General features: G+C 41.0%; 1 protein-coding gene across 1 annotated transcript; it reads right to left on the reverse strand.

Moving 5' to 3' along the window:
- Positions 1-9483: 9483 nt before the first annotated feature.
- Positions 9484-155577, reverse strand: LOC139380418 (inactive dipeptidyl peptidase 10-like). Its single transcript, XM_071123078.1, has 26 exons — positions 155260-155577; positions 133714-133828; positions 131221-131316; positions 77928-78022; positions 77708-77782; positions 65731-65783; positions 65328-65409; positions 47487-47607; positions 40619-40773; positions 35393-35490; positions 34961-35084; positions 33014-33052; positions 32486-32593; positions 31991-32082; positions 29995-30042; positions 29369-29490; positions 20073-20117; positions 18796-18894; positions 18629-18698; positions 18252-18446; positions 17994-18048; positions 16116-16215; positions 14473-14531; positions 10875-10947; positions 10354-10427; positions 9484-9793 (listed from the first exon to the last, which is right to left on the reverse strand). Exons 1-26 carry the CDS (start codon positions 155326-155328, stop codon positions 9653-9655), a joined length of 2403 nt encoding a protein of 800 aa, XP_070979179.1. The 5' UTR covers positions 155329-155577; the 3' UTR covers positions 9484-9652.
- Between the last annotated feature and the right edge of the window lie 132781 nt (positions 155578-288358).

The raw sequence follows: 288358 nt of genomic DNA on the forward strand, positions 1-288358 counted from the left end.
ATCTACACTGATTAAGTGGATTTAATAGGTGACATCAATAAAGGATCATATCTTTCACCTGGATTCACCTGGTCAGTCTGTTATGGAAAGAGAAGGTGTTTGGTATACTCAGTGTACATTCCCTGATGCTATCAGGTATTTTATATTTTGTTTTCAAATGAAGAAAATTGTATATGGCTCATTGTTGCATTTATTAGATTTGTTTTTAAAACCTTTTCACAATTTTGATGACCGTTGCTACTTTACCAACTGAGCCTCTATTGTATATACCTCCTTTCATTTCCTAGTACAGGGGCCTTTACCTCATTCCAGTCATCACTACGAAACAAAGAAATTGAAATTGCACTAGCAAACTCAATCATATTTCCACAATAGAAAATAATTACAGATCATTAATAATGATGGCATTGTAGGATGGAATCATAACTTGATATCCATGCATGTAATTTCCATTTTAATTAAGTGTTATGAAAACAGAATAATGTTTATGTCACGTTCTGACCATCGTTCGTGTGTGTTTTCCTTGTTTTAGTGTTGGTCAGGACGTGAACTGGGTGGGCATTCTATGTTGGATGTCTTGTTTGTCTATTTCTATGTCTGGCCTGATATGGTTCTCAATCAGAGGCAGGTGTTAGTCATTGTCTCTGATTGGGAACCATATTTAGGTAGCCTGGGTTTCACTGTGTGTTTGTGGGTGATTGTCCTTAGTGTCCTGATGTCATTGTTTCTGTGTTAGGTTACACAAGTATAGGCTGTTTCGGTTTTCGTTAAGTTTATTGTTTTGGTAGTGTTTGTGTTTAGTGTGTTTCTTCATTAAACATGGATTGCAATAGACACGCTGCATTTTGGTCCGACTCTCCTTCTCATACAGAAAACCGTTACAGTTTAGAATGGTTAATTGGTTAATGGCATTATTGAACTCATTGTAACATAAATTAATTGGTGAATATGACTTATATACAGTACGACAGATTCATTCTGATCACTCTTCACCAGTTAATAACCTATAGGATGCACAAAGTCTTGGGTAGGCCTACAACTAGATGAGCATGACCTGTATGAGAGCACAATGGTAGAACAGGTACATCCAGGAAGCAATTAAAATGGTGACGCAATAAGATAATTCTTTAGATTCCTGTCTGTGACTTTTGCCTCTGGATATTTGTCTGTGATCACACACAGGTTTGCAAAAATTCCTGTTACTTTCCCAAAATACCCAGGTTTTCGAGAACCTGGTTGGAAGGTTCCTAGAATCAGGAGGGAATAAGCAGAGAATCCAAAATGGAAATCCAGGGAATTTGGGGAAAGTTACACATTTTGCAATCCTAATCTAGCCTTTGTGTTGTCATCTGGCAACCATTTCATTAGTTGTCAGACACTCAAGTCAGATACTGACACCACTTCACCTGACCTCAGTCCTTCAGTCCATGAAGGTCCATGCTAAACTGAAGTACACATAAAGATCCTATCAAATGTCAATTTCTTTAGTTACTTAGCAGTACCACTTGCTTGACCCCCATGTCTCTTATATAGTAGAAGTTATGATTATATTTTGGATGAAGAGTATGGGAAGAATTGAAAAGATATATATATGGCTTTCAAATAATGTAAATAAAGGGTCAGGGTGGACAGTAGGGCCAGGATTTATAGGGCAGTACACTACAGAGCCAAAAATGTGCCTGTTAAAGGCTATTTCCCCGTCGCTTGCAGAAATCACATTCATTGTAAACGTTGGGGCAGGATTCAATCCATAACGTGAAGAGCCGCAATAAAATGTTAAGGTAATTTCCGATTTAGCCGACACGTAGCGTTTACCGTAAATGTAGTCTCGGCGAATGCGGGCACATTGCCTTTAATTTTCAATCGAACTATAACGTGACTCTTCCTCAATACTTCAGTGATACCAATTGAATCCAGCCCTAAATGCCGGCCTAAATTTATGAATCCTATATAAAACACACAACTTTTGGCCAACATGTATATCCCTGAATGAATTGTGTACAATTCTAATTTTATGGTGCAGCTTTACTAATTGTTGGTCATGTATATCAGTGGTTCCCAAACTTTTTATAGTCCCAGAAATCGGGCAGTGGCTTCTGATTAAATTACATTTTCACATTTTGATGAGGCTCTCTTGTTCAGATATTGGTAAGTGGACTGGAGGCAGGGCATGAAAGCGATAACTAATCCAGTTGTTTGTGTCATCCGTTTTGGGAAAGTACCTGCGTAATTGCACACCTAACTCACTCAGGTGCTTCGCTATATCACATTTGACGTTGCCCGTAAGCTTGAGTTCATTTGCACACAAAAAAATCATACAATGATGGAAGACCTATGTGTTGAACTTGTTAATGTAGACAGAGAAGAGCTCCAACTTTTGTCCCGTACATTGAATATTGTTGTAGAGAGTCCCTGTAATCCTAGATTCAGATCATTCAGGTGAGGAAAAACCATCACCCAGATAGGCCAGTCGTGTGAGAAACTCGTCATCATGCAAGCCGTCAGATGAGTGAAAATTATGGTCAGTAAAGAAAACTTTAAGCTCGTCTCTCAATTTTAAAAAAACGTGCCAATACTTTGCCCCTTGATAACCAGTGCAATTCTGTATGTTGTAAAAGTGTTAAGTGGTCGCTGCTCCATATCATTGCATAGTTCAGAACATACACGAGAGTTCAGGGGTCTTGCTTTAACAAAGTTAACCATTTTCACTGTAGTGTCCTTCAAGCTGTCAGGCATTCCTTTGTCAGCAAGATTCTCTCGGTGGATGCTACAGTGTACCCAAGTGGCATTGGGAGCAACTGCTTGCATGCGCGTTGCCACTCCACTATGGCTCCCTGTCATGGCTTTTGCACCATCAGTATAGATACCAACATGAGCAGCAGCTACGTTTGGCTACATATGGACCGTTATTGGAATTCCCGTAAGAGGGTAATGGTTAATGTGAGTGGATGTTAATTATTTGACTGTGCTACTTGTATTTGACATTGTGTTGTTATTTCACTGAACACTAGATGGTTTAATTTTATTTTTGGCAGTGAAACGAGGCTACTCAGGCAAGAAAAAAAACTCACCCAAATGTATAGCCCCGTTGGAAAATATAAATGGACTGTTTGAAAATGAATATCTGATGTATATTAATACCTGCATCAAATGAACTACACACAAACGGTCCCATACACCATACAGTCAATGCCTTTAGTGTATTGCATTTGTATATATGTCCAAATGTTGTACAATAAAATGAATCTATTATATCTGGAATCTGGCTACCTTGCGCCCCAATGTGTTTGTTTCTAAGAAACTATTGGGATCGGGAGAAAGGCGCAGGATTGCGTAATAGGGTTTTTTATTTACCCAATTTACAGTGCGTCATGGAAAGGCACGAGGATGAAGACCAAACAAAGAAGTATACAAAACACAGGGTTGAAACCCAAACAAAAGAGCGAGGAGTATCTTGAAATAATACACGGGGTGCACAATAATACCACACGGGACGAAACCCGTAATCATCTGCACAATACAAGTGTCAGGAAAGCCAAAACAACACAGCACAGGTACTCACACGACCAACTGACATTGTAACAATAATCGACAGGACAGTGGTGAACAAAGGGCACACTTATACAATTACTAATCAATGGGAATGGGGACCAGGTGTGTGTAATGACATTTCCGGAGGGGTCCGTGACAACTATACAGTAGAGAAACACCATTCTTGGGAAAAACATCAACTGATCAACTGAAAAATACTTCAAACTACTATGAAGTGCCACAACATTCCACAAAATACGTCAATCAGACACCACAAAACACTGAATATCACTGCATGTGCTGCTAAATGTAATTCACTCTGAGATCTTTTTATGCCAGAGGTGGCATCACAGGTCCCAGAGTGATGTGAGAAAAAAAATATCTAGGGTCCTTAGTTATTCCTGATCTGGTAACCTAACCAGGTAATACTCCGGACCTTATACGGTATGACGGGATTAGTCTGTTGTATGGGTTATGATGGGAGCAGAGTTTTTCTAATCGGGTTATATGGTCATAAGTCCTGGAAAAAGTCCTGGCCTTGGGGAGGATGAAAACCCTGTCAAACTACAGAAACCTGCAGTACATATATATATATATATATATTTAAGAAGGACTATGGAGGTTTCCTATACAGACACAGAGAAAGCAACATGATTGGACCATAAAACTCACAGTGCTGAGCTTTCTTTACGCAGGTTTCCAATGTGTAGTCCTGCCCTATGCAACTGTAGTCCTAATTGAAAATGTATTCACAGTCTATGTCAGCGATTGTGTTTATTGAGTAATTCCAGTTAATAATTTTGGGATTGAAAAAGTATACATACTCTAGTCAGCCCAAGTCTGAATATAAACCAAATTTGATCCCATTCACATTCTCACAAACAAAATGGGCTATGAATACACAACATTACCGCTTCGTTTACCCTGGCCAGAGGGACAGGGTGCATAGTAGGATAGACTAAGCAGCTGTTGTTGTTAGTAGCCTACAGTTGATCAGACTCAACATCTTTCTTGTTTCCATGCAATACAGCAGTGGTTCAAACTTTTTATAGTCCCGTACTCCTTTAAACATTCAATCTCCAGGACCAGGGTCAGCGCACTCTCAAATGTTTTTTTTTTTGCCATCATTGTAAGCCTGCCACACACACACTATACAATACATTTATTAAATATAAGAATGAGTGTGAGTTTTTGTCACAACCCGGCTCATGGGAAGTGACAAAGAGCTCTTATAGGACCAGGGCACAAATCATAATAATAATAATCAATAATTTTGCTCTTTATTTAGCCATCTTACATATAAAACTTTATTTGTTAATCGAAAATTGTGAATAACTCAGGTTAATGAGAGGGTGTGCTTGAAAGGATGCACATAACTCTACAATGTTGTGTTATATTGGAGAGAGTCTCAGTTTTAAATCATTTTCCACACACAGTCTGTGCCTGTATTTAGTTGTCATGCTTGTGAGGTCTGAGAATCCACTCTCACAGACAGTAGGTACGTGGTTGCAAAGGGCATCAGTGTCTTAACAGCGCGATTTGCCAAGGCAGGATAATCTGAGCTCATTCCAATCCAGAAATCTGGCAGTGGCTTCTGATTAAATTAAATTTTCACAGAACAGCTTGTTGCAATTTCGATGAGGCTCTCTTGTTCAGATATCGGTAAGTGGACTGGAGGCAGGGCATGAAAGGGATAACGAATCCAGTTGTTTGTGTCATCCGCTTTTTGGGAAAGTACCTGCATAATTGCGCACCCAACCCACTCAGGTGCTTCGCTGTATCACATTTGACGTTGTCCGTAAGCTTGAGTTCATTTGCACACAACAAATCATACAATGATGGAAAGACCTGTGTGTTGTCCTTAATGCACAGAGAAGAGCTCCACCTTCTTAATCATAGCCTCAATTTTGTCCCCCACATTTAATATAGTTGCGGAGAGTCCCTGTAATCATAGATTCAGATCATTCAGGTGAGAAAAAACATCACCCAGATAGGCCAGTCGTGTGAGAAAGCCGTCGTCATGCAAGCGGTCAGACGAGTGAAAATTATGGTCAGTAAAGAAAGCTTTAAGCTCGTCTCTCAAATCAAAAAAACATGTTAATACTTTAACCAGTGCACTTCTGTATGTTGTAAAACCGTTACATGGTCGCTGCCCATATCATTGCATAGTGCAGAACGAGAGTTCAGTGGCTTCGCTTTAACAAAGTTAACAATTTTCACTGTAGTGTCCAAAACGTCTTTCAAGCTGTCAGGATCTTTGGCAGCAAGATTACCAAGTGGCGTCAGGAGCAACTGCTTGCATGCGCTTTACCGCCTCCCTGTCATGGTTTTTGCGCCATCAGTACAGATACCAACACATCTTGACCACCAAAGTCCATTTGATGTCACAAAGCTATCCGAGACTTAAAAAATATTCTCTCCTGTTGTCCTGGTTTCGAGTGGTTTGCAGAAGAGGATGTCTTCCTTACTTGACCCCCCATAAAAGTAACGGACATATACCAGGAGCTGTGCTAGGCCCGCCATGTCTGTTCACTCATCCAGCTGTAACGCATAGAATTCTCTGGCTTGTGTGCGAAGAAGTAATTGTTTCAAAACATCTCCTGCCATGTCACTAATGCGTTGTGAAACAGTGTTGTTTGATGAAGGAATTGTCTGTACAGTTTTTTGGGCCTTTTCCTCCAGAATCTTCCAAGCCATATCTGTGGCAGCAGGAAGAATTAAGTCTTCCACAATAGTATGGGGCTTGCCTGTCCTAGCCACTCGGTAGCTCACCATATAAAACACTCTTATTAATGGTATCTATTACTTTTATACGTCTTACTACTCGAAAGTCGTCTTAATTGTCGCTCAAAAAACTCCTTTGTTTCTAAATGTCTGCGCAAGAGTGAAGGTTTCAGTGAAGTGTGAAGTTGTGAGATAGTACTTTTGCACATATAACACACTGTGGTTGAGGAAAGGTACTACTCCCAATATAAGTGAAGCCCAAATCAATGTAGTTCTCGTCATATTTGATGGCCTCTTCGATGGTCCAATGTCCCTGTCTGTTTGGTCGGTGCTTTCCCGGGTAAGGGGGCAGTAGCTCTTCGGCTGCATCAGATTCACAACTGTCAGTGTCCATGATAGCTGGGCTAAGAACAAATTTAGAATTAGTGATGCTAGCATTGGATGTGCTCGTGGAAGCAGAACAACTTGTGTTGTCGACAGGTGCAGGTGTAGTACTGCTGTCAGGTAGCTACTGTAATGTTGAGGTGTATAGGCTTCTACATTTACAGTATGTAAGAGTTTTTGCTTGTGTCTATCGGGAATGTTGTGTTGTGTTATCACACTTGCTAAACAAATACCGGAGGAAAGTGGAGAGTGTGCCTTGAGCTTTTTGCGCTCTGCCCGGCCCACGCGACATGCGATTTCTGTTAATCTGATTAGTCAAGACATGCAAACTGCCTGCAGCAGCACCCTGACGTGAAGGACACAGAAATTGTGCGGGAGATGACAGATCATGAGGCAAATCGGTCTAAAGAACAGCACTTTGATCCTCTTTTTAATGCTTTGTGACCATATATGTTATTCGATTAAATCAAAAGTGGTTGAAAAGTGATTGAAAAGTGCTGTGGCAAATGCAGCCTTGTCACACGTTTTCTACCAGCCCTGTTTTATGCAATATATCTCTCCATATTTCTCTCTCTTCTCTCATTCTCACACACACACACACACACACACACACACACACACACACACACACACACACACACACACACACACACACACACACACTGTAGCCCTCTAGAACCAGAGATGCTCACTCCTGGCGTAGATCCAACTAAAGGCGCCCGCATACTAGGTTCGGTTTGCTCCTAGCAGAACTCGGCTAGGCAAAATGAACATCTGTGCCTCGCATACTCCCTTAAAAAACCCTCGCTTGAAAAACAAGAAAAAAGCATCAATGTTGCCAGGTAACGCCTTATATTATGTGGCCCTTATTACTATGTAAACTAACACAGTAATAGCTTAACATAGTAGTTACATAGGTTTTACTAAGTAATTACATGTTAATAGGGTTGTTTGTGGAATCAGTTATTACACAATTGGAACAAGGAATGTGTTATTACATATTCACTTGCTGAAGGTTATTCCGCATGTGCAACTACTGATGTTACTGCACATTCTCTTGGTCCACTATCTAACTAATGTTTTGTAATTATACTTTTGAAAGTCAAACCAAAATATGCCACTCCCATTGAAGCCACGTGTGGATCGATAATTAGGCTAGGACCTGGTAACAACAATTTTGGCAACAACAATTGGTAACAAAGGCACACCCTGCTATTAACTCCAGGTCACTTTCAATGTGTTTATTTCTATGTTATGACCTATCTCAAAGGCTATACTGAATCAAGTGTAATGTAAGGACAATGTAGTTACATAGGATATACTTGTAATTATCATGTATCTACCCAGGAGAAAGCAACTTAATGTAAAGTATTTCTATGTTAGGACCTGGCTCAAAGGCTATACTGAATCAAGTGTAATGTAAGAACAATGCAGTTGCATAGGATATACTTGTAATTATCATGTATCTACCCAGGAGAAAGCAACGTAGTAGATGCGGAAGTGCAACATCGGCGGATGAGGTGGATTGAGACGCATCCAATGTCAGATATCTGTAGGCCAACTGCCTCAAGGCCCTTATTGAATTTGTCTTCAGACCATGACCAACTCAAACAGTCTAGGCACAAACGTGAGTCCAAGGTCAACAAACCGATTGTATATAATTGACTGGATCATTCGTTAATTTGTCAATCAATACTGAAAACACTGTGGTTGGATGTCATTTGTGCAAAATACCTAATGGTAATATATTTGTTTTTCTGTGCTTTTTTATTCATAATCATCACTAGAGGACAATCACAAAAACCCAACACCCACATCCCCCCTCCCTTTAGAAACAGCTAAATTAACAAGCATTACAAAATCTACCCTTGGAAGAAAAATAAACTGAAACCAAAATCAACTGGAAAATGTACAAGACATACAGGTCAAATCATTCCATTCCCATAGACTAACCTATCCACGAGATCTGACATATCTAAAAAATATATGTATATACACACTGCTGTAGACATGCAAACCCCTTACTTAGGCCTACACAATGTCATTTTATGGCCTTTGTGACCACTCTCTACTCACTGGAGTTATAACTGGTTTATGACCTGACCTTATAACTGAAATTAACTGTCTATGAGACTGCACTATGTCATATTGCGTCTCAAAGGACTGAGCTGACACAGGTTGGTAATGAAGTTGCTAATAATGAATGGCTATGAATGCCAGTACGTGGTTTTATGGTCTTATGAAGCACTTCATAAGGCATTGGACATGTCTACATAAGACCATTGTTTAAGTGTAACCAAAGGACTGTTCTTTTCAGTGGGGGTTGACAATGAGAGAGCATTCAGCAGGAATTACACTTATTCGTGGACAACGTCACAGTGATGGTGAACTTGCATTGCCTACAGTATGTCTCTGAAGAGCAATGGAGCATTTCCTTGTGCAACAAGAACAAATAATATTGAGGGGGAGGAATTGAAAAGGGTACTTCATCTGTGTTTGTCTCTTCCCAATGACTACTACAACAAAGACTAACAAAACTAGTGAAGCTGCAAGGGGAAAAGAACCATGCACTTGCAAGTGTGGATGTTGCAACACTAATGGCCGCCATCGATGATGGAGGCAGTCTGCTATGTGCTTTGCCGAAAGTGATCGAAGTGGCATTTTGGATTAGTGAGAGTTCCAGCTTGTAGTCTCGACAATGCCCGTCTCCATTGTCTTTGACAGGTGTCCTTGGAAGTTCTCTGAATGAAAACACATGCACACACAAACGTACACACGCAGACACACGCACAAGCACTATCAAACTCTCTTTCTCAAACTAACACAAATGATCTAATGACACACACACACACACACACACACACACACACACACACACACACACACTAGAAGCATCAGCAACTCTCACTGTCCACCTCTGTCTTAACACTTGGTCCAAAAGCCACCAGCCTTTAGTGCAGGCTTCAGCAAATGTTTAAAAGTCCTGCCGAAGGTTCCCAACACATCATAACTCCTACTCTTCTTCCTCCTCCTCATCATCATCGGGCAGTGGTAGGATCTCTTCCCTGAGACACTCCCTGTAGAAGTTGGTGAGCGACGCGAAGAGGTGCTGCCGACTCCGCTGGGACAGGAAATGACCCTCATCTGGATAGAGCTAGAACACCACGACATAAACACAACATTTGTTATTCATTTTTTTATTTCACCTTTATTTAACCAGGTAGGCTAGTTGAAAACAAGTTCTCATTTATAACTGAGACCTGGCCAAGATAAAGAAAAGCAGTGCAACAAAAACAACAACACAGAGTTACACATGGGATAAACAAACACACAGTCAATAACACAATAGAAAAATCAGTATACAGTGTGTGCAAATGAAGTAAGGAGGTAAGGCAATATGAGTACAACATGAACACAACATGTGCAAAGCAGCATTGGTGAAAAGCTTTTACTCCTATTTCTTTATACCACCACTGTATGACTGTGTGTAATTACTTTATTTTCATCACAGTAGCTGGTGGTACTGTATGGTTATGGTACTACATACAGTAACATACTGTACATAAGGTAGGGTACTGCATAGTTTTGTTTTTGCTAGTGTACATTCAAAGCAACTATAGCTTGAGTAGGCTTATGGCTTCATGTATCTAGTGTATCTGCACACTACACAGTACCTGTTTACTACAGTACAGTGTGCAATTACTTTCTCCATACCTGCATTGAGTAGTTTGCTCCAACTTTCACAAGGTTCCTGATGAGCTCAGCAGTATGCTGAAAGTGAACATTGGCTGAAACGCAGAAGAAAATATGTCAGCAGAATTCTGCTTGAATCATCACAGGGAAGAGAGGCAAGATCACATTTGAACATAAAACATGACAGGGTGGAGAAGAAATTACCTTATATAAATTGGTCTAACTTGAAACATTTGAGATTTCTTGTGGCTAATCCATTCTCTGTACCATGAAATGGCCCAATTCTTGACTCTGTTTCATGTATTATATGTCCAATATATTATTTAAATAACTCATATTTCATAAATCAGTCATTTTTGTTACAAGTTCTTCAGTTGTGGCAGTTCTTGCAATTGTCAGGTTATTACTGTTTCATGTGCCGTCTGGCAAGAAGCACACTGCAGATTGATCATACAAAGTAAGGAATAACACAACAGCTACAAAACTGACCCCAGATCAATGCGGAGGTCTTTTTTTGTGGTTTCTCTTAGTTAGTCACTCACCATCTGCTGTGCCGTGGACAAGCATCAGAGTCTGTTCCCTCAGTGGCTGGACGTTCTGCAACACACTGGAGAACTGCAATAGAGCCATCCATAGAAGTGTTAAAGAATCATAAAAACAGTTTGCTGGCATATTGTTAGAAGGGAAGGTCAAGAGGAATTCCTAGTGAGAGGAGTGTATGGAGTGTAATGGTGCAGACGGTACTTTATTCCTGCAGTATGGATACTGTTATTGGCGGCAAGTAAGTTTCTACAGTGCCTTGCGAAAGTATTCGGCCCCCTTGAACTTTGCAACCTTTTGCCACATTTCAGGCTTTAAACATAAAGATATAAAACTGTATTTTTTTGTGAAGAATCAACAACAAGTGGGACACAATCATGAAGTGGAACGGCATTTATTGGATATTTCAAACTTTTTTAACAAATCAAAAACTGAAAAATTGGGCGTGCAAAATTATTCAGCCCCTTTACTTTCAGTGCAGCAAACTCTCTCCAGAAGTTCAGTGAGGATCTCTGAATGATCCAATGTTGACCTAAATGACTAATGATGATAAATACAATCCACCTGTGTGTAATCAAGTCTCCGTATAAATGCACCTGCACTGTGATAGTCTCAGAGGTCCGTTAAAAGCGCAGAGAGCATCATGAAGAACAAGGAACACACCAGGCAGGTCCGAGATACTGTTGTGAAGAAGTTTAAAACCGGATTTGGATACAAAAAGATTTCCCAAGCTTTAAACATCCCAAGGAGCACTGTGCAAGCGATACTTTTGAAATGGAAGGAGTATCAGACCACTGCACATCTACCAAGACCTGGCCGTCCCTCTAAACTTTCAGCTCATACAAGGAGAAGACTGATCAGAGATGCAGCCAAGAGGCCCATGATCACTATGGATGAACTGCAGAGATCTACAGCTGAGGTGGGAGACTCTGTCCATAGGACAACAATCAGTCGTATATTGCACAAATCTGGCCTTTATGGAAGAGTGGCAAGAAGAAAGCCATTTCTTAAAGATATCCATAAAAAGTGTTGTTTAAAGTTTGCCACAAGCCACCTGGGAGACACACCAAACATGTGGAAGAAGGTGCTCTGGTCAGATGAAACCAAAATGGAACTTTTTGGCAACAATGCAAAACGTTATGTTTGGCGTAAAAGCAACACAGCTGAACACACCATCCCCACTGTCAAACATGGTGGTGGCAGCATCATGGTTTGGGCCTGCTTTTCTTCAGCAGGGACAGGGAAGATGGTTAAAATTGATGGGAAGATGGATGGAGCCAAATACAGGACCATTCTGGAAGAAAACCTGATGGAGTCTGCAAAAGACCTGAGACTGGGACGAAGATTTGTCTTCCAACAAGACAATGATCCAAAACATAAAGCAAAATCTACAATGGAATGGTTCAAAAATAAACATATCCAGGTGTTAGAATGGCCAAGTCAAAGTCCAGACCTGAATCCAATCGAGAATCTGTGGAAAGAACTGAAAACTGCTGTTCACAAATGCTCTCCATCCAACCTCACTGAGCTCGAGCTGTTTTGCAAGGAGGAATGGGAAAAAATTTCAGTCTCTTGATGTGCAAAACTGATAGAGACATACCCCAAGCGACTTACAGCTGTAATCGCAGCAAAAGGTGGCGCTACAAAGTATTAACTTAAGGGGGCTGAATAATTTTGCACGCCCAATTTTTCCGTTTTTGATTTGTTCAAAAAGTTTGAAATATCCAATAAATGTCGTTCCACTTCATGATTGTGTCCCACTTGTTGTTGATTCTTCACAAAAAAATACAGTTTTATATCTTTATGTTTGAAGCCTAAAATGTGGCAAACGGTCGCAAAGTTCAAGGGGGCCGAATACTTTCGCAAGGCACTGTAGTTTGTGGAAGCTAATTGTCACCATAACAATGCAACCTTATAATAAAGCATTCCATGCATCGTCGCATTTGCAGACTTATGTAAGATAGCCTACTATTCCTAATGTGGTAGATTGGATAGTCATAATTTAGGCTAATAATATAACTCAATAACTGTTCGCAAAAGAGACAAAATGTTCAATGTATGGCTGAGCTCGTGGTGGCATAGAATAGGCCTAGGCTATAGGCTATATGAGATATGCTTCTTCTTTTTTTGCACAGGAATGAATTATGCTATATGACTGGAGATATAAACAGAATCTTTTTTAATACAATAAAAATTACAGGGTAGCCTACTCTGCTGACACTGATAAACAGATCAATAAAAACAACATTGTCTGATCCATATAATAGGCCTACGAAAAGGGGAGACACAAATACAATATGATGTCCATCTAAAAAGGAGGAGGAAATATTTGTCCAAAAACAAACTTTCAAGTGGCACTGACCCAACAATGATAAAGAGTGAATATGCACACTCACTGCGGATATGGCCAATGCTCTCCTCTGCATGGTGCCAATAAGATAGGCTATAATGTTCGCTCAATTAAGTTGAATATTTTGATAATGAAAAGACAGATTACAGTTATTTTAACTGTCTTCTCTTTGCAGCAAAAGCCATTTGCTTTCCTAGGTTTTTCTGCGATTGTATTTGGAAATATTGCAATACGCCTGGCAGGGCCTCTACTTTTCACTGACAGTCGCAGCAACTCAACAATCATCTATTTAGTAGGCTATTTGCCTCACATGCTGCCCGGGCCCTTCAGACTTAAAATAGGCAATGCGGTTTTAAACAATCCACAGCTTTTTTTTCAATCCACAGCCTGTGTGGCCAAATCATGCTTTCTGTGGTAGTAGCCTATTTTAAATGATTTTATATATTTCTGTATAGACAGGAGTAGGCTAATTAGGCTATTTTATTTTGGCAATTTCACTTTAGGGGAAGCTAAGCTTCCTATGTATACTGTTATAACAAAAATGCCTAATGGTTGTGACTGCTATATAAGTTAGATTGAGAGTGCACAATCTGCATTTAAGTTAGCTTACTGTGCAAATGCAGTCACTCATAAATAAACAGCTTGATTTATCTGACAGGCACTGTAATTGAATTAATTGATATCAGGCATAAAATAATCAACGATCAATCCATTGTACATTACAATAACACATGTATACAAAGTTAAATTCTAAGCCATGACAGTAGGAAGATGGAACATCTTTTAACCTTAGATGTCACCTTCATAAACATTGCCTTTTTGTCTGTATACCAAGTGTATTTATTTTGTCTAGAAGTCATGTCAGTGGAACTGCAGTTCTCAGGATTTTACCTGCTGCAGTTCCGTCTCTCTCATCAGTGTAACTGAACCAGCTGTTTGACATAGCGGCAGATCCACACCGCGGGGGTGTCTGGGAAAGCCAGACGTCCCCTTTCAGCAGCTCGTCAAAACATGAACGCAGTGCGATCTAACAAGTTAATGCGCCACAGTTACCGTGGAGATGAGTGACAAAGTCTCTGCGCTCTGGAAGCATCAAAAAAAGAAAAGGGAAACAATTCTGATGGTAGCGACACTCAGTAACTGCAGGAGCTTAACCGCAAGCATGTCAGCAACGATATGGCGAGACGGCTTTCAAAGAGCTAAACAAGATTGACGGCAAACAAGTGCAGGGAGGCGGTAAGCAAACGCACCTGATATCTGCTGTCGTCCCGTAATGGCATGCCAAGGTACCTCTCGGAAAACGCTGATGCTGTTTAATAGAAAGTGATACATTCCAAACAGGGTGGCAGGTACAGACAGAGCTTCAGTGTTTCAGGTGCATCTAAGTGGTACTTTTGCTAATGCTATACAAAATGTGATCTCTGTCATTCTGCATCCAAACTACATTGAACAAAACTATAAACCAACATGTAAAGTGTTGGTCCCATGAAAATATCCCATACATTTTCCATACGCAGAAAAAGCTTATTTCTCTCAATTTTGTGCACACAGTTGTTTGCATTCCTGTTAGTGAGCATTTCTCCATTGCCAAGATAATCCATCCACCTGAGAGGTGTGGCACATCAAGACGCTACTTAAACAACATGATAATTACACCTTGTGCTGGGGACAATGTGCAGTTTTGTCACACAACCCCACAGTTGTCTCATGTTTTGAGAGAGTGGGCACCAGAGCTGTTGACAGAGAACGGAATGTTCATTTCTTTACCATAAGCCACCTCCAATGTCGTTTTAGAGAATTTGGCAGTACATCTGACCGGCCTCACAACCACAGACCACATGTAACCACGCCAGCCCAGGACCTTCACATCCGGCTTCTTCACCTGCGGGATCGTCTGAGACCAGCCACCCAGACAGCTGATGGAACTGTGGGTATGCTAAAACAAAGAATTTCTGCACAAACTGTCAGAAAACTTCTGAGGATGAGGAAGCTCATTTGCGTGCTTGTCGTCCTCACCAGGGTCTTGACCTGACTGCAGTTCGGCGTCGTAACTGATTTCAGTGGACAAATGCTCAACTTTGATGGCCACTGGCTTACTGGAGATGTGTGCTCTTCATGGATGAATCCCAGTTTCAACTGTACCGGGCAGATGGTAGGCAGCATGTATGGTGTTGTGTGGGCAAGCGGTTTGCTGATGTCAACATTGGAGGTGGGACTATGGTATGGGTAGGCATAAGCAACGGACAATGAACACAATTGCATTTTATCGATGGCAATTTGAATGCACAGAGATATCATGTCGAGATCCTGAGGCCCATTGTCGTGCCATTCATCCGCCGCCAATACCTCATGTTTCAGCATGATAATGCAAAGCCTCATGTCGCAAGGATCTGTACCCAATTCCTGGAAGCAAAACATTTTCCAGTTCTTCCATGGCCTGCATACTCACCAGACATGTCACCCATTAAGCATGTTTGGGATGCTCTGCATCAACGTGTACGACAGCGTGTTCCAGTTCCCGCCAATATCCAGCAACTTCACACAGCCATTGAAGATACTGGGATCTCTATGGTTCAATCTTCAGTCATTTGGTCTCTCTGTGTGGCTCATGTGTTGCAATGTATCATGTTAATGTACAATTTGAACAGTATCCAATTCCTTATTGAGGAATGTTTTACAAAATAGGACAATCTCCTACATAAATGGTGCCCTGTGTGAGGCGAATCACATACTCTACATAAACGGTGCCCCAAGTGAAGAGGATACCCGACTTAGGTGTCAACACTTCAGTCACCTCTCCTTTCCTTTCCTACCTCTCTATCCATCCTTGCGAAGTGTAATATCTGGAATCCGTCAATGGAACAGACATTGGGATTTCCAAGCTTCTACTCACCATATAGTTTCCAGTCCGTGACGGGGGACATTGCTACTGAACATTTGAACAGGCTGTCAGTTGATTTGAGCATCATTAATGTAATATAGGCACCATAACCCTGGAAAACAATCAAAACAACAAGATACAAACAAGTAAACAAAAAAATGCAGTTTCCGTACAATACACAGAATCGGGACCGCTTATCATTTTGAAATCAATCATTAAAACAATATATATATTCTTTTTACAAAATTTAAAAAAAGTGTCAACTTTTAAATCCCGGGAAACTGCGAACAAATAATGTGAAATTTGGTCCTGACAAGTTGAGTACGTTTCTCCTAAAGTCATTAACCCTATGAGACCCATGGTTGCAAAAATTTAACTCTGCCTACAGGTCATAAACAATGACCTACAGGTCATAAAATGTACAGGTCATCAACAAAAAAAATATGTTTAACATAGTGCATCTCCTTAGACCTAAATGTATCTTAGTAGCATTGTTTTGTGTCAGTATTATTATTGTGGCATCAGTAGCCCCTGAAACATTAGAAGCATGTCCACTTGTTTTAGACCACACTGGTCCCCTACACAATGCATATGTTGGTAGCCATCCATGCAAGTACATGACTTGAAAAATTGCTTACTGTCTTCTCTAAGATGTGGTGATTATGTATATACATTTTTTTTTTAATCAAACATTCTGAGCCAGAGCTAGAGGTAATTTTGTAACTGTTGCAAAAACACATCATTGGGCTTAAAGTGTTGCAACACAGAGACATAGGGCCACATTCATATGTTGACAGACAAGTAAGAGAGATTATTTCCCTTTCAAATACATCAGGAGATTATTTCCCTGGACAAACAAATACATCAGAAGTAACTTTGATGTTCCCTCTACACATCAAAGAACAAGAATGTATCTTTAAAAAAAGTGGTCCGAATACTTTACTCGGTCAGAATACTGCCATTGACGAACATTCATATAATGGTAAAGAATTAAGACAGGTTATTTCTCTCCAAGTGAACCTAGAAAGGAGAACCAAAAATTAGATGTTCTCCATACATAGAAACCCCACCAAATAGTTGATCCTTTAAAAAAATAGATGATTTTGATAGCAAAATACATACATTTTAATCTATTTTTGACCAGATTCAGGATCGCATGAGTTTGACGCTATTTTCTACTTCACAGTAGGGCTGTTTGAAAATGTCATATGCCTTAATTAAAAATGTGTATGTGATCTGTAAATATGAATTAAATAAAGAAATGATGAGTCTAGTTTAGTCAAGGAGAAGCACTGAGCAATGTAGGGAGAAAGGCAGGATACATGATTGGCTGAGACAACGGAGGGAGATAATAGAGAGACTACTTTCTGGAGGACAATGCCATGCTCACTCATACCTTTACATGTGAATTCTTAAAGAGATGGGTGGGGCTAAGGTTTAAGATGGTGTGAATGATGCTGAATGGTTATAAACAAAGAAAGTGTGAAAATCATTCAAGGTCATTTTTCTCCTACTTCTCATCAAAGTGGGATAACAAGTTTATCAAATTTAAAAGAAGCATAACTTTCCCATGTTTACCCCAACTAGAGTGTTAGATATACAATTTAAACTCCGAGTCTGTACTTTTATAAAATGAAAAATGTCACATTGTCATATTGTGCTATTCCAGACAACATTTGACTTAATTTCAGATGTACTCCATATACCATAAAACAATATATTCCATCATGTTGTAATTTTTATAGAATTTCACAGTTTTCTTAGCACACAATTGTCCTACCATTGAAGCCCAATGGAGCATTTCTGCAACGTTTCCATAAAATTGGTCTACAGATTTTCAAAATCAGATGCCTATTAGAAGTATGATAGATTCTGTCAATAGATTCTTACCCTCCCAAATACTCCTATCCGTGTCCGATCAATGTACGGGAATGTCAACATGTATCTGAAATAAGTTACAAAGCATGATGTCACTCATAGACAACAGCAATATGAATTCACTTCCCCAAAATGTTTTAAGATTGTTTGACAGCTAAATGGAAAACGTGAGCAGATTGTTGAATTAGCATGTATTCTAAGGCTAATTACTTATTGATATAGCTAGAGTTAAAACCAAATTACATTTAATGGGATAAAACTAATACATACTCCACAGCTGTGATTTGATCCTGCACCTCTACGGTTCCCAAACGCCGGTGGACTTCATGAAGAACCCTCTGGCCCAGGAAGCCACTCCCTCTGCCGTCCAGACGAGCCACTATGACGTTATCCGAGCTGACCAGAACCGAGTCCCAGTCCAGGACAAAACGGTCACTCACCGCCTGGCCACCGGGGGAGCCATCGCTGAAAGAATAAATATAATTGTTAGAATGAAATAGCGTTGACACTATGGGCACTGTAACGACAGTCTGACTCTCACGCGATGGGGTTCATATCAATCATAATAGATGGGAATACATAGATAAAAACACTTCAAACAGATTAATTCAACAACAGTGAGCACAGATACTGATGGCTATACGTACACTATCAATAGCAAGCCATAGTGACGCGATTCAGAAAAGTCTGGTGGGTAAGAGATCTTCAAAGGCAGATCTGAGCAGAGAAAGTAGCCATTAGCAACAACCTTAGAATAATATATTAGAGAAACTGACAGAAAAAATGTGTCATTAGCCAAAATGATCAGTCATACCAAAATGTTCCATCTGGATTGTTCTGAAATCCGTCATCTGAATCCTCTTGACCTTTAAGGCGGCCTTTAGTAGAGAGTTGTTCTCAAGGATGTAGTAATCTAATAAGGGAACAAGGTTGCATTAGTTTTAGATATGTTCACAATGTGGGCCACTTATTCTAGCGAGATGCAAGTGGAATTATATTAGACTTATATAACGCATAAAGACTTCTCTTTCAAGCCTGAAATGAAATAAAAATAAACTTTACAGCTTTCAAGGATTTCCGGCACACTTTTTAATGATAATTCTAGTGGGGAGTTGAACAGTGTCCTTGATAACCAACCAGGTGCCAATTGTTTAGCTCTTACAACAAGCCTTTGAATGGTGCATACGACACCTTGTAGAGTCCAGATTTTCTAACCCAGAATAAGATGTTTATTGGTCTACTATAAAGACTGTGGTATCATCAAAAACACACAAACACTGATGACAGATGGGAATTATTTTGAACTCAACATTGTACTTCAGCATCCAAATAATGAACTAATGTAGCCTGAGCGGTGCTGCCTGCATCTGAGTTTGACCACTGTAATGTAATCAGTGTCTGCTGTATACGATTGAGTAGGTATGCTATTGATCTTGCCACAGCTGGCAGAGCAAATAGCAGACTCACTGGCATGCAGAAAGTTTTCCTTTCGCCAAAAATATCTCATATTTACCAACAACTGCTGGCCAATGGTTGTTTTTAAAAGAAGCCCCCCTGCCATTTTCTCCACATTGAACTACACAATGAATGCCTATTGTATCCTTCATTTCAGCCATCTGAGAGGAAACTGGAAAAAAATAATTCATCCAGTATTTTCAATAGTAACCCCAAATCAATAGGCGTCTCATTATGAAACTGCCAAGGCCCTGAAGTTCTCAGCTGTGGATTGGAAGGTTTGTCCAAATAACCCTGGGCAAATTGATTGCATTTTTTCCACTGCAGCTGTTAACGTTCAAGACAAAACAATGACAGATATCCAGACATGGATGGTGTAAATGAAAATAAGGAAATTAAGACAGCAGGGGGTCGATTCGCATTGCTAGTTCAGAGTCAACAAGGGTACCAGTGAGAGGGGGGCTGGTATTTTTCAATATTTGAACAAAGTGAGCAATAGCTTTTTTTTTGTTATTATATATTTTTTTTACACTTGTTGGTTCTGGCAAAATGCCAACGTTCTAAGTTGTTTTGCTGACTGCTTTGAGCAGTTTATGACATACCTATCAGTTAAGAGAGATTAAGTTGACTTCTTACTGGCATTATTGAGGCTGTGTAAGATCACAGTGGGTGCTCCGGGACCTGCGAAAAAAAAAAGGATTAAAAGATTTGAAATCGGTATCCTCAAATCCTTTGAATGGCTGAAGATTTACAATTTGGTGTGACTTGAGTCGACAACTTAAGCTTGAGTCACAAAATACCAGTTTCCCCAAGCAATACACGTTAGAGGAGTAAGACATACAAATGCATCCTATTTGTACATAAAGAGATTTTTTTTTAAATGCATGTCTCAAGCAGGGTAGCATAGTCACAAATACAATACAGCAACCTTTCCAATCCCCTAGCTGCTGTCACAACCACTGTAACCAATTTTACCTCCACTTCTTTACCTATTACACTCAGTAGTTAAAGGTAATTCAAACTGCCTCTAATAAACCAGGCCTTTCAGATTAAGTCAATTATATTCAGCGCCCATTGGAAGACACCCAATCTGAGGTTAATAAGATCAAGCGGATACCTCAGGGGATACCCCAACCCTCCACAAATCACTGTTCACTCAGGCTAGCCCTTCCGTTTGAATAATAGTAACCAAGGTAATGGTGATTTTACAACCACACACTATTACCAGGAATGGTAAACATATGAGGCTTTTAAAGCCCAACACAGATCAATGAAGAGGAAGCATAGTTTCATTTTCACCCCTAAAGCGAGTTTTATCATGTCTTACATGGTTGTTGTTTTTGTTAGAAAAGATAAGAGATCATTCACAACAATGCAGCATTAAATAATTCGAGGAGCAATGGCTCTCAAGGATATTGCAAACTCAGCAAAGGAAAAGGGCTGCTGTTATGGCACTTCTACCTGCTCGACAATGGTAATGATATCCGTTGCGTTTAATGGAGGGAATTAACTAGCTTTAATACGCTTGTTGAGGAGAGTGGTCATGACAAGCTGCTTGGTTTTTACTGAATTTAGCCTTATCCTCAGACGACATGCTAACTGCATTGTGTTTATTGCTCAAAAACAGGATGGTACATTTTGCCCATTAACTCATGGTGCTCAAGACAAACGCACCCAAGCGTACATTACGAATACATGTGGTTAAAACAAACCTAAACAATAAACAACCGCAGTGGCAATAAACTCTCTTTAATGCGCTGTGCATGGCACGATAACAGCACGTAAAGTAATTATACACAATAGAGCGGCTAATTTTATTTTGAATTGTTTGATAGTCTCTCTACACTAAATGTTCAACAATGACAGATTGCCAAAGGCAAACTCCTGACATCTGTCAAATGGGTTGTGACTCACAGGGCCAATGACACATAATGGTTGATTAAATTGGAACTAGACACTGAGTTAACAAAACCTTGCTCTTTCCATGACACAGACTGACCAGGTGAATCCAGGTGAAAGCTACTCTACGATCCCTTATTGATGCCACTTGTTAAATTCACTTCAATAAGTGTAAATGAAGAGGAGGAGAAATGTCAAAGGATTTTTAAGCCTTGAGACAATTGATACATAGATTGTGTATGTGTGCCATTCAGAGGGTAAATGAGCAAGACAAAATATTTAAGTGCCTTTTAAAGGGGTATGGTAGTAGGTGCCAGCTGTACCGGTCGGGGTGTGTCAAGAACTGCAAAGCTGCTGGGTTTTTCAGACTAAACAGTTTCCTATGTATCAAGAATGGTCCACTACCCAAACTACATCCAGCCAATTTGACACAACTGTGGGAAGCATTAGACACAACATGGGCCAGCACTCCTGTGGAACTCCTTCGACACCTTGTAGAGTCCATTCCCCAACAAATTGGGTGCAACTCAATATTAGGAAGGTGTCCCTGGAGTTCATTTTCATATTAATTCATATTAGACACTTCATCACAACAAGATTATTTAATCTACACGCAAAAATGAGATAATTCCCAGCACAAATTGCAAGAACTCCCCCTGGTAATGATGTGTCTCTGGCCTTTTAAAGGAAAGGTTCACCCATTTTGTAATGTTATATTGTTGATGTGCATCCCTGAGTGATGTTCTATTGATTTCCTGTGTCATTCCATGTTTTCATGTGTATCTGAGTTATTGAAATTCAAGCAGGCAGAAATCCGGCAGGTATGACGTAACACTGTGATAAAGTCCCTCTCGCTACACTGGAAGTTAATAGGAATAGGATTTTAGATCGCAGAAATATCTATCATAAATGTCAAAATACTGGCCTATGTCATAGGTCAGGAGGATGTTCTCTCGAATGAGCCATTGGGCATTTTTTTTTTATTTTTTTTAGATATTCCTACCTCGAGAAATGTTTCATTTAACGGAGGGTCCAGCACATTTTTCCTATTTGTCTGCCTATTTGTCTGCCTCTTTAGTCCAGGGTGCATTGCATGGTGCCGTTGCCAGAGATATTATAGAAAGGAAATAGGATAACGCCCGACCCAGCAGACTGTCGACCAACCGTGTTCACGTTGTCATGCTGCATCACGCTGTTGCTAAGCTAATTGTCATGCAATCCCTTCTCAAAGTCAGTGTATATGTCGAAAAACTTGCCTATTTTCCTCAAAAGTACGTAATGACACGATTTCAAAGCTACAGTTTGCGAAAGTATTCACCCCCTTGGTATTTTTCCTATTTTGTTGCCATACAACCTGGAATTAAAATGGATTTTGGGGGGGTTGTATCATTTGATTTACATAACATGCCTACCACTTTAAAGATACAAAATATTTGCAAACAAGAAATAAGACAAAAAAGGGAAACTTGAGCGTGCATAACTATTCACACCCCCCCACCTTTTGCAGCAATTACAGTTGCAAGTCTCTTGGGGTATGTCTCTATAAGCTTGGCACATCTAGCCACTTGGATTTCTGCCCATTCTTCAAGCCAAAACTGCTCCAGCTCCTTCAAGTTGGATGGGTTCCGCTGGTGTACAGCAATATTTAAGTCATACCACATATTCTCAATTGGATTGAGGTCTGGGCTTTGACTAGACAATTCCAAGACATTTAAATGTTTCCCCTTAAATCACTCGAGTAATGCTTTAGCAGTATGCTTAGTGTCATTGTCCTGCTGGAAGGTGAACCTCCATCCCAGTCTCAAATCTCAGGAAGACTGAAACAGGTTTCCCTCAAGAATTTTCCTGTATTTAGTGCCATCCATAATTTCTTCAATTCTGAACAGTTTCCCAGTCCCTGCCGATGGAAAAACATCCCCACAGCATGATGCTGCCACCACCATGATTCACTGGATGCTGGGATGCTGTTCTTGGGGTGATGGGAGGTGTTCAGTTTGCGCCAGACATAGCGTTTTCCTTGATGACCAAAAAGCTCAATTTTAGTCTCATCTGACCAGAGTACCTTCTTCCATATATTTGGGGAGTCTCCCACATGCCTTATGGCAAACACCAAACGTGTCTGCTTATTATTTTCCTTAACCAATGACTTTTTTCTGGACACTCTTCCATAAAGCCCAGCTCTGTGGAGTATTCGGCTTAAAGTTGTCCTATGGAAAGATACTCCAATCTCAGCTGTGGAGCTTTGCAGCTCCTTCAGGGTTATCTTTGGTCTCTTTGTTGCCTCTGATTAATGCCCTCCTTGCCTGGTCCGTGAGTTTTGGTGGGCGGCCCTCTCTTGGCAGGTTTGTTGTGGTGCCATATTCTTTCAATTTTTTAATAATGGTTTTAATGGTGCTACGTAGGATGTTCAAAGTTTCGGATATTTTTTTTATAACCCAACCCTGATCTGTACTTCTCCACTACTTTGTCCCTGACCTGTTTGGAGAGCTCCTTGCTAAGTGGTGTTGCAGACTCTGGGGCCTTTCAGAACAGGTGTATATATACCGCAATCATGTGACACTTAGATTGCACACAAGTGGACTTTATTTAACTAAATATGTGACTTCTGAAAGTAATTGGTTGCACCAGATCTTATTTAGGGGCTTCATAGCAAAGGGGGTGATTTTTTTTAAACAAGTTATTTTTTTCTTTTCACTTCACCAAATTTGATTATTTTGTGTATCTACATTACATGAAATCCAAATAAAAATCTATTTAAATTACAGGTTGTAATGCAGTAAAATAGGAAAAACGCCAAGGGGGATGAATACTTTTGCAAGGCACTGTATATGATATTGCAGACAGGAAGTTAATTATTCCATTCCACTGACACCTGCCTACTATATCTGACTGACCACATAAGGAAGTAGACGGGGGGAAATTTTGTGGTATGGTTATGTTAGATCTCAAAAAAGGGTTTGATACAGTGGATCATGGGCTTTAACAACTTAGCAGTAAAATAGGTCAGCTCTTACCTGCAAGGAAGAAAACAGATGGTGGATGTGGATGGGACCCTGTCTAAACCCAAAATCTTGAACTGCGGGGTACCCCAAGGGAGTGTGCTGGGTCACTTTTATTTCTATTGTATATACATTATCTGAAATCTGCCTGTACCTTTTCTGCACTGTTGGTACCCACAAATACAAAAATGTGGTTGAGAAAGCCCTCAGTGCTGAACTTCTGAATGTCATTAAATGGCTATATGACAAAAAGCTGTCAGTCCATCTTGTTCGGGTCCAAAGTGAAACTGAGGAAATCCCCAGATTTTAAGGTGGTAGTAGGTGACATAGTAGTCAAAAGACGCTGTTAAGTATCTTGGATGTGTGCTAGATAACCATCCGACAGGGCAATGGCAGAAAATGTTATCGCCAAACTGATCCATAAAATTAGGTTCCTGGCTTGAACCTCCAAATATCTGGATAAGAACGCAATGGGGACATTGGCAGGGGCTCTTGTTCAGTGCCACTTCGACTATGCATGCTCTTCCAGGTACAATAGTGCCCCCAAGATATAATTGTTTTTATTGCAGACATCTCAGAACAAATTAGTCAGGATTATTCTTAAACTTCCAGCACTTACACATCTTGACTATTCCCACTTTGAAAATGGTGTCTTGTACATAAGATTGTCCACTGTATGGTCCCCAGATACTTATGTAACTACTTTAACTTAGTAAGGGATAACCATAACTATTCAACTAGAAGGAGTGAAACTGACTTAGTTCCTTTTAGATTTAAAACTGGTACAGGGAAAGATTTTTTTTATACTGGTCTGCATTCTTTGCAATAATCTTCCCAAGAATTTCAAACTTAGAACCAAACTCCATAGGTAGTTTCAAGTTCTCACTGAAAAAAATGGCTAAATAGTAACATGTCTTTAAAGTGAGTGGTAAGATTAAAGTAGGTGATGGAGAGGGAAATGCCCGGGATAGCATATGGTCTGCCTTTTTGGTGCCTGTTGTTATTATAATGTGATTGTCTTGTGTGTGTGTGTGTGTGTGTGTGTGTGTGTGTGTGTGTGTGTGTGTGTGTGTGTGTGTGTGTGTGTGTGTGTGTGTGTGTGTGTGTGTGTGTATATATATATGTGTATATATCTGTGCACACACTCAAACAGACTCCAACCTCTCCACAATGGCCAAGACCAGGGAGCTGTGTAAGGACATCATGGATAAAATTGTAGACCTGTACAAGGCTGGGATGGGCTACAGGACAATAGGCAAGCAACTTGGTGAGAAGGCAACAACTGTTGGAGCAATTATTAGAAAATGGAAGAAGTTCAAGATGACGGTCAATCACCCTCGGTCTGGGGCTCCATGCAAGATCTCACCTCATGGGGCATCAATGATCACGAGGAAGGTGAGGGATAAGCCCAGAATTACACGGCAGGACCTGGTCAATGACCTGAAGAGAGCTGGGACCACAGTCTCAAAGAAAACCATTAGTAACACACTACACCGTCATGGATTAAAATCCTGCAGCGTACGCAAGGTCCCCCTGCTCAAGCCAGCGCATGTCCAGGCCCATCTGAAGTCTGCCAATGATCATCTGGATGATCCAGAGGACGAATGGGAGAAGGTAATGTGGTCTGATGAGACAAAAATAGAGCTTTTTGGTCTAAACTCCACTCGCCGTGTTTGGAGGAAGAAGAAGGATGAGTACAACCCCAAGAACCCCATCCCAACTGTGAAGCATGGAGGTGGAAACATCATTCTTTGGGGATGCTTTTCTGCAAAGGGGACAGGACGACTGCACCGTATTGAGGGGAGGATGGATGGGGCCATGTATCGCGAGATCTTGGCCAACAACCTCCTTCCCTCAGTAAGAGTATTGAAGGTGGGTCGTGGCTGGGTCTTCCAGCATGACAACGACCCGAAACACACAGCCAGGGCAACTAAGGAGTGGCTCCGTAAGAAGCATCTCAAGGTCCTGGAGTGGCCTAGCCAGTCTCCACACCTGAACCCAATAGAACATCTTTGGAGGGAGCTGAAAGTCCGTATTGCCCAGCGACAGCCCCAAAACCTGAAGGATCTGGAGAAGGTCTGTATGGAGGAGTGGGCCAAAATCCATGCTGCTGTGTGTGCAAACCTTGTCAAGAACTACAGGAAATGTATGATCTCTGTAATTGTAAAACAAAGGTTTCTGTACCAAATATTAAGTTCTGCTTTTCTGATGTATCAAATACTTATGTCATGCAATAAAATGCAAATTAATTACTTAAAAATCATACAATGTGATTGTCTGGATTTTTGAGTTTTGATTCCAACTCTCACAGTTGAAGTGTACCTATGATAAAAATGACAGACCTCTACATGCTTTGTAAGTAGGAAACACTGCCGATTTTGCAGGTTATCAAATACTTGTTCTCCCCACTGTGTATATATATATATAAATATATTATATATTAGGGATTGATTGTTCATATATTAAGGGTATGTGAGACTGTCATTGTGTCTGTCATTGTCTGTTGTCATTACAATTGCCGCCTAACCTTGTTGTATTCCCATTTGCATCAAAAGGACAACAATGGAAATAAGCTGTTAAGCTTAATTGTGTTATCCTTGATGATTTTCTTAAATTGCATGTGGAGGCGTCACCAGCTGGAGCACCCTTATGTATGGATTTTACAAATTGCCAAATAAATTAAACCAATCAATCAATCTGATATACACTACCATTCAAAAGTTTGTGGTCACTTAGAAATGTCCTTGTTTTCCATGAACACATACATGAAATGAGTTGCTAAATGAAATGAAATATAGTCAAGACGTTGAAAAGGTTATACATAATTATTTTTAATTAAAATAATAATTGTGTGCTTCAAATTTTGCTTTCGTCAAAGAATCCTACATTTTCAGCAATTAGAGTCTTGCAGACCTTTGGCATTCTAGTTGTCAATTTGTTGAGGTAATCTGAAGAGATTTCACCCCATGCTTCCTGAAGCACCTCCCATAAATTGGATTGGCTTGATGGGCACTTCATACTTACCATACGGTCAAGCTGCTCCCACAACAGGGTTGAGATTCGGTGACTGTGCTGGCCACTCCATTATAGACAGAATACCAGCTGACTGCTTCTTCCCTAAATAGTTATTGCATAGTTTGGAGCTGTGCTTTGGGTCATTGTCCTGTTGTAGGAGGAAATGAGCTCCAACTAAGCGTCGTCCACAGGGTATGGCATGGCGTTGCAAAATGGAGTGATTGCCTTCCTTCTTCAAGATCCATTTTACCCTGTACAAATCTCCCACTTTACCACCACCAAAGCACCCCAGACCATCACATTGCCTCCCCCATGCTTGACAGATGCAAGCACTCCTCCTGACAGATGCAAGCACTCCTCCAGCATCTTTTCAGTTTTCTGCATCTCACGAAAGTTATTCTTTGTGATCAGTACACCTCAAACTTAGATTTGTCTGTCCATAACACTTTTTTTCCAATCTTACTCTGTCCAGTGTCTGTATTCTATTTCCATCTTAATATTTTATTTTATTGGCTAGTCTGAGATATGGCTTTTTCTTTGCAACTCTGCCTAGAAGGCCAGCATCCCGGAGTCACCTCTTCACTTTTGACATTGAGACGGGTGTTTTGCAGGTACTATTTAATGAAGCTGCCAGTTGTGTCTGTTTCTCAAACTAGACACTCTAATGTACTTGACCTCTTGCTCAGTTGGTCACCGGGTCCTGCCGCTCCTCTTTATATTCTGGTTAGAGCCAGTTTGCGCTGTTCTGTGAAGGGAGTAGTATACAGCATTGTACGAGATCTTCAGTTTCTTGGTAATTTCTCGCATGGAATATCCTTCCTTTCTCAGAACAAGAACAGACTGAAGAGTTTCAGAAAAAAGTTAATTGTTTCTGGCCATTTGGAGCCTGTAAACAAACCCCCAGAAATGCTGATGCTCCAGATACTCAACTAATCTAATGAAGGCCAGTTTTATTGCTTCTTTAATAAGAACAACAGTTTTCAGCTGTGCTAACATAATTGCAAAATGGTTTTCTAATGATATATTAGCCTTTTAAAATGATAAACTTGGATTAGCTAACACAACATGCCATTGGAACACAGGAGTGATGGTTGCTGATAATGGGCATCTGTACGCCTATGTAGATATTCCATAAACAATCGGCTGTTTCCAGCTGCAATAGTCATTTACAACATTAATAATGGCTACACTGTATTTCGGATCAATTTGATATTTTAATGGACAAAAAAGGACATTTCCAGGTGACCCCAAGCTTTTGAACAGTAGTGTATATCCCTGGTATAAAATCACATTCTGTTTGTGTCTCTAACATATATCTTCAGTGTATGTTTAGGAGCTGGTTATGTTCGCTTTTAGCATTACTATCCTACTATCACATTGGTGTTTGTTGGATTGGCTATTCTCTGATAGCATGTGATATACCTTACAGGGAAACAGTGAGCAGCTAGAGGAATTTCTGTACTTTTGCTGGATCTGATAATTTATCTTATATGCACTGTATCTCTGATCCTGAATCTAAGTCTAAGCGGATGATGCATTGGTTGGGTTTAACAAATGGCCTAGCTGGCATAACTTCACCGTTTCAAATAATGAATGGTTGGTTGATGTTGGTCCCTAATGTCTTTAAATTACCTCTCACAAAGAAAGTTGATGCTTTAGTTTCCTACGCTCTATCAATATTTATCTAACTTCAACAAAGACAGATGAGGGGTGCTAGCATGTAGATCAATATTAGCCTTCAGAATGATGCACTGCTTGTGTTAGAATTTAGCTTAGCTGACTGACATTAAAAGTGCAAAATGACGTTTGCATTAGCCTGTTAGTGCTGTCTTGGCGCTATGGAGCACTACTTTACAATGGACTGTCTATGTTAGCATTTAGGTAAGCTGGATAACTTTTACAGTGTAATGACATGTTTACTTTGCATTGGCCTGCTAGTGCTATCTTGGTGGTAAAGAGTGGAAACCAATGCACTGAGTTAGGATTTAGCTAACTCATCATTTAGCTCGGCTAGCTTACCTTTACAGTGGAGGATGATATGCTTATCATTGGGGCTTATCTCAGCATTAAAGAACAGACAGTGTGCCTTATTTAGCTCACACGTCAGACAGTGTCGAGGGAACAACCCGACAGTCTTCACACTGAAAGGAAGGGGAAGACGGAAGATTAGGCCACCGTTTTAACATCCACTGCAAACCCTAAAGAACAGGCCTATAGAGTATCTAGCACCTGTGGTGTTTGCAGTTGTCACATGATATTTACACTCTACATAAATGAGGAGACAAGCAATGTTGAGGTTGGGAGCTTCACGTCATTGGTTCACCTGAAATCATTTTAAATGTAACTAAGACGATTCTCCCACATCAAAAGAGCAGCTGAATTTGGAAAAGGTTTGTTGAAAATTTTAATTATCATAACCTAATGTGCCTGTGCAACCTCCATACTCTTTATAAAACAAGTATCATCCAGTGTACACGATCTTACATCAGAGTGCCTCTACATTTCTGTAAGCACACAACCTCAGATGTTTACTGTTGTTATGACATGTTCTTCGCTAAAAGAAAAATGACAGAATATGAGAGGGACTGTAAATCAAAGGGGAGCTGTCAAAAGTGAGATTCAGGACAGGTTGCTAAATGAGTCACCTGAAAAGCTGTCTTCTTCGCGGTGAGCCTTCAGTGCTGAGAAAATATCTGTATAGAAGAAACAAACAAGTTAATTGAGTCTCAAAGAAATCCGGTGGCCTTCGCTAACAAGGTTATGCCATAAATACACTCTCAAGCTCAGCTTTGTGCCTGCAACATGTCATATTTAGATGAGAAATAAACCTGATACTTTCAAATAAGCAGCATTTGTCTGTGTACTTCATATGCAAATGACACTCAGTCTTGAGGCAATACGCATGAGGTTTATTAGTGTCAAGTTGAGAAGAGAAAACACTTGCCTATCAAGCTACAATAACATGCTAATACAAGTACTATACAGTTTCACACTCAAGGTTCTATGTTTTATGATGCAAAATGCAATGTCAATTCTTAAACCTCCTTTTCCCACAAATGCACTATGGTGTGCTGTCTATGATTTGCAGTTACATTGGTCTGAGATTTTGATTCGGAATGTACCTGACACCACAACTCTTACAAGAGTAATGACACAAAACCCCCCATAACATACAATCAAGTTCACTGTGATAACAAAGATGTTTTCGGTTTGTGCTGTCGTCAACTCCTCTACAGCATTCATTCATCATTCCATACATGCACATAATGTGATCTGTCGACCAGACTAGCTGTTGCATATGTATGAGATACCTTTGTGTCAAGAACTGATGAGGAATGTGTTGAATTATGATTAATGTCATGTTATAGTCAATGCAGGAATTATTACATATGGGACTCAACATGGCTGCAGATGCTCAACTGTCTGTCACCTATCCATATAAGACTCATATATAGTGAGGTCCAAAAATATTTTGACAGTGACACATTGGTCACACTTTATTTGGATAGTCTACTCTACAGATGGTCATACTATATTTTGATAAGCAACTACTTGCCAGATATACTGTTAGGTTTAGAATAAGGGTTAGGGTAAGTTTAGACTAAGGGTTAGGGTAAGGGTTAAGAGTAAGAGGGTAAGGGTAGGAGTCTGAAGATAGTCCATCTGTAGATGCACTACAGACTATCCAAAACATGTGTTATCAATACATGTTGTGTTGTTTTGTCTCTGTACTCCAGCACTTCGGATTTGAAATTATACAATGAATATGAGGTTTCATTAGTCCACTGACGATACAATCCCAAAATGTTTTGCATGTCAGCAGTCAAGTTTTCAAGATATTGGACTTTCAAGAAGCAAAGTGTTCCCCGCAAAATCATTTAAAAAGTTAGAGGCATAAATGTCATACCCCCCAAAAATGCTAAGCTTCCCTTTTTATTGTTAATGGTGAGAGGTTAGCATTTCTTGGGGGTATGATCTTTGTGCCGCTGTACCTTTCTCACTCATTATTATTCACGTTTCATTCAAGGATTATCCGTAATCATGGTAGCATCCACATTAATGTGCAAGTATTCAAAACAGTGGAGGTCAGTGCCATTTATGATAAGGGAGGACTATTTTTTTTCATGAGCATGGCCATGGCTATTACAGCATGTTGGATGACTGTCATTAATATTCCATTCACCCAGTTCAATTTAACATCGATAGGGTTAGGCAACTACATGATACTCAAATTTTCCATATACCCATCATGAGGTTGCTCCAACCTAGACTATGAATGAAAGTTTACAACGTGTAATTATTGTGTGTTAGGAATATGGGCACAAAAATACCATACTTTTGACTACTTTAAAACACATAAGTAAATGTGCCCAAATACTTTTGGTTCCCTTAAATGGGACTGTGTACAAAGAGTTCTGTCATTTCTAAACAGTGCACCCGATATGGATGAAAATAGCCTCAAATTAAAGCTGACAGTCTGCACTTTAATCATAGTCATTGCATCATTTCAAATCCAAAGTGCTGGAGTACAGAGCCAAAACAAAGTGTCACTGTCCAAATAATTTTGTACCTTACTGTACATACTAAATACCTGAATCCTCATTATTGATTTATTATGCACAGTTCAGAAGAGACACTCACATGTTGTCGTTGCTTTCATCATAGGCCAGGATCTTAGTTACTTCCCAGTTTCCTGATGTTAGATGGCGGACCTCGTTTTGATCTGCTCTGAACTGGAGCAAGGAAGGAGACGAGAAACAGGAAATATACTATTATTAGAGTGACCTACAATATCTATTTAAAAAAAGCCTTCCTGTTTTCAGAGCCATCACATCATCCTCATCAAGATCATCATCATACGTCCTAAGTACTAGTCACTAGCAAAAGATTGCAATTTAATGTGGTTGAAGCCACTTTCATTGAGTTATCACATAATATATTTGCAAAAAAGTACAGTGGCCATTGAGAGATGATGCTCACCACTACGGGCACACAGTAGTAACCCTACCCTCACTTGTGCTGTAACCATGGAGATATTACTCTCACCCCGGTGGAAACTATGGTAACAGAACCCTTTGAGTGGTAACCATGGTGACCCTCATCAGTGATGTAACTATGGTGACGTGACCCTAGTACCTGTGTGGTGAACATGGCGATGTGATGGAACTCTCCACGCCCGCCTTGCTTGACGGGCACTGTCAGGAAGAATATGCTGCCATCCCTGGAGAACACTGGTTCCTGGTTCTGCCGAAACAAAAACAGCAAACATTTTTAGTTTAGAGTGTTATGACGTCATTACATGATCACAGAGATTGTGTAAAATACATTAATTTAAACCAGTTTACTACAGCAGGAAAATAATCCTGGAAATATGAATTATTATGTAGATTATAATTAATGGTCATATTTGATACATTTTCTGTTAGGGCAAATCAAGTCTGACATTTCCAAATGAAATTATAAACTTTAGAAGCCTTTTTAAAACTCAAATACACTAAAAGTTTGCAATTCTCAGCAACAAAAGAGTAATCAAATTAAGATCCTACATCGGTACAAGTGTAATGGCAATTTAGGCCATTTACTACTATGAGTGCACAACAAAGATCTATTGAATAAGATTAAATGGAAGTTTGGCCATTACTGACAAAAGTAAATATGTTTTACCTGCTTTGAAAGCCAGAGCTCTGAGACCTCCTCATGCCTCTGAAATAGAAAGGCCAAAATGTTAACAGTTAATATTATGTCCCGATTTATAATATGTCCCATATTACATCCCATATTCAGCAAACCTGAATAGCCGTGGAGCCTGGTTGGAATTAAGCATCCCACAAAGACAGCCCAAAGTCCCTCAAAATCACTCAATCCCCTTTCTTCCCCAATACTTTAACTCTAAAAGCGCCAACATATTTCAACCCCTAAAAGTTCCAAAAGTGTTTTATTTTTCTTTTCAAAAAAATTTATGAAACACTTTCTGTCAAACTCTAACACTTTTTATTTTATTAACCTTTTGTAACACAAGTAAATTGTTTTTAATTTCCCAAAATAAGAATACATTTAAAATGTTTACATTTTTTAAAAGATATTTTGATCAATTTCACCCATAGATACTAATTATGAACATTTGTCTGTTATTTATTCAGTGTTTTTTTTCTGAGAAAGTGGCAAATCTGAGATACTGGTAGTACCTAAAGTGTCCCTGTCACGACTCCTACCGAAGGTGGCTCCCCTTCCCGTTCGGGTGGCGCTCGGCGGTCGTCGGCCTACTAGCTGCCACTGATTCTTTCCTCCCCCTCCTTGTCTGTTTATTGGTTACACCTGTTGTGTATTTGCTGATTAGTTGGGCTTTATTAGCCAGTCGGCCTGCCTGCTCTTTGTGCAGGATTGTTTTGTGTAACTTGTGTGCACGTCTGTGGGTTACGCGTTTCCCATTTCGTGGGTTTTGCTGGACAGTTTAAGTCCCTGTGTTTGGGGCGTTTGTTTTGTTGTACGCCCTGTGTTTTCATGGGGTTGAATTATATATATATATATATATATATATACTGTATATATGAAAATTTGGGGCATAGCAGCCACTCTAATAAAAATTATATATATATATATATATATATAGTGGCTGCTATGCCCCAAATATATCCCTGACCCTGGGATATATATATATATATATATATATATATATATATAATTTTTATTATAGTGGCTGCTATGCCCCAAATTTTCATTCTACCACACATCGCTAGTATAAAAAGACCGATTATGTTTCATTCCTCCATTTTAACACAAAGCATCTAGATAGATGTAGTTTTTTGTTGTTGGTAACAAGTTGCTTGACCGAGTATAAAAAAGGGTTTAGAAATTATGACTTTTTTTTGACCCCCTGTTGGTGCTTTTAGGGTTAAAATGCCAACTGGGGAAATCCTGAATCTGTGCTCTTTAAATTAAAACCCATTGGAGACAAGGACAAAAGCATTGGCAGAGAAATTGAGTCTGCGCCCAGGCGGAGCCGCTTCTTGGCTGTAGCGTCTGTTTGTTTGTGGTCCAGCCGTCTGTGGGGCCTGACCCTGGGACAGTCGAACTGGACCGTGTCCAATAGACTCCCATGTTTTCCCCACAGGGGACTGCAGCTTTGCCCTTTTCCAGACATAGCTTATAATAACACTGTGCAATCGTTGCCATCAAAACAAATAGTGGGAAGAATAAGTCTTTACTTAATGAAAACAGTTTGCTGAGATGATCATTTAATAAAGGCTTCCCAGTTGAAAGTAATAGAATAATACTATGACTTATAGTGTGTGTTTATCTGATAAATGCCACAAGATAATATTTGTATTCAAAGTGGTGGATAAACAAAACAGAAAAAGTGCACCCCTCCACAAGTGTCCTTTAGCAGGCATAGTAAAAAGCACACAAAAAGCACAACAGCTGATACAGCACTATCAGATGAGGCATTCGAGTCAATGGTATCTCTCCCTTTGGTAACATAGCAGTAATAAAGTCAATGCATTGTCTGCTCTGTCCTCCCACTGACACAATAACAGAATGACCACCCAGGGTGAGTGTGACCTAGTCTCAACATTACCAAGCCCCCCACCCCCTACCCAGCATGGCTCTCACCTTAACACAGGCCCCCGTGGTGGTCTCACATACGGTCAGGATGGACACATTCTGGGCACGGTTCATCCACCTGACCGTCGTCTTGGTTTTACTGATCCAACTGACCATGGCGACATAGTGCTCCCTACAAGAGAGAACAACCACAGTGGTTATTGTCTGAAACATGGACCATGACCACATAGTGCTCCTTACTAGAGAGAACAACCACAGTGGTTATTGTCTGAAACATGGACCATGGCCACATAGTGCTCCTTACTAGAGAGAACAACCACAGTTGTTATTGTCTTAAACATGGACCATTGCCACATAGTGCTCCCTACGAGAGAGAACGAACAGAAGTTGTTATCATCTGCAACATGTACCATGACCTAGTCCCTCCAAATAGCGAACTTTCCAATATGTGTTTTCATTATTCCAGGCAGTAAATCACACCTTAGTTTGAGGCTGTCTGGTGGTGTGAGCTCCTGTGTGTGTGTCGGTCCGTACAGATTCACCACATATAACTTCACTGTGGGGTTGGGTTGGCCAGCCTGAAAACAGAATCAGTCCTTTAGATATTGTAGCACCATTAAACATCATGAATCACAGATTAAAAACACCACACGAAGGCAATCACCATATTGACTAAACAAACAATTGCATAATTACATTGTAGTTATGTAGAGCAATATTATACTGTATATGTGCTACCAACATAAAAAAACAACAACTTCAAAACATTCTGAAACAATAGATGATGATAATAGTAGCACCTTAGAATCATTGATCACATGCCCTAACAATGGATAATAGCTATGGCTTTACACAATACAACGCATAATATCAACTCGTTTTATCTAACGGTGATACAAATGTTAATGGTTATGAAAGAAAATTAGATAAACAGCATGACTAAAGTTATCACCTCATTTACACGCAGCCCTGGATTTAGCCTAACCATGTTTAAACCTGAATAAGAGTCACAAAGGTTGGCCTTGAACAATGCATGAAGATATGAACCAAAGCCTGTATAAGCCCCCATAGAGAATGAATAGTCCTCTTATAGGCACTGCTACAGCACAGTATTGTATTGACCTTTTCTAATGCTAATCCTCCCTAATAGAGTACCAATGCTTTTTCTACATTCAGTGTCATATTCACTGTTGGCACTCAACCCTAAATGCCATATGCCAAGCTCTACTGGTTCTCACCCTCGGTATGGATTCTGACACTTCTAGTGTAACCTTGGGCCAAGAACACATGGCCGGATTGGCCTCACAATGGACCACAGTACTGTGTTGCAAGAGGCTGACAAAAAGCAGGAAGAGGGATCATTTATGTATCCTCAGTTATCTAATTATTAATGTAGAAACAGAGGACACAGGGTTTCTGTCCCAAATGGTACCCTATTCCTTTCATAGTACATTACTGGTACCATAGGCCCCTGGTCAAAGTACTGCATTATGTAAGGGAAAAGGGTGTACATTGGGACGCACCCAGGACTGGGGAACAACAGACATCTGGTGGGGAGTTTCAGTCTTAATTGCTGCAGGAAAGGGACACTGTTTGGATGGATCTTCCTGTACCTTGAAGTTTAGACATGCTGTGGGTCTTATTCAATCAGGATGGTGACCATGAGTTCCCAGAGTTAGGTGAAATCGAAGTTTAGAATTATAGTGATACGGGTAATGGATTTGCCGTTTTAAACTGTAAATACAGTGCCTTGCGAAAGTATTCGGCCCCTGTCACGCCCTGGTCGAAGTATTTTGTGTTTATTTTCATTTATTTGGTCAGGCCAGGGTGTGGCATGGGTTTTTGTATGTGGTGTGTTGGGTTTGTAGCTTAGTGGGGTGTTCTAGTGAAGTCTATGGCTGTCTGAAGTGGTTCTCAATCAGAGGCAGGTGTTTATCGTTGTCTCTGATTGGGAACCATATTTATGCAGCCATATTCTTTGGGTGTTTCGTGGGTGATTGTCCTTAGTGTCCATGTAACTGTCTTGTGTTAGTTTGCACCAGTTTAGGCTGTTTCGGTTTTCACATTACGTTTATTGTTTTTGTATTGATTCGTGTTTGCGTTGTTTTATTAAACATGAATCTCAATAGCCACGCCGCATTTTGGTCCGACTCTCCTTCTACCAAAGAAAGCTGTTACAGCCCCCTTGAACTTTGCGACCTTTTGCCACATTTCAGGCTTCAAACATAAAGATATAAAACTGTATTTTTTTGTGAAGAATCAACAACAAGTGGGACACAATCATGAAGTGGAACGACATTTATTGGATATTTCAAACTTTTTTAACAAATCAAAAACTGAAAAATTGGGCGTGCAAAATTATTCAGCCCCTTTACTTTCAGTGCAGCAAACTCTCTCCAGAAGTTCAGTGAGGATCTCTGAATGATCCAATGTTGACCTAAATGATTAATGATGATAAATACAATCCACCTGTGTGTAATCAAGTCTCCGTATAAATGCACCTGCACTGTGATAGTCTCAGAGGTCCGTTAAAAGCGCAGAGAGCATCATGAAGAACAAGGAACACACCAGGCAGGTCCGAGATAATGTTGTGAAGAAGTTTAAAGCCGGATTTGGATACAAAAAGATTTCCCAAGCTTTAAACATCCACAGGAGCACTGTGCAAGCGATAATATTGAAATGGAAGGAGTATCAGACCACTGCAAATCTACCAAGACCTGGCCGTCCCTCTAAACTTTCAGCTCATACAAGGAGAAGACTGATCAGAGATGCAGCCAAGAGGCCCATGATCACTCTGGATGAACTGCAGAGATCTACAGCTGAGGTGGGAGACTCTGTCCATAGGACAACAATCAGTCGTATATTGCACAAATCTGGCCTTTATGGAAGAGTGGCAAGAAGAAAGACATTTCTTAAAGATATCCATAAAAAGTGTTGTTTAAAGTTTGCCACAAGCCACCTGGGAGACACACCAAACATGTGGAAGAAGGTGCTCTGGTCAGATGAAACCAAAATGGAACTTTTTGGCAACAATGCAAAACGTTATGTTTGGCGTAAAAGCAACACAGCTCATCACCCTGAACACACCATCCCCACTGTCAAACATGGTGGTGGCAGCATCATGGTTTGGGCCTGCTTTTCTTCAGCAGGGACAGGGAAGATGGTTAAAATTGATGGGAAGATGGATGGAGCCAAATACAGGACCATTCTGGAAGAAAACCTGATGGAGTCTGCAAAAGACCTGAGACTGGGACAGAGATTTGTCTTCCAACAAGACAATGATCCAAAACATAAAGCAAAATCTACAATGGAATGGTTCAAAAATAAACATATCCAGGTGTTAGAATGGCCAAGTCAAAGTCCAGACCTGAATCCAATCGAGAATCTGTGGAAAGAACTGAAAACTGCTGTTCACAAATGCTCTCCATCCAACCTCACTGAGCTCGAGCTGTTTTGCAAGGAGGAATGGGAAAAAATGTCAGTCTCTCGATGTGCAAAACTGATAGAGACATACCCCAAGCGACTTAAAGCTGTAATTACAGCAAAAGGTGGCGCTACAAAGTATTAACTTAAGGGGGCTGAATAATTTTGCACGCCAAATTTTTCAGTTTTGATTTGTTAAAAAAGTTTGAAATATCCAATAAATGTCATTCCACTTCATGATTGTGTCCACTTGTTGTTGATTCTTCACAAAAAAATACAGTTTTATATCTTTATGTTTGAAGCCTGAAATGTGGCAAAAGGTCGCAAAGTTCAAGGGGGCCGAATACTTTCGCAAGGCACTGTAACTCAAAGTACATTTATACTGCCGGTCAAAAGTTTTAGAACACCTACTCATTCAAGGGTTTTTATTCATTTTTACTTTTTTCTACACTGTAGAATAATAGTGAGGACATCAACACTATGAAATAACACATAAGGAATCATGTAGTAACCAAAAAAAGTGTTAAAGAAATCAAAATATATTTTACATTTGAGATTCTTCAAAGTAGCCACCCTTTTCCTTGATGACAGCTTTGCACACTCTTGGAATTCTCTCAACCAGCTTCACCTGGAATGCATTTTCAACAGTCTCAGAGTTCAACAGAGTTCCCACATGTGCATTTTCTCAACCAGCTTCATGAAGTAGTCACCTGGAATGCATTTCAATTAACAGGTGTGCCTTCTAAGTTAATTTGTGGAATTTCTTTCCTTCTTATTGCGTTTGAGCCAATCAGTTGTGTTGTGCAAAATGTGTGTGTGTGTGTGTGAGGGGGGTGGGGGGGTGGGGGGGGGGGGGGGGGGGGTGGGGGGTAATACAGAAGACCTATTTGGTAAAATAAGCAAATAGAAACAACAGTCTATCATTGCTTTAAGACATGAAGGTCAGTCAATTACGGAACATTTCAATAACAGTCCAAAAACCATCAAGCGCTAAGATGAAACTGGCTCTCATGAGGACTGCCACGGGAATGGAAGACCCACAGTTCATTAGGATAAGTTCATTAGACTTACCAGCCTCAGAAATTGCAGCTCAAATAAATGATTCACAGAGTTCAAGTAACAGACACATCTCAACATCACCATCCACTACTAAAGGACACCAATAATAAAAAGAGACTGGCTTGGGCAAAGAAACACGAGCAATGGACATTAGACAGGTGGAAATCTGTCCTTTGGTCTGGAGTTCAAATTAGAGATTTTTGGTTCCAACCGTCGTGTCTTTGTAAGACGCAGTGTTGGTGTACGGATGATCTCCGCAAGGGTATTTCCCACCGCAAAACATGGAGGAGAAGGTGTCATGGTGTGGGGCTGCTTTGCTGGTGACACTGTCTGTGATTTATTTAGAATTCAAGGCAAAATTAACCAGCCTGGCTACCACAGCATTTTGCAGCGATACGCCATTCCATCCGGATTGTGCTTAGTGGGACTATCATTTGTTTTTTAACAGGACAATGACCCAACACACCTCCAGGCTGTGTAAGGGATATTTGACCAAGAAGGAGAGTGATTGAGTGCTACATCAGATGACCTGGTCTCCACAATCACCTGACCTCAACCCAGTTGAGATGGTTTGGGATTAGTCGGACCACAGAGTGAAGGAAAAGCAGCTAACATGTTCTCAGCATATGTGGGAACTCCTTCAAGACTGTTGAAAAAGCATTCCAGGTGAAGCTGGTTGAGAGAATTCCAAGAGTGTGCAAAGCTGTCATCAAGGCAAAGGGTGGCTATTTGAAGTATCTCAAATATAAAATATATTGTTATTGGTTTAACACATTTTTGGTTACTACATATATATATATATATATATATATACATATATATATATATATATATATATATATATATATATATATATATATATATATATATATACATATATATAATATATACATATATATATTATTTCACCACTATTCCTATTTATTGCCTTACTTCCCTAATCTTACTACATTTGCACACACTGTATATATACTTTTCTATTGTGTAACTGACTGGACATTTGTTTATCCCATGTGTAATTCTGTGTTGTTTGTGTCACACTGCTTTGCTCTATCTTGGCCAGGCCGCAGTTGTAACTGAGAACTTGTTCTCAACAAGGTGAAAAAAAATTATATATTTTTTTTTTGTCTTACTGTAATCTCAGAGTACTCAGAGTTAATTTGTTTCATTCCACCAATCGAAGCTAGATAGGTGACAATGTACTTCTACATCATCTCAGCTTACCTTAGGGTAGGGGTATTGCTTTCCTTTGGGGTATGAAGCGCCAGTGAAGCGAGGAAGGGCCATATTGGGCACCAGAGTGTCATTGAGGACCAGGAAGGCCAACCTCTCTCCATCCGGTGACCACCAGTGTGCTATATGTGACTGGAGAATCTCCTCTGTAAAGAGACACAAGGAATATATAACAAATATATTGCAGATCTCGAGAAAATTAAATACAGAAAGTATTCATACCCCTTGACTTGTTACAGCCTGAATTCAAAATGGATTCAATATATTTTTTTTCTCACCCATCTACACACACAATAATGACAAAGTGAAAACATGTTTTTAGAAATGTTTGCCTTTTGTTTTTAGGTACAGAAATATTTAATTTACATAAGCATTTACACCCCTCAGTCAATAATTTGTAGAAGCACCTTTGGCAGCGATTACAGCTTTGAGTCTTTCTGGGTAAGTATCTAAGTGTGTTCCACTCCTGGATTGTGCAACATTTGCCCATTATTCTTTTCAAAATTCTTGTAATTATTCTTTTCAAAACTGTCAAATTGATTGTTGATCATTGCTAGACAACCATTAACCATTATCAGGTCTTGCTGTAGATGTTTAAGTAGATTTAAGTCAAAACTTTAGCTCAGCCACTCAGAAACTTTCATTTTCTTGGTAAGCAACTCCAGTGTAGATTTGGCCTTGCGCTTTAGGTTATTGTCCCGCTGAAAAGTGAATTCATCTCCCATTGTCTGGTGGAAAGCAGACTGAAACAGGTTATCCTCAAGGATTTTGCCTCTGCTTAGGTCTATTATGTTTCTTCTTCATCCTGAAAAACTCCCCAGTCCTTAGCGATTATCAGCATACCCATAGCATGATGCAGCCACCACTATGTTTGAAAATATGAAGAGTGGTACTAATGTGTTGTATTTGCCGCAAACATAATACTTTCTATTCAGGACAAAAACTTAACTTAATTAATTTTGCAGTGTTACTTAAGTGCCTTGTTGCAAACAGGATGCATGCTTTGGAATATTTGTATTCTGTACAGGCTTCCTTCTTTTCATTCTGTCAATTATCAAATCAAATGTTATTTTTCACATGCACTGAATACAACAGGTGAAATGCTTACTACAAGCCCTTCACCAACAATGCAGTTCAAGAAATAAGAGTCAATAAAATATTTACTAAATAAACTAAAGTAAATTATAAAATAAAAAGTAACACAATAAAATAACGGGGCTATATACAGGGGGTACTGGTACCAAGTCAATGTGTGGGAGTACAGGTTAGTCGAGGTAATTTGTACATGAAGGTAGGGGTAAAGTGACTATGCATAGATCATACACAGCGAGTAGCAGCAGTGTAGAAACAAAGGGGGGTCAATGTAAATAGTCCGGGTGGCCATATGATTAATTGTTCAGCAGTTTTATGGCTTGAGGGTAGGCGCCTTTTGGACCTAGATTTGGCGCTCCGGTATTGCGTGGTAGCAGAGAGAACAGTCTATGACTTGGGTGACCGGAGACTATGACAATTTTTTGGGCCTTCCTCTGACACTGCCGAGTATATAGGTCCTGGATGGCAGGAAGCTTGGCCCCAGTGATGTACTTGGCCCCAGTGATGCTTGGCCCCAGTGATGTACCCTCTGTAGTGCCACTACACTGCCAGGTCTCTGACCTCCTCCCTATAGTCTGTCCCATCGTTGTCAGTGATCAGGCCTACCACTGTTGTGTCATCAGGAAAGTTAATGATGGTGTTGGAGTCGTGCTTGGCCACGCAGTCGTGGGTAAACAGTTAGGACAGGAGGGGACTAAGCACGGACCCCTGAGGGGCCCCTGTGATGAGGATCAGGATGGCATATGTGTTGTTACCTACCCTCACCACCTGGGGGTGGCCCATCAGGAAGTCCAGAATCCAGGTGAAGAGGGAGGTGTTTAGCTTAGCTTAGTGATGAGCCTTGTAGGCACTATGGTGTTGAACGCTGAGCTGTAGTCAATGAACAGCATTCTCACATAGTAGTAGGTGTTCCTTTTGTCCAGGTGGGAAAGGGCAGTGTGGAGAGATTAAGAATGCGTCATCTGTGGATCTGTTGGGGCCGTTTGCGAATTCGATTGGGTCTAGGGTTTCCGGGATGATGGTGTTGATGTGAGCCATGACAAGCCTTTCAAAGCACTTCATGGCTACCCATGTGTGAGCTACGGGGCGGTAGTCAATTAGGCAGGTTAACTTCACTTTCTTGGGCACAGGAACTATGGTGGTCTGCTTGAAACATGTAGGTATTACAGAATCGGTCAGGTAGAGGTTGGAAATGTCAGTGAAGACACTTGCCAGTTGGTCCACGCATGCTCTGAGTACACGTCCTGGTAATCTGTCTGGTCCCCCGGCCTTGTGAATATTAACCTGTTTAAAGGTCTTGCTCACATCGGCTACTGAGCGAGCATAAAAGCCATTTGGCTCGTCTGGTAGGTTAGTATTGTGGATTAACTACAATGTTGTTGATCCATCGTCAGTTTTCTCCTATCACAGCCATTAAACACTAACTGTTTTAAAGATACCATTGGCCTTAAGGTGAAATCCCTGAGCAGTTTCCTTCAACACAATCCAAAGTGTAATTAATAACCATGCTCAAAGGGATAGTCAATGTCTGCTTTTTTTTACCCATCTACCAATAGTTGCCCTTCTTTTGCGAGCCATTGGAAAACCTCCCTGGTCACTGCTCGACTGAGGGACCTTACAGATATTTGTATGTGTGCAGTACAGTGATGAGATAGTTATTCAAAAATCAACTTAAAACCTCTTCAGTCTACACCCTACTTTTTCGAACATTCTGTTAAAAATCGCGTAACATTTCAGCGTCCTGCAACTCATGCCAGGAATATAGTATATGCATATGATTAGTATGTGTGGATAGAAAACACTCTGAAGTTTCTATAACTGGTTAAATCACGGCTGTGACTATAACAGAGCGTGTGTTTCATCGAAAAGCGCAAGAAAAACTGGTCACTGAAAACTGAAAAAAATATCCATGCGCCACTTGCATGTATTGTTTAAGGGACACCAAATGGGGCCGAGATTGCAATTCCTACAGCTTCCACACAATGTCGCCAGTCTTGTCAATTTCCTGGGAGTTATTTCTTGGTCTTGGTTTTATATTTTATTTCTGCTATTTGTGTAGCGCCGGCTACGCTAATTATTTTGTTTACGTCGCCTTCAGGTATTTCGGGGTGTTGCATGCTATCAGATAATAGCTTCTCATGCTTTCGCCGAAAAGCATTTTAAAAATCTGACTTGTTGGCTAGATTCACAACGAGTGTAGCTTTAATTCAATACCCTGCATGTGTGTTTTAATGAACGTTTGAGTTTTAACGAGTACATTTAGCATTTAGCGTAGCGCATTTGCATTTACAGGTGTCTAGTTGAGACATCTGCGTCTCAGGTAGGAGCAAGATTAGGCACAATTATTGCACACAGTGAGTTCACGCAGCTTATTATGTGACTTGTTAAGCACATTTTTACATTTTTTTTTTAGGTTACCCATATCAAAGGGGTGAATACTTCAAGACATTTCAGCTTTCACTTTGAATGAATTAGTAAACATTTTGAAAACATAATTCCATTTTTACATTATGGGGTATTGTGTGTAAAAAAAATCTCAGTTTAATCCATTTTAAATTCAGACTGTAACTCAACAAAATGCAGACAAAGTTGAGGGGTGTGAATACTTTCATAAGGCACTGTATTCTCCAACAAAATGGCCATGTAGTATTTCGGTCTCGATTCAATCCGTATCACTGAAGTATTGCGTAAGATCCACGTTATAGAGTAATTTAAATTTAAAGGCAACGTTCCCTCATCCGCGGAGACTTCATTCACAGTTATAACGCGGCATATGGAAGTTTAGTGTGAAACACCTTGAGATAATAGTTGATATAATCATCTTTCCTGAAGTTTCCATCTGTACTGTTCCATGTGAGAAGGCCATATGTCGATAGTGTGCTAAAAAAAAATAGAGAGCACTAAAGTATTGCGACAACTCAAGCATGATGTTCGAGTGCAGTTAACAGTACTTAACAGTCTGTGGCAACATAATGTCAAACATTTGAGATGTTAATTAGGTCTGATTGGGAGTCATTTAGAGAGAGAGAGAGAGAGAGAGAGAGAGAGAGAGAGAGCGAGAGCGAGCGAGAGCGAGAGAGAGAGGTGACAGGTGTGGCATATGAAGAAACTGGATAAACAGCATGCTCTTTACACAGGGGCATCTTGTGCTGGGGACAAAAAAATAAAATAATTTTGTCACATAACAAAATGCCACAGATGACTCAAGTTTTGAAGTGAGGGTGCAATTAGCATGCTGACTGCAGTATTGTCCACCAGAGCTGTTGCCCGGTAATTGAATGATCATTTCTCTACCATAAACCGCCTCCAATGTAATTTTAGAGAATTTGGCAGTACATCCAAACGGCCTCAAAACCGCATATCACATGTATCCATGCCAGCCCAGGACCTCCACATCCGGCTTCTTTATCTGTGGAATTGTCTGAGACCAGACACCTGAACAGCTGATGAAACTGTGGGTTTGCACAACTAAAGAATTTCTGCACAACCTGTCAGAAACCGTCTCAGGGAAGCTGATCTGCATGCTCGTCATCCTCACAAGGGTCTTGACCTTTATGCAGTTTGGCGTCGTAACCAACTTCAGTGGGAAAATGCTCACCTTCAATGGTTACTGGCATGCTGGAGAAGTGTGCTCTTCAAGGATGAATCCTGTTTACAACTGTACTGGGCCGATGGCGTTGTGTGGGCGAGTGCTTTGCTTGTGTTAATGTTGTGAACAGTGCCCCAGAGTGGTGAAATAACAAAAAGGTCAAATAAAGATCAAGAGAAATAATAAAGTCATGGTAAACTGTACTGTAAATTAATAGTTGCATGTTTTGGCTTTCCTTTACATTGCTGAGTGCACACGCTTAGTTAATATGGCCCTGAATGTCCATATCAAGGCAAAAATGCCCACACAGTAAATCATTACAATGATAATTCTTCACAAAGGTACAGATGATGGAAAAATTAACAAAAATTATACACAATTGCACAGTTAAAGTAACTGCTTGCTGAAACGCTTTCTTAATCTGTGTAAAGTTTCATTTCTCCTGAGTAACATAATGGGCTGTCTTTCTCCTAAACTTAATTAGCTCTTCCCTTTTCAAATCTGCTATTTCATCACATTCATATTTAATCATTGTTTTGCATAAACTGGCATTCGGTACTAATTTAGTATTTCATTCATCCACCTACTATGTAGCTGAAGGGAAATGGAAATTTTGTTTAAAAAAATGCGGTTTGACTCCGACTGTGTTTGACTAATTTGATATCATCAGGAAAACATGAGGCATGTTAGAATTGTTGAAAATCACTTAACTGTGTTATTCAGTCACAAATATCTTGAGTTAAACTGAACAAAAATATAAACGCAACATGTAAAGTGTTGGTCCCATGTTGCATGAGCTGAAATAAAAGATCCAAGAAATGTTCCATGCGCACAGTGGTTGAAAAAGTACCCAATTGTAATACTTGAGTAAAAGTATAATAATAGAGAGTTACTCCAGTAAATAGAGAGTTACTCCAGTAAATAGAGAGTTACTCCAGTAAATAGAGAGTTACTCCAGTAAAAGTAAAAGTCACCAGTAAAATGCTCCTTGAGTAAAAGTCTAAAAGTATTTGCTTCTAAATATTCTTAAGTATCAAAAGTAAATGTAATTGCTAAAATATACTTAAGTATCAAAAGTAAATGTAATTGCTAAAATATACTTAAGTATCAAAAGTAAATGTAAAGTGTTGGTCCCATGTTGCATGAGCTGAAATAAAAGATCCAAGAAATGTTCCATGCGCACAGTGGTTGAAAAAGTACCCAATTGTAATACTTGAGTAAAAGTATAATAATAGAGAGTTACTCCAGTAAATAGAGAGTTACTCCAGTAAATAGAGAGTTACTCCAGTAAATAGAGAGTTACTCCAGTAAAAGTAAAAGTCACCAGTAAAATGCTCCTTGAGTAAAAGTCTAAAAGTATTTGCTTCTAAATATTCTTAAGTATCAAAAGTAAATGTACTTGCTAAAATATACTTAAGTATCAAAAGTAAATGTAATTGCTAAAATATACTTAAGTATCAAAAGTAAAAGTATAAATAATTTTAAATTCCTTCTATTAAGCAGAGCAGACAGCACCATTTTCTTGTTTTTTTAAATGTATGTATAACCAGGGCACACTCCAACACTCAGATATCATTTACAATAGATGCATTTGTGTTGTCTTGATAAGTGTGTGAATTTGTCAATTTTTCTGTCCTGCTAAGCATTCAACATCTAACGATTACTTTTGGGAGTGAGGTAAAATGTATGAAGTAAAAAACAACATTATTTTCTTTAGGAATGTAGTGAAGTAAAAGTAGTTAAAAATATGAATAGTAAAGTAAAGTACAGATACCCCCCAAAACTATTTAAATAGTACTTTAAAGTATTTGTACTTAAGTACTTTACACCACTGCATATGCACAACAAGCTTATTTCTCTCATACATTTGTTTACATCCCTGTTAGCAAGCATTTTTCCTTTGCCAAGATAATCCAACCCCCATTTGGGGTTAAGTGGGTTAAAATCTTCATAGAAGTCACAGAGGGTACAGAGGGACATGCCAAAATGCTGAATGTTGGCACTTTAGCAAGTCTTTTTATTCATATAAAAAAGCTGATAACATTTTCTGTGTGGTCTATATTAAAGGGCACTTAATTTAATATAACAGGTATTTAAGATTAAATATTGCTGCACAATGTTTACTTCAAATATCAAAGGGGTGCTAAATGTATTCTATTCGTGGAACGACCCACCTACCCTCGTACAGCCAGTCAGCGATCCCATTGAAAATGACCCCTTCCTTTCCAGACGATGTCAGTCTGAGGGAGTTGCTCTTCACATCTGATTGGTAGTAAATATTGTTCTCAAATATGTAGATCTGTGGGCACAAGGACACACAATGAGAACAGGAAAGTAATTACTGACCTATCACGTTTAACCTTGGTATGACCTCTACAGGCCTGTACTGTGAAACTCAATGAAACATCAGTGTTTGACAAAAATTATGTTTTGAACCCAGAGAGAATAAACTTCTATGGTAATGTACAGTATATTCAAACACAAATACAAGGCCTACGGTAAAATCAGTTTCAACCCACTCAATTTAGCAGACATATTGAAATTCATGAAAGGGGGAAATAATAACACATTTTCCATTCAGGTCTTATTCCCTGATTGGATACGGTTGAAGTGGCCTGGATTCACCCTTGTCCAGAGAAACAGCAGAAACCTAATGTCCGATTCCATCAACCTAAAGGACCTGTGTTACATAGAGCAGTGTTGAAATTAGCACCCAACTCCTCAGCCTCAGATGACTACTTTTCCCAGAACCATTCAATGTTTCTCAGCCCGCCAGCTGTCTGCATCAGCCAGACTTACATAAAGCACTGTTATGTAGTCACTTGGTCCTGGAGCTGAGCTGACCCCATCTCAAGCTCTGCAGGCCCCGCTGTTATATCAAAGACATTAAGCAAAGGCAACTTGCCTAAATCGCTTCAGTAGTGTGTGTGTGGTATAGGATTCAGCGAAAAGAGCTGCTTTTAACAGCAATGACTTGAACAGTTTGAACAGTTTCCACATCAATGTACCATCTGCTTCACTAAAAGCTGAGACTAGTTGTCCTTAAACCACAGGAGAGGAGAGGAGTGCGTTTGAAACTACGAGGCGTCTGTTAGGAAATTTGGTTATGACAGGTTTGGTTACAAGGAAGCGCAATCGTAACATTTCTATATGGATTACTTTATGTTTTGGGCTTGAGTTTGTGTTCACAGATCAGCCCAGCAGCAAAACCCTTCACTTCAAGGATGCTGTTGCTGACCCACACAAACCTACTGTGTCAGTTCTGTACACGAACTGAGCATCAGTATACTTTTTTGGACCACCAGTAATATAAAACAACTTTGCCAGTAATATCATTAAATGGTGATGTTGAGTAAACAATTATACTTTTGATTTCACCTAATTTTAATTCTGTCACCAAGATCACATGCTCAACTTCATAAAAACATGTTTTCCCATCTCAAGAGGTAAAAAAAAGAAGTGCCTCTCTTCAGCTTAATTAAATAATGAAAACATTATAGAGCTCAAGATAATTATTATTATTCAATTTTTTTAATATAGGTTGTACATTGTATGGCTAGCTCCTGCTCAGCCCAGTCCAAGCTCTTCACTGTCCTGGCACCCCAATGGTGGAACCAGCTTCCCCCTGAAGTGAGGACAGCAGAGTCCCTTGCCCATCTTCCGAAAACATCTGAATCCCTACCTCTTCAAAGAGTATCTTAAATAATCCCACAGCACCAACAAATTTTTTTTTTTGTAAACTAACACTCACACTTGACTTTTTCCCCCCCTTACTAGCTCTGACCTCGCTGACAGCTACTTTATTGCGGAAAAATGTACTTACTATGACTGTGATATTAAGATGAATGCACTAACTGTAAGTCACTCTGGATAAGAGCATCTGACTAAAATGTAAATGTAAATGTCGTGCTTCCAATGAGTGGTATTATACGGCTACACAGTGTACGGCTAGCGGTGCTATACCTAGCACTGTGTATGCAGACATAAGCCTTCTCATGCTCACTTTTCATTGGCTCACTATATGTCAATCCCTGAAAGACTGACTTCCACATTAGTGAAAACGTAATGGAAGATACATTCCTCTTCATCTTTAGCAGGAGGTTCAGAAAAACATTGTCGCTGTAGGACTCGATATCACCCCCTTCAAGGCCCTCTCTATTTTATTTTAACCGGGCATAGCATATATAGACTCAAAAGGTACCAAATAAAGTAACAGGGTTGATGATTTCTTCTTAAATCAGCCAAAAATCCTGTGACTGGGGAATGGAAGCTTGTTGTGTGCAACAGGGAAGGGCAAATGAATGCAAGATGAGCAACATAAACATCTATTTGGTAAAACATTTATAGCCTATCTAGCTATGGGTAACAGATTTGACAATTCGATTAGTGTTTCTTTATAAAAATATAGGAATAGTGTCACCCATATTAAAACAAGAGTTCCGTTCACGTAACAGGCTTGACCCTTAAATGAGGGACATGCAAAAATGTTGGGGTACTTTAGCAAGTCATTATTCATCTGGAAAATCAGATTTATTGGATTCTCCATGTGGTCTATATAAAAGGGCACTTCATTTAATATAACAGGATTTTATAACCCTTAAGACTCTAAGCCCTGTCTAAGCCGGGGTAGGGGGTCTCCATATACAGTGCATTTGGAAAGTATTCAGACCCCTTGACTTTTTCCACATTTTGTTACGTTACAGCCGCATTCTAAAATTGATTAAATATGTATTTTTTCTTCATCAATCTTTACACACAATACCCCATAATGAAATGTTTGCAAATGTATAAAAAATAAAAACAGAAATACCTTACTTACATTAATATCCAGACCCTTTGCTATGATACTCGGAATTGAGCTCAGAGGCATCATGTTTCCTTTGCTCATCCTTGAGATGTTTCTACAACTTAATTGCAGTCCACCTGTGGTACATTCAATCACTTGGACATTATTTGGAAATGCACACACCTGTAAATAAATTCATAAGGTCCCACAGTTGACAGCGCATGTCAGTGCAAATACCAAGCCATGAGGTTGAAGGAATTGTCCGTAGAGCTCCGAGACAGGATTGTGTCGAGGCACATATCTGGAGAAGGGTTCCAAAACATTTCTGCAGCATTGAAGGTCCCCAAGAACACAGTGGCCTCCATCAATTCCACCCGGGCAAACTGAGCAATCAGGGGGGAAGAGTTCCTCTGTGGAGATGGGAGAACCTTCCAGAAGGACAACCATCTCTGCAGCACTCTACCAATCAGGCCTTTATGTTAGAGTGGCCAGACAGAAGCCACTCCTTAAAAGGCACATGAAAAAGTTTGGAGTTTACCAAAAGGCACTGAAAGACTCTCAGACCATGAGAAAACAAAGGCAACCTGCCTAAATGACTACAGACCCGTAGCACGTCTATAGCCCTGAAGTGCTTTGAAAGGCTGGTAATGGCTCACATCATCACCATTAATCCCAGAAACTCTAGACCCACTCCAATTTGCATACCGCCCAAAAAGATCCACAGATGACGCAGATGATCTCTATTGCACTCCACACTGCCCTTTCCCACCTGGACAAAAGGAACACTTATGTGAGAATGCTGTTCATTGACTACAGCTCAACACCATAGTACCCTCAAAGCTCATCACTAAGCTAAGGATCCTGGGACTAAACACCTCCCTCTGCAACTGGATCCTGGACTTCCTGACGGGCCGCCCCCAGGTGGTAAGGGTAGGTAGCAACACATCTGCCACGCTGATTCTCAACACTGGAGCTCCCTAGGGGTGCATGCTCAGTCCCCTCCTGTACTCCCTGTTCACCCACGACTGCAACACCATCATTACGTTTGCAGACAACACAACAGTGGAAGGCCTGATCACCGACAGTGACAAGACAGCCCATAGGGAGGTCAGAGACCTGGCTGGGTGGTGCCAGAATAACAACCTATCCCTCAACATAACCAAGACTAAGGAGATGATTGTGGACTACAGGAAAAGGAGGACCGAGCACGCCCCCATTCTCATCGACGGTACTGTAGTGGAGTAGGTTGAGAGCTTCAAGTTCCTTGGTGTCCACATCAACAACAAACTAGAACGGTCCAAACACACCAAGACAGTTGTGAAGAGGGCACGACAAAGCCTATTCCCCCTAAGGAAACTAAAAAGATTTGGCATGTGTCCTGAGATCCTCAAAATGTTTTATAGCTGCAACATCGAGAGAATCCTGACCGGTTGCCTCACTGCCTGCTACGGCAATTGCTCGGCCTCCGACCGCAAGGCACTACAGAGGGTAGCGTGTCCGGCCCAGTACATCACTGGGGCTAAGCTGCCTGCCATCTTGGTACTCTACACCGGGCAGTGTCAGAGGAAGGCCCTAAATGTTGTCAAAGACCCCAGCTACCCCAGTCATAGACTGTTCTCTCTAATACTGCATGGTCAAGCAGTACCGGAGTGTCTAGGACAAAAAGGCTTCTCAACAGTTTTTACCCCCAAGCCATAAGACTCCTGAACAGGTAATCAAAATGGCTACCCAGACTATTATCATTTTGTCCCTCCCCCCAACCCTTCTTTTACGCTGATGCTACTCTCTGTTTATCATATATGCATAGTCCCTTTAACTATACATTCATGTACATACTACCTCAATTGGGCCGATCTACCAGTGCTCCCGCACATTGGCTAATCGGGCTATCTGAATTGTGTCCCGCCACCCACCACCCGCCAACCCTTCGTTTACGCTACTGCTACTCTCTGTTCATCATATATGCATAGTCACTTTAACCATATTTACATGCACTTACTACCTCAATCAGCCTGACTAACAAACGTCTGTATAAAGCCTTGCTACTGTTATTTTCAACAGTTTTTTTACTGTTGTTTTATTTCTTTACTTACCTATTGTTTACCTAATACCTTTTGTGTGCTATTGGTTAGAGCCTGTAAGTAAGCATTTCACTGTTGTATTTGGGGCACGTGACAAATAACATTTGATTTGATTTTGACATGGATAGAGCAGGTGTTCCTAATATTTTGAACACTCAGTGTACATTTTACAAACATTTACAGTATATATACACATTTTCAATATATATGTTGGAATCTATTTAAAATGTATTAAGATGCCAGGAGTTCCTCTAGAGGAACGCCACCCCCCCCCCCCCCCCGGTTCAGCTCAACCCGTGGCGCATGGAATGCAAAAATATTCTTAGAAATATTTAACCTCCACACATTAACAAGTCAAATGAAAGATAAACACCTTGTTCATCTTCCCAGCATGTCAGATTTTTTAAATGTTTTACGGCGAAAACACACCACATATTTATATTAGACCACCACCGAAACCAAGACAAGAGGCAGCCATTTTGTCCCAGAAAATATAAAATTATAAAAGCAGGATTAAAAAATAAATCATTCACTACCCTTTTGAAAATCTTCATCAGATGACAGTAATAGGACATGTTACACAGTACATTTTTTTTTTTTCAATAATATGCCATTTATATCCATAAATGTCCATTTACATTGAGTTCATGTTCAGAAATTACTCAAAAATGTCCGCAGGAAATCTAGGTAGCACTAAATATACATGTTCTACATATAGTTAGAAAGATACACTGCTTCTTTATGCAACTGCTTTGTTACATTTCTTTTTAACGTTACAGAAATCGCACACTATTCAATATGCTGAGACGGCGCTCAGATACAAGCTACATTTCTCCGTAATGTTGGAGTCAACAGAAACACAGATTTAAGCATAAATATTCCCTTACCTTCGATGGTCTTCGTTCAGAATGTTCTGGAAGGGTTCATACTTACCCAATACATCGTTTGGTTTCAAGTCTTGCGTCTTTGTATTAGCTACTGCTAATAACATCAGCTGAAATGCACCCAAAATGTCCTCTGGTCCGGAAGTTGCGCATCAAAACTTCAAAATTACATATTATATGTCGACTAAACAGGTCAAACTAAGTGCAGAAGCAAGCTTTATGATGTTTTTAACACACAAAACAAATTTCAATTCAACCGGGCATCGTTTGCTCTTCCCAGGAGTGCTGGAACAAAGGAATGGCTGTGACCAATTCGCGCCCTAACGCACAGGTTTTTTCTCGCGGCACTTACTCAAATCACTCCCATAGGGAGATTTGAACGATTAGACGCTCTACAGAATGAGGACATCTAGTGGAAGAGATAGAAAGTGTCCCCAGATCCATAAGTGGTTGGGAAGGGTGGGGGCGATGACGTCAAAGTTGCTCCAACTTTCATGACCACAAAACTAGTTTGGAAGAATGCATGCCCTGTGAGTTCTGCTATACTTACAGACATAATTCCAACGGTTTTAGAAGCTTTAGAGTGTTTTCTATCCAATAATAATTATTATATGCATATATTAGCAATTTTTGACAATTTTTGTTTCAGTTTACTAGGGGTACCCAATTTCTCCAAAGGGGGCGTAAATCTGCCATGTCCTCAATAAATGTTTTTCAAATACATTATTTTGCCATTGTATTTTTTTCCCGTATGGGCATCGAAGATATGTGTACTAGCAGTATCATCTATTCATAAGATACACTTATGGCTAATGATGCAGCGTATGCCACTCGAGAGTCCCGCATGCCTGCACATCTGTCTGCCTCTCACCCCTCATCACCAGTAATGGCCCTCTAATGGAGGTGAGTTTGATTTATGCCCAAATCAACCACACAGAATGTTCCAAATGTAGACAAGAAGCCACTAATATACTTAAGCCTGTTAGATGTTGACAAAAGGCTGTATGTTGGAATCAATCATCTAATTTGGCTGATTTCCATTTGAAAATGAACTGGAGTTTCTCTTTCAAATACTCGTTTCAGAATCTCACATATGGGGACATTCCCTTCAAGGCTGGACCACAGGGAAGATCCAATTACACGTCTGTCATATACAGACAGGAAGCATGGCGAATAATGGGGAACCCCACTCCTTATAAGGTGCTACGATCCCGCCCTCTAGTCATTATTGTTTTCTACCTTACGGAAATCACAAGCTCTCTCTACTTATGGTCCAAGCTCCAACATGCAGGGCTAAGTGAAATAAAATGATGAAAATGCTAATAAAAAATCCATCAATAGAAATAAAATAGCACTATATACAACAACTGTAGCAGTGATTAATAAGTAAAATGTCCATTGGAGTGGGGATTGACCATAGGGGGAGCAGCTGGACCATTGAGGGGGTGTGGGGACCAAGTGAAATAAACAACAACTCTGACCCCAGTGCAACTGTAGATCCAAGTCACTAGGTACCACTGTAAAGGACATTACGCAGCTTGTTTAGTGATTACTACTTCCTCCTAATTTGGCTCCCCGATGCTCAAACCCAGGACTTCTGCCTTGCTAGCATACATAACCACCCTCCGTAAGTGTTTTACCAGTCGGCACCACTCAAAAAGCCAGCTATTTGCTGGTGCAAGTGGGGACACATCAGGCTAAGGAGTAAGTTATTCACATCACCATATGCTACATTCAATCCTCAAACTTACTCAACAGCGACCCCAGCGTTGAGCTTAATGCAACTGTAGATGAAACATGTCAATATGAATAAATTAAACTATAAGACATATCAAGAGATGAACTCAAAAGCATGAATTCAATAATTTTGATGAACTTCACAAATAAAACAGGATATATTTTCTTACTCTGTTACACTTAGAGTTAGCTTTATCCGCTAGCTTCTTCTACCTGTACTTCGTAGCATTACTTATCGCCTCGTCTAGCTTACCAGCGCCCTCTCTGGCTAGGCTGACGATTTTTTTACCTCTCTGGGAGAGTTTTAGCCTGTAGAGCAACTCTCCGGCTAACGACGTCCCTACCTCATGGTCAGGCTTGATGAGGCCAAATTGTCCTGGGGCATCCCTTTTCCAGCCGACTGGACTCTAAGGGCTTTTCTAGCCTGGACAAGCAGCGCATGGAGGAGTCTGGGTTTACAGCCCTGGCTATGGAGCCTACTGTCAGAATTAGGGCAGACCTGGAGGTAAGCAGTCCTAGCCCCCTAGCTAATGAGAGGGGCAGCACACAGCACTGGTGGCTTCCTGCCCTAACCTCTCTCTAGTTTGGCATATCCATCTCTCCCCAACTTGTGGTACTAGAGAGACACTCCTTCGTTTTCCTAACCTATCCCCTGTGCAGCAGCTCATCGTTCCAACCCGCTGACAGCAGTAGCACTCCCAAGCACTCCCCCGAGTGCCCTCCCTATCAAGGCTCTCCCCCGACACCTTTAGGTTCCAGCCGGGACCAGAAGACAATATGATTCAGACAGGAGCAGGATGACAGAACATCAGTTGCCCTCAAGCATCATTCCCGTTCAGTGCTCTCAGCATCTTTCCTCCTTATAATATTTTTCCATGTTGCATCCAGGCGCCTTGCCAAAAGAGGCAACTCTTTGGCACGCCGCCAGAGGGCACGGTTGCCTCGGCGAATGAGAGTCTCAGCGCCTGAAAGGCACCCCACCAAGTTGGTGGAGATCTGTCACGCATGGTGGGTATAGTCGCTTGGGGACAACAGTCTTCAGCCAGCTACCTGCAACGCAATCTCTGCAACTTCAGTTTTAGTGGCCTACGGCGACTCAGCTCTATTCTTAGAGGATTGTGCTATTGAGCTAGGGACCATTCAGTACGTTGGAAATGCTACTTCCTCTCTTCCCAAAGGAAGTGCCATTGCACCTCACTGTCCCGTTCTGTTATACCCAGCTGTTCAGCTGTTCAGCCAAAGTTAGGCATCCACTTTTACCCCCTGTGACAAAGTATGTAGCAATGTAGAAAAATTTGAAATGTTGTTTATATTTGTATTTATTTTTGGTAATTTGTACCCCAATTTCGTGAAGTCCAATTGGTAGTTACAGTCTTGTCCCATCGCTGCAACTCTCGTACAGTCTTGGGAGAGGCAAAGGTCGAAAGCCATGGCTCCTCCGAAACACGACCCCGCCAAGCCGCACTGCTTCTTGACACACTGCTCGCTTAACCCGGAAGCCAGCTGCTCCAATGTGTAGAAGGAAACACCGTACAGCTGGCGATCAAGTAATTCTGTATTGAAAGTTGATAAACATAACCTCACTTTTGAGAATATGTTCTTCTTTGCCTACACCCATTCAGCATCATTCACACCCTTTTACGCTTTAGCCACCCAGCCCTTTAAGGATTCACATGTGAGGCCATGTACTAAACAAACAAAGAATTTCAAGACTAAAGGCTGGTTTATATTACGGGTGTGTTCGTAAATTCAATCTGGAATGTCAGAGTGCTCATAGTACGCTCTGGGCATTCGTAAACTCAAAGCTTTGTCAGATTGTCTGTTCGTAAATCCAAGGATTAGGGTTGATCTAAGCGTTCTGACCTAACAACAGCAGTCAAGCACCCTAAGCTAACTGGCTAATGTTGGCTAGCTTGCTAGCTACTTCCAGACACAAATGAGATAACAGCTCACTCTGACCATTTTACTTGCCCTAGCAGAACTGGTTAGGCTGTTTTGATGTTATCCAGAGGGTTGGTGACTGCAACTGTGCTGCTAGCAACAATTTAATTGCGCTTTTTTTGCCAACGTTTTACTGACACTGGCCATATTCAACAGGTGTTGAGCATTCACAAATTCGTCAGTTATTCTGCGCTCTGGCACACTCTGGCACAAAATTTACCAGCTATTTCTATTGACAGATGTCGCAGTGTCATCATGAACATTCTATTGAAATGGTTACTTGCATAGTGGAGTCTTCGTTTAGACAGGTAACGTTAGCTAGCTAGCTAAACAATGAACCATTATCCAAACACATAACGTTTCTACTCTGCATGAATCTGCAGGTAACTAACAAACCAAGTTCAATGTTAGCTAGCTAACTAACATTAGGCTATAACTAGCAATGCAAATGGCTCTGTGATATGAATAATATCACAACACAGATCATACACGTAACATTAGCTAGCGAGCCAGCAAGCTAACATTAGCCAACTAGCTAACAGGACACTTTAACTTGAAATGAAAACAATTTTCCGACTAAATTAGAATTGTGTAATATCTGAAAATGCAGCTAGCTAGACTATCTTACCCATATACATGGATGGACTACCTGGCCTGATGATTCCTTGCTGTCCCCAGGCCACCTGGTCATGCTGCTGCTCCAGTTTCAACTGCCTGCGGCTATGGAACCCTGACCTGTTCACCGGATGTGTTACCTGTCCCAGACCTGCTGTTTTCAACTCTCTAGAGACAGCAGGAGTGGTAGTGATACTCTGAATGATCAGCTATGAAAAGCCAACTGACATTTACTCCTGAGGTGTTGGCCTGTTTCACCCTCGACAACCACTGTGATTATTGTTATTTGACCCTGCTGGTCATCTATGAACATTTGAACATCTTGGCCATGTTCTGTTATAATCTCCACCCGGCACAGCCAGAAGAGGACGGGCCACTCCGCATAGATTGGTTCCTCTCCAGGTTTCTTCCTAGGTTCTGGCCTTTCTAGGGAGTTTTTCCTAGCCACCGTGCTTCTACACCTGCATTGCTTGTTGTTTGGGGTTTTAGGCTGGGTTTCTGTAAAGCACTTTGTGACATCAGCTGATGTAAAAAGGGCTTTAAAAATACATTTGATTGATTGGACGCTTCTCCCTCTCTGTCACGGATGCTATGTTTGCCTTAGTTTGAAGATGTAATCCGGAAACAGGTGTTTTATACCACAACCTTCTTATGTGTGTTCTCTTTTCAACTCAACTCTGTCTGCATGTGCAATCAAACGGCAGAATTTTCTCGATCTCCTTAGCTATTATACTCTAATTCCACCATGCATTCTACTGATTTCAAAACTCGGACCTCCAGAAAGTGGAGAGCTACACCTTTGCAGCTCTACTACGAGATGTCTTTCAAAAAATCTGTGTTAGGGTCTCCCCTACAGCTCTGTATGTGTTCTGACTGGCAGTTGTTCTGAAGTTGAGCACCACGCATGACAAGAAGTTGCACCCATCCCTCTAATTGGGCAATTTTTGCAATTGTTTTTGTTGTCTGAGTGAGGGAAATGCTGTAAATTAGGACTCGATTATCTGTTTATTTTTCTTACTTAAGTTTTTTACAATTCAGCTTTGTTGCAGAGGGGCTCATAAGTAAGCATTTCACGGTAATGACCACACCTGTTGTATTCGGTGCATGTGACAAATAAAATAGGATTTGTTTAGATTTTTAAAAGATGAGATGTTGAGGACTATAATAAATACTACTTTGATATTATGATCACTATGTTTCGATGTAGAGTTAGTGACAAGATGACATGGCATCATAACCTGGGCTGTCCTGAACAGAATGAGCCAGTTTGTTATATTGTGAAGAGAATTTGCCGCAGACCACGCATCTGACTCCAATCTATATTAACCAAAATTATGATCTGTTCTCTGAATTGCATTGTGAAAGTCTAATACGGTAAGATCGTATTTTATAATTTAGCCAGTCACGTTGGTAATAGAACAAGCTTTCAAATTATGTCCACCTGACCCAGATTGTGATTTATAAATGGACCGTTTTGGATTGCGTAAACAACATTAATTGTGTAAAGGCGGGCATGCAGGGCTGTGTTCCACACAAAACAACAAAAAATGTGCTTGCACTAGTTCCTCAATGGCACAGCTAAGAGAGCTAAAAAAAAAAAGCATATTGAAGACTTGTTTGAGTCATTGAAATTGCTTAGGAACTGTGCACACTTTGGTGAGGTGTATGGCCACTTGGAAACACCAGTTAGACCTGCGGTGTGCCGAGGTTATGCATATCCATATTTCTTCTGTAAGAAACATTTCAATTTAGCCCTTTCCATATAGACCGATTCCCATCTGTTTAAGGGCTTAAGTTTGGATCCATTTTTGAGTTTTCCCATCTGTTTGGACGGAGTTGGGCTAGACAGAAAAGCTACCACCTGCTCTACGCATATGTCCCTTAGTTTGGGGCCTCTGAGGGATGAGTCTTTCCCCATATGTGAGATACCGAAACAAGTATTTGAAAGAGAACTTATGGTTACTTGAGTAACCCCGTTACTCTGATATTATGAATGAGGTACTGTATCTCACCGCGTTCCCCTTCTCGTTATGTGTAAGGAAGAAAACATATGCTTCATAATCAGTACAGGGTGGGATTGTGGTGCCTTATAAGAAGTGGGGTTCCCCACTATCCACCATGCCTCCTGTCTGTCTACGAAAGATGTTGTGTGATTGGAGCTTCCTCGTGTTCCCGTCTCGAAGGGTGTGTCCCCATATGTGCGACACCTCACTCAGAGAACAGGGGTTACACAAGTAAGACAATGCAAGGGTCATTTAGCATTCCAAATCAACCTGCTTATGCTGTTTCCAACATTTCAGAAAGGCTGGCCTCCCGTTTTAGTTCAGGTGCATTTTGGATGCCACTTGCCCCTGGATTAGAATAATAGGGTTCTGGGGTCTTGGTTCGAAAAACTGCTTTATTGTATCACATTTTTTTGGGATAACATAATGATCCTGCCATTAGTTTCTCCATGATATCGGACAAATACATTCACCTTCTTGGCACTTTATGGGTGGCAGGTGGCCTAGTGGTTAGAGTGTTCGTTGGGCCAGTAACCGAATGGTTGCTGGATTGAATCCTCAAGCTAACAAGGTAAAAATCTGTCATTCTGCCCCAGAACAAGGCAGTAAACCCACTGTTCCCTGGTAGGCTGTCATTGTATATCTGACTTTGTTCTTAACTGACTTGCCTAGTTAAATAAAGCTTCAATAAAAACATTTAGATACAGCAGTGCGCCCACTATCCAAATGGATAGTACTAGGTTTGAATCAAACATGACCCAATTTCATATATTTGGTGTCAGAAGTGGGATCCTACACATGTGAGACCATCAGAACTGTGTCTGAGCAGCCTTATGTAAAAGCTTAAAAGAAGCCTTCCGGAGGTGATGGGGCAATGTGGTTAATCCTGCTCCGGAGCTTCACTACGAAGTACTACAAAATGAGCAGATGTTACATAAATAGTCAGGCTTGGAGGAAATGGAAATGGTCTACATTTAAATGGCACACTGAATGTCAAATTAGTATAGGTTATTTCAGGTGTACTTGGCATTTCACTACTGATTGTTATCGTTTATCAAATATCATCTTTCCAATAATCTGACTGAAAGCTGTCAACATGTTTGAATGTCCACTAGAAGTGAATTGCCAAAAAGGGCCAGACATTCACCTTTACAACAGGAAAATACTTCAAAACCAGCACCTCATAATTTTGTGACTTATAAGGGCCAAAGGAATTATTTGATGCAAATGTTTTAAAGGCCAGGTAACTTGGTTGACCTTTTAACCCAAGACAAGAGGTTGAGTAGCTATTATCTATACATCCTGGCCTCACATGTAATTCACTCAAACATACATTTCCATGTAAGAAAGAGAAATATCAAATCAAATTGTTTTGGTCACATAAGCAGATGTTAATGCGAGTGTAGCAAAATGCTTGTGCTTCTAGTTCTGACAGTGCAGTAATATCTAACAATTCCCTAACAACTACCTAACACACAAATCTAAAGGGGTGAATGAGAATATGTACATGTAATATATGGATGAGCGATGGCCCGAGCGGTTATAGGCAAGGTGCAATAGATGGTATAAAATACAGTATATAAACGTGATATGAGTAATGTAAGATATGTAAACATTATTTAAGTAGCATTACTTAAAGTGGGATTGTTTAAAGTGACTAGTGATCCATTTATTAAAGTGTCCAGTGATGGGGTCTCAATGTAGGCAGCAACCTCTCTAGTTAGTGATTGCTGTTTAGCAGTCTGATGGCCTTGAGATAGAAGCTGTTTTTCAATCTCTTTTCAAAGTCCCAGGTTTGATTAACTGTTGCGCCTTCTTCACCACACTGTCTGTGTGGGTGGACCATTTCAGTTTGTCTGATGTGCACGCCCAGGAACATAAAACTTTCCACCTTGTCCGCTGCTGTCCCTTCGGTGTGGATAGGGGCGGTGCTCCCTCTGCTCTTTCCTGAAGTCCACGATCATCTCCTTTGTTTTGTTGACGTTGAGTGAGAGGTTGTTTTCCTTACACCACCTCCTCCCTGTAGGCTGTCTCGTCGTTGTTGGTGATCAAGCCCACTACTGTTGTGTCGTCTGCAAACTTGATGATTGAGGTGGAGGCGTGCATGGCCACGTAGTCGTGGGTGAACAGGGAGTATAGGAGAGGGCTGAGCACACACCCTTGTGGGGCCCCAGCATTGAGGGTCAGCGAAGTGGAGATGTTGGTTGGAGGCCCTTCAGAAAGTCCAGGACCCAGTTGCACAGGGCGGGGTTGAGACCCAGGGCCTCTAGCTTGATGATGAGCTTGGAGGGTACTATGATGTTGAATGCTGAGCTGTTGTCAAATGAACAGTATTCTTACATAAGTATTATTTTTGTCCAGATGGGGTAGAGCAGTTGGTGGTGGGACGGCGTTTGCATCATCTGTGGACCTGTTGGGGCGGTATGCAAGCTGAAGTGGGTCTAGGGTGGCCGTTAAAGTGGCGGTGATGTGATCCTGGACGAGCCTCTCAAAGCACGTTTAGTCGTTTAGATCAGTTATCTTTGCCTTCTTGGGTACAGGAACAATGGTAGCCATCTTGAAGCATGTGGGGACAACTGACTGGGATAGGGAGCGATTGAATATGTCTGTAAACACACCAGCCAGCTGGTCTGAGCATGCTCTGAGGACGCGGCTAGTGATGCCGTCTGGGCCAGCAGCCTTGTGAGGGTTAACACGTTTAAATGTTTTACTCACGTCAGCCATGGAGAAGGAGGGGGGGGTGCAGTCTTTGTAAGTGAGCAGCGATAGTGGCACTGTATTATCCTCAAAGCGGGCAAAGAAGGTGTTTAGTTTGTCTGGAAGCGTGACGGCTGTGTCTGTGAAGTGGCTGTTTTTGTAGTCCGTGATTTCCTGTAGACCCTGCCACATAAGTTTCGTGCCTGAGCCGTTGAATTACAACTCCATCTTTTCACTGTACCGGCATTTCGCTTGTTTGATTGCCTTGAGGAGGGAATAACTACGCTGTTTATATTCAGCCATATTTCCAGACCTCTTTCCATGGTTAAATGTGGTGGATCGTGCTTTCAGTTTTGCACGAATGCTGCCATCCATCCACGGTTTCTGGTTAGGGTAGGTTTTACTAGTCACAGTGGGTACAACATCTCCAATACACTTCTTTATAAATGCACTCACCAAGTCAGCGTATAGATCAATGTTGTTCTCTGAGGCTGACTGGAACATATTCCAGTCCGCGTGATCAAAACAATCTTGAAGCGTGGCTTCTGATTGATCAGTCCAGCGTTGAATGGTTCTCGTCACTGGTTAATCCTGTTTGAGTTTCTGCCTATAAGACGGTAAGAGCAAGATGGCGTCGTGATTGGATTTGCCAAAGGGAGGGCAGGGGAGGGCTTTGTATGCATCACGGAAGTAAGAGTAACAGTGGTCGGGAGTATTAGCCATGCGTGTCATGCAATCAATATGCTGATAGAATTTAGGTAGCCTTGTTCTCAAATTTGCTTTGGTAAAATCCCCAGCTACAATAAATGCAGCCTCCGCAGTCCGGAACCTCCTGAGACGGTCTACAGTCCAGAGTCTCCAGCGACGGACGGCAGTCCAGAGCCTCCAGCAATGGTCGGCAGTCCAGAGTCTCCTGTGAGGGTTCCCAGTCCCAGCCACAGCCAACACTTGTTAAAGAAACTTCCGGAGTCCCCAACAACGGTCCACGTTCCAGAGTCCCCAGCAACGACCTACTGTTCCGGCGACGATCGGCGGAAGGACGTATCTGCGAGCGGAGTGGGTACTTCGCCCCGCACCGGAGCAGCCCCCAATAGTAGAGGCCCACCCGGAACCTCCCCTATTGAGTCAGGTTGTGCGGCCGGAGTCCGCACCTTTGGGGGGAGGCACTGTCACGCCCTGACCATAGAGAGCTTTTTATTCTCTATATTGGTTAGGTCGGGGTGTGACTAAGGGTGGGTAATCTAGGTGAATATTTATATATCTATGTTGGCCTGGTATGGTTCCCAATCAGAGTCAGCTGTTTATCATTTAGGTAGCCATTTCCCCATTGTGCTTTGTGGGATCTTGACTCTGTATAGTTGCCTGTGAGCACTATAGCAGCTTCACGTTTTGCATTTATTGTTTTCTTTGAGTTTCACTTCAAAATAAAGAGGATGGAAACATACCACGCTGCATCTTGGTCCACTCATTGTAACGATCGTGACAAGTTTCCAGTTTACATAGACTCCAGTGAAGTTCCGTGAGGGCCATCTTGGTGTTCGCTTGAGGGGAAATGTACACAGCTGTGACTATAACTGACAATAATTCTCTCGGTAGGTAAAATGGCCGGCATTTGATTGCAAGGAATTCTAGGTCGGGTAGGCAGAAGGACTTGAGTTCCTATATGTTGTTATGATTACACCATCATAAAGAACACACCCCCGATCTTCCTATTCCCAGAGAGGTGTTCATCTCTGTCTGCTCAATGCATGGAGAAGCCCGGTGACTGAACCGATTCCGACAACATATCCCAAGAGAGCCATGTTTCCGTGAAACAGAGAATGTTACAATCTCTGATGTCTCTTTGGAAGGCAACCCTCGCTTGAATTTCGTCTACCTTGTTGTCAAGAGACTGGACATTGGCAAGTAGTATACTCGGGAGCGGTAAGCGATGTGCACGTCTACGGAGCTTGACCAGGAGGCCGCTCCCTCTGCCCCGCCGTTGTTTTGGGTCGGCTACTGGGATTAGATCCATTTTCCTCGGTGGTGGTCTGAACAGAGTATCCGCTTCAGGAAAGTCGTATTCCTGGTCGTAATGTTGGTAAGTTGCCGTTGCTCTTATATCCAATAGTTCTTCTCTGCTGTATGTAATAAGACAAGATTTCCTGCGGTAACAATGTAAGAAATAATACATAAAAAAACGAAATACTGCATACTTTCCTAAAAACTCGAAGAGAGGCGACCATCTCTGTCGGCGCCATTTGTATATGACAGCAAGGCAATAGCATACAACAGGGGAGCTGCCAGAGTATATCAAAACATAGATTCTTCCATTGTCTGAGATAATGTGAATATGACATAGTCCATTGTTGCGTCTTTAATGAGAAGCATGATTCACTTTCAACAGCAACATAATCAAAACACATTCTAATTAAAAGTTCAGAATGCAATCCATGCAGGGATTAAATAGGAGAACAATTAAGTTAAACAAAGCAATTACATGAGGAAGAGGAAAGAAAATCATCCCGAAGGCCAAACCAATAAAGAACATAATTTTAGAAAATACAGAATAAAGAGATTTATTAAAACTGTTGATCCTTGGCATACCAACCGCTCCTAATCCTTTGCACATACAGTATCAGTCAAACGTTTGGACACACCTACTCATTCAAGGGCTTTTCTTTATTTATACAATTTTCCACATTCTAGAATAATAGTGAAGACATCAAAACTATGAAATAACACATATGGAATCATGTAATTAACAAAAAAGTGTGAAACAAATCAAAATTGACTTTAGATTTTAGATTCTTCAAAGTAGCCATCCTTTGCCTTTATGACAGCTTTGCACACTCTTGGCATTCTCTCAACCAGCTTCATGAGGTAGTCACCTGGTACTGTATTTTTAAGGCCACAGTCAACACTTGTTAAATAAACTTATTTTAAGTTTATACAAGCTGTACCCAAAAGTAGCTGACATAAGCCTAAGTAATGACTATAGTCAGTTACCTTCAACATTGGGGTGGGTAAATGCAGAATATCGCAAATTTGGAGGGGAGCCCTGACCAGGACTCAAACCTGGGTCCAGCGACTATCAACCTGATACCTTAGCCATTACGGCAAAAAATGCTAACTTCTTAATTTGGAGTAATATTCAAAAGCAATGTGATAAAGGGTTGTGACTTTAATCGCCGGCACAGGAAAAATCACATTATAAATGGTAACATGGGAGATATAAGAGGATTGCATGGACGAATGGCCTACTTGTGGTCACAGACCACTTGTCTTTGACTTACCAGTTGCTGGCCCTGTACTCCCCACGCAGCATACTGCAGAATAGAATTCAGCACCTCTGGAGGATCCAGCTCCCATACCTCCCTGAAAAACAACATTAAGTAACAGTAACACTGCTGCTTAGAGCAGCTGACACATTTTGTTTGAAGGACAGTTCTCAACTCCTCTCAGCCTACTAGACTTGGACTGCCTGCCTTTCAAATTAACATTTGAAAACTTGAACTGCCTGTATTCAAATTAACATATACAAACTTTAAAAGCAAATTTCACAACATTGTTTTATCATCATAGTTGAAATGTAGTTAATGCCTGAGATAAACTGCCTGAGAATAGATAGTCTTGACAAGTAAACAAACACATCAAGACCACAACAAAGTTAATGGTAAACAAGCAAACAAAACATACCTTGTGTGGACGTTGTAAATGCTATATGAGGCCATGTATGAATGCCGGAAAACCTGGAACAAAAGAGAGAAAAGAAAGAGGAGATTACTGCATGAAATATTTACGATGGAGGCAGCTTGGCTGATAACAACATCATAAAAACAGGCAGAGAAAGGCATCAAACAGAATAGACCGGTAGCTATTTTCACAGATAGATTCTGGGGACAATGCAATTTGCATGGGTGACAGCTGGGAGATGAGACATTTTAATTCCATCTGAGAAACCGATCATGCAACCCCCATGACTTTAGGTCTGAAAGCCCGGGAGTATGAAAGACACAGAGAAAAAGGCAGGAGGGAGGGGGAGAGAGAGAGCATCCAAATGGTTCTGACTAGGGTGTTTGTAAATCTGTCTGGATTCCCCTCGAGAAGCTGTGCCTGACATGATAGTATAATTCAGACTGTAGACGGGGAAAAGAGAGCGAGAGAGAGAGAGAGAAAGAAAGAAAGAAAGAAAAAGAGGGATAGAGACACCTGATTCAGACTCAAGTGTTTGATATATCTGTTTGAGCAGACAGGAGTCTAAAAACAGGGATGCCACAGCCGAGGATGGATAGCTCAAATTAACAAGTGCTTCTTCATTTGAAAAGGATGCACTTTGCCACAGTGAATTATGCATAGTGCATGAGGACGGTGGAAAGGCCCGAAGGTGGTGGCAAAGATGTGATAGCGCTAGATTGATGAGCACCAGAAATAGTGTTGACAAGCCAAGATGAGTGATCTCAGAAAGGGAGGGAGGTGGAGAGTGCACCTCCAATGGCTTTGACAAAATATGCCTCATCTACCTCAGTTGCTATAAGCTGCTAAGCAACAGAGACGCAGGTCAGGGTTAAAGCTCTGTGAAAACACATCCCTGGCTAGGAACTAAAATGCCCATTTTACGTGTTATTTATTACATTGGTACCTCAGGTAATCTTAGGTTTTATTGCATACAGTCAGGAGGAACTACTGGATATAAGAGTAACGTCAACTCACCATCATTACGACCAGGAATACGACTTTCCCAAAGCGGATCCTGTGTTTTGCCCACCACCCGGGACAATGGATCGGATCCCAGCCGGCGAATCAATACAACAACGCCGTAAAAGGGGCAGACGAAACTGTCTTCTGGTCAGGCTCCGGAGACGGGCACATCGCACACCGCTCCAGAGCATACTACTCGCCAATGTCCAGTCTCTTGACAACAAGGTTGATGAAATCCGAGCAAGGGTAGCATTCCAGAGAGACATCAGAGACTGTAACGTTCTTTGCTTCACGGAAACATGGCTCACTCGAGACACGCTATCGGAGTTGGTACAGCCAGCTGGTTTCTTCACGCATCGCGCCAACAGAAACAAACATCTTTCTGGTAAGAAGAGGGGCGGGTATGCTTTAGGATTAACGAGACGTAGTGTGATCATAACAACATACAGGAACACAAGTCCTTCTGTTTACCTGACATAGATTTCCTCAAAATCAAATGTCGACCAAGAGGTCGACCATATCTACCAAGAGAATTCTCTTTGATTATAATCACAACCGCATATATTCCCCCCCCCAAGCAAACACATCGATGGCCCTGAACAAACTTTATTTGACTCTATGTAAACTGGAAACCACATATCCTGAGGCTGCATTCATTGTAGTTGAGGATTTTAACAAGGCTAATCTGAAAACAAGACTCCCTAAATTCTATCAGCATATCGATTGTGCTATCAGGGCTGGCAAAAACCCTGGATCAATGTTATTCTAACTTCCCCGACGCATATAAGGCCCTTCCCCTGCCCTCCTTTCGGAAAAGCTGACCACGACTCCATTTTGTTGCTTCCAGCCTATAGACAGAAACTTAAACAGGAAGCTCCCGCTCTCAGGTCTGTTCAACGCTGGTCCGACCAATCTGATTCCACGCTTCAAGATTGCTTCGATCACGAGGATTGGGATATGTTCCGCATTGCATCAAACAACAACATTGATGAATACGCTGATTCGGTGAGCGAGTTCATTAGCAAGTGCATTGGCGATGTCGTACCCACAGCAACTATTAAAACATTCCCCAACCAGAAACCGTGGATTGATGGCAGCATTCGCGCGAAACTGAAAGCGCGAACCACTGCTTTTAACCAGGGCAAGGTGACCAGAAACATGACCGAATACAAACAGTGTAGCTATTCCCTCCGCAAGGCAATCAAACAAGCTAAGCGTCAGTATAGAGACAAAGTAGAGTCACAATTCAACGGCTCAGATACAAGAGGTATGTGGTAGGGTCTACAGTCAATCAAGGATTACAAAAAAAAACAGCCCGGTTGCGGACCAGGATGTCTTGCTCCCAGACAGACTAAACAACGTCTTTGCTTGCTTTGAGGACAATACAGTGCCACTGACACGGCCCGCTACCAAAACCTGCGGACTCTCCTTCACTGCAGCCGACGTGAGTAAAACATTTAAACGTGTTAACCCTTGCATTCAATCAATCCATATCCCAGTCTGCTGTTCCCACATGCTTCAAGAGGAACACCATTGTTCCTGTTCCCAAGAAAGCTAAGGTAAATGAGCTAAACAACTACCGCCCCGTAGCACTCACTTCCGTCATTATGAAGTGCTTTGAGAGACTAGTCAAGGACCATATCACCTCCGCCCTACCTGACACCCTAGACCCACTCCAATTTGCTTACTGCCCCAATATGTCCACAGACGATGCAACCACACTGCACACGGCCCTAACCCACCTGGACAATGGGGGAGGAGGAGGTGAGGGCCCTCGGAGTGTGGTGTCGGGAAAATAACCTCACACTCAACAAAACAAAGGAGATGATTGTGGACTTCAGGAAACAGCAGAGGGAAGACCCCACTATCCACATCGACGGGACAGTAGTGGAGAGGGTAGAACGTTTTAAGTTCTTCGGCATACACATCACGGACAAACTGAATTGGTCCACCCACACAGACAGCGTGGTGAAGAAGGCGCAGCAGCTCCCCTTTTAACCTCAGGAGGCTGACGAAATTCGGCTTGTCACCAAAAGCACTCACAAAATTTTACAGATGCACAATCGAGAGCATCCTGTCGGGCTGTATCACCGCCTGGTACGGCAGCTGCTCCTCCCACAACCGTAAGGCTCTCCAGAGGGTAGTGAAGTCTGCACAACGCATCATGGGGGGCAAACTACATGCCTTCCAGGACACCTACAACACCCGAAGTCACAGGAAGGCCATAAAGATCATCAAGGACAACAACCACCCGAGCCACTGCCTGTTCACCCCGCTATCATCAAGAAGGCGAGGTCAGTACAGGTGCATCAAAGCAGGGACCGAGAGACTGAAAAACAGCTTCTATCTCAAGGCCATCAAACTGTTAAACAGCCACCACTAACATTGAGTGGCTGCTGCCATACATGTAAAAAATGTATCACTTTAAACAATGCCACTTAATATAATGTTTACATACCCTACATTACTCATCTCATATGTATATACGGTACTCGGTACCATCACTCATTCATATATCTTTATGTACATATTCTTCATCCCTTCACACCTGTGTGTATAAGGTAGCTGTTGTGAAATTTAGGTTAGATTACTCATTGGTTATTACTGCATTGTCGGAACTAGAAGCACAAGCATTTCGCTCCACTCGCAATAACATTTGCTAACCATGTGTATGTGACAAATAACATTTGATTTGATTTGATTTAAAACAAATTCAAGGTAATAATTTGGAACTAGAGGTAATGAGCTTTTTGTGAAATATCCACAGCAAAACCACAGACTCTTGTTCCCTGGGAAGGCACAAGAAGAGGAATGGACTCTGTGACTATTATTTGAACCCTATTGACTCCCTCCAGTTAGAGGTTTACTTCCAAACACACTTTGACCTATGGCAAAAAAGTTTAAACTGCCTGTCAGATACTACTTTGAGTGTCTGAGAAAGTGTTGAAGTTATCATTTTAAGAATCTATTTGCGCAGATATCTTTGCTGCAGGGTGGAATTCGCTCTCTCTGAGCTGCTCATCATCTCTATCTTTGATAAAATGTCTTACTCTGTATATGATGATAACATGGCTAATATCAGTTCCAGTATCAGGTGTACAGTTAGAGGATAATTTCGAAATGTTTTACATTGTTTCCCTCACTACAACTTTTCAAGAGCTGGCACAATGACCTTTGTGTTCAGTATGGTGATTTAATCAAAGACAAGTAGGTTGACATTTTCAACTCCTACTGCACTAAAACTTTTGCTGCAACTCAATGTTGAATACGAGTGGTCTGCACAGGGCAGTTTTATCAAACACCATTAACACTGCAAAAGTTTAGTATAAAACCACACAGAGGGAAACTTATCTGCCCAAACCAACGAAAAGACCATGTTGTATTAATGACGATTTTCATCACCATGTTCCTCCATTTCAAATATCATCTGATTAATAAATTTGCCACACACTGACCATCCTTCCCTCCCTCTTTTCCTTGCTCCTCTTCCACTGCCAAGGTGACTTGCCCGCTCCCTCCTCCCCTCATATTACGTATGCAAATCGTATTGAATGAAATGAAAACATGGATTCTCTTGATTTATGGGAGAGGTGTGGAGGATCATGGTTCTGTATATTACCCAGAGATCCCCTAATCTCTGGCAGTGTGTGGCACGTGCCTGGGAGCAGGGGCCCACAGATTAAAACACATGATTAAATATCTAGACTGGTTCAGACAGCTTTAGGCGCTCTTCTATACTGCCTCAGAGAAGAGTCCACTGGACCAGCTAACGGAGAAATGCATGCCAAGGTTTCCAATGGCTGCTTTCAGCCTCTGGGTAAATAAATGTTACAAAATAGTATTTGGAAAGAAAATAGAATTTGGATGCTTGTACGTGTGAAAAGAGTTTATTACATAGTAATAACATGTTTAAGGCTGTTAATAACTGTGTTATATACAGTAGGACAGTTGAATACAAATGGGAATGATTGTTGTATTTAATCATGTGTCTAAAAACAGGTGACTAAACAGGAAACTAAAGGCCTAGTTTACTGCCCTTATTTGAACATGACCACATTTAAGGAAAAACTTTTCTCAACCGGCTGTTGGTTACAGAGGAGCCTTATCCAAACACAGTGAAGAAACTTAAGCAAATTCTAGCACATTCTAGCACCAACATAGCAGAGAGCCAATGAGCCAGCTTTCTTAGCACTCTCACCCCAAAACAAGTTTATTTGTGTCTCCAGCCCCACTGGGATCGATCCATTTGTCAGCAAAAGGGGAGGAGAGTAGGGGGTAGATCAATAGAACACTCAAGGGGGGGAATTATTTTAGTCTGTAAGCCGCTCTAGAGGTGCCTGTGCAATGAACGTAAGAGCAGGCTGCACCCCTACGAGTATCAAAGCGAAATGGTCCCTGAAGCTACCGATGCCGTATAATATTTTGCTACCTTACATATTTTGTGCACAATGTTGGCCCAGTGTGAATGACAGAATCAGTGCAACCCTGACAGCAGTCAGTATTTGGCCCTCAGGTTACCATAGCAATTCTGGACCCTTACAGTACATTGGACCCATCAGATTAACTATAATAGCATGGGCCCTCAAGGTGCCAGTGCTGTGACGACCATCCAGTCTCAGGGGTCTGCCAGACCCAATCTAGTCCCATTTAGAGTGGGAGGGAATACGGATACGGTGAAAACGGTGCTTAGGGCCCCAGGTGCTGCTTTTGGCCTGCTAAATCACACAACATTGGGCTATTTGGGTTACCGTGACCCCCGTATAGTCCTGATGAGATAGCTCTAAAAGATTCTGTCTCTCCTTCATCTTCCTTTGTGATTCCCGCCAGGCTCATTTGTTCAGTAATCAGCCTTGAGGGGTTAGGCGAGGTAGGACCTCATGTACATATTCAGCCTCTGCTCATTTGAAGGCGGCGAGCCACCGAATATAAATTCTACTTCATCAATGTTACACAATGTTTTATCCTTCACAAAGATATATGAAGGTTTGGAGGACCAGAAGGTAAAGAAGCGGAATTCTTCATATTTTTCCCTGGCCAGTATGTCAAATAACCGATCCCAATGTAATACACTTTGTGGTTTTACAATTTGAGAATGAACAGAAACATAAAATGGTCTATTTGATTGAGATCTGTCATCAAATGAAATACAACACAATTTCCTCACAGAGCGATTATCATGTCAAGTAAACAATGGACTTCATTATTATACTCCATAGGTAAACTCTGGACTCTGATTCTCTATTGGTTACACAGACTTTTTGCCTCCCATTCCATTCTTAACACCGCTCGCCGGCTTTGTATTCATGTTACCTGATGAAATTGCTGTACACAATATGATCTTGTTGCCATCTGATGAACATTCAGATGTCATAAATCAGCACTGCAGAGCTCTCCCTGTACTATGCCGTACCTTGATAGTATTACTGTTGATGATATCTGGAAATGTGCACGTACACCCTGGCCCATCTACGGTTGCTAGCCCCAATTCTGACTTGTGCTCTGATATCTGCTTCACTGATTTCTGCTCCCGTAAAAGCCTGGGTTTTCTGCACGTTAACCCGAGAAGCTTATTACCTAAAAGGATCAATTGAAAGTATGGGTTTAGAGCTCCAATCCAAATATGTTGGTCATTACTGAGACGTGGTTAAGGAAGAGTGTTTTGAATACTGATGTTAACCTTTCTGGTTATAACCTTTTTTGGCAAGACAGGTGGGGGAGTGGCAATCTTTACCAAGGATCACCTTCAGTGATCGGTTATCTTCACCAAGTCTGTCCCCAAACAATTTGATTTGCTGGTTTTAATTATTAAACTTTCAAATAGCTCTTTGTTGACTGTTGCTGGGTGCTATCCTCCTCCATCAGCAACAGCCTGTAACCTACCTGCCCTAAACTCTCTCCTGGGCCCTTACGCCAAGTCTGAATTTGTCCTGCTAGGTGACCAAAACTGGGACATACTTAAACCACCTGACCAAGTCCTAAAACAATTTAACTCCCGAAATCTTTCTCAGATTATTACCAATCCCACAAGGTATAACTTCAAACACCCAGAAAAGGCTACTCTTCTTGATGTTATCCTCACAAATAATCCTGATAGATATCAATCTGGTGTCTTCTGTAATGACCTTAGTGATCACTGTTTTACAGCCTGCGTTCGTAATGGCTTCTCAGTGAAACAACCTGTCCTGATTTGTCATAAAAAAACTTTAATGAGCAAGCCTTCCTTCATAAACTGGCCTCTGTAAAATGGTATAGAATCTGCTTGATCCCCTCTGTCGAAGATGCTTGGACCTTCTTTTTTGATCATTACAGTGGTATTGTTAACAAACACACCCCCATGAAGAAAACGAGAATTAAAACCAGGTTCAACCCCTGGTTCGACCGTGATCTTGCAGAGTTACTCCACCTCAAAAATTTGGTGAAATGCTCGGCACACACATACTTAGGCTGACTGGCTGTTGTTCAGGCAAATGAGACATCAGGCTATCTGGAAAGCCAGAGTTAGTTACTTTAAGAAGCAGTTCTCTCTCTGTGGGTCTAACCCCAAGATGTTCTGGAAAACGGTTAACCTTTTTGGGATAGGGGGCAGCATTTTCACGTTTGGATGAATAGAGTGCCCAGACTGAACTGCCTCTTACTCTGTCCCAGATGCTAATATATGCATATTATTATTAGTATTGGATGGAAAACACTCTGAAGTTTCTAAAACTGTTTGAATGATGTCTGTGAGTTTAACAGAACTGATGTATGCAATCAATCTTTAGGATGTTTTTAACATAAATCATCAATAAGGTTCCAACCGGAGAATTTCATTGTCTGAAGAAAAGCATTGGAACGAGAGCAAACTCTGTCGGGAGCGCGTCATGAGACCGAGGCTCTCTGCCAGACCACTCGCTCAAAGAGCTATTATGAGCCCCTCCTTTATAGTAGAATCCTTAAACCAGTTTCTAAAGACGGTGACATCTATTGGAAGCCCTAGGACGTGCATCCTCCTTCATATCTCACTGGGATTTCAATAGGCACTGTTTTGAAAATCGATTTCTCACTTCCTGTTTGGATTCTTTCTCAGGTTTTTGCCTTCCATATGAGTTCTGTTAAACTCACAGACATCATTCAAACAGTTTTAGAAACTTCAGAGTGTTTTCTATCCAATAGTAATAATAATATGCATATATTAGCAATCTAGGACAGAGTAGAATGCAGTTCACTATGGGCACACAATTCATCCTAAGTGAAAATACTGCCCCCTATCCCCAACAAGCTAAGTCTTTCTTTAATTATGTGAAAAACACTTGCATCTTTTATCAATGTTTATTATGAGTATTTCTGCAAAATCACCGGATGTTTTGGAATCAAAACATTACTGCACATAACGCGTCAATGTAAACTGAGATTTTTGGATATAAATATGCACATTATCGAACAAAACATACATGTATTGTGTAACATGATGTCCTATGAGTGTCATCTGATGAAGATCATCAAATGTTAGTGAATCATTTTATCTATATTTCTGCTTTTTGTGACTCCTATCTTTGGCTGGAAAATGGCTGTGTGTGTTTTTGTGACTTGACTCTGACCTAATATAATTAGATGTTGTCAGATGGTTTAGACCCTTTCTTCTTTAAGGTTGCTGCCCCTATCATCGCCAAAGCCTATCTCTGACTTTTTTTAACCTGTCTCTCCTTTCTGGGGAGGTTCCCATTGCTTGGAATGCAGCCACGGTTCGTCCTTCATTTAAAGGGGAGATCAAGCTGATCCTAACTGTTATTAGTCCTATTTCTATTTTGCCCTGTTTATCAAAAGTGTTGTAAAAACTTGTCAATAATCAACTGACTGGCTTTCTTGATTCCAATAGAATTCTCTCTGGTATGCAATCTGGTTTCCGCTCAGGTTATGGACGTGTCACTGTAACCTTAAAGGTCCCCAATGATGTCACCATCGCTCTTGATTCTAAGCAATTTTGTGCTGCTATTTTTATTGACTTGGCCAAAGCTTTTGATACGGTAGACCATTCCATTCTTGTGGGCCGGCTAAGGAATATTGGTGTCTCTGAGGGGCCTTTGGCCTGGTATGCTAACTACCTCTCTCAAAGAGTGCAGTGTATAAAGTCAGAAAATCTGCTATCTCAGCCACTGCCTGTCACCAAGGGAGTAGCCCAAGGCTCAATCCTAGGCCCCATGCTCTTCTCAATTTACATCAACAACATAGCTCAGGCAGTAGGAAGGTCTCTCATCCGTTTATATGCAGATGATACAGTCTTATACTCAGCTGGCCCCTCCCCGGATTTTGTGTTAAATGCTCTACCACAAAGCTTTCTTAGTCTCCAACAAGCTTTCTCTACGCTTTTTAAGGTCATATGGTTTGGCAAGAAGAATGCCCCTCGACCCACAGGTGTGATTACTACCTCTGAGGGTTTAGATCTTGAGGTAGTCACCTCATACAATTACTTGGGAGTATGGCTAGATAGTACACTGTCCTTCTCTCAGCACATACCATAGCTGCAGGCTAAAATCTAGACTTGGTTTCATATATCGTAATCGCTCCTCTTTCACCCCAACTGCCAAACTAACCCTGATTCAGATGACCATCCTACCCATGCTCCTTATAGGACACATCACTGCACTCTATACTCCTCTGTAAACTGTTCATCTCTGTATACCTGTCGCAAGACCCACTGGTTGATCATTATTTATAAAACACTCTTAGGCCTCACTCCCCCCTATCTGAGATATCTACTGCATCCCTCATCCTCCACATACAACACCCGTTCTGCCAAACCTATTCTGTTAAAAGGTCCCCAAAGCACACACATCCCTGGGTCGCTCGTCTTTTCAGTTCGCTGCAGCTAGTGACTGGAACGAGCTGCAACAAGCACTCAAACTGCACAGTTTTATCTTAATCTCTTCATTCAAAGTCTCAATCATGGACACTTTTACTGACAGTTGTGGCTGCTTTGTGTGATATATTGTTGTCTCTACCTTCTTGCCCGTTGTGCTATTGTCTCTGCCCAATAATGTTTGTACCATGTTTTGTGCTGCTACCATGTTGTGTTGCTACCATGTTGTGTTGTCATGTGTTGCTGCCTTGCTATGTTGTTGTATTAGGTCTCTCTTTATGTAGTGTTGTCTCTTTTGTTGTGATGTGTGTTTTGTCCTATATTTATGTTATTTCAAAAAATATATAATAATTTAATCCCAGTCCCCGTCCCCACAGGAGGTCTTTTGCCTTTTGGTAGGCCGTCATTGTAAATAACAATTTGTTCTTAACTGACTTGCCTAGTTAAAAAAAGTTTAAATAAAAATAAATAAAATAAAAACGGAAATCCCGGTTATACACTCTTGTTTGGTGAGGTACAACCAATTATTTATATGTACACTATGACTGATAGGGGACACTGTGTTGAAGCCATGGTGCCTCCATCTTGGTTAATGCATACACCATTGTAAAAATATATTTTGGAAGCTATAGAAAAGCTATAAACATTTATTAATGTCTACATTTGTTTTTGCCACATGTATTTTATTACAGACATGTTACTGCGTACTTTTAAATTATATTATGTGAGCTAAACATACAAATAAAAAATGAATAAGTATCTAAAAACATTTTCCTTAAAGAATCATCTTTGGAGATTACTAATGTTTCCATCCCCACTACAACACAAAAATACTTAAATGCCAGTAATTTTGTCCTTGGAACATTTAATTGATTCCATTAAATCCTATGTCGAACTGCTCCTTCTGGGGAGTGCCAATATAGCCGACCAGTAGCTTCAAAGCCTCTCAAAGGCCAACACATAGCATCAGCAATCCAGGGTTTATATATATCATTGGGTACGACCTACTCAAACCTGATTAGCTTGAATCTATTCTCTAATTATTATTGCAAACACAATGCATTGGATCAACATAGACCTGGAGGATTTAAAACCTTGAAGAGCATTACAAGATGTTTACCAGCAAAGAAAACATATCCTATTGTCACGATTGGCACAGAGATTACGAGTGTTTATAAAGCTTAACGGCTCTTGGATACCTCAGTAATGAGATAAAGGCATGTAATCTTAGAGCTACTGTAGGTGAGACTTCCAGAGATTTCCAGGGGGAAACTCTGTCAATAACTTCAACCTACACCAGTTGATGTGGACATACTTGTTCAAATGCCACAACGTTATTCTGTGCTTTTTTTAATTCTAACATACTATACCGGTATTGCCCTGTTTGTTCAACTAAACAATTTTCCAAGGGCCCAGAGATTGTGTTCATACAGTAGGTGCCTAAACATATACTGTGAACATATAATTAAATGGTGAACAAATGACAGCCTCTATACATATCTTTCATAATCAATTCCGAGCTTGTCTATCTATGAAATACAACATAACATTACACGTCAAAAGAAAGGGACAACACAGGGTTGCCAAATACAGGGGTGCACAGGGACATGCACAGGTTTGCCAACTACAGGGGTGTATTTATACTGCCAATTCTGTTGTAAAACGTTTCTTAGACAGAAGCAAACGGAACTAACCTAAAACGGACCTACCTGAATTTGTCCAATAGAAACTCTTGTTTAGCTCTGTTTGCTTCCATTTGGTTCTGAACGGTAAAAGGTTTCTGTAATGAATACACCCTAGTCCTCGAGTACCCACAACAGCACACATTTTTGGGGGGACAAGTACACCTGATTCAACTTGTCAACTAATCATTAAGCCCTCAATGAGTTGAATCAGTTTTCTGGGGCTACAACAAACATGTGTGCTGTTGGACAGGAGTTGGGAAACACTGGTGTAGTATGCATGCCTTTAAGATTGTGTTTATTGTAATATTTAATAGTGCGCTATAGAATGTGTGATTGACAGAGAGCGAGAGAGAGCGAGAGAGAGCGAGAGAGAGAGCGAGAGAGAGAGAGAGAGAGATTCAAATGGAGTGTGGGGGGATTAAGAGCATTAAAGTAAAAAGATAATACAGTTTACCTGTTTAACATCATAGGCAAAGAGCACATATTTCAAGTCCGGGGAAACGGAGTACTTTGCAACATTGAAATTGACCTACAAGACAAAGAAGAGGAAAAGAGAGTGAGAGCATTTTTAAGTGGGTATATCCGTTTGCTAACATGTCACTTTGAGTGGCAGGGTATATGTTTGTGTAAGTCTGTGTGCATGCATGCTCAGATGGTAAAGGGTTTTCACTTACAAATGTTGTGTTTGTCAGTACAATTTCAGTCTCATTGGTGAGGATGTTAAACTTGATTACGTGGCCATCGCGATTCCTGTAGATCACTTCTGAGTCTATGAAAGGAGAGATAAATAAGAAAAAACATGTCTTTCTGAAACAATTCCTCTGTCGATTTTTCTACTAAGAAGAAATTGCAAGGCCTTTGTTGCCATTTGAATGCAAGGCTGGGATGGCTGTCAAAACCAGAACTGTACCTTGAATAAGGCTTTGTAGCCAACATTTTGACAATAAAAGTCTCCATTCTATCCCAATTTCCTTGTTTTTCTTCAGCATAGCAAAGACAGAATGTCTTTGTCTGTCACATCATTGTCTCTGGAAAATCAAATAACAATAGTAACATGACGGCACTGACTCCATTCATACACGTAAGCGCGTGACTGCACTGTGATCAACATATATGAAGCCAAATAATAATTTCATGGTGTATAGAAACAATTAGTCACCTTAAGTAACATTTTTTTTTACAAAAATCTGTATGTTCTCTATTGATGGGAAATGCTTTCTGTGCCTAAGGAATGAAACACACACAGTGCCATCAGAAACTATTCACACCCCTTTTACTTTTTCCACATTTTGTTGTGGAATAGCAGAAGGCTGCTGAGGGGAGAACGGCTGATAAATAATGGCTGGAATGGAGAAAATGAAATGGCATCAAACATCTGGAAACCATTTATTGATACCATTCCACTCACTCCACTCTTCACCACAAGCCCGTTCCCCCAATTAAGGTGCCACCAAACTCCTGTTTAGTAAGGTCCCTCAGTTGAGCAGTACATTTCCAACACAGATGCAACCACTAAGACCAGGCAGTTTTTCCAATGCCTCGCAAAGAAGGGCATCTATTGGTAGATGGTTTAAAAAAAAAGATGACATTCAATATCCCTTTGAGCATGGATGATATAGGACAATGATCTAAAACACAGGGACAGATCTACACTGGAGTTGCTTACCAAGAAGACAGTGAAAATTCCTGAGTGGCCAAGTTACAGTTTTGACATAAATCTGTTCAGAAAATCTGTGGCAAGACCTGAAAATTATTGTCTAGCAATGATCAACAACCAATTTGACAGAGCTTGAAGAATTTTTTAAACAATAAATGGGCAAATGTTGCACAATCCAGGTGTGGAAAGCTTATAGACTTACCCAGAAAGTCTCACAGCTGTAATTGCTGCCAAATGTGATTCTAACATGCATTTATCTAATAAAAAAATTAAAAATCATGTATTTTTTTAAACAAATGTTAAAATTTTTCTTCCACATGTATTTTGTGTGGATAGTTGACCAAAAATGTCAAATTAAATCGATTTTAAATCCACTTTGTAACACAACCAAATGTGGAAAAGTCAAGGTGTGTGAATACTTGTATGTAGCTTGTATTTTGTCCTGTGTTCTTGTTGTTGAATGCCACAGCATTATCTGCTATGTGATGTTTCAGAATCCTGAAATATCATCCAGCAAGGGAGTACTGCAAATGGCAGACACACACACACACATTGAACAAATGATAGCATGCATTGCTAATCACTAATTCATACACAAGTTATGATCAAATGCAAACAAAACAAAGATGGAAGACAATCCATAACATTCTGTGCTGAAACAAGCTCAGACAGATATCCCATAATGAAGTTATTCATCTCTGTCAAAAGGTTATTTGGGGGTTATGCAACTGACAGGGCAACCCCAGCAGACCTGGCAACCCTGGCAGATATTGGATTCCTACAGTGGGAGCTGATCACCTATACCCGCCTCTCAGCAGAGTCTCATTTGTCTGTCAACAATTTTCTCATTCACAGCCAATCAGGTCCCTGTTGCCATGCTTTAGTTACCATGGGTTTGATTGAAGGTTGATGGGGCCCTCACGGCCCAATCCCGCCCCATATTTTGTTCCTGTCATAACCTCTGTGAGCATATCACAGACATAAATGTCATCATCTAAAACAAGAAATCTGATGCCTCAAGACCACTGGTCGAAATATTTGTGTTTACCACGACCATATACAGTGGGGTCTGAAATGATTGACAACCTTGATAAAGGTAAGCAAAAAGGACTGTATAAAATAAATTATTCAAATACTGAGCTATATTGTATGCTCAAATTATATTATTTCATACTAATAAAAATGTATGTATGGGGTTGGAACCGGTGCTTTGGTCAGATGACATGAAAATAGAGCTATTTGGCCACGCACATCAGTGGTGGATTTGGCGTTGAAATGAGAATGCATAAGCAGAAAATAACTCCATATCTACTGTAAAATATGGTGGTGGATCTTTGATGTTATGGGGCTATTTTGCTTCCACTGGTCCTAAGGCCCTTGGTTGACTGTCAATGGCTTCATGAACTTTACCCAGTACCAGGACAGGATATATTAGCCACCCCTTTCTGCTTCTGACAAAATGAACCACCTAGGGTATACATTTTATTATCAGAGTTTGAGTAAGAGGGCTGATTCAGACTTTTGTTCTGTGTTTTAATTTAAGCACTTCTCAGGATTTGGTATTCAGATTTACCGTATGCAGGTGCCTAACAAACTCTTTGGGTTTTGCTCCCTTATGCGCACTATACGTTTATCTAAAGCCATCCCATTAAATACAGTGCACCTTTTCTTGACAGACTAGAGTAGGGTATATAGAGAGAACAGGTTCTGAGTATTAGGGATCATGAAGAAAGCCATCAAAATATGCATATTTGTCTAATTTTAATAGATTAATAAATATTGTGATCTTGTAGAGTATTTATGGTTAGGAAAGTATTTCTGAATCTACCTACTTCATAAAAAAAGCAGGTTTGGAGAGCCTTTACGCACGAGATATAGGCCTATTGGTGAATTGAAAAGAGGTTTGATTCATCCTGAAAGTTGGCATAATCAGTTGTTTAAATCCATTAAATATCGGTAGGGCAGAAAAGTGTACAATAGTGGTTGAAAAATAGTTATATAAATATATGAATCCTTACTGATGATGGAACTATAATGAACTGTGCTGTCCAGTTGTCGTGAACCGTGCGCCAAGCTCCAGGTTGTATAAAACGGGAAAAGTTGGGTAATCTAAATATGTTAATACTTTATTTGTAAGTTTTCATGTTTGAGAACATAAGAGACATTTGACAAACAATGATACAATATCCCCAGTCCCCATCCCCCCCACACATATTAAGGAAATTACAACAGCACTGCTGACATTAAGAATGTTGGATAGATTGATGTTTTCCGTCATCATGAAGTGCTTTGAGTGACTAGTCAAGGACCATATCACCTCCACCCTACCTGACACCCTAGACCCACTCCAATTTGCTTACCATCCCAATAGGTCCACAGACGACGCAATCGCAATCACACTGCACACTGGCCTAACCCATCTGGACAACAGGAATACCTATGTAAGAATGCTGTTCATCGACTACAGCTCAGCATTTAACACCATATTACCCTCCAAACTCACCCAGACCCTGGGTCTCGACCCCGTCCTGTGCAACTGGGTCCTGGACTTCCTGACGGGCCGCCCCCAGGTGGTGAGGGTAGGTAACAACATCTCCACCCCGCTGATCCTCAACACTGGGGCCCCACAAGGGTGCATTCTCAGCCCTCTCCTGTACTCCATGTTCACCCATGACTGTTTGGCCATGCACGTCTCCAACTCAATCATCAAGTTTGCAGACGACACTACAGTGGTAGGCTTGATTACCAACAACAACGAGACAGCCTACAAGGAGTAGGATTATGTGGTGTCAGGAAAATAACCTCACACTCAATGTCAATAAAACAAAGGAGATGATCGTGGACTTCAGGAAACAGCAGAAAGAGCATCCCCCTATCCACATCGACGGGACAGTAGTCGAGAAGGTGGAAAGTTTTAAGTTCCTCGGCGTACACATCACGGACAAACTGAAATGGTCCACCCACAAGGACAGCATGGTGAGGAAGGCACAGCAGCGCCTCTTCAAGGCTGAAGAAATTTGGCTTGTCACCAAAAACACTCACAAAATTTTACAGATGCACAATCGAGAGCATCCTGTCGGGCTGTATCACCGCCTGGTACGGCAACTGCTCCGCCCACAACCGTAAGGCTCTCCAGAGGGTAGTGAGGTCTGCACAACGCATCACCGAGGACAAACTACCTGCCCTCCAGGACACCTACACCACCCGATGTCACAGGAAGGCCAAAAATATCATCAAGGACAACAACAACTTGAGCCACTGCCTGTTCACCCCGCTATCATCCAGAAGGCGAGGTCAGTGCAGGTGCATGAAAGCGGGGACCGAGAGACTAAAAAACAGCTTCTATCTCAAGGCCATCAGAATGTTAAACAGCCATCACTAACATTGAATGGCTGCTGCCAACATACTTCCTCAACTCTAGCCACTTTAATAATGGAAAATGTATGTAATAAATGTATCACAAGCCACTTCAAACAATGCCACTTTATATAATGTCTACATACCCTACATTACTCATCTCATATGTATATACTGTACTCTATACCATCTACTGCATCTTGCCTATGCCGTTCGGCCATCACTCATTCATATATTTTTATGTACATATTCTTAATCATTCCTTTACACTTGTGTGTATAAGGTAGTTGTTGTGAAATTGTTAGGTTAGATTACTTGTTAGATATTACTGCATGGTTGGAACTAGAAGCACAAGCATTTCGCTGCACTCGCATTAACATCTGCTAACCATGTGTATGTGACAAATACAATTTTAGTTGGTTTGAGGTTGTTAACAACAACTAAACACTTTACTACAAACTAATTTAAATTACAATAAATAAAGGTTAACACACTAGTTTTTTCGCTGTCCAGTGGCAGAACAAAAGTCCCCCACGTAATGGTAGAAAATTGTCAATAATGTTACGTTCCCCCACAAAAATGTTTTTATAATGTCGCTTAAACAGAACAGGGAATTAACAAAGAGTCACTAACAACAACCAAAATGAAACAGGTGAGGTTTAGGAGGTTGACTGGCAAACAACTGGAACCTAAAAGACACCCACCATGAGTGCCCACAAAATTTTCCCAAGAAGAGGCCAACAAAATGAAAACCCACACCAAATTTAGACAGGAAGCAAACCAAAAGTAAAAGAAGAAGATCAGACAATGGAACATATTTCTAGAAATTAAATAGGGAGAGCCAACTAAAGGTGTTGACCCTCCACATATCTCATGACAACTGGAGCACTAGGTTAGCCACTCTTAAATACCACCTGGGCCAATCACAGGTGAAACACCTTCCCCCGAATAAGATGACCAACCAGTACAGATGTAATACAGTCTAACAAGGTGACACCAAGTGGTGCCCTCCACGTGCTAACGTCCAACCTCAAAATATGCAATGGAAAAAAATAAAACTTGTAACAATAACCATTCATGATATATGAAAAATAATTGTCTAGAAATTAACAATGATTCAAATTTGTTCATATTTGTTGTATTAAATTAGGGTTTTAAAATATATTCCAATGTCAAATAAATGTCCCCAATGCGAATCAATGTATGTGAAATACATACCGGCTTAAAGCAAGAACTATTCTGGTTGCCGCAGTAAAAGTATAAAAGTATTGTAGGGAATACTCAGTAGGGTCAGTAGAATGTATATATAGTGTTGCGGGCCATTTATTCCATGCACTCTATTGTTGGCCAAATCATATCACATGTGCGCTTACTGCACTACAGAATACCGCTAACCAAACAACAGTGCAGAGCATGCCCACTGAATTAAAGGGCAACTACATTCAAAAATCTAAGTTTCTGAGATTTTTCCCAGATGTCAAAAGTCATCACCTGATGTGGTTTAAGCATTGTAGTAAACACAGTAAATCCCCTTTTTGCTTTAATTTTTTGTTGTTGGAAAAAACAGGTAACCAGAAAAAAGGGGGAATCTGAAACCTGGAAAAACTGAGAAAAAAGATTTTGTAGGCAAGAAATAAAAACAAATTTTAAAAGGCTCTAAAAACGTTTTTTTTGCTGTGCATGACTGCACTTAAGAGTGTGTGTCATCCTGCAGCACAGCATTTTTTGGGAAGTTGAGGCCAGATCCAATATTGACTATGCACCGAAGAGGTAAAGAGGAAGGGCCATCCTCTAAAAGTTTTAGTGAAATATAATATATTTATTTTATTTATTTTTTTATTTTACCTTTATTTAACCAGGCAAGTCAGTTAAGAACAAATTCTTATTTTCAATGACGGCCTGGGAACAGTGGGTTAACTGCCTGTTCAGGGGCAGAACGACAGATTTGTAATATAATATATGACACCAGGCTACGCATGCATGAATACATTTTCATGTATGGGTGGTCCAAGGAATTTAACCCAATATCCTGGCGTTGCAATGCTCTACAAAGATGCATGACAGGGTTATAAATGCTTTGTGAAGCCTCAATTTATTTACAAGGCCTTTATTAAGCCATGCTTATGGCGTCCTTTATAAAGCACAGGTTTATGTCATATTTGACATAGTGGGTTATGTCATATTTGACATTGGAGGTTATCTCACACAGTTATGCTGCATTTATGAACTCTATAAAGCATGACATACAATTATAGATAATTTGTTACACATTTATGTAGTGTTTATGAAGGCTTTATGACATTTTTATAAGCTGCACATCATTTAAAGTGGGACTGAAATAACATAGACCTTAGATGTTGGTGCTATACAGTGAGTGTACAAAACATTAGGAACACCTTCCTAATACTGAGTTGCACCCACTTTTGTCCTCAGAACAGCCTCAGTTCGTCAAGGCATAGACTCTACAAGGTGTCGAAAGCATTCCACAGGGATGCTGGCCCATGTTGACTCCAATGCTTCTCACAGTTACGTCAAGTTGGCTGGAAGTCCTTTGGGTGGTGGACCATTCTTGATACAGACGGGAAACTGTTTAGCATGAAAAACCCAGCAGTGTTGCAGTTCTTGACACACTCAAATTGGTGCTCCTGGCACCTCATACCATACCCTACCCTGTTCAAAGACACCTATTTTTTTTTTTTACCTGTCTCCTCTTCCTCATCTACACTGATTGAAGTGGATTTAAAAAGTGACAAAAATAAGGGATCATAGCTTTCACCTGGTCAGTCTATGTCATGGAAAATGCATGTTTTGTACAGTCTGTGTAGATCAGTGGCAAATTGCAGTTAATTACCATAAAGTGCTTAGATATACAGTGCCTTGCGAAAGTATTCGGCCCCCTTGAACTTTGCGACCTTTTGCCACATTTCAGGCTTCAAACATAAAGATATAAAACTGTATTTTTTTGTGAAGAATCAACAACAAGTGGGACACAATCATGAAGTGGAACGACATTTATTGGATATTTCAAACTTTTTTAACAAATCAAAAACTGAAAAATTGGGTGTGCAAAATTATTCAGCCCCTTTACTTTCAGTGCAGCAAACTCTCTCCAGAAGTTCAGTGAGGATCTCTGAATGATCCAATGTTGACCTAAATGACTAATGATGATAAATACAATCCACCTGTGTGTAATCAAGTCTCCGTATAAATGCAACTGCACTGTGATAGTCTCAGAGGTCCGTTAAAAGCGCAGAGAGCATCATGAAGAACAAGGAACACACCAGGCAGGTCCGAGATACTGTTGTGAAGAAGTTTAAAGCCGGATTTGGATACAAAAAGATTTCCCAAGCTTTAAACATCCCAAGGAGCACTGTGCAAGCGATAATATTGAAATGGAAGGAGTATCAGACCACTGCAAATCTACCAAGACCTGGCCGTCCCTCTAAACTTTCAGCTCATACAAGGAGAAGACTGATCAGAGATGCAGCCAAGAGGCCCATGATCACTCTGGATGAACTGCAGAGATCTACAGCTGAGGTGGGAGACTCTGTCCATAGGACAACAATCAGTCGTGTATTGCACAAATCTGGCCTTTATGGAAGAGTGGCAAGAAGAAAGCCATTTCTTAAAGATATCCCTAAAAAGTGTTGTTTAAAGTTTGCCACAAGCCACCTGGGAGACACACCAAACATGTGGAAGAAGGTGCTCTGGTCAGATGAAACCAAAATTGAACTTTTTGGCAACAATGCAAAACGTTATGTTTGGCGTAAAAGCAACACAGCTGAACACACCATCCCCACTGTCAAACATGGTGGTGGCAGCATCATGGTTTGGGCCTGCTTTTCTTCAGCAGGGACAGGGAAGATGGTTAAAATTGATGGGAAGATGGATGGAGCCAAATACAGGACCATTCTGGAAGAAAACCTGATGGAGTCTGCAAAAGACCTGAGACTGGGACGGAGATTTGTCTTCCAACAAGACAATGATCCAAAACATAAAGCAAAATCTACAATGGAATGCTTCAAAAATAAACATATCCAGGTGTTAGAATGGCCAAGTCAAAGTCCAGACCTGAATCCAATCGAGAATCTGTGGAAAGAACTGAAAACTGCTGTTCACAAATGCTCTCCATCCAACCTCACTGAGCTCGAGCTGTTTTGTAAGGAGGAATGGGCAAAAAATGCAGTCTCTCGATGTGCAAAACTGATAGAGACATACCCCAAGCGACTTACAGCTGTAATCGCAGCAAAAGGTGGCGCTACAAAGTATTAACTTAAGGGGGCTGAATAATTTTGCACGCCCAATTTTTCCGTTTTTGATTTGTTAAAAAAGTTTGAATAATCCAATAAATGTCGTTCCACTTCATGATTGTGTCCCACTTGTTGTTGATTCTTCACAAAAAAATACAGTTTTATATCTTTATGTTTGAAGCTTGAAATGTGGCAAAAGGTCGCAAAGTTCAAGGGGGCCGAATACTTTCGCAAGGCACTGTAAATGCTTCATGAATGTGAAAATAGACTTGAATTTACTTTGACAGCATAGAATTCATACATAGACCTCCAATGTGTGCGTTATAGACCAGTATGATCAACTTAATTGTGATTTCGAGGAGGGCTCTGTTAATGAGTTACAAAAGAGTTATGATATTACCCTCAACTACACGATTTGATCCGTAAATTCTACCCTGAGGATTCAACCCTGTGGGCATCTTCATGCCATTGACTTCAGTAAGAAGAACAAGCAGAAGGTAAGTCATGGGCGTTTGACGGGGCCTATACTGGCTGGTGGGGGAAATGGGGCTGGAACAAAAAACTTGGTTTGGCCTTATGGCATATTCACTAACACTGTTATGGTTTTTGAGAACAGCCATAATGATAACACTACGCTGTCATTGTAATGATGCATCTATTAAATCAAATCAAAGTTTATTTGTCATGTGCGCCAAATACAACAGGACCTTACAGTGAAATGCTTACTTACAGGCTCTAACCAATAGTGCAAAAAAAGGTATTAGGTGAACAATAGGTAAGTGAAGAAATAAAACAACTGTAAAAAGACAGGCTATATACAGTAGCGAGGCTATAAAAGTAGCGAGGCTACATACAAACACCGGTTAGTCAGGCTGATTGCGGTAGTATGTACATGTAGATACGGTTAAAGTGACAATGCATATATGATGAACAGAGAGTAGCAGTAGCGTAAAAGAGGGGGTTGGTGGGTGGTGGGTGGGTGTGACACAATGCAGATAGCCTGGTTAGCCAATGTGCTGGAGCACTGGTTGGTCGGCCCAATTGAGGTAGTATGTACATGAATGTATAGTTAAAGTGACTATGCATATATGATAAACAGAGAGTAGCAGCAGCGTAAAAAGAGGGGTTGGTTGGGGGGGGCGCACAATGCAAATAGTCCGGGTAGCCATTTGATTACCTGTTCAGGAGTCTTATGGCTTGGGGGTAAAAACTGTTGAGAAACCTTTTCGTCCTAGACTCGGCACTACGGTACCGCTTGCCATGCGGTAGTAGAGAGAACAGTCTATGACTAGGGTGGCTGGGGTCATTTTAGATTCTTCTTCTGACACCGCCTGGTGTAGCCCCAGTGATGTACTAGGCCGTATGCACTACCCTCTGTAGTGCCTTGCGGTCGGAGGCCGAGCAATTGACATACCAGGCAGTGATGCAAGCAGTCAGGATTCTCTTGATGTTGCAGCTGTAGAGGGGGGGGGGGGGGGGTCTTTGTCGTGCCCTCTTCACGACTGTCTTGGTGTCTTTGGACCATTCTAGTTTGTTGTTGATGTGGACACCAAGGAACTTGATGCTCTCAACCTGCTCCACTACAGCCCCGTCGATGAGAATGGGGGCATGCTAGGTCCTCCTTTTCCTGTAGTCCACAACCATCTCTTTAGTCTTGGTTACGTTGAGGGAAAGGTTGTTATTCTTAGCACCACCCGGCCAGGTCTCTGACCTCCTCCCTATAGGCTGTCTCGTCGTTTTCGGTGATCAGGCACTGTTGTGTCGTCTGCAAACGTAATGATGGTGTTGGAGTCGTGGCTGGCCATGCAGTCGTGGGTGAACAGGGAGTACAGGAGGGGACTGAGCACGCACCCCTAGGGAGCTCCAGTGTTGAGAATCAGCGTGGCAGATGTGTTGCTACCTACCCTTACCACCTGGGGGCGGCCCGTCAGGAAGTCCAGGATCCAGTTGCAGAGATGTTTAGTCCCAGGATCCTTAGCTTAGTGATGAGCTTTGAGGGTACTATGGTGTTGAATGCTGAGCTGTAGTCAATGAACAGTATTCTCACGTAGGTGTTCCTTTTGTCCAGGTGGGAAAGGGCAATGTGGAGTTCAATAGAGATTGCATCATCTGTGGATCTGTTTGGAAATTGGAGTGGGTCTAGGGTTTCTGGGAGAATGGTGTTGATGAGAGCCATTATTATCTCACTGATCATCCCTAAAGCCAACACCTCATTTGGCCGCCTTTCGTTCCAGTTCTCTGCTGCCTGTAACTGGAACGAATTGCAAAAATCGCTGAAGTTGGAGACTTTTATCTCCCTCACTAACTTCAAACATCTGCTATCTGAGCAGCTAACCGATCGCTGCAGCTGTACATAGTCTATCGGTAAATAGCCCACCCAATTTTACCTACCTCATCCCCATACTGTTTATATTTATTTACTTTTCTGCTCTTTTGCACACCAATATCTCTACCTGTACATGACCATCTGATCATTTAGCACTCCAGTGTTAATCTGCAAAATTGTAATTATTCACCTACCTCCTCATGCCTTTTGCACACAATGTATATAGACTCTCTTTTTTTCTACTGTGTTATTGACTTGTTAATTGTTTACTCCATGTGTAACTCTGTGTTGTCTGTTCACACTGCTATGCTTTATCTTGGCCAGGTCGCAGTTGCAAATGAGAACTTGTTCTCAACTAGCCTACCTGGTTAAATAAAGGTGAAATAAAAATAAATAAAAATACCAACTTTCAAATCACTTCATGGCTACGGACGTGAGTGCTTCGGGTCTGTAGTCATTTAGGCAGGTTGCCTTTGTGTTCTTGGGCACATGGACTATGGTGGTCTGCTTGAAACATGGTATTACAGACTCAATCAGGGACATGTTGAAAATGTCAGGGAAGACACCTGCCAGTTGGTCAGCACATGCCCGGAGCACGCGTCCTGGTAATCCATCTGGCCCCGCAGTCTTGTGTATGTTGACCTGTTTAAACGTCTTACTCACGTCAGCTACGGAGAGCGTGATCACTCAGTCGTCTGGAACAGCTGATGCTCTCATGAATGCCTCAGTGTTGCTTGCCTCGAAGCGAGCATAGATCGTCTGGTAGGCTCATGTCACTGGGCAGCTCACGGCTGTGCTTCCTTTTGTAGTCTGTAAAATTTTGAAAGCCCTGCCACATAAGACGAGCATCAGAGCCGGTGTAGTATGATTCAATCTTAGCCCTGTACTGACCCTTTGCCTGTTTGATGGTTCGTCGCAGGGCATTGCAGGATTTCTTGTAAGCTTCCGGGTTAGAGTCCCGCACCTTGAAAGCGGCAGCTTGTTTCAAAACAGAGAAAGTGTTAATAAATAGCACAGTGTTTCAAGTTCTTTATTTTTGTGCAGGTTTCTGTGTCTGCGTGAGGGACATGTTTGTGCCTGTTGTGAGGTCATTTAGAGTCAGGCATGGCAATGAAGTAGCTTTATAATTATTCCACATCAAAAAAATCTCCATCAAAATCTGTCAGTTTATTAAGCTAGAGATATCTGCCTATATCGGCCTTCCACATCTGCGATCGAAGGTGGCCGAGTTACAGCGGTGTTTGTCAGACAATGAGACATCCCGAAAATCGGTCTACTCAAGAGAACATCTGTAGCGTCCGAACTGTTTGGACTCACGAACACAAAGGTGTTCTCCGTTTTTCTCTACGACCTCCACAAGTGTCACAGGACTCATCTGAAGTTAGTAACGCAGATGTGCCAACTTCTGTCTGTAGCGTCTGAACCGTTTGGACTACAAACTAATATGAGACTTTCTGAACATGATGACTTCCATTCATTTGTATGGTGTTCTCTACGATCCACACATGATTCACAGGACTAGTCTGAAGGTAACCCATACAAATAAATGGAAGTATGGAGGCAGATTTTTAACAAAACAAGGGGTTAAATATGTTTAAAAATATGTCCTTTACATTCTTATATCTCCTAGATATAGGACAAACACTTCAAAACCCTATTCCTTAAGATTTATTTTGTGACTGTCTTTTTTGCCATTTATGAAAGTGTTATTCAATGTGTTTCTATGGGCTGTAGTAATAAAGACCAAATTCAACATTTTATGAATAAATATTTTTATACCTAAAAGGGTCCTACAATTCTAAATAAAATAGCTAAATGATCCATGGCATGGCCATCTTAAAACAAGTCCATATGTGGCTTGGTAGAAACCCCAGCGCAAAGGCTTAAACGTTACAGATTCGTCCTTGCAAAATAGTGTCTAACCCCAAACAGATGCCGACCATGAGTTTGGACAGCACAGCGGACCCTCAGGAATAATCCTGTTGTTCCAAAGAACTGCGGTCACCTAGGCCGCTGCATGCATCGCAAATGTAAAAAATCATCTCTCATTTAAATCAAAAACTCTGGTTCTGAGCCTAAATTTGGAGGCACTTATAATGTGTGAAGTAGCACTACAAAACTTTGCAACTAAGTTACTGTAGGGGTTTTGGGTAACTTTCCATTTGAGGTTTAATTGAGATAGGGGTGAGAGGATGATTTTTAAAACATTGCGAGCCATCGATAGGCCTTTTTCCGTGCTTGTCTACTTAAATAATGGAACGTTCCACACTGAAAAGTACAAACGAAGACTCTAATGCATAAGTAATGTACTACTTCTGTAACATGTTAAATAATGAATAACTCGGGCCCTTTTACCAGTCTGAAAATCCCCAGCTTAGGGTTGGGTTTGTAGTTACCCTGCGCTCCCACTGTAGCCTGTCCTCAAGCTCCATCTCCATCTGCCTGCAGCAGCCCCCTGCAAACTAAACTAAACTCAAAACCATGAGACAGAACTTTCAGGCTTTTCGCTGGACAACAGTACACCACAGCTGTGGAACACACAACTAGACTCTGTCAGGACTGCAGTGTCCCTCCTCTCAAGTTTTTAATTGAACTCAATTACATTCCTCTTTACGTTTTTATAGACTAAATACTCCTAAGTCCTATAATTGTGACTTTCATAACAGACTTCTATGACATGGCATTGACATGCAGCCTAGCCCATATGAGGGATGGTTGAAGTGTTGTCAGCACTTCAAAATAGGATCACATATTACGAACTTATTTGCGTATATGAAGTGTGTATATAAGTAGCTAATTTGTATTACCAGCCATTTATGCCTAATGAATGGCTAATAATACCCAATAAAGACCTAATTAGCTACTTATACTGCAAATCAATGCCTTTGTCGGAGTGATCCCTATACTGGCGTTACCAAAGTCTGGATCACTTTCCTAGAGCGATGACCTGCCCATAGTTATAGACAACACGCAACATGTGTGACCGAAATGGTCTAAAACATGCGTTATTGCCTCCCTACAATGCACCTTTTAAAGTAAATTACGTTACAACGTTACAAGTAACGTTGGCAGAGATCACATTCACTGTAAATGCTGTAGATGTCGGCTCAATAATAAATTGCATTTAAAGACTCTGTTGTTTTTTAGTCACAACTGCAAACTTCAAGGAGTAGGGCATTCAAGGATTTGATCTGATGGGAACTTGTGATGTCATCGGCCTCCAAACTTGCTTGAGGAACAATAGAGGAGCAATAGAGAACAAATAGAGGAAAGGCCCACTTGTGCTATGTCATGACATACTGTACCTGGACCACGTATTGAGATGTGCCTTTTGATCAGTAAATCAGGTGTTAAATGAGGTGAGAAGGTCACGCGCTATGTGCTTGTTGATTAGATCCCAGGTATTGTCTGAGTCACACTAATCTGTTTACCAAGAAACTAATTTGCATGACCTATCATATTAATGAATCAGATTCCTTCCTCTTCTTCTTCCTCCTTCAAGCAGCCAAGAAACAGTTAATGATAATGGCCATGAGGAGTGGAGTCATTATGAGTCAGATTCTAATGGAAAGAAGGGTATAAGAACAAGCTCCTTGTAGAAATAGATGTGATTGAGGGGTTGTGAGAGTTATGCACTTCCTCATCAGACATACTGAGCAAATCATTTTTTCTTAAACCGTCGGTTTGATTGCGTTCTTGAGTTCTGTCTGTGGCATCTGCCGCTGTAACCCAGGCAGACTGAACACACACACACACATACAGTACGTACATCAACAAACACCAGACGACAGATGATTGACAATGCAGAATTGGTTTCCTCCTAGGGCAGTCTGTGAAATATCAAGGTATTTGATATTAACAATAGATTCTGATGTAACATACTAACATGGAATTCCTAATGATCATTTTTGATGGCATGTGTCAGTCCTTCCGTCCTACTTTGTAGAACAATACCAGTGAAACAGAAGTTATGTCTGATAGTCAAACCTGACAAATAATAGGGTATATCCATTTGAATTCAATCACTTTCTGACAGAACCACTTTTGAATTGAAAGAAACCTCCCATTCATATTCGCCTATTGGAGAAGTGTTCAGAAAGTGACTTTTTGGACCTACTGTAACAGCCATGTCTTCATCACAGGAAAAGATAAACAGTTGAGATGTATATAATTTAGAAGCTTACATACAGGGTTGTCAAACTATTTTATAATTTCAAAAACAATAAGTTTTATAATATATATATTTTTTCTCCCTCTAGCCTCAATTATCAAAAAACACGAACTCCGATTTGTTTCATATTTGCACATGTTGTAACTTAGACCCTATTTTACATAATCTAATGTTTTTGTGTTGTGCCCACCATAGGTTGAGACAACTTGCTCATGAATACAATCATGTTTTGGCTGATAAATGTGATAAAATATGAATAAAACATTTCAAATGATACCAAAAAGATGGTTGGAGGTCCACACATCAGAGAATGTTGACTTGAATGGGAATATCTGTTGTTTTAAATTACACTGTCAATCCACCATAGGAAACCTATTGAAATCGTAGAAATACAGATACTAGAATAGACATGACCATTTAAGTTGACATTCGACGGTGGATGGACTGGCGGTCATCTTTGTGGTAATAATTAGAAGTAAAAATTGTAATTCAATTAAAATGTCAATGGTGTATTAGCTAAATTGCAGTGGTCTGAAGGGATAGGTCCAATCTATGAATTATATTTCTATGATTGAAATTACACCCACCCTGTATTCAAGAGCATGTTGTGTCTCAACCGATGGCGGGTACAACACAAAAACCTCAGATGTTGTGAAATAGAGTCTACCCAGCAAACCAAAATTGGTTCTGTGAATGTTCTCGGAACATTCGTTAGGTTCTCATAACACAAAAACTGTCCAGCCTGCTAATAATTATAGAATGTTGTATAAAACATTTGCCTGATGTTACAAGAACATTCCTAGAACACATTTAATCTGTTCTTTAAATGTTCCCAGAATGTTTCATTAGGTGCGGGAACAGTCTGTGTGGCGCAAGAATCAAAACTAGTTAGGTAACATAGATCATTTAGATGCCTTATCTATATAATATGCTTATATGATATGATTGTTATTAGAATGTATCCCTTTGGACTCTGGTGTTGGCAGTTGCACTTCGTCCCTCAGCTGGGGCTCAGTCACCTGGGGCCCAGAGAGGGGAGAGGTCAGGCTTGCCTTTCACATGTCTCTTGTGCTATGCAGAGTATCAGAAAGAGAGGAGGACAGGAGTGAACATTGTCTTCATATGTGAATGTGTCTTTACCTATTCTAAACCATGTGAAGGGATGGCGCGATCAATGGAGAACCAATTACTTGTCTCCACAATGTCTGTGTGCCAGTCACTCCCTCCTTCGGCCTTGGGGGAAACCATTGTATGTCATCTCTGATGTTGCACCTATCCTGGGGTAGTATATGACCTAGAGGCTCACTTCTCTCAGTGAGCTTGTCCAGGCGTGTGATCAAGAAGGGGTTTTTACTTGAGATGGGAGTATCTGGAGTTGACAACTGATTTATGCCATATAATGAATTGGTGTTTCTGTGCTATGAAGTACCAGGAACAAGATAGGAGCCTCATCTTAGGGGCCAGACTGAAAAATAAGAACAGTCTTCATAGCAAATGCTATCTGCTGCGGGATACCCCTTTCTCATATATCAAGTTTCACCTTGTGACCCATTCCACACGTCTGTTGTTTGTCACGAAGACTAAAAGGGTGTATCTTTTCTATAAAATATATTTGTATTCTTCATATGTCAGAGCTACTCGTCACAACACTTGGAAGTGTTGAGCCGACCAGCCTCATCATTATAGAAGCAATTGCTCTATGCTTTCCTTATTAATAAGTTTTGAATAAAGTAATATCCTGATTGGTGATTGACCTGGTCTCTCCTCATTATTGAAAAGAAGCCTAAAGGAAGGAGGAGAGATGACAAAAAACAAATTCGGTTCACCGTTTTATCTGTTAATTAATTGTCGGAGTAGAGGACCTTGTGCATTTCAGGTAAAATAATAACCCAATGTTTATATCCCAGGACAAATTAGCTAGCAACAGCAAACTAGCTAGCTAAATTTCCATAAATGTTTAATGCTATTCGACCTGTCCCCAAATTAATATAATTGGTTCAGAGTTTGTTTTGATATTTCAACCTGCGTGTCCTGATCGTGTCTGGTGTGGGGGTACAAAATCAACATGCGCGAGCAGTTTGGTCAGCATGTAAATACAGTTCAAATGTCCTATGAATTAAATGAAAATGCTGAGAATGTTGTGTTAATGTTAAAGCTTAAATATAGCATTTTCTAAATGTTCTTGAAATGTTCTGAGGAACTTCAAGACAAGGTAAAAATTTATATTTTGTGAACACCAATGGAATGGTATGTTAAACCTAAAACAAATATTCTTATATGGACTAATTTGTAAATTGTGGAACATTGTGCAACATTGTGAGAATGTTCTGCGCAACCTACAGTATGTGAATATCAGAAGAATATTTTTGCAACATCCCAGACAACTCCCATAACTTAGACAAGGTGTTATGTCAACATTCATTCTTACAACATTCTAGAAATGTTCTGCGCAGCCTAACTTAAACATTGTATGAATGTCATCACAACTAAACATATTTTATGTTTTGGGAACCTATCTCGAATGTACCCACACTGTTCCCACAACCTAATTAAATGTTCTGGGAACCTTTAAAGAACTCCAAAAGGCTGTACAGTCAACATTCTTGCAACATCAAAGGAATGTTTTATGCACACTGATACAAACATTATCTGAATGTCAGCACAACTGGACAGTTTTAGTGTTCTGGGAACATTCTTGCACAATTAGGTGACTGTTTTTGCAACATAAAATAAACATTTTAGAATCATGGAAAGAGTAGCTGCTACTTTCACAACAGCTAATTGAGATCCTTATAAAATACCAATACCAATCAACCGCACAACTGGACAGTTTTTGTGTTTTGTGAAAATATATTTTGTGATGTCCACACAATGTTCTCACAAGACTGTTGCTACAACATAATGAAACATTCTGGGAACCTTTAAAGAACACAATAAATATAAACATTTTAGTTTTGCTGGGAAAACATTACTGGTAAATTATGTCACTACATTACCTGGAAACCGAATGAGAACTTTTGGGGAATGTTCTCTGGTGGTTGTTACAGATGTTGAGCATATTTTAGTGAATGTTAGGAGAACATTCAAATCCTATTTAATCACAACAACAAAAAACATTCTATCATACTAGTGTTAAGATAAATCCCTAACTACAACTTATTGGAAATCTTAGCTAATGTTCTGGGAATAATTCCGGTTTGCTGGGTAAGCTACAACATATGTGAAAAAAAGTGTACACGTTATTAGATAATTGACATTAAAGATTTTTAAAAAATATACAAATTAAATCCATGAAATTATTTAATAGTTTGACAAACCTGTTTGAAAGCTTTTTAATTAAATAATTCTCAACTGTTGATATTTTCCAGTGAAAAAGACATGGATGTCTCATAGTATGGTAGGGTATACAAAATGGGTCAACTTTGAGCACTTTATTGCTTGAATGTTATGGCATTCAGGTCAAAAATGTCACTTTCTGAGCACTTCTACAATGGGCAAATAATGTATGTAAGGTGTCGTTAAGATCAAAACGGGTGCTGACAAAAAGTGCCTGAATTCCACTGGATTTACCCAATACTTACTCATCCACATTGGCATTATGCCCATGCATCTGTCTTTCTTGTGTCACACGAACATTAAGTGTTAAAAGTACAACCAAAACCCTGTAAAAGTACACTAGCCACAGTGCTAAATCAGATCACAAACACAACCATCTGACTTTCTCTAGACCTATAAGTGAAAGCATTGATGATTGAACTGGCATTTTGCAGATTGGGATACAAAGGTAATGGTTGCTAAATGTACTACGATTGCAGAGGCTCATGTCCAAGGGAGAAACACTGCACAATGAAATATGCAACACACAACTGCTTTATTTAATCAAAGGTTATGTAACAGATGAACGATGTAGTGCTGGTCCCTAAGGTTCTCCAAAAAGTCAGACCCGGTCAAGCTTGAAGCTAACTTGGCAAAGATTAAACTTGTAAGTGCCTGAGTCCGCAGTACTCGCTACAGTGCGCACCACATGTTTTATGGATAGGCATGTGACACAATGTGCAGAAGACACTGCACTAGTCATCAGTGTTCTGTAGAAATAGCTCATTTGTAACTTGCAGTCTCATATGCTTCTGCTATTGAATAAATGTAATATCAAAAGGAGTTAATTGATTACTGTGAGTGTCAAAGACTACGAATGAGCCTGCTGCAGTCGCCTCAGTGAATCTAACTTTGGATATCCGGAGCAATTAGCGCCCCCCATGAATCAACACATGAATATATCACAGCTGACAAAGACAGACGGCCAAGATGATACGTGCAACTTATAACCCTTTTTCATCAGGACCCATGATATGTATTTCTGAAGTTAGACCATCTTGCACCACACCGTAGGCTAAATAAACCATGCATATACACTGAGTGTAGAAAACATTTGGAACACCTTCCTAATATTGAGTTGTACCCCTTTTCCCCACAGAACAGTCTCAATCAACGGGGCATGGACTACAAGGTGTCGAAAGCATTCCACAGGGATGCTTGTTGACTCCAATGCTTCCCACAATTGTGTCAAGTTGGCTGGATGTCCTTTGGGTGGTGGACCATTCTTTATACACACAGGAAATTGTTGAGCATGAATAACCCAGCAGCATTGCAGTTCTTGACACACTCAAACCGGTGCGCATGCCACATACTACCATTCTCAGTTCAAAGGCACATAAAAATGATGTCTTGCCCATTCACACTTTGAATGGCACACATACACAATGTATGTCTCTAGGCTTAAAAAGGCTTATTTAACTGGTCTCCTCCCCTTAATTTACACTGATTGAAGTGGATTTAACAGGTGACTTCATCAAGGGATCATAGCTTTCACCTGGATTCAACTGGTCAGTCTATGTCAGAGTTTCCCAAACTCGGTCCTCAGGACCCCACGTTTTGGTTTTTACCCTAGCACTACGAAACTGATTCAAAAAATAATCGAATAATCAAGCTTTGATCATTTGAATCAGCTGACTAGTGTTAGGGCAAAAAACTAAATGCACACCCCCTGGGGTCCCGAGGACCGAGTTTAGGACCGGTCTATGTCATGGAAAGAGCAGCAATGTTTTGTACACAGTGTATTTCATCAATGTTATACATGGATCTTGATCACTGAATAACATCTGAATTAGCTGCAAAAAACACTATTCATTAACCCTACTCTGTTGACACATTTAGGGAAAGGGGGATACCTAGTCAGTTGCACAACTGAATGCATTCAACCCAACCACTGTAATGAGTGTTGGAGAGTGGAAAACACACTCCATTGGTTGTGGAGGACTGGGTGTTATAGTGGTGTGGCTATATGCAGACTGGAGTCCCATGCTCCAGTGGAGAACCAGGTTATCCACAGACAGTGGATATGAAATATTAAATTACAACACCAAGAGTCTGTTGTGGAATATTTTGTAGATTTATCACCGTTACTATATTACCATCGAGTTTGTTTACTATGTTTTGCTCCTGGCAATGAGTTATGTAGGATCATGGATCTATGCTACTTAGCTCTCACCCTGTTAAAGGGATCCAATCAGGATTTTGGCAAGGCCATTTATCTACTTCCCAGTGTCAGATGAACGTGTGGATACCATGTCTCTGTGTCCAGCATGAAGGAAGTTAGAGGAAGTTTCACGAGATCATGATAACTGGAAGTCTATGGGTATCTGTAACGAGTTTCGTCTTCATACGAAGGAGAGTCGGACCAAAATGCAGCGTGTGGTTTACGATCCATGTTTATTAATAATACGAAACACGAATCTCCAATACAATACTACAAAACAAAACGTAACGAAACCCTAACAGCCTATATAGTGTGAACACAGGGACACATAGGACAGGAACAATCACCCACAAACACACAGTGAAACCCAGGCTACCTAAATATGGTTCCCAATCAGAGACAATGACGAACACCTGCCTCTGACTGAGAACCATATCAGGCTGAACATAGAAATAGACAAACAAGACATGAAACATAGAATACCCACTCAGATCACACCCTGACCAGTCAAAACATAGAAAATACAAAGTAAACTATGGTCAGGGCGTGACAGTACCCCCCCCCCCAAGGTGCGGACTCCGGCCGCAAAACCTGAACCTATAGGGGAGGGTCTGGGTGGGCATCTGTCCGCGGTGGCGGCTCTGGCGCTGGACGTGGACCCCACTCCATGACAGTTTTAATCCCCCTCCTAAACGTCCCTAAATAGGTTACCCACCACAATGATAACATGGGACAGAGGGACAGCTCGGGACAGAGGTAACTCGGGACAGATGGGTAGCTCAGCACTGAGAGGAAGCTCAGCACTGAGAAGAAGCTCAGCACTGAGAGGAAGCCCAGGCAGGTAGTAGAAACTACCAGAACCTGGCTGGCTGGCGGTTTCAGCAGATCCTGGTCGACTAGCAGATCTGGAAGAATCTGGTCGACTGGCGGATCTGGGAGAATCTGGTCGACTGGCGGATCTGGGAGAATCTGGTCGACTGGCGGATCTGGGAGAATCTGGTCGACTGGCGGATCTGGGAGAATCTGGTCGACTGGCGGATCTGGGAGAATCTGGTCGACTGGCGGATCTGGGAGAATCTGGTCGACTGGCGGATCTGGGAGAATCTGGACGACTGGCAGATCTGAGAGAGTCTGGACGACTGGCAGATCTGGAAGAGTCTGGACGACTGGCAGATCTGGAAGAGTCTGGTCGACTGGCAGATCTGGAAGAGTCTGGTCGACTGGCAGATCTGGAAGAGTCTGGTCGACTGGCAGATCTGGAAGAGTCTGGACGACTGGCAGATCTGGAAGAGTCTGGACGACTGGCAGATCTGGAAGAGTCTGGACGACTGGCAGATCTGGAAGAGTCTGGACGACTGGCAGATCTGGAAGAGTCTGGTCGACTGGCAGCTCTGGAAGAGTCTGGTCGACTGGCAGCTCTGGCTGCTCCATGCTGACTGGCTGCTCCATGATGACTGGTAGCTCTGGCTGCTCCATGCTGACTGGCTGCTCCATGCTGACTGGCAGCTCTGGCTGCTCCATGCTGACTGGCTGCTCCATGCTGACTGGCAGCTCTGGCTGCTCCATGCTGACTGGCTGCTCTGGCTGCTCCATGCTGACTGGCTGCTCCATGCTGACTGGCTGCTCCATGCTGACTGGCGGCCCTGGCTGCTCCATGCTGACTGGCGGCCCTGGCTGCTCCATGCTGACTGGCGGCCCTGGCTGCTCCATGCTGACTGGCGGCCCTGACTGCTCCATGCTAACTGGCAGCTCTGGCGGCTCCTTGCAGACTGGCAGCTCTGGCGGCTCCTTGCAGACTGGCAGCTTTGGCGGCATCCTGCAGACAGGCAGCTCTGGCGGCTCCTTGCAGACTGGCAGCTCCATGCAGACTGGCAGCTCTATGCAGACTGGCAGCTCCTTGCAGACTGGCAGCTCCTTGCAGACTGGCAGCTCCTTGCTAACTGGCAGCTCTAAGCTAACTGGCAGCTCTATGCTAACTGGCAGCTCTATGCTAACTGGCAGTTCTGAACAGGCGGGAGACTCCGGCAGCGCTGTAGAGGCGGAAAGCTCTGACAGCGCTAAACAGGCGGGAGACTCCGACAGCGCTGGAGAGGAGGAGGGCTCCGACAGCGCTGGACAGGCGAGGCGCACTGTAGGCCTGATGCGTGGTACTGGCACTGGTGGTACTGGGCCAAGGACACGCACAGGAAGCCTGGTGCGGGGAGCTGCTACCGGAGGGCTGGGGTGTGGAGGTGGTACTGGAAAAACCGGACCGTGCAGGCGCACTGGGGCTCTTGAGCACCGAGCCTACCCAACCTTACCTGGTTGAATGCTCACGGTCGCCCTGCCAGTGCGGCGAGGTGGAATAGCCCGCACTGGGCTATGCAGGCGAACCGGAGACACCGAGCGCAAGGCTGGTGCCATGTAAGCCGGCCCAAGGAGACGCACTGGGGACCAGCTGCGTAGAGCCGGCTTCATGGCATTAGGCTCGACGCTCAATCTAGCCCGGCAGACACGCAGAGCTGGAATATACCGCACCGGGCTATGCACCCGCACTGGAGACACCGTGCGCACCACTGCATAACACGGTGCCTGTCCGGTCTCTCTAGCCCCCCGGTAAGCACAGGGAGTCTGCTCAGGTCTCCTACCTGGCATAGCCATACTCCCTGTTAGCCCCCCCCCAAGAAATTTTTGGGGCTGCCTCTCAGGCTTCCATCCGCGTCGCCGTGCTGCCTTCTCATACCACGCGCCTCTCTGCTTTCACCGCCTCCATTCTACGGTAACCTTCCTCGCACTGCTCCAGCGAATCCCAGGCGGGCTCCGGTACTCTCCCTGGGTCGGCCGCCCACCTGTCGATCTCCTCCCAAGTAGTATACTCCATACTGTACTCCTCCTTGGGCTGTTCCTGTTGTTTCTTCTCCCGCTGCACCTTAGTGCGGCTACACTCCCCTGGTTTAGCCCAGGGTCCTCTCCCGTCGAGGATTTCCTCCCATGTCCAGAAATCCTTATTGCGCTTCTCCTCGCGCTGCTCCTGCCTGTTGACACGCTTCTTGGTCCGTTGGTGGTGGGTGATTCTGTAACGAGTTTCGTCTTCATACGAAGGAGAGTCGGACCAAAATGCAGCGTGTGGTTTACGATCCATGTTTATTAATAATACGAAACACGAATCTCCAATACAATACTACAAAGCAAAACGTAACGAAACCCTAACAGCCTATATAGTGTGAACACAGGGACACATAGGACAGGAACAATCACCCACAAACACACAGTGAAACCCAGGCTACCTAAATATGGTTCCCAATCAGAGACAATGACGAACACCTGCCTCTGACTGAGAACCATATCAGGCTGAACATAGAAATAGACAAACAAGACATGAAACATAGAATACCCACTCAGATCACACCCTGACCAGTCAAAACATAGAAAATACAAAGTAAACTATGGTCAGGGCGTGACAGTATCTGCTAGCATGCTAATGTAATTTGACCACAGAGTATTTTTTATGAAAATAATCCATATACAGTAATTTGTTAAATGAGAAAGTGAAACCATTGTTGAAATAATATAAAAGACTGAGATAATGTGAAACAGAATGAGAGATGATCTTGCACTGAGATGGCTGATCTTGCACATGCTGCACTTTGCAGAGAACGTGTTTTTAGAGACAGGTGAGACTTTTTCTGCAAAAAGTATAGATATGCTCATCAGATACTGTTTCCCAAAACCAATCTTATAGGATTTTTGCGAGGTTTTAAGACATACAAGGCAAACACATGCCATTTCGGTGCACATTCAAGTGCTATCCACGCAAGTTTTTGGCAACGGGCACTTTTCAGAGGGAGCTTGCCGATCGGCATCTCACAATGTTTTGGATGCAGTCATCAGCAAAACAAACAGTAACATAAACCATTTCCATAAGCCATCGCAGAATAGGGTGAAGTCAAGAGGGGTTTCTTTGCCATGATGCCATAAATAGGTTCCCAAATACGAATGGGCAATAGACGGCACCTACATCGCCATAAAATCACCATCCGATAATGATTTCAGCTAATGTGCTGATGTGAAGAGAAAAGGCTTTCACTCTTTATGTGCGGGCTATGTGATATGCAAAAGACACTGCTGAATGTGGTTGCCAGGTGGAACGCATGACTCGATCATTCTGCAGAACAGCAATGTTGGCTTATACAGCTACACGGGGAGGTGTTGAGGAAGAATGGCTTATTGGTGAGAGTTGCTTACTCATTTGAAGTATATCTGCCATTGCTAAAGCAAAATGACTTTTCCTAATGGTCCTCTCTTTGTATGTATGTTTTTATTTTTACTTGTCAGGTGTCATGACGTTGGCCTGGGGTTAGGTTTATGACAGTCATAAATACATCTTTCCCCCCCTTTTTTTCCTCTCTCTACCCTACTGATGTGATATTTGAAAACCCCTTGGTTAACATAGAGATTCTGGGAACATCAGAAGGTGGGGGGAAATGAACTATATTCTGGTAATCGAACCAATTGAACATATGCGGTGGTACTTAATGAATATGATGTCAGTTCGGTTGTCATCTTAGACATTCTCATCGATGATAGGATGACAAACTCTACAGTGGAAAGTCTACACATCAGAGTTATCGGATTCACATGGAATTGTTGTTCAATTTAAATGTTTGAATATAAAATTGTTGGTGAAGAGATTAAATGTCATTTTAGCTTCCAAATGAGAGACTTGGGTTTTCATAAGGTTAGGGCTCTGCTCAATCAGTCGCCCGCCCCTGTGAAGAGACATGGGTTATAAAACTTTTCAGACACACCCTTCTCACTCCACTATATAAAGCCTTGACGAAAATGTAACCTGTTCTAAGTACATGAGGTCTGCAGCCTCTGCGTTAAAAGGACTAACATGTCAACTATAGAACTAAGCCAACCTCAGCGTGAGCTTTGGTTGCGAATGGTATGAACTTTGAACTCTTATTCACTACAGAAGTGATACCTCCTAGCCATTGAATTAGCCACAGCAGCTGCAAACGCAGGCTAGGAAAGGACAGACAGAGTATCCCGTCTACCACACAACGACGTTACGACAAAGTATCCAATTGACTACCAGAGACATTCTTCAAAGGACAAAGGACTTGGTTTGGCAACACGGCCTTCCATCTACCACCAACCTACCGAAGAGCAGCTCAGAGTAAATATTTATAGCATTTTTCTTTTCCAAATGGGCGGTAATTTAGAATGCATAAGATACTGTATTTACGATAGCACAGCTTCTCCCTTTGTCCCTCAGTCCTCCCGCTCTTTCACTCAAACCCAGCCCCTTTTCTTTTGTGTAACCAGCTGTCATATCTGTTCCGCCCGCCAGGGACGTTTTCCTTTATGGCGTCATTTGTAATCAAGGTATGATTCATTCTTTGTATATGTAATTCTGTGTGATTAGGTATTTAGTAAATAAATAATTAAACCCAATGTTGTATTGCTGAGACTGAATTAAGGTGACGATTAATATTGACTGCTATTGATGTAAAATATGACTAGATCTTTAAGAGTTTATTCAGAAGATAACAGCTCTATAAATATTATTTTGTGGTGCCCCGACTCTAGTTAATTACATTTACATGATTAGCTCAATCAGGTAATATTAATTACGGAGAAAGGATTTTATAGAATAGCATGTCAGATCACTTAATCCGGCATAGCCAAAGACACGACACAGGCAACAACTGATCAAGCCAAATAATCTATCTGACACTAGCAATTCTATTTCAGTCTCGTAAAAGTAAAAGGGAAGAAACAGACATCAACAGTGTTGTCACGGAAGAAGTTGACAGAGTTTTGAAATCAGTGGAATGCCCCGTGGAATCGGAGTATGAAGTTTTATTGCAAATGCGGAGAAACAGAACAGAAGACTGTTGCATAAAACACCTGTCTCCAGATGACATCTTCAAAGTAGGAGCAACCATGGCATTCATGACAGACAGGGAGAAAGATCTGATGATTCTTATGGCATTGAATACTGTCAGTGTGAACCAGACTGACTTGACACAATGGCACATATGCACGCTATACAAACAACACAAAAAAGAGGACTTTAAACTTACTGAAAATGATTACAGTCTGCCGTGAAGCATTCATTCATATACACGAGTAAGAGTCAAGCTACATTTTCAGATATTATAAGTTTAACATTTTGTCAGAAAATCATTTTCATTGCAAGTTAAAGCCTAATTCTGCTATCTACATAGCTAGCTAGCTAATGTTAGCTGGCTGGCTATCTAGCTACATGTACGATCTGTGTAGTAATATTGTTAATTTCAGAAAGCCATTTTATAGCTACCCATCACTGAACCTAGTTGGTTAGCTTTAGCTACCTGCCGATTCATAATACATAATTTCATGCATGGTGGGCAGCTATGACAATCCATTTGTATTGCTATTCCGTATGGGTTGGGATTATGGTTCATTGTTTAGCTAGCTAGCCAACGTTACATATCTAAACAAAAGACTCCACTTTGCCAGATGATTACATGACCCATCAATTTAGCCAGCTGTGTCTGGGGATGATTTCGGCCATACGTTGCTGCTACTATTTATTTTTTATTCTGCTGCTAAGCCACTTTACCCCTGATTGTATGCATATAACTATCTCATCTATCACCAGTATCAGTGCTATCGTTATTGACATTGCTATTATGTACATACATGTAGTGTACTGTATATTCTTTAGTTTATTCATTGACACTTGTTATTTAATTTTCCTGCTATGGTAGTGACCGATTTTTTTATATTTTTGTTTCCTTGTACTAGCCTCCATGGTACAAAATTAATCACGGTAGTACAATGAAAAAATACCATGGTTTTGTGCTAGCAGCATGTAGTGAAACACAGTTTTTCAGATAAATTGACCAAACTAATTAACTTATGGTACTCACATAATGCAACATTTACTACTCACTCTGCAATGGCAAAGCATAGGCCTTAATACCCTCTTACACTGTTAGGTCATATTGAAAAATCACAACACACATGGTCTAGTAGTGTAGTGTACCCTCTTAAACCTTGGGACTTGGATAGGGTATGGTGAGCACAATGAAACCTTGAATATTATCTTGGATTATCTCGTGCTTCTCTCTTAAATAAAGTTTTCAGTTGGCTCCCTCTCATTCAACTGACTTGGCTACTCTTATACAAAACTAAATAGCAGTCATACTAAAAAAATGTTTTGTAAAAATTTATGAATTATCATCTTATCTCATAGATACATTTTCATCATGTAATTCTCAAAATATCCCTAAAAACAGCTAGTTACAATGCTTTCATTTGTTTACACTGTGGGAACGTTTGTTGGTCCTGTTGCCATGACCACGACAGGCTAGATTGACTGAAGTTAGCTTTAGCCAACATTAGCTTCTATGCTAACAGACGTTTATAAATTAATTAAACTATTAAAACATTATCAAGAAATAATAACAATTATAGCATTACAATCTGCTTTGTGTTTCATATTAAATGCTATCACCAAACCTTGATGATAAAGTTTAAAATGTGTTGTTTATCTGGCACTTCTCTCTTCAGTTTTCAGTTAGCTTGTCACTCTAATTCAACTGACTCACAGGCTGGTTAGCGCGAGAGACACTGTAGAGTGAGAGCATGTGCAGGCCGATATAAGCGCACACCCCTTGAATAAAAATACTGTGAATTATTACAAAATACCAAAGATTAGGCTTGCATATATCTCACATTCTCCCACGTCAGATTGGCAACACAGGGAACCAAAGCATGAGCAAAAAAACATACTTAGCCCTTATTTACAGCAACTATTTCCATTTTCTCTGATGTTACAGACAAACTAGGAACACCAATAGAAACCTAACTCTGACTTTTTCAGAATTTTGCCCATACTGGTATATAAATTCATCAAGTCTGTATTTGTAGCGCTGAATAATGTTGGTTGCAATTCTGCTTGCAGCTATCGAGCTGGCGAGCCTCTTCCTCCGTTTCTGAATGAATTTATGGCTATTTCTTTCTAGCTGGCAAAATAAGTGAGCTAGATTTTGTTTATGTACTGCCATACAGTGCATTCGAAAAGTATTCAGACTTATTGACTTTTTCCACATTTTGTTACGCTACAGCCTTATTCTAAAATTGATTGAATTGTTTTTTCCCCCTCATCAATCTACACACAATACCCCATAATGACAAAGCAAAAAACGGTTTTAAAAGAAAACCTGAAATATTACATTTACATAAGTACATAGACCATTTACTCAGCACTTTGTTGAAGCACGTTACGGTTTACAGCCTCGAGTCTTCTTGGGTATGATGCTACAAGGTTGGCACACCTGTATTTGGGGAGTTTCTCCCATTCTTCTCTGCAGAGCCTCTTACACTCTGTCGGGTTGGATGCGGAGCGTCGCTGCACAGCTATTTTGAGGTCAATGCAGAGATGTTAGATCGGGTTCAAGTCCGGGCTCTGGCTGGGCCACTCAAGGACATTCAGAGACTTGTCCCGAAGCCACTACTGCGTTGAATTGGCTGTGTGCTTAGGGTCGTTGTCCTGTTAGAAGGTGAAACTTTTCCCCAGTCAGAGGTCCTAAGCGCTAAGCGTTTTCATCAAGGATCTCTTTATACTTTGCTTCGTTGCGTAATTACATTTGCAGTCACTTTTGATAATGGTGTTTTCTGCTAATGGAACACTCGCACTTATAGCCTACTACAATGTGCGTATTGCTGCGCTTATAAATGTGAAGAAATAGCCTAATAGTTTATCAATATTTTAACCTTTTTGGGATAGGGGCAGCATTTTCACTTTTGGATGAATAGCGTGCCCAGAGTGAACTGCCTCCTACTCTGCCCCAGATTCTAATATATGCATATTATCATTAGTGTTGGATAGAAAACACTCTGGAGTTGCATGATGTGAATGATGTCTGTGAGTATAACAGAACTCATATGGCAGGCGAAACCCTGAGAAAAATCCAACCAGGATGTGGGATATCTAAGGTTTGTAGTTTTTCAACTCAGCCCCTATTGAAGATACAGTGGGATATTGGTTATGTTGCACTTCCTACGGCTTTCACTAGATGTCAACCATCTTTAGAAACTGGTTTGAAGATTCTACTATAAAGGTGGGGCTCATGAGACCTGTTTGAGTCAGTGGTCTGGCAGAGTGTCTCAGGCAAGTGACGTGCGCTCCCGACAGAGTTTGCTCTCGTTCCAGTGCTTTCTCTTCAGACATAGGAATTCTCCGGTTGGAACATTATTCATGTTTTATGTTAAAAACAACCTGAAGATTGATTCCATACATCGTTTGACTTGTTTGTTTCTACAACCTGTAACGGAACTCACGCCTCATGAAGATGGATTACTGGGCTGAGCACGCTAACAACAAGTGGCTATTTGGACACAAATTATGGACTTTATGGAACAAATCAGTCATTTATTGTCGAACTGGGATTCCTGGGAGTGCCTTCTGATGAAGATCATCAAAGGTAAGTGAATATTTATTGTGTTATTTCTAACTTCTGTTGACTCCAAAATGGCGGATGTTTCTCTGGCTGGATTGGGTTCTGAGCGCCGTTCTCAGATTATGCTTTTTCCCTAAAAAAATTTTGAAATCTGACATAGGAGTTGCATTAAGGAGAAGTCTATCTTTAATTCTGTGAATAACACTTGTATCTTTTATCGATGTTTATTATCAGTATTTCTGCAAAATCCCCGGATGTTTTGGAATCAAAACATTATTGCACGTAAGGCGCCAATGTAAACTGAGATTTTTGCATATAAATATGCACATTATCGAACAAAACATACATGTATTGTGTAACATGATGTCCTATGAGTGTCATCTGATGAAGATCATCAAAGGTTAGTGATTAATTTTATCTATATTTCTGCTTTTTGTGACTCCTATCTTTGGCTGGAAAAATGGCTGTGTTTTTTGACTTGGCGGTGATCTAACTTAATCATATGTTGTGCTTTCACTGTAAAGCATTTTTGAAATCGGACACGATGGGTAGATTAACAAGAAGTGTATCTTTCATTTGCTGTATTGGACTTGTTAACTTATCTAGGGTAGGGGGCAGCATTCGGAATTTTGGATGAAAACAGCCTGCTACTCGGGCCCAGAAGATATGATATGCATATAACTGGTAGATGGATGGATAGATGGATAGAAAACACTCCAAAGTTTACAAAACTGTTAAAATAGTGTCTGTGAGTATAACAGGACTGATTTGGAGAGAAAAACTACATTCAGGAAGTATTTTTTTTGTTGGTTTTGTGGTTTTCTATTCAATGCCATTACAGTATCCATTGATTTAGGACTCAATTTGCAGTTCCTATGCCTTCCACTAGATGTTAACAGTCTTTAGAAATTGTTTCAGGCTTGTATTCTTAGAAATGAGGGAGTAAGACCAGTCCGAATGAGTGGACCCTGACGTGTCACAGAGCTTTTTCATGCGCAATCCCGAGAGAGTGCATTTCTTGTTTACCTTTTATATTGACAACGTTATTCTCCAGTTGATATAGATCATTTAGGCTAAAAACAACCTGAAGATTGAATATAAACAGTGTTTGACATGTTTCTATGAACTTTACGGATACAATTTGGATTTTTTTTCTGCTTGTTTTGACTGCGTTTGAGCTTGTGGATTACTGAAGAATACGCGCGAACAAAACTGAGGTTTTTGGATATAAAGAGACTTTATCGAACAAAAGGAACATTTATTGAGTAAATGAATGTCTTCTGAGTGCAACCATATGAAGATCATCAAAGGTAAGGGATAAATTTTCTCTCTATTTCTGGCTGGTTACGGTTTGTAATAATTTGTCAACTGGGCTATGTTCTCAAATAATCGTAAGGTATGTTTTCGCCGTAAAGCATTTTTTACATCTGACACCATGGTTGGATTCAGAAGAAGTTAATCTTTAAATCTATGTAAAATATGTTTTGTTTTCGGAATTTTCATAATGAGTATTTCTGTATTTGAATTTGGCGCTCTGCAATCTCACTGGATGTTGGCCAGATGGGACGCTAGCGTCCCACATACCCTAGAGAGGTTAATGTGTGAAAGTTACATATTTCTCAAAAATATTTTTGAATTTCGCGTGCTGCCTTTTCAGCGGAATGTTGGTTAAGCTAAACATTCTGATCTGTTGCGTCAGCCACATTGCATATAAAAAAGGTTGTTTGATGTTACGGGTTGTATTAATTTGTGATCTATCGCATCCCACAACTGTCCCAGACTATGTTTGGAATATTTATTTCTCGCACAGAATAGGTTGACTTTTGTACTATGAGGGATAGTAGATTGACATAGGCTAGTGCTTTTGCTGTTTGTTAAGTCTACTCATCTTGTTAACTGACGAAAACTAAATGTGGACAGTTCTTCCAATATCTTCAATATGCACCTTGGAATTGGATAAGGACGGCGCCGTTGCGTCCCCGATCACGTGATGGAGGAAAGGAGAGCCGTGTGAGTGAGAGACGCTTCGGATTGTGCAGCACACTCAGGGAGAAGAGCACAATGCAGCACTACGGGCCGCAAAAGGCATGCATTTGTTTAGGGTGCGTTACAGCCACAAAGTGGATGCCACTGTGAAATTCAAGGCATTATCGAGGGCTTGTCAAATTGTGAATGAGAGACCATTGGAGTGTGTACAACCCGTGTAAAAAACAAAGCAGAGCGCATGCATTTCAAGCAACTTTTTTCAAATCATCATTAGTGTCATCATGCAGCCTTACAATGTATAAACACTTTAAACATATAGCCCAACGTTTGTAGAACAACTAAAGTTACATTAATAACTCTAATTTAAGGATATAGGAGTTTTACCTGTTTATTTGTTAACCGCTCAACACAGAATAGCCGCATGTGCTCACTCCCTCAAATCGTTTGGAGAAAATATTTTGATTTTATTCAGCTTTGTTCAATTGTATTTTTCATACTATAAAATAATATAAAATAATTCCACGGAATTATAAGCAAATCTTGTCTGCTAAATTAACTAGTGTAGGCCACAGCCATTTGGCATAGCCAAATTTCTTCATATCATGCATCTTTAGACCTGTCTAAAATAAATAATTGATTTATTGAGAAGGTGTAGGCTATATTGCATGTATTTATTATACTCTTTAAAATGGCTTGTAAGATGTTAAATGTGTTTATGTTAAATAACAGTCAATTACTGTGAGACCAACAGTTATTTGCTTGACAATCAACGGCTGATGAAATTTCGTGACCAACACAGCCCTAGCCATGACTACAACAGTGAGAGGAAACTATTAAGTTCCCGCCTAGCAACAGATATGTATTGGCTGTCTAGATGTGTAAGGAGTCAACTCCACCGAGTAGTGATAGGTTTGGATTTCAGATCTTTAAATGTTATTAATCATTACTTATAATAGAGACCTGAGGGGTGTCATAGCCGAGGGGCTACACCAGAGGTATATGATGGGCGCAATTAAGTTTAGAATGAATTGAGTAGGGAAAGCAATCCCATATGGCAGGCATTGATAAGGGGAGAGAGCCATGGATTAGTGATGAAGGGGGTTGAGGACAGGTCAAGTCACATTAGGGGAGAAGAAAAGTGTATTACCCATATCACTTAGTGTCCTGCCTAGCAATAAAGATACAATGTTTAGCAAGAAGGAGGAGACTCCCCCCAAAGTGGGGTACATGTACCACCAACATGTCTTTGTCTAATGCAGCTGTATTGACCCTCTGGGAAGAATACATTTGGTTTGAGCTTTCACAGTGTCCGTTGAGTGTTTACTCTTAGAATTAGAACCTAACAGTAAGAAGTTCTAAATATATGTGCTTGTGTAATCATGCTTTGTCTTTTGCAGCTGTATGACCCAGTGGGGTGAATAAACTTGGTTTGAGCTTTTTCTAGTCGTCTGTGAGTTTTTCATTTAGTTTGTTCAGAACCTAACAGGTGCTGTCATATCATTTGAAAGGGCTCTTTCTAGGTTTCAAAATATGTATCATGTTTTCATATATGGTTTTACACCAACAAATTATACTCAATAATGGACACAGAGGTCATGATCCAGCAATAAACGGAACATTCTGCTCAGGCTGCAAAGGGATCAACTGAAACAGACTGCTCCAATTAAACACAAAGTAAACAGTCACAACTAAAACATTGTATCACTCCATCTCGACTTAAAAATTAAACTGCAAAGTTGTGGTTAAACAGTAGGAGTAACTGACATGCTTATTCATGCTTGTCATAAAGTATGAAGTTATAAAGATGAGCAATAATACACAAGGGGCCGTGTTTCTGTGTGATGTTGGCATGGCTGTGCTGTCAAAGGTACAAGGTGCTAGTTGTTATACTGTTCTCATTTTAGCATATATATATATATATATATATATAAGGTACCAGTCAAACGTTTGGGCACACCTAGACTAGACTTATTCACTATTCAAAAGTATATCCATATGGGCAAATGGGACATATAGAGGGCCTTCAGAAAGTATTCATACCCCTTGACTTATTCCACATTTTGTTGTGTTACAGCCTGATTTCAAATACACTACCGGTCAAAAGTTTTTAAAACCTTGAATGAGTAGGTGTTCTTAAATTATTTTTACTATTTTCTACATTGTAGAAAAATAGTGAAGACATCAAAACTATGAAATAACTCATATGGAATCAAAGTAACCACCCTTTGCCTTGATGACAGCTTTGCACACTCTTAACTTATAAGAAGGCACACCTGTTAATTGAAATGCATTCCAGGTGACTACCTCATGAAGCTGGTAGAGAGAATGCCAAAAGTGTGCAAATCTGTCATCAAGGCAAAGGATGGCTATTAGAAAAATCTCAAATATAAAATATATTTAGATTTGTTTAACCCTATTTTTGGTTACTACATGATTCCATATGATGTTTTCAATATTATTCTACAAGTGAATAAGTCTAGTTAATAAGTAAGCAATAACCGCACACCTCCAACAATGTGAGAATGCACAAGTCAATTACTTTGTAATGGCTGAAAATATTTTGTATTCGATATATTGTCCCCATGCACCAGATGCCATGTTGATGCAATTCACAATCTATTTGAAGCTATCATTTCCACTTGCTGCAGAAACAAACATATTAAAAACATTACAAACAGAGCACTGTATTTTTTTAGGCGTCTGTCAGGAATGACTATATTTCAAAAGATGCGTTGCATGATCCAAATTGAATACATTTCATCTTAAAATGCTTAAGGGCCAGTCTTGGTATATTGAAAGTGGCAGTTTTTTTCTTTCACGATTAAACTCTTGGAGCCAAAGAGGCATAAGTAGAAAAACGTCTGTAAATTGACTAGCTTTATCACACTCATACCTCAAGCTACAGTCAGTGACTGACATCTCAAGAGTCCTTTTAAATTAGAAAATAATGTTCAACCTTTCAGGCAGACCTGTGACTCAGCACCGATTTGAAATATGATAATAGGCCTGAGTGTCAAGTAGGTAAAAAGACAAGATTCTTCCAAAATTGACTAGCTCCAACAGCACTCTGAAAAATAAATGAAACCCAAGACCAGAAAAGGTCCTGCGTCTTCATATCCCTCTGACGTCCATTTAGTTGCCATGGCAACATATTGAGGCTTGTAAATCAGCTTGCCGTTGGTTGTCATGGAGGAGACAAAGTTAACTATCTATAAAGATGAACTAATGAAAGACAGCCATCTTTTCGCTGTTCTATAATTAAAACAAACATATTTAATTCCTAGCGCATAATCCCCTCATGGTCACAAGGTCTTGTTTCAATATTGGGGAGTCAAATGTCCACATTAAATGTTCTCAGTAGATAATGAAGTGGAATGTCACAGGCCTATGGTGGGGTGAAAGAGTGGATAGGAGTGTCATCCCAAAATGCATTGCCCTGGTGCCCGAGGGATGCAGGGGACTGTGGCGGGGAGGTGACTTACAGTATATGATGCACGTAGAAGAGTGTTTGATTTGGATTCAACCTTAGTCTTTGGCTGAACCTGAAAAATGATCGGATGGATAAACACCTGAAAATAAAATTAGATGGATGAAAAAAATATTTTGTTTATCATTTGCTGCATAGAGGAACCCTGAACTAGTCTATTGCTACTCTATTTAGTTTAGCTTAGAAGAGACCTTTAGTGGCATGCTTTGGAAAAACAAATATTGATGGAGGGATTAGTAACTGTTGGCAACTTGACATATGCAATGACTGAATTTTCTAGAACATAAAGTAATCATAGCCAAAAAGAACGCTAAATAAGCGTGTGACACCTTCACAAACAAATTCTGATTGATCAAATGTGAAAGCTCAAAAGGTTAGATTAACACGGTCACTATGGTGACACATCCCATGGGAAGGAAGAAGTGAAAGGAGAAAAAGGCAGTATTTTTAGAGGGGTGAAGTCAGGGTACAACCCAGAGGCACAGCCCAACTAGCACATAATGTTCTGAGAACCATATGTTTCTTAGAGCTTGGTGAGAGCGTGGTTGTCCTTTGGTTATTTTGCATAAAAACTTCCCACAAGATTCTGGGAATGGTGCAGGATACCCAGCTAGCGCTTAAAGTAATGTTCTCAAATTGTTCCGAGAATGTTGTTAGGTTCCAATTATCAGAGTAAGAACTCAACGGACACAATGAAAGCTTAAACCAAGTTTATTCTTCCCAAAGGATCGAACAGCTGAATCGACAATAACATGTTTACAATAGCGGTGTATATGTACCCCACTTTTGGTGGAGTCTCCTCCATCTCGCAAAATGTTTTATCTTTATTGCTAGGTAGGAAACTAAGTGATTACGGGCCATAAACTTTTCCTTCTCCCTTAATGTGACCTGACCTGACCTTGACCCCCTTCATCACTAATCCATGGCTCTCTCTCCTTATCAATGCCTGCCACATGTGATTCTTTTCCCTACACTTAGTACATTCCAAGATACCCATTAACTTCTGGTGTAGCCCCTCGACTATGGCACCCCTCATTTCTCTATTACAACTAATGAATAATAACATTAACATCCAGAAATCCAAACCTATCAAAGTTAAGAAACAACATCAGAATTTCAGAATTTCAGTACATCAGCATAATGTTTTCTATACATTTCCTCATGGTTCTATTTAAAGAACATTAAGAAAACTTTCCATAAAAAACACAAGGAAACATTAGTAAGGTCAAAGAATGTTCTAAGAATGTTATTTAAAAACATTTAAATTCTGTTCTCAGCTTCAACAAATCTCTTGTCTGTTTGGAAAATGTCAAATAAAATGTTTGCTACCGTTTAGGCCTTAGGGTTAGGCCAATGCAGGAAGAGTGAGTGGACACTTCAATGACTAGTATGATTATGGGCGGCAGGGTAGCCTAGTGGTTAGAGCGTTGGACTAGTAACCGGAAGGTTGTCGTTCTGCCCCTGAACAGGCAGTTAACCCACTGTTTCTAGGCCGTCATTGAAAATAAGAATTTGTTCTTAAACTGACTTGCCTAGTTAAATAAAGGTAAAATAATTAGCGAGGCTAAGTGTTATTGAACTGTAAACCAGTTATTGCAAATTATTCTTTGTTACAGCAACAGCAAGTTCCCAAGGTCCATTAGGCAATTACAAAAGTGAGAAAACTACTTGTGAAAAAAGCACCCTTGACAAGGGAATTCATTCGACAATTTCTACATTTAGACATACATTTTCAACTGTAATTATACTAATTCAGTTGCTTTTAGTATTCCTGAGAGGGGTTGCAGTAGCAAGTTCATTGTTTTGCTGGCGCACTTCATCTATTCAACTACAAAACAAAAGTTCACACTCCATAGGAGGCCCAGTGACCCAGAAAAATCCACTTGCAATTTGCATGACTTTTCTGTCTTAGTGCAACAGGGGAAATGTATGCACCAATGTTTTGTCTAAGTAGCTTTGCTTCACTTCTATTCAAACAAATTATATTTGATGAGTTCGGATTGGTCTGTAATGTTGCACACTTCTGTCTATAACATGAGATGCTCAGTATGTTTAGCTAATCTACATAAGTTTTGCTCTCCACTTTCTGGAGGACCAAGTTTTGAAATCAGTGGACTTAGAGTATGATAGCTAAGGAGATGGAGAAAATCCTGGTGTTTGATTGCAAATATGCTGACGGAGTGGAAAAGCAAACACACAGAAGAATGTTGTATAAAACACCTGTTGCCAGATTACATCTTCAAACTGAGGGCAACTATGGCATCCGTGGCAGAGAAGGAGAAGCATCTGTTGGGTTCATCTTGGGGTCATGATAGGGGCTGTACCGAATGTTTGATGTATTATAAGAATTGATTATGCTCATGTTGTATTAATAGAAGGGGAAGGGTTACATTTATAGGGTCCTAGACTACAGATTAACAATATATTTAATATACATTATAAGGTTTAATATTGTTCCACAGTACTTTTCTTGTCTCTGCTTCTTATAAATAAGGTTCTGAGAGATGTGTCAAAGATAAAAGAGATACAGAGACACAGAACTCTGCAGGGGAGTGAAAGAGATAAGAGACTAGTCAGACATTCCACTATAAATCAACTTAGGGAGTGGATATTTACTGCTGAGCCTTTAGATAACACTGAAACTCTTGTTTCTATAGCTGTGTAGGCATGGGTTTGGTCTCAAGAGTAGAAGGTAATGTAGGCAGTGACATCACTAAGATATATGACTGCAGACATAATAAAACAACTTGGACCCTTTTCTATTTTGCAGAACTTACTCAGAAACATGTGTGCTATGTTCCTGTTGTCAACTTCTGTTTGCAATTGCATTCAACCATATTCCCAGTCACCTTGCCGTGGTTAAATGAAGTGGTTTGTGCTTTCAGTTTTGCGCAAATGCTCCCATCTATCCACGGTTTTGGTTTAGGAAGGTTTGAATAGTCACAGTGGGAAAAAAATCCCCTATGCACTTCCTGATGAACTCCGTCACCGTGTCAGTGTGTACGTCAATGATATTCTCAGAGGCAACCCGGAACATATCCCAGTCCGTGTGGGCTAGACATAATCGTCTCATGGTTTTGATTTTGTTTGACGTGATCAATGCTGAGGAAAGGCAGGGGTCTTTGCATTCAGCAGACAGTTGTAAAGGTCCTGGACAGGAGAGTGGGTCTAGATGATATGAAGGTCAGAGGATCCACACGATGTAAGTGTTATTTAAGAAGTTAAAACTGTCCCGCTTTAAAGTGAAAGTCCTATGTGCTGTCATAAAGTCGAATTCCAAACTTCTCACTGAGCAGTGGCCTGTGCCGGCCTACTACTGAGCCTTGCCAGCCGCGCAACCCTTATCTAATACATCTCTGTCGGCTCTCATTGGCCCTCCCTCACCCACACCACCAGGTGAGAGCAAATCAATACCTAGACTCGTCAGGATGCCACTAAATGGCCTTCTCCGATTGCTCACCCATCGGCAAGGGCCCGCCTGCCAGCAACTACATTTGTCCTCCTTCTCGAAACAGTGTGACTTAACACAGGTATGATAAATACAGAGTATCACACACTGGTCAGTTACATAACACAGGATTGGACAGTGTATTACTGTGTATTACAAGGCTACCTTTACAAGGCTACCTTAGGTGTGAGTGGAGTGTTGTGGTTCCATGCAAACCAAGTGGGAGGGGGAATGTTGCCACTATTCCCTGTTATGGAATTGGGAAATCAATGGGAATCAACTGGGCTGGAGACCCAATGTCTGGCCAGTATCGACAGGAGATTACCGATTCCGATAAATAGAATCAACAGGAGATCGAGGCAGTCATTCCCACCTGCCACATATGGGTGTGAGGAACACCACGGGACTGGAATGGTTCTCCTCATCAGAGACCAAGAGAGATGTCTCACTTTTCCCCTATCTCACGCTCTGCTTCTGTTTTGGAGACCCCACTGTTTCCACATCACAGTTTGTAGAAAATGTATTTCTCTAAACTCTATACTATACTCTCTATAACTCTCTCGCATCTCTGGAAGAATATCTGTCTTCCTGTTTCTTTCATACTCATTGTCTGTGTTTATCTTTCTTACAGACAATTACTGACAAGCTTTCTCTCTGTATTTTTGGCAGGTCTGTTGGGAATTCCAAATCAAAAGGTATTTTCTACCCAACTTAATCGGTAAAAACACACAAACGACTTGGAAATAACACAACTCCTGTAAAACTAGGAACAATGGCAGAGGAAAAGTCAGTGATGTGAAAAATAAAAATATTTTTTTAGTCTATCGTTTTACAGTTGTAATCATTCTCCCTCACTGTTCAGAATAGGGATAATGGGTGTGCCCGCACTTGCTGGAATTGATTGGTGTCACAGTAACCTTGCAATAGAGGGAGAATAATAGCAAATACAAACATTTTATAGAGGCTTCTACACCACAGGTGACTGACATTGGAGGATGTTGCACAAATGAGGCAGCATTTCAAAACAGAATATTTGTCTATGTGGGAAGGATGAGAGAGGTGTAAGGATATTACACCCGTTCCCTTGTTTCTCCTTTTTTCCCCTCCCTCCATCCAGCTGTGGCTGGCTGCCTGCACTGCTGGAGCTGCTTAAGCGCTAAACTATGCAATTTTAACGCCCTCCGCACACACACAGACACACATATGCATACACACACACGCAAACACACACAAGCATGGCACATTCTCCCTTACTATTATGCCCTACAGCGCCGCTTGGGGATTCTCAAACGTTAATTAATGGCAGGCACTGAAGCATGGGATTTCTCATTAACCCCAGAGAACGATGCTGCAGAAGCATGCAAGAGGAAAAACACTATAAAAGGGACGCCTTGGTACCTTTACTTGTTTCTGATCTGTTCTTTGCATGCTGCTCTACTGATCATTGGCAGCTGACAAGATTGAGGCCGTTCTTTACCTCTGGCTTCTTAATGGCAAGGGGCAGACGAATATAGTGACTTAATTGACTTAATTACGGAGCTAATTAGGTAAATTAGAGAATCTAGGTGCGGTTAAAGGTTACTGTGAGGGGAACCAAGATGAAGCAGACGGCTGGGCAGTGAGTGTGACACACACAGTTCAGAACTGTTCTGAATAAAATATTTGTCATTTAATTTGAGCAAATAACATGACTGCGAGGCAAGGGGGAAGGTGTGATGGGAAAGGATTGTTTGGGTAGATTAAGCCAATGCCTATGCACCGGGAGTTTTTCCGGGACTTTCTGTATTTGCTAAGAAAGGCCAAGTTTGATGTTTGGTCTACCAGACTCTTCACGCATTTGGGCAGAAACTAGTGTCTGGAAACGAGATTACGTCATTCTAATGTCGTTTTCAACAACTTTTCTACATATAATAAATAGCCTTACGAATTGTACAATACAAATACAGTATAACAAAAAAGGATATAAACACATGGAACAGACTAATGGTGTAAGCAAAATAATGGGAATGATTGTATGCCTATATGAGTTGACTGGATATGAGGGAGGAACAGAACTGACATGTTACAGAGTAGCAGGGTTGACTGCATAAGAGGAAGTAACAGAACTGACTTGGTACAGAGTAACAGAGTTGACTGGATGTGAGGGATTAGCAAACGGACATGATACAGAGTAACAGAGTTGACTGGATGTGAGGGAGGAACAGAATTAACATGTTACAGACAGGATGGGAAATTCACTTTTCGGTCCACCAGCCAGTGTGGCAGGTAGATAAAATAAATCGACCAGCCACTCAGATTTTTTTACCAGACATATTTTTTTGTTGTTGCCATAATTACACCAACATTTTTATTTAAAAAAATGAGTGAGCATGCCTTCTGTTTTTCTCAAACAATAAATGTTACTAGTAAGAAGTAATGCTTAATTTCATTTCATTTTTGTGATCTGCATCTTTCAACCAATGGATGTTCAAATAAATTATTTAGATACAATAGTAAAAACAGATAAACAGTCCTAAAACTGAACATCAAGAATCAACAAAGAGCCTACCCTGCCATCAAAGGCTGAGTGATATGGCTTGTGTCACGCCCTGACCTCAGAGAGCCTTTTTATTTCTCTATTTGGTTAGGTCAGGGTGTGATTTGGTTGGGAATTCTAGTTTTTCTATTTCTTTGTTGGCCGGGTATGGTTCCCAATCAGAGGCAGCTGTCAATCATTGTCTCTGATTGGGGGATCATACTTAGGCAGCCTTTTTTCCACCTTTAGTTTGTGGGATCTTGTTTGTGTGTAGTTGCGTTCTGCACTACATACAGCTTCATGTTCGGTTGTAGTTTGTCATTTTTGTTTCGTGTTCATCTAATAAAATAATGTACGCTTACCACGCTGCACCTTGGTCCAATTCATCTCTAAACGATCGTAACAGCTTGTGTATTATTATAGTTCAGGGCTCTATGCTGACATTTTTACAAGGAGTACATGATGTGCTCCTAACATGCTGACCAGACCGCCTGTGTTGTGTGGGCGAGCGTTGCAAAATAAATGTACACATACAGTGGGGCAAAAAAGTATTTAGTCAGCCACCAATTGTGCAAGTTCTCCCACTAAAAAAAATGAGAGAGGCCTGTAATTTTCATCATAGGTACACTTCAACTATGACAGACAAAATGAGAAAAAAAAATCCAGAAAATCACATTGTAGGATTTTTTATTTATTTATTTGCAAATTATGGTGGAAAATAAATATTTGGTCACCAACAAACAAGCAAGATTTCTGGCTCTCACAGACCTGTAACTTTTTCTTTAAGAGGCTCCTCTGTCCTCCACTCGTTACCTGTATTAATGGCACCTGTTTGAACTTGTTATCAGTATAAAAGACACCTGTCCACAACCTCAAACAGTCACACTCCAAACTCCACTATGGCCAAGACCAAAGAGCTGTCAAAGGACACCAGGAACAAAATTGTAGACCTGCACCAGGTTGGGAAGACTGATTCTACAATAGGTAAGCAGCTTGGTTTGAAGAAATCAACTGTGGGAGCAATTATTAGGAAATGGAAGACATACAAGACCACTGATAATCTCCCTCGATCTGGGGCTCCACGCAAGATCTCACGCCGTGGGGTCAAAATGATCACAAGAACGGTGAGCAAAAATCCCAGAAACACACGGGGGGACCTAGTGAATGACCTGCAGAGAGCTGGGACCAAAGTAACAAAGCCTACCATCAGTAACACACTACGCCGCCAGGGACTCAAATCCTGCAGTGCCAGACGTGTCCCCCTGCTTAAGCCAGTACATTTCCAGACCCGTCTGAAGTTTGCTAGAGAGCATTTGAATGGTCCAGAAGAAGATTGGGAGAATGTCATATGGTCAGATGAAACCAAAATATAACTTTTTGGTAAAAATTCAACTCGTCGTGTTTGGAGGACAAAGAATGCTGAGTTGCATCCAAAGAACACCATACCTACTGTGAAATATGGGGGTGGAGATATCATGCTTTGGGGCTGTTTTTATGCAAAGGGACCAGGACGACTGATCCGTGTAAAGGAAAGAATGAATGGGGCCATGTATCGTGAGATTTTGAGTGAAAACCTCCTTCCATCAGCAAGGGCATTGAAGATGAAACGTGGCTGGGTCTTTCAGCATGACAATGATCCCAAACACACCGCCCGGGCAACGAAGGAGTGGCTTCGTAAGAAGCATTTCAAGGTCCTGGAGTGGCCTAGCCAGTCTCCAGAGCTCAACCCCATAGAAAATCTTTGGAGGGAGTTAAAAGTCTGTGTTGCCAAGCAACAGCCCCAAAACATCACTGCTCTAGAGGAGATCTGCATGGAGGAATGGGCCAAAATACCAGCAACAGTGTGTGAAAACCTTGTGAAGACTTACAAAAAATGTTTGACCTCTGTCTGTCATTGCCAAAAAAGGGTATATAACAAAATATTGAGATAAACTTTTGTTATTGACCAAATACTTATTTTCCACCATAATTTGCAAATAAATTCATTAAAAATCCTACAATGTGATTTTCTGGATTTTTTTTCTCATTTTGTCTGTCATAGTTGAAGTGTGCCTATGATGAAAATTACAGGCCTCTCATCTTTTTAAGTGGGAGAACTTGCAAAATTGGTGGCTGACTAAATACTTTTTTGACCCACTGTACATGTTGTCTTGACGTTGTATTAGTTAATGTGACGACTGTTGTTCATCGGATGATTAAACGTTTCTAGTTTCTATTTCCCAAATGAACTCAAAGAATATCAGAATATCAATTTTACAACAGCCGCTAATTAACCAGTTACCTCTACAATCTCGTTCTGAACGAAAATGGGGATTTCAAAGAGAGAGGGAAAAAAGAAAGTACACAAGAGAAATATATATTTGGGTGAATTTGTCAGCTATGCTATTCTAACCCTAGCCTTGCCCCAAACTGCCGCTCTTATGGGTCAGAATATAATGATGTAATTACGTGGGGAAGATCTCAGAGGATTCTCTGCGTGGACCGTTCAGGGGACAGTTCAGGCTGCTCGATGACGCACTTCTCCGGCGCACCTTTCTGGTCCTCCTCACGATGTCAGCGTCCTTTTGGCTTAGGAGTCTGTTCCCTCACCCTTGCTCTGGAAGGGATTTTCTGAGGACAGACAGCTCTGTAGCTCAAAGCTCACAGCATAGGAATGAAACCGTTTAGATACCACGATTCGCTGGGATTGGATGCTAGGGGGTCTGGCTTGATTTCACCCCCTTGGACACAGCTACTCATCCGTAGCCTGGGTAGACAAATATATATTTGTCTTCAAACTTGTCTTGCGTTCTGGGTTCATTGACTTTTTAGACCTTGGCTGCAGCTTGGGTCACGTAGACTTATCTGTAAATTCTTTACTCACAGGTTTTATACCCTCGTGTCAAAAGTGGGCGTAATCGCCTTTAGGGCAATTCTCTGGGCGTACCAAGTTAAGAGCAAGGTCTAGGTTTGTCTCAAATCCAATTTTAGACAACTAACTTCAAATGTTATCTTTACCAAAACATTCCCTTTGATTTGGACATTTTACACACAACGTACAATGTATAAACATCAACATTTACTAGGAAAAATCTTCACGTTACAATGTTTTTGTAATAATGTCATCTATAAACCTTTAATAACAAAACAAAAATTACATACATTTTCATATTCCATCTATCGTCATGACTACCTTTGTGGCTGATGGAAACCATTGTTCCTTTATTTAATGTTTAATGTTCTGAGGTTGGTTCTTCATAGTAACAGGACAAAGGAATTTGTCTGTGGCCTGAGATTTACCAAGGGCGTGAGGGGTCATAAAACCCCCACATCTTCAGACCCGTAGATTTCTCCAAATTAATATAGTTGGTTCACAGTTGGTTTTGGTATTTTAACCTGCGTGTCATGAACGTGTCTGGTGGGGATAGACAAAATCAACACACGCACGATGGCGCAAGCCAGTAGAAATGTCGAAGCACACTTAGAAATGTCGAAGCACACATTTAGAGCATTTATTTGCAGAACATGACAACTGGTCAAAATAACAAAAAATATTCAGTGTTGTCAGACCTCGAATAATGCAAAGAAAATAAGTTCAAATTCATTTTTAAATAACACAATACTAATGTTTTAACTTAGGAAGAGTTCATAAATCACCGATGCTCCACCAAATTTCACAGTGGGTGTGAGACCTGGATAGGCCTACAAGTCACAGTGTCTCGCACCCACTGTGAAATTTGGTGGAGGATCGTTGATGATCTGGGGGTGCCTCAGCAAAGCTGGAATCGGGCAGATTTGTCTTTGTGAAGGGTGCATGAATCAAGCCACGTACAAGGTTGTCCTGGAAGAAAACTTCCTTCCGTCTGCTCTGACAATGTTCCCCAACTCTGAGGATTAGTTTTTCCAGCAGGAAAATGCTCCATGCCACACAGCCAGGTAAATCAAGGTGTGGATAGAGGACCATCAGATCAAGACCCTGTCATGGCCAGCCCAATCTCCAGACCTGAGCCCCATTGAAAATCTCTTGATTTTAATCAAGAGGAAGATGGATCACAAGCCATCAAACAAAGCTGAGCTGCTTTCAATGTGAAAGACTGGTGGAGTGCGTGCCAAGACGCATGAAAGCTGTGATTGAAAATCAGGGTTATTCTACCAAATATTAATCTCTGAACTCTTCCTACGTTAAAACATTAGCATTGCGTTGTTTAATAATTAATATGAACTTATTTTCTTTGCATTATTTGAGGTCTGAAAACACTGCATCTATTTTGTTATTTTGACCAGTTGTCATTTTCTGCAAATAAATGCTCTAAATAGTTTATAGAATAAAACAAAAATGCACATTTTACCCAAACAAATACCTATAAATAGTAAAACCAGAGAAAGTGGTCTCTTCATTTTTCCTAGAGCTGTATAACTGGCCAAGAAAGTAGCCTTTCTTGTCAATTTGACCAACCCCAAATGCTCTGTGTGACCACTGGCCATTCTTACCTGCTAATGACAAAATCTACCGACATTTTGCGGGTTTTCATTTCCTCCAGAACAACCTTGGTACGTGGCTTAAGAGAGTTGACTGGATGCGAGGGAGTAACAGAAATAACATGTCACAGAGTTGACTGGTAGATGTAGGATGTAAAAGAACTGACTGGTTACTGAACTGACTAGTAAGGTGAGTGAAGGATAGGACGTGAGAGGGTAATGGAGCCAACTGGTAATTCATGTGTTATGTTACTGAACTACAAGATGCAAGCTGATGTGACATACTCTTCTCACCAGATTGTCACTGGCACGTTGAGGATGTTCAGCCCTCAAGGGAAGACTGTGCTAATACTGATAGAGACCGACAAAGAGAGAGCATTGCATGACCGTGGCTGACTGTGACACACACACACACACACAAAGAGGAATTCACACACAGAAAACAACAGCTATGTCACACTTCACACATGTGCATACTTTTGCCAGTTGTCTCCCTGTAATGTTTATACTGCTCTTCATTAACTGGTCACACGGAATAACAAATTATCAACATGCAATGATGCATAAATGGTAATTTCCCTCAACTAGAGAGAGAGAGAGAGAGAGAGATTCGTATCGGCATTATGGAATGTTAACTAATGTAGGATGTTACATGTTCGCTGGGTAGATACAGGATAACTGCCAAAACCAAGGAATCACTTGAGTAAATGAGGGATACAAAGTATATTGAAGATCGGTGATTCCACACAGGTGTAATTCCTGAGTTAATTAAGCAACTAACATCCCATAACATTAGGGTCATGTATAAAAATGCTCAGTTGCTGCCGTGGCTAGAAGAGGAGATCTCAGTGACTTTGAAAGAAGGACAAAGGAGCATCTGAGGTTTAAAGGGTGTGTGTCAGTCACCAGGTCTCAACGCAATTGAACACTTATGGGAGATTCTGGAGGGACTCCTGAGACAGCATTTTCCACCACCATCAACAAAACACCAAATAATGGAATTTCTTGTGAAAGAAGGGTGTCACATCCCTCCAATCGAGTTCCAGGCACTCGTAGAATCTTTCCCAAGGAGCATTGAAGCTGTTCTGGCGTGTGGAGGCCGAACACCCTATTAATAACCCTTTAACTGTTTTCTCAACTGGCTGGTTGAGCATGTTTTGACTGTGGAGTTAATTGGGGATATGAAGAAAAACCTTGAACTGGATTGGTCAACCCTCCCAGGCCTTCTGCACCAATTTACATAATGTGTATCCTTTTAGGTTACTGCAGTTCAGACTTGTGGCACTCTAACTTGCCACTCGGAGGGCTGGAAGAAAACTCAAAATCAGACACCACAGATATGGCATAAAAGGCAAGAATTCAGTTGGTGAGGGATAAATCCTGTTAGTAAAGACGTTGAAGAATAGGAATTTGTAAATAAATAGTAAAAGGTACTAAAGGAACTGAACTGATTCCACTTATCATCTATGCTCTTAAACTATCCCTTCCATCTAACCAATCATCTTTTCTTAGCATCAATTTGTATCATTCATCCATAGCCGCAGTATTTAATCTCTGTCAACAGGAATCTTTAGCCTCATGGACTCAGGAAAAGCAGCATCAATCAAGGCTTTGATTTGATTTACACTTTGCCATTGATTATCCTATCAACCATTTCATACATCCCACCTATTCACCATTTGCAATCTATATTGAACAACAATATAAACGCAACATGTAAAGTGTTGGTCCCATATCCCAGAAGTGTATTTCTCTCTAATTTTGGCATTATTTTTATTCAAATTTGACCCAAATTAAAGATATAAAATCACATTGGGTTGCAGGTATAATATAGTTTTATTAAAGGGGAAGAAAACTCTAACTAAACTATACTGAACAAAAATATAAACCCAACATGTAAAGTGTTGGTCCTATGTTTCATGAGCTGAAATAAAAGATGCCCAAAATTTTCCATTTCTCCTTTGACAAGATAATCAAAAGATCCCAGATATTTTCCATACACTTATTTTTAAAAAAAATTGCACAAATTTGTTTACATAGCTGTTAATGAGCATTTCTCCTTTGCCAAGATAATCCATCCACCTCACAGGTGTGGCATATCAAGAAGTTGATTAAACAGCATGCTCAAGGAAACACTTGAGTAAGTGAGGGATACAAAGTATATTGAATATCAGTGATTGAAAATATACTATATATATATATATATATATATATATACAGTGCCTTGCGAAAGTATTCGGCCCCCTTGAACTTTGCGACCTTTTGCCACATTTCAGGCTTCAAACATAAAGATAAAAAATTCATTTTTTTGTGAAGAATCATCAACAAGTGGGACACAATCATGAAGTGGAACGACATTTATTGGATATTTCAAACTTTTTTAACAAATCAAAAATCATTGTCTTGTTGGAAGACAAATCTCTGTCCCAGTCTCAGGTCTTTTGCAGACTCCATCAGGTTTTCTTCCAGAATGGTCCTGTATTTGGCTCCATCCATCTTCCCATCAATTTTAACCATCTTCCCTGTCCCTGCTGAAGAAAAGCAGGCCCAAACCATGATGCTGCCACCACCATGTTTGACAGTGGGGATGGTGTGTTCAGGGTGATGAGCTGTGTTGCTTTTACGCCAAACATAACGTTTTGCATTGTTGCCAAAAAGTTCAATTTTGGTTTCATCTGACCAGAGCACCTTCTTCCACATGTTTGGTGTGTCTCCCAGGTGGCTTGTGGCAAACTTTAAACGATACTTTTTATGGATATCTTTAAGAAATGGCTTTCTTCTTGCCACTCTTCCATAAAGGCCATATTTGTGCAATATACGACTGATTGTTGTCCTATGGACAGAGTCTCCCACCTCAGCTGTAGATCTCTGCAGTTCATCCAGAGTGATCATGGGCCTCTTGGCTGCATCTCTGATCAGTCTTCTCCTTGTATGAGCTGAAAGTTTAGAGGGACGGCCAGGTCTTGGTAGATTTGCAGTGGTCTGATACTCCTTCCATTTCAATATTATCGCTTGCACAGTGCTCCTTGGGATGTTTAAAGCTTGGGAAATCTTTTTGTATCCAAATCCGGCTTTAAACTTCTTCACAACAGTATCTCGGACCTGCCTGGTCTGTTCCTTGTTCTTCATGATGCTCTCTGCGCTTTTAACGGACCTCTGAGATTATCACAGTGCAGGTGCATTTATACGGAGACTTGATTACACACAGGTGGATTGTATTTATCATCATTAGTCATTTAGGTCAACATTGGATCATTCAGAGATCCTCACTGAACTTCTGGAGAGAGTTTGCTGCACTGAAAGTAAAGGGGCTGAATAATTTTGCATGCCCAATTTTTCAGTTTTTGATTTGTTAAAAAAGTTTGAAATATCCAATAAATGTCGTTCCACTTCATGATTGTGTCCCACTTGTTGATGATTCTTCACAAAAAAATGAAGTTTTTTTATCTTTATGTTTGAAGCCTGAAATGTGGCAAAAGGTCGCAAAGTTCAAGGGGGCCGAATACTTTCGCAAGGCACTGTATATAGTGCCTTGTGCTGGGGACAAAAAAAGGGCACTTTAAAATGTGCAGTTTTGTCACACAACACAATGCTACAGCTGTCTCAAGTTTTGAGAGTGTGTGGAATTGGCACGCTATAACTGTAGGAATGCCCACCAATTTAATGTTCACTTTCCTATCATAAGCTGCCTCCAACGTCATTTTAGTGGATTTGGCAGTACGTCCAACCGGACTAAAAACTGCAGTCTACGTGTAAACAAAGGACCTCTACATCCGACTTCTTCACCTGCGGGATCGTCTGAGACCAGCCACCCGGACAGCTAATGAAACTAAATAGTAATTCTGTCTATAATAAAACTCTTTCTGATTGACTGGGCCTGGCTTCCCAGTGGGTGGGCCGCCCATGCACCCCTGCTCAGTCATGTGAAATCCCTAGATGAGGGCCTAATGGATTTATTTCAATTGACTGATTTTCTTATATGAACTGTACCTTGAAATTGTTGCATTTATATTTTTGTTCAAGAAATATTCTAAGACAATACCAACAGATCAGCCAAGTCTGAGGGCTTTCTCCTATAGAGTTCCAAGTACTACTTGTTGAAAAAAAAACTTTTTCTCCCCAATTTGTTTTATCCAATTGGTAGACAGTCTTGTCTCATCGCTGCATCTCCCATACGGACTCGGGAGAGGTGAAGGTCGAGAGCCGTGCATCCTCCGAAACACAACTCAACCAAGCCGCACTGCTTCTTGAAACAATGCCCACTTAACCCAGAAGCTAGCTGCACCAATGTGTCGGAGGAAACACTATGAACCTGGCGACCGTGTCAGCGTGCACTGCGACCGGCCCGCCACAGGAGTCGCTAGTGCACGATGGGACAAGGACATCCCTGCCAGCCAAACCCTCCCGTAACCCGGACGACGCTGGGCCAATTGTGCGCCACCCCATGGGTCTCCCGGTCGCGGCTGGCTGCAACAGAGCCTGGACTCGAACCCAGAAACTCGAATGGCACACTGCGATGCAGTGCCTTAGACCAATGTGCCACTCGGGAGGCCTAGAGCTCCATTTTTATGGAATGGTCTGCCGATCCATGTTACAAATGCAGACTCAGTCTCAACCTTTAAGTCTTTACTGAAGACACATCTCTTCAGTAGATCCTATGATTGAGTGTAGTCGGCTCAGGGTTGCAACGTTGAACGTCAAAGCACTGGAGTGACGAACCACCCTTGCAGTCTCTGCCTGGCTAGCTCCCCTCTCTCCACTGGGATTCTTTGCATCTGTCCTATTAAAGGGGTTGAGTCACTTGTTGCTCGCACTCTTCTCGGGCTCGTGCGGTGGGGGAGATCTTCGTGGGCTATACTCAGCCTTCTCTCAGGGTAGTAAGTTAGTGTGTTGATCCCTTTAGTGGCGTGGGGGCTGTGCTTTGGAAAAGTGGTGGGGTTATATCCTGCCTGGTTGGCTGTGTCCGGTGATAACTTTGGACTGGACCACAGTGTCCCCCAACCCCCCGTCTCAGTCTCCAGTATCTATGTTGCAATAGTCTATGTGCCTGGGGGCTAGAGTCAATCTATCATATCTGGTGTAATTCTCCTGTCTTATCTGGTGTCCTGTGTGATCTTAAGTATGCTCCCTCTAATTCTCCCATCTCCCATTTCTCTCTCTCCTCCCCCAGCAAAATTAAGGCTAAACCCTGCCTATTTCTACAAATTATCTTCTTGAAATCTGATTTTAAACTTAACCCTAACCACACTACTAACCTTATACCTAACCCTAACCTTAAATTAAGACCCAAAAGACAATTTTAGTATTCATGAATTCTTACGATATAGACAATTTTGTGGCTGGGGTAACAAGTGACAACCCACAGACAGAGCGCATTGTGTGTTACTCTTAAAAGGGTCCGTGCGGAAACACAGACTTTTGATTGATGGAATGGAGATGCAATTAAATGTGTAAAAAAATGTACGCTGTTTAAGATATCTAACATTAACTGTAATTAACATAGTACCTTCATCAGCCCTAGTTTTAATATAACCTTGCACATCTACATTTGCAATACCACATACAGTATAGATTCCAATCTAAACTATTTAAAGCAGAGGTGGGCAACTCCAGTCGTTGGTGTCACACTTTTTCCCCAGCCCCACCTCACACATCTGACTCCAATATTCAACTAATTATTATTTATTAATCAGCTGTGTTAGCTTTAGGGCTGGGGGGAAAAGTGTAACACAAATCAGGCCCCTGAGGACTGGAGCTGCCCATCAGTGATCTAAAGCTTCTCTCTCATCTGGATCATCTTAAAACCTACAAAGCCACACCATGATCAATTTCAGGTCTCCCATGTTACACTCACTGTCTATTTGTTATCTCATCCTCTTTGTCTGGGGTCCATTTTGTCCCATTTATTCTCAAAGCCATACTCATAAACCTGGTTTTCTGACTGGTTTGATGCAATGTTATCTCTCTCTATCTCTAGCCTGAGGTCAGCTCTGTGAATGAGATGGTGGTGCGGAGATAGTGGAGAAGTTGGTGATAAAATATTGATGGACAGAAAGGCCTTGCTTCTTCCCTGTGGCCAATTGGGTGCATGCGATCGAAGTCAAGCAGTTAAGGCCAGAGAGGAATCTGAAACAAACAGCCCAAATGGCATCGGGAAAGCAGGAAAGGAAAACAGATTGTAAGTTGGTTCTCCGGAGCATCTTAGGGAGTCGGCGTCCCATTATCTCAATGTGATCGTTATCTTGTCTGTACAACACAACCATAATCAGATTCACTTTTGCTTCACTTAACACTCTTTATTCAGAGATCTGCTCTCCCAGGCTCTTACTTTAACATACAAGCCCCATCCAGCAGATAAGGAATCAATACAATGTAAATATGTACCAGAGGGATAGAAAAGACAGTACAAATTCGGTATCTGAATTTGCATAATCAGTTGCTGGTATACACAAAGGCTGGGATATGAGACATGCAAGCCTGGTTTTGTTTGACAATGAATTATTTAAATGCACCACATTTAAAGTAGCTGGCCAATCAGCGGTCTAAAGGAGGATGAGCTGGTCAATCAGCGGTCTACCTGCGTGAATATTTTTAATGACTGGTATACACCCACACCATTCCAACAGAAAATATGATTTTTAACAAACTTTTTTTGGGGGGGAAGGAAAACTATTTCACTCAAATTGTAAGTAACTATAGGTCATATTTCATTGAAATCTGGAAACACTAGGCAGTGACTTTAAAAAAGGTTGAAGGCAGGTGAGGGATCATTCATCCTTTTGTTGACGAACCAACTCAGCCCTTTGTTTTTGCTTTGCACAACCGACTGCAGACTTTCAGTATATCAAGATCGTGTTAATGTCTAACATGATTTTGAGGTAGTTGTTTATTTTTGTGTAAGTGTGCAAAGTGTCTCCAACAAAGCAGTTTATTTCTAGGTGTTTTGAAGCATTCTTACTCATACCACATATACAGTATATACTATATAGATATAATTGTTTACTTTATTTTGGGAACAATGAAACCAAAGTGAGAGACTATCAATGAAGCCTAACTTTTAAAATAAAGACGCAGGCATAATCTCCACATACTTTCCCTAGACCCTGCCACAGCTATTTGTGTTCAGTTACAAAAATGCTTAAATAACTAAATATTCACATGACCAACAACAATAAACTTCCAACAGTGAGACTTCATTGCCAATCTACGCCACCTTGTTTAAGGACATGCACCATGTCACAAAACATTCTGCTCACCAAAACATTGCAACCAAGTTCCATCAATATTGTCCATCATCCAACAGCTATGGCAGAATTGTGGTATGCGTGTTGGCACTTACCGTTGATCCATTTGGCCTCCGGGTCGTGGGCAACAAACTCAGGCTTGAACAGATCTTCCACTGTGAGTTTGGTATCACTGCCAGCTTGGCTGTCCGCTTTTTAAAAAAAATCACAAAATGTTTTTATTAATTACAAACTATCATCACTGGGAACTCAATAATTGTCACGCCCTGGCCATAGAGAGGCTTTTATTCTCTATTTTGGTTAGGCCAGGGTGTGACTAGGGTGGGCATTCTAGTTTCTTTATTTCTATGTTTTCTATTTCTTTGTGTTTGGCCGGGTGTGGTTCTCAATCAGAGGCAGCTGTCTATCGTTGTCTCTGATTGGGAATCATACTTAGGCAGCCTTGTTTCCTTTCGCATTTGTGGGTAGACTTTGTTAGTGGCATGATTGCCCAAATTAAGCTTCACGGTGGGGGTCCTTGTTTTGTTAGCGACATTCATTTCAAATAAAGAGAAATGTACGCTAATCACGCTGCGCTTTGGTCCAGTCATTTCCAGGAAGACGGCCGTGACAATAATGATCACATCATTATTTTATCATTATCAATTTTGCAGTTTCCAGCATTGTTTATTCTCTCACAGAAGGAGCAAATAATAGCAATAAGGCATATGATACTAAAGGAAAAGGGGTGTAGTATTGCTTCTTTTTTTGAATTTGTGAAGCTTGCTGCATCAAAGTCTTTCTGAGGAACTGAAATACATTTTCGAGAACTTGGGGTTACCCAGAACTTAGGGTCATCAAGTCAGTCTCCAATCAAAGTCAAGACTCCTTGGTCTTGACCTAGAAGCTATCCCAGACATATTCTGTCGAGAGGTTGCCTCTAGACACTGATCTAAGGTCAGCATTATGTTGTTGCTCCTTGTCAAGGTCAGCATTGTTGGGTAAGTTAATCTGATTCTAGATCTATGTTTATAGTGTGTTCTGTCTACAGCATATAGCTGTAAAAGACTATACATGTTGCATCCAGCTGTTAATAATGTCTTTGGTCTGTGCTTTAGTCAGAAAAATGACAGTCAGATTAATATACCAAGGACTAGAGATGTGGAGTGGTCTGGAAACAGCAACTTTAATCTAGGGCAGTTTTTAAAGCTGTTGGGACTCTTGAGTGTGATGCTTACTTTAGCCTTTATGAATAAAATAAGTCAGGATAAAATCTTATCAGAAGATTGGATGCACTTGGACAGCTTCACCTGCTCTAGAGGCAGACACTTTGAGCAACCTTTAAAATTCAGATGAAGAGGGAGCCAAACATTTAACAGAGAGGGAAGGTTGGAGGGGTGAGGGAGAGAGAGAGAGGAAAAAGTAGAGAAAGAGAGAGAAATGATCAGTGTTTCCCTGATAGTATATTCATTTAGCTAATAAATAATTTAGCTAATATTAATTTGGCTAATAAAAATAAAATATTTAAGATGGGCAAAGGAACACAGCCACTGGACAGAGGAACTCTTCCTAGAAGGCCAGCATCACAGAGTCGCCTCTTCACTGTTGACGTTGAGACTGTTTTTTTTGCGGGTACTATTTAATGAAGCTGCCTGTTTCTCAAACTAGACATGTACTTGTACTAATGTACTTGTCCTCTTGCTCAGTTGTGCACCGGGGCCTCCCACTCCTTTTTCTATTCTAGTTAGAGCCAGTTTGCGCTGTTCTGTGAAGGGAGTAGTACACAGCGTTGTACGAGATCTTCAGTTTCATGGCAACTTCTCGCATGGAATAGCCTTCATTTTTCAGAACAAGAATAGACTGACAAGTTTCAGAAGAAAGTTATTTGCTTCGGGCCATTTTGAGCCTGTAATCAAACCCACAAATGCTGATGCTCCAGATACTCAACATGTCTAAAGAAGTCCGGTTTTATTGCTTCTTTAATGAGCACACCAGTTTTCAGCTGTGCTAACATAATTGCAAAAGGGTTTTCCAATGATCAATTAGCCTTTTAAAATGATTCACTTGGATTAGCTAACACAACCATTGGAACACAGGAGTGATGGTTGCTGATAACGGGCCTATGTAGATATTCCAGCTACAATAGTAATTTACAACATTAACAATGTCTAATAAATAGCTTTCGTAAACATGTTTTAACTGTAAAATGTTAAGCCATTTATGAGGATGTTGTTAAGCCATTTGTAAACTACTGTTGACAAGGACAGATGCTAATTGTTCAGAGAGAGAAGGGCCAAATGATTTTGAATGTCAGCCATGTTGGCCCGGGCTGGATAACTACAAAGCACTTCTGTTTGAAATTATGTGGCAGCCAAATGCAATAGATAGCTAGCCCATCAGATACTCAAGGGGTTTTAAATTGTCTGGAGCACCAGGGGACAATGTGGTCTCTGTTCATCTGTGAGTCATTCTAAAGATTTCTGAGTACGTCACTCAGCATAAACTGTTCTTAATTGCAGCAAATTGAGGATGTTGATGAACAGCTGAGTACTGAAACTAAGTCAATATACAAGGTGTAGTGTACTTATTATCTATGCCCAATACCGTACCTGGGGTGAGGAGGATGACAGACATGGTGATAAGAGAGCAGACCCCCAAAATAACCAGCAGAGCAATAGCAATTCCTTTCCAGTTCCTGTCAGGTGGAGCTCCCGCACCAAGGTCCTGTAGAGAAACAGAGAGAGTTAGGGAGAGAGGGAGAAAAGAGAGAGAGAGAGCATCAGTTGTCAAAAGAGCGTTCTGGAAAATACCTTTCAACATCTATGGAAAATACCAATGTTCAGCTAAAAGTAGACATACCTAGACACACAGAACCACAAAACACAGGGATAAACACACAAAAGGATAACAACCCCACATACATTTGAGAGATTTGAGCACATTTTCTTCCTAGCTCTATTTCCTTGCTTCCATCCACACAAACTATTTTCAAGACCACAGATTGTCAATACATGAGTTCTTCTATGTTGAGTCAAAGTGTTTATGTAGGAGCTTACAATAAACATTACCATAACGTAAAATTGCTGGAATGTCAAATTGAAAGCCAAATCCAATTCCCAGATCACAGACATTGTGCATGCCATACACATCCATTTTGAAGCAGGGACACAATAGGAAGCAGAATGAGTTAGCATGGGTTGATCCCTACAATACGATGTAAACAGCCTAAGAAGAAAAACACAATACTAAAACAGCACAGTGTGTTAGGATTAAGTGCTGGTCCTTGTGTCACAATAACAATGTCAATGATTGTGACCATGTCAATGACAGCAGAGTAAATGTTTACTCATGCACTAGGTACAGGTGAAGGATCTCAATTTTACCAGTTTCTCAAAGCAGGAAAATAAGCTTGTCGCAACAGAAATTGTGAATTATTGTGTGGAAATAATGATTTGACATTTTTGCATGGGTTGATACATTTTAAGTTAGGGCAAATCAAATTAGAAATTTTGAAGTGGAAATAACCAACTTTAGAAGACTTTTTAAACCTTGTACCACAAGTTTGCATTTCCTGCAACAACAGGATGATCAAATTAAGATTATAAATCTGTAATAGTAGAATAACATAAAGTAGTAAATAATACAGTCACAAAAGTTACTCATTCAGCTGTATAATAGTCAATGTGCTAGCCACGATGTTTCAGCATGTCACCTTGAGCTGCATTGATAACCAGCTCCATGGCGAGGCTCAAAATGAGCTGCATGATAGGGCTTAATCTAAGCCTGAATAACACGAGCAACATTATGGCATTTTGTGTTTAAATTCAACTTTGAGGTAGGGAGGGGTTTATAAGTTGCATGGAGGAGCTCAGAGTAAATGGCATGAAGAGACTTTATGAAAAATGCAAGTTAATACTTCATAATTTGCATTTCAAGAGGGGAATTTGCATGGTTGAATTGTTTTCATTAAACCAATGACTGTATATATCAAATATATCAAATAAATCAAACTTGATTTGTCACATACGCTGAATACAACATGTGTTGTATTACCTTACCTCACCTTACCATGAATGCTTCCTTACAAGCCCTTAACCAACAGAGTGCAGTTCAAAAAAGAGTTAAGAAAATATTCAAAATAAACTAAAGTAAAAAATAATAAAAAGTAACACAATAAAATAACAATAATGGTTTTAGCCATCGATCACGTGACACCATTCATTCCTATGTGATGACTCAATAGCGCACTGAAGCAAAATTATGTCGGCTAAGATGGCGTCTAATGGAGACGCTGGCCTTTAATCAATTAGATTTGCTCACTTCCTGCCTCCTCTCACCTCCTGCCTCCCAGGAGGATGAAACGATTTGACATGGGCCCTCAGATCCTCAAAAGGTTATACAGCTGCACCATCAAGAGCGACTTAACTGGCTGCATCATCGCTTGGTTTAAACAAGTGTTTGGAATCCGACCGCAAGGCGCTACGGAGGTTAATGTGAACGGCCCAGCACATCACTGGGGCCGAGCTCCCTGCCATCCAGGACCTCTATACCAGGCGATGTCAGAAGAAGGCCCAAAAAATTGTCAAAGACTTCATCCACTCAATCCACAGACTGTTCTCTCTGCTACTTCACAGCAAGCGGTACCAATGTACCAACAGGACCCTGAACATCTTCTAACCCTAAGCCATAAGACTTCTAAACAAGACAGCTAAAATGTAATCAAATGGCTACCTGAACTACCTGCATTGACCCTTTTTTGCACTAACTCTCTTGCACATACTTTATGCACACCCACTGGACTCTACCCACACACTCACACATACATACACTGACACTTCAACGCACAAATACTTAAAAAAAATGTTTTAACCTTTATTTAACTCACACGCACACCCACACACACATAATATGCACACACATGCATACTGACACCATACACGCTTTCACACTCACCACATACGCTGCTGCTACTGTCTATTATCTATCCTGTTACCTACCTCAATTACCTCGTACCCCTGCACATCAACTCAGTACTGGTACTCCCTATATAAAGCCATGTTATTTTGACTCATTATTTTTATGTTATTCACTGTGTATTTATTCCTAATTTGTATCTTATCTTTACTCTGCATTGTTGGAAATGTACCCGTAAGTAAACATTTCACTCTGTCTACACCTGTTGTCTATGAAGCATGTGACAAATAAAATTGGACTACATTTTTTTAGGAGTGAAGGACACTCTTCCGTTTGCCTACTAACAAACTGACACACTCCTCGACCACTCAACCACTTAGTGGTTTACGGGTCACGGAGGAGAAAGGATGGAGGACAGACTTTTGCCCACGCGAGAACATGCGCAGTTTGAACTACACCAGGAAGTGATGTTGCTGGCTAGCTCAGTGCTGCCCCCTCTCATTGATTAACTCTAGTTGAATGCCGACCCGGGTACTGCAGGCTAAATTATCGTTATTATCGTTCTGTGTGAGATTTTTAAAGAATTGGTTCAAGGACATACATCTGTTGTATAAGAATAAATAATTGGTACCATGAATTTCTTCAAAACATGTTTTTATTTGATCAAAAATTAACCATGAGGATTGCCATTTTTTCCATTCACTATAATGAGGGATCCTGTTTTCAGCTAACAATGCCTGCAGTACCACGGTCTGCCTTGAATTTCCTTCAATGAGAGGGGGTAGTTGTTCTCCACTGCATGAAATCCTTTCTCGGAGTCTCTCTCTCACACTCCAACTTCATGACCCCCGACTACTGTAGCAACTCCCTGGCACAAACAAGCAGCCTTTTACCAGCTGTACAGTATCAGCGTGTGTCATTACCTCTATTCGACAAGACAGAAACACAACACTGTTTGCATTTAACAATTTCACAGGTTAACATGGAGAAAGGACACTGGTCATCGGGTCAAGATGGCCGCCTAAGTTAATAGCCATGCACTGGTGGGGTAAGAGGCTGTGGCACTGTCAGAGTTCTGCCTCAGTGGTCTTAAAAAGGCTCTCCTCCATCCACATCTGCTAGTTCTGATAAGGTGGCAACATTAAGACCCTCTCTCCACATCATCCAAACCACTAGCTTTCCTGGCTTCAATTGCCCACAAAACCCTGCAGGTACAGGGAGGGGATTACTGGCCGCCAACCCATTTCTAAGATGTGATTGGCTAGATGGGGTGAAGTAGAAAAATGGCCAGTTAGACCCAGGTCGCTGTATCAAAACGATTTTTAGACATTTCTGCTCCATCTTCCAGAGGAGGTGTTCAGTGTCTATTTATTAAATGTATCTTGGAGGTTTCACGGGGTAATTGTAAACTAAACCATCATATTTCTCCTGCTCCGGAAAATTTTCAAATAGTCAAGCACCTCTCCAACAGCTATGGAGAGTGCAGTTTTCGGCTGTCCATATTTGAATGCCAGGGGGCACCCCTTCGTTCTGGGACCAAAGTGTTGTATCATTTACGACCCCCAAAGGGCCCAGGAGGCTGATCTATTATCAGAGGTTAGGCTGACGCTCATTTCATTAATTTCACAAATAAAAGGCTGCCTTGTCCTTGAATGTTGACAGCAGCTCTAAATTGTCAAATCCCTCCATGCATGAGCTTTTCTCTTCACCTCACTCTCTCTTTCTCTTTCTACAATTTCCTACTTAGCAGTTTTGGAATCATCATCCTTAATTTATTAACTCAATTATGAGCAAAGATAGAGTCATGAGAGTTCTGGCCCGACGTGTCTCTATTACCATTATGGGGATTAGGAAACCGTGGCAGGGCCCTGACAAATGCCTAGCCTCCAGGAAAATAAAAAAAATTGCCTGGGTGTGTTTCACTTAGAGCACCCCCCCTCCCCCCTCCCCATAGTGGGGAGACATCCCCCATGACCGTTCTACTGCAGCTCATATATTGTATTCAGAGCTTCACAGCTGAAGTCATTCAGAGCTTCATAGCTGAAGTCATTGGAATCACAGTAAGCCCCAACACACATTCAGTGACACATGCCTTTACTTGAAGAGTTATGCCACTTTACAATATGCTTATGACCCTATTATGGATGTGTCATAAATAACACTTCAAGTAAATTGTTATCACACCTACTGTACACATTGCTACCGAGTGGCACAGCGGTCTAAGGCTTTGCACCTCAGTGCTAGAGGTGTCACTACAGACCGTGGTTCGATTCCAGGCTGTATCACAACCGGCCGTGATTGGGAGTGCCATAGGGCGGCGCCATCCGTGTTAGGGTTTGGCCGGGATAGGCCGTCATGGTAAATAAGAATTTGTTCTTAACTGACTTGCCTAGTTAAATAAAGGTTAAATAAAATACACAGACATATCCACAGGCAACGGCCTACAGGCAAAGGACTGCTAAACAGTAGAGCCCAACCAAACAAGCATGTTGCCATCTAGCACTGCAAGTCTAACTTTCTTTACTTTCACCAGTCTAGACAGAGTTTCCGTTTCGATTTACAGTCCAAATAAAACAACAGAGTCATAAAACTAATATGGCTGCCCACACCATTTTTCAGAAGCCAATTTTTTTGCGCCTTTGATTTTCTGTCATAGAATGTCATTCATCTTCCAAATGTGCTATGTTACTCCACATCGGAGTGTGCAGTCTGTGTTGCAGGGAGACACTGAAAACCATAAATAAATATCTGACAGCTCTGGCAATAAGCAATCAGACAAAGGCTATGTTCCAAAAGGCACCCTATTCTCTTTATAGTGCACTACTTTTCACCAGGGCCTATAGGTCAAAAGTAGTGCAATGTGTAGGCAATAGGGTGCCATTTGGGATGCATCCAGAGCCTTCATTTATCTATGTCTCAGAGAAGAAACTCAAGGGAGAAGAAGCACATGTCTATGGGGAGTTAGGGTTGAGATGTTTTGTAGGTACACATAAAATATCCCTTTTATAGTTACAGTGAGCTCCAAAAGTATTGAGAGAGTGACAAATTTTTGGTAGTGTTGGTTCTGTATACAATGACTATGAGGTTAAAGTGCAGACTATCCGCTTCAATTTTAGGGTATTTTCATCCTTATTGTGTGAACTGTTTAGAAATTACAGCACTTTTTGTACTTAGTCCACCATTTTAGGGGACCAAAAGGGTTGGGATAAATTCACTTATGTGATTTAAAGTAGTCAAAAGTTTAGTATTTGGTCCCATATTCCTAGCATGCAATTATTATCAAGCTTGTGACTCCACAAATATGTTGGGTGTATTTGCTGTTTGTTTTGGTTGTATCAGAAAATAGTTTGTCCAATAAAAATGAATGGTAAATAATGTATTTTGTCATTTTTGGAGTCACTTCTGTTGTACATAAGAATATAATATGTTTCTAAACACTTCTACATTCATGTGGATGCTACCATGATTACGGATAGTCCTGAATTAATCGTGAATAATGATGAGTGATGCACAAATACTGCATGATACCTCCAAGACATGCCAACTTTTCACCGTCACAATAAAAGGGGAGGTTAGCATTTTATTTGGGGGAAGAGTATGATATTTAAGCATCTGTAACTTTCTCACTCATCATTATTCATGAATCATTCAGGAATGTCTGTAATCATGTTAGCATCCATATTAATGTAGAAGAGTGAAGACACATACAGTGGGGCAAAAAAAGTATTTAGTCAGCCACCAATTGTGCAAGTTCTCCCACTTAAAAAGATGAGAGAGGCCTGTAATTTTCATCATAGGTATACTTCAACTATGACAGACAAAATGAGGAACAAAATCCAGAAAATCACATTTTTTTGTTGTTGTTTAATACATAATTCCATATGTGTTATTTCATAGTTTTGATGTCTTCACTATTATTCTACAATGTAGAAAATTGTAAAAAAATAAAGAAAAACAAAACAAAACAAAATCACTCACGAGACGGTTTTGGCTCTGTATGATCAGCCTGATGCAGACCCCTGACCTACAGCATGGTCAAGCAATTTAATGTTTCTGACATCTGCAACCTGGACTCAAGGGTAGACGTAACATAGTAAACTAAAGTCCAGAACACATCAAATAGGTATGATACCATCTGTTAACCTTTTGCGTGTAGGGGGCAGTATTTTTGTTTTTGGCTATAAAATGTACCCATTTGGAACTGCCTATTTCTCAGCCCCAGAAACTAGAATATGCATATAATTGTCAGATTAGGATAGAAAACACTCTAAAGTTTCCAAAACTGTCAAAATATTGTCTGTGAGTATAACAGAACTGATATTGCAGGCGAAAACCTGAGGAAAATCCAGACAAAGGAGTTAGCCTCTTATTTATTTATTCTGTTCCTATGCATGCCTATCCTCCATTTAAAGGGATATCAACCAGATTCCTTTTTCCGTGGCTTCCCTAATGTGTCAACAGTCTTTAGACAAAGTTTCAGGCTTTTATTTGAAAAATGAGCGAGAAATATCACATTGCGTAAGTGGATAGGTGGGGGCTCTCAGAGTGAGTTTTTCGCAACAGAGTAAAGCGGCCATTGTTTCTCCCTGTCCTATTGAAAAACCTACACTCCCGGTTGATATATTATTATCGAATATATATTTTAAAAACAACCTGAGGATTGATTATAAAAAACGTTTGACATGTTTCTGTGGACATTATGGATATTATTTGGAATTTTTGTCTGCGTTGTCGTGACCGCTATTTCCTGTGGATTTCTGAACATAACGTGACAAACAAACAGAGGTATTTTGGATTTTAAAATAATCTTTTTGGAACAAAAGGAACATTTGTTGTGTAACTGGGAGTCTCGTGAGTGAAAACATCCGAAGATCAAAGGTAAATGATTAATTTGATTGCTTCTGATTTTCGTGACCAAGCTACCTGATACTAAGTGTACTTAATGTTTTGTCATGCGATCGATAAACTTACGCTTGGATTGCTTTCGCTGTAAAGCATAATTTAAAAATCTGAGACGACAGGTGGATTAACAAAAGGCTAAGCTGTGTTTTGCAATATTGCACTTGTGATTTCATGAATATGAATATTTTTAGTCATATGATTTGACTGTGGCGCTATGCTATTCAGCGGTTGCTGATGACAATTATCCCGCTGTTATGGTTTTCTTTAGGTGAAGGAGAGTCGGACCAAAATGCAGCGTGGTAATTTAGACTCATCTTTAATAATGATGAAAAACGAACAATACAAAAACAAGAAACGTAACACGAAAACCTAACAGCCTATACTGGTGCAAAACAAACACAGAGACAGGAACAATCACCCACGAAACACTCAAAGAATATGGCTGCCTAAATATGGTTCCCAATCAGAGACAACGATAATCACCTGCCTCTGATTGAGAACCAATTCAGACAGCCATAGACTTTGCTAGAGAACCCCACTAAACCACAATCCCAATACCTACGAAAACCCCAAGACAAAACACACCACATAAATAAACCCATGTTACACCCTGGCCTGACCAAAATAATAAAGAAAACACAAAATATAAAGACCAGGGCGTGACAGAACCCCCCCCCAAGGTGCGGACTCCCGACCGCACAACTAAACCCATAAAGGAGGGTCCGGGTGGGCGTCTGTCCACGGTGGCGGCTCGGGACGTGGACCCCACTCCAACCAAGTCTTAGTCCCCTTGTAATGAGTCCTTTGATTGGCGACCCTCGCCGCCGACCTTGGCCTAATACCCCTCACCAAGGACCCCACTGGACTGAGGGGCAGCTCGGGACTGAGGGGTAGCTCGGGACTGAGGGGAAGCTCGGGACTGAGGGGAAGCTCGGGACTGAGGGGAAGCTCGGGACTGAGGGGAAGCTCAGGCAGGTAGTAGGCTCTGGCAGATCCTGGCTGGCTGGTGGTTCTGGCAGATCCTGGCTGACTGGTGGTTCCGGCAGATCCTGGCTGACTGGCGGATCCTGGCTGAATAGCCGATCCTGGCTGAAAGGCGGATCCGGAAGATTCTGGCTGACTGGCGGCTCTGGCTGCTCCATGCAGACTGGCAGCTCTGGCTGATCCATGCAGACTGGCAGCTCTGGCTGATCCATGCAGACTGGCAGCTCTGGCTGATCCATGCAGACTGGCAGTTCTGAACAGGCGGGAGACTCCAGCAGCGCTGTAGAGGCGGAAGGCTCTGGCAGCGCTAAACAGGCGGGAGACTCTGACAGCGCTGGAGAGGAGGAAGGCTCTGACTGCGCTGAACTTGCGGGAGACTCCGGCAGCGCTGGAGAGGAGGAAGGCTCTGGCAGCGCTAGATAAGCGGGAGACTCCGACAGCGCTGGAGAGGAGGAAGGCTCTGGCAGCGCTGGACAGGCGGGAGACTCCGACAGCGCTGGAGAGGAGGAAGGCTCTGGCAGCGTTGGACAGGCGAGGCGCACTGTAGGCCTGATGCGTGGTGCCGGCACTGGTGGTACTGGGCCGAGAACACGCACAGGAAGCCTGGTGCGGGGAGCTGCCACCGAAGGGCTGGTGTGTGGAGGTGGCACAGGATGGACCGGACCGTGAAGGCGTACTGGAGATCTTGAGAGCAGGGCTGGCACAGGACGTGCAAGGCTAGGGAGGTGCACAGGAGGCCTAGTGCGTGAGGCTGGCACAATCTTCACCAGCCGACTAACACGCACCTCTGGACGAGTATGGAGCGCTGACCCAGGTGCCATCAAATCCCCGACACGCTCCGTCGGGCGAATTCCGTACCTAAAGCACCAACACAGCAACTCCCTCATAACTCTCTCCTCCAATTTCCCCATTAACTCCTTCACAGTCTCTGCTTCGCTCACCTCCAACACCGGCTCTGGTCTCCTCCTTGGCTCCTCACGATAAACAGGGGGAGTTGGCTCAGGTCTGACTCCTGACTCTGCCACACTCTCCCTGAGCCCCCCCCCCCAATAAATTTTTTGGGCTGACTCTCGGCCTCCCGTCCGCGCCGCCGTGCTTGTCTCTCCAACTCCATTCTCCAATACCCCTCGTCTATTTCCTCCCAAGTCGTGTACTCCAGACTTCGTAAATCCTGCTGCCGCTGCCTGTCACCACGCCGCTTGGTCCTGTTGTGGTGGGTGATTCTGTTACGGTTTTCTTTAGGTGAAGGAGAGTCGGACCAAAATGCAGCGTGGTAATTTAGACTCATCTTTAATAATGATGAAAAACAAACAATACAAAAACAAGAAACGTAACACGAAAACCTAACAGCCTATACTGGTGCAAAACAAACACAGAGACAGGAACAATCACCCACGAAACACTCAAAGAATATGGCTGCCTAAATATGGTTCCCAATCAGAGACAACGATAATCACCTGCCTCTGATTGAGAACCAATTCAGACAGCCATAGACTTTGCTAGAGAACCCCACTAAACCACAATCCCAATACCTACGAAAACCCCAAGACAAAACACACCACATAAATAAACCCATGTCACACCCTGGCTTGACCAAAATAATAAAGAAAACACAAAATATAAAGACCAGGGCGTGACACCCGCTTAAGGGATGGGTAGTGTCAATAAGTTAAAGTTTGGTATGGTATGTATTAATTTGTGGATTTCCATCATCCATTTCGTATGATATGTTACAAATTACAATTCGTATAACGGCACGAATTTTCAATGCGTACAGTGTGACATGTTACGAATTCCAATTTGTTGTGGCAAACAATAGCAAGGTGGCTAACATTAACGTTAGCTAGTTAGCTTAAGTTAGCTAGGCTAGGGTTAAGGTTAGGAGTTAGGTTAAAGGGTTAATGTTAGGGTTAGGTAACATAGTAAGTAGTTTCAAAGTTGCTACTTAGCTAAAATGGTAAAGTTGTCTGTGATAAGATTCAAACATGCAACCTTCACGCCCATTCATCCACCCTGACCAAGCACCCTTCTTTTGTTTTTGCCTTAAGTAACCTTCTGTCTTCTGTACCAAATGTAACATATGGATTTTCTTTTAGTATGTTGATTCTAGTCTATGAGACCAGGCTGATAGTTTACTAAACAACTACTGATTTAGAACCATGAAGAGAAACCATCACAAAGAAAACAGGAGCACTTCCTCTATTATTAGCGCATGATTTCAACTTAAACATCATCAAATCAACTAGGCTATATATGCTTAGTGTAATACAGTGAAAACAAATTTAAAGATACCTAAAACATTTTAGTCCAATCAACGTTGCTAAATATCATGTTGCTCTCCATGGTACTGATTTCTGTTTGTGTGTCTGTGCGTGTGCGCGAGTAGAAAAAACATGTTGACTCACCCTACCTGTAGACTAGTTGAACACCAATGTCATCCTCCTCTCTTTCATGTTGGCAAAATGGTCTATGACTCCGTCACACAATAGTACAAGCTTTTAGTTTTTGTTGTCCTAGCCTAGGCTACATGGCTAAAATGCTTGCTAGCGTAGAGCAACAATGAACCAGCTAAGTTAGCTAGCTAGTTAACGTGAGCCTACTACATCTAGGTTACTTCAATCGTCTCAGGCCAGTGGCAAAACGTATGAATTTATGGTTACATCAGAATTGTAATTATAATCATTGTCCTCCATGGACAATTAAGTTAAAAAAAATATATATATATTTTATTGTCACATTCTGTACACCTGATAGGTGCAGTAAAATGTGTTGCTTTACAGAGTCAGCCACAGCAACACGGCACCCCTGGAGAAAATTAGGATTAAAGGAAAACTCCACCTAAAAATAGGTCGATATTTGTTTCATTTGGTATGATTTCGGTATGATTGGTATGATTTCTGTATTTTGAAAGTTACATATCTTGAAAACTTGAGTGCTGACAAGCAAAACATTTTGGAACTATATCAACAATGAACTAATGGTTTTGTGTGGAATTTTCCTTTAAATGCCTTGCTCGAGAGCACATTGACAAATTTTTCACCTTGTCGGCTCTTTGAACCAGCGACCTTTTGGTTGCAAGCCCAACTCTCTAACTCGCTACCCACAAGTCCAAATCCATATCTGAATCCACAATTTAGGAAATTGCAGATCTAGCTAGCTAGCTACTGCAGGACAACAACACAAGCAGACCAGGAACAGGCAAGTCTTTTGCTTTTGATGTGATTTGATTTGTGTGAGGCCAAATCTAAACTCAACGCTGATTGGCAAAATGCTCACTGGCATTAATTAATGCTACAGTTGAAACATGTCATACTCTTTTTGTCCAAATAGCCTCAGATGCATGGGCTCCACATACTGGACAGAGGGGTGCTGTTTCCCTCGCTCTGAGGACTTATCTGATGAGATCGATTCAGCCACTTACGTATTTAAGGAAAATTATGAAAACACAGATTGACTAAAGATAAATTGTTCTAGAATTTGTATGTTTTTATTGGACCAATTTTTGAGGAAGCCTGGTTTCCCTTGGCATCCATGAATACATGCCACTGTTCTGACGTACCAAAAAGGTCACAAGCTTTTGGGCTGCATCTCAATCCACCACAGCTACACCAGTGTTGTAAAACCAGGAGACATCCCGAAAACCGGTCTTTTTAATTTGGGCTACAAATTAATATGTTGAGACTCACGAATTCGATGGTTTTCTCCATTTTGCTCTAGGAGCACAAGCCTCACAAGACTAATCTGAAGGTAGCCCGGTATCAGTTAAAAAAATGAATGGAAGTATACACTGAGTGTACAAAACATTAGGAACATCTTCCGAATATTGAGTTGCAACCCCTTTTCCCCTTAGAACAGCCTCAATTCGTCAGGGCAATGGACTCAACAAGGTGTCAAAAGCATTCCACATGGATGCTGGCCCATGTTGACTCCAATGCTTCCCACAGTTTTGTCAAGTTGGGTAGTAGACTATTCTTGATACACACAGGAAACTGTTGAGAATGAAAAACCCAGCAGCGTTGAAGTTTTTGACACACTCAAACCTGTGCGCCTGGCACCTACTACAATACCCTATTCAAAGGCACTTAAATCTTTTGTCATGCCCGTTCACTTGGCACACTTACACAATCCATGTCTCAATTGTCTCAAGGCATAAAATCCTTCTTTAACCTGCCTTCTAACAGGTGACATCAATAAGGGATCATAGCTTTCACCTGGAGTCTATGTCATGGAAAAAGCAGGTGCTCCTAATGTTTTGGACACTCAGTGTATATGGAAGTACTTTAGTGCCTACAAAAGGGGTTAAATATGGATAAAAAAATAAATATATTATTTCCTGATCTTTCTTATATCTCTTAGATATAGGACAGACACTTCAAAACACACTTCCTTTATATATTTTTTCCAAACTCTTTAGCCATGTTATTCAATGCATTTCATCAAATAATGAAAACAACATTTTTATATAATTACAGGGGTCCTAAAATAAAAAAATAAAATAGCTAAATGACCCTTGAAATCTTAAAACAATTCCCCGAGTCCCTGGCCCTTAGACCTTAGGGGGTTATGGTTCTATCAAAACTGTGGTAAACAACTGTTTAAAATACTCTGAATTCCATATCTGTACCACATGATACAACGACAATACATCTCTCCAATGTGGTAATAATGCTGGTTTACTAACCTGTATCCCAAATGGCACCATTTTCCCTAGTGCACTACATTTGACCAGAGCCCTATGGGTCCTGGTCAAAAGGAGTGTACTACATAGGTAATAAGGTCCATTTGGGATGTAGCCATAGTGCATTCAAATCCATAATTCAAATTATTTACATACCGCTCTAATCAAAGAGGGTATCAAACTGATTTGTAGGGACGCATTCAATTACTTATTCCAGATTCATAATCGGCCGCTACATTGGTATACAGTCTGTTGCATTAGTGTACGTTAAAATTCTAGTCAATGTTGAGCTGTTTTGCGTTTTGTGTATCTGTGCTGGTCTGAGCATGCCTAAGGACCAAATCTACCCAAGAGCATGCTGAACATATCTGAAGAAATCATCAAACATATCCTATACCCTTTATCATTATAGACTATATATGCTTTGTAGACTCTACATGCTCTACATGCTTTAATCACACCAATCAAATATGAAATGTCAATGTTTGTTTGGCTAAGGGACTTGGGATTTGGTTCACACTTTTACCTGAAGCAACCAGTCACGATGCCTTCATAAAACAGTCATAAGGAGGGGATAATAACTTTCGTAAGACATTAAGACAGAATCCAAAAAGTCACGGAAAGATAACAATGGCCAACTTACTTATTTTTGCATTATACAGTGCCTTCAGAAAGTATTCATACCCCTTGATTTATTCCACATTTTGTTGTGTTACAGCCTGAATTCAAAACCGATTAAATTGGTTTTTATCTCTCACCCATCTATACACAATACTCCATCATGAAAAAGTGAAAACAAGTTTTTAGACATTTTAACATTTTTTGGGCAAATTATTAACAGAAATACCTAATTTACATAAGTATTCATACCCCTGAGTCAATACTTTGTAGAAGCATGTTTTGCGGTGATTACAGCTGTGAGTCTATTTATGTTAGTCTTTAAGAGCTTTCACACCTGGATTATTATTTTACAAATTATTCAAGCTCTGTCAAGTAGATTGTTGATCATTGCTAAACAGCCATTTTCAATTATTACCCTAGATTTTCAAGCCGATTTAAGTAAAAACTGTAACTAAGCCATTCGTCTTGGTAAGCAACTCCAGTGTAGATTTGGTCTTGTGTTTTAGGTTATTGTCCTGCTGAAAGTTGACAAAATCTCCCAGTGTCTGTTGGAAAGCAGACTGAACCAGGGTATCCTCTAGGATTTTTTTCTGTGCTTATAGCTGTATTCCATTTATTTTTATCCTAAAAAACTCCCTTGTCCTTGCCGATGACAAGCGTAACCATAACATGATGCCGCCACCACCATGTGTGAAAATACATAATGCTTTGTATTCAGGACAAAAAGTGAATTTCTTTGGTACATTATTTTGCAGTATTACTTATGTGCCTTGTTGCAAACAGGATGCATTTTTTTATTCTGGCTTTCTTCTTCTCACTATGTCATTCAGGTTAGTATTGTGGAGTAACTACAATGTTGTTGATACATCCTCAGTTTCTCATATCACAACCATTAAACTCTGTAACTGTTTTAAAATCACCATTGGCCTCATGGTGAAATCCCTGAGCAGTTTCCTTCCTCTCCGGCAACTGAGTTGGGAAAAACGCCTGTATCTTTGTAGCGACTGGGTGTATTGATACACCATGCAAAGTATAATTAATAACTTTTCCCTGCTCAAAGGGATTTTCACTGTCTGTTTTTTTTTTTTTTTTTTTACAAATCTACCTATCAGTGCCTTTCTTTGAAAGGCATTGAAAAACCTACCTGGTCTTTGTGGTTGAATCTGTGCTTGAAATGTATTACTTGGTTGAGGGACCTTACAGATAATTGTATATGTGGGTTACAGAGATGGGTTAGTCATTCAAAAATCATGTTAACCATTATTATTGAACATTGAGTGAGTCCATGCAACTTATTATGCGATTTGTTCAGCACATTTTTACTCCTGAACTTGTTTAGGCTTGCCATAACAAAGGTGTTGAACACTTACTGACTGATGACATTTTCTTTTTACTCATTTCAGAAATGTTCTACTAACAAAATTCCACTTTGACATTATGTGGTATTGTGTGTAGATTATTGACACAAAATATCAACATAATCCATTTTAAATTCAGACTGTAACAGAGCTGCCAACTCTCATGTATTGGTCATGAGACAGATGCATTTGACCTCACATTCTCACCGCACACCTCATATCTCACGCATTGAAAAGCACTGCTTATATTTGTCTAATTAGTCTATTGTATAGTCAGCGCGTTAACTTTTCAACTGCTCCAAATTATTTTAAAATCGGAGCATCTGCACCTGCAATTTAACATCACGAGCTGAACCTTTATCATTGTCCTGTCTTGCCACAGCACTGAACAGCGGCACATTGAAGCATATGTAAGGGATCAAGGGGATTTGATGCATGTTTTAAAGAAACGCCCCTCAAAATTAGAGTAGAGCTGAATGGAGACAGAGAACATTCTCTGCTGAGTTTATAAACCTCTAAAAACAGTAGCATGGTAGCGCTGTTTTATGTACAATGTTGTCAACAAAACGAGGTAGAGGTTACTCCCGTCCCTATTGCAGAATGCCTTTTGGCAGCATGTACTAAAGTGGATTTAATCCGCACTTGCATTAGTTCCTTCGTTTTGTGATTGCCGTTTAGGCTGTGACAACGAAAAGGCAGTAGATAGACCTACGGTATGTTTCAGTCTGATCAGTGGAACAATTTTCATTCTGACAAGGATCTTCAACTAGTAGGCATAAACCAATTGAATATTGATATTGATTGTTATAACAAGAACATTTTCAAACACCCAGCACTTCAGGGGAGGCCAACCCTCTTGGAGAGCAAGCAGGATTTTCTTCCAGACCTATTTTAAAGAGATTGTCCACCCAAATTACAAAATGTTTGTGTTTTTATCTAAAAAGAAATCCCAATGTCACAAAATTGTTGAATTGTGAGTGTTCATTTAATGTTCAAAGCATTCTGAATACACGTGACCTGTTGTTTTTTTTGTTTTGTTTTTTCACCCTAGTCATATGCCTAAGCCATGTCAAAATGCATGGAATTGTAGGAAATTAGCCTTAAAAAGTAACATTTCCCATCTAGGGGCTTGTGCCAGTGGGCAATGAAATTGACATAGCAAATCTTACTCTAAGCTTTCTTCAAAAGTTGGCAGCCCTGCTGTAAACACAACAAAATGTGGAATAAGTAAAGAGGTGTGAATACTTTCTGAAGTCACTGTATGTACCGAAAGTATCTGCTAAAGCCAATTCAATGTTTACTGATTCCTGATTTGTCTATAGAACTATGACAGTTGGAAGAGTATGGCTCAACTATATGTAATACTTTGTAGAGTGTTTATTCTTCAAAGTAGACAGTACAACACCTTAAGCTGTGAAGGTGTTAGTTATTTCTGTAATGATATGCATCTGATCCATCTGTACCCAAGACCCACCAGTACCCTGATAATTGAACATTTGCCAATGATCACAACACAACGCAAACCACCACACAACATACAGCACAACATTACCCTGTCACATATTTACTGTGATATACACCTTGGGTGTCCATACATGACTGGCCACAAGAACACAGAACCCTGCTCAATGCAAGTCTATGCCTTACAAATGCTTTCAACAGTTAAAGCCTCAAAGAGAAGTGGATAAACAGAACACTTTTTGGGGTCAAAGAACAGACAACACGTTCCAATAAGCGACCAAGACATTCGATCCACAGCAGCTTTGTACGAAGTGCAAGTTTTTGACGGAGGTTAAAGTTGAAGCTACTCCTAAAATGGACATTGATCGCCACCACAGGCCATTCACCCACTGTTGGAATTCTTGTCTATACTCCACAGTGGGGCTCTAATGTATAAACTACACTACCCAGCATGCCCATGACACACACAGGGAAACATGAGTGGGCCCTGATGGAACTAAATTCTCAACATTTAGACAGCTCAATCTACGAGTCTGTTTTTCTTTCATGTGAGTGGCTGAGCACAGTAGATATGGAGAGTTGCAGCTGTCCTATTCACAAATGAATAGGTGCTCTATTTGGTTCCTTGTTTGTTTATCGGAGCTCTAATGACCAATGTTTGATGCTTCATGTGATAGTCATTGTCTAGCGCTGAAGTCAAGTGTCTAGTCCGGAATAAAATCTATGACGCGTTTTCACTCAATGGCGTTCATATTATCTGTTATGAATGTCTACTCCTTCTCTCTCTTATCTCCTATGCCAAGTGATGTTTATTGTTTATAAAGCAAACAAGATATCAAATAGATACGAGCCCTCAATGATTTCATTCCAAAACAATTCCTCCTTGTATAGTTTTTTGTGTATTTTGATATCGATATTGGTGTTGGTAAAAAGACGGACTTGAGTCAATGACGTGCATAGGACAGAGAATGTTTTCTAGCGACATCGAGTCAAATTGGGACATAGCCATTCACAGAATGCAATCATCTGTATTAGACCATATAATGTCTGAATATTAGCCCAGACCACCTCCGCAGAAGCGTATGCAGGACAATAGAGTAATTATATTAATCAGCTTTTACTATCTGAATGAATTATCCACAACCGCAAATTAAAATGTGATTTGGTTGAAATTACACGGTATGTGCTAAAGCCTTTTTCTCTCCTGCAATCAAATTTAACTGAAGCCAATTAGACACAGCTGACTACATTCGTAGTCAAATTATGCTCAGAGCGTGGATAAGAATTGAGCTCTTTCCCTCCAATAAAAAAAGGTATTTCATCTATTCTAGGGAAATCAAATTGAAAAAGAAAATCGTAATGGGGGAGCCATCCACAGGGTAAGCTCATTGAGACACAACTGAATGTGTCTGAGTGGAGATTGTCATCACACGCCCAGTCAAACTCACAGGCTCTGCACTTTAAGAGTCTCTCACTTTACGTTTTTTTTTTGGAGACATAGGTGACATTGGGGCATCCAGCAGCCACTGAGCTATAAAATTACCGGCGAATTAAGGGAGAACGGAGGAGCAAGAGTGAAGGACAAAGCCAGTGGGAGTTGGATTGAGAGGGCTGCTCATGCAACTGATTTACTATTTTTGTTCCTCAGCCCTGTCTGCTGCTCTAGGAGTTTGGTTCTTATTTTCAACCTCTCTCTAAGCAATTATTTTAAATTCACTGTAGCTCGGTAAGTAGGCAAAAAATTACTGTGCCAATGACTAACTTTAAGGTTGTAAAGTATGACCTTATAAGTTAGAGGTGTACATATCTATCTAAAAGGTCAAATTTGTCATTGAGATTTATGTAGATTGTTGGGAGAGAAAGGTACATATCCTCCCCATACTAAGCTACAGTAATACAAGGCACATCTTTAGGCATTTGCACCCATGTCAAGAGAGGACACAAACCTGACCCGAATGGACACATCAACATGTTTTAAAATAGGTTTAACCTTTAGGCACACCAACAGAAACCCATCTGAACACAAAAAAAGTAATTGAATTATTAGTAGACAACCATGTGTCTACACCAACACCCATCTAAACAACAACATATACATGTATTGATTGACCCATTGAATACTACTGAAAAACAAAGCCCCAATTCCAAACCCACCCATGCACCCTATGCACCTTTGGATATCTGAGAGGACATAGGGCCATAGACACACAAGACAACCCCATCTTCCTCTATCTGAAGCCAGTGATCTTGTGATGTGGTTAATCTTGAAAAACAGCCTTTGAGTGGATTAGGGTAACGGAGACGTGCTGTTTATTCACCACGCACACAGACACAAAACACAGACCCAACACACTGACACCGAAACAAACACACAGACAAACAGGGCTTTTTCGGCCTGCTCTCCGCCTCTAATCAGAGGTTAGACCAAACTCTCTACGGACTCCCTCATATTCCCTTTTATTCCCACAGGAAAATATTAAGAACATATGCCAAAAGTGTGTTATATTTGCCAAATCTAAATCTGGGAGCATGGTTAAGATTAATCTATAAATAGGGCTCATCCATGTTACCAAATGATAATGATCCCAGCGTAAACATACCATACAATGATTTCTTTGTCAATGGCTTGTTACGTTAGTACTTCCATTTTTTGATAATTGGATAAGGAACAACTGAGGCCTGCTTTCACAATCATTGTGGATTTCTTTGAGAGGCTGTGTTAACTACATGTAAACTACATTATGTTGTTTGAAATGTAGCATCTCCCCAGGTCCGTTGGCAGCCTAGTCTCAATGGCTATGTTGAAAACCATTTGGCAGTATCCCGCTCCGCTCCTCTCCACGTCACCTTCTTCTCCTCCCCTCTCTCCTTTCCTCTGTCCAACTCTCTGCTCCTTATCCTTCAACCTCCTCTACTCCGCTCTCCTGTCCTCTCCTCTCTAGTCCCGTGGTTGTAAAAACGTGCAATATTAATCTGTATGCATGCCATTGCCCCAACTGTTAGAGGTGCAATCTGACCTTGTTACCTTACTTTTGGTCTCCTAAAATGCGGGGACTATGTACAAAAAGTGCTGTAATTTCTAAACGGTTCACACGGAAATGTCCTTAAATTATAGCTGACAGTTTACACTTTAACTTCTTTGTCATTGTATCATTTCAAATCCAAAATGCTGGACTACAGAGCCTAAACAAATGTATATGATTGTTGTGGTTTATAAAGAAGTATTATTTTATTTTTTTATACTTTATCAAAAGATTCTCCATCCCCATGCAACAGTTATGATTACAAGAAAAAGGGCAATGGGAAAGTTGACAGTGAATTGGAACTAGATTATAAAACAGTTATTTGCATCTTCCCTATGTGTATATCTCTCAATGCACTGATTAAATGTTGTGGATGGTTGATCTGCTAGGGCTGTCAGCGAGTCAGGCGCAGTCAGTGTGAGCCTCATAAAATCTCTGACATAAATAGCCTATGTGGCATTGCGTGTCACTACAATCCTGTGACAAACTGCATGTTTGTCATGAATGAATTACTCAGACCTGGGTTCAAGCAGGGGGTTCGTGATTGAGCATGCCTGGTGCAATGGAACCAATTAAATCATCACAAAAGTGCAAACCCTCCATGTCCAACTGTCACTCCAGGCAGGCCCAATCAAAATCTCATCTCATATTAAATGCTATTTGAACTCTGTAAATAAAATGGTACCCCTGACACAACATCCTTCAATCGAAGCAGAAGTTTTCAAGGTTAGAGCAAAACAGCATTTCAGAGATACGATAAAGGATGTTGGTATGTATTACAGTGTGGTTGAGTTTCTGTTCAGACTGCAGTGTGTCCTTCATCACAAGAACATACAAGCTACATCATAAGCACAAGAGGAGCATTGCTTGGAGACTTAGATTTGAAGGGAAAGGGAAAGGTAAAGGGGATACCTAGCCAGTTGTACAACTGAATGAATTCAACTGAAATGTGTCTTCCGCATTCAACCCAACCCCTCTGAAACATATATTCCTGAAGTGGTACAGTATTTGTGGGTGCTGTCCATGGTGCTTAATAAACTCGTGAGGCCCCACAAGTGACACCAAAAACTGACATTTACAATTGACATTCTGGTGACCACAGACAATAAACTATACAGTATGAGACCACCCACATCACAGCAGATGGATAGCAATGGTCTGGAAGATCTTTTTCCCGGGTGCCACACTGCACATGGGGGTTATTTAAACATTTAGGGAAGCAATATCAATCAGTAGAGTTGATGCACCGACCAGCCGCTAGTTGTTAAGTTGCAACGCTCCAACAATTCCTCCAGACACTGATGTCACCCGTTTAAATGTTTAACTAGAAACATTGCAGATGCTGAACAAAAACATTGCAGACTAGAACATGATCTCTGAGAGATATCTGTACTGCATGAACATACTGACAATAATAATCGTCAGGCCTGCCTCCTGGATAATTGTGGTTTACATGCCCAAAATACAGAAAATAGTTAGGGTTAGGTAAAGGTTATGGTTATGGTAAGGGTTAGGTTAATGGTAGGTTTAGGTTAGGGTGGAGACGTCCCACGGATCCCGGATAGCACTGACTGAGCTGACATGAGGCAACCGCTGAATTACAATCTTGCCCGAGCCGAGCACGCACGCGGCGCGGTCTCCCTCTCTATCTATCTCTGTCAGTGCAAGTTTCACGATTCCCACGAGAGCACTCATTACTCTCGGGCATTAGCGCTGACAAGCTCTTCGTAGAGAGCCACTAATGTATATAATAGCGATATATGCAGCACAAGTGCTTAACGTCTTTTAATATTCTCGCACGATTGGGAGCGCATGGACAGAAAGCTATAGGGTAAATAAGTCACCGGCTATCTAACAGCCAACAGTTAAACCACAATCTAAGTGAAATACATCCCTTCACTCCCCTCCTGTAGACTACGAAATATATTCCTGAATATACCATGTTCTAAAATATAGATAGTAGGCCTATTCAGATGACCCCTATTTCTCACACTCTGCCACACACAAGAACTGGCATTAATTTGCTTCATCACATTTTTGACACTATGTAATTATATAGCCGAACTGACCTTGTAGAATAGACAACGTAAATAGGTTTGACACATAGTTGTGTAACACTGATGGGGAACACATTATAATAAAATAGAAATAGCTCATTAACTCTTCAATAGCATAACCACAGATCCTGGCAAATGGATAGACTGGCAAGCCCACCTCCTCATCATCCTTTGGCGGTGGCTTCTGTCTCTGATTCGGCTGCGCCGCCTCCTTAGTGGCTGTCATGGTAAACTGCTGGTAATAGAACTTGGACTCAACTCGCTGTGAATCCTAAAGATGCTCTGTAGTCGGATCCCACTGTCCCGTGGATTAGTCAAAACGGCAGAATCTTAAACAGGAGGCATGCAGCAATGGGGTCCGTCACGAATGAATTATGCTAGGTCTTCGAATGTCTGCCGAGAACACTTGTCTCTCCACATTATGTTCAAGAGAGGGCAAAATATTTAGTCGTCAGAATTAAGTAGCCTAAACACAGAAAATATACTGGCTGCCTATGCACCTCTATCAGTCTGCAAGCGACTAACGAGGGGATCTTGACTGCTCGGTCCTCGTCTAGTCTGTGTGATCCAGGGTGAGGCTGTGGTGAGGAACTGGGAGGGGGAGGAGAGGATGGGGCAACGGAGTGAACTGATGCCGATGCGTTCCCACTGTAAAAATGGGTGGGGGTGATTACGTGTTTAACATAATATAAATTGACTGACGACCCAAAGAGCTCAAATGAGCAAATTATTTACATATATTTTGCTATTTCAGAACGTTAATAGCCGAAGCATTAGCTTGTACATCCTTCTAGTTTTCCCGTGATGTGTGTACAGTTGATGATGGTAGGCTCGGTGCTTGACATGGGATAAAAAGAGTGCAGGAGCTGCCTTTTTCCACGATGGTCTATTATATTATGTTCGCCGACATTCACAAATTACATGCTATAGAAACCTCTGATTATTCTCTGTTAAGATTCATACACATGTTTGATGACTTCTCCATGACTTTTAACCAAATTGCCATGACTATTATTATAACCTCACGAAAAAGTAAGCATTATTGAGACTGGAAGGCTGCTGTGTCTGATCCCATTTAGACATTTAACCCCCCACAAAGTAGAACTGCACCGTTATAGTCACATCAACAGGTGTTCAATCCTCCATCTGGAGAACTCCTGGGTGTGCAGGCTTGGCTTTTGATCCGGGCCCTGGAACACCCAAGTCTGCCTATCAAGTTCCCACTGAGCAGCTGATGTTTAGGCTACAATGTGGGTTAGACCAGGGCTTGAACAAAAGCCTGCACACCCAGTAGCTGTCCTTGGAGGATGGTTGGCAACGATTTATTAATTCAATGAACCAGGGATCACATGCATAAGGTAGGATACTTCAAAGCAAGGTATCTAACTAGACATGTTTATATATAAGGCTAAAATACTCATGTTTTAGGGGCGATCTATGCTCTATGCTTAGTTATTTGTCAGTAAATCCATTCTTAGACATTTTAAAACATTGTTGCAATTACATGGCTGCTATTTAATAGAGGGGAATCCCAGTTTTCCAACGATGCAGATGTATTTAGGCTTCCTACAGTGCCAGTGGAAAGGCGACAACGACATTAATGCTTAGTTAGCTATTGTTACAAGCGGGATAACTGATACAAGTTATGTTTTGAATTGGCTATCTAGTTAGTTTGTTGTCTGTCATTATTGTGTTCCAGCTGCTGAAATGTCGCGCTGTCTCCTCGGGCAACAGCCCACTCGCACTCTTACACACAGCATACACAGACACGCACTTAAGGGTCATTCCGATAATGGCTGATATGTCGATTTTTAAGGGGTTGATCATATTTAAAAGTGTGTCCTCATGAATTGCATTAACTAAAATTATCAAACTAATTTCAATGACCTTACAAACAAACCCTCGTTTGACAACTTGGAAAAGCGCATCATGTGCATTCAGGTTGGCTCATTTTAGATCTGCACAATATCGACCAGCCTACTGTCACGCATAGATTCACAGACTAGAGGCAAATAAACTTGAAGAAAGTGGAATCAGGAAATGAATGGCCACTCTCCATTGCTATTCAATGCAGATACCACCTATATTCTGCTTTGATCAACTTTTTTCGGCTTGGTGTGTGAATCTCGGCCAGAGATAAGCTACTTTGTTTTGTAGAGGAGCAGATACATAATTCTCCCAAAATGTGAAGTGCCAGTACGGGGCTCTGGACAGCTCCAGTCCAAGTCAAGCACCATAGGTTACATTATGGCTATTAGTTGGTTAATATTTATCCATTTGAATCATGAACCCTCTTCAGCTGTCCATGGTGCTGAAGCCCTGAACCACGCGCTATCAAAATGAACAAGCCAGATCCTGCTTTTACTGATACCACCTTGTCAAAAAGTTTACCAATGACCATTGCCGGAAAACAATCGGCATGGGCCCTCAGAATTTCAAAAGGTTCTACAGCTGCACCATTGAGAGCATCTTGACTGGCTGTATCACCGCTTGGTATGGTCCCTGCCATTGTTGGGAAGGGCCCGTAAGTAAGCATTTCACTGTTAGTCTACACCTGTTGTTTATGAAGCATGTGACAAATACAATTACATTTTATCTGACTGATGTAATCTGAGTTTATTTATTTTTGGTGGAATATGTTTGATGAGAAGCAGCTCTTCCAAGCAAACAAGTTACATAATCACGACCAATGTAATGGGATTGGTAATTATTGGTAATGTCATGTAATTACCTTCCCACAACATTGTGGCAATGTAATCTGAAGGTAATATCATAACCATCGCATTTGGTCATCTTCCTACCTCCTCAACATGTCGCAGCAACGTGATTTCATATTATTACATTTTGGTCCCGAATACAGATTATACCCATGGAGGACATCACAGTATAACTGATGTGCTGCATGCCCATTTGCATTGCTGTGTTTATGAAGGCTAGCTGGATAGTTTTGTAAGTAAGTGTATGAGACAAAATGGTGGCCAAAATTATTTTATTTTAAATTAGATTTTTTTTTAGCTCCTAATGCTTTTGTTTGCACATTATTTGTATTTTCATGTGTATATATGAGACACGCCAAAAATATGTATATTTTATGAGGTTAGTGTGGAATGCTAATGTAACGGCTGTCTTGGAAAGAAGGTGAGGACCAATGCGCAGCGTGTTACGTGTTCATCTTATTTAATGAAAACTGAACACTGAATAACAAAATAACAACGAAAACAACCGAAACAGTTATATCTGGTGCAGACACACAAAGACAGAAAACAACCACCCACAAAACACAATAGAAAACAGGCTACCTAAATATGGTTCTCAATCAGGGACAACGATTGACAGCTGCCTCTGATCGAGAACCATACCAGGCCAAACACAGAAATAGAAAATCATAGAAAACCTAACATAGACAACGCACCCAACTCACGCCCTGACCATACTAAACAAAGACATAACAAAGGAGCTAAGGTCAGAACTTGACAGCTAACCATTAACTAACTTTGCACTAGGTGCTAGTTAATAACCTTTTACTGCAGGGTCACACAATGTGAATCTTGGTAGTCCTAGACAAATGTACTTTGAAACATAATAAAAAAAAGTCCCCATCAAAATCCATAATTTTAACCCGTCTATTTGAATACTTCAAGACATGGTTTATGGGAGAATGGTGAGATATCCAATGGGTTGAACAATATAATTTTCCTCACTTATATTGAAGAAGCTGTTACTTAAATACTGGAAGTGAAATGATACCCCAACTTTAAGAGAATGGAAGAATCATAAGCTTTATTATTTAAAAGTGGAAAAATAATCTGGCTACAGACAGAAACAACATAGCACAATCTGAAGCCATATGGAGAGTCTTGCAAGCATTGGACACAACCAATGACTGAAACTAATGGCAATTGATTATGATAATAAATAAGAAACAATATCAGAAATAAACAAAACATTGAACAAATATGGATACGTACTGATATGGTGGCAACATGTGGGTCTGAGCAAGTGTGATGTAATTAATGTTTGTCAAGTTTTATGATTTTTCTTTTCTCGTATTTTTCTGTTTTGACTGTTGTGCAATATGTCTTGTGGATCTGTGTATGTCTAAGTTTACAATTAATTGTGGAAAAACTAAATAACATTTAAAAAATAATGATAACAAAATTGAATCACTTCTAATCATCTATGTTTGTAAAGCAAATAACGTTTAACTTGTCCTTTAACAACCCTTTTTTCAGGTGAAGAACCTTGTGTCCTAATTCAACAGACACTTCCCTTGGTGAGTTGTGAAGTTTCTCCCCTTTCTTTCTGGCTCACTATCCCTGTTGCTCACTTAAACTCATACAGGTGTGGATTTGCAAAGAATGGGAAGATATTTGCCAATTAACATTTCACTAACAACAGTTACAGTAGGTATGTGGAGGAGAACCTCCGTGAATGTGTGTGTGTGTGTGTGTGTGTGTGTGTGTGTGTGTGTGTGTGTGTGTGTGTGTGGTGCTTGTTAAAAGGCACGCAGAGTTTTACAGTCATTAAGCAGTTTTATGGTTTAAAGAATCACTCCAAAATTTTATTTTGCTATTTGATACTTCCACTATAGACCGTGTTTATTATTTAGTCGGTATCATTCTTAAACCATGGTTCCTTCTGAACTGAGAAAAGACACTGTGCAGGTAAACCATGTGATTTGATTTAATAACTGCAATAACTCCGGTTAGGGATTTAGCTGAGGTCAGCTTATCTAACACCACTAAGCAAGGGGCACCGCCAAGCAAGCGGCACCATGAAGACCAAGGAGCTCTCCAAACAGGTCAGGGACAAAGTTGTGGAGAAGTACAGATCAGGGTTGTGTTATAAAAAAATATCCGAAACTTTGAACATCCTACGGAGCACCATTTAATCCATTATTAAAAAATTGAAAGAATATGGCACCACAACAAACCTGCCAAGAGAGGGCCGCCCACCAAAACGCATGGACCAGGCAAGGAGGGCATTAATCAGAGAGGCAACAAGGAGACCAAAGATAACCCTGAAGGAGCTGCAAAGCTCCACAGTGGAGATTGGAGTGTTTGTCCATAGGACCACTTTAAGCTGTACACTTCACAGAGCTGGGCTTTACGGAAGTGGCCAGAAACAAAGCCATTGCTTAAAGAAACACGTTTGGTGTTCACAAACATTTTTGGTGTTCGCCAAAAGGCATGTGCGAGACTCCCCAAACATGTAGAGGAAGGTACTCTGGTCAGATGAAACTTAAAATGAGTTTTTTGGCCATCAAGGAAAATGCTATGTCCGGCGCAAACCCAACACCTCTCATCACCCCGAGAACTCCATCCCCACAGTGAAGCATGGTGGTGCCAGCATCATACTTTGGGGATGTTTTTCATCGGCAGGGACTGGGAAACTGGTCAGAATTGAAGGATGTCGCTAAATACATGGAAATTCTTGAGGAAACCTGTGTCAGTTTTCCAGAGATTTGAGGCTGGGATGGAGGTTCACCTTCCAGCAGGTCATTGACCCTAAGCATACTGCTAAATCAACCACTGAGTGGTTTAAGGGGAAACATTTAAATGTCTTGGAATGGCCTAGTCAAAGCCCAGACCTCAATCCAATTGAGAATATGTTGTATGACTTAAAGATTGCTGGACACCAACAGAACCCATCCAACTTGAAGGAGCTTGAGCAGTTTTGCCTTGAAGAATGGGCAAAAAATCCAGTGGCTAGATGTGCCAAGCTTATAGAGTCATACCTCAAGAGACCTGCAGCTATAACTACTGCAAAAGGTGGCTCTACAAAGTATGGACTTTGGTGGGGGGTGAATAGTTATGCACACTCCATTTTTCTGTTTTGTTGTCTTATTTCTTGTATGTTTCACTATAAAACATATTTTTCATCTTCAAAGTGGTAGGCTTGTTGTGCAAATCAAATGGCAACAAAATAGGAAAAATGCCAAGGGGGTGAATACTTTTTCAAGCCACTGTAATACAGGCCTACAGTATGAAACAGTTGTTTCATTTCAGAGGGAGAGAGCAGTGTGGTTTACAAAACACTGGGCCCCAATGACTACATGAGACACCACAAGGTATTGTTTGTTTATAACTGAACATGTCTTGTCTTGAAAATTTGCCTTCAATAAGGGGTTGATACTTGGATTTCAGCTACGTTTTTCAGGCTTCCTAAATATTCCTAATGTATTGACACAGTACATTTTTTCAATCTTTTCATGTACAACTGAGTTGTATCCTCAGGTCACCCTTTTCTCCAATAATTATACAAACGTTTTGAAAATGGGCCTTGGAATAAATCAATTAGGCTTACCAATCGACATCAGTTGACTTGCTCAATGGCCAAGGTGCATAAAGATGTGGCTTGTATGACACACGTCACTCAGCTCTATTGTTTCTGCCAAAACACCTCCAAACCGTGCATTGCAGGCTCGCCATCTCAGCCTTATAGGTGGGGCAATCCGGGTGTGTGCAAAGTCGGTGATGAGGAAATGTAAAATAAGAGAAAATATAACTGGCATTTTCAGTAGCAGTCAAAAGTTTGGACGCACCTAATCATTTTTATTTCAAGGGTTTTTCTTTATTTGTACAATTCTCTATATTGTAGAAGAATAGTGAAGACATCACAACTATGAAATAACGCATATGGAATCATGTAGATACCAAAAGTGTTAAACAAATCAAAATATATTTAAGAATTTAGGTTCTTCAAAGTAGCCACCCTTTGCCTTGATGACAGGTTTGCACACTCTGGCATTCTCTCAACCAGCTTCACCTAGAAAGTTTTTCAACAGTCTTGAACTGTTCCCACATATGCTGAGCACTTGTTGGCTGCTTTTCCTTCACTCTGCAGTCCAACTCATGCCAGACCATCTCAATTGGGTTGAGGTTGGGTGATTGTGTAGGCCAGGCCATCTGATGCAGCACTCCATCAATCTCCTTCTCTGTCAAATAGCCTTTACTCAGCTTGGAGGTGTGTTGGGTCACTGTCCTGTTGAAAAACAAATGATAGTACCACTAAGCGCAAACCAGATGGGATGGCACATCGCTGCAGAATGCTGTGGTAGCCATGCTGGTTAAGTGTGCCTTGAAATCTAAATAAATCACTGACAGTGTCACCATCAAACCTCGTCCTCCATGCTTCACGGTGGGAACTACACATGACTTTGATGTCTTCACTATTATTCTACAATGTAGAAAATAGTGAAAATAAATAAAAACCCTGGAATGAGTTGGTGAGTCCACACTTTTGACTGGTACTGTATATTTGCATGTTTGAACTTTTTTATTAATATTTATTAATGCTATAATACATTTCATGTTGTGCCTTTTCTTGTATGTTGCTATGTCATCTACTAGAAAACATTTATTGACTTGTGAGCTTTATCAGCAGCATTTAATTCTATATGGATAAGGGACAGGGGTTGACCATAGAGACAGGCTGAGGACTCTAGCGCCCAAAAGCCCATTTTATCACGGGCAGGATTTTCACCATTTTGAAGTAGTCAACTGGGTGGGAATGCCTATGGGTTAAAAAACTTCTTAGGGATAGCCCCACTTTTTTCAATTTTCGCCTAAATGTCATACCCAAATCTAACTGACTGAGGTAAGATAAGGGAGTTAAGGCAATAAATAGGCCATGGTGGCAAAGTAATTACAATATAGCAATTAAACACTGGAATGGTAGATGTGCAGAAGATGAATATGCAAGTAGAGATACTGGGGTGCAAAGGAGCAAAATAAATAAATACAGTATGGGGATGAGGTAGGTAGATAGATGGACTGTTTACAGATGGGCTATGTACAGGTGCAGTGATCTGTGAGCTGCTCTGACAGCTGGTGCTTAAAGCTAGTGAGGGAGATATGAGTCTGGAAGGAAAGACGACCAAAGGAGGAATTGGCTTTGGGGTTGACCAGTGAGATTTTTTTATTTTTTTTATTTCACCTTTATTTAACCAGGTAGGCTAGTTGAGAACAAGTTCTCATTTACAACTGCGACCTGGCCAAGATAAAGCATAGCAGTGTGAACAGACAACAACACAAAGTTACACATGGAGTAAACAATAAACAAGTCAATAACACAGTAGAAAAAAAAGAAAAAAGAGTCTATATACATTGTGTGCAAAAGGCATGAGGAGGTAGGCGAATAATTAAAATTTTGCAGATTAACACTGGAGTGATAAATAATCAGATGGTCATGTGCAGGTAGAGATACTGGTGTGCAAAAGAGCAGAAAAGTAAATAAATAAAAACAGTATGGGGATGAGGTAGGTAAATTGGGTGGGCTATTTACCAATGGACTATGTACAGCTGCAGCGATCGGTTAGCTGCTCAGATAGCAGATGATAAAGTTGGTGAGGGAGATAAAAGTCTCCAACTTCAGTGATTTTGACATTCGTTCCAGTCACAGGCAGAAGAGAACTGGAAGGAAAGGCGGCCAAATGAGGTGTTGGCTTTAGGGATGGTCAGTGAGATACACCTGCTGGAGCGCGTGCTACGGGTGGGTGTTGCCATCGTGACCAGTGAACTGAGATAAGGCGGAGCTTTACCTAGCATGGACTTGTAGATGACCTGGAGCCAGTGGGTCTGGCGACGAATATGAAGCGAGGGCCAGCCGACTAGAGCATACAGGTTGCAGTGGTTGGTGGTATAAGGTGCTTTAGTAACAAAATGGATGGCACTGTGATAAACTGCATCCAGTTTGCTGAGTAGAGTATTGGAAGCTATTTTGTAGATGACATTGCCGAAGTCGAGGATCGGTAGGATAGTCAGTTTTACTTGGGTAAGTTTGGCGGCGTGTGTGAAGGAGGCTTTGTTGTGGAATAGAAAGCCGACTCTAGATTTAATTTTGGATTGGAGATTCTTAATGTGAGTCTGGAAGGAGAGTTTACAATCTAACCAGACACCTAGGTATTTGTAGTTGTCCACGTATTCTAAGTCAGAGACGTCCAGAATAGTGATGCTGGACGGGTGAGCAGGTGCGTGCAGGGATCGGTTGAATAGCATGCATTTAGTTTTACTTGCGTTTAAGAGCAGTTGGAGGCCACGGAAGGAGAGTTGTATGGCATTGAAGCTCGTCTGGAGGTTAGTTAACACAGTGTCCAAAGAAGGGCTAGAAGTATACAGAATGGTGTCGTCTGAGTAGAGGTGTATCAGAGAATCACCAGCAGCAAGAGCGACATCGTTGATATATACAGAGAAGAGAGTCGGCCTGAGGATTTAACCCTGTGGCACCCCCATAGAGACTGTCAGAGGTCCAGACAACAGGCCCTCCGATTTGACACACTGAACTCTATCAGAGAAGTAGTTGGTAAACCAGGCGAGGCAATCGTTTGAGAAACCAAGGCTGTCGAGTCTGCGAATAAGAATGTGGTGATTGACAGAGTCGAAAGCCTTGGCCAGGTCGATGAATACGGCTGCACAGTAATGTCTCTTATCGATGGCGGTTATGAGTAAAACAGTGAGTAAAACAAACTTAGGGAGTAAGCTTCTAATGTTAACAAGCATGAAACCAAGGCTTTTACGGTTACAGAAGTCAACAAATGAGAGCACCTGGGGAGTGGGAGTGGAGCTAGGCACTGTAGGACCTGGATTAACCTCTACATTACCAGAGGAACAGAGGAGAAGTAGGATAAGGGTACGGCTAAATGCTATATGAAACTGCCCATCTAGCACGTTCGGAACAGAGAGTAAAAGGAACAGGTTTCTGGGCACGATAGCATAGATTCAAGGCATAGTGTACAGACAAAGGTAAGGTAGGATGTGAGTACATTGGATGTAAACCTAGGCATTGAGAAATTATGAGAGAGAAATAGTCTCTAGAGACGTTTAAACCAGGTGATGTCATCTCATATGTAGGAGGTGGAACAACATGATTGGTTAAGGCAAATTGAGCAGGGCTAGAGGCTCTACAGTGAAATAAGACAGTAATGACTAACCAGGACAGTAATGAACGAGGCATATTGATATTAGAGAGAGGCATGCGTAGTGAACATATGGGTTCAGTGAGTGGTTGGGCTGACTGGGGACACAGTGATTCAGACAGTTAGCAGGCCGATGCTAACAAGCTAACAGTTAGTAGTCCGGGGCTAAACAAGCTAGCAGTTAGCAGACCGAGGCTGGCAAGCTATTTGAAAGGAAACACTTTGAAGTTTGTGGAAATGTGAATTGAATGTAGGAGAATATAACACATTAGATATGGTAAAATAACAAACAAAAACATTTGTTACATCTTAGTCAAGCAAGAGAAAGGCCAAATAGTGATGTTGGATTCTAGGTGTAATTTAGATGTTGTCCACAAGATGGCAGCAGCGTGTGTGCAAAGTTTCAGACTTATCCATTGAAGAATTACATCACTACACAATACTTTGTCTGCCAGGTGTCCTTCATGAGTTTGCCTAAATGTGCCAAATTGGTAACTTAACCTGTTGCGACGACCAAACCCGGATCCGGGATTCTATTTATAGACCTAAGCTCATTACCATAACGCAACGTTAACTATTCATGAAAATCGCAAATGAAATGAAATAAATATGCTATCTCTCAAGCTTAGCCTTTTGTTAACAACACTGTCATCTCAGATTTTCAAAATATGCTTTTCAACCATAGGAAAACAATAATTTGTGTAACAGTAGCTAGCTAGCGTAGCATTTAGCATTAGCATTAGCGTTAGCATTTAGCAGGCAACTATCACAAAAACAAGTAAAGCCTTCAAATAAAATAACTTACCTTTGAAGAACTTCTGATGTTTTCAATAAGGAGACTCTCAGTTAGATAGCAGATGCTCAGTTTTTCCAAAAAGATTCTTTGTGTATTAGAAATAGCTCCGTTTTGTACATCACATTTGGCTACCAAAAAAAAAAAAAAAAAAAAAAAAAAAAAAAAGAAAATTCAGCCCTCAAAACGCGAACTTTTTTCCAAATTAACTCCATAATATCGACTGAAACATGGCAAACGTGGTTTAGAATCAATCCTCAAGGTGTTTTTCCACATATCTCTTCAATGATATATCCTTCGTGGAAGCCTGGTTTCTCCTTGCTCTCAAATGGAAAAATAATTGCACCTGGCTTTACGCTCCAATTTCGACGCAGGGACACCAGGCGGACACTTGGAAAATGTAGTCTCTTATGGTCAATCTTCCAATGATATGCCTACAAATACGTCACAATGCTGCTAACGCCTTGGGGGAACGACAGAAAGTGTAGGCTCATTCCTTGCGCAATCACAGCCATATAAGGAGACAATGGAAAACAGAGCTTCAGAAATTCTGCTCATTTCCTGGTTGACGCATCATCTTGGTTTCGCCTGTAGAATGAGTTCTGGGGCACTTACAGACAATATCTTTGCAGATTCTGAAACTTCAGAGTGTTTTCTTTCAAAAACTGTCAAGAATATGCATAGTCGAGCATCTTTTCGTGACAAAATATCGCGCTTAAAACGGGAACGTTTTTTATCCAAAAATGAAATAGCGCCCCTAGAGATCAAAGAGGTTAATGCATTTTCAAGTACATAACTATAGAGAACACACACAAATGCTATGGTAGAAAAACAATGTGTTTACACACTCCCAGGAATGTCATACATGATGGTTCATTAGCTTCCCTACAGAAAAGACACTAACATTCAGACATCTAGATGGCCGGGCGTGGTGGGTGTGGAGCCAGAGACAGCAGTGTACATTTCAAAATAAAAATTGATTTTATCAAACAAAACTACACTACATTTTATCTCTGGGACCCTCAGGATGACAAATCAGAGCAAGAATATTGAATGTAAGTACATTATTTACCTTGAGGGGTGAATGTATCAAACCAGTGTTTTGTTGTTGTGCACTATCCTCAAACAATAGCATGGTATTATTTAGCTGTAATAGATACTGCAAATTGGACACTGCAGATAGAATAATAATTATTTAAGCTTTCTGCCCATATAAGACATGTCTATGTCCCGGAAAGTCGGCGGTTGTTTACAACGCTATTCTAGTCACATTATCGCATATTTAGCAACAACTGTCCTGATTTAGGGACAACGATCCAGTAGAGTTAAAACAGAATAATATTGCCCACTGTTAGACAAGTACACCGAAAACACAAAAATTGCTGAAATATGTAAATTAAATCAATGATGAGAGAATAGTCAGATTAACTGATAACTGAAATAGCAGTGCAGATGGCACTCTTTTGCTAAGTGCAGAGATGTATTATAGGTCATGCATGTGTAGGGGACTTCTGAGAATACTGGAGAAAGATCAGAGGTTGTGAGTTCATTTTGATAAGAGACGAAAATGTAATGAAGTTATTTTGTTTATGTAAAAATGTACTGATTTTAAGATTGTGTCATTCAAATTTCAGTTGGGTGGAGAAGTGAGAAATTATTGAGAAAAAAATGGGATCCCCAGAAATTCTGGTGGAAAAATGGTGTCCCAGTTGAAAAATATTGAATACCACTGCCCTACACAATATAACCTTTGTCAACTCATGTTTTTTACCCCTTTTTCTCCCCAATTTCATGGTATCCAAATTGGTAATTGTCTTGTCGCTGCACCTCCCATACGGAGGCGAAGTTCGAGAGCCGTGCATCCTCCGAAACACAACCTAGCCAAGCTGCACTGCTCCTTGACACAATACCCACTTAACCTGGAATCCAGCCACACCTATGTCAGAGGAAACACAGTACGCCTGGCGACTGTGTCAGCATGCACTGCAACCGGCCCGCCACAGGAGTCGCTGGTGCGCGAGGGGACAAGGACATCCCTGCCGGCCAAACCTTCCCCTAAACCGGACGACGCTGGGCCAATTGTGCAACGCCCCATGGGTTTCCTGGTCACAGCCGGCTGCGACAGAGCCTGGACTCAAACCCAGAATCTCTTGTGGCACAGCTAGCACTGTGATGCAGTGCCTTAGACCACTGCGTCACTCAGGAGGCCACGGTCAAAAGGCTTTTTGCCTGCACTTGACATTGATAAACAATATAAACCTTAATTTAATTCCAGCTCCTTGACAGTATGTGGCCGACCGGCTTGATTCGGTCTTACGTAGCAAAATTTGATATAGTATTTTTTTTTTACATTAGATAAAAACAGAGACACAGAGCTACAAAATGGTATATCATACACTGCATTTCAGGAACAATGGGAAAGTAATTATGCTTTGAAAGTTGATAAACTTGTAACCTCACTTTTGAGAAAATAGCCTTTGAATATTTTGGTACGTACTGGAGAGCTCTTCTTTGTCTACACCCATTCAGCATCATTCACACCCTCTTAAGATTTAGCCCCCACCCAAACTTTGACCATTTTACTCACACTTGCAGAGCTGGTTAGGCTGTTTTCATGTGATCCAGAGTGTTGGTGACTGTAACTGTGCTGCTGGCAACAATTGAATTACACTTTTCTGCCGACGTTTACTGACACCGGCCATATTCAACGGGGGATGAGCGTTCGTAAACTCATCAGTTATTCTGCACTCTGGCACACTCGAACGAGAGTGCTCTGAAATCGGAGTAGATGGCCAAACTGAATTTACGAATGCAACCGAAATGGTTACATGCATAGTAGAGCCTTTTGTTAAGACATGTGGCTAGCTCGCTAGCTTGCTAGGTAATCAATGAATCATAATCCCAACTCATGATGTTACTACCCTGCATGATTCTGCAGGTAGTAAACCAAACCCGGTTCAATGTTAGCTAGCTAACATTAGGCGATAACTAGCGAAGCAAATGGTTCTGAGATACGAATAATAAGATCATACATGTAACGTTAGCTAGCGAGCCAGCCAGATAACAGTACATTTTAACTTGAAATGAAAATGACTGTCAAAATTAGAAATGTGTAATATCTGAAAATGTAGCTAGCTAGACTATCTTACCCTTTATACAACATGGTTGGATGTTTCTCCCTGTCACGGATGCCATGTTTTGCCCTTTGTTTGAAGATGTAACCCAGAGACAGTTGTTTTCTCCATCTCCTTAGCTATCATACTCTAATTCCACTGATTTCAAAACTCGGTGCTCCATACAGTGGGGAGCAACATGTATGCAGTTCTACTAGGCAATATACATATTTTTTTAAAGCAGTGTTAGACAGAAATGACCCACACATACCAACCAGCTCATGTTATAGACAGAAGCGTGCTATATGGCAGTCCAATTCGAACTCATCTCTTGGCATGTCTAGCCCACTCATTATCTCAGCCAATCAAACCAACTAGGCTCGTAATTTCACAATTGTATTTACAGATGGCATAACAGTTTGTTATTAAGGCACATGAAAGTTCACATGTTCCAGAGGGCATTTATGCCAAAAAATACTTTTTGATTAAACAAAAAAGATTATGTTCAAATGGCTCTCATGTGAAGTAGTGACCTGCGACATACACCTAGTTTCCTAAAACAGGTCACATATGAATGGGAAAACAGTCAGAGCTTATAATGGAAGATGTGTGTTAGAAATTGCATGCAAATATGAACAATGTTTAATTTTACTATATATTTAGCTATCAGGGATTTAATATTCTTACCTGGTCACAGCTAAAATATATCCTAATAGGACAATACATGTTTTTTGAAAGTGTATTGTCAAGCCCTATTTTCAAACTTGAATACTATTTGCAGGTTCTTGTTGGGGTCTGGTTGAGGTACGATTAGAGGTACTATACACTAGTTAACTATACTAGAGACATAATTCCTCCAACAAAAAATCTACATGGCCATAACATTTGCACAATGAAAGACTGGAATAATTGAACATTACAATAACAGATACTGTAATGGAAGATAATGCAAACAAGACATGCCATTCCATTAATTGCTGTGGGGCAATTCCACGAAAACAGAATTACATTTTGAAATGTATGCCAAACAAAAACATTAATTTCAAAGTTTAACAAACTATAAAACTCTATGCACAAGGACGCCTTTGAACAATTTACACAGAATATTTCACAAAATATTTCACATTTACTGGAAGAACTGTGCAGATGCAAAGTTTGGTAAGAGAATTATAGTAAAATCTCCTGCAGTTTTTTTGTAAGAAAACTCTTAAATATCTTAAAACTGAGTCAAAGCGTAATTCTGTTACCGTGAAATTGTCCATAAGAGAACCTTGAACTGAAGTGATACCAAAGTACAGTAGTATATGGATTTCTAAAGTTGAAAGAATTTTGAATTCACGTTGCCCTATGGTAGGTATTTCTTGAGACTCCTCTTGATTCAATTCAGCTGCTAGTTTAGTGTGGAATGGGTTGGTTGTACAGTGAAATCACTGTGCTGACTTTGAGGAAGGGTTGAGCGTGTGTATGTACATCTGCACACGAGTGTTTAAAAGTGGGAAATATGGTTGTACTGTGAAATCCCCTTTTAGACTTGAGAAGAGCTTGAGGAGACGAGGGGAGAGAGAGAGCCCTGGGGAAGTTTTTTTTCTTTTGCTGAGGTGACTGCTGTTTTTTTGACAATGGGGCAATTTAGTACACACATTCAAGAACTCCATGTTACTGGACTGCTGATTCAACTTTCACGACCAAACTGTGCGAACTTCGGATTTGAAAGACCAGCCCAGTTGTACTCATCGCTTTGGATTTGTAGTAATGACGAATACCATTAGATGTTTTTTGTAGTAGGCCTCAAGACCTTCCAATTCACACTCACAAACAGTGAAGTTTGGTTTGTGATATATGTATTGCTTATTAATATTTTCTCTGCTGTGCCTGACATCATCTCATGTGCAGTGTTTTAAGGTAGACAGAGTGATACAATTTCATCATACACAGTGGGGCTACTTCCCACTTACAGATATCAAGAACAAAATTCATATCTGTCCAGATTGCCACGGTTGGCTCTTCCCAATGTATGCCTTCCCATGAGTCATGCCAACATTGGAGACAGACAATAGTGACAGTCTTGGCAGACATAAATGTTGTTGTTGTCTGTAAGCAGGTAAGCAGGAAATCGCCCAGTGGTGTATGATGATGTCATAGCTTGTAGTCTTCGGTGCCTTAAGTATTCATACCCCGTGGCTTATTCCACATTTTGTTGTGTTACAGAATTTAAAATGTATTAAATATGATTTTTTTCACCCATCTACGCACAATAGAGCCCCACATTGGAGGTTTCATAATACCCATTAAACCAAGAGGTCAAACAGGGAGATGGTTCCAATTGTTTTTCCACCATTCATTTTTCCTATAGGGATTATAGAATATATGATATTATATATATATATATATTATATTTTTAGAAACACTTAAAGTATGGTCTGTGTTCCATACAGGCTTACTCTGCAGGTAGCCCAGTGGTTAGAGCGTTGGGCCAGTAATCAAAAGGTTGCTGGATTGAATCCCGAGCTGACAATGTAAAATCTGTCATTCTGCTAAGTGTGCAAAGCTGTCATCAAGGCAACGGATGGCTACTTTGAAGAATCTCAAATATAAAATACATGTTGATTTGTTTAACACTTTTTGGGGTTACTACATGATCCAATATGTGTTATTTCACAGTTCCGATGTCTTCACTATTATTCTACAATGTAGAAAATAGTAAAAATAAAGAAAAACCCTGGAATGAGTAGGTGTGTCCAAACATTTGACTAGTACTGCATGTAAATTTGATATTTCTGTATTTAATTGTCAATACATTTGCAAACATTTCTAAAAACATGCTTTCACCTTGTCATTATGGGGTATTGTGTGTAGATGAGTGAGAAAAACATATATTTAATCCATTTGGAATTCAGATTGTAAAAACAAAATATGGAATAAGTCAAGGGGTATGAATATTTTCTGAAGGCACTGTATACCTTTAAAGTCACAACCATGTATTATAAATATTATTAACACACAGTCATGTAATGAAATCTCTTAAATAAGTACTGTACTGTTATTGTCTCAACCTGATGTTCTTACCTACATTTCATTTTTTTGTGTTTACTTTATTCTCAAGGGCTTTGAACTGGTGAGTGTTGGGAAAATTATGATTAAATGACTGAACAAATCATTTTAAATGGAACTGTAACTAAGTAAAGCTTATACTCTGTTTTATTATATCTGATTAACAATATGAGTTCATAAGAAGGGATTGTGTGACACGGACAAGGAGTAATTAAAGTTAATGAACACCATCCCAACTCGGAAGAAACGAATGGGTTGGGGACTTAGGTCGTTAGCCTATGGTTGACCCTACAGAAACTTAGCTCTGGGGTTTTTAGATAAGACAGTGAGTGCATTCCTAAGTTTTCTGCTAATTAGAACTGTCAGCTCAGTGGTGATCGATAATGGTGAGGGGTCAAAAGTTATCTGGGAGTGTGTTAGTAAGTTAGAATGAACTTTTCACCTCACTTTGTCCCGGTCGAGAGGAGGGGATTCTGTTAAAGCAATGAAATGACGTCATGATCTTTATATAAACTGTTGCTCGTGATTAAGTGTGAGCGCGCTCCGAGAATAAATTCTGTTACCTATTATTGAAAGACTGGTCTGCGTCTATTTTATGCAAACAAGAATCTTAGAAATTCTCATAAAATAGATTAGGGGTTTTCAATTGATGAAAACACATTGGCATAATTAAATTACACTAACAGTGAGTTTGTAGTTAAATACAATTGGATTTGATGGAAGGGTTTGCGCCTGAGTTCTGACTTCACAGAGACACAGCGGGCCATGATATCTGATTTATCTGGACTTCATTAAAGGAGAGACGTTTTTCAAGCAACAACACTTCACGTTGTACTACCTGATTTCACTTTTGAACAGCTAGCATTAGGTATTCAAAGAAGTCACACGCTCTATAAATGAAACAAACACATTTTAACTTATAACTTTACGTTTTTATTTCAATACTTAAAAAAACTGTAATAAAGTGACATTTGACTAGTATGATTCTTTATGTACAATTGCAGCATATATTTCCATTCATTTATATCAGTCCACAGCTCTTTGTGCACATTTTGCCATAGTGACATGACATTCAGCTAAAGACACTGTGGAACAACATCATTTCCTGTTGCAGGGTACATTTGAAAATCGACACCAATTTGAGCATCCTGCTGTCACGGATTTTGACATCAAAATGGCCGTTTTGCTCCGCAATTAGTTTTTCAAAGGTTTCGCTCTGGGCACAAAAACATCAGACGCATCAAATGACCAGCAGTAGTCCTTTCATCGGACTGCTGAGTGAATGTGTGCATAGATTCTCCAAACATTTTAAATTGGAGACACTTCATGAAAAATGTATATTTGTCTGTGTATTGAAAAGACAAGACTAACCTCTTTGGGGACTGGAAGAAGGCAGCAGATGAAATTTTAATTTACCATGTTGATATATGCCTTTGTTAACCGCCTGGAGGCAAATCACACACACATCAAAGGATATGACACCATTGGCTCAAAATGTATTAGTATTTTTTCCTTTCTGCACACAAGGTTGTCCTGTCTTGATAGTATTTTATCATTTACAAAATCACTAAGTTGAGAGCTTGCACCACACTTAGTTGAATTACCTCGTCACAACGAATCTCCTAAAGTGTTGCAAAATACAGTGTGCATTTCTCTGTTATTATCTTTCTATTGATTCAGTTTCGATGTACCACAGTCATTATTATTTTATGCTGAAACTCCCCACTGCTGATAATGCTACGTCATTTATTTATAATCTAGGTAATTGATTTACTTCTCTTGGCCGGCTGTGCTGGCTTGTATTGTGGCTGCTTCAGAATTGTCAAACTAAATTAATATTTTTTAATTTCAAGGATAGGAACGAAACCATCAGGAGTCATTCCAGATAACAAATGCATTACAAAAATAACCACAAATGTATTCATGAAACTTTGGTATATCAACATGTTGTGGGCTGTTACTATATGTTTGGTATTACATGGTATTAATACCCCTTAAGGTTGATGTCCGCCCCCCGCGGAAATCAAATTAGCATCTTAAAAACCCCCCACAAAAATCTGTCAGTTTAAGCTGGAGATACTGTATTTGTTTATTTTGCATTGGATGCATCTCAATCCACCACATCCGCCTATGTCGCACTTCCGCATCTGCTGTGAAAGGTGACAGAACTAGTCAGACCATAAGACATCCCAAAAATCATTCTTCTCACAAAATCGTCTGTAGCGTCCGAACGGTTTGGCTTACAAAGCTACGAACCCCACAAGCCTGTACAGCTGATCTGCCAACTTCTGTCTGTAGGGTCCTAACAGTTTGGGCTACACACTAATATGACTCCGCTGTGGAAAGTTGAGACTCTGTTTAGCTCTAGGATGCCCACAGGCCTCAAGACTCCTCTGAAGGTCCCCCGGTACCAGTTTTTAAAAATGAATGGCAGTATATATGGAGACTTTTTAGTGCCAAAAAAAGGAGCTAAATACATGCAATAATAATAATAATCCTGATCTTTCTTATATCTCTCAGTTATAGACAGACACTTCAGAACAAACTTTATTTGGGGGGGGGGACTATTAGTTGTTCCATGTAGTGAATCTGTTATTAATTGCGTTTCTATGGACAAATAGCAGTGAAAAATATTTTTTCCCCCCAAAATGTTAAATATTTTTTAGGAATACTTCATGGGGTCTTACAATTCAAAATCAAATAGCAAAATGATTATTGGTATGACCTTATTAAATCAATTCCATATAGCTTAGTACAACCCATCCCCCACCCCCGGCTTAGACAGGGCTTAGACTCTTATGGGTTAAGGCGCATTGACATTGGTCTGACGCGGGTCTATTATCTACCATCGCTTATATGTGAATTCAAGTTCGAAGAGGTCTGGCTGCAAGTCAGATGCCATTTATACCGATTCCAATTCTGAATCAGGATTCCTTGACCGCCCGTCTTGCAATCAATCTACATTTGCGTGCGCCATCTGGATCATTAATTGTACCAGTCAAAATTGCTAGTTGGCCCATGTTGGGAAAATTCAGAGCAGTCGCGATCGACTCGATGTATTTAAATCTACCTTTACAATGTATTTGGTATTACAAAGGTGGTTAGGTAGCCTCGAAAGCCCAGGCTTCTTATGCTCAGTTTGAAAGCCTGGGGAGGTTGTCAGAAAGTAGTCTCATGTGGGTGGAGTTCGGTAGAGTCTAGATGGAATGAACTACAAGGAAATGCCTCTCCTGAAAGGATTTTTTATACTCAGAGCTAATTAAAATGCAAGTGCTGAATGCCACCGTTCCCATTCAATCTCAAAATAAAATAAAATAAAATGGTATTTGTCACGTGACAGACAGTAAAATGCTTACTTACAAGCCCTTAATCAACAATGCAGTTTAAAAATAAATTTAAAAAAAATAAAAAAAGTTATCAGTAAGTAAATAAATAAAGAAGAAAACAGAAAAATAACAAATAATTAAAGTCACAGTAAAATAACAGTAACGAGACTATGTACAGGGGGTAACCGTACAGAGTAAATGTAAGGGGCAAAGGTTAGTTGAGGTAATTGAGGTAATATGTACATGTAGGTAAAGTGACTGTGCAGCAGCAGCGTAAAAATGGGGGTGGGGGGGTCATTGCAAATAGTCCGGGTAGCCATTTGATTAGCTGTTACGGAGTCTTATGGCTTGAGGGTAGAAGCCATTAAGAAACCTTTTGGACCTAGACTTGGTGCTCGGTACCGCTGTCGTGCAGTAGCAGAGAGAGCAGTCTATGACTAGGGTGACCGGAGTCTTTGGCAATTTTTAGGGCCTTCCTCTGACACCGCCTGGTATAGAGGTCCTGGATGACAGGAGGCTTGGCCTTACGGTTGGAGGCCGAGCAGTTGCCATACCATGCGGCGATACAACCAGTCAGGATGCTCTTGATGATGCAGTTGTATAACTTTTTGAGGATCTGAGGACCCATGCCAATTTTTTTCAGTCTCCTGAGAGGGAATAGGCATTGTCGTGCCCTCTTCACAACTGTCTTGGTGTGTTTGAACCATGATAGTTCGCTAATGATGTGGACACCAATGAACTTGAAGGTCTCAACCTGCTCCACTACAGCCCCGTCGATGAGAATGGGGGTTTGCTCGGCCCTCCTTTTCCTGTAGTCCACAATCATCTCCTTCTTGTTTTTAAAATGTATGTATAGCCAGGGCCACATTCCAACACAGACATGATTTACAAAAGATGCATTAGCGTTTAGTGAGTCCGCCAGAGGCAGTAGGGATGACCATGTGTTCTCTTGATAAGGGCATGAATTTGACAATTTTCCTGTCCTGCTAAGCCTTCAAAATGTAACGAGGTTGTCAGAGAAAAGGTATGTAGTAAAAAGTACAATATTTCAGGGAAAGGTTGTCATCCTTGCACCACACTGCCAGGTCTCTGACCTCCTCCCTAAAGGCTGTCTCATTGTTGTCGTTGATCACTGTTGTGTCGTTGGCAACGTGATGATGTGATAATGATGGTGTTGTAGTCGTGCTTGGCCATGCAGTCATGGGTGAACAGGGAGTACAGGAGGGGACTGAGCATGCTCCCCTGAGGGGTCCCTGTGTTGAGGATCAGCGTGGCAGATGTGTTGCTACCTACCCTTACTACCTGGGGGCGGCCCGTCAGTAAGCCCAGGATCCAGTTGCAGAGGGAGGTGTTTAGTCCCAGGGTCATTAGCTTATTGATGAGCTTTGAGGGCACTATGATGTTGACTGCTGAATTTTAGTCAATGAATAGAATTCTCACATAGGTGTTATTTTTGTCCAGGTGGGAAAGGGAAATGATGAGTGCAATAGAGATTGCATCATCTGTGGATCTGTTGGGGCAGTATGCAAATTGGAGTGGGTCTAGGGTTTCTGGGATAATGATGTTGATGTGAGCCATGACCAGCCTTTCAAAGTCCCTCATGGCTACAGACGTGAGTGCTATGGGTTGGTAGTCATTTAGGCATGTTACCTTGGTGTTCATGGGCACAGGGACTATGGTGGTCTACTTGAAACATGTTCTTATTACAGACTCAGTCAGGGACAGGTTGAAAATATCATTTGATCAGAATTCCTAGGAGTACACATCCTGGTAATCCATCTGGCCCTGCGGCCTTGTGAATGTTGACCTGTTTTAAAGGTTTTACTAAATCGGCTACGGAGAGCGTGATCACACAGTCATCTGGAACAGCTGGTGCTTTCATGCATGCTTCAGTGTTGCTTGCCTTGAAGCACACATAGAAGTAATTTAGTTTGTCTGGTAGGCTGGTGTCACTGGGCAGCTCATGGTTATGCTTCCCTTTGTAGTCCATAATAATTTGCAAGCCCTGCCACATCCGTTGAGCGCCGGAGCCTGTGTAGTAGGATTCAATCTTCATCCTGTATTGACACTTTGCCTGTTCGTTGGAGGACACAGCGGGATTTCTTACTTGTGTCCGGGTTGGAGTCCCGCTCCTTGAAAATGGCAGCTCTACCATTTAGCTCAGTGTGGGTGTTGCCTGTAATCCATGGCTTCTGGTTGGGGTGTGTATGTCCGGTTACTGTGGGGATGACTTCATCGATGCACTTATTGAAGAAGCCAGTGACTGATGTGGTGTACTCCTCAATGCCATCGGAAAAATCCCAGTACATATTCTACTCTGTGCTAGCAAAACAGTCCTGTAGCTTAGCATCTGCGTCGTTTGACCACTTCTGTAATGAGCGGGTCACTGGTACTTCCTGCTTTAGTTTTTTCTTGTAAGCAGGAATCAAGAGGATAGAGTTATGGTCAGATTTGCCAAATGGAAGGTGAAGGATAGCTTTGTACGCGTCCCTGTGTGTGGAGTAATCAAATCAAATCAAATCAAATTTTATTTGTCACATACACATGGTTAGCAGATGTTAATGCGAGTGTAGCGAAATGCTTGTGCTTCAAGTTCCGACAATGCAGTAATAACCAACAAGTAATCTAACTAACAATTCCAAAACTACTGTCTTGTACACAGTGTAAGGGGATAAAGAATATGTACATAAGGATATATGAGTGAGTGATGGTACAGAGCAGCATAGGCAAGATACAGTAGATGGTATCGAGTACAGTATATACATATGAGATGAGTATGTAAACAAAGTGGCATAGTTAAAGTGGCTAGTGATACATGTATTACATGAGGATACAGTCGATGATATAGAGTACAGTATATACGTATGCATATGAGATGAATAATGTAGGGTAAGTAACATTATATAAGGTAGCATTGTTTAAAGTGGCTAGTGATATATTTACATCATTTCCCATCAATTCCCATTATTAAAGTGGCTGGAGTTGAGTCAGTGTCAGTGTGTTGGCAGCAGCCACTCAATGTTAGTGGTGGCTGTTTAACAGTCTGATGGCCTTGAGATAGAAGCTGTTTTTCAGTCTCTCGGTCCCAGCTTTGATGCACCTGTACTGACCTCGCCTTCTGGATGATAGCGGGGTGAACAGGCAGTGGCTCGGGTGGTTGATGTCCTTGATGATCTTTATGGCCTTCCTGTGACATCGTGTGGTGTAGGTGTCCTGGAGGGCAGGTAGTTTGCCCCCGGTGATGCGTTGTGCAGACCTCACTACCCTCTGGAGAGCCTTACGGTTGAGGGCGGAGCAGTTGCCGTACCAGGCGGTGATACAGCCCGCCAGGATGCTCTCGATTGTGCATCTGTAGAAGTTTGTGAGTGCTTTTGGTGACAAGCCGAATTTCTTCAGCCTCCTGACCTAAAGGTGGTATATAGTTTTTTCCCCTCTGGTTGCACATGTAACATGCTGTTAGAAATTAGGTAAAACTGATTTGTTTCCCTGCATTAAAGTCCCCGGCCACTAGGAGCGCTGCTTCTAGATGAGCATTTTCTTGTTTGCTTATGGCAATATACAGCTCGTTGAGTGCGGTCTTACTGCCAGCATCAGTTTGTGGTGGTATAATAGACAGCTACATAATAGACAGCTACAAAAAATATAGATGAAAACTCTCTTGGTAAATAGTGTGGTCTACAGATTATTATTAGATAAGGCAAGCAAAACCTCAGGCGAGCAAAACTAAATAAAAAAATTAAATAAAAAATCTGTAATAACTTTCCTGATATCCAGAAGCTCTTTTAGGTCATAAGAGATAGTGACAGAAACATTATGTACAAAATAAGTTACAAATAATGCGAAAAAAACACATACAATAGCACAATTGGTTAGGAGCCTGTAAAATGGCGGCCATCTCCTCCGGTGACATTCTCAGCTCAATCCAAGCGTAAAGTTTGCCAGACTTCTTATAGTTGAGTAAACAAGCTTTGATGAACAACCTTTTGGAAGGCTGGCATTGAGAGACTAGTGGTTTGGTGAACTATTCTTGCTTGATGAGTAACCTAGCTCCACTCTCAGAAGAAAAGGTGGTATCTAAATTGTTCTCCAGGTGTCCCCATAGGAGAACCCTTTGAATAACCCTTTTTGGGTTCATGTAGAACCCTTTCTACATACGGTTCCACATGGAACCAAAAAAGGTTCTACTTGGATCCAAAAAGGGTTCTACTTGGATACAAAAAGGGTTATCTTATGGGGACAGGAGAAGAACCCTTTTGGAAAGATGTTTTATAAGAGTGTAGAGACAGCAGGTGACACTGGGTCAAACCCACTTAGGGATCATTATCCTACGCTATGCCATCAACCAGAAGGACTGTTTAGAGAGTGTCATACAATGCTTCTACTTGGCTGTGATGAAATATAAAACATCTTCCCTTTAAGTATCCATAATTCAATTGGGAGTTCTAGACTCCTAAACCACACACCATTAAGAATACAATGTAAATATGCAGATCTGTTGTAATGAAGACAAATTATGCATGATGTATGCATATTTACAGAGGAAACATAATTCTATATCAATAGGGCTCCTAGGTATTTGAAAAGTGCAGAGCTCTGTTTCAACAATGTTTCTCAGATCAAGGCAGCCACTCTACAGAATCTCCATATTCATGCAGCATGGGCTAGCACAACTATGCTCAAAGTTTCTCATTTTAAAAACCTGACTCTTCAGTCAGAGCCACGAGGCTGGAGAGAGGGGAAGCAGCAGAGTTTGGCTGAAGTTGAAAGGATGGGTTTGAGGGGCTTTGAGCACTCTTTGACACTGAAGTGATGTTTCATGGAAAACACACAATAGCCAAGGGAGTGTGCGCTGTGTAAAGCTGTCTTAAACCTTTAACCCGGAATATGGAGAAAACAGAGAGATGTGGTGACCATTGCCTGTGTTGGAGATGAGGAGAAGGTTATTCTTAACCAAGCCACAGAAGGACACACAACAAAATGATTAAATAACCCCTAAAATGCCATTTAAAGTGGCTTCACTACATAGTGCACTCAATACTTTTGTCCAGAGTCCAAAAGTAGTGCAAAGGGAGCAATTTCAGACTGGTCCACTTTCTACCTCGGATAATGAATGGGAAATAGCAGATTGGATCAGTAAAGATCAATGTTACCAGAGACAGGGCCTCCAGGCTAGCTTTTCTAATCAAATATTAACCTGTTACCTGCCAGAGGATCAATGACACAACAGACTATCAATCACAATCAAATGACCCTTGTTGTCTACCAGTCTGTTCAGTGACATTCTGTAGGCTATCATCCAAGGACAAGACAATGACACCTGTATCAGGTTGAGTAGCTCCAAAATACCTACTTGCTGCAACTTATTTTCTGCAAGCCTCCTTTGGAGTATTCTTAGCATTTTAAAGAGATCACATTTACCTCCATAAGATACTAGAGTACCGTTATACAGTGGTTGGTAATCCAACTTGAGAGTGAATGAGCACAAACAGACCTGGCAAATTTAACTACATCCGGCGCCGACAGAGATGGCCGCCTCGCCTCACGTTCTTAGGAAACTATGCACAAGCATTTCGCTACACTCGCATCAACATCTGCTAACCATGTGTATGTGACAAATACAATTTGATTTGATTTGATTTAATAGAGACCCAGAGAAAGAAAGTTCCATAGAGAAGGCATATTGGAGAGTGAGCAAAAATGAGGGGATCAGAGTAGGTCTGAGGGGACTGATAAGAGGCTTTGGGTGGTGGGGGACAGAACGTGGGAGGAGAGAAGGAGGAGGGGAGAGGAAAGCTCTAACTGGCCACATTACTTAGAGTGTTTAGGAAACCCAGGTTGGTGTAGCAGTCAACTCAACTGCAGGGCAGGGATGAATCCTTTAAACCACACACTAGATGCTATCTCTCCTCCCTGTAGATGTCTTTCAGGGCAGGGAGAGGTACGTAGAGGAGATATACCGAAAGAGGCATTATATCAAGCCATTTGTTCCTCAGTCATATTGTCTTAAAACTTATGGGCCCTTGTTTGTGAGGAATAGAAAAAAATGGTTATTCGGCTGTCGGTTTTCTTCAGAAAAATACTATGTTGGTCCTTGAAGGGGATTCAAAAGGCATAAGTAAAGATACAAATGGACTCAGATGAGAGTTGTGTTTGCAAATATACTCTGGATGAACATAGAGAGGAAGGAGGAGAAAATTAATCCTGCGACCACAGCCAACAGCAGCTACAGCTTCAGGGAGACCTAAAGTCATTAGCCTGGTTAACCAGACTGAACGCTGCACTAGTTATATAGAGTTAAGGTTTGGGCATGAAACGTGAAGTGAATCAATTGTGTGTACAGCATTCAATCTGGTTTAACCAGGCTATAAGGTGTCGTGGAAATTAATACTGAGAGAGACTTTGTCATTTCTTCAAACAATCATCTTTATTTAATATCGATTAATTATTGCAATAATGAGACTAGTCAACCCAACACTCTTGACTGTTGGACCGAGCAGCATAACTGATAATGATAAAACAGAGATCTTATATAGGAGACCTAAAAATGATTATTCAGGGCTGGTTCCACCCCTCCCATGCTTATCGGGGGGCACCACAAGCCATCCTGGGTTCATCCTGTGGTCATATAAACCCGGTTCCCTTTTAACCTGACCCCAGCTTAGTTTCCCAGATGCCAGGATGATTAGAACAATAAGAGATTGTTCTAAACTCTTCCAGGCTCTCTCTATCTTGGGTCACACACATCACATATTGTCTAAGGAGTGCCGGCTGTAAATCAATTGAGCTCTAGCTATCCCTAGTGTCCCATACACCCAGATTAGCTGCAGGGAGTGGAGACCATAAAGACATAGCATTAGTAGAACAGAATTGTCTTACTATTAGTTCAACATTAATTGTTAACCAGTAATATCAAATAAATCAGAGAAATACTTAACTTTTCAATCACAAAGGTCACAGCCATACTTGAAAGTGAAGAAGCAACAGTGAAGAAAGGACAGGTAAAATACAGTACCTTACAGTTACACATCCTAGAATAGAATAGAAAAAAGTTGGGGATTTTCACTAGGTTTCACAGTGGCATGTTTAAGGACAGGGAATGCAGCTTTACAGTTATGTCATGACGTTGGCCTGGGGTGTAGGTTTATGACAGTCATAAATACCTCTTTCCCCCTTTTTCCCTTTCTCTCTACCCTACTGAGGTTACATTTGCAAAACCCTTGGTTAACATAGAGATTCTGGGAACATCAGTAGGTGGGGGAAATGAACTATATTCTGGTAATGCGAACAATTGAACATATGCGGTGGTACTTAATGAATATGATGTCAGTTCGGTTGTCATCTGAGACATTATCATCAATGATAAAAGGGGCGGCAGGGTAGCCTAGTGGTTAGAGCGTTGGACTAGTAACCGGAAGGTTGCAAGTTCAAACCCCAGAGCTGACAAGGTACAAATCTGTCATTCTGCCACTGAACAGGCAGTTAACCCACTAGGTTGACTTGCCTAGTTAAATAAAGATAAAACATAAAGTCTACACATAAGAGTTATTGGATTCACATGGAATTGTTGTTCAAATCAAATCAAATCAAATCAAATTTTATTTGTCACATACACATGGTTAGCAGATGTTAATGCGAGTGTAGCGAAATGCTTGTGCTTCTAGTTCCGACAATGCAGTAATAACAAGTAATCTAACTAACAATTCCAAACTACTGTCTTGTACACAGTGTAAGGGGATAAAGAATATGTACATAAGGATATATGAATGAGTGATGGTACAGAGCAGCATAGGCAAGATACAGTAGATGGTATCGGGTACAGTATGTACAAATGAGATGAGTATGTAAACAAAGTGGCATAGTATAGTATAAAGTGGCTAGTGATACATGTATTACATAAGGATACCGTCGATGATATAGAGTACAAAGTGGCATAGTATAGTATAAAGTGGCTAGTGATACATGTATTACATAAGGATACCGTCGATGATATAGAGTACAGTATATACGTATGCGTATGAGATGAATAATGTAGGGTAAGTAACATTTATATAAGGTAGCATTGTTTAAAGTGGCTAGTGATATATTTACATCATTTCCCATCAATTCCCATTATTAAAGTGGCTGGAGTTGAGTCAGTGTCAGTGTGTTGGCAGCAGCCACTCAGTGTTAGTGGTGGCTGTTTAACAGTCTGATGGCCTTGAGATAGAAGCTGTTTTTCAGTCTCTCGGTCCCAGCTTTGATGCACCTGTACTGACCTCGCCTTCTGGATGATAGCGGGGTGAACAGGCAGTGGCTCGGGTGGTTGATGTCCTTGATGATCTTTATGGCCTTCCTGTGACATCGGGTGGTGTAGGTGTCCTGGAGGGCAGGTAGTTTGCCCCCGGTGATGCGTTGTGCAGACCTCACTACCCTCTGGAGAGCCTTACGGTTGAGGGCGGTGCAGTTGCCATACCAGGCCGTGATACAGCCCGCCAGGATGCTCTCGATTGTGCATCTGTAGAAGTTTGTGAGTGCTTTTGGTGACAAGCCGAATTTCTTCAGCCTCCTGAGGTTGAAGAGGCGCTGCTGCGCCTTCTTCACGATGCTGTCTGTGTGAGTGGACCAATTCAGTTTGTCTGTGATGTGTATGCCGAGGAACTTAAAACTTGCTACCCTCTCCACTACTGTTCCATCGATGTGGATAGGGGGGTGTTCCCTCTGCTGTTTCCTGAAGTCCACAATCATCTCCTTAGTTTTGTTGACGTTGAGTGTGAGGTTGTTTTCCTGACACCACACTCCGAGGGCCCTCACCTCCTCCCTGTAGGCCGTCTCATCGTTGTTGGTAATCAAGCCTACCACTGTTGTGTCGTCCGCAAACTTGATGATTGAGTTGGAGGCGTGCGTGGCCACGCAGTCGTGGGTGAACAGGGAGTACAGGAGAGGGCTCAGAACGCAACCTTGTGGGGCCCCAGTGTTGAGGATCAGCGGGGAGGAGATGTTGTTGCCTACCCTCACCACCTGGGGGCGGCCCGTCAGGAAGTCCAGTACCCAGTTGCACAGGGCGGGGTCGAGACCCAGGGTCTCGAGCTTGATGACGAGCTTGGAGGGTACTATGGTGTTGAATGCCGAGCTGTAGTCGATGAACAGCATTCTCACATAGGTATTCCTCTTGTCCAGATGGGTTAGGGCAGTGTGCAGTGTGGTTGAGATTGCATCGTCTGTGGACCTAATTGGGCGGTAAGCAAATTGGAGTGGGTCTAGGGTGTCAGGTAGGGTGGAGGTGATATGGTCCTTGACTAGTCTCTCAAAGCACTTCATGATGACGGATGTGAGTGCTACGGGGCGGTAGTCATTTAGCTCAGTTACCTTAGCTTTCTTGGGAACAGGAACAATGGTGGCCCTCTTGAAGCATGTGGGAACAGCAGACTGGTATAGGGATTGATTGAATATGTCCGTAAACACACCGGCCAGCTGGTCTGCGCATGCTCTGAGGGCGCGGCTGGGGATGCCATCTGGGCCTGCAGCCTTGCGAGGGTTAACACGTTTAAATGTCTTACTCACCTCGGCTGCAGTGAAGGAGAGACCGCATGTTTTCGTTGCAGGCCGTGTCAGTGGCACTGTATTGTCCTCAAAGCGGGCAAAAAAGTTATTTAGTCTGCCTGGGAGCAAGACATCCTGGTCCGTGACTGGGCTGGGTTTCTTCCTGTAGTCCGTGATTGACTGTAGACCCTGCCACATGCCTCTTGTGTCTGAGCCGTTGAATTGAGATTCTACTTTGTCTCTGTACTGGCGCTTAGCTTGTTTGATAGCCTTGCGGAGGGAATAGCTGCACTGTTTGTATTCGGTCATGTTACCAGACACCTTGCCCTGATTAAAAGCAGTGGTTCGCGCTTTCAGTTTCACACGAATGCTGCCATCAATCCACGGTTTCTGGTTAGGGAATGTTTTAATCGTTGCTATGGGAACGACATCTTCAACGCACGTTCTAATGAACTCGCACACCGAATCAGCGTATTCGTCAATGTTGTTATCTGACGCAATACGAAACATCTCCCAGTCCACGTGATGGAAGCAGTCTTGGAGTGTGGAGTCAGCTTGGTCGGACCAGCGTTGGACAGACCTCAGCGTGGGAGCCTCTTGTTTTAGTTTCTGTCTGTAGGCAGGGATCAACAAAATGGAGTCGTGGTCAGCTTTTCCGAAAGGGGGGCGGGGCAGGGCCTTATATGCGTCGCGGAAGTTAGAGTAACAATGGTCCAAGGTCTTTCCTCCCCTGGTTGCGCAATCGATATGCTGATAAAATTTGGGGAGTCTTGTTTTCAGATTAGCCTTGTTAAAATCCCCAGCTACAATGAATGCAGCCTCCGGATAAATTGTTTCCAGTTTGCAGAGAGTTAAATAAAGTTCGTTCAGAGCCATCGATGTGTCTGCTTGGGGGGGGATATATACGGCTGTGATTATGATCGAAGAGAATTCTCTTGGTAGATAATGCGGTCTACATTTGATTGTGAGGAATTCTAAATCAGGTGAACAGAAGGATTTGAGTTCCTGTATGTTTCTTTCATCGCACCATGTCACGTTAGTCATAAGGCATACGCCCCCGCCCCTCTTTTTACCAGAAAGATGTTTTTTCCTGTCTGCGCGATGCGTGGAGAAACCTGTTGGCTGCACCGCTTCGGATTGCGTCTCTCCAGTAAGCCACGTTTCCGTGAAGCAAAGAACGTTACAGTCTCTGATGTCCCTCTGGAATGCTACCCTTGCTCGGATTTCATCAACCTTGTTGTCAAGAGACTGGACATTGGCAAGAAGAATGCTAGGGAGTGGTGCGCGCTGTGCCCGTCTCCGGAGTCTGACCAGTAGACCGCCTCGTTTCCCTCTCTTTCGGAGTCGTTTTTTTGGGTCGCTGCATAGGATCCACTCCTTTGTCCTGTTTGTAAGGCAGAACACAGGATCCGCGTCGCGAAAAACATATTCTTGGTCGTACTGATGGTGAGTTGATGCTGATCTTATATTCAGTAGTTCTTCTCGACTGTATGTAATGAAACCTAAGATGACCTGGGGTACTAATGTAAGAAATAACACGTAAAAAAACAAAAAACTGCATAGTTTCCTAGGAACGCGAAGCGAGGCGGCCATCTCTGTCGGCGCCGGAAGTCTTCAATTGAAATGTTTGAATATTAAATTATTTGTGATGGGATGAAATGTGCTTTTAGCTTCTAAAATGTGAGATGTGGGTTTTCATAAGATAGGGCTGCTCAATCAGTGGCCCGCCCTGTGAAGGGACATGGGCTATAAAACTTTTCAAACACTCTCCCGTCCTATATAAGCCCTTGACGACAATAGAACTTCCTGTTCCGGGGATGTAGTACAACGGTCCTATGTCAGAATGGTTCAGATAATAACTACAGAACGAAGCCAACATCAGCGTGAGCTTCGGTTGCAAATGGTATGAACTTTGAACTCTTATTCACTACAGAAGTGATACCTCCTAGCCATTGAGTTAGCAACCGCAGCTGCAAACGCAGGTTAGAAAGGAACAGACAGAGTAAATATTTATTGCATTTTCATTTTCCAAATGAGCGGTAATTTAGAATGCATAAGATGCTGTATTTACGATAGCCCAGCTTCTTCCCTTTGTTCCTCAGTCTTCCCCGCTCCTTCACTCAACCCAGCCCCTTTTCTTTTGTGTAACAAGCTGTCATATCTGTTCCGCCCGCGAGGAACGTTTTCCTTTATGATGTAATTTGTAATCAGTTATGATTTAATTATGTGTATGTGTAATTCTGTGTGATTAGTTAGGTATTTAGTAAATAAATAATTAAACCCAATTTTGTATTGCTGATTCAAATTGTTAGCCAGTGTTCGTGTAGATAACTAAGAATTTACAACTTTCAGATGAGACTAAATAAAGGTGACGATTGATATTGACTGCTATTGATGTAAAATGTTACTAGGTCTTTAAGAGTTTATTCGGAAGATAACAGCTCCATAAATATTATTTTGTGGTGCCAGACTTTCTAGTTAATTACATTTACATGATTAGCTCAATCAGATGATATTAATTACGGAGAAATTATTTTATAGAATAGCATGCCATATCACTTAATCCGGCATAGCCAAAGACACGACAATTACAAAGCCTAGAAGAGAATTGGAAACCTTTATCGTCCACAAAATGTCAGCACTTTTGCTAGGTTTCACAGTTGAATTATACTCATAATACACATAATACAAAAAACTGACAAACATGAAGAACTTGGGACAAATAGCAATTTAAACTGCCAAGCACTATCAAACAAAACATAAAGTGCATTCGGAAAGTATTCAGACCCCTTGACATTTTTGTCTTTGTTAATCCATCAATCTACACACAATACCCCATAATGCCAAAGCAAAAACAGGTTTTTTGAAATGTTTGCAAAAATATTATGCCAAAAAACAGAAATATTGCATTTACATAAGTATTCAGAACCTTTACTCAGTACTTTGTTGAAGCACTTTTTGCAGCGTTTACAGCAACTGTATTTGGGGAGTTTCTCCCATTCTTCTGAGACGATCCTCTCAAGCTCTGTCAGGTTGAATGGGGAGCGCCGCTTCAACTCCGGGCTCTGGCTGGGCCACTCAAGGACATTCAGAGAATTGTCACCGAAGCCACTCCTGCGTTGTCTTGGCTGTGTGCTTAGGGCCATTGTCCTGATGGAAGGTGAAACTAGACCCAAGTCTTAGGTCCTGAGTGCTCTGGAGGTTTTCATCAAGGATCTCTCTGTACTTTGTTCCGTTCTTTCTGTCACATGCCTTTTACTGAGGAGTGGCTTTAGTCTGGCCACTCTTCCATGGAGTGTTGAAAAGATGGTTGTCCTTCTGGAAGGTTCTCACATCTCCAAAGAAGAACTTTGGAAGTCAGTCAGAGTGACCATAGGGTTCTTGGTGACCTCCCTGACCAAGGCCCTTCTCCCCAGATTGCTAAGTTTGGCCAGGCAGCTAGCTCTAAGAAGAGTCTTGGTGATTACAAACTTCTTAAATTTAAGAATGATGGAGGCGACCTCCCGAGTTGCGCAATGGTCTAAGGCATTGCATCGCAATGCTAGCTGTGCCACTAGAGGGCCGCGACCGGGAGACCCATGAGGTGGCGCACAATTGGCCCAGCGTCGTCCGGGTTAGGGGAGGGTTTGGCCGGCATGGATGTTCTTGTCCCATCGTGTTATCTGTTATCACTTCGTCATTACGTGGTATTGTGTGTGGATTGATGAGGAAAAACGTTTTTTTTAATCCATTTTAGAATAAGGCTGTAATGTAACAAAATGTTACTTTCCGAATGCACTGTAAGTTTACTTGTTATTTGTTCTCTTTTTTTTTTTAGCTATGTCTTTAGCTGTTTGAAATGTGTGAGAAAATGAGCGTCATCTTGAAAATTCTACAGCAGCATTCTGGAATTCTAAAGGGTTAACTAATTTGCCACCTGGTGATGTCACTAGGCAGGCCAAAACTGCATCCCACCAAAACAGGCTGAACTTTCATGCAATCTTTTCAAACAGCTCTTACACTAAAAAGGCATCATCATTTTCACAATTTCACCGTATTATTCCAACCTCATATTGTGGAAATATACAGTGCCAGTCAAAAGTTTGGACACATTTTATATATTAGATTCTTCAAAGTAGCCACCCTTTGCCTTGATGACAGATTTGCACACTCTTGACATTCTCTTAACCAGCTTGACCTGGAATGTTTTTCCAACAGTCTGGAAGTAGTTCCCACATATGCTGAGCAACTGTGGCTGCTTTTCCTTCACTCTGCGGTCCAACTCATCCCAAATCATCTCAATCTCATGTGATTGTGGAGGCCAGGTCATCTGATGCAGCACTCCATCACTCTCCTTCATGGTCAAATAGCCCTTACACAGCCTGGAGGTGTGTTGGATCATTGTCCTGTTTTTGTATAATTTTATTTAACCTTTATTTAACCAGGTAGGATAGTTGAGAACAAGTTCTCATTTACATCTGCGACCTGGCTAAGATAGAGCAAAGCAGTGCAATGCAAACAACAAAGAATTACACATTGGATAAACAAACGTACTGTTGAAAAACAAATGATAGTCCCACTAAGTGCAAACCAGATGGGGTGGCGTATCACTGCAGAATTCTGTGGTTGCCATGTTGGTTAAGCGTGCCTTGAATTGTAAATAAATCACAGACAGTGTCACCAGCAAAGCACCCCCACAACATCACACCTCCTCTTCCATGATTCACAGTGGGAACTACACATGCGGAGATCATCCGTTCACCTACTCTGCATCTCACAAAAACACAGCGGTTGGAACCAAACATCAGCCAAATATTTCCAACGGTCTAATTTCCATTGCTCGTGTTTCTTGTCCCAAGCAAGTCTCTTCTTATTATTATATTTTTTATTTATTTAACTACTGTATATGGGTGTCCTTTAGTAGTAGTTTCTTTCCAGCAATTCAACCATGTTGGCCTGATTCACGCAGTCTCCTCTGAACAATTGATGTTGAGATGTGTCGGTTACTTGAACTTTGTGAAACATTTATTTGGGCTGCAATTTCTGAGGCTGCTAACTCTAAGGAACTTATCTTCTGCAGCAGAGGTAACTCTGGGTCTTCCTTTCCTGTGGCGGTACTCATGAGAGTCATCACAGCGCTTGATGGTTTTTGCGACTACACGTGAAGAAACATTGAAAGTTCTTGAAATTTGACTGACCTTCATGTCTTGAAGTAATGATGGACTTTTGTATCTCTTTGCTAATTTGAGCTGTTCTTGCCATAATATGGACTTGGTCTTTTACCAAATAGGGCCATCTTATGTATACCTTGTCACAACACAACTGATTGGCTGCAACACATTAAGAAGGAAATAAATTCAACAATTTAGCTTTTAAGAAGACATACCTGTTAATTGAAATGCATTCATCATCAAGCAGTTTGAGAGAATGCCAAGAGTGTGCAAAGCTGTCATCAAGGCAAACGGTGGCTACTGTGAAGAATCTCAAATATAAAATATATTTTGTTTTGTTCAACACTTTTTTGGTTACTACATTATTCCATATGTGTTATTTCATAGTTTCGATGTCTTCACTACTTTTACACAAAGTAGAAAATAGTACTAACATAGAAAAACACTTGAATCAATAGGTGGGTCCAAACTTTTGACTGGTACTGTATATGAAACACAGGAACTCACACTTTTTGACTGCACTGGGTCTTCAATCATTTTTGGTCATTTAGCTTGTTGAAACCTATTAATAAGACAATTTGGCTGATAAGGCAACAGTTCAGTGGTGAAACAGCATCTAATCACGGAATGGCTAAAGGAGTTGACATCTAGACTTTTTCAGATTAAAATTTGCATCTACGAATAAGCCTGGCATATGGACCAGAGAACAGCGATCTACAACTCAAGAAAATGAAATAGGCTTTTAGACCACACAGGCGGTAGAAAGAATGTGGCAGCTACGTAAGAGCATTCATACATCCATAACATAAAGGCTGTTTCCTTTTTAAATGTACTGTCTACAGTGAACAGTAACAGCTTTCAATGTACAAAAGAAAAAACAATAATTATGGTTCAATATGTTCTACAGCATGTATTGCTTCCATACTTGTTGTTATATTGAAGAATACGTTTCCTTATCTCTAACCTATAATGCTTGAACTAACTGTTCAGCATTCATCGTCTTTCAAGTTAGCAAGCCAAGATAACCTTTCATACCACTTTCAATTCAATGGTTGAAAACACCCACCTCCAATGTCATATCATTCATATCACCCATTTCCCTCTGTGTTTCGCATCAATAACTATCAATATCCACCCACCCCGTTCCTGCACTGTAAAGGGGTAGCTGTGAATTTGACAGGGACTTGCTCAGTGGCAAGTAAAATTCTGCATTTCATATTGCAGTACACCTACTGTAATATATACAGTATGAAAGCAAGTCCTGTGTAATGACACACAGTACAATACCGTAAAATGTACTGTATTATACTGTAAAAAATAAAATGCTACCGTAATCAGAATGAATGAATGAATTACTTTCATATTGGGTGTTTTATATTAGTGATGGGTCATTTGCGAATGAACGGATCTTTTTGAACAATTTAGGTAAATGTCAGGAACCGAATCGCATCGGTGAAAGAGCCCTTAATTTGGCTCTCTGATTTGCATACTGCTACTACTGCTTTAACCTCAAAACAAAGTTTTTCAGCAGATAAATTACAAAATAGTTATTTAAAAAGAGAGTGGATCCTTACCGCAGAAACAATAAATAGTGGGGAGAGAAGGTCAATCTGGTCCACACATATTTTTGTAGTGCAAAAAAAAAGTATAATTTTTTTTGCAGGTCATCTAATAATTTGACCATGTAAAAATGTATTTCAATGTGTATTTCATCATCTGACATAGTGGTAGCCTACCTTTTAGGGTTTACATTTTGTTCATGGTTCGAGGTCGATTTTTAAGTCTTCCACTTTCAGTTTTGTACACCAGCTTCAAACAGCTGAAAATACAATATTTTTGGTTTTGGAGAAAAATTGCACCGGTTTAGATGGAACAATTGATTCCCTACACCAGGGCTCTCCAACCCTGTTCCTCAACCCCAGTTGTAAACTAACCTTATTCATCCTATCAACCAGCTAATTATTCAAATCTGGTGCTGTATATTAGGGTTTGAGCGAAAATCTACAGGACAGTAGCTCTCCAGGAACCCGAGTTGGAGAGCCTTGCTCTACACTATACTTGCTTGTTTAGTCACACAAACTTTGTTACAATTTTTACAACCAGGAAATGGAGGAGCGATTTCTGCATAGTGCATCATTAAGGTTTAGGATTTGCTGCCACTCCAATCTGTCCCCTATAGATTTTAAGTTGATGGGCCACTATAACCACAATGCACCATAACTTACAGTATGCTGCAGTAAAATGTTTCAGAGTATTTTACTGTTGATAATACCCCAAATTACTGTATACATTACAGTTTTCAATTACAGTGTGGGGACAGGTCTCCTTCCAACCACCCATCAACACCTTCCAACCACCCATCAACACCTCCAAGAATTATTCCTTATACTGAAAGGCCTCCTTAACATGCAAACCACATTCTTTACTAACTGTCCAAGCCTCCATCTTCATAGCCTGGCAATACACTTCCACTACCACCCACCGTCCACTTGTTCATACCCACCGCTCTACACACTCTCCTGGGTGAGCCATCATGGCTCTATCCCCTCCTTCCCCCGTCCTCCTTCCTCCCATCCACTCCCTCTGACCTCTACTGTACCTGTGCCGCTATCATAATGAAATCTAAATTACAGGCTGTGTACGAGGCACTCATCCATCCACGGCCTAGCTCGGGTGCTCCCTGTACCTCACTTGAAGAGCTCTCGATCAGCAAACGGAGAGTGATTTGGGTGCTTGACATTTAATAAATACACCTAGCTCTGGGAGGAGAGACCGGCCCACCGATGTCTGCTGGAGGGGTGAAGCACATCGTTCATTTGTGTTGAAGGGCAGATGGACGAGCAATACTGGCGGGAGTGGCGTTAGGATGAGTGAATAAGTGGCCCTATAGGGGGAAAGGAAATGGTAAGAGTGAACCCAGCAACCATATCTGACTGATACTCATGTGATAGAGCTTGGGGGTAGAGATATGTATACCTCAGTAACACCACAGGAAGCCAGACTGAGAGGGACTTCCTACTGAGATTGTTGTCATTTGATTGACGAGGGGTGGGGGAGTGGGAGCCGGGGGAGTGGGAGCTGAGGGAGTGCCGCTTTCAAGGAGCGGGACAATAATTCGGACACTTAAAAGAAATCCCGCTATCTCCTCAGACGAACCATCAAACAGGCAAAGTTTCAATAAAGGATTAAGATCAAATCCTACTACACTGACTCTGACGCTCGTCGGAAGTGGCAGGGCTTGCAAACTATTACGGACTACGAAGGGAAACCCAGCCGCGAGCTGCCCAGGGACGCGAGCCTATCAGATCAAGTTTGTAATGCCTACGTGTTTCAAGCAGACCACCATAGTCCCTGTGCCCAAGAAAGTGAAGGTAACCTGCCTAAATGACTACCGCCCCATAGCACTCACATGGGTAGCCATAAATCGCTGATTCTCAACACTGGGGCCCCACAAGGGTGCGTGCTCAGCCCCCTCCTGTACTCCCTGTTCACCCACGATTGCGTGGCCAAGTACGACTCCAACATCATTATTATGTTTGCTGACGACACAACAATGGTAGGCCTGATCACAGACAGCAATGAGACAGCCTATAAAGAGGAGGTCAGAGACCTGGCAGTGTGGTGCCAGGACAACAACCTCTCCCTCAACATGAGCAAGACAAAGGAGATGATCGTGGACTAGAGGAAAAGGAGGGCCGGACACACCCCCATTCACATCGACGGGGCTGTAGTGGAGCAGGTCGAGAGTTTCAAGTTCCTTGGTGTCCACATCACCGACAAACTATCATGGTTCAAATACACCAATAAAGTCATGAACAGGGCAAGACAACACTTTTTCCCTCTCAGGAGACTGAAAAGATTTGGTATGGGTCCCCAGATCCTCAAAACGTTCTACAGCTGCCCCATCAAGAGCATCCTAACCAGTTGCATCACCGCCTGGTATTGCAGAGGGTAGTGCGTACAGCCCAGTACATCACCAAGATTCCTGCCATCCAGGACCTATATACTATATAGCCCCAAAACATTTTCAAAGACTCCAGACACCCAGGTCATAGACTGTTATTTCTGCTGCTGAATGGCAAGTGGTACCAGTCTAGGTCCAAAAGGCTGCTTAACAGTTTCTACCCCCAAATTGTGAGACTGATGAACAATTAATCAAATGGCCACCCGGACAATTTGCATAGTCTGGGTGCTGCTACTCGCTGTTTATTATCTATACATAGTCACTTTACCCCTACCTACATGTACAAATTACCTCGACTAACTTGTACCTCCACACAATTACTCAGTACCGGTACCCCCTGTATATTGTTATTTTGTTGTGTAACTTTTTTTATTTACATACATATTATTTACATAGTAGTTTATTTATCTTAAAACATAATTGTTGGTTAAGGGCTTGTAAGTAAGCATTTCACAGTAAGGTCTAAACCTGTTTAATTCAGTGCATGTGACAAATACATTTGGTTTTTATTTGAAGACAGAGAAACAGATAAATACAATTCAGTATGAATGTTGCTTCAGAAATGTTCCAATGTCATTTAAAGGAAAGAAGCTCTGCACTTGCAAAGTATCGGCTTCATCAGAGCTTTCGACAGAGCAGAAACCATCCTGAAAAAAAGATTTAGCCAAATATGACAACTACATATATTATAATACATTGCATACTGTAACATATAATCATTCTCACTTGTAGGCTACTCTATATACAGATATTCTGGTGTACATAGACTACAAATGCTTTGCTCAACCCTCTCTTACAGCCTATCGTAGGGCCTCTACATTTACACTCAATTCAGCCAATGAATCTATAATAGAGGTCTGGATTGGTTTCAAGCGAGTCTCGGGCTCTCTTGATTTCTGCTGCAGTGTTGCCCGGTCTTGAGGGTTGCCATTTGCAGATGGAAGGTTTGCCTATAAAATCGGAATGATTCATTGAACAGAAGAGTTGATGTGTTTCTCCTTGGCATTCATTCTTCCTCGAAGATCACTTTGAATAATCAGCTTAACTATGCCACCAAAGACAATAGTTCTGCTGATGCATGATGATGCATGATCTTAAATGTAAATAAGAATCCACGTCCCACAACATCGGTTGTGCGTTTCCAGCGATATGCTTTCATTTCAAATGATTGGAAAAGGTCATTGCATATCTGGAAATATTACATTATATATTATATTATATTTTCCATGTATTTTGTATTGTGGTACATAGCTCAATTTACAAAACAGATCACCTGGGATGTGGATTTATCTCAACAGTAGACCACTTTTGATGTATGAAAATATCTTACAAACTTAGATTTTGCCGTGTCATGTCCATTTGAATATCAATCACGTTTCTTGACATCAGACGTACACTACCGTTCAAAGGTTTGGGGTCACTTAGAAATGTCCTTGTTTTTTTAAAGAAAAGCAAATACATTTTTTGTCCATTAAAATAACATCAAATTGATCCGAAATACAGTGTAAACATTGTTAATGTTGTAAATGACTATTGTAGCTGGAAATGGCAGATTTTTTATGGAATATCTACATAGGCGTGCAGAGGCCCATTATCACTAACCATCACTCCTGTGTTCCAATGGCACATTGTGTTAGCTAATCCAAGTTTATCATTTTTAAAGGCTAATATATCATTAGAAAACCCCTTTGCAATTATATTAGCACAGCTGAAAACTGTTGTCCTAATTAAAGAAGCAATAAACCTGGCCTTCTTAGACTAGTTGACTATCTGGAGAATCAGCATTGGGGGTTCGATTACAGGCTCAAAATGGTCAGAAACAAATAACTTTCTTCTGAAACTCGTCAGTCTATTCTTCTTCTGAGGAATGAAGGCTATTCCATGCGAGAAATTGCCAAGAAACTGAAGATCTCATACAATGCTGTGATCTCATACAATTCCTTCAAAAAAATGAGTTTTAACTCCACAGAACAGTGGAAACTGGCACTAACCAGAATATAAAGAGGAGTGGGAGGCCCCGGTGCACAACTGAACAAAAGGACAGGTACATTAGAGTGTCTAGAAACAGACACCTCACAAGTCCTCAACTGGCAGCTTTATTGAATAGTATCCACAAAACACCAGTCTCAATGTCAACAGTGAAGAGGCGACTCAGAGATGCTGGCCGTCTAGGAAAAGAGCCAGAGCCTCGTCTTTTCTACGTAACATATTGAAGAGTCCCTGTTTGAAGGACGAAGTCACAAAAATGTAGTGCTACAGCGCATTTTGAAATTATTCAGACCGTTTGACCTTATCCACATTTTGTTACGGTACAGCCTGAAACAAAAATGGATTAAATCATTTTTTCCCCTCATCAATCTACACACAATTCCCCAAAATGAAAAGTAAAAACTGGTTTTTAGAAATGTTTGCAAATAATAATAGCACATTTACACAATTGTTGACAATACATTTGTGGATTGGTTGAAAAAAATGAGTTTTAACAGTTATTTTGAGCGCGGCACAAATCGTGCTTAAAAGACAACATGGCCAATGTTGAATGTTTATAATTTTAAACTAGGAAAAGAAGCCCTTAATCTTCGACTTTGGACCACACAACCACTCCACTGAATAGCAGGCTAATGATTGCTTTGTAATGTTTGCAGTTAGTAACTGATTCCTTCAAAACAAACAGCTCATTGTTGATTTTGCGATTTCCAACTTGTTGTGTAATGTTTATGTCCAATGGCCGACGAGCACCGATATGTTTTATCTATCATTTCTCTTCGTTATTTCTCTTCATATGACAAGGAATAAAAAGGATTTGCCAGTAGAATGTCAACTTGATTCATGATGATGACTGATAGCTAAGGTTTTGAATGTATGATGTTGACATGATCAGTCCAATCAAAGCTACTGTAGATATTTGACATCATTTAAACTGTGGTCGATGACCTTGAGCCTTCATGGATGGGCACTTCTAATATAGGGGCTTGAATTTTCTAGCTCTACTCTTGACTTGGTGCTGACGTAGTGCCCCCATGAGGGACAGAACCCAGAACAACGCTCCTTATTTTCTGCTAGCTTGCCCTACCACCACCACAGAAAGCACTGAGCTAGGCTGAGAAACACTTGCATTTTGGAGCTGCCTTACTCAAGAAAACAAAAAAGAGACCATGTTTGTATGCGGTTATATTAACTCGATGATATATATATTTTTTACATTGCTTGTAAACTTATATATGACACAAAATAACATGCAAAACAGGAAATAGCAAAAAGTCTAGGGCCCTGCCCCACCTGCCCTGACTGACGGGTCTCCAATGGTTGTGACAAGGTAGGGGTGGTATACAGAAGATAGCCCTATTTGGTAAAAGCCCAAATCCAGATTACGGCAACAATAGCTCAAATAAGCAAAGAGAAAGGACAGCCCATCCCTTTAAGACATGAAGGTCAGTCAATCTGGAAAATTTCAAGAACTTTCAAAGTTTCTTCCAGTACAGTTGCAAAAACCATCCAGCGCTGTGATGAAACTGGCTCTCATGAGGACCGCCACATGACAGGAAGACTCAGAGTTACCTCTGCTGCAGAGGATAAGTTCATTAGAGTTAGCAGCCTCCGAAATTGCAGCACAAATAAATGTTTCACAGAGTTAATTAAAATAGATCAAAAATAAAACATCAAAATACTGCCCCCTACACTCAACAGGTTAAAACCTCTTTGGGCTGAGATCCTGCTAACGGGATCGATATGAAAACAGCCAGTGAAAGTACAGGTCGCCAAATTCAAAACAACAGAAATCCCATAATTACAATTCCTCAAACATAGAAGTATTTTGCACCATTTTAAAGATACACTTCTTGTTAATCCCACCACAGTGTCATATTTCAAAAAGGCTTTACGACGAAAGCAAACCAAACGATTATGTTAGGTCAGAGCCAAGTCACAGAAAAATACAGCCATTTTTCCAGCCAAAGTGAGCCTTCACAAAAAGCAGAAATAGAGATAAATTAATCATTAACCTTTGATGATCTTCATCAGATGACACTCATAGGACTTCATGTTACACAATACATGTATGTTTTGTTCGATAAAGTTCACATTTCTATAAAACAAATCTCAGTTTACATTGGCGCATTAAGTTCAGTAGTTCCAAAACATCCGGTGATTTTGCAGAGAGCCACATCAATTTACAGAAATACTCAGAATAAACGTTGATAAAAGATACAAATATTATGCACAAAATTATAGATAAACTTCTCCTTAATGCAACCGCTGTGTCAGATTTAAAAAAAGCTTTACCAAAAAAGCACACCATGCTATAATCTGAGTACAGCGCTCAGAGACCAAAACAACCCAAACAGATATCCGCCATGTTGTAGTCAACAGAAGTCAGAAATAGCATTATAAATATTCACTTACCTTTGATGATCTTCATCAGAATGCAGTCCCAGGAATCCCAGTTCCACAATAAATGTTTGATTTGTTTGATAATGTCCATCATTTATTTCCAAATACCTCCTTTTTGTTTGCGCGTTTAGCCCAGTAATCCAAATTCATGACGCGCGATCACTAGGTGCAAACGAAAAGTCAAAAAGTTCCATTACAGTCCATAGAAACATGTCAAACGATGTATAGAATCAATCTTTAGGATGTTTTTAACATAAATCTTCAATAATGTTCCAACCCCTTTGTCTGTAGAAATGGAACTCTAACTAACTCTCACGTGAACGCGTGTGGCCAGCTCGTGGCTCTCTGGCAGACTTCTGACTCATTCCCCTCTCATTCGCCCCCAAATCACAGTAGAAGCATCAAACAAGGTTCTAAAGACTGCTGACATCTAGTGGACGCCTTAGGAAGTGCAATTTGACCCCATAGACACTGTGCATTCGATAGGGAATGAGTTGAAAAACTACAAACCTCAGATTTCCCACTCCCTGGTTGGATTTTTCTTAGGTTTTTGCCTGCCATATGAGTTCTGTAATACTCACAGACATCATTCAGAGTGTTTTCTATCCAAATCTACTGAGTAGCAGACAGTTTACTCTGGGCACCTTATTCTTCCAAGCTACTCAATACTGCCCCCAGCCATAACAAGTTTTAAATCAGATCTGCAAATCTGACTTTAGTTAGTTCAAGACAACTGGGAACTCGGGAGAAACGTTTTGAGCTTTCATGGAATTGTAAATTCAGAAGTAGGACCTCTTTCTAGAGCTACAACCTGAAGATCACTGACATCATCATTATCCAACCCCCTCTCTCTCTCTCTCTCTCTCTCTCTCTCTCTCTCTCTCTCTCTCTCTCTCTCTCTCTCTCTCTCTCTCTCTCTCTCTCTCTCTCTCTCTCTCTCTCGAGTTTCCAGAGAATTACAGACTTTCATAACATAATTTGCAGACCGCTGCACCACCTTCCTGTTCATGTGAGCACAGCACAACAAAAAATGTATTGTATGCTGCTGCATAAATTACGTAATATGCCATGGAGATATGTATACTATAGCAATGAAAGCAATACTAAGTGTATTTTGTGTAGTAAGCTGTTAGAACAAATTATTAGGGTGAGGCACATGGGTACTATCTACCTCTCTTAATTCCACCTACTGCTCTGACTTGGTGGTGCACATGTAGCCTATAACCTGTTTTTGAGAAATGTAATCATTGAATATTGTAAGAGCTTTCATTGTCTGCTTATGTGACCCCTTTATTTATCCTACGGTTCTGACTTGGTGTACAGGGAGAACACTGTAAGAATGGCCCATGTTCTGAATTCTGTTGCTGTACATTTCAGAAGTGCTGAACAAATAGTTATATTGACCTCATCCGTCCTAGCTCACTCATTAACATCTTAATCGAATTGCCTCTTACTTGTGCCATAGTTTGTACATCTCAATTGTCAATAGAATCCACATTTGTTCAAGCAAGTCAGCCATATCAGCTATGTTTTTAAAAAGACAGTAAATTAGGCTGAATTAACTGTTTCATTGCCTGATAGCCAGGTGTAGCAGTGGTAAGGTGTTGGGACTGCTGTTGGAACTTATGTAGGCCCTAACCGTTTTTGGGCACTGTTTGTCACCGTTATAGTGCAATTAATGTATTGTTTAGGGTTGTGTAGTGGCTTTGCTGGCATGCATCCCACCAAGATGTACATGCTTAAAATCGCCACTGGTCACAACACAACTGATTGGCTAAAACGCATTAAGGAATGGAATTCCACAAATGAACAAGGCACACCTGTTAATTGAAATGCATTCCAGGTGGCTACCTCATAAAGCTGGATGAGAGAATGTCTCTTTGAAGAATCTCAAATATAAAATATATTTTGAACACTTTTTTTGGTTACTACATGAGTCCATATGTGTTATTTCATAGTTTTGATGTATTTTTTAAATATTTAAAATATTAAAAATAAAGAAAAACCCTGGAATGAGTTATTGTGTTCAAACTTTTGACTGGTAATGTATGTAAATAAGATTTTCTGTTTTATACGTTTTATACGTTTGCTAAAGAAAATAACATCTGTTTTCACTGTCGTTATGGGTTATTGTGTGTAGATTGATGAGGATTTAATTGATTTAATACATTTTAGAATAAGGCTGTAACGTAACAAAATGTGGAAAAAGTCAAAGGATCTGAATACTTTGAGTTCACTGTAAATAAGGGGATGGCTAGTTCTGTCATTGACTCCATGGTCAATGCTCTTTTTTCAGAAACCGAACAACAGCACAACATTTGTTGCTAAGTGTACTTCAACACATAATTCATGAAGATATCTTTGGGCATGCTTCCATATTCTTTCAGTAAAGAAAATAATCTAAACAAACATATTTTTTTTCATATTGTTGTTCAATTTCAGTCGGAGGCCTGAAATGTGAATGTCTGAGGCCCTATCGAAAACACAAAGATGCCTTATTGAGGAAAGAACAATTTTTTACCTGCAGAAAATGTCATTCAATATCCTCGTGTTTTGTAAAGTGGTGGGATAGTTTCTGAAGTTGTCTACAAGCAACTGAAAACGAATTATGCATGTTTTCAAAGTAACACTCGTATGAGAAGAGCTTTCCTCAAATCAACTCCTTTCCCTTTGTAGCTGAGAAATTCCATTATAACAGAGTGATGCTGAGACTCAGATGCTGAGATTCACTTTAAAATGTACATGCATGTCAAACAAAAAACAATTACTGCAAATTTATACAAACCTTACAACTCTATGCACAATGACTACTTTGACACATTTGATTTGACACAAACACATTTACAGTACTTGAAACACAGTGCACATGCAAAGTTCGGTAACAGAATGACGGTTTGCGTTGTTTGTGCTGTCATTCTTTTACCAAACTTTTCATCTGCAAGGTTCTTCAAGTAAAACAATTTCAGTGGAAATTGTTAAAAGTAATCCTTGTGCAGTTGTAACTTTGCAATCATTAGAAAAATCTAAGTCTCAGCATCACTATGTAACAGTGGAATTGCCCAGCTCTAATTCTTCAGACAGTACAGATGATAGCAAAGATGTGCTTTCTGCATGCACAATGAACAGGCAATCCTGATGAAGGTGACTTTGCTCTGGTACAACTCCTCTTGTTATCATACGTGAGTGTACCTCTTGACATTTCTAATCTGTCTGTCTGTCTGTCTGTCTGTCTGTCTGTCTGTCTGTCTGTCTGTCTGTCTGTCTCTCTCACACACACACACACACACACACATGCACACTCCTATGATTGCGGCGGGGTGTATTTGTCAGAGGCGCTGTGTATACAAGCTAGGCTCTCAGACACTTAATGAAGCATACACTTGTGGATGGGCTTTTCGTCTACAGGGAAAACACACACCATTGCTCAGAGCAAATGCTTAAAGAACGAGCTCTCCTCTTTGCTCTTGGGAAGATCAATGATTTGTTTTCCCCAAGATATTTATCTTTAGGACACACAGCAGAGGAGATGGGATTGAATTAATGTAATTCTCTTCACAAGCTATATGGGGAGTGTTTTTATAATATCATGATGTGTACAATGTCCTTATGTCCTCTGTTGCTCTGCATTTTAAAGAGATGTGACATGGAGAATGTATGAGCTAGTCTATGAGTCAGTCCATTGACATTGTCTTCTAAAATACAAAAGCACCTATTAGTAATCTACTAATTCATACGTTAAGCCAAGAAGGAGGATCATGGGCATATGTAGTGTATGTGTTCTAACACTGTCCTTACACATATGCATGTCTGCACACACACCACCTGCACACTGCCCCCCCCCCCCCCCAAACACACACATCACTCCCCACTCCTAGCCAAAGGCACCTTATCAACATCAACAGGCTTTCAGAGGTGTCGACCACGTTGTCATAAATAAGGTCAGGCTTTGTCCTGGATGGCCTTCATTACCGTGCCACTCTTTCCAAATGAAAAGTTAAGAGGCTGACAGCACTGTACACAGTGTGGCAGCCGCCTGCCCTTTACCGTCTGTCAGGGAAACGCTACGTGTGTCATGTACACTTCCCCCAACAAAATTGATGGTTAACATAGGCTGGGTTCAACAAGCTTTTCTCTTTAATTCATGTATCTTTGAAATGCAGCAGTAATAAAGGGTATAGGCGAGCCCCTAGCTAGCTCTGGCAACAGTTGTTTGCTGCTGCTGTACCCTGTGTGTGTGTGTGTGTGTGTGTGTGTGTGTGTGTGTGTGTGTGTGTGTGTGTGTGTGTGTGTGTGTGTGTGTGTGTGTGTGTGTGTGTGTACTTCAAATGAGATTTCAGGTGGACAGGGCATTCCAGTCAGTGATGTCACTCGTAATTAAAGTATCTCCAGTATTGTCAATCACCACCTTCTCTCAATCAACTGAGAGTGGAAAAGACACTATGTCCTTGTATCCCTGAGTACAACAGCACAACATAACTGATGTATCTATCTTTCTCACAAGGTTGGTTATACTCAAAGCCCTTGTGGAATGGATAGCCAATCTCTTTGGATATGTGACATCATTAAGGACCCAGCCTGAAGGATGGCATATCAACAGGGATGTATTCACTAGGACCCAAACAGAAGTAAACAGACAGAAAATGGGAGGGGCTGCCTGAATTTGTCCAACAAAAAGGCTTGTTTTCAGGGTCTGTTGCAATACATTTTACTACGATGCAAAAAGTTTGCTATGCTGTGCACTAACGAATACAAACCAGGACTCATTGTTGGGAACATGGTATGGCCCTACATATCTCACAACAAGCTGCCCAGTTGAATATGTGTGAAACTTAATATGTGTCCAACTGGCTCAAATCTCAAGTCTCATGTGGCAAAATTGGAAATTGTGTTTTTTTACATTGGTTGAAAGTAGAGATTCAGAGCTACAAAATGGTATATCATACTCTACAGTTGAGGAACAATGGGAAAGCATCGTTCACACCCTCTTTTAAGATTTAGCCCCACCCATCTCTTTAAGGGTTGATCCGAATGTACTAACAACAGCATTCAAGCACCAGATATCTAAGGCTGTTATGTTATCCAGAGCGTTGGTGACTGCAACTGTGCTGTCAGATTGTCCTCTCTAAATTCAGAGCTTTTCGAGATTAGAGCGCGCAGCGGACGCTCTGGTCAATGAGTTTACTGATACCGACCATATTTAATGGGTGTGGAGCAGTCGTAATTTCATCAGTTATTCTGCACTCACTGGCACACTCAGATGAGAGTGCTCAGAAATCGGAGTAGATGGCCAGACTGAATTTACGAACGCACCCGAAATGTTTACTTGCATAGTGCAGTCTTTTGTTAAGACATGTAGCTAGCTAGCTAGGTAAACAATGAACCATAATCACAACTCATGACGTTACTACCCTGCATGGATCTGCAGGTAGCTAACCAACCAGGTTAAATTCTACGTAAATAACATTAGCCTATGGCTAGCCAAGTACAATGGCTCTTTCTGTCAAAATTAGAAACATGTAATGTCTGATAATGTAGATAGCCAGACTATCTTACCCATATGCATCATTCATGGTTGGACGCGTCTCCTGTCGGATGCCATGGTTGCCCTTAGTTTGAAGATGTAATCCGGAAGCTATCATACTCAAATTCCACTGATTTCAAAACTCAGTCCTCCAGAAATTGGAAAGCAACACTTATGCAGTATTCACACACGATACATTAAAAAACTCATCACTCAGCATGTCCAGCCCACTCATTATCTCAGCCAATTATTGCTAGCGAGTAGGTTGCTGACTTTTCTTTGTCTAAACCAACTAGGCTCGTAAATTAACAATTTATTCATATTTACACATTGCATACAAGTTTGTTATAAAAAAAAAATGCCTAAATGTTTCCTGAAACGGGTCACAGTAATCAACATGAAATGGTTAAATTACGGATTGGGGTACAAATACCTTATATTGCATATTGCATTTTGATGAAAGAAAGAGCAAAATGCATTATTGATTTTGACAGAATGCTAATTGGCTGGTGGCATGCATCTTGCAGGTGTTATATTCATGTACAGAATGCCAATATAGTCTTGCTGAGGATTCCAAGGATTTGCTGATAATATGCATTGAATCAACTGTATATTTGTCTGCTGTAGGATTAATAATATATTCCACATATCTGATTAACATTAACAAAAAGACCTTGGTGTCCACATCACCAACAAACTATCATGGTCCAAACACACCAAGACAGTCATGAAGAGGGCACAACAACACCTTTACCCCATCAGGAGAAGGTGTTTTGAAAAGTTTTGGCATGGGTCCCCAGATCCTCAAAAAGTTCTACAGCTGCACCATCGAGAGCATCCTGACTGGTTGTATCACCGCCTGGTATGACAACGGCTCAGCATCTGATTGTCAGACGCTACAGAGGGTAGTGTGTATGGCCCAGTACATCACTGGGGCCAAGCTTCCTGCCATTCAGGCACCGCCTATATACTAGGCGGTGTCAGAGGAAAGCCCAAAAAATAGTCAGAGACTCCAGTCACCTAAGTCATAGACTGTTTTCTCTGCTACCGCACGGCAAGCCATAAAATGGCTGGACAATTAATCAAATGGCCACCGGACTATTTACATTGACCTCCCCCCTCCATTTGTTTTGTGCACTGCTGCTACTCGCTGTTTATTATCTATGCATAGTCACTACACCCCTATCTACATGTACTGTACAAATTACCTCAACTAACCTGTACCCCTGCACATTGACTCAGTATCAGTACCCCCTGTATGTAGCCTCGTTATTGTTATTTATTGGGTTACCTTTTTATTGTTTTTAACTTCAGTTTATTTGGTAAATATTTTCTTAACTCTTTCTTGAACTGCACTGTTGGTTAAGGGCTTGTAAGTAAGCATTTCACGGTAAGGTCTACACTTGTTGTATTCAGCGCATGTGACAAATAAAGTTTGATTTGAGTCAAGTTAATTAAATCATTAAATCATCATCCTGGCTGCTCCAATCACAGAGCCCAGAAACAACATTGACCCACCTCCCATAGGGTCAATGGGTCAAAAGTGAGGACAGTGACAGGAACAGAAAATGTGGCATCTGTGACATCGTTTAAAAATGATCAATGACCTTATAGGTGACACTGTCTGTCCCTTCAAGACACTGCTTTCAATTGGCTTCTGGATTTATTTCATCCACAAACTCCATAGAAACAATCTAGGATCTTCTCAAATCAGATTAAAGAAGGCTGATATCATTTGTAGAGAAATGTTTAAGCAGCAAAGAAATAACATTGCCTGATGTAACTCCTGAGTTCTTTATACTGTATGAATCAGAGAATAACACATTTGTGGTGTATTTGTATATTTTTTGCCTTCTCATGTCTATCAAGGCTTCTCCAAGAAGAGGAGAGCTCAAAGCCTGCATGAAAGAAGATTGCGGTCTTAACTTTAGAATAATACCCCACAACAATGACAACAATTGCTAAGGCAAAACCCCCAAAATATATATTCATACAGCACAGATTTTTTTTTATATGTCTGCGTTTTGGTGAAGGAATAGCTTCCAGGGGCTCGTGAAATATTACAGCTGTCAGTGTTTCTGACAGAGCCTTTATCCTCATAGTCTGTGTTTGATGGAGGACTCCAGTGACTTTGACACCTTGCTAAATGTCTCCGCCTCAGCCTCAGTTCTGGGAACGTTGATAATGGCACACTTTGGTTTTGTGTGTGTAGGCGTCGCCATGTGCCTGCTGTGGAGAATGGAGGCTCACTGCTTACTCTTAGGACCTAGGAATTCAGCATTAAGTCCCGAGGGTCCTACTGTGTGTGGATGCTTGTATCTTGGCCCACATGGTGTTTTATGGTTCTTTCTGTTGAGTTGACAAATGTTACATTTAATATGGTGGTATAATTTTGGTGGCAATTGGTCATTTAGGGCAGTGTTCAGCTGTTTTTTCTGCCCATCACTCATATAGCTCTAAAAAGCTGGAGAACCCTGCTCCTCTCCCAGACCAAGATTGGTGAGCCTTGGTTTATTTGGACATTTGATCATCAGCAGAAATGTTTTGGTGCCATTCCCCAGATCTGTGCCTCGACACAATTTTGTCTCTGAGCTCTACGGACGATTCCTTTGACCTCATGGCTTGGTTTTTGCTCTGACATGCACTGTAAACCGTAGGACCTTAAATAGACAGGTGTGAGCCTTTCCAAAACATGTCTAATCAATTGAATTACCACAGGTGGACTCCCATCCAGTTGTAGAAACATCTCAAGGATACTCAATGGAAACAGGATGCACCTGAGCTGAATTTCGAGTCTCATTGCAAAGGGTCAGAATACTTGTAAAAAAGGGATTTCTGTTTTTTACTTTTAATACATTAGCAAAATATTCTTAAAACCTGTTTTCGCTTTGTTATTATGGGGTATTGTGTGTAGATTGCTGTGGAAATGCATTAATTTAATCCATTTTGGAATAAGGCTGTAACGTAACAAAATGTGGAAAAAGTCAAGGGGTCTGAATACTTTCGAAGGCACTGTACATGTTCATATAAAGACTGGTCCCACTTTAAATTACGTGCAGCTTGTAAAGGCTTAATAAAGCCTTCATAAACACTACATAACCGTGTCACAAATGATCTATAACCATATGTCATGTGCTATAAAGCAGTTAAGCACCGATATGACATTTTTGGCCAATACTGATATCCGATATTTTCCTTGCCAAAAAAAACCCTGATACAGATACCGATAACCGATATAAAAAAAATTGCGACCTTTTAAGCATTCTAGTACAGTTTAATAGTTAACACACACACATGGACGCAGCGGACTAAGGCACTGCATCTTAGTGCAAGAGGCGTCAATACAGTCCCTGGTTCGAATCCAGGCTGTATCACATCCGGCAGTGATTTGGAGTCCCATAGGGCAGCGCACAATTGGCCCAGCGTCGCCCGGGCCGTCATTGTAAATAAGAATTTGTTCTTAACGGACTTGCCTAGTTAAATAAAGGGTACACACACACACACACACACACACACACAGAAAGTTAATTTGTTGGCATATACCTATGTCCCAATTCCCAGTAAAACATTATCAAAACCTATTTCTTTCACTTTCTTGCTGTGCTGTTTCGTTGTTTATTTGTTCAGTCGTTTCATTCTCAACCAGGATTTCTATGGAACGCCGTTTGGGGCTTTGCTATGTAACCCATTTGGGTCTTTGCATCAAAAAATAAAACATTGACCAGTAGATAACACTATTTTAATTATCAAAAAAGCTTGTTGACCAATTAGGACCTGAATATGGCTGCACGTCACGTAATAATTACATTTATTAAGTAGTTATTACACATTGATTACACTATCATTCCTATTTCATATGTCGGAACGATTCAACGATACATATATTATGATGTTGGAAAAGTTGTCTGCGCACCTACAGAGTTGGTCATAAAAAAAAGATAGCTAGCTCATGGATGCAAACAATGTTCTTCCCCAAACAACATAGCAAAACGACATAATCTATGTGTCATCTAAAAACAAAAATGTATGAGACAGTTCTTAGTTGATTAATGGTGATCGGACACATCTATGTGAAGCCAGGATTAGCCACAATAGTGGACTTTGTGGATAGACTTCAAAATAAATGTCATAATACTGCTATTTGTATTAATTTGCCTCACCGTCAATGACATACTTTTATTTTGAAGGCAAACTGCAAATTCCACTATTGTGCCTAATCCTTATTGTGGCTAGCTTCACAACACATAACCCGGTCCGGTCGAGCCTTACTAGCCAGATGAAGCTAGCTGGCTGCTTATAACATTAGCTTTGGGAAACAGGGTTAAGTAGCTGGCTAGCTATTTATTTTCATGAACTGAAGTTCAATTTCAATAAGCGAACAACAAGTGGCAACCTAGCTAATACTTACTCACAAGGATTCCTAAATCATTGCTAAGGATAATGAAAATGACTGCAGTTTCTACTGGTCATTGTTTTCAGGCTGGTTGTATTGGTGCTAGCTAGGTACCAAGCTAAAGCAAGCTACCCCAGAAGTTGCGGTCGAACAAATGATACTTTATTACCAACGCGGTATTGTAAACACATTGTTCGTGGCCAGTGTTTGCTTGTTTGCAGACTTTTTTGTATAGCTTCACAGTGATACTGTATCTTTTTTGACACGCAAAGACCCAAACGGCGTTCCATACTATGTATGTCTTGAAGCTAATAGCAGTGACACTATTACTGAGTAACTCCGGGAGGGCAACATCTGAAAAATAGAAGACTTGGTAGTGTGTACCGGTGCTTGACCAGTCGGTGAAAGTCAATATCACCCATGACAAGAGAATGGTTGATTTTCAAGGGCAGTGAATTCCATTATCTTGGCTTTAATGTATTTCACCTTTTGAGTTGTCTCACTGAAAAGTTCTTAATCTTTCAAAAGACTGCTCGATCCTCACAGCAGACATTGTGGGCTAGGTTATGAATGCTGTGTTGCACGTGTAGCACAAAATTTCACGTGCCGTCAAACGTGTACTGCACTTTACGTGCACTCCACCAATCAGGCCTTTATGATAGAGTGGCCAGGTGGAAGCCACTCCTCAGTAAAAGGCACTTGACAGCCCGCTTGGAGTTTGCCAAAAGGCACCTAAAGACTCTCAGACCAAGAGTAACAAGATTTTCTGGTCTGATAAAACCAAGATTGAACTCTTTGACCTGAATGCCAAGCATCACATCTGAAGGAAACCTGGCACCATCCCTACGGTTGGTTGCCAAGGGCAATGAATTCCATTATCTTGGCTTTAATGGATTTCGTCTTTCAGTTGTCTCGCTGAAATGTTCTTACTCTTTCAAATGACTGCTCGGCTTGTTGACTGCTTGATCCACATAGCAGACATTGGGCTAGGTTAGGAATGCTGTGTTGCACGTGTAGCGCAAAATTTTACATGTCGTCATTGCGTCAACTTATGTTAAAAGCATCTCCAATCCAAAATTAAATCTAGAATCGGCTTCCTATTTCGCAACAAAGCGTCCTTCACTCATGATGCTAAACATACCCTCGTAAAACTGACTATCCTACTGATCCTTGACTTCGGCGATGTCATCTACAAAATAGCCCCCAACACTATACTCAACAAATTGGATGCAGTCTATCACAGTGCCATCCGTTTTGTCACCAAAGCCCCATATAATACCCACCACTGCGACCTGTATGCTCTCGTTGGCTGGCCCTCGCTTCATACTCGTCGCCAAACCCACTGGCTCCAGGTCATCTATAAGCCGTTGCTAGGTAAAGCCACACCTTATCTCAGCTCACTGGTCACCATAGCAGCACCCAGCAGGTATATTTCACTGGTACCCCCAAAGCCAATTCATCCTTCGGCCACCTTTCCTTCCAGTTTTCTCTGCTGCCAATGACTGGAAAGAACTGTAAAAATCACTGAAGCTGGAGACACATATCTCCCTCACTAGCTATAAGCCCCAGCTGTCAGAGCAGCTCACAGATCACTGCACCTGTACATAGCCAATCTTTAAATAGCCCATCAAACTACCTCATCACCATATTGTTATTTATTTTATTTATTTTGCTCCTTTGCACCCCAGTACCACTACTTGCACACTCATCTTCTGCACATCTATCACCCCAGTGTTTATTTTGCCATACTGTAATAATTTTGCCACTTTGGCCTATTTATTGCCTCACCCCCTTATCCTACCTCATTTACACATACTGTATATAGACTTTCTCTATTGTATTATTGACTGTATGTTTGTTTATTCCATGTGTAACTGTTGTTGTTGTTTGTGTCACACTGCTTTGCTTTATCTTGGCCAGGTCGCAGTTGTAAATGAGAACTTGTTCTCAACTAGCCTACCTGGTTAAATAAAAGTGAAATAATAATAATATTTTTTAATAATAATATATTTTTTTAATATGGGTATGCACGGTAGCTTTGACATCACTTTTTAGCATCGGCTAGACATTGGGACAATGTTGGCATTTTTAGCTAATATCGGCCGATTCCGATACATTCACCGATATATTGTGCACCCCTACTATAAAGTTTTCATAAATATGGGATAACTGTGTGCCATAACCACCAATTTCAAATGTGACATAACCCACTATGTCAAATATGACATAAACCTGTGTTTTATAAAGGCTGGCATAAGCACCGCTTAAAAGGCTTCACAAAGCATTTATAACCTTGTCACACCAGGATGGTAGGTTCTATTCCCAGGACCACCCATATATTAAAATGTATGAATGACTAAGTCGCTTTGGATAAAAGCGTCTGGTAAAATGTATAAATTGTCTATATAATATTATATTACAGTAAAACAAATTTCTAGGATGGCTCAAACTCTTTCCCTCTTGGGTTCTTAGCTAATATCGAACCGGTACTCAACTTTCCCCGAAATGCTACGCTGCAGAATGACACACACTCTAAAGTGCAATCATGGTAGGGCCTTTTAAAATCCGTTAATTTTTTCAGTTTTGTTTTTCCAGGTTTCAGATTTCCCCAAAAAAACTTCTGGATTCTCCACCAGCTTTCGGATTTCCCCCAAAAAACATCTGGTTTCCCCACAGTTTTTCCACACTTTTCTAATTGAAAAACAATCAAATTGGATTGTCTGTGTTCACAACAATGCTTAAACCATCAGGGGTCAACTTTTAAAGTCAGGGAAAAATATAAGAAACTTAAATTGTTTTGTGTATTTGCCATTTAATTCAGTGTGCTAACTTTCTGCACTGTTGTTTGTGTTTCTATAGCGCAGTAAGTGCACAAGTGATGAGTTTGCGAATCAAATGCCCACTTGTGGTGCCACTGGACAGTGAAAAGTAAATAAGTTAACCTTTATTTATTGTAATTTAAATAAGTTTGTAGTAGTTAAGTGTTGATTTAGATTACATCGCTACCTCAATTGTTATTTCAAATAATGTGTGACTTCACAACAAATAAAAATCCCCCTAGATACAGCCACTTCTCATAGTCATGTCATGAGATTTGTAAATGAAAGAGGAATATAATAATACAAATTGAATGGAGTCTCCAGCACCACCTCCCCAAAGGACAGAAAGGCCCTTATCCAATAACAAAGGCATGTCCTAACAGACCTGCTAACTTTCTTTGTCGTTACTTTAAGGTGGCACCAACATGCAGTACCTCCAGCAGGCAGAGAGGCAAGAACCATTCGTCCACCAGCTCAGGAGCAAGCTACACTGTTCGCAGCTCTGTGAAACTTTCAATTTAATTGCATTGCTGGGCAATTTTAAACTTAATGTACAGTGTGTGTATTGTTAAAAAAAAAGAAAAAAAAGGAAATGTATGGTATAAACATCTGTAATGATTATTTGATTTAGCTGTTAGTGATAATTCCTGAACAGTTAATACATTTGTGTTTAAACCTTTAAGTATGTGTTATAAATTACCAAAAGGGTCTGACTTTAAAGTAAGTACAGCATCATGCGATATAGTCTTTATGGATGTGTTATGAATGACCAGAATCTTTGTGGATGTGTAAATGCATGACAGAAGTTGTCTCACTTCAAACAAAGTATTGGTATTCCTCTTCTGTTCCCATGCTGGAGACCAGGGCTTGATTACAACCTGTGACAATGGTGCCATTAAGGCAGCCCCCCTCACCTCTCTGATTCAGAGGTGTTGGCTTGAATGAGGGAGACACATTTCAGTTGAATGCATTCAGTTGTACAACTGACTTGATATTCCCTTTTCCCTTTCCCAACATTTTGTGGCTGATCTTTCAGTGGAGGAGTGGTTGAACGTGTCAAAGACCTGACTAAGCTCAGCACTGCAAGATATGGCTCATTAGATTGTTGTGTGTGTGTTTGTGTACTGAGCAACATTTAACATGCTTCCAGAAGAAAGTCGGAGATGTTACCCCACTCTTCCACCAAGGCACCTGCGAGGTCAGGGCCCTAGCCCTCACCCTCCAATCCAACACGTGCTCAATGGGATTGAGATCCGGGGTATTCGCTGGACATGGCAGAACACTGACTTTCCTATCATGCAGGAAATCACGCACAAAATGAGCAGTAGGGCTGGTGGCATTGTCATGCTGAAGAGTCATGTCAGGATGAGCCTGCAGGTAGGGTACCACATGAGGGAGGAGGATGTCTTACCGGTAATGCACAGCGATGAGATTGCCTGCAATGAAAACAAGCTTAGTCCGATGATGCTGTGACACACCGCCCCAGACCATGACGGACCCTCCACCTCCGCTCCATAGTACAGGCCTCGGTGTAAGGGTCATTCCTTCGACGATAAACGCAAATCCGACCATCACCCCTTGTGAGACAAAACCCTGACTCGTCAGTGAAGAGCACTTTTTCCAGTCCTGTCTGGTCCAGCGATGTTGGGTTTGTGCCCATAGGCGACGTTGTTGCCGGTGGTCTGGTGAGCACCTGCCTTACAACAGGCCTACAAGCCCTCAGTTCAGCCTCTCTCAGCCTATTGCGGATAGTCTGAGCACTGATGGAGGGATTGTGCCTTCCTGGTGTAACTTGGTTAGATATTGTTGCCATCCTGTACCTGTCCCGCAGGTGTGATGTTCGGATGTACCGATCATGTGCAATTGTTGTTACACATGGTCTGCCACTGCTAGGACGATCTGCTGTCCGTCCTGTCTCCCTGTAGCGCTGTCTTAGGCGTCTCACAGTACGGACATTGCAATGCATTGCCCTGGCCACATCTGCAGTCCTCATGCCTCCTTGCAGCATGCCTAAGGCACGTTCACACAGATGAGCAGGGACCCTGGCCATCTTTCTTTTGGTGTTTTTAAGAGTCAGTAGAAAGGCCTCTTTAGTGTCCTACGTTTTCATAACTGTGACCTTAATTGCCTACCGTCTGTAAGCTGTTAGTGTCTTAACAACCGTTCCACAGGTGTATGTTCATTAATTGTTTATGGTTCATTGAACAAGCATGTGTTTAAACCGTTTACAATGAAGATCTGTGAAGTTATTTGGATTTTTACAAATTATCTTTGAAAGAAAGGGTCCTGAAAAAGGGACCATTATTCTTTTGCTGAGTTTATAAGCCTGGGATAGCAACCATTCAAAGTTGGCCTTTAGTAGGAGTGACCATAGAATTCTATGGGAGTGACCTTACTGATTAAAGTATTTGACCATTCTCCCTGTTCGTCACTAGTTAACACAGCCACAAACTCATAATTAAACCCTGCCCATTTACACAATTTCTCTTCAAATTTGATTTTAAACCTAACCTTAACTAATGAAGGCCAATTTTATGTGTTGGTCCACCAGACAGTCCGTGCATTTGGGCAGAAGTGTCTGAGAACAAGATGAGGTGTTATGTGACTAACCTGACTTCACTTTAGAGAGTGTGACATCCTTCAGCATCCTTTATAAAGCACATGTTTATATCATATTTGACATAGTGGATTATGCCACATTTGACTTTGGTTATTATCGTCACACATTTATGATTTATGAACCCTTTATAGAGCATGACATACGGTTGGTTATAAATGCTTTGTATCACATGTATTTAGTTCTTATGAAGCATTATGAAGGCTTTATGAAACCTTTATAAGCTAAACATAATTTAAAGTGGGACCGAAAGCGTCCCATACAGCTGGTATTCTAGGGACATTGAATTGTCCGTTATCGAGACACCTGATTTCTGAAGACACAGTTTATAAAGGCAAACCAATGCATTTGAGCCGAGTGGTGCACAAGTTCGCTCTATCAAACTTTATCGGCAAACACTATCTAATCATCTATGAGTGCACACCTGAGCATACTTTGAAGATCTGTTCAATCGCATATTCATCATCTCTAGCACCCCCTCAACATTAACATACATTGTCTGTGAAAATGTTTTGTAGAAAAAAAATAGAGAAAGGTAAGTCTTTCCAATAACATCATCAACTAATTAGTAGGCAATTAGTAGGCAATTCCTCCTCACAATTGGTCAAAATCACATGATGCACACCTATGATGTCATTGGAAACACTTATCTTCCTCTATCTTTTTTTATGACAAAACATAGAAAGGCAGCATCTTCTCACACATGTTGATGTTGTGGTGGTGCTGGAGATGAAGACTATAAAAGAAAGGTCTTACCCAATGGTTACAGAGTCCATGAACACAAACATTCCCATGTGGGCTGAGCAAGGAGAAAAGTAAAGTCCTTAACGGACCCTCACTCCCACAGTCTGCCACCCACTCCTACAGTATCTCAGAAGATTTTTTAATGCATGAAGCGTAGGGACATTGGTTTGCTTTCACCATGTACTGAAGAACTTTCCTTTGTTAAAAAAAATTAATGCCTGAATCATCTTGCATTTAGCTCTGCTTCATGCATGAGAAAATATTTTAAGCTCAACGCAAGAGACACAATAAAAAATACACAGACACTAACGAGCAGTCACTGTGTGTGTGTGTGAATCTGTGTAACTATGTGAAATTCTATCTTCAAATTCTATTCTATGTGCCTATGACCCATGATTGTGTAGGTATGGGTGTGTGTACATTCTTAATGTACGTGTGCACCAAGGTTCATGAGCTGGATATATCTAACATGATGCTTGGACAAAATGTTTTGCTTGCTCTGCAACATTGAGGAATAAGCCCTAGAAGCATATTTTAGTCCCCAGTTACCTTGGACTTTTTTTCCTGATGTTACATCAAAGCATGCTGTACATACCCACTGTACACATACCCATTAAATCATTTTTCTTACAACTGACAAAAAATTGCACTAAGCAAGGCTGGGAAAGAACCTAAGGGATGGAGAGTGCCATACTAACCAAGTCTGGCTTACAATGGCTCAATTCACCTTCAAAAAATACATTTGTACATATATTTTAGCTGGCTTACAAAAATAAAAAGAGTCCACTCAGGGCCCAACAAGGAGATCAATATACATTTTAGGTCCATTTGGTTGTAATATTTGTATGTTGCATGTTACAATGCCCTCACTGCAGCTCTGATGCAATCTGAGTCATGTATGACAATCAAATTGTCAAAGGTCCACATGTGGAACCTCTGTTTGACCTTCACCTTTGGGGCCCTGGGGGGGGACAGTAGAGCTGCTCTTACACAACATGATATTCCCCACAAATGTCATGTTTGTACATCCCGATATTCTTAGGAAGTTTGTTGCAAAATGTTGGTAATGTGAACATTTCTAGCTAGGTGCGGTGTCTACAGATATGAGCCCCACAAATATTCTGCTAAAATTCATGTGGATAGCACAAAGTGATTTTAAAAGGTAAAAACATTCAATGTTAACTCATTCCCAAGTCCAAGAATATAGGGTTAATATCCATCAGTCAAATTTTCTATCTCCCAGATCTAAAGGCAATCTGGATAGCACCATGCAGTACATATTGTACATGCAGTATTCATAGTCCACTGCCCTGTGCCAGATAGAATCACATACGGATCATGGTTGCTGAGGCATAAAGACCTTATCAAGGTATGCAGTTGCTGGCTGCTCACTTCATGATCTCCCCATGCACTGAGAAGCCCAATGCATTCACTCACATATTGTGACATACAAAGCCCCATATACTCCCAAACATGTCACTAATTCCAAGCAACAATTATTTCACCAGCTGCCGGTGCCGATAGATCTGCAGTAAATGTACAGTTTATATACTTTCAGAAAGGTGGGGGCGCGACCATTTTGTCACAGCGTCCGATGTTGTTAATCTTTCTCCTCTGTTGCATTTTAATCACTTGGCACCCAGCCAATCAATAAGCCATTTCATGCTACCCACACTAGTGGTGCGCGGGTCAGCTGTTTGCTAAAAACCTATCCTCAACCGCCCGACTATATGTGATTGTCACGCCTGCTCCCGCTCTTACCCCTCGAGGGCGCTAGGCTCCCCAGCATTACGCACTCCTGCTACCATCATTACGCAGACCTGCCTTCCCCCGTCACGCGCATCAGTGATTATTGGACTCACCTGGACTCAATCACCGCTGTCATTACCTTCCCTACTGTATGTTCCCTCGCTTTGTTCCCCACTTCAGCACCAATGTTAATATGTCCTTGTGTACCCGTGTGGTGATGCTGTTTCTATCTTGTTCCATGTCTATTCCTATTAAATGTTTGACTGTAGGCTACAGTCAGAGACAGTGGAACATTTTTTTGACAGGGGGTGCAAGATAATTTGTTTGCCTGTTTCTGCATAACATTTCCGACATGGTAGGCTATTTGTTTGTCAACTTGTCTATAATTAGATATATGCAACTTCTCTTCTGTCATTATATGTTGCCGTAGAAGGCTAAATAAACCCTTGTTCACCAGAACGAGGTCATATTAAAATCGATAGAATTAATGATTCAATCTAGTTGACATCGCTAAAGTTTTCGTGGAGCAAAGACGCTTAGGACCAGGGAGAAAATACAATAACTAAACAAAGGGGAAAGATTTTCTGTGCAAATTTTCCAAATGACATCAGTTTGACCGGTTGTAAAGGAACTATAGAAAGCTGTGAAAACGACCAAACAAGTTTCTGATAGATTACAGTTCGTCATATTTGATGTGTTTGAAATACTAATACTATTTTATGATGCTGATAAAGATAGATATCATCTGTAGAGGTACTAATGGTGCATTTGCATTCTCTCAAGATGCTGAAAGAAAGAAATCATATTTCTCAACTCCTGTTCCTGTCAATTTTGCCTACAACTGGTGTACCATTTTACTGCAAGGGAAAGGTATAGACCTACTGTCAGTGTCCATATTTCAGTTTCCATTTAACGCATCTGAACAGTAGAATACACTTCCCTTGACGTGCCATTGGTGATTTTATTTGCTGATGCTGGAGACTTCTATATCAGTCAGTTAATACAGGACTATTAAAGGTTCACTTTTGTAAAAAAAAAAAAAAGTTTAAGTTTTTGAAATGATATATTTTGTTATAAATATGCTTTTATTAATACAGATTTTTCAGGAGGTGCTGCAGCACTGAGCAAATGTCAGGTCTGCTGAGCGCAAACTTGAATGTTGTGAAAATTCTGTGCAACTTCCAGCGCGCGTGTACTTGACAGTGGTCAAGTAGGCTACTGTGGCTAGGGATGGGTATCGTTAAGATTTTAACTGTACTCTTACCGATACTGCTTATCGATACGGTACTTTAACGGTATTCTTAGTGGTTCTTTTTGTTATTTTTTTTCTGAAATGTAAAAGAAATAAAATAAACAACTATTTACAACAAAAGAAACAGCAATGTTTTGAACAAATCACTATTATAGACTTTAGACTTTAATGTTGTGATGTAAACAATATTTTCCAGCAAAAGAAAATACAGTAGTATAGAGCAACATGGGAGAGCATGCAGGTAGGCTAACAGTTCTTAGCAGTTCTTCTGGAGAAAGATCAACATATTTGCCTTCTCTGGCAGAAGTCGGGACCTCTCCTGTCTTATTGTGTTCCCTGCAGTCGAAAATACCCTCTCGCTAGGGGTGGAGGAGGCTTGAGCACAAAGGTAGCTTGTTGCAATGTTTGTGAGGAGGAGCAGAGTAGCTCTCTTCTCCCACCACCACATCACAGGATCTTCAGCTATGGGGATGGGAGGCATGTCTCTCATGGGAGGCAGGTCCATTGCTGTGGCCTCATGCAGAAAAGCTTGAATATCCTCATCCTGACAGCACTCGGAGAGGTTCTCCCACACCTTTTCTTTGATGGTTGTCACAAACATCGTGTCTTCATGCTTCACAGTGAAGAGCTCTTTCAGAGTTTTTGGAGAATGGGTATGATCTGCCCACAGGTGGCATTCTTTTCACATGACACACAGTGTGGATGTAAAGAGGATTCTCTTGAGCTGGACAAACTCCTCAGCCTTATGGAAGCCCTCGTCCTTCAGATGGTCCAGGTTGTCCTTGGTCATTGCTTTTTGCAGTTGTGGGTCCAAGGCTTCTGCTTGGATCACTGGATACTGCTCCATGAATCTCTCTATTGTTAGATAGAGCGAGATCCCTCTGGTCTTGACATCAATGATGAGTGAGTGTTGCGATAGGCCTGAACAAACAAAAAACAACGTACATTTAATTACCGCACACTTGAATATTGAACTGGCTTCTTACCAAGGAGCTGCTGCCAGTCATTTTTTTGATTTTCTGCGCTGCCAGATTCAATGTATGTGCAAAGCATCCTACTTTTAGGATGTGTAAGCTCTTGATGGCAGCATCCATATTACCAGCATTGTCAACAGTCACAGCTACAATCTTGCTCGTCCCTATTTGAAACTCTTCCAGAATGTCTGAGGTCTCCTCTGCCACTACTTCGCCAGTTTGCGATTTGTACACTGCCCTGGTGTGGAGGACCTTCTGTTTTACTCTGCCCTGGCATATGTAGTGCACTGTTACAGAGAGATAGTGATCCTGACAGAGGCTGGTCCACCCGTCTGATGTGATTGCCAGCTTTGGCACGTCCTTCAGCTCGATGATCACACTGGCCTTTTCTACACCATACCAGGTAGGAATTAATGTGTCACTGAGGTAACTCCTGGAGGGAGGGGTATATTTGGGGTTGAGTGTCTTGCTCATCTCCCTACAGTATATATATTTTTTTGTTTTCATCTGTTGTGTTGTATTGTTGTGTATTGTATTGTATTGTATTGTGGAGTGATGGGACTAACATACAACCCTTTTATACTACTATATCCTAAAAATTAATACAACTCGACTTATACTGACAGACTGTTACCAAAAGCCCTTACCTAAAGCCACTGTTGCATAGGGGTGTAGGCCTTTCACTATGAACTTGGTCACGGTTAGGTGGCACTCATTCACCCTCTCCTCAGTCATCCTCCCACTAGCTGCCAGCGTGAAGGGGCTTTGGGCTTGTCTTTGGCTTCGACCAGCAGCAGTGGAGGGAGGAGTGGGTTGGTTCATTGTAGCTGCAACTTTAACAAAAAAGTAGCAAAATCTTTAAATGGGTGATTGAGTTTATGAACGCACACATGGCTAAACAATCAGCTGGCTAATTTTGATCATGAACCCATGTTTGCATAATTGAGTTAACTCCGCGTGTGGGCTCCAGGCTGCTAGCATACATACCTAACGTAGATCGGGCAACGAGAGATGAACTACGAGCTAGGCAGTCGAAACTGCATTTCTCTGCCTGTACATAATGCACTTCCGATAGATGTTTGAACAGATTGCTCTTGTTTCCGCCCTTACAAGCAAAAGACTTGTTGCACTTGTGGCAACGAGCATTGTCAGCATCCACTGGTGAAGTGTAACCACACTTTTGAATGTTTAGTACTCTCCACCATTGTCACATATTAAGAGCAGGGTCTTTCTTGTGTGTGTGTGTGCTGTAGTGTGTGAGAGACACAGACTCCGCGCGAGAGAGAGCTCTGTTCTGGATTGTGAATAGCGAAAATGCATCACGGTTGGTGAGATAAAATGTGCAAGATAACGTTTATGTAGCAATAATAAATAGGAAATATATTTTCTTAAGTTCTCCATTACAGAAAGCAGAACCGGTAACGTCGGAGCTTATCGATACTTATCCCTGGGGCCCGTTTAATAGTGGGTTTCGGTACCCATCCCTAACGGTGGCTATTTGATCATAATGTAGACAGACAAATGGCCTACCAACAAAAACAATGGAGAAAATATATCGCATTACATTTTAAAATGGAAATAGCTGTTCTATCATTCAGCCTACAGTAGCGGTGTGTGGTGTTCCATGTAGGCCTACATACCATGAGACTTTTGAAAGAAATACATGCAGGGCTTGAAGTTAACCTGTTTATCCACTGTAAAGAAACCACTTTACAAAATAAAATGCATTATTATTCCCATACCATTATTACAGAAAATTAGACAAACAATGCTAACCTCTACCAATTAGCTACCTAGTTCATTCAAGCCTGTCTCAAAATACAACACTGCCCCTTTAAGACAAAACATGCACTATACCCTACTCACTTTTTAAAGATGTCTAGAATTGTACATGTTTTGTGCTCTTGTAGGAAGCCATCACTCCCCCATTGCTGACTACAAATGATCTATAACTGAGCTAATAACTCACTAACTAGCAAAGGATATGAACAATTGTGCACTTGTGACTACATGCAACTCTTGCTTTGATCTTAAAACAAGCGCATCTACAGTACTCACTACCGCTCATGCTGTAAACACACTCCAGTACAAGGTGAAAGACACAGATCCATATGTGGCAATGGTATATTTGCATTTAGGCCTACTGCAGCTCTGATTTGTTTTGACACACCGGCCTGTGTAGAGTAGGGGCTGAGTCCTGCTTGTCAATGCAATAGAATCCTACTCAGATGTGTTCTGCCTACAATAAAATATCTTGCACTGTTCGTTTTGTTTTGGTATGTTGCATTGAAAGTGGCTTTTATTGCGTTGATTCGATCACAGTTCCCAAAGTAAAGGGAAACATTGACAGTGTTAACTAAGGGATAAAACTGTAGAAAGATCAATCTGTGCTTCTCTGCACAAGCTGATATTTCTTCTGCACAGCTTAGAGGGAACATTGCTCAGCACCCCTACTCCCCACGGCTATGGCCATAGGCCTATTTGAAGTCTCCATCTTGTGACTGTCGAATTTGTATAGCGCCTAATAATCATCACACATAGCCCAACAAAGCTGGCACTGCTATCATCCTCTTTTACCACCACCAAATCTTTCCCAAACACCACTTTTCTGGCCTTCCCTTTTCTATTTTAAACTCTCTATTTCACAGCTGTTCTCTTGTTGATTTCAACTCCTACATTGTCCTTTTTGCATCCATGGTTGGACATTAACTTTTCTACCCATTCCCAAAAGCATTTGGCATTGGCATGTACAGTGCATTCGGGAAAGTACTCAGACCCCTTGACTGTTTCCACATTTTGTTACGTAACAGCCTTATTCTAAAATTGATTAAATACATAATTTTCCACAGCAATCTACATACAATACCCTATAATGACAAAGCGAAAACAGGATTTTAGACTGTTTTGCAGGGTTATTAAAAAACTGAAATACGTTATTTACATTAGTATTTAGACCTTTTGCTATGAGACTCGAAATTGAGCTCAGGTGCATTCTGTTTCCATTGATCATTATTGAGATGTTTCTACAACTTGACTGGTGTCCACCTGTGGTAAATTCAGTTGATTGGACATGATTTTTGAAAGGCACACACCTGTCTATATATGGTCCCACAGTTGACAGTACATGTCAGAGCAAAAACCAAGTCAGGAGGTCGAAGCAATTGTCCTTAGAGCGTCGAGACAGGATTGTGACGAGGCACAGACCTGGGGAAGGGTAACAAAACATTTCTGCAGCATTGAAGATCCCTAAGGACACAGTTGCCTCCATCATTCTTAAATGTAAGAAGTTTGGAACCACCAAGACTCTTCCTAGAGTTGGCCGCACAGCCAAACTGAGCAATCAGGGGAGAAGGGCCTTGGTCAGGGAGGTGACCAAGATCCGGATGGTCACTCTCAAAGAGCGCTATAGTTCCTCTGTGGAGATGGGAGAAACTTCCAGTAGTGATGCACCGATATTACATTTTTGTCTGATATCGGTATCCAATATTTTCCTTGACAAAAAAAACAAACAATACCAATATTTAACATTTTTGTGGCCTTTTAAGCATTCTAGTACAGTTAAATAGTTGGACGCAACACATGGACACAGCGGTCTAAGGTACGGCATCTCAGTGCAAGAGGCGTCACTACAGTCCCTGGTTCGAATCCAGGCCGTCACATCCGGCCGTGATTGGAAGTCGCATAGGGCGGCGCACAATTGGCCCAGCGTTGTCCGGGTTTGGCCGGGGTAGACCGTCATTGTAAATAAGAATTTCTTCTTAACTGATTTGCCTAGTTAAATAAAGGTTACACACATACAAACACAACACACTGACCAAAAAGTTATTTTGTTGGTATTTATGTATGTCCCCATTACCAGTAAAACATTATCAAAACCTATTTCTTTCACTTACTTGCTGTGCTACTTTGTTGTTAATTTGTTCAGTCGTTTCATTCTCAACCAGGATTTCTATGGAATGCCGTTTTGGTCTTTGCTATGGAATGCTTGTTGGGTCTTTGTGTGTCAAAAAAGAAAAACATTGACCAGTAGATAACACTATTTGACGTGGCAAATAAATTTGTTGACAAATAACGACCTGAAAATGACTACGTAGTTATTACACATTGATTACACTATCACTTGTATTTCATGTCACAACGATTCATCGATATGTATGCTTTGATGCTGGTGAAGTTGTCTCGCGACCTACAGCGCTGGTCATAAAAAAAGATAGCTAGCTCATGGATGCAAACATTGTTCTTCCCCAAACCACATAGCAAAAGACTGTTTCAGTAGGTATAGGTATTAGCTAGCTAACTATATAGCTAGGTGTCATCATCTAAAATAACCCTAATTTATAAGACAGGTTTTATTTGATTAAGGGTGGTCGGACACATCTATGTGAAGCTAGGATTAGCCACAATAGCGGACTTTACGGTTAGCCTTCAAAATGAAAGTATGGCATAATTCTACTATTTTTATTATTTTGCATCACTAAACGACATACTATTATTTTGAAGGCCAATTGCAAATTCCACTATTGTGCCTAATCCTTATTGTGGCTAGCTTCACAACACATAAGCAAGTCCGGTCGAGCCTCACTAGCCGAATGAAGCTAGCTGGCTGCTTATAACATTAGCTTTGGGAAACAGGGTTAAGTAGTTGGCTGGCTATTTATTTTCATGAACTTAAGTTCAATTTCAATAAGCGAACAACAAGTGGCAACCTAGCTAATATTTAGTCACAATAATTCCTAAATCATTGCTAAGAATAATGAAAATGACTGCAGTTTCTACTGGTCATTGTTTTCAGGCTGGTTGTATTGGTGCTAGCTAGGTACCAAGCTAAAACTAGCTACCCCAGAAGTTGCGGTCGAACAAATTATACTTTATTACCAACGTGTCATTACATCATGTACCTACGTTATATAGGAATGCACGTCAGCTTTGACATTGGTTTTGCACATTGGACATTGGCCAATACCGATGTTGGCATTTTTAGCTAATATCGTCCGTTTCCAAAATGTTCACCGATATATCGTGCACCTTCCAGAATGACAACCATCTCTGCAGCACTCCACCAATCTGGCCTTTATGGTAGAGTGGCCAGGCGGAAACCACTCCTCAGAAAAAGGCACTTGACAGCCCGCTTAGAGTTTGCCAAAAGGCACCTAAAGACTGGTCTGATGAAACCAAGATTGAACTCTTTGACCTGAATGCCAAGCATCATGTCTAGAGGAAACATGGCACCATCCCTACGGTGAAGCACGGTGGCAGCAGCATCATGCTGTGGGAATGTTGTTTAGCGGCAAGGACTCGGAGACTAGTCAGGATCGAGGCAAAGATGAACGGAGCAAAGTACAGAGAGATCCTTGATGAAAACATGCTCCAGAGCACTCGGGACCTCAGACTGTGGCGAAGGTTCACCTTCCAACAGGATAACGACCCTAAGCACCTAGCCAAGACAAAGTAGGATTGACTTTTGGGACCAAGTGGCCCAGCCAGAGCCCGAACTTGAACCTGATCGAACATCTCTGGAGAGACCTGAAAATAGCTGTGCAGCAACGCTCCCCTCCTTTATCCTGACAGAGCTTAAGAGGATCTGCAGAGAAGAATGGGAGAAACACCCCTAATGCAGGTGTGCCAAGCTTGTAGCGTCATTGAGGCTGTAACCGCTGCCAAAGGTGCTTCAACAAAGTACTGAGTAAAGGGTATGAAAGCTTATGTAATGTCTTATTTCAGTTTTTAATTATTAAGAAGTTAGCTAAAATGTCTTCAAACCTGTTTTGCTTTGTCATTATTGGGTATTGTGTATAGACTGATGAGGGGAAAAAACGATTGAATACATTTTAGAAAAAGGCTGTAATGTAACAAAACGTGGAAAAAGTCAAGGGGTCTAAATACTTTCCGAAGGCACTGTAGGCTATTTGGCATGCATACAGTTAGGCCCTAGAGTTTAGGCCTTTTAATGTCTCTATTTGATTTGGTCGGGGTGTGATTTGGGGTGGGCATTCTATGTTTCGTTTTCTATGATTTGGTGTTTCTATGTTTTGGCCGGGTATGCTTCTCAATCAGGGACAGCTGTCTAGCGTTGTCTCTGATTGGGAACCATACTTAGGTAGCCCTTTTTCCCTCCTTTCTTTGTGGGAAGTTGACTTTGTTTAGGGCACATAGCCTTTGAGCTTCGCGGTTAGGTTTTGTAGTGTTATTTGTTTTGTTCGGTGTCATTTTGATTAATAAACTAAATGTAAGCTCACCACGCTGCACCTTGGTCCTCTCCTTTCAACAGCCGTGACACTATAGATCTAAATTGCACAAGAATTATAGATTAATGGATTTTTAAGGCATTGTTGTATTTTTATTCAACCAGCTTCCACCCTTTATATACACAATATTTAATGACCCTACACCCGCATGCTCCCTGCGCATCACTAATCCACGCCAAAATGCAATTCACTCGCACTGTACTGCTAGGAAATATATTTGTTGCTGCTGAGGCTCATACAAATAAATGACAGTTCTAGGCAATTCCGGCGAACTAACATAAAATAACAACAACAAGACAGCAAGCTCCAGCATTGGGCTTTTGGCAACTTGAGCAATACCCTCAAAACTGCTTTCTTTGGTCTATGATGCACATGTTATTGCACTACTTTGACCGTGAGACAGATGGCGACAACTTGTGGAAAATCAATGAACATTCAGCTAGCACATTTTTTGGTTCTGAAGTCTTATGTTATAGCACATATCTTGCCCAAAGTGATCAGTGGAGAGGCGGGGCCCTAAATCCAAATCGATGTAGTAAAAGCAGCGCTGTCCATCATGTCTCTGTGATTGTCAGATGGAATGAGATGCCTGTGAGCCTTAGACGTTGCTCCATTCAAGGTTATGAATTGCATATCTCATGTATGTGAACGATTTCAATGAGTGCAGGAGGAAGGTAAGACCCTGTTTGTATTGGTGAATCTGTGTTCAGGGCTATACCAGAGGATCATCCATGCAGGAGATACAGTGCTAACCAACCTTGAGAAATCATATCCTGCAGTTCCTAAGGTAAATATTAAGGGTAAATCCATTTGAATTCTATCACTTTTTGACAGCACCTTGAATACATATTTGCCCATTGTAGAAGTGCTCAGACAGTGACTTTTTGGACCTGAATGGCAAAACATTTTAGAGATGATGCTCAAAGTTAACACACCATAGCATGAGACATCCATGTCTTCATCACTAGAAAATATAAAAAGCTAACAAACAGTGTGGTTAAGGACAATTCCATGGTAATGGAATTACGCTTTCATGCCAATACATGCCAAACAAAAACTATTGATTTCAAAGTTTTAAAAAACCATACAACTCAATTTCCACTGAAAAATATACAAAAATTAATTTAGTGGAAGAACTGTGCAGATAAAAACTTTAGTAACTGAATGATAGTAAAATCTCCCTCAGGTTTTTATGTGACCACATTTTCCCAAAAATCTATTTTGGTCATTGAACTACATTAAGTGAAGTGGATTTACACACGGTAACGGAATTACATCATGGGTCCCTGATCTACATAATTATGGAATTAATGTCATTCTCATGTTTAACAAGTTTGGACATCAGAGTGCAGCACAGCAGAGTACAGTGTAGTACAATACAGCACAGCAGAGTAGAGTAAGGTAGAGTTTAGTAAAGTATAGTGGAGTACTGTACAGTACAGTTCAGGTACAGTGGAGTACAGTAAAATATTATACTTTTATTTTCTTTCTTGTACTATACTGTACTGTACTGCATTGTACTGTACTACTGTATTGTACTCCTACTGTGCTTTACTGTAATGTAGTCAGTACTGTACTGCAGAGGCCTTCACGGGCACAAAAAGTTGAACCGGTTCCAAAATGGACCTGGGGCTTTCCCATCCTGACCAGATATGCATCAACGGACCTGAGGACGACTAGACCCATTCCATATATACTTGATCATCCAGACCCGGTCTGATCCTATCCAATTGAGGGAAGCAGCATAAAAGTATATTTTTAAGCTACTAGAGGAGGTAGAGAGGTGAGGCTCTAGCAGGGACCATGCTGTGTGTGTTGGCTACTGTGAGGGTGAGCAAGTGAAACCGAAACAGGGAGGAGGGAGAGGCCAGAGACCGCAACCAATCATGCCGACTAGCGCTATAATAGACTAATAGCTGCCATAGCTAGGTTATTTATCATCCAATATGACTACGTAGTACCTGTCTTGACTGCATCAAACCAGGAGAAGCTAGTTAAGCTATAGTAGCTACTATAGCTATTTAGGCTAATTGAGGCTTCATGTTATTTATTGTCCTACAGTAACAAACTCCATTCAGAATATTAAATTATAGCCTACTTGTTGGCTATTGGTCATTTAGCCTATCCTTCTCTTTTATCTTTTAAATCCGTCATTTTAATTATTTCTTCCATTGATTAGATATCTCCTAACATTTGCTCCGCGTGGAGGTTCTATAACTATAGCCTATTGCCGCTTTGATGACATGATTGGCCAACAACAACAACAAGCTATACGCGCCACTCTCGTTAAAACAAAAGAGCAGCAGCATACACTGCATTCCTATCCTTCTGATTCCTGCTTAAAAGCAAAAACTAAAGCAGGAAGCACCAGTGACTCAGTCAATAAAAAAGTGGTCAGATGAAGCAGATGCTAAACTACAGGACTGTAATTGCTAACACGGACTGGAATATATTCTGAGATTCTTCCGATGGCATTGAGGAGTACACCACATCAGTCATTGGCTTCATCAATGATGTTGTCCCCACAGTGACAGTACGTACATACAGTACGTACATACTCTACCCAGAAGCCATGGATTACTTGCAAAATCATTACAGATAAAAGGTAGAGCCGAGAGGGACATCCTGCTGGGATTGTTGTCGTTTGATTGACGGGGGTGGGGGAGTGGGAGCTGGGGGAGTGGGAGCCGAGGGAGTGCCGCTTTCAAGGAGAGGGACACAAATTCAGACGCTTATAATAAAACCCGCTACGCCCTCCGACGAACCATCAAACAGGCAAAATGTCAATACTGGACTACGATTAAACCGTACTACACCGGCTACGATGCTAGTCGGATGAGACAGGTCTTGCAAACAATTACAGACAACAAGGGAATGCACAGCCACGAGCTGCCCAGTGACACGGGCCTACCAGACAAGCTAAATTACTTCTATGCTCGCTTCGATGCAAGTAACACTGAAACATGCGTGATCGCATCAGCTGTTCCGGACGACTGTGTGATCACGCTCTCCGCAGCCAATGTGAGCAAGACCATTCACAAGGCCGCAGGGACAGACAGATTACCAGGACGTGTACTCCGAGCATGCGCTGACCAACTGGCAAGTGTCTTCAATGACATTTCCAACATTTCCCTGACTGAGTCTGTAATACTAACATGTTTCAAGCAGACAACATATACCCGTAGCACTCAAGTCCATGAAGTGCTTTGAAAGGCTGGTCATGGCTCACATTAACACCATTATCCCAGAAAACCTAGACCCACTCCAATGTGCATACCGCAATCTCTATTGCACTCAACACTACCCTTTCTCACCTGGACAAAAGGAACATCTATGTGAGAACGCTATTCATTGACTACAGCTCAGCATTCAAAGCTCATCAATAAGCAAAGGACCCTGGGACTAAACACCTCTCCCTGCGATTGGATCCTGGATTTCCTGATGGGCTGCCCCCAGGTGGTAAGGGTAGGGAACAACAAATCTGCCACGCTGATCCTCAACACGGGGGCCCCTCGGGGGTGGGTGCTCAGTCCCCTCCTGTACTCCCTGTTCTCTAAATACTCCATGGCCAGGCACGACTCCAACACCGTCATCAAGTTTACCGATGACACAACAGTGGTAGGGCTGATCAAGAAAACGATGAGACAGCCTATAGGGAGGAGATCAGAGACCTGGCTATGTGGTGCCAGGACAACAACGTCTCCTTCAACGTGATCGAGACAAAGGAGATGATTGTGGACTACAGGAAAAGGAGGACTGAGCATGCCTCGATTATCATCCAGGACCTCTATACCAGGCTGTGTCAGAGGAAGGCTATAAAAAGTGTCAAAGACTCCAGCCACCCTAGTCACAGACTGTTCTCTCTGCTACTGCATGGCAAGCGGTACCGCAGCGCCATGTCTAGGTCTAAAAGGCTTCTTAACAGTTTCTACCCCCAAGCCAAAAGACTCCTGAACAGCTAATCAAATGGCTACCAATAAAATTGGATAACATTTTTTACATGATTTGCAGTGTGAAAAATCAGGGTCGCACAGTGTTTCTTGTTAGTCTTAAACAATCAAATGTTAAAAAGAAATATACACCTCACACACAAAGTTATGGGCTTAAACAAAAGAGGACACCTGTATCATGTCAGATATAGAGTTCAGATGTATTACATTTTGAGTTTGAATCCCAATATTACACTTTATATACAGTTGAAGTCGAAAGTTTACATACACTTAGGTTGGAGTCATTAAAACTTGTTTTTCAACCACTCCACAAATTTCTTGTTAACAAACTATAGTTTTGGCAAGTCGGTTAGGACATCTACATTCTTGGAAAAAAGTCATTTTTCCAACAATTCTTTACAGACAGATTATTTCACTAATAATTCACTGTATCACAACTCCAGTGGGTCAGAAGTTTACATACACTAAGTTTACTGTGCCTTTAAACAGCTTGGAACATTTCAGAAAATGATGTCATGGCTTTAGAAGCTTCTGATAGGCTGTGAATAATAATAATACAATTTAAATTTCTACTTTCAAATGGTATCATGAAGATTGTTCGAGCCTAACGCATCAGAAAATGTTGACTTGAATGGCAAAATCTGTTTAAAATTATACTGTCAATCCTCCATAGCAAACCTATTGAAATCATAGATGCAAAGATCATAGAATAGACATGACCATTTAAGTTGACATTTGACGGTGGGTGGACCAGCAGTCATCTTTGTTGTAAACTCAGCCAAAAAAGAAACGTCCCCTTTTCAGGACCCTGTCTTTCAAAGATAATTCGTAAAAATCCCAAGTAACTTCACAGATCTTCATTGTAAAGGATTTAAACACTGTTTCCCATGCTTGTTCAATGAACCATAAACAATTAATGAACATGCGAACATCCACATACCTGTGGAACGGTCGTTAAGACACTAACAGCTTACAGACGGTAGGCAACTAAGTCACTGTTATGAAAACTTAGGACACTAGAGAGGCCTTTCTACTGACTCTGAAAAACACCAAAAGAAAGATGCTCAGGGTCCCTGCTCATCTGTGTGAACGTGCCTTAGGCATGCTGTAAGGAGGCATGAGGACTGCAGATGTGGCCAGGGCAATACATTTTAATGTCCGAACCGTGAGACACCTAAGACAGCGCTACAGGGAGACGGGATGAACAGCTGATCGTCCTTGCAGTGGCAGACCATGTGTAACAACACCTGCACAGGATTAGTACATCCGAACATCACACCTGCGCGACAGGTACAAGATAGCAACAACAACTGGCCGAGTTACACCAGCAACGCACAATCCCTCCATCAGTGTCTACAATAGGCTGAGAGAGGCTGGACTGAGGGCTTGTAGGCCTGTTTTAAGGCAGGCCCTCAACAGACATCACCGGCAACAACAACGCCTATGGGCACAAACCCTCCGTCGCTTGACCAGACAGGACTGGCAAAAAAGTGCGCTTCAATGACGAGTCGTGGTTTTATCTCTCCAGTGGTGATGGTCGGATTCACGTTTATCGTAGAAGGCGGCAACGGGATAGCTTTGGAGGTGGAGGGTCCGTCATGGTCTGGGGCGGTGTGTCACAGCATCATAGGACTAAGCTTGTTGTCATTGCAGGCAATCTTAATGCTTTGCGTTACAGGGAAGACATCCTCCTCCCTCATGTGGTACCCTACCTGCAGGCTCATCCTGACATGACCCTCCAGCATAACAATGCCACCAGCCATACTGCTCATTCTGTGCGTGATTTCCTGCATGACAGGAATGTCAGTGTTTTGCCATGGCCAGCGAAGAGCCCGGATCTCAATCCCATTTAGCATGTCTGGGATCTGTTGGATCGGAGGGTGAGGGCTAGTGCCATTCCCCCCAGAAATGGGAACTTGCAGCTGCCTTGGTGGAAGAGTGGGGTAACATCTCGCTGCAAGAACTGGCAAATCTGGTGCAGTCCATGAGGAGAAGATGCACTGCAGTACTTAATGCAGCTGGTGGCCACACCAGATACTGACTGTTACTTTTGATTTTTACTCCCCTTTGTTCAGGGACACATTATTCCATTTCTGTTAGTCACATGACTGTGCAACTTGTTCAGTATATGTCTCAGTTGTTGATTCTTGTTATGTTCATATAAATATTTACACATGTTAAGTTTGCTGAAAATAAACGCAGTTGACAGTGAGAGGACGTTTCTTTTTTTGCTGAGTTTAGTCATTTAAATTGATGTTTCAATTCAATTAAAAGAGAATGTTATGTCTCAACCGATGGCAGGCACAACACAAAACTTTAGTTGATGTAAAAAAGGGGATTTTTTTCAATAAATAATACAATAGTTTGACAACACTTTGTACGTTTTTAGATTATATCAATCTCAACAGTTTATATTTTCCAGTGAAGAAAACATGGATGTTTCATGGTATGGTGTTTTTTTTTTAATGGGTAAACTTTGAGCACCTTTAAATCAAAGGGGAAGCTGTCAAAAATGATTGAATTCAAGTGGATGCACCAATAACTAAAGGATTAAAAGTACATTAATAGCAACCTAAAGTGGGTGGCAGGGGCATCAATTGGGTATGTCAGAGTATGTCAGTCACCATACCCTAGTTTAATACCAACAATGTAAAATAGACTAATACAATTTCCCAATCTCAATTAAAGGCAAATGTAGTTTACCAATATAATCCCTGTGCTGAGCTAACGCATAGCATGGGGCGGCAGGGTAGCCTAGTGGCTAGAGCGTTGGACTAGTAATCGGAAGGTTGCAGGTTCAAACCCCCGAGCTGACAAGGTACAAATCTGTTGTTCTGCCCCTGAACAGGCAGTTAACCCACTGTTCCTAGGCCGTCATTGAAAATAAGAATTTGTTCTTAACTGACTTGCCTAGTTAAATAAAGGTAAACAAATACAAATAATCGCTGAGCTAGTGCATAGCAGCTAATTGTTGTATGACATGTTTGCAGAATGTTAAGTAGTGTATCATAATATCAAGAGTGTATCATATTAAATAAACAATACCATATTTTATATTATATGATGTTAAGTACTTAATCAAATATAGAGTACCATATTGTTTAAATATATATATATATATATATATTATAATGTCTTACTTAAATATGATACTTAAATATCATATTAAATATAGGGTATCAAATATGGAGTATCATAAATACATTTCAATCAAAAGTATAACTTCAGACCATGGTAGGTCATCTAAAGTCCCATGCGGCCAACAAACCTAATAAAAATGTACTTAGGAAGACTGGCAAGTCCGTTGAGAGTGTTCCGTGCCCTTTCAAAATATCAATAACACAATTGTATTATTATTACATTGTGCTGTAAAAAGCGAATGGTGGTTTACAAATCTCTCTCTGGTGGGACTGGTCAGGACTGTCCACTACCTAATCACTGACCAGCCAAGCCCAACCACACAAGCTGTGTTGAGTACAAGTGGAGCTGCACCACTGATTTCCCTGGCCTGTTATTGGTGTGAGCGCTAGACCGTACTGTCCTTTCCTGAATTCCCAGATAGCTTTGAAGGCACGGTGTGTTTTACACTGTGCCCTGTATGGTTTTCTGGAAGGTTTGCAGAGAATATCAATCTTTTTTTTTCTACAAATGTTCCACTGGTAATGCTTCTGGCTAGTACTGGCTAAAAAATATGACTAAATATGGATTATTATTGGTACACTTCCAAACAACGGCTGTAAATATGTATTAGCCTGTCATGAAAATGACTTTTTCCTTCGTATTTTCTCTATCAACTATTTGAGTAAATATTTGCCCAAAAACCTAACAATTCAATTGACATAATTCAATTTCACTATAATCAACTAAAAAGCATGTTCAATCCAGGACTGAGTTTAAAGGGATACTGCAAGATTCTGGTAATTAGGATACGCTAGTTTACTAGTAGCCTCCCAGTTATTGTGAAAATGCTAGTTAGCATTGAATCACGAAACTACCTTTAATATCCTTCATGCGTCACGCACAGACATAAAAACGGTATCTACCAGTTCACCAGACTTTGGGTAAGTACACAAATTAATTGCTAGAATCTCACACTATCCCTTCAATCTGTAACTGGGAAACTGGCCCTATAACTTTCTGATATTTTGTGTGGGAGAGTTCAAGACAGCCTGGCAGTTTAATATTGAAGTGTAGCCTCCCTTCACAGTGGATTTGGAAAGTATTCAGACCCCTTGACTTTTTTCATATTTTGTTACATTACAGCCTAATTCTAAAATTTATTAAATTAATCTACACACAACACCCTATAATGACAAAGCAAAAACTCCGTTTTTTTTTATTTTGGCAAATGTATTAAAAATGCAAACGTGATATTTCAGAAGTATTCAGACCCTTTACTCAATACTTTGTTGAAGCACATTTGGTAGCAAATACAGTGTCAAGTTTTCTGGGGTATGATGCTACAAGCTTGGCACACCTGTATTTGGGAGGTTCTCCCATTTTTCTCTGCAGATCCTCTCAAGTTCTGTCAGGTCGGATGGGGAGCGTCACTGCACAGCTATTTTCATGTCTCTCCAGAGATGTTCGATTGGGATCAAGTTCGGGTTCTGGCTGGACCACTCAAGGATTTGAGAATTGTCCCAAAGCCACTCCTGCGTTGTGTGCTTGGCTGTGTGCTTAGGGTCGTTTTCCTGTTGGAAGATGAACCTTCACCCCAGTCTGAGGTCCTGAGCACTCTGGAGCGGTTTTTCATCAAGGATCTCTCTGTACTTTGCTCCATTCATCTTTCCCTCTATACTGACTAGTCTCCCAGTCATCATCACTCGACACAATCCTGTCTCGGACAATTCAGACAATTCCTTCGACCTCATGGCTTAGTTTTTTTTCTGACATGCACTGTCAACTGTGGGACTGTACATAGACAGGTGTGTGCCTTTCCAAATCATGTCCAATCAATTGAATTTACCACAGGTGGACTACAATCAAGTTGTAGAAAAACCTCAAGGATGATCAATGGAAATAGGATGCACCTGAGCTCAATTTTGAGTCAAATAGTCTGAATACTTATGTAAACAAGGTATGTTATTATTTTTTTATACACTTGCAAAAATGTTTAAAACTGTTTAAAACTAATTTCACTCATGTCATTATGAGGTATGGTGTGTAGATTGATTAGGAAAACATGTAATTTCATTCATTTTAAAATAAGGCTGTAACGTAACAAAATGTGGAAAAACTCAAGGGTGAATACTTTCCGAATGCACTGTACGTGGGTGTACTTTTTATTTTCCCCCCTCTTTTTTTAACTAGACAAGTCAGTTCAGAACAAATTCTTATTTGCAATGACGGCCTACACCAGCCAAACCCAGACAATGCTGGGCCAATTGTGCGCCGCCCTATGGGACTCTCAATCATGTTCGGTTGTGATACAGCCTGGATTCAAACCAGAGTGCCTGTAGTGACGCCTCTAGCACCGAGATGCAATGCCTTAGACTGCTGCGTCATTCGGGAGCCCTACCCCAATTACTGCTTCAATCTCACTCAGGAGTCAATAGGTTTAACTGTTCTTTTTCTGTGCCTTTCTATGAATGATGTGCAATTCAGAGCAAGGTCAGTCCATTGTTATCAGCACAACACTGCTACAATGCTCATGCTTTCCTCAAAGGTCAGCTTGTGAGAAATGGCACAGTAACCACATTTCCAGCCACAGTGTTTATGCAAGTACAGTCATACAGAATAAAAAATAATCACGACCGTTGTGAGGAAACAGGACATTTTGGTACAATTTTATAACTGCCGTTTGACAAAAACAAACATGCTCATATCCATAATAAATCTCATTATGTAGACTAGCCTACCCGCACAGCCTTCCCGAACTTTATCTGCAAGCTGTTATGTATCAAGACCAGAGTAGACACATTTGCTATTTAACGCAACAGTTTTTGTTACAAACTATCAGTAGAATTGAAAATGCGATGGAAACACATTGAACTTCAGATTTTTAGTCAGTAGAAAACTGAAGTGAAAAGAAAATGTTGTGTGCACTACGTCATCACACATTGATTTTTATCTGTAACAAGTCAGTTGGGATTTTTTTTTTCTTTATGCAGCATTTTTGAATATTCACCTGGAAATCTATCACCAATTTACACTTTATACCTGGGTTCCCGGGCCTGGGTGGAGATCGGGTCTCGTTATTTCATTCATGCTGTAAATGGAGCCGTATCACCCTGCAGGATCACAGCAACCTTTCTCCCACTCGTTCTCCAAAAATAGCTCCCTCGTCCTGCAGACAGCGCTAGCACCGAGTGCTTTTTTCAATTAGCCAGCCTGTCTCCTCAGGGTGCATTGATGATACAGAGCTGAGGAGAACATTCTACAGCAGAGATAAGCTGTCTAGTTTGCTATACCAGAAGGAGCAGTATAGAGCTGCATGGCTCATACCTCGGGATGCAAAGGGAGGCTAAATTTTTGGCAACTTTCTAAGATTTCCGGCAACTTTCTAAGATTTCCAGTAAACTACCAGAATTTTGGTAACTTTCAAGGTTTTTGAGGATTTTATCACAAGACAACTACTGGCTTTTTTTATAGGTAATATAGATCATCACAGGTGTTTGTAATTATCTCTGGCCCTCTGTGTGAAATCTTTGATGTGAATGATTTGGCGACAAACTGGTAGCAATTGTGAAAAAATTCAATTGTTGGAAGAGTTGAAGTGTTAATTGAAAATAATGCCATTATTAATTTTGTAACGGCTTTCTTCCTGGGAAGGAGAGGCAGACCAAAACGCAGCGTGGTTGAAGTTCATGGTTCTTTAATAAGAGACACTTAACATGAACAAACTACAAAACAATAAATGTGGCAAAACCAAAACAGCCCTATCTGGTGCAGCAAACACAAAGACAGGAAACAATCATCCACAAAATACCCAAAGAATATGGCTGCGTAAATATGGTTCCCAATCAGAGACAACAATAAACACCTGCCTCTGATTGAGAACCAATCTAGGCAACCATAGACTTACCTAGACACCTAAACTGAACACAACCCCATAAATCTACAAAAACCCCTAGACAAGACAAAACACATAAATCACCCATATCACACCCTGGCCTAACCAAAATAATAAAGAAAACAAAGATAACTAAGGCCAGGGCGTGACAGATTTGATGTATTTTTCATTAATTAGACTATTTTCTCTTGAAACATATTGTCTATCCACTAGAAACTCATGGACATTAGGATATAAAAAACAAATACTATATACTGTATGAATATATATATATTTTTGTAAGTTATTCAAGTATAAATGACCAAAGTTACAATAAATTGTCATTGATTACATGTTAATTACCAAAATGCCTGAATGTTCTGGTAACCTTGGTAAATTAATGGTAGCTTTGCAACCCTTTTCATACCACAGAACTCACATGTTCGCATAGAGTGGAAGACATGATACTACAACAAGACAGCACAGAACAGCACACCGTATTGCATAAAGTCACTACAATTATAAGGAGAAAATAGATAGATATTATTTGATGTAATAAAAAAAATAAACATCCAGATATAGCCATACATTTTGAAATGCTAAAACTGCACATGTATTGAAAAGAAGAAAGCAATTTAAAATGTTTTACTTTACTGTTTTTTGAAGGTTAGGTCTCTACATGGCCATTTCTGACAGCTTTCCAGAGTAACAAGGTAGTAAGGTATAGTAGTACTCACTTTTTCAATATTCCCAGAAAGTATGGATGAGGCTTTGGATGAGGCTTGCCTCCACTGCCGTTTGTAGAGGTTTTAGTTTTTTTGTAGAGGTTTTACTTCAGCATCAAATTCACCAAGGGGTGCAGGGCATACTCCAGTCAATACTGAATTGATGCAGTCTACATTGATTCATTGATTAAGTCAAGATTCAGATGTCCAAACGAATGACCTTGGTCAATAAGCAATTTCAACTACCCTAAGATAGGACTACCTGGGAAAATGAAAACACATGGATACAATGTTATGAAGAATATACATTTTCCTTGACCTCTCTGGGCACTTCCTTTACACAAAGGAAGTAAAAATGATTTTTCCAATAAGGGCCTTCCAGAGTAGAACATGTGCCAGAACCTGCTACCAAACCACGGTTAAAAGGTCGAGCTCTCTGAATTCCTCGAGCTTAACACTCAATTAGTTCAGAATTGCATTCTGTCCACCAGGGAGCAGGTGATAACTGTGACGGGTCACAAGTGATAATTGCCTGCATACCCCTCGGAGTTGCTGCCTATTAAAAGGAGTTATTTAAATCCCATCACCTTTGGGCGTCTCTTGCCTTTATGTTCATCTCCTTAATTGGGAACCACATTATATAAAACTCCCTTCATAACCTGATCCGCCTCAAAGACAGTCAAACTATCCACAAGTAATTGAGGGGAAGTGGAAGAGTGAGTTGTTGTCCAGTGATTGGTATAGGGGTTCTGTTTACATCGGTAAGTGTGGACCTCTATGCAACTTGAGGAACTTTGTGAATACGGAAGAACACAGAATCGTGTTCTGTGCCAAATACAAATACTCTCTCTTGAAGGGATACTTTGGATTTTGACTTCCAGTCATTGCGCTAAGGCTAGATAGCATTGGCTCACAAAACTACCTCTAGCTTCCTTCATACTGGACACAGAGACATAAAAAATGAATTCACTATTTATTCTGACTCTGGGATAAAGGCCCTCATTGCCAAAAGTATCCCTTTAAACTCCATTACAAAATATGGACTATCCCCTAAAGGTCCAAACTGATCTTTCATTTTTAATACATTGTAATTTGTGTTTCAGCATATTTATTCAGATTTAACACTCATAACTGTTGCCCAGAATCAAAAAACAAAAGAGTATTTAGACACCCACCATCTCAGATTTTTCTGAAATAGTTTATGTAGTTAGTCACAGATACGATTAGCATTCCTGAAACATTGTTTTGTTTAAATATAATTGGATCTTGGAAATTTGATCTTGGAAAAAATGCAGTCTGTATTAGTGGGAGTACCCTCTCTCACGTGTGCATGCCAGAGTTTATGGAGGAACCGTGAGCTAACTTTGGAAAGCATGCTCATGCGAGAAAGGAAAAACCATTTACACAGATGGGAACCTTGACCATTTTTTCCAGTGGGAAACTGCCTGAGTTAGACTGCCTGAGTTATGTTAATTGTGAATGGTGATCTTAGGCTTGTGTGTGGCTGCACGGCCATGGAAACCCATTTCATGAAACTCCCCTATGAACAGTACTTGTGCTAACGTTGCTTCCAGAGGCATTTTGGAACTTGGTATTGAGTGTTGCAACCCAGGACAGGCGATTTTTACGCACCACGCGCTTCAGCACTCGGTGATTCCATTCTGTGATCTTATGTGGCCTACCACTTCACGGCTGAGCTGTTGTGCTTACAGTTGACCAGGGCAGCTCAGTGCTTACAGTTGACAAACTTACTTTTTGGAAAGATGGCATCCTATGACAGTGCCACGTTGAAAGTCACTGAGCTCCTCAGTATGGGCCATTTTACTGCCAACGTTTGTCTATGGAGATTGCATGGCTGTGTGCTCAATTTTATACACCTGTCAGTACGGGTGTGACTGGAATAGCCGAATCCACTAATTTGAAGGGGTGTCCACGCATCTTTTTGGTCATGGGGTGCCAGGTAGCCTAGTGGTTAGAGTGTCGGGCCAGTAAACGAAAGGTTGCTAGATCGAGTCCCCAAGTTGATAAGGTAAAATTCTGTCGTTCTACCCATAAAGGCCCAATTTAATTGGCTTATGTAGTGCTTTGATATAATAGGACCAATTGATAGATTTCCCAGCCACCATAACTAGTTGAATGGATCCATTCTAAAAAAATGTAATGAATATGTACAAAAATAATGTGCTTTCCAAATAATCCAACATCACATAATGTGCGAGTTCTAATGCATAAGTAGCGAGCATTCGTTTGAACAGCCCTGAATAGAAAGATGAGAGCACCAGTAGGTAGGAAGATGAGAACATCAGTAGGTAAGGAAGATAGGGGAAAATGTGTCATAAGAGGATTTTTTTTAGGTCGCCCCTGTGAAAGGTGCTCTTTAAATGGAAATAATTTTCAAAAGAGGATAGAGCAGTGGGACAGGGGGTAGAAAGAGAGGGAGAGAGATGGGGGGAGAGGACGCAGACAACGTGATGGAGGGCTTATACAGAGATAGCAAGAGATAGGTGGAAAGGGGAGGTTGAGAGGGAAATGGAAGAGGAGGAGGAACCAGCCAGAGGAGAGGAGGGAGGGAAGGATGAGGGAGGAGAGATGCGGGTGGGAGTTTAGTGCTCTCAGTCTTATCAGAGGCAATCATATCTGCCTTGCTTGGCCTTTTTTAATAATCACCCCTGTTAAAGATGGGACAACTAATCAGGAGCTGGGGACCTTAGTCAGAACAATTGAATTCTCCGTTGTTTAATGAATGTGTTTTGCTGCCATAGGAGAGGTGAGGGAGAGGAGTCATCTGACTAAGTGCACTGCAATGATAAGAACAACACATGAACGATATTGAACCACGAGTCACAGTAGATTAACTATGGAGCCAGACAAGATCCATTATGGATTCCCCTGCTTAGCATGTAAACACTTTGTGATTGTCTAACCTGCAGAATAGCTATCTCTAGAATCAAATCAAATCATATCACTGCCAAAGACATTTACACACAAGATCCTTGAAAATATAGGCCGTATATTATGCTCATCCTGTGTATGGATCACAATCCCTCTCAATATCACGGATGTACTTCTGATTATTTTCATTCTGCAGGGATTCTCAGTGATTGGACCTACATTATAACATGTAACGATAACATACTGTACAAGCTTTGTGAATCAATGGCTCAGATCCAAGTCCATTCAGCCTTTAGAGATTTGTTCTGAGCAGCACTTCGAGCAGCACTCCACGATGCTCGAATTCTGAATTAGTCCCTTTTTTAAAAACTTGGCTTTCAGAGTTTTACTCTCAGAGTACACAAGATGCAGCAGTGGCCATACTTCAGAAGTAGAGTGCAGAAAGATGCAAAAGAGGAGTCAATGGCTAATGTGCTAATGTGTTATAGTCATCTAATTGCCACTGTGACATTTAAAGGTTGTCATGTTGCTAGCTGACACAGATGTTAAGGGAACTCAAGGGGACCTTGCCTTCAGTGTCATATAACAGTTGTCTATGATCTAATGCTTTTGGTTGAAGTGTTTGTGCAACTTTGAAGGCTAACAATTAGCTAGCAATGATAGCAAAAACGGTCTGCAGGCCTATGAAGTATTTGTCTGAATGACACCGTTGTCTTGTCTCCGGTAAAGTCAAATAGAGGTTCTCAAATGGCATTCAGAACGAGGCTAATGTAATATGAAGCCGTCCACAATTGCACTTGGTTTAGCATTGTTGTAGCTAAATCAGAATTGGCCTTTCGCATGATTCACAGGGATTTCTAAAGAACCTCAGACAGTTGAGATAAGAATCGATTATGAAACACTGATGTGCATATTTGCTGGAAAGGCTTAAAAGCCCAAGCACATTAGCCAGTACCGATCTGAGTCAATCCCTATGAACTAACAATGGATCAGATCAGTGCAACACTGCCCTCTTGTGTTTCCCCCTCAAAAATTGAAAAATACACAAGAGCATCTTCTACACAAGAGGATTTTCAAGGTGATTTGATTTTGTTGTATGTCTCACTGAGTAAGACTGTCACACAATCTCTCCCTCTCTTGCTCGCTCTCTCTCAATCTGTCAGCGACGTCTCATTCTTTTATGCAGTCAGTAGCTCCACACCTCAGTCTGTCAAGTATCTCACTCTCTCCCATTCTCCTTATTTTCACTGCCTTCGCTCTCCTCTTTCTCATTCACTCACTTCCATTTTCCCCAATCTATCAGCACCACACCACCTCTCCCTTGGTCCCTCTTTCATTCTCAACAATCTGCCGTGGATTTTTCTACTTTCCGTCTTCTGCCCACTAGCCCTTTATCTTTCTCTAAACCTCAAATTATTTATCCCCTACTCCTTCTTCAACCCACTCCCCTCTTACTCTGAAGATTCATTTATTTTTCTCACCCCACACAATCACTCCTTGACAGTGTCATTTGATCTTCACCCTCCCCATCTCTCACTGGCCCCCTATCTCCCCGTCACTATCATTCTTTCAGTGAGCAATGCCCTTATGCTCTCGTATGCTTTCTCTCTCCCAATACATCTCTCTCCCTCTCAACCTCCCTCCTCTCTTCCCCATCTCACAGTGTGCATCCCTGAGGACCTATGCACAGGGTGAGTGCTGCTATAAACCTTGGCATTCAAACCCAAAGTGGCTCATGAATTTTAATATGTGGCAAGCACGTTGGGGGGCTGTGTTCAGTCTCCCTCCAACTTGCAGCCAGCAGACAATGAAAACAGGCAGACGTTGCACGGGCCAAGGTTGCTCTCTGCACACTCCTGCAGTGCCTGGGGAGTGGGAATTTTATTGCCTCTCTTTAGGCTTATCTCAGGACCAGGGCTCTGGGCCAAGGTTAATGTCATGGTTGGGCAAGGGGTGGTTACGTTGGGGTTGAGGACCGTAGTCCCTTAGAAGAGGTATTGGTCAATAAAAATGAAATAACCGTAAATTCACTTTGGCAATTAGTCGAGTCCTCTGCCAAAATTTACGTAGTTTCCCTGTTGTGAGACTTTTTCCTCATTATGATGAGTTTCATAGGCCTAGTGTCTGACCTGCATATGGTAATTTCCATGTAAAATGACCTATGAGCCTAAAATGAGAAGGTCATAGGAGTATATGAAATTGGGTGTCAAATGAAAGCTAAGAGTCTATCATTTTTAGAAATTAAGGTATACATACATTTTTCAACCATTTCCCATCCTAAAAATGAGGAATAAGCAAAGGCTTTGATTTCTGGTCAAACAGATGGAACAGTATGAAAATGCATCAAAACACAATAAGTAAATAGCCCTGCCAACTAATATCAACACTTATATCTAGTTTATGATAAATTTTTCTGCCTTCTGTAAGTTTAAGAAACATTGCCTTGTGCCTTTAAATTCTATTACCAAAATCCTACATATTTTTAAGATATTTTCTAGTTTGTCTCCCTCATGTGGAGGGAGGATAATAACAAATAAAGGTATACCAATCAATTAGTTATAGTGTTTTTAATTATAGCAATTTTGTTTATGAATTATTAAGTGATTAAAACTCAAAATCTGAAACGGAATTTCTGTGTAGTACAGATCGGGGACCCAAGATGAAATTCTGTTACCCCAATTCCGTTAAAGGTAAATCCATTTCACTTACTGTAGTTCAATAGCCAAACTAGATTTTTCAATGTGTCATGTCATAGATGACACCCCAATCTTTCTGCAGACATTGTTGAATCTTAATTCGGAGCAAACATGGACCAAAACTGCGGGAGATTTTATAGAAATTCTGTTACCAAACTTTGCATTTGCACAGTTCTTCCAGTGAATGCGTTTTTGCAAAATGTTCAGTGTAAATTGTTTTAAGTAGTCATTGTGCATAAGTTTGCAAACTTTTAAATCAATGGTTTTTGTTTGGCATACATTTTAAGGGTAAAAATCTGAGTCTCAGCGCAAATCCGTTACTGTGAAGTTGCCCATATCAGTAAAGAGTATAGCTGAGAAAAACAGCATGTGATGAGCCACATATGGCCACATATGTGTTAAGGATTTCAGCTATCCACTGTAATTTTTCTGCCCTGGAGAATGGATTCGAACAGTAATTTCTTAATGTACACACAGCTTTTCCCCTCATTTTCACCTCTCTCATGGCCTTCTAGTGACTTACAAAGATGAGGATGGACAAAGGCCCGTTTAACAAGACCTCAATCCCCATTCTGCCATCGGTCGCCGATGAATTAGATTCTCCTTGCCACTATGGGAGAATTAGATGAGAGAAATCAGCTTAGAGAGCAACAAGATTAAATGAAAGAGTGTTTCTTTCAAAAGCTCCCAGTGGTCTTGAGTCTATACAATAGCAGTTGTAAGTGGCACACAGGAGCTGGTGTACAATAAGAAATAATAGAGACATTGTGGTTATGTTTTCTTAATCGTATGAATGGTCAATGATTACCCACAAGATGTGAGGCTCAGTTTTATGTGTTAACTTAGTACTGAGTAATGAGTAATGTTGCTTGACTGAAAATCATATGCTTATGGAATGTATGGTCCAGTGGAGGCTCCTTAGAGGAAGAAGGGGAGGACCATCCTCCTCAGTGAATGTCATAGAAATATTCATTTTTAGATAAAACTATACTAAATATATTCACATCACAAAATAGATTAAAACACACTGTTTTACAATGAAGGTTTACAGTAGCCTCAACAGCAGTCTGTAGGGTAGCACCACGGTGTAGGACAGCTAGTTTCCGTCCTTCTCTAGGCACATTGACTTCATTACAAAGCCTAGGAGGCTAGTGGTTCTCACCCCCTTCCATAGACTTACACAGTAACTATGACAACTTCTGGAGGACATCCTCCAACCTATCAGAGCTCTTGAAGCATGAACTGACATGTTGTCCACCCAAAAAGGATCAGAGAAAGAATCTAGTACTGAAAGCAAAAGCTACAGATAGCTAGCACTACAGTGCGTACAATGTGGTGAGAGAGAGTAAGACAACAGTTAAATAGTTTTGAACAAATGAATTTCTTCAAAAATGAAGGAGAAGCGAGAGAGAGAGAGAGAGATTTCTTTCATAGTATTTTTTTCACATTTCTTACTTAGCCGACCCGGCTCAAACAGAGAGGGATCCTATGCTAGCTATCTGGCTGACCAACACTAACTCTTCCAAGTCAAGGTAAGATTTTGTTTTTATAAATGTATTGCCACCGGGGCCCGCTGGTGTAACTGCTCAACTGCTTGCTGCTGACTATACACTGTGCTGCATGATTGTAGCAGATTTACTAACATGTTAGTTCTGGTAGCTATGTTGACTATGATGTTAATATGGTGACAACAATGTAGGCTGTGTGTAGCTGTTAGCAGTTATGATATGAAGGTCCACTAGGTACAGGTAAGAGTATGCAAGGCTGTACTATTTGTCAATGTCTGTCACCTTGATCACTTATATTTCTCCCAACCAGTGTACCTACATTGTTAACTTTCATTCATAGGCTAGGTTGTAGCAACCTCATGATGGGTATAGGAAAATACAAGTATCATTTAGTTGCCTAAACCTATCGATGTTACATTGAGCTGTGTGAATGGAATATGAATGACAGTCATCCAATATGCTGTAATAGAAATAAGGCCATGCAAAACAATTATAAGAATCGTCTTCCCTCATCTTAAACGGCACCGACCGCCACTGGTATGGTCTATAATAATATAATCATATAACACATTACCATACTATGCTATGCCATACTATACTAGGATTCACTTTATTTGGATAGTCCCAAGAAGAGGGTCCGTAGATGTTCAGTGCGGTTCAATAACTGTTAACAACATTTTAACTTACTATCCACTAACCCTAACCTTAACCCTTATCCTAACAAACTTAACCCTAACTCTAACTCCAGCCCTAACCTTAACCCTTATTCCAAACCTCACCCTAACTGTAACCTTAGAAAGCATTTGCTTATCAACAGATCGTTTGTTAATATTATGACCAACTGTAGATCATCTATGTGGGACTAACCAAATAAAGTGTGAACGTATAAGTGCTTAAGTAAAAATACTTTAAAGTACTAATTAAGTCATCTTTTGGGGTATCTTTACTATTTATATTTACTTTTACTCCACTACATTCCTAAAGAAAATATTGTGCTTTCTACTACTTACATTTTCTCTGACAACCTCATTACATTGTGAATGCTTAGCATGACAGGAAAATCGTCAAATTCATTCCTTATCAAGAGAACACGTGGTCATCCCTACTGCCTCTGGCTGACTCACTAAACACTAATGTATCTTTTGTAAATGATGTCTGTGTTGGAATGTGCCCCTGGCTATCCATACATTTTAAAAACAAGAAGGAGTAGATTGTGGACTACACTAAAAGGAGGACCGAGCACGCCCTCGACAGGGCTGTAGTAGAGCAGGTTGAGAGCTTCAAGTTCATTGTCGTCCACATCAGCAACAAACTAACATGGTCCAAGCATACCAAGACAGCCGTGAAGAGGGCAAGACAAAACCTATTCCCCCTCTGGAGAATGAAAATATTTGTCATGGTTCCTCAGATCCTTAAAGGGTCTACAGCTGCACCATTGAGAGCATCCTGATGGGTTGCATCACTGCCTGGTATGGCAACTGCTTGGCCTCCTACCGCAAGGCACTACAGAGGGTAGTGCGAACGGCTCAGTACATCACTGGGGCCGAGCTTCCTGCCATCCAGGACCTCTATACCAGGCGGTGTCAGAGGAAGACCCTAAAAATTGTCAAAGACTCTAGCCACCCTAGTCATAGACTTTTCTCTATGACTAGGGCTAACCCATGGCAAGCAGTACCAGAATGCCAAGTCTAGGTCCAAGAGGCCTCTAAACAGCTCCTACCCTCAAGCCATAAGACTCCTGAACATCTAATCAAATGGCTATCCAGACTATTTGTACTGTGGCTACCCAGACTATTTATTGTGTGACTTTAGTTTATTTAGTAAATATTTTCTTAATTCTACCAGTGTCTGGAACTTTTTTGGAGAGAAACAAAACCATTATTCCATGATAAATTCCATAATTTGTTGTTTTGTTGATGCTGGTGGAAAACACTGTCTCCGGCGCCGCTCCAGAATCTCACATAAGTGTTCAATTGGGTTAAAATCTTGTGACTGAGAAAGCCATGGCATGTGGCTTACATCGTTTTCATGTTCATCAAACCATTCAGTGGCTACTCGTGCCCTGTGGATTGGGGCATTGTCATCCAATGGGGGCACAGCCTTCATGGCCAAAATTATTTTACATTTGAGTAATTTAGCAGACGCTCTTATCCAGAGCGACATACAGTTAGTGCATTCATCTTAAGATAGCTAGGTGGGACAACCACATATCACAGGCATAGTAAGTACACTTTTCCTCAATAAAGTAGCTATCAGCAAAGTCAGAGTTAGAAGAGGGGGGGTCGAGGTGAAGAGTATGATTATTTAAGACACTTTGAAGAGGTAGTAGGGTTTCGGGTGCTTTCGGAAGTTGGGCAGGGACTCTGCTGTTTTACTGTGGGTTCAGGGGGAAGCTGGTTCCACTATTGGGGTGCCAGTGGGCGGGGCAAGAGACAAGAGGTGGCACAACGGAGTGCTCCGGTTGGAGTGTAGGATTTGAGCATTGCATGAAGATAGGGAGGGGAAGTTCCTCTTGCTGCTCTGTAGGAAATCACCATGGTCTTGTAGTGGATGTGAGCTTCAACTGGAAGCGAACCGAGTGTGCGTAAGAGCGGGGTGACATGGGAGAACATGGGAAGGTTGAAAACCAGGCGGGCTGCAGCATTGTGGATAAGTTGCAGGGGTTTGATGGCACAAGCAGGGAGCCCAGATGCATTAGTCTAGACAGGAGATGACCAAGTGCCTGGATTAGGATCTGCGCCACTTTCTTAAGCATGATGGGATGTTAATTGCTTAATTATCTCAGGAACTACACCTGTGTGGAAGCACCTGCTTTCAATATACTTTGTATCCCTCGTTTCCATTATTTTGGCACTTATCTGTATACTATACTTTACAATTCATTTTTTTCCTGGGACCCAAGCTCATGAAAACATGCCCGCTTTTGAGGGCCCACCTCACTGGCAATACATTTTAGTCAACGCCTTCTTGACGCCGGAGAGATAATGTTGCTGTTTTCAAGGAAATTTTCAGAAATTCTACACATTTTGCCATGTGATGGAGATATATATATTTTGCAGTTTTACAGTTTTATTTCCTGCAATTCTACACATTTTGACTCATGCCATGTTAGCATGATATCAGAGTGAGAGTGGCTAACAAAATCATTGGGGGCCACCTGGAGGTCAGAGCCCCTGGGCACGTGCCCTGCGTGCCCAGTAGGTATTCGGCCATAATGGTACAAGTTTAGATAGCTGGCTAGACTAACTTACCAATCTAACAATTGTTAGCTAACATGGGGCAAAACCACGGTAATGGAATTAAGCTTTGACTCAGTTTTTTACTTCAAAATGCATGCCAAACAAAAAACATTGATTTCAAATTTGAACAAACCATCCAACTCTATGCACAAGGACTACTCTTAACAACTTCCACTGAAAAAAAGGTACACAACTAATTTAGTGGAAGAACTGTGCAGATGCAAACTTTGCTAATGGAATTACATTAAAATCTACCTCAGGTTTTATGCGACCATGTTTTCCAAAAACTGTTAAATATCTGCTCTTAAGATTCAAATATGTCTGCAGAAATAACGAGGTGTCAGCTGGTTATTGAACTATAGTAAGTGAAGTGGATTTACACCCGGTACCGAAATTACGTTATGGGTTCCTGATCTGTACTAAACAAAAATGCATAATTATGGATATGAACGTAAATCTTCTCATGTTTCACAAGTTTGGTTATCACAGCACAGCACAGCAGTGTACAGTGTCGTACAATACAGCAGATTAGAGTAGAGTACGGTAGAGTTCAGTATAGTGCAGTACAGTAGAGTTCAGCACCTTAAAATAGAGTATAGTTCAGTACAGTAGAGTACAGTACAATATACTGTACTGTACTCTACTGTACTATACTTTTCTTGTACTGTACTGTGTTGTACTATATTGAACTGTACTCTACTGTGCTCTACTCACTGTACGGTACTGTATTACACTGTGCTATACAAACTTGTGAAACATACAGTGTCTTTCATAGGTTAAAATTTGGTCCAGTCTGGTCCGACTGATGTTAACATTAATGCTTGGGAGAACCAACCAAATGTCATCTACTTTTCAACATCGATGGACGTCTGGTGTCGGTCGGGGCTCAGTGGGTGAGGATGCTGGGTAAACTAAATGGAAAGAGAGGGGGCTCATTGGTAGGTGTCAGTAAGAGCTGTGAGAGGTGATATTAACTGGAAAGTGAGATAGAAAGGCAGAGAGAAAGGGAGAGAGAGAGAGCGTGTGTTTTTCAGGACTGTTCTAACAATCTTGGTTTGACCACCAGACAACAGAAAGAGAAATAAAACAGTTATGAACTGAACATAACAGTATGCCAGTGGACAGTAGCGGGTGACCCAACTGTGGTTTGTGACTATCATGATTTACCATTGTAGCCAATTCAGTTGCAATAATTACATTTTTGGGGATAATTCAATCACCAATTTGGTAATGGAATTACGAGATTTAATCACTTAGTAATTCATGAACAAAATTGATATCACTAAAATCACTACAGAAGGTAAACAATTTCTCAATATAAGTGTTGATATTAGTTGGTAGAGGTCTTTATGTCAAACATTATTGTGTTTTGATGCATTTCTGAGACCTTTTAAGACTTTTTCTGGTAGATGCATTTTAAGACTCATTTTTCATCTGTTTATCCAGAATTCAAAGCATTTACAGTGCCTTGCGAAAGTATTCGGCCCCCTTGAACTTTGCGACCTTTTGCCACATTTCAGGCTTCAAACATAAAGATATAAAACTGTATTTTTTTGTGAAGAATCAACAACAAGTAGGACACAATCATGAAGTGGAACGACATTTATTGGATATTTCAAACTTGTTTAACAAATCAAAAACTGAAAAGTTGGGCGTGCAAAATTATTCAGCCCCTTTACTTTCAGTGCAGCAAACTCTCTCCAGACGTTCAGTGAGGATCTCTGAATGATCCAATGTTGACCTAAATGACTAATGATGATAAATACAATCCACCTGTGTGTAATCAAGTCTCCGTATAAATGCACCTGCACTGTGATAGTCTCAGAGGTCCGTCAAAAGCACAGAGAGCATCATGAAGAACAAGGAACACACCAGGCAGGTCCGAGATACTGTTGTGAAGAAGTTTAAAGCCGGATTTGGATACAAAAAGATTTCCCAAGCTTTAAACATCCCAAGGAGCACTGTGCAAGCGATAATATTGAAATGGAAGGAGTATCAGACCACTGCAAATCTACCAAGACCTGGCCGTCCCTCTAAACTTTCAGCTCATACAAGGAGAAGACTGATCAGAGATGCAGCCAAGAGGCCCATGATCACTCTGGATGAACTGCAGAGATCTACAGCTGAGGTGGGAGACTCTGTCTATAGGACAACAACAAGTATATTGCACAAATCTGGCCTTTATGGAAGAGTGGCAAGAAGAAAGCCATTTCTTAAAGATATCCATAAAAAGTGTTGTTTAAAGTTTGCCACAAGCCACCTGGGAGACACAAACATGTGGAAGAAGGTGCTCTGGTCAGATGAAACCAAAATTGAACTTTTTGGCAACAATGCAAAACGTTATGTTTGGCGTAAAAGCAACACAGCTGAACACACCATCCCCACTGTCAAACATGGTGGTGGCAGCATCATGGTTTGGGCCTGCTTTTCTTCAGCAGGGACAGGGAAGAGGGTTAAAATTGATGGGAAGATGGATGGAGCCAAATACAGGACCATTCTGGAAGAAAACCTGATGGAGTCTGCAAAAGACCTGAGACTGGGACTGAGATTTGTCTTCCAACAAGACAATGATCCAAAACATAAAGCAAAATCTACAATGGAATGGTTCAAAAATAAACATATTCAGGTGTTAGAATGGCCAAGTCAAAGTCCAGACCTGAATCCAATCGAGAATCTGTGGAAAGAACTGAAAACTGCTGTTCACAAATGCTCTCCATCCAACCTCACTGAGCTCGAGCTGTTTTGCAAGGAGGAATGGGAAAAAATGTCAGTCTCTCGATGTGCAAAACTGATAGAGACATACCCCAAGCGACTTACAGCTGTAATCGCAGCAAAAGGTGGCGCTACAAAGTATTAACTTAAGGGGGCTGAATAATTTTGCACGCCCAATTTTTCAGTTTTTGATTTGTTAAAAAAGTTTGAAATATCCAATAAATGTCGTTCCACTTCATGATTGTGTCCCACTTGTTGTTGATTCTTCACAAAAAAATACAGTTTTATATCTTTATGTTTGAAGCCTGAAATGTGGCAAAAGGTTGCAAAGTTCAAGGGGGCCGAATACTTTCGCAAGGCACTGTACTTATGCCACATTTTTTTAGATAGAAAATGGTAGAAAAATGTATATATGCCCCAAAAGATAGACTCTTAGCTACTCTTAGCTAGATAGACTTATGGGTTCTTTTAGATGGAAATGTCCCATGGCTAATTGAAAGACTGTCAGTGACTGCAATAACAAGAGAAAACAGCTGCTGAAAAATCACATTTTGAAATTGCACTGGACTGGATCTAATGTTACTACGACATGAGTAATAAGTAGATCAGTATGTGGGTGATTCTACAGAAGAGGTGTAAATGTTGTCCGACCCCCCCAAAGAACTGTTTGAAAACATCTGTTAAGTCTCCAAACATAGCACATTTATTTGAATAATGATATGTTCCAATTCAATCCAAAGCGATAACAAACAGATTGTTAATTAATATAGTACAAAGTCATTGGTAATACACTTATTTCTATTGAGAGGTGGCTGTCCTATTTACATTTTTGACGTTTAGCAGATGCTCTTATCAAGAGCGACTTACAGGAGCAATTCTTTTTCATAATAAAGGTAAAACATAGTTGGAAAATCTTTATGTATTTTTAAGAAGTGTCACTACCGAACACCTAATATATCAAGAAGTAGGTAAAGTGTGGTTATGGGATTAAAATATATGTTTACTGGGATGTACACTACCAGGGAAAAGTTTTAGAACACCTACTCATTCAAGGGTTTTTCTTTATTTTGACTATTTTCTACATTGTAGAATAATTGTGAAAACATCAAAACTATGAAATAACACATATAGAATCATGTAGTAACCAAAAAAGTGTTAAACAAATGAGATTCTTCAAAGTAGCCACCCTTTGCCTTGATGACAGCTTTGCACGCTCTTGGCATTCTCTCAACCAGCTTCACCTGGAATGCTTTTCCTAAAGTCTTGAAGGAGTTCCCACATATGCTGAGCACTTGTTGGCTGCTTTTCTTTCACTCTGTGGTCCAACTCATCCCAAACCATCTCAATTGGGTTGAGGTCGGGTGATTGTGGAGGCCTGGTCATCTGATACAGCACTCCATCACTCTCCTTCTTGGTCAAATATCCCTTACACAGCCTGGAGATGTGTTGGGTCATTGTCCTGTTGAAAAACAAATTATAGTCCCACTAAGTGCAAACCAGATGGGATGGCGTTTCGCTGCAGAATACAGTGGTAGCCATGCTGGTTAAGTATGCATAGAATTCTAAATTAATCATGGACAGTGTCACCAGCAAAGCACCCCCACACCTCCTCCTCCATGCTTCAAGGTGGTAACCACACATGCGGAGATCACCCGTTCACCTACTCTGCATCTCACAAAGAGACAATGTTTGGAACCAAAAATCTCAAATTTGGACTCATCAGACCAAAGGACAGATGTCCATCGCTCGTGTTCTTGGCCCAATCAAGTCTCTTCTTCTTTTGGTGTCCTTTAGAAGTGTTTTCTTTGCAGCAATTCGACCATGTAGGCCTGATTCACACAGTCTTCTCTGAACAGTTGATGTTGAGATGTGTCTGTTACTTGAACTCTGTGAAGCATTTATTTGGGCTGCAACTTCTGAGGCTGGTAACTCTAATGATCTTATCCTTTGCAGCAGAGGTAACTCTGGGTCTTCCTTTCCTGTGGCAGTCCTCATGAAAGCCTGTTTCATCATAGCGCTTGATGGTTTTTGCGACTGCACTTGAAGAAACTTCTTGGAAAAAAAGTTTTTGAAATGTTCCGTATTGACTGACCTTTATGTATTAAAGTAATGATGGACTGTCGTTTCTCTTTGCTTATTTGAGTTGTTCTTGCCGTAATATGGACAGGTCTTTTTATTATTTATTTTTAAGGGATGGATCAGTTTACTATTGCGAAAAGATTGTTGCTTCCATTAATGTAGTTGTCTACATCATTTTCAATCCCCCATATATATTTTTTGGTAAATATATATATCCAAATACATGCATGTAATACACATATACATACACGTACCTATATAGACAAACATACTTTTTTTAGAATATACCTTTATTATTCCCCGCAAACCCTACCACCCTTCCCCCAATTGGAGTAAACTAATAAACAATAACACTTAGGCTTCTTCAAACCTTCAGTTTGCACATCTTATACACATTTTACAGGCACAATATATTTTACAATAGTTATATTTTGTTTGTTTTTAGTCCTCCCTCTATTTCTGATGTCCATTCAGTTTGATTTCTATTTATAACTGTGCTATTTCACAACATTTCTGAACCTATATACATTTTACAGACCCCGTATGTTTTACATTGGTTATCTTGATATTAGTCCCACCATTAAGCTCCATTCAACCCCTCCCATCTATCTCTCAATACCATCCATTTTGGATTTCTATATGCCATATATTTTTCAACTGTGCTGTGATGCTTCACACAAGTACTGAACCTTTCTAATTCCATAGCTTCTACAGATTGTAAATTAAAAATTATTTCAAAAATAATTATTGAGTATGGCTTTTCAAATCACCCAGTATTGCTATCTGCAGCGTTAGTTCTAGACAAATGTTGCAATTCTTCAGCCATTCCTGGACCTGTGACCAAAAATGAGCTACATGTGGACAATACCAAAATACCAAATCTAATAACTCTGCCTCCTCACAGCAAAATCTTCACAGAGCTGGGAAGATTGTATCCCCCATATATATAACATTATATTGGAATTTTGTATTGTAATTTAAATAGAAAAATTGGAAGTTTTGAATCCGCCGTTGTTTAGCGTATCAATTTATAAACCATGTGCCATTCAATGGGTACATCGAAACTTTCACAACTATTTTGCAATTTATATGGCACTGCTGTCAGGTTTTTGGTCCTTAAATGAAATTGGTATACGTTTTAATTTATCACACTTTTTTTTAACCATTTGTGTTCTTTAATACAGGGCTGACATACAAGTTCCTTACTCTTTTCCCCTTCTACTTGCCTCTTCCATTTTTGCTGCAATAGTTGGTTGAAATTTTGGGTAGAGCAGACATTTCCATGTCTGTGTTAGCTGCATGTGTGACATAACTCCACCAATCCTATTCATGATATCATTCACTAAAGTTAGACCTTTTTTTTATTATTCGAAAAATATGTTTTTTATCAAATAGTATTATTGAGTTTAACAACAATATTTGTTATATTATTTGTTTTGTTTTTTCAGGTGGATTAAACTGAAATTGCAACCAACTTTCTAAGGCTTGTGTAAAGGATTTCCTCCTCTTCTGCCGAAGAGGAGAGGCGAAAAAGATCAGAGGACCAATATGCGGCATGGTAAGTGTCCATGGTTCTTTTAATACGTAAAGGTACACATGAACAACTGACTACAAAAACAAGAAACGTGAAAACCAAAAACAGCCCTATCTGGTGCAAAACACAGAGACAGGAACAATCACCCACAAACACACAGTGAAACCCAGGCTACCTAAGTATGATTCTAAGTATGACTCCATACTAGGCTGAAACATAGAAATCCCCAAATCATAGAAAAACAAACATAGACTGTCCACCCAACTCACACCCTGAACATACTAAATAAATACAAAACAAAGGAAATAAAGGTCAGAACGTGACAGTACCCCCCCCCCGCCAAAGGTGCGGACTCCGGCCACAAAACCTTGACCTATAGGGGAGGGTCTGGGTGGGCGTCTGTCCGCAGTGGCGGCTCTGGCGCGGGACGCGGACCCCACTTCACTATTGTCTTAGTCCGCCTCATTGTCCGCCTCCGTGGCTCTCTAACCATGGCAACCCCTCTCAATGACCCCACTGGACAGAGGGGCGGCTGCTCGGGACAGAGGGGTGGCTGCTCGGGACAGAGGGGCGGCTGCTCGGGACAGAGGGGCGGCTGCTCGGGACAGAGGGGCTCTGGCGCCTCAGACTCCGGCGGCTGCTCGGGACAGAGGGGCTCTGGCGCCTCAGACTCCGGCGGCTCAGACTCCGGCGGTAAAGGTACACATGAACAACTGACTACAAGAACCGTGAAAACCAAAAACAGCCCTATCTGGTGCAAAACACAGAGACAGGAACAATCACCCACAAACACACAGTGAAACCCAGGCTACCTAAGTATGATTCTCAATCAGAGACAACTAATGACACCTGCCTCTGATTGAGAACCATACTAGGCCGAAACATAGAAATACCCAAATCATAGAAACACAAACATAGACTGCCCACCCAACTCACGCCCTGACCATACTAAATAAATACAAAACAAAGGAAATAAAAGGTCAGAACGTGACAGCTTGTTTAAAAAATAACAATATTTTGGAGATTTTTTCCTTTTCAAACAACCGAAAGTGAGCAGGTGTAATCTGAATAAAAGGAAAAAAAGCCATTCTTGAACATAGGATGAGACATTCCTACCAATATACTAAAGAACCAGTTTGGATTTAAGTATATCTTTTGTATGACTGATGCCTTTAGTGAGAGGTCTAATGCTTTAATATTTAATAATTTCTGCCCCCAAATTCATATTCGTTATGTAATTAAGCCCTGGACATGGTCAATTTCCAAATAGGGCTATCTTCTGTATACCACCCCTACATTGTCACAACACAACTGATTGGCTCAAATGCATTAAGAAGGAAAGAAATTCCACAAATTAATTTTTAAGCAGGCACACCTGTTAGTTGAAATGCATTCCAGGTAACTACCTCATGAAGCTGGTTGAGAGAATGCCATGAGTGTGCAAATGCGTTATCAAGGCAAAGGGTGGCGACTTTGAAACATCTCAAATAAAAAAAAATTGTTTAACAGTTGTTTTTCACTATATGATTTTCAGTGTAGCAACTGCTAGCAAATCTACATAAGCTACTGGGGAACCCACGTCCACCTACTTTTTATTTTTCTTCCACCCCAGTAGCTGGATGCCGCTCCGGTCTGGTGGAAGTTTCGCCACCATGTCGGCACTCCACAGCTGACTGGAAGGTGCTAGGCAGGGTTCCATCCCCGAAGGGTCTCCCCCTTCCCTGGAGAATGGAGCTGATCTCGACCCAACCAACCAGCCGTGGAGGTACGTCACTCGCCGTGGAAGTCGAAGAAGGCGTCTTCTGGCAACGAGGTTGTCCATGGAGATGTTGAGCCCGGAACTGACACAGACCAGAAACAGCTTTGCCACCCTGGATCCAGAGGTTCCGGCACCTTCATCCGTGGTGACTTCCCATTCAAGATCAGATTCTGAGGTACATGTGTCTTCGTCCTCTGCTCTTTCTCCCTCTCCGGTGGCTTTTAATTCTGGTTCAGATCCTCTGGGCTCCCAGTCAAATCAAATCAAATCAAATCAAATTTTATTTGTCACATACACATGGTTAGCAGATGTTAATGCGAGTGTAGCGAAATGCTTGTGCTTCTAGTTCCGACAATGCAGTAATAACAAGTAATCTAACTAACAATTCCAAAACTACTGTCTTGTACACAGTGTAAGGGGATAAAGAATATGTACATAAGGATATATGAATGAGTGATGGTACAGAGCAGCATAGGCAAGATACAGTAGATGGTATCGAGTACAGTATGTACAAATGAGATGAGTATGTAAACAAAGTGGCATAGTTTAAAGTGGCTAGTGATACATGTATTACATAAGGATACAGTCGATGATATAGAGTACAGTATATACGTATGCATATGAGATGAATAATGTAGGGTAAGTAACATTATATAAGGTAGCATTGTTTAAAGTGGCTAGTGATATATTTACATCATTTCCCATCAATTCCCATTATTAAAGTGGCTGGAGTTGAGTCAGTGTCAGTGTGTTGGCAGCAGCCACTCAGTGTTAGTGGTGGCTGTTTAACAGTCTGATGGCCTTGAGATAGAAGCTGTTTTTCAGTCTCTCGGTCCCAGCTTTGATGCACCTGTACTGACCTCGCCTTCTGGATGATAGCGGGGTGAACAGGCAGTGGCTCGGGTGGTTGATGTCCTTGATGATCTTTATGGCCTTCCTGTGACATCGGGTGGTGTAGGTGTCCTGGAGGGCAGGTAGTTTGCCCCCGGTGATGCGTTGTGCAGACCTCACTACCCTCTGGAGAGCCTTACGGTTGAGGGCGGTGCAGTTGCCATACCAGGCGGTGATACAGCCCGCCAGGATGCTCTCGATTGTGCATCTGTAGAAGTTTGTGAGTGCTTTTGGTGACAAGCCAAATTTCTTCAGCCTCCTGAGGTTGAAGAGGCGCTGCTGCGCCTTCTTCACGATGCTGTCTGTGTGAGTGGACCAATTCATTTTGTCTGTGATGTGTATGCCGAGGAACTTAAAACTTGCTACCCTCTCCACTACTGTTCCATCGATGTGGATATGGGGGTGTTCCCTCTGCTGTTTCCTGAAGTCCACAATCATCTCCTTAGTTTTGTTGACGTTGAGTGTGAGGTTATTTTCCTGACACCACACTCCGAGGGCCCTCACCTCCTCCCTGTAGGCCGTCTCGTCGTTGTTGGTAATCAAGCCTACCACTGTTGTGTCGTCCGCAAACTTGATGATTGAGTTGGAGGCGTGCGTGGCCACGCAGTCGTGGGTGAACAGGGAGTACAGGAGAGGGCTCAGAACGCACCCTTGTGGGGCCCCAGTGTTGAGGATCAGCGGGGAGGAGATGTTGTTGCCTACCCTCACCACCTGGGGGCGGCCCGTCAGGAAGTCCAGTACCCAGTTGCACAGGGCGGGGTCGAGACCCAGGGTCTCGAGCTTGATGACGAGCTTGGAGGGTACTATGGTGTTGAATGCCGAGCTGTAGTCGATGAACAGCATTCTCACATAGGTATTCCTCTTGTCCAGATGGGTTAGGGCAGTGTGCAGTGTGGTTGAGATTGCATCGTCTGTGGACCTATTTGGGCGGTAAGCAAATTGGAGTGGGTCTAGGGTGTCAGGTAGGGTGGAGGTGATATGGTCCTTGACTAGTCTCTCAAAGCACTTCATGATGACGGATGTGAGTGCTACGGGGCGGTAGTCGTTTAGCTCAGTTACCTTAGCTTTCTTGGGAACAGGAACAATGGTGGCCCTCTTGAAGCATGTGGGAACAGCAGACTGGTATAGGGATTGATTGAATATGTCCGTAAACACACCGGCCAGCTGGTCTGCGCATGCTCTGAGGGCGCGGCTGGGGATGCCGTCTGGGCCTGCAGCCTTGCGAGGGTTAACACGTTTAAATGTCTTACTCACCTCGGTCTCATTAGACTGTGAGGCTATCTGAGAGACCGGCCCATTCAACATCACCAGCTGCCTTCATAGGCAGCTTTATGGTGAGAAACATCTCGGTCCCCAAGGCAAAAACCCTGTCCTACCCAGGAGCACGAGTACAGGACATAACAAAACTGCTTCCGACTGTTCTAACACAGATGCCGGGAGCTGACACTGTCGTAGTCCATGTGGGGTCAGAACATTTGAAAATTGATTTTAAAGAACTAATTTTAGCATTAAAAGACTCCAAAAAATGGCCAATAATTTCAGGTCCAGTACCATCGTTGGGCCGCGGGTGTGAAAGATTTAGCAGACTGCACATTACACATCTGGCTAAAAGACTATTGTAGCTCTGCTGGAGTCACTTTTATTGATAACTTTGACACCTTCTGGAAACAAAAGATACTCTACAGGAATGACGGAGTCCATCCAAATAATCTTAGACTCTGTCCACGCATTTCAAGGCTGCGTTGAAACAATGACTAGTAAATGATCCAAGACCAGCTCAGTTAATCCCTACCATTGTGACAATGAGTTGTCATAATGCTGCATCAAATGTACATGATCTTAGGGGCATTGGCAAACACAATGCAAGTAATTTACTGTATGTATCTCTAATTGCACCGAATACATCTGTTTATCCTAAAGCTATTGTAAACAGTAATCATGAGCCTATAAACCAGAGTTACACTGTTAGCACTGAGGCGGTGTGCAATAGTAGGAAGACCACTTTATTACACTTTATTACCCTGCGCTATCAGATCCAATGTAAATAACATGAGTAAGTCGACCTCCGATAAACTTCCCAGTAAAGCATAAAAAACAATCAAGCAACCCAGAAAAGTGCTAAAAATAGCCCAAATCAACATATGTAGCCTAAGAAACAAGGTCCATGAAGTCAATGACTTGCTTCAAATTCTGACTATCTCTGAAACTTAGATAATACCTTAGATGACACAGTGGTAGCAATACATGGTTATAACATCTACCGAAAAGACAGAAATACCAACGGAGGTGGTGTTGCGGTCTATATTCAGAACCACATTCATGTAAAGCTTAGATACAATCTAATGTTAAATACTGTTGAAGTAATATGGCTACAGGTTCATCTGCCTCACCTAAAGCCCATTCTTGTGGGAAGCTGCTATTGACCACCAAGTGCTAACAGTCAATATCTGGAGAATATGTGTGAAATGCTTAATAATGTATGTGATATCAACAGTGAAGTATATTTTCTGGGTGATTTAAATATTGACTGGCTATCATCAAGCTGCCCAAAACTTCAAACTGTAACCAGCGCCTGCAACCTGGATCAGGTTGTCAGTCAACCTACCAGGTTAGTTACAAACAGCACAGGAATAAATCATCAATATGTATTGATCACATTTTTACTAACGCTGCAGATATTTGCTTTAAAGCAGTATACAAGTCCATAGGATGTAGTGATCACAATATAATAGCCAAATCTAGGAAAACCGAAGTTCCAAAGGCTGGGCCTAATATAGTGTGTAAGAGGTAATATAGTGTACAAGAAGTTTTGTAGTGTTTCATATGTTGACGATGTAAAGAATATTTGCTGGTCTGTGGTGTGTAATGAGGAGCAACTAGATGCTGCACTTGACTCATTTATGAAACTACTTATTCCAGTTACTAATAAGCACGCACCCAATAAGAAAATGACTGTAAAAATTGTTAAATCCGCTTGGATTAATGAGTAATTGAACAATTGTATGGTTGAAAGGGTTGGCAATTAAGTCCGGCAGCCCAACTGGTTGGCAAACATACTGTCACGTGTGCTCCCTCTCCGGCCTCTAGGTCACCAGTCTGTTCGTCATGGCGCACACCTGTCACCATCGTAATGCGTAACTGTGCATTATGACACTCACCTGGACTCCATTACCTCCTTGATTACCTGCCCTATATTTGTCATTCCATTTGGTTCCTTCCCCAGTCGTCATTGTATCTGTTTCATGAGGGTGCGCTGCTGGTGTTACGTGTTTGTTTTATTTATTCAATGTATTCACTCCTTGAACTTGCTTCCTGACACTTGTGACTAAACTAAATTATCATCGTGTGACTAAATAAAAATAAACAACACTATGAAACAAAGATAAATTATATAAAGAATGATAGTAAAAAGCTTTGGAGTACCTTAAATGAAAATAATTCCCCAGGGTACCTTTTTAGGCCCCTTGCTTTTTACCATTTTTACTAACGACATGCCACTGACTTTGATTAAAGCCAGAGTTATAATGTATGCGGATGACTCAACACTATATATGTCAGCTACTACAGCGACTGAAATGACTGCAACACTTAACAAAGAGCTGCAGTTAGTTTCAGAGTGGGTGGAAAGGAATGTTATCCCTAAATATTTCTAAAACTAACAAAACGCTAACTAAACCCTAAACCTCAACTAAATCTTGTAATAAATAATGTGGAAATTGAGCAAGTTGAGATGACTAAACATCCTGCGCCAGAGCCGCCACCACGGACAGATGCCCACCCAGACCCTCCCTTATAGGTTCAGGTTTTGCGGCCGGAGTCCGCACCTTGGGGGGTACTGTCATGTTCTGACCATAGTTCTTTTGTGTTTTCTTTGTTTTAGTGTTGGTCAGGACGTGAGCTGAGTGGGCATTCTATGTTGTGTGTCTAGTTTTCCCGTTTCTATGTTTGGCCTGATATGGTTCTCAATCAGAGGCAGGTGTTAGTCATTGTCTCTGATTGGGAACCATATTTAGGTAGCCTGTTTTGTGTTGGGTTTTTGTGGGTGGTTGTCTTCTGTCTTCGTGTGTCTGCACCAGACAGAACTGTTTCGGTTTGTCACATTTGTTGTTTTGTATTTTGTAGTGTTCACCAACCACGTTGCGCTTTGGTCCTCTCCTTCGTCCACAGAAGAAAGCCGTTACACATACGCACTATACATACACATGGATTTAGTCATGTAGATATGTGGTAGTGGTAGTGGTGGAGTAGGGGCCTGAGGGCACACAGAGTGTTGTGAAATCTATGAATGTATTGTAATGTTTTGAAATTGTACAAACTGCCTTAATTCTGCTGGACCCCAGGAAGAGTAATGGGAATCCATAATAAATACAAATTCAAATACAGTATGTGATTTTATAGTTTTGATGTCTTAACTATCATTCTACAATGTAGAAAAAAGTATATAGAAAGAAAAACCCTGGAATGAGTAGGTGTGCCCGTGTCTAAACTTTGACTGGTAATGTATATACAGTGCCTTCAGGAATTATTCATGCCCCTTGGCTTACTGTTGAAGTCGGAAGTTTACACACACCTTAGCCAAATACATTTAAACTCAGTTTTTCACAATTCCTGACATTTAATCCTCGTAAAAATTCCCTGTCTTAGGTCAGTTATGATCACCACTTTATTTTAAGAATGTGAAATGTCAGAATAATAGTAGAGATAATTATTTATTTCAGCTTTTATTTATTTCATCACGTTCCCAGTGGGTCAGAAGTTTACATACACTCAATTAGTATTTGGTTGCATTGTCTATAAATTGTTAAACTTGGGTCAAGCTTTTCGGGTACCCTTCCACAAGCTTCCCACAATAAGTTGGGTGAATTGTGGCCCATTCCTCCTGACAAAGCTATTGTAGCTCAGTCAGGTTTGTAGGCCTCCTTGCTTGCACACACTTTTTCTGTTCTGCCCACAAATGTTCTATAGGATTGCTGTCAGGGCTTTGTGATTGCCACTCCAATACCTTTACTTTGCTGTCCTTAAGCCATTTTGTCACAACTTTGGAAGTATGCTTGGGGTCATTGTCCTTTGGAAGACCCATTTGCAACCAAGCATTAACTTCCTGACTGATGTCTGGAGATGTTGCTTAAATATATACACATAATTTTACTTCCTCATGATGATATCTATTTTGTGAAGTGCACTAGTCCCTCCTGCAGCAAAGCACCCCCACAACATGATGTTGCCACCCCCGTGCTCCACAGCTGGGATGGTGTTCTTCAGCTTGCAAGCCTCCCCCTTTTTCCTCCAAACATAAAGATGGTGTTTATGGCCAAACAGTTCTATTTTTGTTTTATCAGACCAGAGGACATTTCTCCAAAAAGTACGGTCTTTGTCACCATGTGCAGCTGTAAACCGTAGTCTGGCTTTTTTATGGCGGTTTTGGAGCAGTGGCTTCTTCCTTGCCGGGCAGCCTTTCAGGTTATGTCGATATAGGACTCATTTTACTGTGGATATAGATACTTTTGTACCCGTTTCCTCCAGCATCTCCACAAGGTCCTTTGCTGTTGTTCTGGGATTGATTTGCACTTTTCGCACCAAAGTACGTTCATCTCTAGGAGACAATAGTACGCAAGTATAAACACCATGGGACCACACAGCCATCATACCACTCAGGAAGGAGACACGTTCTGTGTCTCCTTCCTGAGTGGTATGATGGCTGTGTGGTCCCATGGTGTTTATACTTGCGTACTATTGTTTATACAGATGAACGTGGTATTTGGAAATTGCTCCCAAGGATGAACCAGACTTGTGGAGGTCTTGGCTGATTTATTTTCATTTTCCCATGATGTCAAGCAAAGAGGCACTGATTTTGAAGGTAGGCCTTGAAATACATCCACAGGTACACCTCCAATTGACTCAAATGATGTCAATTAGCCTATCAGAAGCTTCTAAAGCCATGACATAATTTCCTGAAATGTTATAAGCTGTTTAAAGGCACAGTCAACTTAGTGTATGTAAACTTCTGACCCACTGGAATTGTGATTAAGTTAAATAATCTGTCTGTTAACAATTATTGGAAAAATGACTTTAGTCTTGCACAAAGTAGATGTCCTAACCGACTTGCCAAAACTATAGTTTGTTAACAAGACATTTGTGGAGTGGTTGAAAAACAAGTTTTAATGTCTCTAACCTAAGTGTATGTAAACTTCCAACTTCAACTGTATTCCACATTTTGTTGTGTTACAGCCTGATTTCAAAAACATTTTTCTCATTTACATAAGTATTCACACCCCTGGGCCAATAATATGTAGATGCAACTTTGGTGGCGATTACAGCTGTGAGTCGTCTTGGGTACGCCGTTCTTCCTTGCGTATTTTATCAATCTGTTAATTTATTTATTAATTTATATGGGGAGTGGTGGGCAACATCAATCTTCAAGTCTTTCTACATATTTTAAATTGGATTCAAGTCTTTGGCTGGGCCACTCAAGGACTTTCACATTCTTGTTCTGAAGCCATTCCAGAGTTGCTTTGGCTGTATGATTGGAGACGTTGTCCTGTTGGAAAGTAAATCTTCATCCCCAGTCTAAGGTCGTTTGCACAAAGAGTTAACATTTTGTCTCATCAGACCGCATCATCTTTTGAGTCTTTCACGTGCATTTTTGCAAATCCCAGGCGTGCGGTCATGTGCCTTTTTCTCAGGAATGGGTTCCGTCTGGCCGGTCTCCCATAAAGCCCAGATTGTTGAAGTGCTGTAGAGACTGCTGTCCTTTTGGCAGGTTCTCCCATCTCAGCCAAGGAACTCTGTGGTTCTATCAGAGTGGTGATTGTGTTCTTAGTCACCTCCCTGAACAAGGTCCTTCTTACCCGGTTGCTCAGTTTAGTTGGATCGCCAGCTCTAGGCAGAGTCTGGGTAGTTCCATATTTTTTCCATTTCCCAATGATGGAGACCACCGTGCTCTTGGGGACTTTCAACACCCAATAAATTGTTTTATACCCTTTCCCAGATATATGCCTACGGACAGTTTCTTGGACTTGATGGTATAGTATCTTCTCTAGCTTGCATTGTCAACTATGGGGCCTTATATAGACAGGTATGTTTCTTTCTAAATCATGTCCAAATAATTGAATTGGAAACAGGTGGACTCCAATCAAGTTGATGTGAAATCTCAAGGATGATCAAAGGAATTTGGATGCACCTGAGCTCAATTTGGAGTGTCATAGCAAAGGGGTGTGAATAATTAAAATTAAATATTTCATGGTCATTTTCAATAGATTTTCAAAAAGTTGTCACTTTGTCATTATGGGGTATTGTGTGACTATATTTTTTTTGTTTTTTTAATTTATTTTGAAATCAGGCTGTAACACAACAAAATGTGGAATAAGTCAAGGGGTATGAATACTTTCTGAAGGCACTGTGTATAAAAAAATAAAATAATGGACAATGCCAGCGGCCCATAAGCCTGTTTTTCTTCATGGATTTTGCACTATTTCTCTGTTGTCATAAATGTCTATATTGAACATTTGAGCTGAGGTGGAGCAAATTCACATTAAAAGTCAGACCTGCTCTGATTGTCAGTCACTAAATAAAAACAGAAAACGGAATGGTGGTGCGAAAAAGGGCTCGTGGTAGACGCTATATAATATGTGAAATTAACCAAATTATTACCTAAAAGTTTTGGTTCTGCTGATCCAAGTGCTGTCTCTGTGAGAAATGACAAATCATCTGCTGTGATGCAGCGAGGTAGGGAGAAAACAGAGAAAGACACTCACGCACACTGGCACAGATCAGGTAGCCTAATACTGCCATAATACTGCCTAATATTTTGTCTTTGTATGAAATATATTTCATAACTACTATAGTAGTCTAATTAGGGAAGGGGGATTCGGGGGGACATTTAGACACTGTCATGGTTCCACCTGTCACCAGAAGACGGCAGAGACCGTCCTAGAGACATTAACGACACTCAGGGGTGACCTATTTACTCGTTATGATTTCCATGTTAAAGGTGGCGTTATTCTATAACGTGTATGCTAAGAATGAGGAAAGCAAGTACAGTGAGTGAATTTAATAAATAACAGAACATGGAACAAAGCAACAAACACAAGTAGAGTACAGACAGGAAACACAGGAACAGAAACAATAATTCCTGGGGAAAGAACCAAAGAGTGACATTATAGGGGAGGTAATCAGGAAGGTGATGGAGTCCAGGTGAGTCTCATGAGGCACAAGAGCGTGTAACGATGGTGGCAGGTGTGCGTAATAATTAATAAACTGGCGACGTTGAGCGCTGGAGAGGGGGAGAGGGAGTAGACATGACAGACAGACACTAGGCCACTTGCAAAATAGCCTAACAAGTTGTTAGATTGGCTTAGGTAAGGCAATAGCCATCTACTGTACAATGCTTTTTACCAAACACAAGCAGTGGTGGAAAAAGTACCCAATTGTCATACCTGAGTAAAAGTAAAGATATCTTAATAGGAAATGACTCAAGTAAAAGTGAATGTCATCCAGTAAAATCATTCTTGAGTATACAAGTATTTGTTTTTAAATGTACTTACTTATCATAAGTAAAAGTATAAATAATTTCAAATTCTTTATATTAAGAAAACTAAGGCACCATTTTATTATTTTTATTTATTATTTACGGATAGCCAGGGGCACACTCCAACACTTAATTTACAAACAAAGCATGTGTTTAGTGAGTCCGCCAGATCAGAGGCAGTTGATGACCAGGGATGTTCTCTTGATAAATGTGTGAATTAGACCATGTTCCTGTCCTGCTAAACATTCAAAATGAAATGAGTACTTTTGGGTGTCAGAGAAAAAGTATGGAGTAAAAAGTATGGAGTAAAAAGTAAAGTTTTCTTAAGGAATGTAATGAAGTAAAAGTAAAGTTGCCAAAAATATAAATCGTAAAGTAAAGTACAAATACCCCAAAAAACTACTTAAGTAAAAATACTTGAAAGTACTACTTAAGTACTTTACACTGTTGAACACAAGTCATTATGTGTTACAATAAAGGTGAATTTGGGGACTGTCTGACTATTTTAATGTTTATTTGCTTCTGAATCTGTCTCTTCAGCCCAGCAAGTGAGTTTATGAGCTGTAGTTGTAACAATTGACTGGTGTCAGATTACATTACATAGCCACTGCACTGAAAGGCTGGAAAGTCCCGCCTATCTCCCGCATATTTCTTAATTCGCTGAAAGGCCTGTCACTTCTTGACAGAAAGATATGCATGTGCGCGGCCCTGTCAAACGAAGCACAACGCTGTAAATCTATCTGCTTCCACATAAACTAGTCCCGGCATCATTCTTTGACAAACACTGAAGGTTGTATATTGAATTCAGTATAAGAAACCAGAGAGTGAGAGAGACCACCAGTTCCTTAAAGTGTAACAGACAGAGTTTTAGCAACATGAAATACTAGTAAAATCTGTTCATATATATTACACCCCAGGAAGAATATGATACCTTTTTTTAATTTTCTGATAAGCGAGCAATTAGATATGGTAATTTTCTCGTTTTCATATATTCATAAAATGTTTGGGAATGAGGTACTGTAGAGTAAGGCATTTGTGAAAATTCTATAGTAATATAGAGTGGGAAAGCGGCCGTGCATTTGGACGAATGACAGACACTGCAGTAAATAAAACTTAATAAAAACGTGTCAGTCTTGTCCAGGGCTGCGTAATGTACGTTTTTATGTTCTGGAACATTAAATTGAACGGAAACGGTGCTGTACTTAACCATTTGAAAAATGGGGAGGATTGTGGGTTGGGAAACGCTGTCCGCATGGTAACTGCCCTTTAAATACGTCACTAATTTCTTCGAGCCACACCTCGCCACACCCTGCAAACGGGAGCAAAAGTACCTCAAAATTCTCGTCAAGAACGTTTTGGGAAACGCGGCGTCCAGTACAAATCGTTCCGCAACATAGCAAACATTTAAGCGAAATGAACGCACCCCAGGACCGGACTCAACACAGACTGTGTGGCAAATAAGCCATTTGCCACACGGGCCTGCCATTATTCACTTTAAACTGGACTGTGTGTTTACAGGCAGTAGCAACAGCGCGACTTTAGATCATAAGAAAGCATTAGCCAAAAGCCACAAAATACACCTGAATGGATTTCTGCAAATACTGTAAGTAAATACCACTAGAGTCCTCTTACATTCGGGAACTTTACAATCCTATTGATCAAATAACCATGAATAGGTAGGCTCTCACTCCCTTAGTAGCCTATGCACATCAACAAGATCAACAACTAATGTTAGACAGTGTCACGTTCTGACCTTAGTTCCTTTGTTTTGTCTTTGTTTTAGTATGGTCAGGGCGTGAGTTGGGGTGGGCAGTCTGTGTTTGTTTTTCTATGTTGGTTTTTGAGTTTGGCCTGGTATGGTTCTCAATCAGAGGCAGGTGTCGTTAGTTGTCTCTGATTGAGAATCACACTTAGGTAGCCTTTTTCCACCTGGGTTTCGTGGGTGTTTATTTTCTGTTTTGTGTGTTTTCACTAGACAGGACTGTTTCGTTTGTTCGTTTTTCCTAGATTTTGTTTAGTGTTCTGTTTTGATTATATTAAAAATCATGAACACTTACCACGCTGCACCCTCACCTTCTTCTACTGACGACAGCCATTACAGACAGAGCAAGAAGAGCTCAAATCTAATGAGGGAACAGTAGATAAACCCTCTCAACCCGTTTCATCTGGTTGGCCGTCAAAATTGCACAGATAAATGATGTGGAATAGTAGCCTGCTCACGCTTCTGCAGCTTGCCTGCCAATGCATGCTTGTCCCAACCCATGTTTTGACAACAGAATGGGAACTTGCCTGTTTGCCCTCCCATTTGGAGAACAGTTGTTAAAGCTCAACATAGCTGGCAAAGTGATTCATATGTATTGCTAGCTAACCAAATGACATCTGCATTTCTAGCTGTAGCCACGAGAAAAAAGTTGGCCTCTCGTCCAATGACATGACACCCTCCCAACAGCAAGTCTGTGTTTTTAGCTTGCTAAATAAATAGCTACATAAATAGATGAGCTAGCCTATTAGCCACTTTATGACAGATTTGTGATCATTGCCCTTGTTAGTTTGATTGTATTGACATTCCCAGCCTTAGTTACAGTTTTTGTCCAAAATATTGAGTCACTGAAACTGAAACAGTGCATCCCGAAGGGCTGGAGGCAGCAAACACTGTATCAGTCTAGCTGTGATTTACCACCTGTTAGCAATATTTGTTGGACTACCAAGAAATGTATTGGTGAATTAGTTATATTAATCATGCATTGAACTGCATCCATCTATTCTGCCAACATACTCTACGTCATGGCATTGTTTGTCAAATATAACCTATTTTTAAAACATCTTGTGGTTTAAGGTTTTGTAGCATGAACTGGGAATTGTATATTTTGACTGATATTATGATTGTCTGTTTCATATCTGCAAAGTAGTTAACATGCTGTCAGTTCCACTTTAATGTAACCATTGGCTACAGCCAAAACTGATGGCAGTCTCTCTCTCTCTCTCCTTCTCTCTCTCTCTGTTTTCTTCTATTGAATTATATGTAGTCTAATTTTTAAACTAAATTGGGCAAGGGGGAACACTTGAAATGCATTATTTGACATGTGTAGTTAGGCTGTTAAAAGGTATTAAGCTATAAATCATTTATTTAATGATTTTCTTGTTTGTCTAATATATGTGTTTATTCATTCACAACTAGGATGGATAACACTTTATTTTAAGGTTCTGTAATAAACCATGTATGCATTGTGTGTTCACCATTTATTAGTCATTACTCCCACATTAATGAACCATTTACCAATCATTTGTAAAGTATTTTTTGCAGTCCCTAAAGCGAATGCTATTTATACTTTATAAATACTTTATAAATGTTTTGAGTGACCTGTGTAATTTCTCACAATAGCATTACTGCCTGGTTGTGGGCAAGTGTGCATGGTGCTGTGGGCTAGTGTGGCTGTAATGCCAAGGCTGAATTCTTGTCAAGTCCCTGCTGAAACACCTGTTATTTTACCAAAATAAAGATGGGTAAAGTGATTATTTAAACATCTAACCACATAATTCTAAGATGCATAAGTAATTAAATCAACACGTTTCAGATTTATACAATGAACATTGAACATTTTACAGAGAACAATGGAGATAATATTTCTCTAAAGGTTTTGAAAATCAGGTCAGAAATCATGATTTTACTATTTTGTTAATGTGGTATGCACTGCTACTTTTCCTCTATGTTTCAGTATTGACAAATTTAGTGGGGTGGTAAGGAATTCAGTTAAATATTTCAAATATGCAATACAAAAAAAGTGTGAGTATACCTGTAAGACATGTGTGCTACAAGTTTGGGAGACATTGTCACGACTCAGGATATGACCCAGATGCAGACACGAGAGGCAGAGAGTACAGTTCAAATTATTTATTAGAAACACGGGGCAGGCAAAGGGCAGCTAGAGGGCAGGCAGAGGTTTGTGATAAGGTGAGAGTCAGGCAGGTACAGGACGGCTGGCAGCCTCGGGGTTAGGGCAGGCAGAATGGTCAGAACCAGGAAAAACTAGGAAACAGAACTAGAGAAAAAGGAAGGCGGGAAAGAAAGCTGGTAAGAAGACGAACTGGCAACATGCAAACAGAGGACACAAGTATAAATACACAGGGGATAATGGGTGACACCTGGAGGGGTGTGGAGACAAGCACAAAGACAGGTGAAACAGATCAGGGTGTGACAGAAATAAGATACCAATAGGATACCAACTCCCAATGTATACCACTTTTGTAGAACGGCCAATGTAGGCTATTTTGCTGGTGTGTTGTGCAAATCAGATTAAGACAAGTATAGGAATGCACAAATTAAACTTGATTGAATTTTACACAGAGTCATTTTACACAGAGTGATTCCGGCATTAGGAAACTGTTACGTTCCCCAGCAAGAAAACCAAAAATGTCACTCAGACAGAAGGGGGAGCTAACAAATAGTCACTGACCAACAACCAAAACGAAACAGGTGACGTTTTAGGAAAGCTTCTGAAAGACGCTCATGGTCCACTGGAACCTAAAAGACACCCACCATGAGCACCCACTAACTGTTTGTCTAGAAATCCAAATAAGGAGCGCCAACTAAAAGGTGTTAACCCTCCACATCTACGTATCTGGATCACTGGGCTAGCCACTTTTAAATATCACCTGGGCCAGCACAGGTGAAATACTTTCCCACTAACGAGACGGCAACCAGCACAGGTGTAATACATAATGACTAACGAGTTGATGCCAATCGGTGCGCGCTACATGCTAAAGAGCTACACGTGCTAAAGTCCAACCTCAAAACATCAATGGAAAAACCAAAGCCTGTAACAGAAACTAACACACACATCTCACAAACACCTATACCGCCCTACATCCTCTTGACTACAGCGTAGGTGTCATTTCAATTAAAGCATTACACCCACCCTGTATTCAAGAAAATGTTGTGTCTTACAGTAGCTGATGGCAGGCACAACACAAAACACTGTAAAATGGGGTCTAAGCTATAACATATGTTTTTCATTTTTTAAAGAAATTATAAAATAGTTTGACAACCCTGCTTGTAAGCGTTGAAATTATATACGGTACCAGTCAAAAATTTGGACACACCTGCTCATTCAAGGGTTTTTCTTTATTTTTACTATTTTCTACAATGAAGAGGAGTTATATAGGGCCATGGCCTTTGAATTATGTTTTCATGTTGTTTTAAAGGAAACTACAATGGTAGTATGAAGGAGATCTATTTAGATTTTTTTACTGTTTATAACACAGATGTAACGTGACTGTAAGTACTTGAATGGAGAAATGTATCATGTTAGTCACAGTGCAAGGGTACCATAAGTGTAGGTGCTTACTGTGCACATATTGATTGATTTGTTTTTGTTTGTGTGTCCAAACCTTTGACTGGTACTGTACATCTCAACCATTTATCTTATCCAGTGATAAAGACATGGATGTCTCACGGTATGGTGGGGTAGGCAAAATAAGTTGACTTTGAGCACCTTATCTCCTTATCTCCTGAATGTTGGTCACTTTCTCACTGTCACACACACCCCTGCACCCAGAAACTATCCAACTCACTCATCCCCCCCTACACACTCACACACACACACACACACACACACACACACACACACACACACACACACACACACCGAGGGATGCTGATGGATTTGTTATACTCTTTGCTCCCCTGGTGGTATGTGTTATCACATCAGATGATACAGCAGGCCCACAGAGATGGAGATAATCCTCTGGCACATCCCCTGTCTGTCTGCTTCCCCAATGCTCTCTGCTGCTCCACAGATAAGGGCGAAACTTCACCTCGGTCCTAAATCATATCAAACGATAACTTCCATCTCTTGTGCTGTTGTATACCTTTGAAGTAGTACTTTACTGTAATGTACTGACCTATACTCTACATTTCTTTACTGGACTGTGCTCGACTGCGCTGTACACTATGCTGTCCAAACTTCTGAAACAGACGTCTAGGATTGGTTCAGATTTGGACTGACCAAATGTCAACTACTTTTCAAAGTCATGGACGTCTGATGTCGGTCGATGCTCAGTGGGTGAGAGGGCTGGTTACAGTAAATGGAAAGAGAGGGGGCTCCCGGATAGCTGTCAGTAAGAGCCGGGATAGGTGACATTAATAACTGGAGAGAGATAGAGAGACAGGGAGACAGAAAGAGAAAGAAAACAGTTATGAACTGAACATACTGTAACAGTATGCCAGTGGAAAGGAGGACAGTAGCAGGTGACAACTGTGGTTTGTGACTATTATGATTTCCCATTGTGGCAAAGACAGTTCCAATCATTCTGTTACCAATATTTTTGTTCATTCTTTTACCAATTTGGTAACAGAATGACGCGTTTTAATTACTTAACAATTCACTTTGGTTTAAGATTTATTATCAGAAACACTGTCTAATTGGTAGGTCTACCTTTACTGTGAACGCTCATTGTCCTCTCTGTTATTTTATTTGAAAAGGTCCCATGAGCACCATAATGTGAAGTTTATAGGAGTCATATTGTGAGTCATATGAAAGCTAAGTATATATTTTTGGAAAATGAAGGCATACATAGATTTTTCAACCATTTTCCATCTTAAACATTTGTCAAAGTAAAGGCTTAGATTTTTGGATAAACAGATGGAAAAGGGGTCCTAGAAAACATCGAACAGAAAAAGTCTTACAAGGTATCCGAAATACACCAAAACACAATCATGTTGACGTAAAAACCCCTGCCAACTAATATCAACACTTAGATTTAGTTTTGGACAAAGGTGTTTACCTTCTGTAAGTTTAAGAAATATTGCCTTGTGCCTTGTAATTCCATTACCAAAAACCCACATGCAGTGTATCTTTAAGATAATGAAGAATTAACAAATAATGGTATAGTGATTTTACTGATATACATTTTGTTTATAAATTAGTTGCCCTTTCCTGCAGTCAAATTAAATAGTGACCTCATGGGACCTCATTCGTATTTGTTTTTATAATTTCAGAATATATAAAAATGATTTACAAAAACCCGCCACAAATCCAGTGTTTCTTTGTCAAACAGTTATGTTATATTTTAGTGTTCTGTGATGCATTTAAAGTGTAATATTGGGATGCAAACTCAAAACGGAATACATTTCAACTCTGTATCTGACATGTAACAGGTGTCTTATTTTTTTAAAGGTGTATACTTTTGTTTAAAAAGTAGATTTCTTTGAGATTACCAAGAAACAATCTGTGTGACCCTGATTTAGCCCACTGCAGTAAGAGGCTAAGTGATTAAAACACGTAATTCTGTTCCCTAATTAGGAGCGGAAATACAGCAAAATATGTAACAGATTTACTGCAACTGAATTGGCTACAATACATAGTAGTCACATTTGGGGCACCTGCTAATGTCCTCCCTTCCACAGTTCATAACTGTTTAGTTTATCTTTATTTCATCTGGTGGTCAAACCAAGAGTGTTAAAACAGTCTGAGTCTCAACAATCCCTCCCTATCTCTCTCCCAATCTCTGGTGGTTGAAATTTGGTCAGTTCACCTTAGCATTGATGTTAACGTCCATAGACGGACCGGATCAAATCTGAACCCATCATAGATGTATTTTTCACAAGTTTGGATAGCATAGTACATACAGTACAGTGAGTTGAACACAGTAGAGTACAGTACAATACAGTTCAGTGAATATAGCACAGTAGAGTACAGTCCAATACAATACAGTACAGTTCAGTAAATAGAGCACAGTAGAGTACAGTCGAATACAGTAGTACAGTAAAGAAAAGTACAGCAGAGTAGAGTATATTGTACTGTACTGAATTATACTCTACTGTACTGTGCTTAACTCTACAGTACTGTACTCTACTGTACCCTACTCTGGTGTGATGTACTGTACTATGAAACATGAGAAATTACATGCATATCCATAATTATGCATTTCTGTGTAGTACAGATCAGGGACCATTATATAATTACGTTACTGTAATTATGTTACAGTGTGCAAATCCACTTCACTTACTGTAGTTGAATAACCAAAATAGATTTTTTCAAACTCAAGGTGCCATGTCATAGCTGATATCCCATTCTTTCTGCAGTCATCTCTGATACCTCATTATTTCTGTAGTCATCTCTGATATCCCATTCTTTCAGCAGTCATTTCTGATACCCCATTCTTTCTTCTCTCTGCAATCTTAATTAGGAGCAGATTCAGTGCATTCGGAAAGAATTCAGACTCCTTTACTTTTTCCTAATTTTGTTACTTTACTGCCTTATTCTAAAATGGGTGCAATTGTTTTTTTTCAATCTACACACAATACCCCATAATAACGAAGCAAAAACAGGATCCTGACTAGTCTCCCAGTCCCTGCCGCTGAAAAACATCCCCACAGCATGATGCTGTCACCACCATGCTTCACCATAGGGATGGTGCCAGGGTTCCTCCAGACGTGACGCTTGGCATTCAGGCCAAAGACTTCAATCTTGGTTACATCAGACCAGAGAACCTTGTTTCGCATGGTCTGAAAGTCCTTTGGGTGCCTTTTGGCAAACTCCAAGCAGGCGGTGCCTTTTACTGAGGAGTGGCTTCCGTCTGGCCATAAAGGCCTGATTGGTGGAGTGCTGCAGAGATGGTTGTCTTTCTGGCTATCCTACCGATCCTCGACTTCGGCAATGTCATCTACAAAATAGCTTCCAATACTCTACTCAGCAAACTGGATGCAGTCTATCACAGTGCCATTAGTTTTTTTACCAAAGCACCTTATACCACCCACCACTGCGACCTGGCCCTCCCTGCTCTTTATTTTCAACTCTCAGTTCGCAGCTTTTGTCTTATTGAATTAAACTTCGACAATATCCTTTTTGCCACCGTGGATTGACAACTTTTTTCCTCTGGCCCTCCCATTAGGCAAAATTAGGCACTTGAATTTGGGGTGGCATTTTGGCGATTGGCTGCTACCCTCCAGTGCCCCTGATCAGCTACACACTGCCCGTTACACCCCAGCCACCAGCTCATAGGGTTGCTGCAGTTCCCACCCCCACCCCATTCACGCTTCTCCCGAAGTTCACGCCCACTATCCTTGGTAGCTATGGTGGTGTGTGTGGATCTTTACGGGATATGTTAGTGCAGGCTGGGCCACATCAGGATAAGGAGGGGAATTTCCCAAGAGGGGCAACGAATGTTTTCGGTGGCTCACTACAATAGGAGGGTGGCGAACAGGGAGAGAGTGGAGAGACCAAGGCTCGTCTATTCCAAGCGAAACGATGCATCCTTCTGTTTTTGCTGCAAACGTTTTTCACACGAGTGCAAATCTGCGCTGGTCAGGGATGTAACCAGGGACTGGAAGCATCATTGCCACCTCCTCAGCTCGCATGAGAATTTGCATGACCACCTAGATAAACATCCTCTTACTGTCAACTGTGTTAATTTTCAGCAAACTTAACATGTGTAAATATTTGTATGAACATAAGATTCAACAACTGAGACATAAACTGAACAGGTTCCACAGACTAACAGAAATGGAATAATGTGTCTCTGAACAAAGGGGGGGGGTTCAGTATTTGGTGTGGCCACCAGCTGCATTAAGTACAACTGTGCATCTCCTCCTCATGGACTGCACCAGATTTGCCAGTTCTTGCTGTGAGATGTTACCCCACTCTTCCACCAAGGCAACTGCAAGTTCCCAGAAATTTCTGGGGGGGAATGGCCCAAGCCTTTACTCTCTGATCCAACACGTCCCAGACGCTCTAAGGGGATTGAGATCAGGGTTCTTCACTGGCCATGGCAGAACACTGACATTCCTGTCTTGCAGGAAATCACGAACAGAACGAGCAGCATGGCTGGTGGAATTGTCATGCTGAAGGGTCATGTCAGGATGAGCCTACAGGGTGGGTACAATATGAGAGAGGAGGATGTCTTCCCTGTAATGCATAACGTTGAAATTTGTTTGCAATGACAACAAGCTCAGTCTGATGATAATGTGACACACCGCCCCAAACCATGATGGACCCTCCACCTCGATCCCGCTCCAGAGTACAGGACTTCGACGATAAACGTGAATCCGACCATCACCCCTTGTGAGACAAAACCCTGACTCGTCAGTGAAGAACACTTTTTACTAGTCCTGTCTGGTCCAGCGACAGTGGGTTTGTGTCCATAGGCGACGTTGTTGCCGGTGATGTCTTGTGAGGACCTGCCTTTGCAACAGGCCTACAAGCCCTCAGTCCAGCTTCTCTCAGCCTATTGCGGACAGTCTGAGCACTGATGGAGGGATTGTGCATTCCTTGTATAACTCGGGCAGTTGATGTTGCTATGCTGTACCTGTCCCGCAGGTGTGATGTTTGGATGTACCAATCCTGTGCAGGTGTTGTTACACGTGGTCTGCCACTGCGAGGATGATCAGCTGTCCACCCTGTCTCCCTGTAGCGCTGTCTTAGGCGTCTCACGGTACACACATTGCAATTTATTGCCCTGGCCACATCTGCAGTCCTCATGCCTCCTTGCAGCATGCCTAAGGCACATTCATGCAGATGAGCAGGGACTCTGGGCATCTTTCTTTTGGTGTTTTTCTGAGTCAGTAGAAAGGCCTCTTTAGTGTCCTAAATTTTCATAACTGTGACCTTAATTGCCTACCGTCTGTAAACTGTTATTGTTTTGACAACCACTGGTGCATGTTCATTAATTGTTTATGGTTCATTGAACAAGCATGTGTGTTTAAACCCTTTACAATGAAGATCTGTGAAGTTATTTGTTTTTTTACGAATTATCTTTGAAAGACAGGATCCTGAAAAAGGAACGTTTATTTTTTTGCTGAGTATAGTTCCCAGAAGTAGAAGGAGCTGGAGATCAGGCTGTTGTCAATGCAAACAGCTTATTACAGCTTAAATCAGATTATTTGATTTCAGGACCATGGACAGTTACCAAGAGAAAACATCGCTGTCAGCAGTGCAGAACCACAGCAGAGGAAAAAGGCCACTCTAAGTGGAGACCAAATAAGTAAATGCTGATGTTGGACAATCAAATTCGATATGTAAATAAACAAAATTCGTTAAGGCTGGGTCATTGACATAAAGCTTATTTTACACTGCTCCAGCGAAACAAGGCCTGCCATGCATTTATGAAAGCACTTGTTTCCAATGCTCAAATGATCTTACTCTGTTTTACAGTTCTACAGGAATATTAAAATATATGTTAAATATGTTATATAAAAGTGTTATTTCTATTGTAGTTGCAACAATTATGGGGTGGGATATTTTTAATAAGAAACTTGTTTTTCTACTATAGGTAGTAGGTTGCATAGTGATAGTAACAATGTAGCTCTCTAATGCAGGGGTTAGAGTAAAATGCCCTTCTGCCTGGTAAGGGACCTCCTATATGTGCACTTGTGTACTAAAAATGTGTAGGGGCATAAACATAGAATTACATAGATAATTGGAGCTTATTTCTTCATCTTCCAAAAAATAAGTGGTAAGCCTACCTGTTTGACAGACACAATTATCCTATCCATAGATGTCGGTATAGCCAAATACTACTAATACTGTCGCATGCACTGATTAAATACCTCTGTGACTGGGAAGGGCTTGGTGTGTTTGACTAAAACCAGGGCTCGAATTGAGTGAGGGTATTACATACCCTTTTTTTAAAATAAGGGGGAAAAGGATATCTAATGTTTGCTTTATATTTTGAAATGAATGCATAAAACGTATCCAGATTATATTAAGCGTTCCACAACAATGCTTTACTCAGTGATGCCATATGGTAGGAACAAGCTCGAAAAATGCCAGTGAAAGACGTGACTCCAATGCCTATGGGGATATATTGTTTCCTCTCTATGACAATCTGAAGCTAAACTGCAGCCTATAATATTCGAGGAAATACCATTTATTTACTTTGCTATTCTCTCCCTTTAATTGAGATGTTCTATTTCTGAAAAGGGAATATGTTTGTCTAAACACAGGCAGCTTTCAGGGAAGCACTTCTGTTGTTGGGTTATACAACGGACGAGTAGCCAGTAGTTGAAGTTTACAGTTTTCTGCGTCAGTAGAGCCTCTGTCTGGGTGGAAAGGTACACTTTTGAAAGTGCCATGCTTAGACTCGTAAGGATGTCTAAGATGTAATTATGTTGGTCTCACCTAGGGCTAAAGAACGTCCAGGGCATTGGTGATTTTATCAATGTAGTCAGAATTAAAATAATAGGCTATGTTATTGACATTGAACTGATTATATAGAGTACTGACCAGATGTGTTAAAAATGGTTGTATTTGTAGCATAGGCCTATTAATTGGGCGGCTATTATGTTCTGTTCTTCCAACCCAAGGCCATTTTTGTCTCGCCTAGGGCGGCAGAACGTCCAGGGCCGGCCCTGTCTGATAGTACCAGTCCCATGCGAAACGACACCCCTGTGTTTTGAGAGAAAAGTTTGACAGGTGTTGCTCGTGGTTTCAGCAATAAAATAATAACTGTTTCGATAAATTGAACGAAGTGCTGCGCATAGCCTATATATGAAGGGTCTACACATAGACTTTCAAAGTGAATGCTTTTGTGTATACTGTACATTTTGTGTGAATGAATTGAACATTGCCAAGTGCATCATTAAGAAATAGTGTGCCTATTTAATAAAACCCTTGCTGTTTATAGATCGCAAAGCAGTATTGAACTGAGCTAAACGTTTGGAACAAGTTCACTTTCTCGTAGCCTAAAAACGCATATCAAGTGCAAATTAGCTGTTTAGCTCACATCTGAAGGCTGAGGAATATTTAGGACGTAACGGAATGATTGTGATCACACTCAATTAAAGAATTATGGCGACACTATACCAAAGGTGTTTTGGTATGTTTTATAAACTTTGTAACCAAACTCGAGTTATCACAGTATCCGGTTTTCGCCTGAACTTGTTGAAACATCTTCACTTATAGAAACAAGTCAAGTGGTATGAATACTTTGTGAAGGCACTGTAGGCCTAATGAGGCCCAACTTTTCACAGAAGCTGCATGGACAAAAATGGCCAAAATAAAGAAGAAATGTGAATGTCTGTTTTGCTGATCATGATACTTTAATAAAACATTGGTCATTGGCTACTGATTAGGCTACTGTGTGCCTCCGCTGGCAAAATCGATGCCATAACCAACCATAACCAACCGCTAAGACCAACTTTTGGTCTTAACATCACCAGTAGTGCTGCTTAAAACTGACACATTGGCGGATATTTTTAAGGATACACCTCAAATATTTCCACCCCTCCCATCTCAGCGCAAGGAGCTGATAAGACAGGTACTGTAGCCTAAATTACCAACCTTGGTGAGACAGTGTAATGGTTTTCCTACTCTTCTGATGAGGAGTAGGAAGGATCGAACCAATATGCAGCGTGATAAGTGTTCGTCATTTTAATCAATAGCACTGAACACTAAAAATACAAATTAACAAAAAAGAACAACCGAAACAGTGCCGTCTGGTAAACTACATACAAATACAAAAAACACCTACCCACCAATCATAGTGGGAAATCAGGCTGCCTAAGTTTGGTTCTCAATCAGAGACAACGATTGACAGCTGCCTCTGATTGGCAACCATACCAGGCAAAACACAGAAATACAAAACCTAGAATGCACACCCCAACTCACGCCCTGACCAAACTAAAATAGAGACATAAAAAAGGAACTAAGGTCAGGACGTGACATATTGAAAATGATCTGTTACTACTAAATGGAAATATCCCATCATTCTTCTACCTGCTTAAAGGTCCAATGCAGTCGTTTTTATCTTAATATCAAATCATTTCTGGGTAACAATTAAGTACCTGTGATTTTTTTAATAAAAATTGTAAAAAAATAAAAAATAGCTTCTATTTATTTAATTTCTCAAGCAAGAATTTTGAGTCAGGAGGGAAAACTGAAAATTAGCTGTTATTAGCATAGAGGTTTGGAACTCTTTCTTATTGGTCTATTTACTAATTTACCGTCAGGCAGTTCACCAGGCAGGACAAAACTCTATCCCACCAAACAGCTCTTGCGCTAAAAGGGCGTTATCATAATTGTTACAATTTCATTGTATTATTCCAACCTCATACTGTGGAAATATATATAAAACATAGGGAAATCAAATGTTTTGATTACACTGAGACGGATTGAGGTGCTATCTGAGTTGAGTGAGTGGTTTTATTTTCCTGCCCAATATCTCTGATTTGCTCTCTCATTGGAATGGCTTATCAGATGTTCATTCCTTCACCAAGCCATTTATCATCTAGCCTAGCCCTCTTTCTCTCCCCACTCTTTTTGGTGGAACGTTTGGTCGAGCTACCTGAGCAAAATATAAAGAAAGAAAGACGAATTCACAAGTTGTGGGTGGGTGTGACAAGGGCCATGTGTAAAGTGGGTCCTAGGTGTAGCTGGTGTAGAGAATCAGGCGCAGGACAACAGATATGAGTAATCAAATATACTTTACTCAAAAATTAAAATATACAAAGTAACAAATACACGCACACCATGACCGACTGAAAATACAAATAAACAATCACTCTCAAAAACCATGGGGGGTTAAATAATGAACAGGTGATTGTAGGGTTGAAAACAGGTGTGTGAAACAAAGACAAAACAAATGGAACATGAAAAGTGGATCGGGGGTAGCTAGAAAGTAGGTGACGTTGATCGCCGAACGACTTCGGTAGAAGTCGTGGCACCATGTCTCACTGAAGAAAAGGGTATAGGACCTATAGGTCCCAAAGAAGCTCAAGGTGGCGACTTGTGCCCGGCTGGCTATTACAGAGGTTGGAAGTATTTTTATTTTGAAAGCCAAGTCAGTAATAGGGGATAAAATACAACTTCAAGTCTTCAAGAGTTCATAACGCATACACAACACCTGGAATAAATGATATATTAAGAAACATTGAGACCCTTGAAGGTTTCAGCTTGGTAAATCATTTAGGGCTGAAACCAGGAATGTGACTTCATTTCAAATCAAATCAAAGTTTAATGGTCGCGTACACAGTTTAGCAGATGTCTCTCGCAAAAATCTCATGTTACTAGCTTCTAACAATGCAGTAAATGTCAAATAAGTACACAGATAATACAATTTAAAAAAAGATTGAATCCAATTAACAAACCAAATACCACTGTAACAGTTATCCAAATGCAGTCTATACGTATGTACACCAGATTAATTTACACAAGATATGCTAAGAATTATATGTACAGCAGTATATATATTAGACTGAGCTATGTCGAAGAATCCACTATATAAATAAATGTGGAGATGCAAACTTTGGTACTGCAATTACGATAAAATCTCCCTCAGGTGTTGTGGATGAGACATGTGAGCTCATGTGTTGTCATTGTTTGCACTGATGTAAGGGACAGTAGTCAGCAGATAATGGCACAATGTTTTATGGCAGTTCATGTGAAGCTCAATGTTACAAATGCCAAACCAGGGTGGCTTCAAATGACGAAATTAGATTGTATGCAAATGGTATATTCACTGAGCATACCAAACATTAGGAACACCTCCCCCCTTCTTTTTTGCCATCAGAACAGCCTCAATTCATAGGTTTATGGACTCTACAAGGTGTCAAAAGCTTTCCACAGGGATGCTGGCCCATGTTGACTCCAATGCTTCCCACAGTTGTGTCAAGTTGGCTGGATGTCCTTTGGGTGGTGGACCATTCTTGATACACACTGGAAACTGTTCAGCAGTTCTTGACACAACCGGCACGCCTGGCTCCTACTACAATACTCAGTTCAAAGGCACCGTCTGAATGGCACACATACTGTACACAATTCATGTCTCAATTGTCTCAAGGCTTAAAAATCCTTAATCTACACTGATTGAAGTGGATTTAACAAGTGACATCAATAAGGGATCATACAGTAGCTTTCAAATGGATTCACCTGGTCAGTCTATGTCATGGAAAGAGCAGGGGTTCTTAATGTTTTGAATACTCAGTGCACATACTTGTGTGTACATTGTAAATGTCTTTATACACTCTTTCTTGCACTGACTCTAAAAGCTCTCTTACACTAAATCAACATTGGGTGCACTCTGCACATGCCTCCTGTGTGTGTGTGTTGATGAAAATGCATGCTTCAACTTTGTCACAAAGTCTATGCATTCACTATTACAGCAAGATGAGCAAAACAGCCCCTGAATACCAATGAACTTACACTACATGTCCAAAAGTATGTGGACTAGAGGTCGACCGATTAATCGGAATGGCCGATTAATTAGGGCCGATTTCAAGTTTTCATAACAATAGGAAATTTTGTATTTTTGGGCACCGATTTGCAGATTACTTTTTTAGACCTTTATTTCATCTTTATTTAACTAGGCAAGTCAGTTAAGAACACATTCTTATTTTCAATGACGGCCTAGGAACGGTGGGTTAACTGCCTTGTTCAGGGACAGAACGACAGATTTTCACCTTGTCAGGTCGGGGGATCCAATCTTGCAACCTTACAGTTAACTAGTCCAATGCAATAACGACCTACCTCTCTCTCGTTGCACTCCACAAGGAGACTGCCTGTTACACGAATGAAGTAAGCCAAGGTAAGTTGCTAGCTAGCATTAAACTTATCTTATAAAAAACAATCAATCATAATCATTAGTTAACTACACATGGTTGATGATATTACTAGATATTATCTAGCGTGTCCTGCGTTGCATATAATCTGACTGAGCATACAAGCATCTAAGTATCTGACTGAGCGGTGGTAGGCAGAAGCAGGCGCGTAAACATTCACTCAAACAGCACTTTCGTACGTTTTGCCAGCAGCTCTTCGTTGTGCGTCAAGCATTGCGCTGTTTATGACTTCAAGCCTATCAACTCCCGAGATGAGGCTGGTGTAACCGAAGTGAAATGGCCTAGCTAGTTAGCGTGCACTAATTGTCGTTGTGTTGCTGGTTCGAGCCCAGGGAGGAGCGAGGAGAGGGACGGAAGCTATACTGTTACACTGGCAATACTAAAGTGCCTATAAGAACATCCAATAGTCAAAGGTTAATGAAATACAAATGGTATAGAGGAAAATAGTATATAATTCCTATAATAACTACAACCTAAAACTTCTTACCTTGGAATATTGAAGACTCATGTTAAAAGGAACCACCAGCTTTCATATGTTCTCATGTTCTGAGCAAGGAACTGAAACCCCCTTTTGCTGTCATAACAGCATAACAGTCGGCGTTCCAATTCATCCTAAACGTGTTCGATGGAGTTGAGGTCAGAGCACTGTGCAGGCCAGTCAAGTTCTTCCACACAGATCTCGACAAACCATTCCTGTATGTATCTCGCATTCTGCACGGGGAAATTGTCATGCTGAAACAGGAAAGGCCCTTCCCCAAACTGTTGCCACAATGTTGGAAACAGAATCGTTTAGAATGCCATTGTGTGCTGTAGCGTTAAGATTTCCTTTCACTGGAACTAAGGGGCCTAGCCCGAACCATGAAAAAAAGCCCCAGACCAATATTCCTCCTCGACCAAACTTTACAGTTGCCACTATGCATTGGGAAAGGCAACGTTGTCCTTGCATCTACCAAAAAAAGATTTGTCCATTGGACTGCCAGGTGGTGAAGTGTAATTCATCCCTCCAGAGAACGTGTTTCCACTGCTCCAGAGTCCAATGGTGTAGGAGTTGTATCTACAGCGTTGTATCTACCGTGCTTTGTTTTGGGACAAACTGGATCAAACTGGATCACTCAGTGTTCCATTGCGGCAATTGTTTGCTTGCCAAGGATTATAGACTTGAGATGGATTCCTTGATCACGCAGGTAGCCAGCCTACATAAGAAACACGGGAGAACGTGGTGTGGAATGTTTACCTTTTCTATGCGGTGGCTGGACGGCATTCACGCTTGTTGGACGCATGTCCGTATTGTTGTTTGTCGTTATCCATCTGGCCGGTGTTGCCTGGAGTTCGTTCGCCAGGGGAGCCATCTCCTGCCTCTTCTCCCCCATCTGATAGCGGAGTCAAAGGAGCACAGCAAGAGGAGCATGGCAATCAACGATGGTCGCATGTCACGAGCCGTGGAAGCCGAAGACAGCGGCCTGCCGCAAAGTAGCCTAGACTCCCATCGAGAGGCCCGGAGCAGATACAAACAACAAATAGTTTTGCTGCCCTGGAGCCTGATCTTCCTGCACCTTCGTCACTGGGGGCACCTTTGTCTGCGGCCGCTGTGCTTATTCCTACTCCTTCCCCTACGAATCCGAAGTCGACCATCGGCATCCTTCCGTCCCTGCTCTGAATCGAGCAGGGCTTCTGCATCTGTCAGCCAGCACCACCCTGTGAAGCGTGGGATTGGGCGGTTTTCCTCGTCCTTCTCGCCAGCCGTGATTTTGGGCAGCTCCATGGTAAGAATTGTGACTGTTCCTGGTGCAAAAACAAGGCCTTATTCCAGAGTTTTAGTAAATTACATTACTAAGCTGCTCCTGAATGTACTACGCCAGGACATGGACATTGATTCTATCATAGTCCATGTGGGATTTAATGACATTATGAAGGGCCGTGAACAGAGCTGATGTGAATATGGCACCGGAGGGGATGGCTGCTGTTTTATTGGCCCTTAACCAACTATGCTATTTTGTTTGTTTTTTGCGTTTTCGTAAATTGATTGGTACATAATGTTGTTGCCACGTTTCTTATGACCGAAAAGAGCTTCTGGACATCAGAACAGTGATTTCTCACCTCGAATTGGACGAAGAGTTTTTCTTTCATGAGTAGGACAGGAAGGATATACTCCAAACACCAGAAGAGGCCCTCATCTCCGTCATTTGCTGGAGAAGGAAACTGAGATTTTGCAGAAAGAGATCAGGGCTAATCTGACTTTGGCCTCCATACTGCTAGCTAACGTTCAATCGCTGGAAAATAAATGGGATGAACTGAAAGCACATATATCCTACCAACAGGGCATAAAAACATTTAATAACTTATGTTTCACAGAGTCGTGGCTGAATGATGACATTAATAACACACAGCTGGCGAGTTATACACTCTATCAGCAGGATAGAACAGCAGCCTCTGGAAGACACGTGGCAGGGGCCTATGCATATTTGTAAACAACAGCTGGTGCACGATATCTAAGGAAGTCTTGAGGTTTTGTTCACCTGATGTAGAGTATCTCATGATAAGCTGTAGACCACACTATCTACCTAGAGTTTTCATCTCTATTTTTCATAGCTGCCTACATACCATCACAGACCGATGCTAGCACTAAGACACCACTCAATGAGCTGTATACCGCCATAAGCAAACAGGAAAATGCTCATCCAGAGGCTGCGATCCTACTGGTCATGGAATTTAATGCAGGGAAACTTAAATCAGATTTACCTCATTTTTATCAGCATGTTAAATTTGCGACCAGAGGGAAAAAAACTCTAGACCACCTTTACTCCACACACAGAGACGCGTGCAAACTCTCCCTCGCCCTCCATTTGGTAAATCTGACCATAATTATAGGCTTTCTCCTATAGAGCTCCATTTTTATGGAACGGTCTGCCTACCCATGTCAGAGACGCAAACTCGGTCTCAACCTTTAAGTCTCTACTGAAGACTCATCTCTTCAGTGGGTCATATGATTGAGTGTAGTCTGGCCCAGGAGTGGGAGGGTGAACGGAAAGGCTCTGCCTGGCCGGTTCCCCTCTTTCCACTGGGATTCTCTGCCTCTAACCCTATTACAGGGGCTGAGTCACTGGCTTACTGGGGCTCTCTCATGCCGTCCCTGGAGGGGGTGCGTCACCTGAGTGGGTTGATTCACTGATGTGGTCATCCTGTCTGGGTTGCCCCCCCCCCCCCCCCTTGGATTGTGCCGTGGCGGAGGTCTTTGTGGGCTATACTCAGCCTTGTCTCAGGATGGTAAGTTGGTGGTTGAAGATATCCCTCTAGTGGTGTGGGGGCTGTGCTTTGGCAAAGTGGGTGGGGTTATATCCTTCCTGTTTGGCCCTGTCCGGGGGTGTCCTCGGATGGGGCCACAGTGTCTCCTGACCCCTCCTGTCTCAGCCTCCAGTATTTATGCTGCAGTAGTTTATGTGTCGGGGGGCTAGGGTCAGTTTGTTATATCTGGAGTACTTCTCCTGTCCTATTCGGTGTCCTGTGTGAATCTAAGTGTGCGTTCTCTAATTCTCTCCTTCTCTCTTTCTCTCTCTCGGAGGACCTGAGCCCTAGGACCATGCCCCAGGACTACCTGACATGATGACTCCTTGCTGTCCCCAGTCCACCTGGCCGTGCTGCTGCTCCAGTTTCAACTGTTCTGCCTTATTATTATTCGACCATGCTGGTCATTTATGAACATTTGAACATCTTGGCCATGTTCTGTTATAATCTCCACCCGGCACAGCCAGAAGAAGACTGGCCATCCCACATATGCTCTCTCTAATTCTCTCTTTCTTTCTCTCTCTCGGAGGACCTGAGCCCTAGGACCATGCCCCAGGAATACCTGACATGATGACTCCTTGCTGTCCCCAGTCCACCTGACTGTGCTGCTGCTCCAGTTTCAACTGTTCTGCCTTATTATTATTCGACCATGCTGGTCATTTATGAACATTTGAACATCTTGACCATGTTCTGTTATAATCTCCACCCGACACAGCCAGAAGAGGACTGGCCACCCCACATAGCCTGGTTCCTCTCTAGGTTTCTTCCTAGGTTTTGGCCTTTCTAGGGAGTTTTTCCTAGCCACCGTGCTTCTACACCTGCATTGCTTGCTGTTTGGGGTTTTAGGCTGGGTTTCTGTACAGCACTTTGAGATATCAGCTGATGTACGAAGGGCTATATAAATACATTTGATTTGATTTGATTCTATCCTCCTGATTCCTGCTTACAAGCAACAATTAAAGCAGGAAGCACCAGTGACTCGGTCTATAAAAAAGTGGTCAGATGAAGCAGATGCAAAACTACAGGAACGTTTTGCTAGCACAGACTGGAATATGTTCTGGGACTCAATGGCATTGAGTACACCACATCAGTCAAGGGCTTCAGCAATAAGTACATTGATGATGTCATCCCCATAGTGACTGTACATACAGTGGGGAGAACAAGTATTTGATACACTGCCGATTTTGCAGGTTTTCCTACTTGCAAAGCATGTAGAGGTTTGTAATTTTTATCATAGGTACACTTCAACTGTGAAAAGCAAATATCCAGAAAATCACATTGAATGATTTTTAAGTAATTAATTTGCATTTTATTGCATGACATAAGTATTTGATACATCAGAAAAGCAGAACTTAATATTTGGTACAGAAACCTTTGTTTGCAATTACAGAGATCATACGTTTCCTATAGTTCTTGACCAGGTTTGCACACACTGCTGCAGGGATTTGACTCTGTACCGGTACCCCTCTGTATTTTGTCTTGATATTGTTATTTTACTGCTGTGCTTTAATTACTTGTTACTTTTATTTCTTATTCTTATCCATATTTTTTTAAACTGCATTGTTGGTTTGGGGCTCGTAAGTAAGCAAGTATTTTTCTAATATTCATTCTTAATACTACCAATGTTCATAATATTTCATTCTGGATCGGATAAAACAAATATTGGTGGCGATACCTACATGGCAGGGAAAGGAGACAAGTACAGTTCCACCGGTTTTTACTTTAAATACTATTGAGTTCTTACAACCTTCTACCAAAGGTGAAACCCCAATCAATACCTTAGTAACACCAGAAGAACAAGGGTAGAACAGATGAAAAAGAAAGGAGGAAGACCCTCTCAATCACACTTTTTTGGTGTAAGACATCACCCTTCTCCTTCTCCAACAGGATCGTAGGACCCCTGCCAACCAGCTTTATTTGAGAGCAGAGAAAAAACAGGTGTAGTTCTCAGCAGTCAATGGCAATGGAGCATCTGCCTCTCACTCCACCGCTCATTTCATATTCTGTTTAAGGTCTAACCTTATAGCAGCAGATGGCTGCACCATGAAAACGGAGTGCCTTCAGAAAGTATTCATACCCCTTGGACTTTTTCCACATGATGTTGTGTTATAGCCTGAATTTAACACATCATGTCAGCATGGAATTTTGTTTTTAGAACTGTTTACAAATTAATTAGAAAGGAAAAGCTGAAATATCTTGAGTCAATAATATTCAACAGCTTTATTATGGCGAGCCTAAATAAATTGTTGCATGGACAGTGACTGTTGCAATAATAGTGGTTAACATTTTTGAATGACTACCCCATCTCTGTACCCCAGACATACAATACAATTACCTGGTAGGTCCCTCAGTCGAGTAGAGAATTTCAGGCACAGATCCAACCACAAAAACCAGGGAGGTTTTCAAATGCCTCGAAACGAAGGGCACCTATTGGTTGGATTAAACAACTGTAAAGCAGGCACTGACTACCCCTTTGAGCATAAGGAAGTTATTAATTACTATTTGGATGATGTGTCAATACTCATAGTCACTACAAAGATTAAGGCGTCTGTCCTAAGTCAGTGATTTGACCATGAGGCCGATGGTGATTTTAAAACAGTTAGAGTTTAATGGCTGTGATAGGAGAAAATTGAGGATGGATCAATATAATTTTAGTTACTCCACAATATTAAGATAAATTACAGAGTGAAAAAAGGAAACTTGTACAGAATACAAATATTCCAAAACATGCACCCTGTATGGATGCACTAAAGTAATACTGCAAAGAATTTGGCAAAAAATGAAAATGTTGTCCTGAATACAAAGTGTTAAGGGCAAATCCCACACAACACATCACTGTATAAGGCCTCCTCCACATTCACCTTGTAACTCAGAAAGAGAAGACAAGACCACCTGGGGTGACTCATTGTCTTAAAGAAGGAGATGAATCATCCTCCATCCTTCAACACATTCAGAGGTAGTCTTTCTGTGTTATATGACAGCATAACTAACAACAGGCTACTCCCATTGACCAAAACCACATTTTCTGTTCTCCTTTGTTGAATAGTGTATGTTGTTCAAGGTTCAGGGAAATTATTTTGTTTCAATAGGCTCTATAGGTGAAGCTCTTATACATGGTTACATACTGTGTTTGACCTGTTATTGTACAAAATAATGAACAATACATTTGTGTCTAACTTCAAGGTGAGAGAATATGTCAATAGCTAAGCTACACTACGTGTTGCTATTTAACTGATCACTTTCCCTGACAAAGGGGAAGACAAAGTTCCATTTGCACCCACTTATTGCTACAGGAGTTATTGGGAATCATATATATTCAAGTTAAGCAAAGTGAAATTCTGATGCTGAACAATGGGTAACAGTAGAAACAGTACATGTTTTAAAGAAATAAGCACATTACTTCACACACATACATGTGTATGCATAACACAAAAATGAGGGAGAAACAAAAGGAATAGAACAGCTAATTTCAAGATGCAACACCTTCAACTGCTTGTGCCTCAAAGCCATGTTCTGGGCAACTTACCATATGTCAAGTGTCAACACTGTTTTGGAGATAATTATTCCAATGTTTTAACTTGCAACACATAAGTCAAAAAAATGCTAAACTAAAATATTCTTAGAAGTCACAATGTTTTGTTGAGAAGTTGGCTATGCACCAGATCTAATTAAAAATAAATCAAAGCACACCAACTGTACCTACAGTGGTATTGATTTGGCTATTTATATCACAGCTTTGTTGAATAGTCTTTTCTGATAGGCCAAGAGGATGTTCAATAACTTAGAATAAAAGCATGATTACAAATGCAAAACCTGACTTGAAGTCGCTCCAACAAAGTCTCTGATTACTTTCCACAAAAATACACTACATGTTTCTCATTTGACTTACTGTTTCCCCAAAGGCAAATTGAAAAGGGTCTTCCAAGATGGCGTAGCAGTAGGATGTCTGTTTGTCTTGTCCCGTCCCATGTATATATATTTTTCTTCATATATATTTCATATACGTATATTTTTTTATATTTTTTTATCTCAATTTCCATCTACAGACTGAACATACTCCCCTGCAACCTGCCTCAATGTGGTACGGATCTGCTATTTTTTACACTTTAGAACCGGAAGCTACTGCTAGCGGTCATCACTATTAACTCGGACATCAGCCAGCCTCAGCCCGGTCAATTCCTGCCAGTCTGCACAGCGCGATATCAACCCAGAGCATATCGGACTGCTTTTTCTCTACCTCATCTCTGGATTCCAACTGCAAGCTCTGAACCTTTACACCGGATCATCGCAGCTAGCTAGCTGCTATCCGAGTGGCTACTCCTGGCTAACGTCTCTGTCCCGAAGCAAGCACCAGTTAGCCTGGAGCTAGCCTCGAGCTAGGCCC

Source organism: Oncorhynchus clarkii, chromosome 22 (genome assembly GCF_045791955.1).
Source record: "Oncorhynchus clarkii lewisi isolate Uvic-CL-2024 chromosome 22, UVic_Ocla_1.0, whole genome shotgun sequence".
Lineage (NCBI taxonomy): Eukaryota > Metazoa > Chordata > Actinopteri > Salmoniformes > Salmonidae > Oncorhynchus > Oncorhynchus clarkii.

Bases quoted from the DNA above. Each gene is read 5' to 3' on its own strand.
- LOC139380418 (XM_071123078.1), bottom strand. From the start codon at position 155,328: ATGACAGCCACTAAGGAGGCGGCGCAGCCGAATCAGAGACAGAAGCCA. The intron at 133,829-155,259 runs GTGGGCTTGCCA...GTTTCTCTACAG, and splicing joins CGCCAAAGGATGATGAGGAG to GACCTTGGTGCGGGAGCTCC. The intron at 16,216-17,993 runs GTAAGAATCTAT...ATTGTTTTCCAG, and splicing joins GGATAGGAGTATTTGGGAGG to GGTTATGGTGCCTATATTAC.